Source organism: Pan paniscus, chromosome Y, assembly GCF_029289425.2.
Source record: "Pan paniscus chromosome Y, NHGRI_mPanPan1-v2.0_pri, whole genome shotgun sequence".
NCBI lineage: Eukaryota > Metazoa > Chordata > Mammalia > Primates > Hominidae > Pan > Pan paniscus.
The window spans coordinates 8,633,355-8,921,712 of NC_073273.2; the positions used below are offsets into that span (position 1 = coordinate 8,633,355).

A 288,358-nucleotide genomic window follows, 5' to 3' on the forward strand; every position below is an offset into this window, starting at 1 on the left:
CATACTCTGTTTATTTGTTACAAAACTTTGAAACAGCACTGATTAAGTCCACTCTGGAGCCAGCTCTGTTTACTCTTTTTCTCTCACTCAAACAATTCTAGACTAATGTTCACATCCTATTTTTACTACACACATTCCAGCCCACAGCCCACTCCCTGGCCCATTGGCTTATGGCAATGAACAAGCACACCTTCAGGTTATGACACCACTGCTAGACCAAGCCACCCAATCACATCAATTTTTCCACCAAAATTGGAGAAATTTATCTAAACCATTTTCAACTTACCCAGAGGCTAGCTAAACAAATTATCCTACAATGCCCAGATTTCCAGCACACAGGCACGCCCCCTCCTTCTACAGATGTGAACCCTAGAGGATTCAAACCTAATCAGTTGTGGCAAACAGATGTTACAGACATCCCTGAATTTGGGAAACTAAGATATGTGCATATATCCATTGATACCAACAGTCATTTAATCAGTGCACACGCTTTGCCTGGAGAGCCTACTCAATATGTCATTAAACATCTTGTTTTAACTTTTGCATTTATGGGATGACCCACAAAAATGAACACTTTTAATGGTCCAGCTTATACCAGCTCACGAGTTCAACAATTTTGTCACAGGTGGAAACTCCAACATTCCACAGGCATCCCATATAACCCCCAAGGATAGGCAATAGTAGAACACAGACACTTCACCCTTAAAAATGTGCACTAATAACAGAGACAGGGTAATATAAGTAAGCACGCTGCAACACTACTGGCACAGGCCTTATTTACCCTTAATGTTTTAAATTCAGATGACAAATTTCAATCAGTTGTAGAAAAGCACTTTGCTAAAACCTCTCAAGGCATAAAACCTGCAGTTTTATGGAAAGATGTAAACAGTAATGAATGGTGTTGAGAGGTGACAGCGTGCTGGCAGTCCTCAGAGCCCTCGCTTGCTCTCGGCACCTCCCCTGCCTGGGCTCCCACTTTGGTGGCATGTGAGGAGCCCTTCAGTCCCCCACTGCACTGTGGGAGCCCCTTTCCAGGCTGGCCAAGGCTGGAGCCCACTACCTCAGCTTGCAGGGAGGTGTGGAGGGAGACGCACGAGCGGGAACCGGGGCCGTGTGCGGTGCTTGCGGGCCAGCTGGGGTTCCGGGTGGGCATGGGCTTGGTGGGCCCCACACTCGGAGCAGCCGGCCAGCCCTGCTGGCCCCGGGCAATGGGGGACTTAGCACCCGGGCCAGTGGCTGCGGAGGGTGTACTGAGTCCCCCAGCAGGGCTGGCTCACCGGCACTGCGCTCGATTTCTCCCCGGGCCTTACCTGCCTTCCCATGGGACAGGGCTCGGGACCTGCAGCCCGCCATGCCTGAGCCTCCCACCCACTCCATGGGCTCCTGTGCGGCCCGAGCCTCCCCGATGAGCACCACCCCCTGCTCCACGGCACGCAGTCCCATCGACCACCCAAGGGCTGAGGAATGTGAGCGCACGCGCAGGACTGGCAGGCAGCTCCACCTGCAGCCCCGGTGTGGGATCCACTAGGTGAAGCCAGCTGGGCTCCTCAGTCTGGTGGGGACATGGAGAGTCTTTATATCTAACTCAGGGATTGTAAATACACCAATCAGCACCCTGTGTTTAACTCAAGGTTTGTGAGTGCACCAATCAACACTCTGTATCTAGCTGCTCTGGTGAGGACGTGGAGAACCTTTTTGTCTAGCTCAGGGATTGTAAATACACCAATCGGCACTCTGCATCTAGCTCAAGGATTGTAAATACACCAGTCAGCACCCTGTGTTTAGCTCAAGGTTTGTGAATGCACCAGTCAACACTCTGTATCTAGCTGCTCTGGTGGGGCCCTGGAGAACCTGTGCCACGAAACTCTGTATCTAACTAATCTGATGGGGACTTGGAGAACCTTTGTATCTAGCTCAGGGATTGTAAATGCACCAATCAGCACCCTGACAAAACAGGCCACTCGGCTCTACCAATCAGCAGGATGTGGGTGGGGCCAGATAAGAGAATAAAAGCAGGCTGCCTCCAGAGCCAGCATTGGCAACCCGCTCGGGTCCCCTTCCACACGGTGGGAGTTTTGTTCTTTCGCTCTTTGCAATAAATCTTGCTACTGCTCACTCTTTGGGTCCACGCTGCTTTTATGAGCTGTAACACTCACTGCGAAGATCTACAGCTTCACTCCTGAGCCCGGCAAGACCACGAGCCCACCAGGAGGAACGAACAACTCCAGACGCACTGCCTTAAGAGCTGTAACACTCACCATGAAGGTCTGCAGCTTCACGCCTGAGCCAGCGAGACCACAAACCCACCAGAAGGAAGAAACTCTGAACACATCTGAACATCAGAAGGGACAGACTCCAGACGCGCCACCTTAAGAGCTGCAACACTTACCGCAAGGGTCCGCGGCTTCATTCTTGAAGTCAGTGAGACCAAGAACCCACCAATTCCGGACACAGTGTGGTCTTAATGAATTATTAACATGGGGGACAGGGTAGGCTTGTGTTTACACCCCCTCAAGTCCTCTTTGGATTCCAGCACGAGGCATCAAACCATAACATGGCATGGCTAGGGTCCAATCTAGTACCGGAATTGAAAGAGTTAACCCAGTAAGACCCACAGTTCCAGAGGAGGCTGAACAAATCCTGCTCCAGACACAGGCACCATTTACTCCAGTTATTTTGTTTGTTTCTATGCTGTCTATTGTACAATGCGACTCACATAGGGTATTGATCATTTTTATACTCTCGCTTTGTCTGCAAACTGTACCTGCTACACTCTATTGCGCTCATATTTTAGGCCCACTTTTCTTTCACCCTGTCACCTGGGCGGATAACTCCCTTCCCACTCTGTAACAACATGACTGCTTGGCTAGGACGGATAGATTTACACCAAGTAGGGTCCCTCAATAATGACACACATTTCCCTAAGGTGCCAGATAACACTATATAGCACTACACTATCCTCTCACCGCTTCTAAGTTATAAAGGCTCTAACCCTTACTGTGTAACTTCTCCAAGACAAGTATGGGTACATCATGGCAAAAAAAGTGCCTTAACAGTTTTAGCTACAGATAACCTCAAACTGGGCAATGCAATCCATGCTGCTTTCCCAAATATTCCTTTCCGTGCTAAAGAACAGAGCCAAGAAAATAATGGATTTCACTTTAGCTGGGAAGTCTCATGGTCTCTGGTTGGGCAATTAAAACATCTTAGAGTGGAGTCTCCATGGCCAACTGCAGGGCACACTTACAAATGTCTTTCTGCATCGTAGCATTAACCACAATTTATAGCCACGTCTCGTTCCCCTGTAATTTGGGCCGATGGAGGGATGGGATATCCCCAGACCCTGAGTAAACCCCATACCAACCCAAGGCACCTTATGGCACCTGGGACATCTTAGCACCTCTCTTAACACCTGCTATGGGAGATATCATAATTCCAGGCTCAACTACACTATAGCCTTTATTCATACTCACACTGATCAGTGCCTGGTTTGCACTACCCATCCATGTGTTTTCCTTACAGGAACTAACATTTCCATTACACCTGGAAATGCCACATTTGTGACCCAGGTGCACGGACAGGCTTGGTTTGCCTCATATATCACTGGTCATGATATATCTAGTTTAAAAACTTCCAGTGTCATCGTATTAAGGAGACAATCTGAGGCACTTCTACCAGCCAATTTGACATGCAATTGGCAAGATTGTTCTGCCCTTGCCACCTTAGAAAGTGCCCTGTCCCAGGTCAGACACAAAAGATTCACATTTACACTTATGGTCTTTACAGGCTCAGCCATAGTCATTCTGGCAACTGTTAGCATTGCTGTTGTATCTATTACTGAATCAGTACAAACAACTGCTTTTGTAGATAATCTGGCCAAAAATATATGTGATGAACTTCTCCTACAGTAAGGAAAGAGTATGCGGGAGAGCCACAGGATGCACTAGCATACTGTCAACAGTGAAACTGTGACTGGGAACATAAACATACCTGTGTCACTTCTCTACCATGGAACCAATTAATGTATAGCTAGGGTGAGGTGAAACAACACCTCTGGGGAACCTTTTATAACAGTTCAACTGCAGACATGAAGCAAGTTAAAACTAAAATTTTAGAATCTGTTCACACCACAAATCTGCACACCCAACAGCCATGTGGAAGGGTGTACAAGATCATCTCTCCTAGTTGGACCCTAACTCCTGGGGGACACTCTTTGACTGGAAAAGATTTTTGCTAATTATGCTCATGTTTGTCTTATGTTATTTGCTAATCCTAGGATGCAAAGTCTAAATAAGAGCAGTGACTGCCTCATCTGAAAATCCTGTGGCTGCACCTATCTGTGCTCTGCAATCAAAAAACCCTAATAAAGAAAACAAAAATGGGGAAATGTTGGGATTCACTCAGGATGGTGGCAGAAATAGTAAAGGGAAATATTAGGGGAAGTTCTAGGGCATAGTCACAAACCTTTCATAAGGCCAAAAGGTTACCTAGCTTGTAATAATTGAACAGGTTGAAGGCAGCTAGTTCTTACCTTGGAACATTATGTCATAGGGCAAATACAAGGGACAGTTGAGGCTTCCCCAGTTAAGTCTGTTTATCCTACCTCCATTAACTAACCTTTGTACCAAATGGCCCTCTCAGGGGGAGGTGGACCAAGGATATTGCCCCCTAATGGTATTTACTTAGACTACAGTACCTGAGCTTTAATCATTCATAGAACTACTGTCTTAACCAAGTTCATTATCCTCAAGTGTAATTACTCAAAGCTTCTGTTGGTAATTGTATACTAAATAAATGCCTGGAGTGCTAGCTGCTCAGGGTCTGCTGCAGTGGCAAACCTGTCTTGGTGTGCAGGCAGTCAGACACAGCAGGACTAGCAAAACAGAATACCTGTGTGTCAGTGTACATTTTATTCATCTGTTGTTTGGGCCAGGGTCTGCAGGCAGACGCCCACAGCTAATGCCCTCTTGTGAGAGGCAACACCTGTTAGAAAACTCAAACTACTGGTAGTTCTAGTCAGGGTAGTGGAGTTTGAGTCCTACTAAGATAGAGAGAGTACACAAAAACCTTTGGCTTCCTATTGAAATTGCAGAAAGGATACACTTTAGGAAGAAAATCTGTATGCTAAGAATAAAGAGTTCACAATGAGAATAAGGATAAAATCCAAACAGTCTCATCCTAGTAAAGAATAAGACAAAGGTTCTACAACATCAATATCACTAGCCAACAATTTCTGATAGAGCAAATGCCAACCTTCTTCAGAGAAAGAAAACAAATCCATTATCTAAACATGCAACTGCAGTTCACAGAAAAACGTTATTACATGTATAAAGAAACAGGAGCATATTGACATAGGAGAGAGAAATAAGAAATCAGATTCTTGCATGACCCAAATGTTGGAATTCACACACAAGGGCCTTAAAACATTTCTTAAAATTGTGTTCAAGGACTTAAAAGAAAAGATAAAAAGGCTGTATCAGCAGAGATAATTCAATATCTGAGAAATTTCAAAAGTAGATGTTTTTAGTAAGACTTGGAGAAGGCAATAAGGTCAGTGTTCAAGAATGTGGTGGGCAGTATGACTTCTAGATGATAGAAAAAAAAAGGGGGAATGGACTCTCTCATAGACTCTAGAAGAAATGCAGCCATGCCTACACTTTGATTATAGTTTGCTGAACCCATTTCACACTTCTGATGTCCAGAGCTGTGAGAAAATAAAGCCTAATCTAAGACCTGAAAAGAAGAAAGTGTCAGCTCTGAGAAGACTAACAGAAAACAGTATGGGAAAATGCAAAGGGAGAAAGCTCTGAACCAAGACAGAACTTGAAAATATGGGCAACTTGAATAAAATACTATTTACTCTGGAATAAGGGGTGGGCCTGAGATATGAGGCTAGAGCACTGGACATGAGCCTCATCTTGATGCTGGTAAAGCGAGTAGTTTCTTTCTGCGACATATCCTCCACAAACATCCCTTAAGAAGAATGACTTAATATAAGATACATATTTTTAAAAGGGAATATTACAGAGAATAAATTTGAGAAGGCAAAAGTAAGAAAGTGTTAATTTTAGGGAAGCTATTGCAGTAGATGAAGCAAAATATAATGGTGGCTTGGATTTACAGTGGATATTGAGAACAGAATGTAGTCTGATTGGGAATATTCTGAAACTAAGTTTAGCAGACTTAATTATGGATTTGATGTAAAGTTTTAAGGAAGGAAGAAATTGAGGATAAATCTTTGGTGTTTTGTCTTGAGTGGTTGATAGTGGCGTTTGGATATTTAGCAGTGCATGCCACTATTAGTAAAAGACTCAGTTGGAAACAGATGCTGTTACTGCCTGAATGTTACTCTTGTTTTTTACTACAGTAAGCTGAAAAATCATCCCTACTTGGTCCCAGGTTTTCTCTACAAAAAAAAAAAAAAAAAAAAAAAAAAAGTTGTGAAACTGGTACGATTTCTCTCACCTTTGTGATTCTCTGAGATATATGGCTTTTACTCAGTTCCTTGGTCGGCACATCAAAAAACATGAACTGAATTAATCTATATCCAATTTGTTACACAAATGTATTCATCTGAAAAATTCAACATTTACACACACATTTACATACACACAGTCAAGAAATAATGAGATAAATTGGAAAGTATATGAATTGGAACCACAAATAGAATTGTTTTTGAGTCGTGGCACTAGCACTTTCTGATATGTGTCATTATATATGTCATTTAACCTTTATGAAACTCAATTTTTTATAAGTAAAAACATATATTAATACTCACAATATTGTTGTAAGCATACTAATGAAATTACATTTTACTGTAAAATTAAAAACTAGAAGTGCTTGTTGGTTTCTCAGTGCTCTTACAAAAAATTAATCATTGTAACATTTGAAAATAAGTAGATGTGTGGAAAATAAATTAATAAACTTCTTTTCTTCTTCCAATTTCAAATATAAGCACCAATAGCAGTTTGGCAATAATTTTCATGAAGTTAATTTTGCATATAAAACATTTGCAAAGATTATGTTCATGTTTATGAAAGTGAAACTGCTATACATACATCCATGTACACACACAATACATGCATATGTATAATTCGCTTTTGCTAAAATATATATTTTAGATTTTCTTCCAAAGGAACACATATATCAATCTTATTTGCATTAATAGTTACATAATAATCAATATTATATTTATACCAAGGTTTCAATGGATGTGCCATTTAATCTTTCTAATTTTGAGAAAAATTCTATAATTCCAAATCTTTAGTATTAATAACAATGATACAATAAACATGATGGCATATTTATCTTTTAATCCTGGTAATTTTATTTGTATTTAATAAGTGGTACAGAATGTGAAAACTGGGCCAAGTGCTGTAAGTACCATGTATTGAAATTATTTAAATACTAAATTTATGTAATATTAAATAAAATTATAACTATTTAAATACCAAATTACTTTCCGAAAACCTTGTAGTAATCACATTCCTTCTAGAACCTACAATTTCATCAACAGTGGATGCTACTATTAGTTTTTATTTTTGTAAACTAATGAATGTATTATCTATTATCTTAACTTCATTTTTTTAAATTTGAGAACTAGAAATTCTGTTTTATTGTTACCGATCTCTAGAGTGTTGGTTGTTTTTTTTTTTTTTTTTTCTAGCCAGAAACGTCTGTGGCTGTGACTCCTTTGCCCAAGATCTTGTCTAGTGTCAGGAAGAATGAGGTAGAATGAGGTAGCAGAGAAGTGAATGTTGAACAAGAAGAAAAATTTTGTTCAGTGTTAGTACAGTTCAAAGGAATGGTTTGCTCCTCTCTGTAGGCAGGCTTTCCAGTTGAGTGTTCAGCTCTTAGCAGAGAGGAGGCCCTGGAGAGTGTGACTCTTCTCCATGGCAAAGTCATTCAGAAGTCTCTGCAGGCCTCTGAAGCTCATGTAGCCTGACTTTTGACAGTTGGCAGATACTTCATTCCAAGGAGTTAGGCCAGCGAGGCCAAATCTTTGATTTGAATTAGCACATAGAAACTAGCTCACTTTTTTTTTTTTTTTTTTTTAAGACGGATTCTCGCTCTGTTACCCAGGCTGGAGGGTATTGGCACAATCTGGGCTCACTGCAAGCTCCACCTCCCGGGTTCATGTCACTCTCCTGCCTCAGCCTCCTGAGTAGCTGGGAGGCTGGCTCACTTTAAGGCTCATGACAAATTTGTTCACACTTTCTATTTCTTAGATTATGTAAAATGTTTATTAAAATCAGTTGGAAATTGGGATGTTATTAGATTCCTTCTCTGTTGGACTTTCTCACAGGAGTAAAGTATGACAGCACATTTCTTTCTTTCAGTTGAAACAAGAGTACCGGCCTGGCGCGGTGGCTTATGCCTGTAATCTCAGAACTTTGGGAGGCCAAGGTGTGTGGATCACCTGACGTAAGGAGTTCCAGCCCCCTCGTGGCCAACGTGGCAAAAAACCATCTCTACCAAAAATACAAAAATTAGCTGAATGTGGTGGCATGAACCTGGATTTCTAGTTGCTCTGGAGGCTGAGGGAGGAGAATCACTTGAACCTGGGAGGCAGTGGTTGTAGTGAGCCAAAATCATGCCCCTGCAATCCAGACTGGGCAACAGAGTGAAACTCAATCTCAAAAAAAAAAAAAAAAAAAAAATCCAAACAATAGAAAAAGAGGGACTCCTCCCTAATTTACTTCATGAGGTCAGCACCACCCTGATACCAAAACCTGGCAGAGACACAAGAAAAAAGAAAAGTTCAGGCCAATATCCCAGATGAATATCGATGCAAAAATTCTCAATAAAATACTGGCAAAACGAATCCAGCAGCACATCAAAAAGCTTATCCACCACAATCAAGTCAGCTTCATCCCTGGGATGCAAGGCTGGTTCAATATAGGCAAATGAATAAACATAATTCATCAAATCAACAGAAGCAATGACAAAAAACCACATAAATATGTCTATAGATTCAACACGTCTTCATGCTAAAAATTCTCAGTAAACTAGGTCTTGATGGAAAGTATCTCCAAATAATAAGAGCTATTTATCACAAACCCACAGCCAATATCATACTGAATAGGCAAATACTGGAAGCATTCCATTTTACAACCTGCAAAAGAAAAGGAAGCCCCCTCTCACCACTCTTATTCAACATAGTATTGGAAGTTCTGGTGAGGGCAATCAGAGGAAAGAAATAAAGTGCATTCCAACAGTAAGAGAGGAAGTCAAATTATCTCTGTTTGCAGATAACATGATTGCATATTTAGAAAACCCCATCATCTAAGCCCACAATCTCCTTAAACTGAGAAGCAACATCAGCAAACTCTCAGAGTACAAAATCAATGTGCAAAAATCACAAACATTCCTATACCCAAATAATAGAGGGCCAAATGATGAGTGAACTCCCATTCACAATTGCCACCAAGAGAAGAAAATCCCTATGAATACAACTTACAAGGGATGTGAAGGACCTCTTCAAGAAGGACTACAAACCACCACTCCAAGAAATAAGAGAGAACACACACACATGGAAAAACATTCCATGCTCATGGATAGGAAGAATCAATATTGTCAAAATGGCCATACTGCCATAGTAATTTATAGATTCAAAGCTATCCCCATCAAGCTACTGTTGGCTTTCTTCACAGAATTAGAAAAACTACTTTAAATTTCCCATGGAACCAAAAAAGAGCCCACATAGCCATGACAATCCTAAGCAAAAAGAACAAAGCTGGAGGCATCATGGTAACTCAATTTAAACTATACTACAAGGCTGCAGTAACGAAAACAGCATGGTACTGGTACCAAACATATACATATATACCAATGCAACAGATCAGAGACCTCGGAAATAACACCACAAATATCTAATATCTACAAATATCTGATCTTCGACAAACCTGATGAAACAAATCAATGTAGAGAGGATTCCCTATTTAATAAATGTGGGAAAACTGGCTAGCCATATGCAGAAAATTGTAACGACCCCTTCCTTACACCTTATACAAAAATTAACTCGAGATGGATTAGACTTAAACGTAAGACCTAAAACCATAAAAACCCCTGAAGAAAATCAAGGCAATACCATTCAGGACCCAGGCATGGGCAAAGACTTTATTACTAGATCACCAAAAGCAATGGCAACAAAAGACAAATTTGACAAATGAGATCTAATTAAATAAAAGATCTTCTGCACAGCAAAAGCAACTATCATCAGATTGAACAGGCAACCTGCAGAATGGGAGAACATTTTTGCAATCTATCCATCTGACAAAGAACTAATACCCAGGATCTACAAAAAAACTTAAACAAATTTGTGAGAAAAAAAAAACTCATCAAAAAGTGAGGGAAGGATATGAACAGACGCTAGTCAAAAGAAGACACTTATGCAGCCAACAATCATGGGAAGAAAAGTTAATCATCACTGATCATTAGAGTAATGCAAATCAAAACCACAATGAGATACCATCTCATGCCAGTTAGAATGGTGATCATTAAAAAGTCAGGAAACAACAGATGCTGGAAAGGATGTGGAGAAATAGGAATGCTTTTTCACTGTTGATAGGAGTGTAAATTAGTTCAACCATTGTGGAAGACAGTGTGGCAATTCCTCAATGATGCAGAACTAGAAATACCATTTGACCCAGCAATCCCATTACTGGGTAGATACCCACAGGATTATAAATCATTCTACTATAAAGACACATGCACATGTATTTTATTATGGCACTGTTCACAATAGCAAAGACTTGCAACCAACAAAAATGCCCAACAATTTTAGACTGGATGAAGAAAATATGGCATATACACACCATGGAATACTGTGCAGTCATAAAAATGATGAGTTTATGTCCTTTGCAGGGACATGGATGAAGCTGGAAACCAACATTCTCAGCAAACCAACACAAGAACAGAAAACCAAACACCACATGTTCTCACTCATAAGTGGGAGTTGAACAATGAGAACATACGGTTACAGGGAGGGGAACATTACATACTGGGGCCTGTTGGTGGCAGGGTATAGGGGAGGGATAGCATTAGGAAAAATGCCTAATGTAGATGATGGGATGATGGGTGCAGCAAGCCATCATGACAGGTGTATACCTATGTAACAAACCTGCATGTTTTGCACATGTGCCCCAGAACTTAAAGTATAATAATAATTTTTAAAAAAGAATCTTTTTGAGAAAATTAAACTTTGAGAATTGTTGCCTTATTTGTGGTTTTGGCTTCTGAACAATATCTAAATGTAATCTCATTACACTTTTTTCATGTGTTTGGTATTGGAGATAATGCTTGTCTTTAGGATTGAGAGTGGAGACTCCCAATTTATGATCAAATAATTTAGCATTATGCATTTGGGACATATCATATCCATTTTAGGATGAGAAGACGCTGTTGCTGAGGACTTACTGTTTAAAGTCACAAGAAGGAGCAAACACAAAATGCAGAAGTGAGTTTTCTGGATGCATATGTATATGTGGACCTATAAAGTGTTATTTCTTTTGTTCAACAAAATTTTATTTGGCTTACATATCCTGTTTAGTGTTGTGGATACAATAAGGTTGAGGAGTCACTCCTTTACTCAAAGACTTACAGTAAAATGGGAAAAGTGGAGGTCATCCCCCATTTCATTTCTCTATAACAGTAAAGAAAATTTCAAAAATAAAATTCTAAAAATATGGAATTTATATTCTTATGCAAATTGTGTAATATATAGATTTAAATGTAATTACACGATGTTTTACCAAAACTACATTATTGAGATAAATTAAAAATTATTTAATAATAGGAGAAATATAACATGTTCACAGATTAAAAGCAATATTTTTAAGATTTAAAATTTTCCTAAATTTACCTATAGATTCAATACACTCTCAACCAACATCTCCCCATTTGCCTGTATATATTAGTAAAGTTCATCTCATACATGAGATACCATCTTGGATAAGAAAAGAAAGAAGTGAAATGAGAAAACTCAGCATTTGAGTGTTGTGCTTAAGTGACTATTTTTATTATTGCATTGAACTAAGACAACTTGATTTCTTTTTTATTTTTAATTTTTTGTTAATACACAGTCATTGTTATGTATTTACTTGATTTATTGAATACAATTTTTCCCTATCTTGAGGTTCGAGATGCTCAGGAGGAACATCAGGTAACTTGAAGACATAATAAAGAAGTTAACAATTTATTTATACCTCTGAGTATAATGCAGATACATGTAAGACTTCATATAAAGTTCTTAAAACATAGATCTAATTTGCTTATAAAAAGTTGCACCATTTTTAATCTTTTTAATATCAGTGCTCAATTCATCATCATTCTTCATTTTGGGTGTTTCTATTATAAAATTTTATTGACTTTAATTTGGGCATGGAAACACTAGAACAATATCATAAATTATATGTCATCATGCATTCCACTATCTCATGAGAAATCGTTAGAAATGAAGTGCAGTGCATAAACAAATGTATTTAATATGTTATTTTCATTTATTTAAGTGTTTAGATCCAGATTAAAATTGATGAATATAAGCAAGAATCCAAGACAAGAATGCAAAGTTTTGACCAATGGATGAACATTGCTAACATTTTAATCTTTATTATTTTGAGATAAAAATCACGTGTTTTAGATTTGTAACCTCAGTAATTTGTAAACAGTCATGTGTGTGTTGATGTCTATCATTTATCTATATATATAACTTAACAATAAAACTATAGATAAAAGAACTGAACTTTATATTATCTTTGCAGTAAGTAATATTTTCCTGGTCATTATAGGCTTTATTAGTCGATTTCATACACTATGATTTCACAGTAATATGCAAAAAATATTTCTTAATAAACTACGTTATTAATCAGCTATATACCTGAACACAAAGTTTGAGATAAGGACCAAATATAGCCATTTTTAATAAAATAGTCCAAGGCATCACAATATTCTATGTTCTAATGAGAACCATAGCTACTGTGGATTTAAAATTATTTTTAATTGCAAATATAAAGTATTTTTGAAGCTAATTAACTTCTGTTGTTTCCTAGAGACAAGATATCTTATCCCTTTTGCTTAGCAGGTGTTTCTATGTCTTAGAGAAGAATTTAGCTGAGGTTGTGTTTGATTAGATTGATTAAATATGCATTTTACTCCATAAAGACAATTTTTATGTGTATTAGTTGGATACCTATTTCTAAAAACATAGAACTTTTCTTTATTTCATGCTGTTTGCTCCTGTATGCCAGGGATTTCAATAGGGAAACTAGCTGTCTTCTTGAAAATGTGAATATATTCCTAAACATGTTCACTACCTCATCTATGATATTTTGCACTGAGTCAACGCATTGTCCATTTCTTTGTGCACAGATTTTTTTTTTTAATGGAGTTTTGATCCCATCGTGCAGGCTGGAGTGCACTGGTACAATCTCGGCTCACCACAACCTCCACCTCCCAGGTTCAAGCAACTCTCCTGCCTCAGCCTCCCGAGTAGTTGGGATTACAGGCATGTGCCACCACGCCCGGCTAATTTTTCTATTTTTAGTAGAGATGGGGTTTCCCCATTTTGGCCATGCTTTTCTCAAACTCCTGACCTCAGGTGATCCACCTGCCTCGGCCTCCCAAAGTGCCAGGATTACAGGCATGAGCCACCGCACCCAGCCAAAAAAAATTCTGTTTTCACATTTAGCTCATACTGTCCATACAGTTTCTCTTCTTCTTGCCTTCTCTACTCAAGAGTTATGTATCTCTTCATCTTTCTGTAAAAATCATTTTAAATCTTTCTTCTTCATCTCCTATGTCATCTCTTCTCTGATAGAAATAATTGTCTTCTGCTGTATTTAATCTCTTTCTCCATTCAACCTTCATAATACTACTATACCTCTGTATCTCTCTCATAGCACCATTCACTTTCTATTTTCTAGCATAGTTAATCAACTTTACAAACATTCCTTGAGGGAGGGATATTTAGTTTATTTATTTTTTTCTCCCACAAAACTAATACAATAGTTTACATGCAATTGGTGCTCAATAAACACTTCAAATGAGTTATTTATTCAGGAGACAGAACACTAATAAATAAGAAATACTAAATAAATTGTTCAACGAATAAATGAATTTTACTTTCCCTTTAAGCTTTTTAACCAAAGGTCATGGATATATTCTGAGCTCTTAGTTCGAAATACAACAATCTAGTCTGATTAGATTAGACAAAAAAAATAATAATAAAGTACATAATCTCACAGAATCTCTGAAAAGGCTAGAGAGCCCTAGTTCCCTTATCAGGAGCAAAGCCTGAGCATACAGCAGATGCTGATATATGGAAAATACCATCCATCTCTACCAACTGCTCAGCACTCATGAGATGCAAAGCAGGATCACCAAGTCTCTGTTAATGTCATCCCTTAGGCTGAACACATTTTAGCTAAATTCTACAGAATTAATGTGTGTATCTTCCTAGCACCCACTGTGAATACCTCTCCTTCAAAAATCTATTGCTTGTGAAAAACCAAGTATGTTTAGCAAGTCATGAAACAACTGTAGTCATTCATTAGTGGTCACAGACTCACATTTAAGCATAACTTTAAAGGTGTCATAGACCTGACACTTATTGTTCTGAATCAACATTAATCTCATGAAGATGAACTGGAGGTTGAAAGCCTGCAATTACCCACCAGCTAGGCACACCATTATTAGCCATGATGAAAATGTGTCTGGGTTTTAATGTCAGGGCATATTGCCCACCTGAGAATGTAATAATCCTGAGAAATGACAGTTCCACTTCCATGTCTTTATAGTTCCCGAAACTCACTCAACCACATCAAGCGCATACCAAACTATCCTTGGGTTTCAATGCTGACTTAGCAAACCAGTAGACTGAGAGAAATAACAATTCAAGTTAAAGATGAGTGCAGTGGACATTAAGCAATGTAACTTGTCAATCATAAAATGAGAAAATAGTGTGACAAGGACAACCTCCAGTAGACAGAACCAAAGTATTTGATTTTGACGTCACCCATCTTAGAAAAATATCCTGATTTAGTTTCCATGAATATCTGATGTAATTTTACATAGCTTCTCACTGCAGTAAAACAAGTCAGGTAGATATGCTAGTCTTTTCCTTAAAAGTGTAAAGACTGGAAAACTCCAAAAAACCTGAAATACCAAAGCCTGAGCATGGTGGAACTGGCATGGGGGGTAAATCATTTAATTACTATTGAGCCTCAGGTTCCACAACTCCTTTTTAATCCTCAAATCTTTTAGACACTATTTTTTTTCATAAAATCATACACTTCATAAGAATTAAGAATTATTCAAAATTTTTGGCTACATTATATACCAGCTTTGCCTGAAGTCAGATATAACCATGTGATAAATTTTTGTCTGGTGCAATATATCAGAAAATGTTTGTGCCACTTCTGGGCTGTCCCTTTCAAAGGAGGAAACGGTCATTCCATTGTCCTTATAAATCATCTGGCTAACCAGAATGCGGTCATGACTGCAGGAGTTGGAACAGCCTTCTTGCACCATAAGATGCCTGTTGAGGATAACAGAACAACAAAATAGAGGGAATGTAGGTTTCTGAAAACTTTGAGGGTTTGAGTTACCACATCAGCTTAGAATTGCATATAAGAGAAAAATTAACATCTGTCTCATTTAAAACTACAATTATATTTTAATAAAACGCAACTCATTGATTCCACTGTTGCTACTATCCATAACACTATTGTGTGGGCAACCTTTACTACAGAATCAAATAAAGTTATCATGACAGGTTATCAGAAACCAGCTGAATCAGTATCTTGCCATCCCCATCTCATATTTGTCAACTTGGATGACAAACAGATAAATACTAGAATTTAAAATAAATCTCAAATTAAAATTTAACACAGTTTCATCTGAACCATGCCTAGGTTTTGGTTTTTGCTTTAATTCTCCATTCAGCAGTGAAAGAAAAGGGAATATTTCAATAATTATTATACAATATATTATCTATATTACTTATTCTAATAATTTAATTTTAAATAATTTAAGAACATGCATATTTATAAAATTATTAACTTTAAAACTTTGGTTTAACAAAAATATGTATTCTATGATATAATTTTTGCTTAGAAATATACATTTATGTATTCATGCATATTGGTATAAATGTGTCAATGTATATCAAAGAAAACTCATGGAAGCTTACATAAGGACTTCTCAGTTACGCCCTCTAGGAGAGCAAATAAAGATGATAGGTGAATAACTTTTATTTTTTATTATATACTCATGTATTAATTAAACTTTTCAATGAGCGTTGGTCTTTATCAGCAGCATGAAAATAGTCTAATACAGTAAATTGTTACAAGGAGTGGGGAGCTGCTGAAAAGATACCTGAAAATGTGGAAGAGACTTTGAAACTGGGTAACAGGCAGATATTGGAACAGTTTGGAGGGCTCAGAAAAAGAGAGAAAATGTGGGAAAGTTTGGAAATTCCTAGAGACTTGTTGAATGGCTTCAACAAAAATACTGATAGTGATATGAACAATAGGTCGAGGCTCAGGTGGTCTCAGATGGAGAGGTGAAACTTGTTGGGAACTGCACCAAAGGTGACTCTTGCTATGCTTGAGCAAAGAGAATGGTATCATTTTGCCCCTGCCCTGCAGATGTGTGAAACTTTGAACTTGAGAGAGATGATACAGGAGAGCAGTCTCAGGGGGTATGCCTGCAGCTACAGGAAGATATATGGGAACAGACACACAACTCTCTCTCCCAGATAAGCACAACAAAGAGACACAGAAACAGTCCAAGTCTCTGGTATACTCTTCCACCCTGAATCCTGAGAAACTCTTAGTGTGTAAGAGACTGTCCCTTAAACTAACTCGGCCAGAAAACACTCTCAGGTTTGTTTTCTTTAAAATCAGCCTGTCCTTGACTGCCAAGCCACATTTTGTTTTTCTTTCCTCTTCCTTCATTTCTTACATTTGGTGCCAAAACCTGTGACTGGTGTTGGGAGAAGAGGCTGTCTTGCAACCCAGGAAGCAGTGGGCAATGGCAGCTCATCCTGAGTTAACTCCTGTATCCTAAAAGCCTCTGGCCACACGCCCAATCTTATCTCTCACTTCACTTTTCAAGTAATTTGTGTGAGCAGGACAACTAACTTGAAGGGGCTGTGAGGCTCAGGCTGAGGCTACTCCCCATGGGCTCTAAAACACTCAGGTCTCAGGAATCCACCTCTGACCACCTGCATTGGGTATTTTGCTCGCTAACCCTCCCTTGCCCCCTCTTTCTCCATCTTTTCTCTCTCCCTCTCTCTCTCTCTCTCTTTCTCTCTCTCTTTCTCTTCCTCAAATGGCTACAGTATGGGAGGCCCTTTGCCAATTCCTGCCAGAACATCCAACATCAGATACTATTTCAGATGACCGGTGAGATCTGCCTTCTCCTGGCTTTCTCTCTGTACCGGAGAAAGTCTGGCCTGCTGTCCAGGTCCTGGGAGGTCCAATCGGACTAATGGGGCTGGGCTAGAGGAAATATTGGTACGCAGCTCCTTCTCAGGTTAACGGTCCTCTTTTGGAAAGAGGATACTGGGTCTCTGTCTTTTGTCTGGGGATGCCTAGAACAAAACAGACAGCACCAGCTTCCTCTTAGCAGTCCACGTGGGTGCCAAACAATTTCACGTCCCTACATCCTTCCCACTGGACTGCAGTATTAGCAACCAAGGCAAACTTGGCTTATGGCAGACCTTAATGCCAAAGCATTTAATTTTCTCCTGCAACATGGCCTTAACAACTTTACTACCAGAAATGGCAAATGACAAGAGATGTCCCCATATTCAGGCTTTCTTCTATCATCAATCCCACCCCTCCTCCTCCTCTACCTGTTCAAAAACTACTCTAACCGGTTAAACCTTCTCTGCCATTCTCCCTCTCTGGAAAGTGGCTAGGGTTAAAGGCAGTCCTTGCATTCATGCCCCCTTCTCCATGTCTAATTTGTGGCAAATTGAACAGCTTCTGGAATTTTTCTCGAAAAATCACTCTCATTATTGCAGGAAATTCCTGCACATAACCCAGTCTCTTAACTTGGCATAACATTTACATAATTCTAATCTCCACCCTTACCTTTAATAAAAAACAGTGCTCAGCTTAATTAAAATGGATATCAAAGCTATAAGTATATTCAAAAGGGTTTTATGTTTTTCTCTTCATAAATCTTGTTTTCCTGAAAAAAGTTTTATCTCAGTCAAAATTACTTCTCTTCACTCTGTCTTGCAACTCTTGCTACATGCATAAAAGACCCCAGTCTGGTGGCCTAGAACTCCCTAGAAAGATAGAAAACTTGCCAGAAATCCATCTTGAAAAAAATAACTCTTTTCCTTATGGAACCCCTGGAATTAAAGGTGAAGAAGTACCTCTCAAAAATCTTTATTTGTCTTCCAGCTATGCTTGTTTATTAGGCCCTAAAATTTGTTTACCTAGCCCTGCTCTTAAAGGGCCTCACCCAGAGGCCAATAATCTAATCTGGAAATTAGCAAATGGAAATTGTATGACTATTGAATCTTCTTCTGGTTGCCTGTGAGGCTATATATGTCTTATGTATGTTATGTCTATTAAAAAGAACTCTAATGAATTAATTGTCCTAAGAAAAGAAAGCGCTTAAATCAAATATTTCTAAGGAAAATGCTAAGCAAAGTAACACTGTGTACATTGCCATTTTACTTTATTCTTCTGTTGAAGCAAAATTGTGAGGTCTGATTATGTGCGTGTGCTTTTGCTAGATGTCCCAGTTGGCTGTGCTGAGATGTACCAGTACTGTTTATGGTGTAAGTTTAAATTCTTAAGTATTTTCTCCTACCATTGTATTCCAAAACACACTAAATTGTATTGCACAGTTCAAAATTTCGTTACTTAAGGGATCCATCTAGGCATTGTTCCTGGTCTTAAATTGAATAGCAAACACAGGACATGTCTGTTATCAGTATCTTAATTTTCAAAGGCTGTTCTTTGACATTTAAAACCATGACAACAGCTATTCACATTTGATGTTTATAAAAACAATGTCTTTATTAATTTTATTATCAAGTATCATAAGCCATGTTTATCAAAATAAGTTTTTTTTTGCTTTTTTTTTTAAGACGGAGTCTGGCTCTGTCGCCTAGGCTGGAGTGCAGTGGCTCGATCTCAGCTCACTGCAAGCTCCGCTCCCTTGGTTCACGCCATTCTCCTGCGTCAGCCTCCGGAGTAGCTGGGAATACAGGCACCCACCACTACACCCGGCTAATTTTTTGTGTATTTAGTAGAGACAGGGTTTCACTGTGTTAGCCAGCATGGCCTCGATCTCCTGACCTCATGATCCACCTGCCTCGGCCTCCCAAACTGCTGAGATTACAGGCATGAGCCACCGCGCCCAGGCCAAAATAAGTTTATATCAAATCCAGCTTTCCAGAAATGGTAGTAGTTAAGCACATCAATTTACCATGTAAATCATTCACTTGTACCAATGGGGAAAATTTATTGTTATTGTGCTTCACAGTGAAAACAAGAGTAATCTTTCATTTTTAAAAATTAATTTAGGAAAGGTTATATAACTTGGCCCTTTAGTATGTATACAGTAGCACTAGTTTATACACTACTTTTGCCACTGGGGAGTTTAAGTTAAAACATCCCTCAGTCATATAGCTATGGAATGCATCTTCTATTTATAATTTCTGCACTAATAATTAGTTTGGATCAAAGTTATTTTTATATATACTACAAAACAAAAGCAAACTAGTCCACCTTAAATTTTTATGTTTAGAATTTTCTATATGTAAGTCATTCAGATTAGTATCTATGTAGGTTCAGTCAAATCCAACCATGGATTTGAGTTATTATACTATATAACCCTGTAAGACACATAGAAATATTGTTACTTTGCCTTTATAACAGAACCCAAGTGTCTGTTTCAATTTATAAATTCAGCATTTGAGTAATTTTGATTCCCAAAATTAGGAGAAAATAACAAAATAATGAGAAGGAGGAACCAGGCCTTAGTGCCACATATAGTGGTTGTAAGGTAGAGTCTCCTTCTTTCCAGAATGCTTTATTATATTTTACTTATTATACATATTATATATATAATATAGTATATATAATATACTATAGTATATTATATAGACCTGACTGTCTGTGTCAAAGTATAATTCGCATGATGAAGTTCTAGCTTAAAGTGGCAAAAGAAAGTTGTCTTCATTAAATATATTCATGACTTTAACAAGATAATAAGGGAACAAAATTTAGGATTCAAGCTCAGTAAGAATACTCTTTCAATGAACATGTCCCTAAGATAACCAGAATTAGCAGTTAATTTATGCATCTGGAAAATTTCAGTTCCCACCAGTAAAAATAGTCTGAGTGGCTAGTGCACTTTGAGAAAATTCTGGCATACTAAATAAATAATGTACATGTGGGACCCAGGAGCTGGGTAAGCCTTGCCTTTAGACAACTCTGTGACTACAAAAATAAAGCCAGCACTTTTGGAACTGATAAGGCTGTACTTAATCAGTATCATAAAGAGCATTGCACAGCTGAACTTTGCTTCCACTGGTTCAGTGGTTACTTATTTCTACCTAAGCACTCAGTCTGTACTAAAAAAAAATAAAATAAAAGATTTATATTTGAGAGCTACTTCACCTAAATTACAAAATTGGTCAATGTTTTTAGTTCCAAGTTACAGTAAAGAAAAAAATGCATTGTTCCCTTCAGAGACTTGTCTGGGTGTTTTAGTTATGCATAAGTAATTCTAGCAAAGGAAGGGTAGAAAAGAGATGAAAATTAATTTACATACTTGCTACTTGGGAATAAAGGGCTTTTTGAGGGGGGTTATGGATATTAAATGATTTAATTGTATTCTTATCCCTATCAATACAGGCAGTAGTTTCTTTGAGTATGCTTAAATAACTGTATTTCTAAAATCTAAGAAGTTCCAATGAGGAAGGAAATTAAAGAAAAATAAAATTAAAAAGAAAGAGAAATAAGTTTTCCTGTATTAGTCTGACTTGTCCCAGAGGCAGCAACAGGCACAGCCCAGACCCAGGAAAAGTCTTGATAATATAATCTAATGTGTACCGCAGACTCTTCCAGCACACCCTCAACACAAGGAGAAGAAAAACAAATTTTCCTTTGTTTCATGGAATGAGTTTGTAGACTGTTGTTCTCTGTAACTAGTGACTTCAAGTACTCTGTTTTATCTAAGAAGTACAATGAAGGTCATGAGAAACCTGTGTAGGCTTGAACTATAGCTGCCTGGGCACTATAGTGAAGGTTATAGGATAAGCCCGTGCCCAGACAAATCTAGATAACAGACATCTGGGTTGCTTGGCAATGGTCATGTGCAATACTGTCTTTGCCCTGCCTCTGTATCCCTGCTTTCATGCCACCATAAGCTTGCTTTAAGCTAGCCCACCCCCTTTCGTGAAGTGTATATAAAAATCAGATTCTGTCTTTGTTCCAGGCCCAGTCTTTTGGACATTGAGTCAGCTGGGCCTAAGTGCACGCAATAAATATTCTCTTGTTTCACCCCGAGGTCTCGCTCATCCTTCTGAGTCCTGCAACACCATGTCAATTACTTGACATTCCTGGTCCGCAATACCACAGGCCACTCTTCACATCATGTGCTTGCCTGGATGAAGCTCCTCATTTCAAACAGTATATATATTTCTGTATGGTTTATTATAGTAAGGCCAGAACATATGGAAGTAACCATGCCCCTAACTATGCTGGAAGAAGTCAAGCTTCACCTGCATCTAGCACATAATTCAAAAACAAATGAAAATATGGCCAGGTGCAGCGGCTCATGCTTGTAATCCCAGCACTTTGGGAGCCTGAGGTGGGCAGATCACAAGGTCAAGAGATCAAGACAATCCTGGAAAACATGGTGAAACCTCCTCCCTACTAAAAATACAATAATTAGCTGGGTGTGGTGGCAGGCGTCTGTAATCCAAGCTACTCAGGAGGCTGAGGCAGCAGAATCGCTTGTATCCAAGAAGTGGAGTTTGCAGTGAGCCGAGATCCAGTTACCACACTCTAGCCTGATGAGAGAGCAAGACTCTGTCCCAAAAACAAAACAAAACAAAACAAAATAAAAAACACGTAATAGGCTTTACATTAAAGTTAAAAATTGCTAAAAATTACCGTTACAACAGGTAATTAAAACTGCTAAACATGGATTTGCATAAAAGTGTATAAAAATGGTAAAAAGTGGTTTTAGTTAAAAATTATAAGGCATAACTATGTATTTTGCTTAAGAATAAAAAAGTTGTCTTAAAGTTAAATAAAATAAAGTGGACTGTTTAAGAAAATTGTGAAAATATTGTAAATTATAATCCTATAAAGAAAACTCTGTGTGTAAACATATTAACTAATCTCGAAAGGGTAGAACGTCCGGAAAAAATGGTAAGCATGATTATTTAACATGTTTAGGTACATAAAATTGCCAAAATAATGTCTGATAGGTTATATTTTAGGGAATAATATTATAACATGTTCCAAAGCTGTATGCCATGTCTAAGGTTCTAGGGTCTAAATATGTGCTATTAATCACAATTAAAGTTGTTATGCTGGGTTATTGTGAACCACAATGACCAAATTTCTTTGTCAACTATGTTTCTAACTGTATCCAAACTGGACATTTTGGTATTTACAGACAATGGTTACTTTGTTTAAATTCTCTTCAAAAGATGGTTTATTACCAAGCTGTAAAACTTTAACAGTTGCTCTCAAAGGAGGGTTTTCACAACAACAACAACAAACAACAACAGAACTACAGAAGACATGAAAAGCTAAAATGGTTATAAATATCAACCAAAACAAAATGGACTAAATTAACAAAAAACACAAACAAGTTTTTATCCTTTTGCTTAGAACACTGCTAATCTGTGTCTTATGTTTCAGAGTTAAGAAAACTTGCCTTAAGCTAGCTACAGCCTTTAACAACTAAGTAAAGCATATTTCTGTAAATGGAAATTAAAGTTGGTTTGCTTCTCTCTCCCTAGTTCCTCTATAATTTGAAAACTAGTTATAAGTATTCTTAAACTACAGCAATATAGTTGTTTGCATCAGTGCAATAAGAATGGATTTTCTTTTGTAAGAAAACACAGTTGGAAAAGATGGTTATTTTACCAAGGCTTTGACAGGAATGGTATGCTCTCCTTTAGTGAATAAAACTTAACTTATGAAGCCAATACAGCCCTTGGAAAACTGGTCTCATATTTTGTGTACACAGTCCTTGTATAAGGTTTCTGATCTGTGGTAAGTATAGAATGTCACTTTCTGACAGGCCAGGAAATGCATGTTACCTTAAAACCTCAAGAGGAGAGGAATTCACCCAACTCATAGGTATTTAATGATAGAAGTCCATGGCTGGGCTGGGCCTTAAAAAGTCTCATCTCAAATTCCTTCTATAACACAAAGTTCCATCAAAGCTGACTTAAAAGTCATGTGTAGCAAATACTTATTTTTGCTGCACTGTGTAAAACTAATTAAGCCAAGTATAATAAAGGAAAGCTGTCCTACCATGATTTTTCTTTTAATAAAAATGGGAAATTGAAGAGAGAAAATTATGTTTCAAAAACTATAGCGCTTACCTGTTGCTAAATTCTAGTCTGCCTAATGTTTTTCAATTTTTATTATTTTCTACAGTTTAAATTATATTCATTACAGAAATCAACTCCTAGATACTACACACTCAAGTCAAAGCTGAAAGAGCTGAGAAAGCAGCTCCTAGCAGCCCATTAAAAACATCCTAAATATCAATGTAAAAAGAAGAAATTTTAAGCTGAAAATAATAAAATATAAGTAATTAAGTGAAAATTACTCATCTTAGTCCCAACGCTACTTTACCAAGTACTTTGTATCCTACCTGTCCTTTAAGCCAGATATTAACTTTTTTTTTTTTTTTTTTTGAGATGGAGCCTCGTTCTGTCACCCAGGCTGGAGTGCATGTTGTACTATGTGCAGTAGGAATATATACTGTAGTACCCTAAGGGTGAAATATCAAACAAAGAATCTCAATTACTGTAGCATTTTGTTTAATTATTATCATCATAGCAAATCTAACTATTACTAATAAAACAATAACACATGGGTCTTTCCAAACATGTTCCTCTGCGTGTCATTGGGAAAGAAATATTGCTTTTGTCTCAACCAATCAGGCCTAATATGAAACACTGCTGAAAAACCTAGGACTAATGTTCTTACCCTGCCTCAATAACCTTTTCCAAAACCTTTTAACCGACAGAATCATGGCCATTTCACAGACAGCTACCCAAAAATATCTATGGACAGTGTTGCTCCTGCAGTCCATCCAAGATCAAAAAAACTTTCCGCACCCACCCCCGCATCAGCAGGAAGTAGCCAGAAGGAACATGTTGCCTTTTGTTCTTTTGTAACTAAAGGGTCTGGAATGACAGAACAAGGGCACCATCATCTTGGACAAACACTGCCAATTGAAGATCAGCTTCCTTTCTAACCTCATGCATTTCAAAGACATCACTTGTCTTCTGACAACTAGCAGCCAGAAAGAGCAGACACTAAAACACAGAAAAGACAGCTGGGGCACAGAGGGAGGTGGAGGGGAAGTCTCTTGGGTAACTGCCAAACTTCACCTTCATAAAGAGGACGTCAGTAAAACAGTGGGCCTTAATAAGCACATTGCTTTCCCTTCAGATGCACTAACATAGGGAAGCTAAAAGCAGTCGCGGGGGGTATGTCTGCAGCTTCAGGAATATATCTGGAAACAGACACACAACCCTACCCCCTGAAACAGGAATTAAAAGAAATTAAAGAATGTGTAGGCAAAAACTCAGTTGTAGGTAAGATAACCCAATTCTCCCTGAGGAAGAGAAAGAGCTGAAGTCCTTTAAAATTTAACTGCCTGTTTTTCTGTGGCTAGTGAGCCTTATCTCTGCCTTTCCCAGGCATTGTGAAGAACCTGTTTTTCTAGCTGTGCAGCTGCAAGGTCACAAGGCAGATAAACTCAAGTCATAAAACATGTTTTTCCTTGAAATGTAAGAAATGATGTCATGCATGTCTCAACTGAATAACTGCCTTTGTTTCTCACTTCTGTAATATGCTTCCCCTTGCACAGATCTACCCCCACCCCACAAAATGCTTAAAAGGCAACTGGACTCTTTGTTTGGGGCTCTGTCCTTTTGGATGTTAATCTGACTGGGTGGATGCACCTAAATAATAAGTATTCTCCTCAACCCCTCGGTCTCTCTGATTCCTAAATTATCCTGCTGCACTCACAGATAAGCACAACAAAGAGACACAGAAGCAGTCCAAGTCTCTGACAAACTCTCCTGCCCTGAATCCTTAAAAAGTCTTAACCTATAAGAGAGTGTGGCTCAGACTCAACTAGGCCAGAAGCCCCTATCAGGTTTGTTTTCTAAAACAAATCTCTCCTTATTGACTCTCAAGCTACCCTTTGTGTTTCTCTCCTCTTTGTTTAGTTCTTACAATTATGGTCTTCACAGTATTGTCAAAAGTATAAATAATTTAGGGACATAAAGAAATGTGCATGTCATGAAAACTCCTAGTAGATCCACATACTTCCATTCATGAGACTATTTATCCAGTAGTTACTTATTAAGCACTGGTTATTCAGGCACTACACCTTAATAGTTCCAAGCATATAATGGTGAATAAGGTAAGAATAACCTTTGATCTCTGTGTTTTCTATACTATCAGAAAACAATGAACAAGCACATTAATGCACAAAATAATTTCAGATTTTCTTAAGCACTGTGAGAAAAGTAACCAAGGTGCTGTGTGAGAAATAATTTGCTTGAGAGAGTGGAAGTTCATCTCCTAAGTCCTTCAACGAGAAGCTTAGGAAATTCCTCTTTGGGGGTAACTCTACAGCCTAGACCTAAAGGATGGGAAGAAACTGGGTGTGCACATTCAGAAAAATAGAATTAGAAAAAAGACCCTAAAGGGAGGAGCATTGATTTAATATGTCTTTTTAGGGTACAGTGAACCTGGGAGAAGCAGGTTGAGGTGACGTTGAAAGATAGAGGAGGAGGGGAAGCCAGACCCTTCAAGTTTGGGTAGGAAGTTTGTATTTTATTCTAAGTGAAAAGGAAACATTTTTTAATAGTTTCAAGAAATTTTTGACATAGCCCCACTTAGGTCTACATAAAACTAGGTATTGTATGAGAAAAACTATCTGTGGACTAGTAAACCAATATATTATTTGCCCTAGTTTCTACAAACACTAGTTTGTAGAAGCCTGAGCTTGTACTATGAAGATCCTAGCCTATCTGACACAAATTGTAGATAATTAACATTAGCCAAAGTGCAGAGAAGGCACAAAAAGGGAAGGGATTTTGGGTAGACAGAGAAGAAATTAAATGAAAATTTTTATGGACAAGTGAGGTCTGGGAAGAAGGAAACCACGGTGGAGAAGAAAGCAAAAAGTAGGCCAGGTGCAGTGGCTCATGCCTATAATCCCAACATATTATGAGGCTGAGGTGGGTGGAGCACCTAAGGTTGGGAGTTCGAGACCAGCCTGTCCAACATGGAGAAACCCCATATCTACTAAAAACACAAAATTAGCCAGGCTTTGTGGTGCATGCCCGTAATCCTAGATAACTCCAGAGACTGAGGCAGGAGAATCACTTGAACCCAGGAAGCAGAGGTTGCGGTGAGCCGAGATTGCCCCATTGTACTCCAGCCTGGGCAACAAGAGCAAAACACACAAAAAGAAAGAAAAAGTAAAAAATAGTAAAACATAAGGAGCATAGGTTTTTCCTGCTCTTCTGAAATCCCAGAGTCAGAGGTGTGGAGTTACAGGGAAATTTTGCCCACTTGTGATTTGATCTCTGAAAAAGAACTTCACTATGTCGTGTTTGTGGCAACATAGGTCACCTATGGCACAGAAAAAGTAAAATGAAGATAGGGCATTGTTAAGGAGACAGCGAATACTGAGAGAAGTTTCAGAGATGCCCTTACATAGGGGGCCAAGGATAGGACTCTGATGTGCTCCCGTGTCTCCTGGAAGAGATGGAAGATAACTCAGCGCAGTGCTAGGAGGCATTCGCGGGGCTACGCTGACAAGAGATAAGATAGTCATGGTGCTAAAGCCACCACATAAACAGTCTCATTGGGCATCTAATAGAGGGTTTATTTATTTATTTATTTACTTTCAAATTTTTGAAAATAGAAGAGCACAACTAACTCCTGAATTATCCAATACAACAAGTCACAAAGTTATGCTGTTACTCAGAATAGAGCATGAGAATCTCAGAATGATCCAGAAATCCTACAGTGAAGATCTGGGTGAAACCAGGGACCCAAAGGTCATGCCAGGAGTCCCCATCTCTTTTCCATTTTGTAAGGGCAAGTGTTCCACTTGTGCCCCTCCTCACATTCTCATTTGCTACTTTGGGACTTATAAGTGGCACCCTGTAAAACAAAGCTCTTACCTGAAAAAAAAATTACACAATAGTGTTAGATACTATTAATTAGCCACTTAAAACCACCACCATAAATTAGTCAGGGTCAGGGCTTGTAAGGAAGATTAGGTTGATAAGACACAACCAAAAACTTTCAAGTACTGCTACATCACAGTTGTTCTATGCGTAAATTTGTAGCACTACCACAACACTTAGATTTAATGTCCTTCCATCTATTTCAGTTCATTCACCCTTCATATGTAATTGGTATGATTTTAAAAATAAATACTTAAGACATATGTACTGCTTTCAATAAAGGAATCTAAAATGAAATGTATTCTGATCCAGAGTAAAAAAATTTATGTTTTGTGGCTGATGCTGTCTCTGCTGCCAACTGGCTCTGTAACCTCTGCCAAGTCATTTAATATCTCTGGGCATCCATTTTCTCCAGAAAATGAGGAGACTCGACTAAATTATTGCTGAGGTCTATTTTGATTTCTGATGTCTTTCATTCATAGGAGTGCTAAAATAAGGACTGCTGAAATGATCATGATTAGATTGGCATTAATCATGAAACAATGTTAATATGTGTACAACCGTTTAGTGAGTCCAGGCCATTTGCCTGGCACAAAGTAAGTCATTTTATATAGGTGATTTCTAATCATCTAAACAACCCCATGAGGAAATAGAAGTTCAGAGAGTTTGTAATTTGCTCCCTGCTACCTAATTGGTAACTGGCATAGCCAGACTTCTAACCCATGTTTTTGTTTCTGAAGTTTCTAAATTATACATGATAATATTTATTTTCCATCTTTTTACATTGTTTTATTTGAAGATAACAGCTTCCAAGCATGTGAGAATCTTATGGGTCATTCAAGCTCCCCATTCTCTCTGAAGCTATTTTTATAGCATTGAGGTAAAGCAATCTATGTCCTGAACTCAAGAAGAACTCACTTAGATCATTCATTTAGCACTTATTTTCAAAGCGAACACATTTTTCTAATCTCTTGTAACTATCGCCTGTTTCTTTCCAACAAAACTACAAATGCTCTGAAGGAATGTCAAGAAATGCTTGGGAGGGGTGTGGTATCAATAGGGCTGGAACTCAAGCAAAGAGAGTAAGGTGCCTGCTGTCGAAACTTCAGGAGGTCTCACTATCAGGACCTCACCAGTGCTGGGTCAGCTCAGCTCGTTCCTGGCCCTAGACAGCCCATAGCAGCTGGTGGATGGCTAGCTCACTGAGAAAGTCTGAATGAAGTTCAGCAACCTTAGTTCTTGGCTGTGACGCCCACTCCTTTGGCTGCCCAGAGAGACCCTATGTAGTGCCTGGAAAATCAACCTGGTGAAAATAAAGCTGAAGTCCAGAAGGCAGAGTAGAGGAAAGCCAATGGAAATGCCTATCTTGGTACTATATTATTATAGTATAATGCGTCACCAAAGATCGGAAACAAAAACTCATTCAGTCATTCCCTGGAGCTAAAAGCCCTGGTAATATAATGCTGTAAATAGAAAGATTTTTGAAGAAACTCCTTTAGATTGTTTCAGCCCTTGATCTATGTGGGTTAGTGCCATAGCAAAACATCACACAGTTGGTGACACTTGGTGACATTATCAAAAAAACAGAAATTTATTTTTTCAAAGTTCTGGAAGCTGGAAGTCCAAGTCAAGATATCATCAGCTTTGATTTTTTCTGAGACCTCTGTCTTTGGCTTGCAAATGGCTGACCACCCTTTGTGTGTTTACATGGTCTTCTTATCTCTGTGCTCATGCATTCCTGATGTACCCTTGTGTGTCAAAATGTCCTCCTTTTATAAGGACACCAGTGAGATTGGAATAAGGCCATATCCAACTGCTTTAGTTTAACATAATTACCTTTTTAAAGCCCCTATCACCAAATACAGTAACATTCTGATGTAATGGTGTTAGGACTTTAATACCAATGGGTGGAAGGCTTGGGAATTCAGCCCATAATACCATGAGTCTGGAAAATTGTAAGCTGTCACATAGGCAGATACAGCTATAATGACCAGCAGAATACCATGCATGTTAATAAATATTGTTTATTTATGCTTCAAGATTCAACTCTGACAACATCTAGATAAGCAATACAATTTTGTTGATTCAATATGATTCATTTAATGAATGAATAAATTTGTTTACTATCATCAGTGGTCACCTTCATACTATGTGAATAGCAAAAATTAAGGGTTAGAGATGTGTCTGAGATACAAGATATTAATTAACCCCATCTTTCTGATTTAAAAATTAGTATTTTAATTAAGCAATTGAACTTAAGCAATGTTACAAGTTAAGCAGATAAATCTTATTTAGCCAGATCTCTCCTTAGTAAATAAGCAGAACTGAATATTTTCCCTCACTTTTTCTCCTCTGTTAGCTTTAATCAGACCTAATTCATATACTTAAACATGGATTGGATATTTATTACTATTAATTCCTACACTGACACTAGAGTCAATTTTGGACTGACCCTCTGCTTTCAGATTATCATAAAATACAATATATTGTATTTAGTTCAGATGCTGAAAAAGTTTCCGCATTATAAATATTTATTTTAAGTATTGATTGCTACCGTTATGCTAATAATGGATATTTTTAATGTTTATTCATTGTAATTTTAGCATTATGCATATTCTCATCAACCTGAATATCTGGGCCTTTCCCCTTTGCTCCTGTGCTCCAAGATCCCCTGTCTCCCTTTGTTCACATAGCAACAGAAGGAAATAGAAGAAGAGAGACAACAAAGTTTGTAGATTTTCTTGCTTTACACATTATGACCTTTTTTTTATTTTTTATTTTTGCCTGGATTCTGTCTAATCAGATGTTATTTTTCCATTTGGCTCTAAAAATAAAATTGCCCATCACTCATCAATTACAACTAACAAAAATTATTGAATTGTTTTAACATGAAATTCAAATTGCATACGATACCCTTAGCTGCAGGCCAGCAACATATGAGGTCAAACGGTGTAAGCAAAGGTGTTCAGATTTTTTTTTTTGGAATATTATGTATTCTTACATATTAAATTTATCTTTACATTATCTGTTTACTTGAAATATTTGAGTAACTATCAAATATGATTAAATAAGTATATTATTATATCAAAGGTAATTTCTTTTTCTTTTTCTTCTTTTTTTTTTTTTTGAGATGGAGTCTTGCTCTGTCACCCAGGCTGGAGTGCAGTGGCGCTATCTTGTCTCACTGCAAGCTCTGTCTCCCAGGTTCCACCATTCTCCTGTCTCAGCCTCCCGAGCAGCTCGGACTACGGGTGCCCACCACCATGCCTGGCTAATATTTTTGCATTTTTAGTAGAGATGTGTTTTTAGTAGAGGCTTTCATGGTGTTACCAGGCTGGTCTCGATCTCCTGACCTCGTGATCTGCCCGCCTCAGCCTCCCAAAGTGCTGGGATTACAGGCAAGAGCCACCACACCAGGATTTACATCAAATGTAATTTCTTGCTGAGTTTTTGTAATATTAATTTCTAGTATCACTTAGCAAAGAGGGCTTGTGTCAAGTTTAAAAGGCCACAAAAGATGTAGTAGACTTGAATAGTAATGATCTAATCACTCATTTTACAGATGAAGAAACTAAAGGCCATATAGAAAAGGCAAAGTTGTAAACAGAGGAATTATTTTGAAGGAACTATCATTTTTAGGTTCAGAAATTATTTGAGAAATGTGTTCTGAACAGGACCTATGAAAACAAGTAGGTGTAATGGAAGGTAAACATGCATAAACCAAAAATATTAATAACTAATTAAATAACGGTGAGTATTGGGGGACCAGTAGCAGAGTTTGAAGCAAATATGAATTTCAGTTCTGTGTATTAGAAGATGAGGAGTCAGTTGAAAAATGGCATAAAGTTGAATGTGACAATTACATAGTTTGTGATAATGCTTGTTGGCAAAATGAACTGATGATGAAAGCACGGAGCTAAAAACACCTGTGAGGAAATAAAAACCAAAAATAATTTTTGATCCATTTGTAAACTTACTTGGCTTTAGAGGAAGACTACAGTAATACAAATGAAGAGAATAAAGTGAGTCCATAGAATGTGGTAAAGAAAAATACAGCAGGATAGTGTCATATATTTATATAAATGATTCAAATTCTAATAATAGATTTTTGACCCTAAAATTAATCAGGCTGAATTTTTTAACAATAATAAAATATTATATATAAAGTTGGAAAACCATTATCAAAAGTGACAAAGAGCTTTAAGGTATAAAACATCTGCAATTTGGAATTTTTTGTGGGTGTAACACAAATATTACACTAAGTAAACTCCATATTCATATGTCCTTAAAAATTATTGCACAGAGTGTTGTAAAATTAATAAAACATGTTGGCCTGAAGCAACAAACAACAGGGCCTGGCAGGGTGGCTCACGCCTGTAATCCCAGCACTTTGGGAGGCCGAGGTGGGCGGATCAAGAGGTCGGTAGACCAAGACCATCCTGGCTAACGCTGTGAAACCCCGCCTCTACTAAAAATACAAAAAATTTGCAGGGCATGGTGGCCGGTGCCTGTAGTCCCAGCTACTCGGGGAGGCTGTGGCAGGACAATGGCACGAACTCGGGAGGCGGAGCTTGCAGTGAGCCGAGGTGGAGCCACTGCTCTCCAGCCTGGGCGACAGAGCGAGACTCCGTCTCAAAACAAAACAAAAGAAACAAACAACAAAACTCATGTGTGTTTAAGAGGCCACATGAAAAGACTTTCAACTTTTGTACTTTTTCTAGATAGCCTGTCTGCTAGAGGGTTCTATGTTTTAGAACTGAGAGCTGGTCTGCATGTCAGCACATACTTGCAGTGCTGAAGTCTGTGAGAGTGGAGCAACATCTCTTTGCTTTCACATATCCTTTGTAGCAAAATCATTTGCCAACATAGAGAAACTCCCTTGTTTTATTCTCAGTGGTGTTTCTGGTAAGAAAGAAGCTTAGTGTTTCCCAGTATGCATTTGCACGTTGTTTGGATGCTAAGCACTCCACCTCAGAGAACGTTGAGATAGCGGGGAAGCTCAGAATCCAGTCACTTGAAGTAGGAAAACAACTCTGATGTACTGCCCCTTTTATTTTTGTTTTCCTTAATGGATGAGGCCCCTAAGGTATTTTCAGCTCCAGAAGTGTGAATAGCAAAGCAAAGCTACAACATTAGCAGGACTAAGGATATGCCTAATCTAAGAACCATCTTAATTGTGGTTAGGGAGATAATTTCTTTGGAATTATTTACTTAGGTAAACTACCAAATCTCATGACTGCTTCCAGGTCCTGAGATTTGGTGGTTTACCTGAGTAATACATTTGTTACCTTGCTACCTCATCTTTCTTTATTTTAGTAGAAGCTTTGGTTTGTAGGAATTACTGTCAACATTCTAATAATTATTTGGTAATAACCCTGTAGTTGGTTGAATTCTCAAAAAAAAAAAAAAAACTATGTTGAAATAACCCTGAGGACCTGTGACTATAACCTTATTTGGAAATATAAACCTTTCAAATATAATCAAGTTAAGGTAAGTCACATTACATTATGGTATACCCTAAATTCAATGTCTTATATTGTTATAAGGATAGAGAGTTTTAGAGACACAGAGACACAGAGGGAAGACAGCCATGTGAAGACAGAGGTAGATGCTGAAGCGGTATAGCTACAAGCTGATGAATGCCAAAGATATATTATGCCAATACATATATGCCAATACATATACTATGTATATGTATAATATACATAATATACATCATGTATATTATACATATGCACACATAAACCCCTTTGAATAAATAGTATTACGCTTCCCTTTCCCTTTGTCCTAGCTTGAGTTGCCCAGAAAACAAGTCTGAGGTTTGTTTAGTGGGGTATATGAGATACAGGACAAGCAACACATGGAAGGAAGGAGATTTACTATAACATTTTATCAAGTAGGCCAGTTTGAAAGGGAATTTGGGCAATTCTAGAGTTAATACTTTATGGCAAATAAACTCCTCTGTATGCACAACAACCTCAATTAATAACCTTCAACCTTTGTGCCTGAAATAACACAGGTTCTCCATAGAGGTCACTACTTCTCTTGCAGCCCACCCAAGGAGAGGCCACTTATTCCCTCACACTCCATATACTGCAAGGCCCGAGCGAGGTCACAGATTCTTCTTCGTCCCTTTCTAATATCATATCAAGTACACTTTCCTAAATTTATGACCCACTCCCTTTATTCTCACAATCTTCCTGTCCATTCCAATTCCTGTCAATGATTACAGTGAGTTTAACATTCACACAAAGGCCCACCAAATCATACCAGTTCCTGAAGTTCCTAATTTCCAAAGACCTTCTCTTACACTTTAGTTCAGCCATCATCTTTCACTGTTTTCTCTTAACTATGTGTTTCCTGATATAGGTTCTCATGCTATTGTCCAGGCTGGAGCGCAGTGGCATGATTATAGCTCCCTGCAGTCCTGAAATCCTGGGCTCAAGTGGTCCTCCCATCTCAGCCTCCCAAGTGGCTGGAACAACAGATGCACGCTACCATGCCAAATGAAATTTTTATTTACGTACTTGTTGTAGAGATGGGTCTTGCTATGTTGCCCAAGCTACTCTCAGACTCCTGGCCTCAAGCAATCTTCCTGCCCTGACCTCTCAAAGTGCTGGAATTACAGGAATAAGCCACCATGCATGGTCCCCTTAATGATTCATTTTACTAATATTTTAAAGTACCTTGCCTATACATCTCACCTGTGGAAGCCCAAATGTGGAACACCTCACCCATCCCCTGTCCAAGCTGTTTCCTAGACAGCTGGCTGTCATGTTTGAGCTGCATTATGAGCACACTCATGTGTCAATACGGTAGAGACCACCTTTAGCTAATAGCCAATTAGGAACTCAAGTCCTTAGCGCAGCAGCCCATGAAGAACTAAATCCTGCCAACAGCCAGGTGAACGAGCTTGGAAGCACATCTTTCCCCATGTGTGTTTTAAAATGACTGAAATCCTGGCTAACACCTTGACTGCAGTTTTGTGAGAAGCCTTGAGCCAGACATACCCTGATAACTATGCCCAGTTTCCAGACCCACAGAAACTGTGAAGTAATTAATGGTGTTTTTTGAAGCCACTAAGTTTTGCTATAATTTGTTACTCAGTGATAGATCAACAAATAAACTAGCTATGCCCCCTTACCAAAGTCATCTCTTCTTCTGGCAGCTAAAGTGCATGCTAAGAAATTAATGTTATGTGATTAGGTAATTGGTAACTGGGAAACAATATTAAAATCTCTAAAGAAGTAGTCATAATAAAACAGAGAGAGATCGAGTAGCTGAAGGGAAGTCACATATACGCCATAACACACTCGGTAAATGCATCTGAATTTCTGCTTTCCCCACAAAGGTATCGTTGGTGCCATGCCTACTTAAGGTTAATTCTTAAGGACATGGTGTTCTAGTCAAAGAGTACATGAAGGATGTGGTGTTCTAGTCAAATAGTACACTACGGGTAGAGTTACTCTGATGCATTCTTTGAGCTCTTTCTGCATTATCTAAACAATTTGGTGATACTTATTTCTTTGTATTCCCATCTTTCCCTTGCTCATTTTAATTTAATAACACTTTCATTTCATCCTTTTACTCTCACCAATAGGATGTATCATATCTCAAATACTTCATTGCCACATTTTTAATTTCTGCTATTGCTTTCGAGTACTATGATAATGATACTAACAAAGAACAATTGAAGGGCCCAACCTTCTGCAGTTAAGAGCTGTTCAGGAACAGGTCACTATCATAATCCTCTGTTCTTCCATGGCCAAAGTCCGTTGTTTCCGTTTAGATAATTTAGATACTTTGATTTATCTCTTCTAACTTTTTCCTAGGATTGGCTCGCACTGTATTTTGAGGGCTTCTATGTGGAATCTCTCTCTTACATTGTATAGTTAAACCACATTATATACGAGTCTACTGGTCTTATAGCCTAGGTATGGGATAGATATGCATGGCATGAGTTCAGTCAGTGACATCCATAAAACATTGGTATAGTGTAGGTATTAACACATAAATGAATTACTTTGTCTCTTAGTGTCTCAGTTTACTGATATATCAAATGGTGCTGATAATCATTTAGACTTCATACAGAGATTGGGATGATGAAATGAGTTAAAAAACTTAGGCCACTTAGAACATTGACTGGCACACAGAAAGCCAAGCGCGTTTGCTACATGTACTAACTATAAACCTTCTAAAAATAGGAATATTACATTTCATAAACAATTTCCAGATTTCTACATATGTTATCTCACCTAATTATGATAAAAAATCATTGGGTAAGAAATGGCACAGGTTATTTTAGTCGTTTTACAAACGACGAAACAAAGGTTGAAAAACAAGTAACAACCAGCATCAACTCTCCTAAGTATCAGGGCTAAATTGTGAATCTAGATTTTTTTTCTGGAAACTTTTCTGAAGCTTCTTCTGCCTGTTTCAGAGGAGTCTAGAGGTATGAACCTATGAGATTATTGATGGGGACTCAATGGATTTTGATTTCTGCGCCCTTCACCAGAACAGAGTCAGCAGTGTTTCCACTGTAGGACATGGGTGGGGTGGGGTGTGTGTGCATGTGTGAGTTCACGATGGAAATTCAACAGAGTGTTAAAGTGAGTATGTGTGAATTGAGAAAAAATTGCCATAAGATTTGGAATACCCTTTAGGCAATCATCATACTGTAGTTTGTCAAGCTTGGAATGATGTACTTCCATATCTTAGTGGTAGTTGTGTAGGGATGTTTTTTCCAGTATCAAACAGTAACTTAGTAATTTATGGACAGTATTCAAGAATGTTGAAATCAAGATGCTCAGGACAGCACTTCTCAGCCTTTTTTGAAAGTGTAGTGTTATCATTTTATTAAGAGAAAGAAAATGTGTAATCTTACCATTTGATAGAATATAATAAAACCCATAAAATAAAGAATAATATACATCTCATAGTTTTATGGCACTTGAATGGGGTTTCTGATTTTATTTTATTTTTATTTTTATTAGTTTATTTATTTTTGAGACAGTCTCGCTCTGTCGCCCAGGCTGGAGTGCAGTGTTGAGATCTTGGCTCACTGCAAGCTCCACCTCCTGGGTTCACACCATTCTCCTGCCTCAGACTCCCTAGCAGCTGAGACTACAGGTGCTGCCACCACACCCAGCTATTTTTTTTTTTTTTTTTTGGTAGTTTTAGTGGAGATGGGGTTTCACCGTGTTAGCCAGGATGATCTTGATCTCCTGACCTCGTGATCCACCTGTCTTGGCCTCCCAAAGTGCTGGGATTACAGGCATGAGCCACCGCACCCAGCCTCTGATTTTAACATAAGCTAACACGTTGTACATTTTGTACAATGCAATAACACAATTTTGTACAATGCATTTTCTACAGTGCATGTTGTACAACACAATAACACATTTTCCTTTTGTCTTATTGCATTGTACAAAAATGCAGTAACACAAAAGAAAGTATTCATACCAATGGAAGTGAGTAAGCCATGTGTTATTCAGTCTATCTGGGGTGTTAACTCTCTTTGTTGTCACTCTCACTGAGTGAAACATTGCCAAGAGAAATATATATAACTGTTATAAAATATCAGAAAATTACAATTTTTAATATCCAAAGAACTGTTTTTAATGTCTGAATTTCATATCTTTTTTACTTTCTTTTTTTTTTTTAATGGAAACACACTGTCAGCAGAGAGCTATCAGGTCCTACTGTTTTATCTGTAGGACTGGTGAAAGCTCCACCTGTTTAATTCAGGCTTGTGAGAGATTTTTTTTCCTTTGGAAGTGGTGGCTGTTGCCAAAATAAGAAGAAATACCATGCCCTCTGAGAGTACAGAGCAGCTGGTGTAGTTGTCCTGGTATTTATGGGATATAATATAATAAACGCACATTTGCAACTGGTTGGGGAAATAACGTAATGCTTCTTACATTTATCTTTATAATCTACTTTCCTAGCAAGTACTATCCTGCCATTCATAATATATTTAGCAAATACAGATGAAAGAAGAAGAAAAAGAAAAAGCTCTGTTACTATCTGTTACCACAGGGGCTAAGAGAATGGAATGCATGTCCTAGTTAGTTAAACTATTCTTTTTATCAAATGGAAAATAAATACACAGAGAAATTTTTTCAATTTTTTTTTTCTTTGAACAATGGAAGACATTTTCATAAGAATTAGCTGGGGTTGGGGTATGTCTGGAAAGCAGGCAACACAAAGTTTCTATCTGGGAGAAAACTAACATTATTGTCAAAAACAAATCACCTGTAATATGATCCAAATTTGTCAAGCCAGGGGTGTTACAGAAAGGAATTTGCTACCAGAAATTTGCAGTAGATGGTATTTCCACTATTCCAAACTATTTATTTTTGATGACATCCTCCTTTGTTTGAGCAGAAGTTTTATAGCATGTATTTAGTGAAGAGCTACAGAACCTTAATAAAATAAGTAAAGCATCAGCATGGCAAAACTAGGGTCATTATGGGGACTTTAAAAATACTGTCCTACAGAAATCAGGCCTCAGGCAGTTTATGCAAGTAACAGAAATTATTCCTTAGTGTTGGGTTGTCTGCTATTTTATACTCTCCCATTTCCCATTATTTCTTATTATTTTTCCTGAAATGTCATGGGCTCTATTGTCCACCCTCTCAATGAACACCAGCATTGTGACTCTCATAGGGTAGTCACACCTGCTTTATTCATTTATTAAATGATTAATTCAGGAGATGCAAGCATGGCCCATAGATTTGGGAAGACACTGGAAATATAAAGATGTCCAGTCAACACAGCAGACTGAACTTCTCCTCCAAACACACAGGAATGCTGTGTAAATGAAAACTATTAAATATAAAGGTGGAACTAAAAAAAAATCACATGCGGGATATGAAGCAGGATCACAAAGCTCGTGCAGTAAGCTAGAGCTGAAGCCAAGGTGGGCTTACTGTTTTCCAGCACAGATTTTCATTTTGCAGGGTGAGATCATGAGTTCTGATTCTCAACTAATGGTGCAAGATGAGGTTCTCATGTCTTGAAAGGCACAAAACCTCCATATAAACTCAGAAACTATGAGACATGATCTGATTTTTCTCCTGGAGAATGGTTGGCAGCGTTCCTTCTGCATATCACTCCGGGGTGGTGGGGAAGAGAGTGGCCTGTCAGCAATCGGAACACAAGCCTACCCACATGCAACTCCATTAGAATTTTTACTTTATAGATGGGCATCTACTGTATTGACAGTAAATTTTGCCTCCTCTCAGAGGTAAAATGGAAATGCGTGTGTGTACTAGCATCCAAAACGCAGGGTGCTCCCAGGAAAGACAATGCCTACTAGAAATAATCATAGCATCAGAAATCACTGAAAGTTACCATAATGAAGTAAACATCCATGCAAGAGTCAATAGATGCACTAAAGATAAGGTAACTTGAATTCATTCATAATATTGATAATGTGTTATCAAATATTAAATAACATTATCAAATAATGTTTTAATTTTTGTACCAATATTTTAATCTTCTCTCAATTTTCTATTTAAAAATATATAGACTCTTAATTCTCATTCATAAACATGTCTATCCCATGGATTGCATTCGACTTCACTTACAGAAATGGTGTCAAATTCTGGAATTTTATGAAAGGTTTATATTTGCTGGCTTACTCATTCCCTCAGCAAATATTTATTGAGAGTTATGCTGTATCAAGCACTGTGCAACATGCTAAAGATACAGCATTTAAAAAGCCAACTTTTTAATGTGGCTAAAGACGTAAGTGGAGCCTATGAGGAGGCAAGGAGGCAGGTCAACAGGTAGTGATCATTCAGCAAGGTATATTAATGCCATAAACAAACAACACAGTACACAATGGTCTCGTGTTAACCTCACTTATACAAACTGAGAGAGGCATTGAGCTTATCCTGGTCAAATTTTTTAATTTAATGTGTTAAAAAAATCTTATAGCATAAACATAAATTAAGAATTTTCCTGAATAGAAGTCACTGGTCAAATTGGCCACACATGTCTCTTCTATAAACAAAACTCCAGAATATATGGCAATGTCTAAAGAATTCTTGGTAAAAAGAATTCATATGGCATGACCAAAAATTTCATACACGTAAATTTTCAAACTCATGGAAAATTAGTAGAAAGACAACTTTACATATACCAGAGCTCAGAAAGTGTATCCCATGCTACCCTGTGAAAAAAAAAGTTAATATAAAAGCACATTGCAGTTGAAACAGAGTTTAACTAAAATAATGAATGAAAAGATTGGGTTATAAAAAGATGTGATTCAAAAGAATAGTTCACAAACAAAACACACACACACACACACACACACACACACACACACACACTGCACATGGTTGTGTGTGCCTGTAATTCCAGCTACTGAGGAGGCTCAAATGGGAGGCCGAGCATTTGAACTCAGGAGTTCAAGCCTGCAGTGAGCTATGATGATGCCAAAGCAATCCAGTGTGGACAACAGAGTGAGACACTGTCTCAAAATTAAAAAAAAAGAAGAAAAAAATGATAACTGCCTGAAGTGAAGGATACCATGTCTATTATTTATATATTTGTTTATATTTATATTTATTTTTGAGTTGAAGTCTCGCTCTGTCACCTATGCTAGGGTGCATGGTGCAATCTCAGGTCACTTCAGACTCAGCCTACCAGGTTCAAACGTTTCTCATGCCTCGGCCTCCAAAGTAACTGTAAGGTACTATAGGCGTACACCACCATGTCTGGCTAATTTTCATATTTTTCATAGAGATCAGGTTTCCTGGTGTTGGCCAGACTGGTCTTGAAGTCCTAGCCTAAAGTGATCTGAATTTCTTGGCCTCCAAAAATGCTGGGTTACAAGCTTGAGCCACAGCTCCTGACCTCTGTTTATTTTGTAGAGTGGCAAATGACTTCGTGCTAAAGATTTTGCCATGAAGACTAGTTTCTTCATCGTTTGAGAACTGGGCAATATTTACTTGTTTTATTTTGTGCTTTATATTATCTAACTGCTCTGTTTATATTAAACGTGTACAAGTGTACATGTGTGTTGCTGCATGACTATCAATATAAAATCCCTACTTACAAATTTCCTGGTACATTAGGAAACTAGGAGTGCAGAAGAAAGTTATCTGAAACAATATTTAATAGCAAAATGTAAGAAATCACCTAAGTGTGCACACAAAAAAGAGCCGATAGAAAAAAGAGCACCCACAGTGGATATCATTAATACTAATGTTAAATTTAAACTAGTTACATTAAATTGCATACAAATGTAGTAAAAGTATATGGACACTCACGGTAATAAAAATGACCAAATTTTACTTAGTTTTACTTTCAAATATAGAGGCTAATGTGGTAGTTTACTTTAAATTGTATATAGTATAAACAAGCAAGTTCAGCTTTGTTACTGGAAATAGCAATAATGCTGAGATAAGTAAATTCTAACAGGTTAGAAAATAAAACAAAGATGAAAAGGTTAAAATCCACCACCTCAATTCATCACGTTGAGGGGAGAACCGAAAAGCCAGCTCCCGACTTAATGGAAATAAATATTTCTGCCAAAGTCTGGGTACAGCTATAAAGGGTCACAAAAATTATCATCTCTGAATGACTTCGGCTTTCTTACTCACTGAGAAACTTTATGTTCTAAAATTATAAACAGAGTATTTGCTGTTTGAAATGTTATCAGTGAAGATAAAACTTAGCACTCTTGCCCGGCTGATTTGTCACTTTCCATAGAAGAAAAACTGTTTTCCAGCCTAGGTGCATAGCTTCAAATAACAGGCATTTGCACTCAAAATTCCACACAAATGTCAACTTGTGATCTACAAGGAATAAAGACACTGGGTTCTCTCACAGTCTAAACATGATGTTTTGGCCTTTAATACATAGGCGTCCTTTACCTTGAACCTATTGAAACTCTGCTGTGTTTAAATACCTACTCACCACCTTTCCCATAAATCCTACAGTACCTCCTTTTATTACTTTAGTTGCCCCACAGGCATGGTCTACCTTACTCTACCAAGTCAATGCAATTTTATCAGACTATAGGTTTGTCCTGTGTAGTCATAGACTAGCTGGTTTAAGTCACAGAATTTCTCTGTCTACCTCTTTTTTCCCCATACCTAAATGCAACTGGAAAAAATGTCTAATATGCCTAGCATCCCCAGAAATAAATCACATTTTCTGATTTTGCAAAATTGATTCCAACATACAATACTCATTTGAGAGAAGTGCCATTTCTCAAGTGACTGATATAAAAATGGTAATGTTCATAATAATTTGTATTCTATATTTTTTAAATGTGGATTTTTTTCTGGCCGGGCACAGTGGCTCACGCCTGTAATCCCAACACTTTAGGAGGCCGAGGCGGGCGGATCACGAGGTCAGAAGATCGAGACCATCCTGGCTAACACGGTGAAACCCCGTCTCCACTAAAAATACAAAAAATTAGCTGGGCTGGTGGCAGGCACCTGTACTCCCAGCAACTCGAGCAGCTGAGGCAGGAGAATGGCATGAACCCGGGAGGCGGAGCTTGCAGTCAGCTGAGACTTGTCACTGCACTCCAGGCTGAGCGACAGAGCCAGACTCCGTCTCAAAAAAAAAAAAAAAAAAAGAAAAGAAAAGAAAAATCCACATTTTTCTTTTCTTTTTTTTTTTTTGGTAGTTTTTGTTTGTTTGTTTGTTTGTTTGTTTGTTTGAGACGGAGTATCACTCTGTTGCTCAGGCTGGAATGCAGTGGCATGCCTCTGCTCACTGCAAGCTCCGCCTCCCAGGTTCATGCTATTCTGCCGCCTCAGCCTCCCGACTAGCTGGGACTGCTGGCGCACGCCACTACGCCTGGCTAAATTTTTGTATTTTTTTTTTTTTTTTAAGTATAGACGGGGTTTCACCGTGTTAGCCAGGATGGTCTCGATCTCCTGACCTCGTGATCCGCCCGCCTCGGCCTCCCAAAGGACAGGGATTACAGGCATGAGCCACCGCGCCCTGCTGGATTATTATTATTATTATTATTTTATTTTTATCTTTATTTATTTTTTTTATTTTTATTTTTTTGCCAGGCAAGGTGGCTCACGCCTGTAATCCTAGCACTTTAGGAGGCTGAGGCACGTGTATCTCAAATGAGACCAGCCTGGCTAACATGGCGAAAGCCCATCTTTACTAACAATACCAAACAACTTTGGCAGGTCTGGTGGCATATGCCTGTAGTCCCGGCTACTCGGGAGGCAGGAGAATCACCTCCAGGAGGCGGAGGTTTCAGAGAGCCAAAATTGCGCCATTGCACTCCAGCATGGGCCAGAGATCCAGAATCTGTTTCCAAAAAAGGAAAATACAGTAAAATAAATGTGGGTTTTTTTGAAAACATAATATGCCAGTTTTTATGTTCTTTCTGAAATTTGTATCCGTATGTATTCTTTCCACACAGAAAGTAGTATATAGACCAGCTTATACAAATGTTTCAACTATATTGGAATTTTATTTGCACAACTGTCTGAATAATTCTAATACCCCAGATTAAAGTTAGAATATGTATATTTTACCCGTTGGTCTGGTTTTTTTTATTCTTTTAAGTCTGAGCATAATAACTCGCTAAAAAAGATTTCTGTAAGGCCTGGTTTCTGCTAACATTATTTTCTTGGCTGTATTTTATCTAAGTTCATTATGCAAACCGAATTTGCGTTGTGTCTTCAAAAATGACTTCTGAAAGCCTTCCATGGCCCTGTTACGCCCCTAACCATAATGAGGTAACAGGGACCATATTTACCCTCCCTGGTTAAATAACCACAAAACTAGACAGAAATGTGAACCAAAGATTTTTCTACATTCAATTCCAGGCAGCACCAAACAATAATTTCTCAGAAAAGATGAACAAAGACAGTGTAAGGATGAACCCTACTTATCACCAGGCCATAACTTAGGGGGTGTTATTAGATTGAGAAGACTAAAATCAGAGTTCAACTATATCAAGAAAGCTAGAATCTGTAGAACAAAATGCCAGAAAATAAAAGAGGACTTACACAAAAAGAAAACCCCAGAGAGGCAAAAGAGTTCATGCAGGCCTTCTGCTGGCTGTTAATCTGCATATCCATGTGAGAATATTATCTGAAGCTTAAAAGAAAGCACTGGAACAAAACTATTCCCTGTACATGCATCTATAATGTTGATTGGGCAGAGTACTTTGACTTTGCTTCTGGGTAAGTAGCATAGCATGTTCTTCGTATTATTTCTTTAGCTATACTCAATATCAGAAATGTATGAGGGTGCCTTAATGGCTTAGATTTTAGTTGTTTTAAGAGCCTGGGGTGAGACTTTGCTGGGGTTTGGTGTACTGAGTAGGCCTGTATTCAGGCTCCTGGGTAGCATCAGTAGACAGCAGCTGTGGCAGCTGCATTGGACAGGTAAGTCCTAGGGGTCCCAGGCAGCATGGAAGGGCCCCAGCGTGGTGCCTGTGGGCTAGGTGAGTCAGTCTTGAGTCCCTCATGTGGTACATGTGGGTGGCTATATTGGCAGTAGCAGCTTAGGATCTGGGTTGTGGGTCCTGACATGACACTTACAGGTGTGTGGTTGTCTTGCTGCTGAAGGGCTGGGAGAAGTTGGTGCCTCAGTGGCAGCATCCTCAGGCAGGTATTTCCCACGTTCTATGGATCACACATTTTTGTTCCCTATGTTTTGACGCAGCCACTCAAATATGCTGGAATGCCTATTCCCTGGGGTATAGGATGCTGCATGATTTCCATCACCATGGACCCAACCACATTGCTGCATCCAGCTGACATCATGACACTGAGGCCTCTGGGTGGACAAGAGGGCATGTCAGCAAGGACCCAAGACATGGAGATGCAGGGGATATTGGACCCCTGGGCAAAAGGCTCTCTGATGTAGGTTCTAGACAGCCTTTTGCCCAACATCACCCTCAATACTGGGCCATGCACCAGCAGTGTGGGCCTCTGTGGGCACGGGGTCTTGCATGAGTTCCCTCTCTGGGAAGGTGTGGTTGTGTGGACGTCAGGCAGGTCTCTGTTATTAGTCTTAGGATCTGTCCTCACAGGGCCAAGGGGATTCTCTGCATCTAGGATTGCAAATGCAGTCTTTCTTTCTCCCACAGTGGAGAATTCCTTTTGGTTTTGAGCCAATTCCAGCTGGCTGCTTTGGTCACTCTCTATACTGCTGCCATCCCCAGTTTTCATGTCTTAGAGAGTCACTGTCACTTCCCTTTTGAATTCCAGCCTTCTCCCAAAGATGTTCGATTCAATGCATAGTTATCTGTTTGCTATTTCAGACCTTCTTTGTGGACAAGGTGAGTCTTCAGTGACTCTAGCAGCCATCTTTATCCTTTCGTTATTGTTTTTTATTTTACTATCCATTTATTTATTGAGATTGAGTCTTGATCTGACACCCAGGCTGGAGTGCAGTGGAGCGATTTCAGTCCACTGCCACCTCCGCTTTCTGGGTTCAAGAGATTCTCCTTTCTCAGTCTCCCAAGTAGTTGGGATTACAGGCCCCCACCACAAAGCCTGGCTAATTTTTTTCTATTTTTCTTTTTAAAGATGGGGTTTTGCATATTGGCCAGGTTGGTCTCAAACTCCTGACATCAGGTGATCCACCTGCCTCGGCCTCCAAAGTGCTGGGATTACAGGCATGACCCACTGTGCCCAGCCTTTTATTTATTTGTTTAAAAATATATGTCAGTTATTTTTCTCTCCTTTTATCATTATTATCTCCTTATAGTATTCCATATGTTATCATCCTGCTTCATAATGTTCCATAAGTTCCTTATGCTGTCTTCATGATTCCTTATTTTTCTCTTTCATTTTTATCCTCCAATTTGATTATTTTCAAAGACTTGGCTTAATTTTGCTTATCCTTTATTCTGCTTGATCCAGTTTACTGTTCGGTCCCTCTATTTAATTTTTGATGTAGCTTCCTGTATTTTTTACTTCTTTGATTTCTGTTTGATACCTTGAAATATTTTCTACCTCTTTGTTAAACTTCTCAGTTTTAAAATGCATTACTGTCCAGACTTCTGGTAAAACCTTAGAGCTTTCTGTTTTGATTTCCCTGTCAGGGACATTACATACTTTCATTTTATCAGAGTCCAATTCTGTTTATTTCTTTTGTTCCTTACCTCAGAACATATTTTCCTCTCCACTGCACTCCCTCACTGCCCTGCCCTCCTGTAACCACTACCACCAGCCCCATTTTTCTTGACAATTAGTTGGTTTCTGCAAGTCGGTGAAGACAACCATCTTTCTCTGTTGTCCTTAACTCATCCTACATAGGAAATTTCATTTCCTTATCAGTGCAACCAGAGATTCCAGGTGCTTCTCAATTCTGTGATTGTCCAACTCACTGTCTTTCTTCTTATGCCCCCCTTGATTGTAGTGTGTGTGAAATCATACTATTCCTTTGACACAGGCAAGATAGTAGCCAGCCCCATGATATGCAGGTAAAAGGTTTTGGGATTAGATGTATATTGCTTGTGGACAAGCTTAGATTCAGAGTTTATGTCCAACTAGTTCTGCCTTATGCCAAGAATAGTGTCCATGACTGACACCTGTACAGTCATTCGTTATGCTCACTCTGAATCTGGACAGATAGCCACTGAATATTTACAACTTTGACAATCTTGTTCTCTGTGATATAGGAGACTCAGAATACAGAGTTCCATTCACTTCCAGAAGTAGACAATTTAGGACAGTCCCTTAGGTACAGGCTGTAAAATTTGTGACGCATGATGTATGCAGAAGCTACTTCCAGGGAGGTTCTACAGACATTGATTTCTCACCAGAGCAAGCCAGGGAGAAGGTAGTGCAGACTGCCTGCTTTCTCATTCTGCATTGCCAAAGTCGCACAAGCTTCTTTCGGGAAGAACCTGCAAGGCAGATTTCTTGCTGTGGCAAGACAGAGAAGAAAGCAAGAAGGCCTGAGAGGTGTTCACTGTCACATTTATACTTCACCAAAAATCTGTCCAGGGAGAATAGCAGGAGGGATTTATTGCTAGAACAAGCCTGTGAAGCAAGCTTGCTATGTCTGGTGACAGAAGGGGAGTGCTACCTCTTCCATTCAGGATTTCAGAGATCTAACTGCCTGATTTTCTCTAGCGAGTGATGGCAGAAATCTGCTATTAGAGCAAGCCAGGGAAGTGAGTGTGGGAAGTGCTTTTCTTCTCATTTAGGCTTGGAAGTATTCTGACTCTCTGCCTCCTTCCAGATAGAGACTGCAGGAAATTTTACTGGAGCAAGTCAGGGAGAATGTCTTAGGGAGTGCCGTCTCTTTCTGTTTGGCTCATAGAGGTCTGTCTCCAGCCTACTTTGAGAGAATAATTGCAGAAATCAAGGAAGGAAGTGAAAGAAGGCACAGTGATTGTCATTATTCTCATTTAGTCTTTCAGTAGTATTTTTCTAGCCTCCTTCCAGGGAGAGATTTCAGAGATATATTACTAAAGCACACTAGGGAAGAAGGGACTGGAAGTGCTGAGACCTTTCTTCTTGCTCCTGAAGACTTTAAACCTCTTTCCAGGGAGAGAAAATAGGCTTTCCCTAATCACTGAAGGAAGCCAGGGAAGAAGGCCCGGGGATTGATGTCCTTCCCTTTAGGCTCCACAAGCTTTATTCTTTGTTTGTTTGTTTCTTTAGAGTAGGGAATACAACCTTAGTTACAACTCCGCTGGGCTGTAATTCTCTTCATCCTGGTACTCTTTTTTTAGAGGGGAATGTATTTTTTCTCCCAAGCATGCAAAACATTTCTCCCAAGCCTGGTGTGAAAGTCAGCTCTATTTAACTCTTTTTTTTTTTTTCCTTCAGTGAACATTAGTCCTTTACTCCTAATCTGGAACATTCTTCTTCATGGCTGTCTTTCTTTATGGGAAACCCATTTCCTTGCATTTAGGTTGGATATCTATTCTTCCTGACTCCCCTGCTAGTAGAAATTATTTTCTGGCTGACTGGGCTTAAGTCAGGAAATCCTGACTTCCTGATATCCCTGAGTGGAATTATTCTCTTACTTCATAGGATAAAAGCTTTTTGTTTTTTCACTTGCTTTGTTTTCACAACAGGGGTTATTACCTAACTTTCTGAGCTTAAAGTGTGTGTGTGTGTATTTTATTTTTTATTTTTTTGCTATCACCTCTTGGTAGGAATTACTCCCTGACTCCTGGAGTGAAAATCTCTTCTACCTTTTCTATGCTTACCTAATAGGGATTATTCTCTGACTCTGTGCTAAACATCATATCTTTTTGTTGTCGTTGTTTTCTTGGTGATTAATCCCAGACTTTACGGGATAGAAATATATTTTTAGTGGATGTCTCATCTGAATAGAAATTATTCCCCAATTTCTGGCATAGTATTCTATTTTTCTGACTATTGTACTTCAATGGGATGTATTCCATGCCTCCTGGGGTAGAAAATTCTTCTTATTCTTCCTCTGGATTGTTTTTCTGATTGAAGACTTTTCCCTGGACTCCTGGTTTGGAAATTTCTGGCCTTGCTGAGCAGGAAAAAAAAATTCCTGGGTCTATTTCCTGTGTAGAGATTTCCTCATTCCTGGAGTGAAAACCTGTTTTTCCTGGCTCTGTTTCATAAAAGAAATTATTTTCCTGATTGGACGTCATGTCTTTCCAGATCTCTTCCTTGAGTAACAATTATTCTCTCACTTTTTGATTTGAAAGACCTTCGTTCTTGCTCTCTTATGAAATGGAATTTATTCCCTGGCACCTGAGCTGTAAGTCACTTATTAGCTCTCTTTTCTGACTCTCTGGATAGACATCTCTTCTTTCTCTTCTCTTTGTTAATGGGTAACATTTTTTCTGACTACTAGATTGTCTCTCTCTCCTAAGTGAGAATAATTCTCATGTGATTCTGAGCTCATAGTCACTTCTTCTTGGTTCCCTGTCCTAAATTAGTATTATTCTCTGAATCCTTGGACTGAACTTCTTTTTTTTTCCTTTGTTCTTTTCTCTGAGATAAATATTAAATGAGCTCTCTGGTGAAAGATTGTTTTTCTACTTCTTTTCATGATTGAAGATTATTTCCTGGCTCCCTGGGATAGAAGTTTGTCATCCCTCACTCTTTTTTCTGATTTCAAATTTTTATCTGACATTTGGGCTCAATATTCTTCTTTATGACTCTATTTCCTGATAAAGATTATAACATTAGTTCATTTAAAATCCTTAATTCTCTCTCTTTAAAAAATAATAATGATTATTCTAACTTTCTTAGGTAGGAGTTCCTTCTTACTGGCTCTGTCTTTCCCGAGTGGCATTTATTCCTAATGTGCAGAAAGTGTTTTCCTCCTGGTGTTTCCCTTACTAGAGATTACTGTCTGACTCCAGGAGATAGACATTTTCTTATTTTGTTTTGTTTTTCTTAACTTGTTCTTCCCTTATTACAGATTATTCCAATTTTCTGAAGATTATTTCCTGATACGTTAGTTGGAAATCTCATCTTCCTGGCTCTTTTTATTGGGTATTATTCCCTGTCTCCTAGGGTGACATTTTCTTTTCCCAGGTTATAATTTTTCTTATGTTTATTCCCTGACTCCCTGGGGTTGCAAGTCTCTCTTGCCTTGCTCTCTAATCTGACTGGAAATTGTTTCCTGATTTCCAAGTCTGCAATTCTTTTTTTGTCAGCTTTGCTTCATGTTTGAGATTATTCCTGTACGTTCTGTGTTGTATACCCTTCTTCCTAAGAGGGGCTCATTCTCTGATATTTTTGGCTTGAATTTTCCTCTTGGATGTCTATTCTTAAGTAAGAATTTTTCCCTGATTCTCTATGCTAACCATCTTTTTTTTCTGGCTACTCCCTGAGTGGGGTTTTCCCTGACTCCATTGACTGGGTCCCCTTTTTTCTAGCCTCTTTCCTGAGTGGAGATTATTTCCTGATTCGCTATGTTGGAGACCTTTTTTTCCTTAACAGGAATTTTCCCATCTTTCTGGGCTGTGAGGAAGTTTATCTCTATCTTAATCCACCTCTATCTCTATCTAACTCTATCTCTATCTCTATCTATCTTTCTATCTCACTATCTCTGTCTCTAATATCCACTGAAACTCTTTGACACCTCTCTTTTCTTTACTTGGATTCTTGTCTCTCCCATGGAAGTCTCATTGCCAACCATAACCCACTTTCTTGAACCCTTGTGGACTTTAGGCTTTGCTTACTCTGCATAACTTGTTGTTGGTATGCATTTTTCAAGGACAATTTGGAACTTCAAAGATCTTTGAGAAACTTAACATCTCCCTATACTGGTGCCTCTTTGATGTCTTCCTTCTTATTACTCATGTTTCTTGTTTCTCCTCTCACCACCTTCAATCTTCCTTTTACCTTCTTTGAATTCTTTGACATATCCTCCTTCAAACCTCTCATCATCCATTCTTCTATCTACCCCTAAACAAACCTATTCCTTCCTATTTCAGCCTTTCAACTCTCTAAAGTCAACAGAAATTTAGGCTGACTAAATCAGAAGCTCTTGAGGGACTTCAGTATCTTCTCTACCCTCCAAGAAATTATTGGCCTGAAGTTGAAATGAAAAAATGTCTAATCAGAAGAGATTGAGTATTGTATCTCCCCAGCCTTTGGAGATGTGCAGACTGGAACTAGATGTATTCTGTGCCTAAAATATAGTCCTCTGGCTCCACAGATAAAATATTCGGACAAAATAGTCTCATAAAAGTCTTCTTCGCCAATACAGACAAAAGGTATTAGACCTCCTATTGAATAGGCAACCTTATCTCATTTGCCAGAAGAACAATTTAGATACAATATAAAATGGATATAAACCCAGTGAGTTTTATATTACTCTATTGCCTCATTCATGACTAAATTTTAGGTGATCTCTAAAATCTCTTTTCCTCTATCTATATTTTCATGGCTATATGCTATATGTGTGTGATATATTTCTAGCTCTGGATATTATTACCAAGTTAATTTTTAATATCACTTAAAAGGGTGCTATTCAAATTGGCTTAGAGACATATGATCACTATTGTGAATTACATACTCCTAATAATCCTAGAAATATATATTCAAGTTCACATGACTCATGGAAATATTTAGTAAATAAGACTAGTTTAAAATTGTTTAATACAAACAGCTACATATTATAATTTGTTGTTATTATTAAATATAAAAAGATATTTGTGGGCCAGGCATAGTGGCTCATGCCTTTATTTCCAGCACTTTGGCAGGTCAAGGCAGGTGAATCATCTGGGTTCAGGAGTTTGAGGCCAGCCTGGCCAACATTACGAAACCCCATCTCTACTAGAAATACAAAAATTAACCAGGAATGGTGGTACACACCTGTAATCACAGCTACTTGGGAGGCTGATACAGAATTGCTTGAACCCAGGAGGCAGGGGTTGCAGTGAGCCAAGATCATGCCACTGCAGTCCAGCCTGGGCGAGAGGGTGAGACTCAATCTCAAAGAAAAAAAAAAAGAATACACTTGTCATTTGTATCTTTCTTGGATTTACTAATTTACTAGTTAAGCTGTGTTATGTTCACTGGACATTTAAGATTTTATAAACATTTATATGGCAATTGGGTCATTTCTGAAGTTTAGTAAGAATGCGTTCTCCTTTCAACAGAACCTAATTAGAACTCGTTTTTTTTTTTTTTACAAAGCCTTGTCTGAAATGTCAAATATATTTAAGAATGATTTGCATAAAATCAGAGATAACTAGGCAGCTTTAAGAAGTATAATCTGAAACTAATTATATAAAGTTCTGACAAAGTAAACTGGAAAGGACTCTGTGGCTAAGCATGGTGGCTCACACCTGTAATCCCAGCACATTCGGACGCAAGGGTGGGAGAATCACTTAAGCCCAGAAGTTCAAGGCTAACCTAGGCAACAAGGTAAAACCCCATCTCCAAAATCAAACAAACAGGCAAACAAATAACATACAAAATTAGCCAAATATGGTGGTTTGCACCTACAGTCTCAGCTACTCAGGAGGCTGAGGTGGGAGGATCACTTGAGCCCATGAGGTTGAGACTGCAGTAAGCCGGACACTGTTTCTAATTTAAAAAATTATATATATATATATATATAATTATATATATATAATTTTATATATATATAAAATTATAGATATATATGCCTTTGTGGTCAATGACAATTCTTAGTGTACTTAGGTAAAAAATGAGGACAAATCTAGTCAGACCAGACTTATTTTGTGAACAAGAGTCAAGAGAAGTAACAGCAGAGAGAATTTTGTTTCAATGGAAAACTAAAACCACCCATGTGAGTTGTCTTACATATTTTATTAGTCTACAATTTCAATTCTTGTTTTATCCAACATATAGCTACAACTCTCCAAACTAAAATTTCAACATTGTGTCCCCCTTTCATGATTTAGCATCACTGAAAACTAAAACTGCCCAATTGTCCCCAAACCTTGTAATCTGAAGCTGGATGACTGCATTATGAATGATTTTAAAAAATCATCTTCATGCCTTTGATACCTGATGCCAACACTGGAGGCATTAAAAACTGCAAACCAAAGAATTCATTAAATCATCACTGCCACCTCACACCACCATCCTTAAGCTCAACATGTGGAAGTGTCAATTGGCTGCCTTCTGAAAGGGGAAAAGGGCCTTTGATGGGAAGTAATCCTGTCAGGATGACAGCACCCTCTTAAATGTTATTAGCACCCTCCTAAAAGACTATAGAGTTCCCAAGCCACTTATACCATGTGCAGACTCAGCAAGAGGGATGTTTAAAATCCAGGAAGTGGCTGGGTACGGTGGCTCACGCCTGTAATTCCAGCACTTTGGGAGGCCGAGGTAGGTGGATCACGAGGTCAGGAGATGGAGACCATCCTGGCCAAAATGGTGAAACCCTGTCTCTACTAAATACAAAAAATTGGCCAGTCTTGGTGGTGCGCGCCTTTAGTCGCAGCTACTTGGGAGGCAGGAGAATTGCTGGAACCATGGAGGCAGAGGTTCCAGTGAGCCAAGATCGTGCCACTGCACTACAGGCTGGCGACAGAGCAAGACTCCATCTCAAAAATAAATAAAATAAATAAATAAATAAATAAATAATAAATAAATGGGCTGGGCGTGGTGGCTCACTCCTGTAATCCCAGCAATTTGGGAGGCCGAGGCAGGCAGATCATGAGGTCAGGAGATCGGGGCCATCCAGGCTAATGTGGTGAAACCCTGTCTCTACTAAAAATAAGAAAATTCGCCAGGCGTGGTGGCGGGCACCTGTAGTCCCAGCTACTCGAGAGACTGAGGCAGAAGAATGGTGTGAACCCAGGAGGCGGAGCTTGCAGTGAGCAGAGATTGTGCCACTGCACTCCAGCCTGGGCAACAGAGTGTGACTCCATCTCAAGATAAATAAATAAATTAATTAAAATTAAAATAAAATCCAGGAAGTGACCCCTCACCTGAACACTGTATTTGCTGATTCCTTGAGCTTGGGCTTCTTAGCCTCTGGGATTACAAGAAATGTTTGTTATAAACCTCCAAGTCCAGGTATTTTCTCAAAGCAATGGCTGTGGACAAAGATGATAAACAATTATCCTATTATTCATTCAAAAGCATTATGGTCCTATGAAAAATGATGCAATAAGGATTTAACTCTTGTTTGATAAAGGCTTTTCAGAATTTATTATAACTTACTGAAACAGAATCCCTATTCCAAGGTTGATAAATTGTATCTTACAGGTTACTCTTCAGTTTCCCATACTTTTTAATCATTATGACAGAATGCCTCATGGAGATAATTTGAGTTTAAAAATCCTAGGGACAGAATATCATAGACACTTTGTCTTTTTTGTTTTTCTTTTTTCTTTTTTCTTTTTTTTTTTTTTGACAGTGTCTCGCTTTGTTATGCAGGCTGAAATGCAGTGGAGCAAAAAACAGGCTCACTGCAGCCTGGACCTCATGGGCTCAAGCCATCTTCCTGCCTCAGCCCCCAAGGATCTGGGACTACACTGATACACTATTACATCCAACAATGTTTTGTCTATTTTATACAGACAAGATTTCTTCATGTTGCCCAGGCTGGTCTCAAACTCCTGAGTTGAAGCGATATTCCCATCTCAGCCACCCAAAATGCTGGGATTGAAGACCTAAGCCATCACACCTACCTGGACAGACACTGTTTCTCATGTTGCTGCTGTCAAGATACACAAGACTAGGGAGTTGTATCCTTTCATTTAATCCTTACAATCCTACATTATAGGTGAATGAAAACACAACTTCATAACATAAATAACTCACTTGAGAATCAAAGTTGGTAACTTCTCCCTTTAAAATTATTTGGAACCTAACCCTATAAAAATTATGATCTTATCAAAATTTTCTCATAAAAATACATCCTCCTTACAGATTAGTCTGTTAATTTTAAGAATTATGGACTGTAAAACACTGGATCTTAATCTATTTCATTTCTTTAGGTTGTATGATCAGGAAAATTAATTGGTTTACTTATTTGGGTCCAAATCTTTTCATTTTTATCATTAGATGATATCTTAAACCTTTACACAATTGCCTATCAGAAATTTTATGATGTTGTTTTATGTTTTATACATTCCAGTTTCCAAAAACCATGAGGTTTAAAGCATTCCTATTCGTATCTTCACTTAAATCTGATAGTCTGAGCCTGATGGCTCATACATGTAATCCTAGCACTTTGGGAGGCAGAGGCGGGTGAATGAGGATTTTAAGACCAGTCTGGCCAACATGGAGAAATGCTGTCTGTACTAAACATACAAAAAAAAAAAAAAAAAAAAAATAGCCAGCTGTGGTGGCACACACCTGTAAACCCAGTTACTTGGGATGCTGAGGCAAGAAAACAGCTTGAACCCAGAAGGTAGTGGTCACAGTGAGCCAAGATCCAGCCACTGCACCCCAGTTTGGGCAACAAAGCTAGACTCTGTCTAAAAAAAATCTGATAAAATCCCAAGCCTTTTAGACAATTTCTGTTTGTAAGAACTTATTGCTAAACCATTACTTACAACAACCATTGTCAAATATTATAGGAGATAATTAAGATGAGTACCTCCCACATAAAAACACTTATTTTCCACTATTTAAACTAGGAACACTTAATTTCATTAAGCTATGTATTTAGGAAATATAGCTGGTTCAGATTTTATTTAGTTGGAAAACAATGTTTTCATCACCATTATCCCCCATCAGTGACAGAAAGGCTTCAAGAAGAAGGTTCTGCATGTCTTAAACTTTAATACCAACCATATCTAATTATTTCCTTTTATCTACATGATTCCTCTGAATGATAAACATTTTATGGTGAGGCAGAGAGTTTTATAGTCTTTCTGAATACTTCTCAAGCTTTTAAAGCTTGTAAGTTTTTAAGAGAAACACAGCCTAATTAGAAAATGTGGGCACCTTGCAAGGGAGACGTAATTTATGCCTACTTTTGCATCTATTTATATTCAAAGCTGCAAAAAAAATTTTCAACAAACACCACCATTTAATATCCCATTTAATTTGCTGTTAAGCATGTGTAGCCATAAAATCAGGCATTACACATTACATGTATAATTTTATTCTGAAAATTTTAATACAGCCATATCATCTAAAGAGAGAGTTTTCAAATAGCATTAACAATTGTGAAATTACTTTGAAAAAACAATTCCTTTTCATCTTAAATACCTCAGAAAATTCATGGAGGAAGTTAGGATCTACCTCTCCCCCAAAATCAACATTTTGTTTTAGTGGTACTCACGAACTGATACAGAAATAATATTTTAATTTTTGATTTGCAAGCAAGGTTTGGTAAGCAATAACTATTATCTTTCTTTTTTTTTCTTTTTACTTTGTGAGACAGGTTTGCTTTGTTGCCCAGGCTAGAGTGCAGTGACAAGATCTGGGCTCACTGCAACCTCTGCCTTCTGGGTTCAAGCAATTCTCCTGCCTCGGCCTCCTGAGTACCAAGGTAACTATTATTTTTAATATCTCCTTTATTATCTGCTTCAGCCTCCTTTTTCACCTTGTTTTCCCTCACCACTTGCTGTAGATGCCCCATAACTTGAGCTACCATATCCTTCACCAGCAGCAGGGTGCACCCTATCCACAGAAGGTAGATTCCTTCATTCCTTTCTGCCACCGTGCTCATGACCACAGGAATATAAATCACCACTGCTTCATGAGTAACTCTCCTGACTTCTGCCATATATATCTCATGTACAGTTATAATCATAGTGACTACTTCCACCATAACTCATCCAAGGCTCTCATGCAGGTTGTTCACCAGGAGAGGTCCCTGCAAGGTTGATAAAATATAGAACTTATAATGAACTACATTTAAACATTTTTAATGGTATCACTAATGCATGTATCAGTTAAAGTACTATTTGGAAAAATCTGCTTTCCTCTGTCTTCATTGACAGCATATTAATTATGTCTGAAATAGTCAAAAGGTTGCATTTAAAAGAAGTATAAGAATAGTATTTTGAAGCATAAGAAAGTTTATTTTAAAGTAAATGTTAAGTCACATTTTCTGAAAATGAACTGAAGTTCTCACCTACATGTTCACCACACATTATACTGTTAACAACTCTCAGTGTTTAAACATGTTATATTTTTCCTTTATGATTTTCCTTAAAATTGTATTAAAACAATAATCTGGTGTATTAAATATAATACTATAATTTACAAATCAAACCCTGACACTTACCATAACTCTGATATGCATTTCTGTAAGAACTTCCACTGGGATGTACTAAAGGATCTCTACCACGGCCCCCACCACAGCCATCACAGTCACTAAATTTAAAAAAGGTTTGCTAACGTCAGCAGGAACAACTTAAGAAATCCCTTTGACAAAATCAGAAAATATTATAGTACCTATATGCTCTAGAGGATTGTTCATTCCAACTAGAATGACCATAATCATGGTATCCATAATCTCTAGATGGTGGAGCATAATCCCTGGTGTCCCGGGAACTTGTATGAATTCTGCTTGCATAAGTTAAAGCAACAAATTTTAAATTATCAACTTCTAGTATCCAAAACATAAATAACTTACAACTTAAACAAAATGAAGGGCCAAATACTTGAATAGATATTTCTCCAACTAAAATATGCAAATGCTCAAAAAGCACATGGAACAAATAATCATAATTAGTTATTCAGAAATTGCATTTCAAAACCAAAATGAGATACTATACTGCACACATACTGGAATGGAAATGATTTTTAAAAAGCAGGAAATATCAAGTGTTTGAGAAGATGTAATTGGGAACCCTCATACAATGCTAGTTGGAATGGAAAATGATGCAGCTACTATGGAGAAATGGGGTGGTTCCTCAAGAAAATAAATACAATTATCACAGGACCAAGCAATTCCACTCACTCATATATACCAAGAATTGAATAAGTGTATGCAAACAAATATGTGTATATAGAAATACTGTGGTGGAAACAACCCAAACAAAATAATGGGTTAGCAGGTTGTGTAAGGAGAGAAGTGCTACAATGTAAATGAACATTCAGAGCATCATGCAAATGAAAGGAGACAGTTATAAAAAGTCTTGTGGGGCTGGGCACGGTGGCTCATGCCTGTAATCCCAGCACTTTGAGGCTGAGGCAGGCGGATCTCAAGGTCAGGAGATCGAGACTATAGTGGCTAACATGGTGAAACCCCATCTCTACTAAAAATATAAAAAATTAGCTGGCCGTGGTGGCAGGCACCTGTAGCCCCAGCGACTTGGGAAGCTGAGGCAGGAGAATGGCATGAACCCGGGAAGGAGAGTGTGCAGTGAGCCAAGATTGTGCCACTGCACTCCAGCCTTGGAGACAGAGCGAGACTATATATATATATATATATATATATATATATATATCTCCAGCTAAGTAACATCACTGTGTCTTAAATGGCTAAGTTTTAGTTGTTTATAAATATTTCCTAAATGTGATAATCTTACAAATTCACATTTGTCTAAACTAATACAATTTAGTATTTATGTACCAAAGTAGTGCAATACAAACAATAAAAGTTGGTTTAGAAAACCCAGAAAATGGCTGGGTGCAGTGGCTCATGCCTGTAATCACAGCACTTTGGGAGTCTCAGGTGGGCGGATCATGAAGTTAAGAGATCAAGACCATCCTGGGCAACATGGTGAAACCCCATCTCTACTAAAAATACAAAAATTCACTGGGCCTCTTGGCACACAACTGTAGTCCCAGCTACACAGGAAGCTAAAGCAGGAGAATCACTTGGCTGGGAGCCAGAGGTTGCAGTGAGCTGAGATCGTGCCACTGCATTCCAGCCTGGCAACTGAAGAAAATCTAAAAAATAACACAAGAATCATTTTATATGGATGTGAGGGAAAGATGTGGGATAAATGCAGGGCGAAGAGAGAGCAAAAATCTATCAGTTAAATATATAAATATAATCTAGATAAAGAAAAATATATTAGGAGAAAAATAATATATTACTGTTCATATAATTATGGTATGAAGAAAGCCTTTTCAAAACGTGTCATAAGGGCACAACAAATTCCATTCAAAAAAGCTAAAATATTTACAAAATCAAAAAACGACACCTCAGAAAAATACATTATCTGTAAAATTTGTATCAGAAATACAATCCTTACAAATCCATTATGAAATATTAATTTTTAGCTTAGGCTATGCTCAATTTTAATAATCTTTAAGAATTGAATATTAAATAATAAAAGATATTTTCATATAGCTACAAAAAATGTAGATATATTCTAATGCCCTCGTGGTGTCACAGGTAAGAAAATGCATATTCTCATACATGGCAGAGTAGTATTAATCTTCACCCTCAAGATCAATTGAGAAAAAAAATACCATGAAGCTATGTACCTTAAAATGGAGCAAACACTGCAATTTCAACTTGAGAAAACATATCCAGTGAATTACACATCTGGTTATTAAAACTCAGATGTTAGGTTTTTGAAGGTTGGTTAATAGATAATACAATTGAACCAATTTTTTAAAATACATGGATTTTTTTAAGTAAAAATTGACCCCTCATTCCTATTGAGTAAATCATTCATAAATACCATTTTCAGTGTCTCATCTTCCAGCAAAGAAACCACTGCTTCATATTTGTGAAGCAGTGGTTTTTAGATTTTCCTGAGTCACAGACTCTTTTGAGAAACTGAAGTTATAGATTTCTTAAATGCAAAATGCTTTATGGCAGGCCAATGTACAAATTACATATATCAAAATGGCAAAGGAATATATTTGTATAGATATTTCCATGTGTATACATAAACAACAAATATTATAAGATCAATCCTAAAATAATGAGTTACTTATTTCCTGTTGGAAGGTTTTCAAGATTCCATCGTATTTTGATAATACATTTTATACGAAGTTCTGGCTCCCAAAATAAGAAACTCTATAGCATAATGAATGTAAACGAGTTCTGCAGAAAACCTGTTGAGTACAGAAAATCAACATTAATAAACTCAATTTGGTTTTAAATGTGTGTTATTTCAATGCAAAGTAATTAAGATTTTAAAATAAAATTTTCATATTATTTCTATCATTCTTATAATTTATCTTTAGTACTTACAAATAATTTTGCTCATTATCAGTAAGTTCATTTTCTGTACATAAAGTAAATAAAATTGAGAAATTTTGATATCTTCAAACTTATTGTCTTTCAGTCCTACGGTTCCATCTTTATATTTTAAAACATTACCCAGTTGTCCTTCACATGAGGGACACAACCCTCTTGTCCTCTACTACCTCCTCTTGCAGATCTCAGACTTCCTGAAGGGCTCCTGTTTCTCCAAGAAGGTGGTGATCTCCACCTACCATCACTTTGAAAAGATGTTTTCTTGACTTGTTCTACTTTTATTGCTTTTCCATTCAAAGACCAAAAGTATTAACCATCCTATCAATAACACTGTCACATTTAACCAAACACATTTTACAAACATTTTTGCATCCACTATATTTCAGTTCTAGATGTTTTCTCCCAAAGCAAATATATTTTTTTTTCTGAAATGATGATGTCTTTCACAGTGCCAAATTTGAGATATTTACTGACCACATACCTTCCATTAAGGGATCAAACACAAATTCTATTATTCCAATTCCTTGAAAAGTTTTCCAGTATTAAAAACATCATCTCAAAAAAAATTAGCCCATCACCCATCTATGGGATAATGTAGCACATCTCTTTTTTACAATGTATGATCTACTTCATCTTTGTAGTCACATCACTTATTTAATTGTTTCAGTGTCCCAAGGGTATATGTAATAATGTGTCATCTAATAAAAAGATTATTTATTCAAAGTGATTAGCCATATTATTCATTCTGAATTGTTTCTTGTTTGTTCTGCTAATACTTACATAAAATGTCCCAATATGATTTACAATTCTATATTTAGTCTAGTTCTGTTTCTGTAACTGTGATCCTTCCTTGGTCTTATTCAGATTTTTTGCCTTACTCATTTATTATCTTGCCTTAGAAGAGTCCCTAATAAATGACTCTTAATATAGTACTTCATGTTATTTCTCAGAAATGCTTAAATGTTCTAATTAATTTCATAATAACTTGCTTCAGTTTAATCTTTTCTATAGGCTAAGGTAATTTTTGAAAAAAAATGTCAGCAAAAATTGTATTTAAAAATGACATTGCTTTGTTTTTGGGGGAACATCTTAAATCCTTTCCAAGACCTCTTGCAGTTACGTAGGCAGTCGTTCCAACCTTGGAACTTCTTTTGTTATTTCTGGGCCCAAAATATGTTCCCCAGATTTGCACATGACTGCTTCCTTCCCAGTATTCGGAAGTCAGCCAAACTTTCTTAAACTGTTCATTCCCCCTGAAACCTCTAAGTACTTCCTTTATTTCCATTCTTAACTTTTGTGTGCATATTACATTTATATTTGTTCTTACACAATAAGATATGTTAGATGAAGTAATTTAGAATTTCTACAGAAATCATCTGTTCTTGTGCTTGAAAACTATGAGGAAAAAGAAATTATTACTATACATCAGTCAAAATTATTTCCATACCTAACACCAAACCATGAGCAACTTTCAGTTTCTACCCAAATTTAAAATATGAAAGTATAAAGGTGAATAAAAATGTACTTTCTTCAATGAACCAGGAAGTGTGCTAGATGTACCAGAAATAAAAGCAACTAGGAAAACTTAAATATGCGCTAAAGACAATTATCAACAGATTAATACATGGTACAGTGAGGACAAAATACCCACAATATAAAATAAAGAAGGAAATGTAAAATCTAAGCTGTCTTTGAAGCATAAGTTGCTATTTGTGAGACATATGCCAGGAAGAATAACTCTTAAGAAGTCCGAAAAAGCATATTGGTGAACGCATGAAGAGTAACGGGAACTAAAAAGAGACTGAGATGATGTTATAAAACAAAACAGCTCCAACGTACCCAGAATGCAATGATTTTGATGGTAATACAAAGGAATTCAGTAGGTAATAGAATTATACAAAGGTTTACAGCTGTAATAAACACACAATCCCTAGAATTTAAGATTCAGTAAGACAGAGACAATTGGTTGGATCAAAATAAGTCCTCAAACACACTGGGAAAATGAGTCATTAGGTATTCATGTTACATAAATCACTCTGGTGACAGGATAAAAATGATTTTAGGAGAAAAAGAGCAAGGATGGGGCAAAAATGCCAGTTAGTAATTCTGTTACCCAACTTCAATGTACTCATATTATTTTCTACTTTCAAGTACTTAACATTTCCTTAAATGTGAAGGTCTTGTTTAAATATACTTGCTTAAGAATGTACTTTCAGAAAATGAGAAAGAATCTTTCCTTCTTGTGAGTCGGTCTAGATGTCTCTCTGTATAAGATTTCCATCGTGTAAGTCCGTCTACCTGTCTATCCATAGTTTGTCTATGCTATAGAAGTATTTCCATCAATTGGAAGTAATTCCATTAATAGAATTTAATAAACGCTGATTTATTTATCTCACTTTTGTGATGGTTCCTTCTAAGTTTTAAAGCTGCTTGAAAGCTTTGAAAATCTATTTATACTTGTATTTAAATACTAACATACAAATAAGATTACCATGTATTGATTTATGTAACATTTATTCCAATATCCTTCCAACTACCGTTGCACTTAGATGACCAAAAGAAGAGGATGGCTAAAGCATTTCTGAACATGTGACATTATGCTATCTTCAAAAGTTTAGTAATATGAAAAAGACCTTGAAATTCTGTTAAGTGAGGAACACTTAGGATATTATTAATAAGGGACTCTTACGTTTCCCTTCATATCTTTGACAGCATTCTTAGCATCTGCAGGTTTTCAAAATAAGTACAAAGCATCTGAAGTTGCTGGTTTCCCAATCATTTATCAGAAGAACTAAAATATATGAAAACATTTTACATTTATATAATTGACTCACCATAGTACTGACAAACCAAAAAAATTGCATTTCACATCATTACTATGATTTTTAATACTAAGTCACCTCTATATTCAGCCTATTTTATTCCAATTTGCTCCGTACCTCCACAACATATGTACTTTTGCTCAGTTTCCTTTCTCAGTAGTAGGTAACCTTTACCAAAGAACCTTCGCCTGCTGCCATAAGAATTCTCCCAGTATCGAAGAGAAACTTGAAAATAACACTTTAAAACAAATACATATTTTAATTTATGTATTCAGTAAATATACTGAGTATATATTTACTTTGGAAAATATATATATAACCAACATACACACATACACACACACACACACACACACACACACACACACACACATATATATAACAGTTGCCTTCCAGTATGGGACCATATTTCCCAAATACTGCTTTAAGCATCTTTTCATTGGTTTCTAAACGGAGGCCACCAATGAAAAGCTTGCCAGGCTGATCTGATTCCACCATTTTGCTGTAAATGGTAAAAAATAAAAAATAAAGAAATAAAAAACTCTAGATAACAATAAATAAGCCAAAAGATAAAATTTTATTACATACTGTGTTGAAAACTAGCGAAATTCCCTTACGGAGGCTGACATCTTTCTACTATTTCTTAATTTAAGTAGTTAAAATTTGTAACATGCAGAGCGAAAGGGGCAGTGACTTCATGGACAAATGCTGCATTTTAATACGTACCTGACAAAAACTTGTTTGTAAAAATGAGTTGAGAAAAGCTATTGTAATTTTCTTAAGCTGTAATACGCAGAATGCCCCATTTAAATAATTCTATTTGAAAACTATATATTTATACAGTACAATGTGATGTTTTGTGTTTTTTTTTTCTTGAGATGTCAATTTCCTATTGCCAATGTGCACTGCTCACTGCAGCCTCCTCTACCGAGCCTCAAGTGATCCTCCCACGTTTCAGCTTCCCAAATAGCTAGGACTACAGGAGATCACTATCACAGCTTGTAGGCATTTTTTTTGTGTGTTTCTTTAACAGACACGGGTTTCCCCATGGTACCCAAGCTGGTCTCGAACTCCTGGGCTCAAGCGATCTTCTGGCCTGGTGCCACCAAGGTGATGAGACTTGAAGGGTGAACGTCCACGCCCAGCTTGATATTTTAATAAATGATTAAATCAAGTTAAATAAAATACATGCTTTCTTCGGGGAGAATATTTTAAGTTGTTTACAATATTTTAGTGATTTGAAATATACAATAGATCAGGGATCCCCAAACCCTGGTCTCCAACCTGCATCTGTCTGTGGCCTCTTAGGAACGCATCTGCAGAACAGGTGGTGAGCCTCTCGCACTGCCTGAGCCCCGCCTCCTGTCAGATCAACGAATTCATTGGATTCTCACAGGAGTAAGAGCCCTACTGTGAACTGCGCATACGAGGATTTAGGTGGCGCTCTCCCTAGAAGATTGTAATGCCTGAGTGTGACCTAAGGTGGAGCAGTTTCATCCAGAATCCATCCTCCCTATTCCCCGCTGGCCTGCCCTGTCCCGCTCGCAGCCTCGCTGTCCCACCACTGCCTCCCGTCACACTGCTCTGGCCCGAAACCTCTTCCTACACTGTACTCCTCCTGGAACGGCCGCCCCCCACCTCCCCAAGGTGTCCACCTCACCACCTTCTCCCCCTACCCACTTCTTGTCTGTGGAAAAATGCCTTCCACTAAACCTGTCCCTGGTGCCAAAATGGCAATAAATTAAAGGAGCTCATTATATTATGCAGGATGGTCTCCAACTGGTGATTCCAAGCCATCCTCACACCTCCTCTTCCCAAAATAGTAGGATTACAAGAGTAAGTCAGTGTGCCAAGTTAGTAGAATAACTTAAACGCGTTTATTTTTTCTCCGTTTTAGGATATCACCATTTATCTCGATTACACCCACTTATTCGGTTTAAATTACTTACGGTGCCAGAGATAAATGAAACATGTTTCAAATACTGTCATACAAGGAAGGAGACAAAGGCTTTTCGGAGACAAATTTAAACTGAGATTATTTGTGGCCCCAGATTTCCTCATACACTAAAGTAACGCAATTTGTCAAAAGTTCATAATTCCTCTCAAGCAAATCACAAATTTGACATGTGATGAGTAAAAGTACCAGTTTTTAATCAAATGGTTAAGTATATTGTCGATTTATTTGAATTATGACCACATTCACAGAGAAAAACCGCTTTAACAAAAACTGCACATGAAAAAAATGGCGCCCTAGCTCCGTCTCCCACAGCTTGCTGGCATGTCGGAAATTTACGACGGTAAAGGGAAGAATCCTCAAGAAAAATCAGTGAGTTTAACAAAAGTGAGTTTCTTAACAGCAGTAAAGGGTTCTCTCCCTACTTTTCATCCCATAATTCAACATCCACACATTGAAAACCCATCCTCCTGTATAGACAAAATCCAAAAACTTCAGGGTCTTTGTATTCATGCCAAGAAACGAATCTGTGCAAAGAAACATAAAATAAAGCTGCTTTTTGGTAGCACAAACTGATATCCAACATTTCCAGATATACAGTTATAAACATAAGTCCACACCCAATAACAATTACAACATTTCTTAACATTTGCCAAAAAAAGCCTGAGAGAAATGGTCTTTACCACATTTCATCTATTTGCATGAGATGACTTAGACATTAACTCTTTCTCCTGAGATAAAAACATGTCCACTCTGCTTAAATTTATGAATTTTTTACCTCATTTTCCTGATTTTCTGAGAACACCCGTACGCGACCCCCTGTCACCAGGGGCTGAAGGAACAGTAGAGGCTAGAGGCATACCCAGCTAAAAAGCTTAGAAACTCGGATGTACCACCCGCCGCAAGAGCCGCAGAGGAAGCAGGGAAAGAGGAGCATAACATAAATCAAAGGAAGGGTGGCCCAAGAAACTTCTGTATTGAAAAAAAATAAGGAAAGAACATTAAAATGTCAAAATACGTTATACATTATTTTCATTTTTTACTGCCTTCAACTGTGGTAGTCTGATCAACCTTAAAAGAAGTATTTTTATTATGAAATAGTCATCCATGTTTCATCCCCCTCTCAAATATTAGCAATAAGCTCACTCTACATGGTGTCTGCTTATTTTGTAAAATAATGCATAAAGGGGAAAAATAATAATTAAATTTAAAGAAGTTTACAAGAAGCAAGCAATAATGAGTAAAATAACATTAAAAGAAAGCGAGAAAAATAAATCAATTAGGAATGTAAAGTTTCCAAATCTTAATCTTGTATCTTCTCTTTTTGGTTGTAATATATATTTGGAGACCTTATTTTATTTGCTTAGTAGATAAATGCAGTGATTTGACCCAAACTACCAAAATTAAAAATATATATATACACACATAGGCAATTTCTCTGTCCTCAATTTGTGTATAATAAATAGCATTCTTCATTAACAGAGCTCTAGTAAAATAAATATTTTATTTATATTCCTGAAAAAAATATTTTATTAGCTGAACGACTGTATTGTCCATGGTAAAATTATTTCATTCTATGAATTTTGTTGCAAAATAAAAGGTAACTTAAGAAAATACTTTCAAATATCTATGCAATGCAAACCAAACTTATTTTTCTGAGTTTGTCTATAAATTGTGTGTACCAGAATTTAAAAGAACATTTCTTTAAAAAGTGCTTACTTATAAGCCACGTTTTAAGTGCTTTATATTAATTTAACAAATTAAAATCTATACATTGTATACTCACACTTATGAACTACTTAGTTCACAAAGTATACCATAACAATATAGAGCTGACTGTGTCTGCATAAATATTTTAATTTATCTTTTCAATATTTTCTTTCTGATGAATAACCTAACAGTAAAAGCATGCTCTGAAGGTAAAGATATTCTTACAGGTTTACGAATATTTTAGAAAAATGTTTCTTAAATTGTGGCTACAAATCTATTGGCATTATTAGTTTCTTTTTTTATTATACTTTAAGTTTTAGGCTACATGTGCACAACGTGCACGTTTGTTACATATGTATACATGTGCCATGTTGGTGTGATGCACCCATTAACTCGTCATTTACGTTAGGTGTATCTCCTAATGCTACCCCTCCCCCCTCCCCCAACCCCCCACCCCACAACAGGCCCCGGTGTGTGATGTTCCCCTTCCTGTGTCCAAATGTTCTCATTGTTCAGTTCCCATCTATGAGTGAGAACATGTGGTGTTTGGTTTCTGTCCTTGTGGTAGTTGGCTGAGAATGATGATTTCCAGCTTCATCCATGTCCCTGCAAAGGACAACAACTCATCCATGTCCCTGCAAAGACATGAACTCATCCTTTTTTATGGCTGCACAGTATTCCATAGTGTATATGTGCCACATTTTCTTAATCCAGTCTATCATTGTTGGACATTTGGGTTGGTTCCAAGTCTTTGCTATTGTGAATGATGCCGCAATAAACATACGTGTGCATGTGTCTTTATAGCAGCATGATTTATAATCTTTTGGGTGTATACCCAGTAATGGGATGGCTGGGTCAAATGGTATCTCTAGTTCCAGATCCCTGAGGAATCACCACACTGACTTCCACAATGGTTGAGCTAGTTTACAGTCCCACCAACAGTGTAAAAGTGTTCCTATTTCTCCACATCCTCTCCAGCACCTGTTGTTTCCTGACTTTTTAATGAACTCCATTCTAACTGGCATGAGATGGTATCTCATTGTGGTTTTGATTTGCATTTCTCTGATGGCCCGTGATGATGAGCATTTTTTCATGTGTCTTTTGGCTGCATACATGTCTTCTTCTGAGAAGTGTCTGTTCATATCCTTCGCCCACTTTTTGATGGGGTTGTTTGTTTTTTTCTTGTAAATTTGTTTGAGTTCTTTGTAGATTCTGGATATTAGCCCTTTGTCAGATGAGTAGAATGCAAACATTTTCTCCCATTCTGTAGGTTGCCCGTTTACTCTTCTGGTAGTTTCTTTTGCTGTGCAGAAGCGCTTAGTTTCATTAGGTCCCATTTGTGAATTTTGGCTTGTGTTGCCATTGCTTCTTGTGTTTTAGACATGAAGTCCTTACACATGACTATGTCCTGAATGGTATTGCCTAGGTTTTCTTCTAGGATTTTTGTGGTTTTAGGTCTAACATTTAGGTCTTTAACCCATCTTGAATTAATTTTTGTATAAGGTGTAAGGAAGGGATCCAGTTTCCACTTTCTATATATGGCTAGTTAGTTTTCCTAGCACCATTTATTAAATAGGGAATCCTTTTCCCATTTCTTTTTTTTTTCCTCAGGTTTGTCAAAGGTCAGATAGTTGTAGATGTGTGGCATTATTTCTGAGGTCTCTGTTCTGTTCCATTGGTCTATATCTCTGGTTTGGTACCAGTACCATGCTGTTTTGGTTACTGTACCCTTGTAGTGTAGTTTGAAGTCAGGTAGCATGATGCCACCAGCTTTGTTCTTTTGGCTTAGGATTGGCTTGGCAGTGCGGGCTCTTTTTTGGTTCCATATGAACTTTAAAGTAGTTTTTTCCAATTCTGTGCGGAAAGTCATTGGTAGCTTGATGGGCATGGCACTGAATCTGTAAATTACCTTGGGCAATATGGCCATTTTCACGATGTTGATTCTTCCTACCCATGATCATGGAATGTTCTTCCATTTGTTTGTATCCTCTTTTATTTCGTTGAGCAGTGGTTTGTAGTTCTCCTTGAAGTGGTCCTTCACATCCCTTGTAAGTTGGATTCCTAGGTATTTTATTCTCTTTGAAGCAATTGTGAATTGGAGTTCACTCATGATTTGGCTCTCTTTGTCTGTTATTGGTGTATAAGAGTGCTTGTGATTTTTGCACATTGATTTTGTATCCTGAGGCTTTGCTGAAGTTGCTTATCAGCTTAAGAAGATTTTGGGCTGAGACAATAGGGTTTTCTAGATACACAATCCTGTCATCTGCAAACAGGGACAATTTGACTTCCTGATTTCCTAATTGAATACCTTTTATTTCCTTCTCCTGCCTGATTCCCCTGGCCAGAAATTCCTACACTATGTTGAATAGGAGTGGTGAGAGAGGGAATCCCTGTCTTGTGCCTGTTCTCAAAGGGAATGCTTCCAGTTTTTGCCCATTCGGTATGATATTGGCAGTGGGTTTGTCATAAATAGCTCTTATTATTTCAAGATACGTCTCATCACTACTGAATTTATTGAGAGTTTTTAGCCTGAAGGGCTGTTGAATTTTGTTAGAGGCCTTTTCTGCATCTATTGGTATAATCATGTGGTTTTTGTCTTTGGTTCGGTTTATATGCTGGATTGCATTTATTGATTTGCATATGTTGAACCAGATTTGCATCCCAGGGATGAAGCCCACTTGATCATGGTGGATAAGCTTTTTGATGTGTTGCTGGATTCAGTTTGCCAGTATTTTATTAAGGATTTTTGCATCCGTGTTCATTAGGGATATTGGTCTAAAATTCTCTTTTTTGGTTGTGTCTCTGCCAGGCTTTGTTATCAGGATGATGTTGGCCTCATAAAATGAGTTACGGAGGATTTCCTCTTTTCCTATTGATTGGAATAAGTTCAGAAGGAATGGTACCAGCTCCTCCTTGAGCCTCTGGTAGAATTAGGCTGTGAATCCATCTGGTCCTGTATTTTTTCGGTTGGTAAGCTATTAATTGTTGCTCAATTTCAGAGCCTGTTATTGGTCTATTCAGAGATTCAGCTTCATGATTTTTCAGTCTTGGGAGGTGTGTGTGTTGAGGAATTTACACATTTCGTCTTGATTTTCTAGTTTATTTGCCTAGAGGTGTTTATAGTATTCTGTGATTGTAGTTTGTATTTCTGTGGGATCGGTCGTGATATCCCCTTTATCACTTTTTATTGCGTCTATTGATTCTTCTCTCTTTTCTTCTTTATTAGTCTTGCTAGCAGTCTATCAGTTTCGTTGATCTTTTCAAAAAAACAGCTCCTGGATTCATTGATTTTTTTGAAAGGTTTTTTGTGTCTCTATCTCCTTCAGTTCTGCTCTGATCTTAGTTTTTTCTTGCCTTCTGCTAGCTTTTGAATGTGTTTACTATTGCTTCTCTAGTTCTTTTCATTGTGATGTTAGGGTGTCAATTTTAGATCTTTCCTACTTTCTCTTGTGGGCATTTAGTGCTATAAGTTTCTGTGTACACCATGCTTTAACTGTGTCCCCGAGATTCTGGTATGTTGTGTCTTTGTTCCCATTGGTTTCAAAGAACATCTTTATTTCTGCCTTCATTTCGTTATGTACCCAGTAGTCATTCAGGAAAAGGTTGTTCAGTTTCCATGCAGTTGAGCAGTTTTGAGTGAATTTCTTAATCCTGAGATCTAGTTTGATTGCACTGTGGTCTGAGAGACAGTTTGTTATAATTTCTGTTCTTCTACATTTGCTGAGGAGTGCTTTACTTCCAACTATGTGGTCAATTTTGGAATAGGTGTGGTGTGGTGCTGAGAAGAATGTACACTCTGTTGACTTGGGGTGGAGAGTTCTGCAGATGTCTATTAGGTGTGCTTGATGCAGAGCCGGGTTCAATTCCTGGATATCCTTGTTAACCTTCTGTCTCATTGATCTGTCTAATGTTGACAGTGGGGTGTTAAGATCTCCCATTATTATTGTGTGAGGGTCTAAGTCTCTTTTTAGGTGTCTAAGGACTTGCTTTATGAATCTGGGTGCTCCTGTATTGGGTGCATATATATTTAGGATAGTTAGCTCTTCTTGTTGAATTCATCCCTTTACCATTATGTCATGGCTTTATTTGTCTCTTTTGTTCTATGTTGGTTTATGGTCTGTTTTATCAGACTAGGATTACAACCCTTGCCATTTTTTGTTTTCTCTTTTCTTGGTAGATATTCTGCCATCCCTTTATTTGGAGCCTGTGTGTGTCTCTGCACGTGAGATGGGTTTCCTAAATACAGCACACTGATGGTTCTTGACTCTTTATCCAATTTGCCAGTCTGTGTCTGTTAATTGGAGCATTTAGCCCATTTACATATAAGGTTAATATTGTTATGTGTGAATTTGATCCTGTCATTATGGTGTTAACTGATTATTTTGCTCATTAGATGATGCAGTTTCTTTGTAGCATTGATGGTCTTCACAATCTGGCATGTTTTTGCAGTGGTTGGTCGCAATTTTTCGTTACCATGTTGAGTGCTTCCTTCAGGAGCTCTTGTAGGGCAGGTCTAGTGCTGACAAAATCTCAAAGCATTTTCTTCTTTGTAAAGTATTTTATTTCTCCTTCACTTATGAAACTTAGTTTAGCTGGATATGAAATTCTGGGTTGAAAATTCTTTCCTTTAAGAATGTTGAATATTGGCCCCCATTCTCTTCTGGCTTGTAGAGTTTCTGCTGAGAGATCAGCTGTTAGTCTGATGGGCTTCCCTATGTGGGTAACACGACCTTTCTCTCTGGTTGACCTTAATATTTTTTCCTTCATTTCAACTTTGGTGAATCTGACAATTATATGTCTTGGAGTTGCTCTTCTCGAGGATTATCTTTGTGGCATTCTCTGTATTTCCTGAATTTGAATGTTGGCCTGCCTTGCTAGATTGGGGAAGTTCTCCAGGATAATATCCTGCAGAGTGTTGTCCAACTTGGTACCATTCTCCCCATCACTTTCAGGTACACCAATCAGACATAGATTTGGTCTTTTCACATAGTCCCATATTTCTTGGAGGCTTTGTTCATTTCTATTTTTTTTCATTATTATTATACGTTAAGTATTAGGGTACATGTGCACAATGTGCAGGTTAGTTACATATGTGTACATGTGCCATGCTGGTGTGCTGCACTCATGTACTCGTCATTTATCATTAGGTGTATCTCCTAATGCTATCACTGCCCCCACCAACCCCACAAAAAGTCACCAGAGTGTGATGTTCCCCTTCCTGTGTCCATGTGTTCTCATTGTTCAATTCCCACCTATGAGTGAGAATATGCAGTGTTTGGTTTTTTGTTCTTGTGATAGTTTACTGAGAATGGTGATTTCCAATTTCATCCATGTCCCTAAAAAGGACATGAACTCATCATTTTTTATGGCTGCATAGTATTCCGTGGTGTATAAATGCCACATTTTCTTAATCCAGTCTATCATTGTTGGACATTTGGGTTGGTTCCAAGTCTTTGCTATTGTGAATAGTGCTGCAATAAACATACGTGTGCATGTGTCTTTATAGCAGCATGATTTATAGTCCTTTGGGTATATACCCAGTAATGGGATGGCTGGGTTGCACGATATTTCTAGTTCTAGATCCCTCAGCAATCACCACACTGACTTCCACAATGGTTCAACTAGTTTACAGTCCCACTAACAGTGTAAAAGTGTTCCTATTTCTCCACATCTTCTCCAGCACCTGTTGTTTCCTGACTTTTTAATGATCTCCATTCTAACTGGGGTGAGATGGTATCTCATTGTGGTTTTGATTTGCATTTCTCCAGTGGGCTTCATCCCTGGGATGAAAGGCTGGTACAATATATGCAAATCAATAAATGTAATCCAGCATATAAACAGAACCAAAGACAAAAACCACGTGATTCTCTCAATAGATGCAGAAAAGGCCTTTGACAAAATTCAACAACCCTTCATGCTAAAAACTCCCAATAAATTAGGAATTGATGGGATGCATCTGAAAATAATAAGAGTTATCTATAACAAACCCACAGCCAATATCGTACTGAATTGGCAAAAACTGGAAGCATTCTCTTTGAAAACTGGCACAAGACAGGGATGCCCTCTCTCACCACTCCTATTCAACATAGTGTTGGAAGTTCTGGCCATGGTAATTAGGCAGGAGAAGGAAATAAAGGGTATTCAATTAGGAAAAGAGGAATTCAAATTGTCCCTGTTTATGGATGACATGATTGTATATCTAGAAAACCCAATCGTCTCACCCCAAATCTCCTTAAGCTGATAAGCAACTTCAGCAAAGTCTCAGGATACAAAATCAATGTACAAACATCAGAAGCATTCTTATACACCAATAACAGACAAACAGAGAGCCAAATTATGAGTGAATACTTATTCACAATTGCTTCAAAGAGAATTAAATACCTAGGAATCCAACTTACAAGGGACGTGAAGGACCTCTTGAAGGAGAACTACAACCCACTCTTCAATGAAATAAAAGAGGATACAAAGAAATGGAAGAATATTCCATGCTCATGGGTAGGAAGAATCAATATGGTGAAAATGGCCATACTGCCCAAAGTAATGTCTAGATTCAATGCCATCCCCATCAGGCTACCAATGACTTTCTTCACAGAATTGGAAAAAACTACTTTAAAGTTCATATGGAACCAAAAAAGAGCCCACATCGCCAAGTCAATCCTAAGCCAAAAGAACAAAGCTGGAGGCATCACGCTTTCTGACTTCAAACTATACTACAAGGCTACAGTAACCAAAAGAGCATGGTACTGGTACCAAAACAGAGATGTAGATCGATGGAACACAACAAAGCCCTTAGAAATAATGCCACTTATCTACAACTATCTGATCTTTGACAAACCTGAGAAAAACAAGCAATGGGGAAAGGATTCCATATTTAATAAATGGTGCTGGCAAAACAGACTAGCCACATGTAGAAAGCTGAAACTGGATCCCTTCCTTATACAAAAATTAATTCAAGATGGATCAAAGACTTAAATGTTAGACCTAAAACCATAAAAAAACCCTAGAAGAAAACCTAGGCATTACCATTCAGGACATAGGCATGAGCAAGGACTTCATGCATATAACACAAAAAGCAATGGCAACAAAAGCCAAAATTGACAAATGGGATCTAATTAAACTAAAGAGCTTCTGAACAGCAAAAGAAACTACCATCAGAGTGAACAGGCAACCTACAAAATGGGAGAGAATTTTCGCAACCTACTCATCTGACAAAGGGCTAATATCCAGAATCTACAATGAACTCAAACAAATTTTCAAGAAAAAAACAAACAACCCCATCAACAAGTGGGCGAAGGACATGAACAGACACTTCTCAAAAGAAGACATTTATGCAGCCAAAAAACACATGAAAAAATGCTCACCATCACTGGCCATCAGAGAAATGTTCATTTCTTTTCATACTTTTTTCTCTAAACTTCTCTTCTTGCTTCATTGCATTCATTTGAACTTCCATCACTGATACCCTTTCTTCCATTTGATTGACTCGACTACTGAAGCTTGTGCATTCATCACGTAGTTCTTGTGCCATGGCTTTCAGCTCCATCAGTTCCTTTAAGGACTTCTGTGCCTTGGTTATTCTAGTTAGCCATTTGTCTAATCTTTTTTCAAGGTTTCTAACTTCTTTGCCATGGGTTTGAACTTCCTCCTTTCTCTCAGAGAAGTTTGATCATCTGAAGTCTTCTTCTCTCTACTTGTCATGTCGTTCTCCATCCAGCTTTGTTCCATTGCTGGTGAGGTGTTGCATTCCTTTGGAGGAGGAGAGGCACTCTGATTTTAGAATTTTCAGTTTTTCTGCTCTGCTTTTTCCCCATCTTTGTGGTTTTATCTACCTTTGGTCTTTGATGATGGTAACGTACAGATGGGGTTTTGGTGTTGATGTCCTTTCTGTTTGTTAGTTTTCCTTCTAACAATCACAACCCTCAGCTGCAGGTCAGTGGAAGTTTGTGGAGGTCCACTCCAGACTCTGTGTGTGTGGGTACCAGCAGCAGAGACTGCAGAACAGTGGGTATTGGTGGACAGCAAATGTTGCTGCCTGATCGTTCCTCTGGAAGTTTCGTCTCAGAGGGGTACCCGACCACATGAGGTGTCAGTCTGCCCCTACTGGGGGGTGCCTCCCAGTTAGGCTACTCGAGGGTCAGGGACCCAGTTGCGGAGGCAGTCTGTCCATTCTCAGATCTCAAGCTGCATTCTGGGAGAAGAACTACTGTCTTCCAAGCTGTCAGACCGGGACATTTAAGTCTGCAGAGGTTTCAGCTGCCTTTTGTTTGTCTATGCCCTGCCCCCAGAGGTGGAGTCTACAGAGGCAGGCAAGGCTCCTTGAACTGTGGTGGGCTCCATCCAGTTTGAGCTTCCCAGCCACTTTGTTTACCTGCTCAAGCCTCAGCAATGGTGGGAACCCCTTCCCCAGCCTCGCTACTGCCTTGCAGTTTGATCTCAGACTGCTGTGCTAGCAATGAGTGAGGCTCCATTGCTGTAGGACCCTCTGAGCCAGGCACAGGTTATAATCTCCTGGTGTGCCATTTGCTAAGACCATTGCAAAAGTGCAGTATTAGGGTGGGAGTGACCCTGTTTTCCAGGTGCCCTCTGTCACCCCTTTCCTTGGCTAGGAAAGGGAATTCCCTGACCCCTTGAGCTTCCTGGGTGAGGCAATGCCTCACCCTGCTTTGGCTCATGCTCAGTGCACTGCACCCACTGTCCTGCACCCACTCTCTGACAATCGCCAGTGAGATGAACCTGGTACCTCAGTTGGAAATGCAGAAATCATCCATGTTTTGCATCACTCACGCTGGGTGCTGTAGACCAGAGCTGTTCCTATTTGGCCATCTTGTAACCACCGCCCGTTAGTTTCTTTCTTACCAAAACCCACTGTAGCATTTTCTTCTCATATTCTTTTTGTTTCATTCTTAGCAGAAAAACATTGATTTGACTATGGCTCTCTCTACATTATGGTTACCCTTTTTCCATTTTGAACAGATAATAGTTCCCTTTGTATTGATTGATATTTACTTGATGGAATGCATTTATTAATGTTATATGTAATTGAGTAGTATATACTTAATTGTTAACTAATACAAATAATTAGTAAGTTAGCTAGTGAGACTACAGCACAGGAAAAATAGATATGTAAATAATACATTATGGTTGATGCCATAAGATGTATGAGAAAATGTCTCAGTATTTTTTTAAAAGAAGATACACATAATGTCATTTTCTAAATAATGATAAGGATCAACCTCTTTGATAAAATATCTACATATATTTTACACCAAGTTCATTTTTAGAAGTCCCATAACATTCGTATAATTTTTGTTAGGCCTAATTTGCAAAACAGGAAACTTAAGTTACAAGCCTTTAAAAGGTACACAGTTTTAGGAATCTATTACTAAAAAAATTGATTTAAACCAACAAACCTTCCCTCTATAAATATTTTCTTCTTAAAGAAAACTGTCTCTTATAAAGACATTGTAAAAAACAAGATTGAAAATGATTTTTAATCTATTACATATACTTCCAAGAAACATTTTCTAGGCAGAGATAAAACATGTGAAGATGAATGGAGTCATTATAATCCATGTGGTGGAAGGAAAAGCAAAAACACAAATACAGAATTATATTTACTGGGAGGATATGCAGAAACTTGCAATGTTACAAGTAAAAATCTACTCGGTGGAATAGCCTGCCTTTTTTTGTGATCAGTGAAATAGGACTAAATACACAAAGATCAAGGAATGTCAGCAGTGGACACAGGGAGAGAGTGCAAGATCACGAAACATCTTGCTTGCCATGCAAATAGGCTACTTTTTTTAGGGCAGCGGTTAAAAATCATTTGACCAAAACTTGATATCTACCAGATGGTATAATGCATGTGGTGATTTGTACAATATAAAGTTTGGCAAACCAAGAAAAATCTAACCTTCACCACTTAATAGCTGTGTGAAGTTAGACTGCTTAATCTTTGAAATTTACCCAATCAGCGAAGAGAACATAATAACGGTAACTACTGGATATTATTATCATAAGATTAAAATTTACTGAGCTCACTATGTGCAACATAGTTTAGGGCTAAAAAATCTATAGAATTGTAATTACATTTATATTCAGTGAGACCTAGAGGTTTACTTGCAATCCTGCTTTCCTTAGTGACTGGTCAAAGCTATACAAAATATATTTTAAAAATTGTGTTGCTTCTGATGTTTCACATCAAGTAAAACACCCAGTTGTTTAATTATATTATTATATACTTACACTTAGACATGCCTAAACAAGGAAGACAAGGAAATGAAGAAACACACATGCATGAGTACACACACATACTCACACACACACACACATTGAAAGAATAACAAGAGAATAATTTAACAAGAGAAAGAAACATGAAAGAATTATAAGAAATCTTTGCACTATTATAGTGATGTGGAAAATAAGATGACAGATAATTTCAAAAAACACATGATTTATCAAGAATTGTTTGGAAAGAAAAACCCTATCTGTAGGCCCAGGTTGTTGGCTTAAGCCTGTAATTCCAGCACATTGGGAGGCCAAGGGGAGCCAGATGACTTGAGGCTAGGTGTTCCAGGCCAGCCTGGGCAAAAAGGTGAAACTCTGTCTCTACCAAAAACACATACAATTAGCTGGGAGTAGTGGCATGAGACTGTGGTCCCCTCTACAGGTGGTGAGCTGGGAGAATCCTTTACACCCAGGAGGTGGAGTTTGTACTAAGCGAAGATCATGCCACTGCACTCTGGACTGGGTGATACAGCATGACCCAGTCTCAAAAACAAAACAAAACAAGTAAACACACTAAATACCAAACTCATATATAATGATCCTAGGGAATAAACCTGAAAAACCTGCTTAGGCATCACTATTTTGCTGACAAATTATTCCTTCTTCATTTCCCTTTTTTTCTTTTTCTTTTTTCCTTCCCTTCCCTTGTCTACTCTTTCTTTTCCTTTCTCCCTTCCTTCCTTCTTTTCTTCTTTTGTTTGCTCTTTTTTTTTTTTTTGAGACAGGGTCTCTGTCCCCGGGCTGTAGTGCAGTGGTTCCATCATAGCTCACTGCAGCCTCCCAATTCCAAGTCTCATGTATCCTTTTCCTTTGCCTCCCCAATAGTTAAGACTAAGGGAATGAGCATATGAAAGGATGATAACCATCATATATTATTGGGGAGTTGTGAATGTGATAATAAATTAAACATTAAATAGCAAAAATTCTAAAAACTGATAGCAGCAAATTTAGAAGAATGTCTGGTAGGCTTTGTTTTGTTTTAACAAAACTAAACACTCTTTCAATGTCATCCAGCGGTCTTGCTTCTTGGAATTTTTCCAACTAAATTAAAAACATGTTTACATCAAAATTTGCATATGGATATGTTGTATAGTAGTTAAGTGGATAAACTGTGGTTTATGGACTATTTATCTAATACTGTTCAGCACTGAAAAAAATGAGCTTTCAAGTCATGAAAAGACATGGAAGGAAATTAAATGTATATTTACAAGTGAAATAAGCAAATCAGAAAATGCTACACATATTATTTCAAATATATGGCAATCTAGAAAAAAATTATTGAAGAAGTAAAAAGATTAGTGGTCACAATGATTTACAAGGGAGAGTACAATAAATAGGCACAACTCAGGTAATTATTAGAGTATACAATACTGAAACTATTCTACATAATACTATAATTTTGGATATATTTTATTACATGTTTGTCAAAACTCATAGAATGTGCAACAGTAAAAATGAGTCCTAATGTAAATTGCAGATATTGAACGATAAAGTATTGATGTAGGTTTATGAATTGTAACAAACATACCAGTCTCATTAGAGATGTTGATAGTGGGGAAGGTTGTACATGTGGGCACAGGGTGTAAGGGAGCTTTCTTTACTTGCTTCTCAATTTTGTTGTAAGGCTAAAACTACTCTACTCAGATTTATTGATTTAAAAGCCTCAGTAATTAAGATCTGTATTTCAGAGCAATAGTCATAAATAATTATTAATAAAAAATAAATGTTGGACAAAATATTTTATGGAAAGATAAGATCAGTATCAATATGAATGCTATGCTAAGGAATATTGAAGCATTAAGCAAAATAAAGAATCAATAATGTACCATCTTTAAAAATATTATAATACTTTTTTATGATTATGCATTATTTTAGATTATGAAAACATTGCATTAAAAAGTATTCTTAGTGTTGATTGTTGAATTTTTTGGTGACTTTTAACTTTTGCATTTAAAGTAATTGTATTCACTTCATCTGCTTAATTTGTAGTTTACTAAATCTTGGAATGGAATAGTAGACACAATGCAGGAGAGGCAAGCCCCAAACAGAGCTAAGCCTCCTGGTTTCTTGGCTTTGTTCAGGAAAGAATTCAATGTCAAACCAGAGGTAGAAAAAAAAAATAGCTCAGCTGATGATGAGAGGTGATAATGTGCTAGCAGCTCTCACTTGCTCTTGGTGCCTCCTTGGCCTCGGAGTCTGCTCTGGCTGTGCTCCAGGAGCCCTTCAGCCTGCCACTGCACTGTGGGAGCCCCTCTCTGTGGCTGGCTGAGGGCAGAACCAGCTCCCTCTGCTCACGGGGAGGTGTGGAGGGACAGGTGCCAGTGGGATCCAGGGCTGTGCGTGGCACTCCTGGGCTGACATTGGTTCCATGTGGGTGCAGGCTGGGTGGGCCCCACACTCAGCGAAGCTGGCCAGCACCTGCTGGACTTGATCAGAGGATGAGCTCCCTCTGGGCTGCTGGAGTGCCTGGGCTAGATGCCACAAAGTCCCCAGTGAGTGCCATTGAGAGGTGAAGCCAGCTGGGCTTCTGGGTCAGATGGGGACTTGGAGAACTTTTCTGCCTAGCTTAAGGATTGTAAATGTGCCAATCAGCACTCTGTGTCTAGCTAAAGGTTTGTAAATGCACCAATCAGAGCTCTGTGTCTAGCTAATCTGGTGGCAACTTGGAGAACTTTTGTATCCAGCTAAAGGATTGTAAATGCACCAATCAGCACTCTGTCTAGCTAAGTTATTGTAAATGCACCAATAAGCACTCTGAGAAAACCGACCAATCAGCTCTCTGTGAAATGGACGAGTGAGCTCTATGTGAAATGGACCAATCATTAGGATGTAGGTGGGGCCAGATAAGGGAATAAAAGCAGGTCACCCGAGCCAGCAGTGGCAATCCACTCAGGTCCCCTTCCATGCTGTGGAAGCTTTGGTCTTTCGCTCTTTGCAATGAATCTTGCTGCTGCTCCTTACTTGGGCCCACATCACCTTTATTAGCTCACCGTGAAGGTCTGCAGCATCACTCCTGAGGCCAGTGAGATCATGAACCCACCATGAGGAATTAACAACTCCAGACAAGCTGCCTTTAAGAGCTGTAACACTCTCCACGAAGGTCTGCATCTTCACTCTGGAAGTCAGTGAGACCACCAGAAGCAAGAAACTCTGGACACACCTGAACATCTGAAGGAACAAACTCTAGACACACCATCTTTTAGAACTGTAACACTCACCACTAGGGTCGGCAGCTTCATTCTTGAAGTCAGCGAGACAAACAACCCATCAATTCCCGACACATTTTGGCAATCACAAAGGTACTATTGCCTATCACCAAGCAGTGAGACTATCAGCAAGTAAGACCATCGCCTATTGGTGAGATCATCACCTACTGCCAAGTGGTGAGTACCATCAGACCTCTTTCTCTTGCTATTATGTGATATTTTTCCCTAGAATTCTGGGGCTAAATATTGGGCACCTTTCGGCCAGTTAAAAGCAACTAGCGTGGCTGCTGGACTAAAGACACAGGTGTCAGCCTTTCTGAAAAGGGCTCTCTAACAACCCCCAACTCTTTGGAGTTGGGAGCATTGGTTTGCCTCAAACCAGCTTCCACTTTTCCTGTAATTCTGGGCCAAGCCAAGGGTTGACAGAGAGGAAAGCCATTCGGCTCCAGGGTCCTGACAACAAGTTGGTTGACCCTGCAGCCATGAGCAGAACTCTAAAAGGCATGTTGCCCAAGTGAGACTCGTCCATCTATCCTATCTATCTTGACACTTGCCCCGGGTCCTAATGCCTGCCAGACAAACTTCCTCTTGCCACTTTTCTCTGAGGCTAGCCCCACTTCTAAAAACCATTCCCTGTCTCTGGTGCTTCCTTAGTTTCTGTTATAATAATGATTTCTAGTGTAAGCTTCAGGACTCTGTTACCTTCTTCAGGCACCTGGGCTCACCAATCAGTAAAACACATTTTTTGCCCAAAGCCCCATTGCAGGGGGAAATATCTGGAATTTTAGGACCCCACCTCAGACTAGCAGGCCTAACAAAAGCTATTGCTGAAGCTAGGATATGGGGAGCCTCAGAAATTGTATCCTTCTTATTCACATAAGTGAGGACAAAAGGTGTCAACCTTCCAAATCTGGAGATCACTTCCTTCCCTCAGGTTATGGACCTCCACTTCTTTTTTGGGGCATAATATCTTTATAGGACACAGATAAGGTCCCAGTACTAAGAGGAGAATGCTTAGGACTCTAACAGGTTTTTGAGAATGCATCAGTAAGGGCCACTAAATCCAATTTTTTCTGGTCCTCCTTGTGGTCTAGGAGGACAGGCAAGGGTGCAGCTTTCCCAAAATGCATCAGAAAGGGCCACTAAATCTGACCTTCTTCACTCCTCCTTGTGGTCTTGGAGGAAAACTAGTGTTTCTGCTGCTGCATTGGTGAGTGCAACTATTCTGATCAGCAGGGTCCAGGGACTGTTGTGGGATCTTGAGCAGGGGTTGTCCCTCCTGCTGCATCAGTGAGCACAACTATTCTGATCAGCAGTGTCCAGGGACCATTGTGGGTTCTTGGGCAGGGGAAGAAACAAAACAGAACAAAACCATGGGCAGTTTTGCCTTTCAGATGGAAAACACTCCGGCATCAAGAGGTTCACCCTTGAAATGCATCCTAAGTCAATGGTACCAATTTGACACACAAATCCTGAAAAGTAGGTGGCTCATTTTTTTCTGCACTTTGGCCTGCCCCAATATTCTCCCTCTGATGGGGAAAAATGGCCACCTGAGGGAAGTACAAATGACAATACTATCCTACAGCTTGACCTCTTTTGTAAGAGGGAAGGCAAATGGAGTGAAATGCCTTATGTCCAAGCTTTCTTTTCATTGAAGGAGAATACCCAACTCTGCAAAGTTTGCAATTTACACCCCACAGGAGGACCTTTCAGCTTACCCCCATATCCTAGCCTCCCTACAGGTCCCCTTCTTATTAATGATAAGCCTCCTCTCATCTCCCCTGCCCAGAAGGAAATAAGCAAAGAAATCTCCAAAGGACCCCAAACCCCCCAGACTACCAGTTATGCCCCCTTCAAGCTCTAGGGGAAGGGGAATTTGGTCCAACTCGGATACATGTACCCTTCTCCATCTCTGACTTAAAGCAGACCAAGGCAGACGTGGGGAAGTTTTCAGATGATCCCAATAAGTATATAGATGTCCTACAGAGTCTAGGGCAAACCTTCAACCTCGCTTGGAGAGATGTCATGCTACTGTTAGGCAAAAGCCTGGCCTTTAATGAAAAGAATGTGTCTTTAGTTGCAGCCTGAGTTTGGAGATACCTGGTATCTTAGCCAAGTAAGTGATAGAATGACAGCTGAAGAAAGGGAAAAATTCCCTACCAGTCAGCAAGCCATCCCCAATATGGATCCCCACTGGTATCTTGACTCAGATCATGGGGACTGGAGTCGTAAACATCTGTTGACCTGTGTTCTAGAAGGACTAAGGAGAATTAGGAAAAATCTCATGAATTATTCAATGATGTCCACCATAACTCAGGGAAAGGAAGAAAACCCTTCTGCCTTCCTTGAGTGGCTATGGGAGGCCTTATGAAAATATACTCCCCCGTCACCCGAATCACTTGAGGGTCAATTGATTCTAAAAGATAAGTTTATTACCCAATCAGCCACAGATATCAGGAGAAGGCTGCAAAAGCAAGCCCTCGGCCCTGAACAAAATCTGGAGGCATTATTAAACCTGGCAACCTCCATGTTCTATAATAACGACTAAGAGGAACAGGCCCAAAAGGAAAAGCAGGATCAGAGAAAGGCCGCAGCCTTAGTCATGGACCTCAGACAGACAAACCTCGCTGGTTCAGAGAGGACAGAAAATGGAGCAGGCCAATCACCTGGTAGGGGTTGTTATCAGTGTGGTTTACAAGGACACTTTAAAAAAGATTGTCCAATGAGGAACAAGCCACCCCGTAATCCATGTCCGCTATGCTGAGACAATCACTGGAAGGTGCACTGCCCCAGAGGACAAAGGTTCTTTAGGTCAGAGGCCCCCAACCAGATAATCCAACAACAGGAATGAGGGTGCCCTGGGCAAGTGCCAGCTCATGTTGTGACCCTCACTGAGCCCTGGATATGCTTAACCATTGGTGGCCAGGAAATTGACTTCCTTCTGGACACTGGTGCAGCCTTCTCAGTGGTAATCTGCTGTCCTGGACGACTGTCCTCAAGGTCCGTTACCATCCAAGGAATCCTGGGACATCCTGTAACCAGGTATTTCTCCCACCTCCTCAATTGTAATTGGGAGGCTGCTCTTTTCACATGCCTTTCTTGTTATGCCTGAAAGTTCTGCACCCTTACTAGGGAGGGATATATTAGCCAAAGGTGGAGCCATTATCTACATGAATATGGGGAGTAAATTACTCATTTGTTGTCCCCTACTTGAGGAGGGAATCAACCCTGAAGTCTGGGCATTGGAAGGACAATTTGGAAGGGCAAAAAATGTTCACCCAGTCCAAATCAGGCTAAAAGATCCCACCACTTTTCCTTGTTAAAGGCAATATCCCTTAAGGCCTGAAACTCATAAAGGATTACAGGATATTGTTAAACATTTAGAAGCTGAAGGCTTAGTAAGGAAATGCAGCAGTCCCTACAACACCCCAGTTCTAGGAATACAAAAACCAAATGGTCAGTGACGACCAGTGCAAGATCTTAAACTCATCAATGAGGCACTAATTCCTCTATATCCATTTGTACCCAAACCCTATACCCTGCTCTCTCAAATACCAGAGGAAGCAGAATGGTTCATTGTTCTGGACCTCAAGGATGCCTTCTTCTGTATTCCCCTGCACTCTGACTCGCAGTTTCTCTTTGCCTTTGAGGATCCTGCAAGATCACACATCCCAACTTACATGGACAGTCTAGACCCAAGGATTTAAAGATAGCGCTCATCTGTTTGATCAGGCACTGGCCCAAGATCTAGGCCGCTTCTCAAGTCCAGGCACTCTGGTCCTTCAGTATGTGGATGATTTATTTTGGGCTACCATTTCAGAAGCCTCATGCCAGCAGGCTACTCTAGATCTCTTGAAATTTCTAGCTAATCAAGGATACAAAGTGTCTAGGTCAAAGGCTCAGCTTTGCCTACAGCAGGTCAAATATCTAGGCCTAGTCTTAGCCAGAGGGACCAGGGCCATCAGCAAGGAATGAAGACAGCCTATACTGGCTTATCCTCACCCTAAGACCTTAGAACTCTTGTGAGGGTTCCTTAGAATCACTGGCTTTTGCTGACTATGAATCCCCAGAAACACCAAGATAGCCTGACCGCTCTATACTCTCGTCAAGGAGACCCAGAGAGCAAATGCTCATCTAGTAGAATGGGAACAAGAGGCAGAAATAGTCTTCAAAACCTTAAAGCAGGCCCTAGTACAAGCTCCAGCTTTAAGCCTTTCCAAAGGACAAAACTGCTCTTTATACATCACTGAGAGCAGGGATCACTCTTGGAGTCCTTACTCAGACTCGTGGGACAACCCCACAATCAGTGGCATATCTAAGTAAGGCAATTGATGAAGTAGAAAAAGGCTGGCCTCACTGTTTATGAGTAGTTGCAGTGGTGGTGGTCTTAGTGTCAGAGGCTATCAAAATAATACAAGGAAAGAATCTCACTGTCTGTACTGCTCATGATGTGAATGGCGTACTAGGTACCAAAGGAAATGTATGGCTATAAGGAAACTATGTACTTAGACAACAGGTGCTACTCTTTGAGGGACCAGTTCTTCAAATACATATGTGTGTGGCCCTCAACCCTGCCAATTTTATCCCAGAGGATGGGGAATCCATCAAGTATGACTGCCAACAAATTATAGTCCAGACTTATGCCACCCGAGATGATCTCTTAGAAGTCCCCTTAGCTAATCCTGACCTTAACCTATGTACCAATCGAAGTTCATTAGTGAAGAAGAGGATATGAAGGGCAGGTTATGCTATAGTTAGTGAACTAACCTTACTTGAAAGTAAGCCTGTTTCTGCAGGGTCCAGTGCCCAGTTAGCAGAACTAATGACACTGACCCGAGCCTTAGAACTGGGAGAAAGAAAAAGAGTAAATGTGTACACAGATAGGAAGTATGGTTATCTAATCCTACATGCCCATGCTGCAATATGGAAAGAAAGGGAGTTCCTAACCTCTGTGAGGACCCCCATTAAATACCACAAGGAAATTATACAGTTATTGCACACAGTGGAAAAACCCAAAGAGGTGGCAGTCTTACACTGCCAAAACCATCAGAAAGGTGAAGGAGAAAAGTCAGAAGTAAACTGTTGGGTTGATTCTGAGGCCAAAATTGCTGCCAGGCAGAATCCCCCTTTAGAAATACCTATGGAAGGACCCTTGGTATGGAAGAATCCCCCACCAAGAGATTAAGCCTCAGTATTCCCCACCTGAAGCAGAGTGGGGAATTTCATGGGGGCATAGTTTTCTCCCCTCAGGTTGGCTACAGAAGAAGGAAAGGTACTTATACCCAAAGCCAGCCAGTGGAAAATACGTAAAACCCTCCACCAAACTTTACATATGGGTATTGAAAACACTCATCAAATGGCCAAATCCCTATTTACAGGGCCAAATCTTCTCCAAACCATCCAACAGGTAGTCAAAGCCTGTTAGGTGTGCCAAAGGAATAATCCCTTCATCCATAGTAAGACCCCTTTGGGGGAGCAAAGAATAGGTCACTATCCTGGAAAGGACTGGCAGTTAGATTTCACCCATATGCCTAAGTCAAAGGGATTTCAATACTTGTTGGTCTGTGTTGATGCCTTTATAGATTGGATAGAAGCTTTCCCCTGCAAGACAGAGAAGGTTTAGGAAGTGATTAAACTCCTAATTCATGAAATAATTTCTAGATTTGGGCTTCCCCAAAGCTTACAGAGTGAAAATTGTCTGGCTTTTAAGGCTGCGATAACTCAAGGAATTTCCAGGGTGCTAGCAATACAATATCACCTTCACTGTGCCTGGAGGCCACAATCCTCAGGGAAGGTCAAGAAGGCAAATGAAACACTTAAGAGACACTTAAGGAAACGAACACAAGAAACACGTCTCCCATGGCCTAGCTATTTTGACCATTGCCTTGTTGAGAATCCGAAATTCTCCTCACAAAATGGGGCTCAGTCCATATGAAATGCTGTATGGACGATCTTTTCTCACAAAAGACCCCCTACTGGATCAGGAAATGGCCTACTTGGTCAAAGATATAACTTCTTTGTCAAAATATCAACAAAACCTTAAAAACCTACCTGAAGGATGTCACAGAGAAAAGGGAACAGAGTTGTTTCAACTCTTTGTGGGAAGGACCATACTCGGTAATCCTCTCTACTCCCACTGCAATTAAGGTGGCAGGAATGGAAACTTGGATTACCACACCTGAGTTAAACTTTGGATGTCCCCTGAGGAACCTGTGGAACCGTCAGCTCGGGAGTCCCAAGATCAGCCAGACCAGCCTCGATACACCTGTGAACCATTGGAGGACTTGCATCTTCTATTTCAGAAGAAAACATCCCAGACTAAAAAGGCTCCTACCACTGATTCTGAGGAAAAACTCCTTCCTGCTTAAAAAAGATAAGTGAAAACAACACACTAACCATACTCTTTGTGATAGGATTATATACTCTAGCTCCTGCCAGTACGAAAATGCTAATCACATCAACCTTCTTTCTATCTTTCTTCTTTTAACAGCAATTTACTCCTACCTTTAACTCAGACATGAGAAAATGGTCTCTTCTTCCAGAGCAACCTCTTTACCTTCCTATTTGCTCTTTGCCTATGCATCCCTCCTGCTTCCTTGGATACCTCATATAATCACCCCTCCCCTTCCACTTTTTCCTAATTTCCTCTACAAGACTCTCAACTTAACCCAGTCTCTGTTAAACCAGTCCAATCCTTCCCTGGCAAATGACTGTTGGCTTTGTGTCTCCGTATCAACCTCTTCTTATGTTGCCACTCCCATTCCTGCCAAAAATTGCATCTTTACCAACTTAACCTACCACCCTTGTTATGAAGGAAAAGACCCTTTCTGACTTCTAAATATGCAATCATTAGCCAACTTCCCCATCTCTGATAGGATCAAGAATACCCTAACAGGATGTGCAATCCAACTTTTACGTTCTTACATTTCCAACCACACCTATTATGCAAGCAATGAAAAGCCCATACATGGCCCTGTAGCTATGAATACTATCTTAACTTTCCAAGCTCCTTTATGCATCCAATGCAACCTGTTATGAGCCTGCCCCTGGGGCACATACTACCCCATCAGTGTAATTACACCCTACAACTTCAAGCCCCAACTGATCATAGTAACTTTCGAGTGACCCAAACAGCTCCATTCAGACAGCTTGTCTGCTTCTCAGGGCCCCCAAAATCATCACTTCCCCCCTGCTTAACAAACGGTCCAGGTTTTATAATGGCAAACATACTCCCTGCATGATCATTCACCCCTGGGCCCCCTGCAGCAGTGCCCCCACCACTAGTGAATGCCTTCTTATCCCCTCTTTCAATCACTCTCTCGAATGGTTCCTAGTGGATACAAAACGTTTTTTTTCTCCAATGGGAAAATAGAACACAGGGAGCCATTCAGTTTTCTCCCAACACCCCTTGCCAGCCAGTCACTGGAGCTACCTTGGCAAGTACTCTAGGAGTATAGGAAAAAGAAAACAACAAACTCACACACCTTTATAACATATACAACCAGTTCTGTCTATCCAGCCAAGGTATATTCTTCTTATGTGGAACATCGATCTATATCTGCCTCCCCACTAAGTGGACAGACACCTGCACCTTAGTCTTTCTAACTTCCAACATTAACATTGCCCCAGGAAATCAAAACTTATCAGTACCCCTCAAAGCTCAAGTCCATCAGCACAGGGCCATACAACAAATACCACCTACTTATAGGGTTAGGAATGGCTACTGCTACAGGAACCAGAAGAGCCAGTATATCTACTTCATTATCCTACTACCACATACTCTCAAAGGATTTCTCAGACGGTTTGTAAGAAATAACGAACCTATCCTTACTCTGCAATCCCAAATAGACTCTTTAGCTGCAGTGACTCTCCAAAACCGCTGAAGCCTAGACCTCCTCACTGCTGAGAAAGGAGGACTCTGCACCTTCTTAGGGGAAGAGTGTTGTTTTTACACTAAGCCATCAGGGATAGTATGAGATGCCACCCAGCATTTATAGGAAATGGTTTCTGAAATCAGACAATGCCTTTCAAACTCATACCAACCTCTGTAGTTGGGCAACATGGCTTCTCCGCTTTCTAGGTCCTGTGGCAGCCATCTTGCTTTTACTCGCCTTTCAACCCTGTATTTTTAACCTGCTTCTCAAATTTGTTTCCTTGGAATTGAGGCCAAGAATCTACAGATGATCTTACAAATGGAAACCCAAATGAGCTCAACTAACAACTTCTACTGAGAACCCCTGGACCAACACGCTGGCCCTTCCACTGGCCTAAAGCGTTCCCCTCTGGAGGACACTACAACTGAAGGGCCCTTTCTTCACCTCTATCCAGCAGTGAGTAGCTAGGGTGGTCATTGGCCAAATTCCCAACAGCAGTTGGGGTGTCCTGTTTAGAGGGGGGATTGAGAAGTGACAACATACTAGCAGCCCTGGCTTGCTCTTGATGCCTTCTTCACCAAGGCATCCACTCTGGCTCTGCTTGAGGAGCCTTTCAACTGGCCACTGCCCTGTGGGGGCCCCTCTCTGGGGCTGGTTGAGGCTGGGACTGGCTCCCTCTGCTGGCCTCCTGTCTAGCTAAAGGATTGTAAATGCACCAATCAGCACTCTGTATCTAGCTAAAGGTTTGTAAACACATCAATCAGCGCTCTGTGTCTAGCTAATCTGGTGGGGACTTGGAGAACTTTTGTGTCTAGCTAAAGGATTGTAAACACACCAATCAGCACTCTGTGTCTAGCTAAAGGATTGTAAACGCACCAATCAGCAGGCTGTCAAAATGGACCAATCAGCTCTCTGTAAAATGGACCAACCAGATGTCTGTAAAATGGACCAATCAGTAGGATGTGGGTGGGTCCAGATAAGGGAATAAAAGCAGGCCATCTGAGCCAGCAGTGGGAACCTGCTCGGGTCCCCTTCCTTTCTGTGGGAGCTTTGTTTTTTCGCTCTTCACAATAAATCTTGCTGTTGCTCACTCTTAGTGTCTGCGCCACTTGTATGAGCACCACGAAGGTCTGCAGCTTCACTCCTGAGGCCAGTGAGACCATGAACCCACCAGAAGGAAGAAACTCCAGACACATCTGAACATCTGAAGGAACAAACTCCAGACACACCATCTTTAAGAACCGTAACACTCATTGTGAGGGTTCGCGGCTTCATTCTTGAAGTCAGCAAGACCAACAACCCACCAATTCCGGACACAATGAGACAGAATTACAGCTCTTGCAGTGTTACAGCTCTGTGACTCATCTTTCAGAACAGGGTTACACCATAGCAAGAGAGGAACAGGTCAGGGATATTTTGCAGTCATATTCATGTTTGCTTTTAAATGCATGGACTATTGCAGAAGTGCAGAAATTTATAGGGAAGGGGTGGTAATCATTGGATCATTGACATAGAAGGGTGGTACCTCCTGTGTGTTGTAGCGGCAATGGTAAAATGACACGGCAGACTGGTGGGCATGTCTGGTTGAAAACTCCTTCTGCCTAGGCCCTGTTTTAGTTAGTCCTCAATCTGGATCCTATGTGAGCCCTACCCCTGGAGTTGAGTCGCACCTTCAACCTCATTCTCCACTCAGACATTAACTACTTTCCCTTAATCTTAAGGGGGCTGCAGGAGGGAGGAGGTCCATGCACTGTAACTGCTTCCTGCTGAGTCATGAGCATTGGCCTTGCCTAGCACTAGAGAAGTAAATTTCTCTGGATGCATGAGCTAAAGGGGAGAAAGAACATTATAATTCTCCAGGTCAGTATATAAGATAACTCAAAAGCCTTAAGCCAGCATTGTTTTCACCTGCAAATATAGTAATCTACAAGATACAAACCTTACTATGAGGCTAAACAAACAAGTAAATAAATTAGTAACAATACAGCTGTCAAGGGTCCTAAGATAGATTTTAAAAAGGTGGAAAAAGAGAGAAATACCCTTCTTCACAGAAAATTGTGAAAATGACAATGGTACCCTTCCTCTTCTAGAAAATTCAGGAGCTCAATTGTGTTTTTCTCAGTCTTCCCTAGTAGGAAGACCCTCTATTCCCACTGGCAGCATCATGTTGCCAATTCTGGATGAATGACTGTTGATACTTTTAAGTAGGTAGTGGCGATCTTCCAAAAATTTAGATTTAGGTTACAGTGTCCTCCATTTGTGCCTGCAACTTATAAGAAACAGGTTTAATCCTGGACAATTGTATCCAACTAGGTATGCCCTAAAGTTTAAAAGGACTGGGATAGTCAACAACACCTGATAGGGGCCCTTCTGTTTTGGTTGTAATTGATTCTCAGGGGATGCTTCTTTCAAAATGTTTACCAAGTTTCATGATTGAATAGGAGGCCAGTTAATTGTGTTGTGAGAGGGGACAATACTTTTTGTCCATAGGCTTGGAGGAGTTTTCTAACCTGGCCTAAGTTGACAATATGTGTCAACTTATGAGTTAACTATGAATTTCTTTATTAAGCAGGAGACCCCAAGCTAAACATGGCCTCACATAACTCCCCTCAAGTGGATTTTTTGGGTAGTATTTTAAGGGTCATTCCTATGTATATAAAGACTATGGCTAAGAGAGGAACCTGGGTCTCTGAGGTCTCCTGACATGACTTAGCTAATGTCTTTTCAAAACATGATTAGATTTTTCTATTTTACCTGAGGATTGAGTACTCCATGGGGAGTGAAGGTGATAGGTAACGTCTAAAGCTGAATGCAATCTATTGGGTCACTCTAACTGTGAAGGTAGTTCCATTATCGCTCTGCAGACTTTCAGGTAATTGAAACTTTACAGTTGATCTTATTAAGTAAAAATTTGGACACTCATAATGCCTTCTCTGTCCTTGTGGGAAAAGCCTCAATTCACTTGGTGAAGGTGTCTATAAAAACAGGCAAATGTTTCCTTCACCTGTATGGTTGTATCTGATAAAACCCTATATGCTGACTGGGCTTGGTGGCTCACACCTGTAATCCCAGCACTTTGAGAGGCCAAGGTGGGTGGATAACGAGGTCAGGAGATTGAGGTCATCCTGGCCAACACAGCAAAAACCCATCTCTACTAAAAATACAAAATTAGCTGGGCACGATGGCACGTGCTTGTAATACCAGCTACTTGGGAGGGTGAGGCAGGAGAATCTCCTGAACCCGTGAAGTGGTGGTTGCAGTGTACAGAGATAGTGCCCCTGTACTTCAGCTTAGCGACAGAGTGAGACTCCTTGTCAAAAACAAACAAACAAACAAAAAATTCTATTTGACAGGCTTTCCAGTGTATGCCCCTCAATGTTGTAAAGGTTTGAGTAGAGGAAGGAGTGTGGAGTAGCTTCCTGGATTGTTACGGTCACAAAGTTCATAGGCCCTGACCATCCTCTTTATAGTCTGGAATAGATTCTTTCCTTAAATGATTTGAGAAAATAACTTGTATATTGAGACCTGTCCCAAAAGTGAGGAGTCATATAAAAGATTAACTCTTTTTCATTGCATTGCCTCAGGGAGAAAGAGTTTTGTTGCATTCTAGCAACCATCCTGGGGGATTCTCTTGTAACCCTTTCTGTTCTGCCGATTGAATTTTTTCGTGGGTACAGTGTGGTGTTCCCAACATGGGTGTAGTATCTGACATTAGCCAGTGGCCTGTAACAATGTTACCTCTTTAGATGTGGCCTCAGCCGTTTTCTTTCCCAGAGAATTTCCTTTGATAATAGAAGGGCCTTCTTTTTAGTGCCTACTGCAGTGAATCATGGCTACCTTCTTTAAGAGCTAGACAGTTAGTTATATGCAAATACTACATTATTTAATGCCAAGAAATTGAGAATCTGCAGATTTTGGTATCCATGGATGTCCTGAAACAATCCCTCACTGATACTGAGGGACCATTATGTATACTTCAATATCACACATCTCACAATGGAAGTAAAGCCTCCATTATCACTCAAGTAATTGGCCATCCTGTGGCTTTCTCTTATAGGTAGGTAGTTTCAACTTTGACATCTTAATACTATATCTAGAAAAATGTCTAAGTTTTCTTATTAGTATATATGATTTGTATGTTCTTTGAAGTTGTCCATGTAGGTAATCATGTCATCTACAGATGAGGAATATTTTACTTCTTTCTTTCCAAATCTTATATATTGAAGTATTTTTATTCGTATTATTTGTCTCATATTACAAGTTAAAAATCTCCAGGGCAATGTTGAAGAGAAATGGTAATGGCGAGCCTTCTAGTCTTTCTTCTGATTTTGAAGGTAGTATTTTCTGTACTACCTTTATTTATTTGTACTTTAATCTCTTATTATAAATAGCTATTCTGTTTTATTTGATGCTTATTCTGTATTCATTGATGTAATTATACTTTTTCCTACTTTAATATATATGTATGATGCATTAAATAAATAGATTTTCTTAAGTTGAGCCCCTCCTTTCTCTTTGAAATAACTTTAGTGTAGATATGTGGTTATGATGTATAACCTTACATTTGTTTGCTCATTGATATGGTTTGGCTCTGTTTTAACCCAATCTCATGCTGAATTTTAACCCTCATGTTTTGGAGGGGGGCCTGGTTGGAGGTGATTGGATCATGGGAGCAGAATTTCTCTTTAGGTTCTCATGATAGCAAATAAGTTCTCATGAGATGGAATTTTTTGAAAATGTGCAGCACTTCACCCTTTACACTCTCTTTCCTGCCACCATGTGAAGACACACTTGCTTTCCCTTGGCCCTCTCACATAATCTTAAGTTTTCTGAGACCTCCTAGCCATGCCTCCTGCACAGCCTGAGAAACTATAAGCCAATTAGGTCTCCTTTCTTTATAAATTACCCAGTATCAGGTGTTTCTTTACAACTGTGTGAAAACAAAATAATACGCTTATATTTTGCTCATGTTTTCACATTGTTGTGAAGTAAAATTAATCTTTTTTGTTTTTAATTCTTATGCTGTTTGTTTGAAAGTAGTAACAAGACATTATTCATTTGAAAATTAATTAGGATTTTTTGTTTTTCTTCTCTTTTTCACTTCTCAGAAATATTTATTTCCTTGAATGTGTAGTAGAATCCAACTATAAAAGCTGTTGATTCTAATACTTTTTTATAGGGATAATTTAAATGTGGACACATTTTTTTTCAAAATGCTACAGCAAGTGCAGTTTCTTAGTTCTTCCTAGTTCCTAGTTTGGGTAACTGACTTTTTTGTAGAGACTTTTCTGTTTCACTGAAGAATTAAAATTTGTTTGTGTAAAGATGTTTCTAATACTGCTGTATTTCTGGGGGAGGAGCCAAGATGGCCGAATAGGAACAGCTCCGGTCTACAGCTCCCAGCGTAAGCGACGCAGAAGACGGTGATTTCTGCATTTCCATCTGAGGTACCGGGTTCATCTCACTAGGGAGTGCCAGACAGTGGGCGCAGGCCAGTGGGTGCGCGCACCGTGCGTGAGCCGAAGCAGGGCGAGGCATTGCCTCACCTGGGAAGCGCAAGGGGTCAGGGAGTTCCCTTTCCCAGTCAAAGAAAGGGGTGACGGACGCACCTGGAAAATCGGGTCACTCCCACCCGAATATTGCGCTTTTCAGACCGGCTTAAAAAACGGCGCACCACGAGACTATATCCCACACCTGGCTCGGAGGGTCCTACGCCCACGGAATATCACCGATTGCTAGCACAGCAGTCTGAGATCAAACTGCAAGGCGGCAGCGAGGCTGGGGGAGGGGCGCCCGCCATTGCCCAGGCTTGCTTAGGTAAACAAAGCAGCCGGGAAGCTCGAACTGGGTGGAGCCCACCACAGCTCAAGGAGGCCTGCCTGCCTCTGTAGGCTCCACCTCTGGGGGCAGGGCACAGACAAACAAAAAGACAGCAGTAACCTCTGCAGACTTAAATGTCCCTGTCTGACAGCTTTGAAGAGAGCAGTGGTTCTCCCAGCATGCTGCTGGAGATCTGAGAATGGGCAGACTGCCTCCTCAAGTGCGTCCCTGACCCCTGACCCCCGAGCAGCCTAACTGGGAGGCACCCCCCAGCAGGGGCACACTGACACCTCACACGGCAGGGTATTCCAACAGACCTGCAGCTGAGGGTCCTGTCTGTTAGAAGGAAAACTAACAAACAGAAAGGACATCCACACCGAAAACCCATCTGTACATCACCATCATCAAAGACCAAAAGTAGATAAAACCACAAAGATGGGGGAAAAACGGAACAGAAAAACAGGAAACTCTAAAATGCAGAGAGCCTCTCCTCCTCCAAAGGAACGCAGTTCCTCACCAGCAACGGAACAAAGCTGGATGGAGAATGATTTTGACGAGCTGAGAGAAGAAGGCTTCAGACGATCAAATTACTCTGAGCTACGGGAGGACATTCAAACCAAAGGCAAAGAAGTTGAAAACTTTGAAAAAAATTTAGAAGAATGTATAACTAGAATAACCAATACAGAGAAGTGCTTAAAGGAGCTGATGGAGCTGAAAACCAAGGCTCAAGAACTACGTGAAGAATGCAGAAGCCTCAGGAGCCAATGCGATCAACTGGAAGAAAGGGTATCAGCAATGGAAGATGAAATGAATGAAATGAAGCGAGAAGGGAAGTCTAGAGAAAAAAGAATAAAAAGAAATGAGCAAAGCCTCCAAGAAATATGGGACTATGTGAAAAGACCAAATCTACGTCTGATTGGTGTACCTGAAAGTGATGCAGAGAATGAAACCAAGTTGGAAAACACTCTGCAGGATATTATCCAGGAGAACTTCCCCAATCTAGCAAGGCAGGCCAACGTTCAGATTCAGGAAATACAGAGAACGCCACAAAGATACTCCTCGAGAAGAGCAACTCCCAGACACATAATTGTCAGATTCACCAAAGTTGAAATGAAGGAAAAAATGTTAAGGGCAGCCAGACAGAAAGGTCGGGTTACCCTCAAAGGGAAGCCCATCAGACTAACAGCGGATCTCTCGGCAGAAACCCTACAAGCCAGAAGAGAGTGGGGGCCAATATTCAACATTCTTAAAGAAAAGAATTTTCAACCCAGAATTTCATATCCAGACAAACTAAGCTTCATAAGTGAAGGAGAAATAAAATACTTTACAGACAAGCAAATGCTGACCAATTTTGTCACCACCAGGCCTGCCCTAAAAGAGCTCCTGAAGGAAGTGCTAAACATGGAAAGGAACAAACGGTACCAGCCGCTGCAAAATCATGCAAAAATGTAAAGACCATCAAGACTAGGAAGAAACTGCATCAACTAACGAGCAAAATCACCAGCTAACATCATAATGACAGGATCAAATTCACACATAACAATATTAACTTTAAATGTAAATGGACTAAATGCTCCAATTAAAAGACACAGACTGGCAAGTTGGATAAAGAGTCAAGACCCATCAGTGTGCTGCATTCAGGAAACCCATCTCACATGCAGAGACACACATAGGCTCAAAATAAAAGCATGGAGGAAGATCTACCAAGCACATGGAAAACAAAAAAAGGCAGGGGTTGCAATCCTAGTCTCTGATAAAACAGACTTTAAACCAACAAAGATCAAAAGAGACAAAGAAGGCCATTACATAATGGTAAAGGGATCAATTCAACAAGAGGAGCTAACTATCCTAAATATTTATGCACCCAATACAGGAGCACCCAGATTCATAAAGCAAGTCCTGAGTGACCTACAAAGAGACTTAGACTCCCACACATTAATAATGGGAGACTTTAACACCCCACTGTCAACATTAGACAGATCAACCGGACAGAAAGTCAACAAGGATACCCAGGAATTGAACTCAGCTCTGCACCAAGCGGACCTAATAGACATCTACAGAACTCTCCACCCCAAATCAACAAAATATACATTTTTTTCAGCACCACACCACACCTATTCCAAAATTGACCACATAGTTGGAAGTAAAGCTCTCCTCAGCAAATGTAAAAGAACAGAAATTATAACAAACTATCTCTCAGACCACAGTGCAATCAAACTAGAACTCAGGATTAAGAATCTCACTCAAAGCTGCTCAACTACATGGAAACTGAACAACCTGCTCCTGAATGACTACTGGGTACATAACGAAATGAAGGCAGAAATAAAGATGTTTTTGAAACCAACGAGAACAAAGACACAACATACCAGAATCTCTGGGACGCATTCAAAGCAGTGTGTAGAGGGAAATTTATAGCACTAAATGCCCACAAGAGAAAGTAGGAAAGATCCAAAATTGACACCCTAACATCACAATTAAAAGAACTAGAGAAGCAAGAGCAAACACATTCAAAAGCTAGCAGAAGGCAAGAAATAACTAAAATCAGAGCAGAACTGAAGGAAATAGAGACACAAAAAACCCTTCAAAAAATCAGTGAATCCAGGAGCTGGTTTTTTGAAAGGATCAACAAAATTGATAGACCGCTAGCAAGACTAATAAAGAAAAAAAGAGAGAAGAATCAAATAGATGCAATAAAAAATGATAAAGGGGATATCACCACTGATCCCACAGAAATACAAACTACCATCAGAGAATACTACAAACACCTCTACGCAAATAAACTAGAAAATCTAGAAGAAATGGATACATTCCTCGACACATACACTCTCCCAAGACTAAACCAGGAAGAAGTTGAATCTCTGAATAGACCAATAACAGGAGCTGAAATTGTGGCAATAATCAATAGTTTACCAACAAAAAAGAGTCCAGGACCAGATGGATTCACAGCCGAATTCTACCAGAGGTACAAGGAGGAACTGGTACCATTCCTTCTGAAACTATTCCAATCAATAGAAAAAGAGGGAATCCTCCCTAACTCATTTTATGAGGCCAGCATCATTCTGATACCAAAGCCTGACAGTGACACAACCAAAAAAGAGAATTTTAGAGCAATATCCTTGATGAACATTGATGCAACAATCCTCAATAAAATACTGGCAAACCGAATCCAGCAGCACATCAAAAAGCTTATCCACCATGATCAAGTGGGCTTCATCCCTGGGATGCAAGGCTGTTTCAATATACGCAAATCAATAAATGTAATCCAGCATATAAACAGAGCCAAAGACAAAAACCACATGATTATCTCAATAGATGCAGAAAAAGCCTTTGACAAAATTCAACAACCCTTCATGCTAAAAACTCTCAATAAATTAGGTATTGATGGGATGTATTTCAAAATAATAAGAGCTATCTATGACAAACCCACAGCCAATATCATACTGAATGGGCAAAAACCGGAAGCATTCCCTTTGAAAACTGGCACAAGACAGGGATGCCCTCTCTCACCGCTCCTATTCAACATAGTGTTGGAAGTTCTGGCCAGGGCAATCAGGCAGGAGAAGGAAATAAAGGATTTTCAATTAGGAAAAGAGGAAGTCAAATTGTCCCTGTTTGCAGACGACATGATTGTTTATCTAGAAAACCCCATCGTCTCAGCCCAAAATCTCCTTAAGCTGATAAGCAACTTCAGCAAAGTCTCAGGGTACAAAATCAATGTACAAAAATCACAAGCATTCTTATACACCAACAACAGACAAACAGAGAGCCAAATCATGAGTGAACTCCCATTCCAAATTGCTTCAAAGAGAATAAAATACCTAGGAATCCAACTTACAAGGGATGTGAAGGACCTCTTCAAGGAAAACTACAAACCACTGCTCAAGGAAATAAAAGAGGATACAAACAAATGGAAGAACATTCCATGCTCATGGGTAGGAAGAATCAATATCGTGAAAATGGCCATACTGCCCAAGGTAATTTACAGATTCAATGCCATCCCCATCAAGCTACCAATGGCTTTCTTCACAGAATTGGAAAAAACTACTTTAAAGTTCATATGGAACCAAAAGAGAGCCCGCATCGCCAAGTCAATCCTAAGCCAAAAGAACAAAGCTGGAGGCATCACACTACCTGACTTCAAACTATACTACAGGGCTACAGTAACCAAAACAGCATGGTACTGGTACCAAAACAGAAATATAGATCAATGGAACAGAACAGAGCCCTCAGAAATAACGCCGCTTACCTACAACTATCTGATCTTTGACAAACCTGAGAAAAACAAGCAATGGGGAAAAGATTCCCTATTTAATAAATGGTGCTGGGAAAACTGGCTAGCCATATGTAGAAAGCTGAAACTGGATCCCTTCCTTTTACCTTATACAAAAATCAATTCAAGATGGATTAAAGATTTAAATGTTAGAACTAAAACCATAAAAACCCTAGAAGAAAACCTAGGCATTACCATTCAGGACATAGGCGTGGGCAGGGACTTCATGTCCAAAACACCAAAAGCAATGGCAACAAAAGCCAAAATTGACAAATGGGATCTAATTAAACTAAAGAGCTTCTGCACAGCAAAAGAAACTACCATCAGAGTGAATAGGCAACCTACAACATGGGAGAAAATTTTCACAACCTACTCATCTGACAAAGGGCTAATATCCAGAATCTACAGTGAACTCAAACAAATTTACAAGAAAAAAACAAACAACCCCATCAAAAAGTGGGCGAAGGACATGAACAGACACTTCTCAAAAGAAGACATTTATGCAGCCAAAAAACACATGAAAAAATGCTCATCATCACTGGCCATCAGAGAAATGCAAATCAAAACCACTATGAGATATCATCTCACACCAGTTAGAATGGCAATCATTCAAAAGTCAGGAAACAACAGGTGCTGGAGAGGATGTGGAGGAATAGGAACACTTTTACACTGTTGGTGGGACTGTAAACTAGTTCAACCATTGTGGAAGTCAGTGTGGCGATTCCTCAGGGATCTAGAACTAGAAATACCATTTGACCCAGCCATCCCATTACTGGGTATATACCCAAATGACTATAAATCATGCTGCTATAAAGACACATGCACACGTATGTTTATTGCGGCATTATTCACAATAGCAAAGACTTGGAACCAACCCAAATGTCCAACAATGATAGACAGGATTAAGAAAATATGGCACATATACACCATGGAATACTATGCAGCCATAAAAAATGATGAGTTCATATCCTTTTGTAGGGACATGGATGAAATTGGAAACCATCATTCTCAGTAAACTATCGCAAGAACAAAAAACCAAACACCGCATATTCTCACTCATAGGTGGGAATTGAACAATGAGATCACATGGACACAGGAAGGGGAATATCACACTCTGGGGACTGTGGTGGGGAGGGGGGAGGGGGGAAGGATAGCATTGGGTGATATACCTAATGCTAGATGACGAGTTAGTGGGTGCAGCTTACCAGCATGGCACATGTATACATATGTAACTAACCTGCACAATGTGCACATGTACCCTAAAACTTAAAGTGTAATTAAAAAAAAAAAATACTGCTGTATTTCTAAATTTCTGCTGCCTAGCTGAGCATACCCTTTCTTTATGTCTTAATATTATGTGTTCTTTCTTTCCCCAGTGAATCTGGTCAGAGATCTGTAAGCTTCGTTATCTTCTCAAAGAACTAATTCTTTTTCTATTTGATTAACTTCTGCTCTTCGTTCATTATTTTCTTATTTGTGCCTTTTTTCTTTTGGTGTACATGTTTCTTCCTTTCCTAACTATAACAAATGATTCACATATTAGTGCCACCTTTTTTATTTCTTCATGAAACACCAAACGTTAACCTTTTTTTTATGACTAACTTTTCTTTTATCAGGATTACAAAAGTACTGATACTTAATATTTTAAACCATTATTTAGTTCTGTATTTCAAATTTTGTTTTTTATATGTTATTAACAAGTCTGTATTATGTATTTCCAATTTACAGGATTAAAAATATGTATATTTTTATAATTGTTTGTATTGGAATCAGAATGTGTTCTTGATAATACATGGACCTTTGAAATGTATTGAGACTTGCCTTAAGGCATAGTATGTCTTTAAATGTTTCTGAATTTTTAGAACAATGTGCATTGCTAGATACTATATCCTGTAACTGCCTATTGGATAAAGTTTTTTAAATAGCTTCTTACATAGTTTAACCTCTGCTGAACCAATAATCTTGGAGTGTTGTAGTAAAATGTTTAATTATAATGTAATTCACTGATATAATTAATTGAATCAACTAATTATTTCAATTAATTTAAAGTTAATTAAAATAATTAATTGAATTATTTAAATTATTTAATTAATTTTTAAATTACTTGGAATATTATGACCTAAACAATTTTTGCTGTCTATATTTTAGAAGTGTAGATTAAAACTGTATTATCCTCCTAGTCTACTGAAAGTTTTGTTATCTAGGTTACCATAATTTTTCCTTTAGTATCAATTTTTGCTTTAAATCTGAAAACATGCAGTGTTTGCTAGGGCATGGAATTTACCCAGTATATCCATTTACATAATTTATTAACTGTTTCTTGCCTTGTGTTTGATGTAAGTTTCATAAGCAGCACAGAGCTCCAGTTTTTAGAAAGATATATATTTTTAGTACACGTTTATTTAAACTTTTTATTCAAATATTTAGATATATGTTTATAATTTTGTTTTATTTATATTTGCTCCAGTCCTTAGGTTTCACTTTCATCTCCTGTTTAAAATTTGTTGTATTAAACTGTTGTATTTTTTTCCTCATTTTATATATTGTCATGACTTGAAGAAATATATCTTAATTATGTTTAAATCTAATCAAGATCTTTACCAGCTTTAAGAAAAATTCAAGACCTTATCATCTTTTATTTTGATTTTTTTATTTTGGATGTTTTAATATAATATTTTAAACTCTATCTTATTTCATTAAATTATATGAAATGTATTATTATTATCCACTGTTGTTGATAACTACATGCCATTGTTTTACTAGGTTTCTTCAAGAATGACCTTTTTTTCTTTCCCAGAAATTTCTTATAGAGAAAGTCTCTGTTCTAGAAAATCTTTCAGCATTTTTAAGTCATTTTATTTGTTATGAATTTTTCTTTCTTTTCTGAGAATAAAATTATCTTCTTGATTTTAAGTTTACTCATTCAAGCCTTTCAAGGAATTAAACTGTTCCTGACTTTTGTTCTCTAAATGCTCTATTGAGTTTTTACTTTCCAAGTATTGTATTTATTGCATCTAAAATTTCTATTTTCTCTCTAGATTTTCAGACCTATCTTATCCTTTAAGATAATCTTTTAATACTTGACCACACTTTTAATATTAATGTTTCATTTTTTAAAATTCATTAAGCTACTTATGTTGTATTCAATGTCTGCTTATAAAAGGATCTGCAGTATTTCTCAAATGGTTCTTGTTGTTTCTCCTTATATTTTTCATGTTGGTTTCTTTCATGACTTTTCAATATTTTTATATTTATGTGAATCATCTAAACTTTAGGAAAATTCTTTAAGGCCTGAGTTTAAGGTTTTTAAAGGGATATTTGTTGTACTGCAGTCAGGAACTCTACAAAAGATTTTTTCCACCCAATTCTTACACTGAGTTTTTGGAAAGTGACAGAAAGGGTATACATTCTGCTGTCAAACCTACATAATAACAGATTTTGGCTATAAAATTAAAAAGTAAGAATCACATCTATGCTCTTTATAACTGAAAACCACGGTTAAGCTGAATGTCTTTCTCTCTGTCTGTGGGGAGAGTTTGAATGGCTGTATTCATCAAACATTTCATAATAAGTCATCTGCAAGCTGAGGAGCAAGGAGAGCTGATCCAGGTCCCCAAAACTAAAGGACTTGGATCCTGATGTTTGAGGACAGAAAGCATCCAGCATGGAAGAAAGATGTAGGCAAGGAGACTAGGCCAGTCTCATCTTTTCATATTTTTCTAGCCAGCAGCTAGTTATGCTGGCAGCTAGTAAGATGGTGCCCACTCGGATTAAGGGAGGGTCTGTCTTTTGCAGCTGACTTACTCAAACCTTAATCTCCTTTGGCAGCACCCTCACAGAGACACCAAGGATTAATTCTTTGCATTCTTCAATCTAATCACATTGACACTTAGTATTAACTATCACAAGTCCACCCCTTGTCAACTTGAACCTGCACACATCTCCTGAGATCATACACAATCTTTGAATAAGGAAAATAATAAGGTCACAAGTATGCCTAATATAATACAACTATTATTCACACAACTGGAAATGCAGAAATCCCCAACCCAAATACCATAACATAAAGTTAATAATACTTAAGTGCTAATGCAAAGTCAATAAATCTTATAACACATAATGAAGGAAAAAGGAAATAAAGATATTTTCTTAGTATGAGTGTATAAACACAAAAAAATTTTTTTAACAAAAGAAGAATGAAATACAGTTACAGCCTCGTTTTTGCAGCTGATCAAGTGGTTGTAGCTGGTATTGATGACTACCTTCTTCTACTACCCATTCTATATTCCCTTTGGTTTCAGCAAGCACCTGAGCATATTTTGAGATTGGCCAGAGTGAGACAATATCACTAAGCATGTTAATTAATTAATTAATTAATTAGGTTAAATCAATCTTTTAACCAAATGACTTAGAAATGTAAAAAGCAAAAACCTTCTATAATTCTTTACAAATTTTGCTAAAGAACAGATTTGTGCCCTAAGAGTACTTTGTTGTATTTTTATTGCAAGCCTCAATTTACAAAAAACCCATATAATAACTTTTTAAATTTAATTAATGTTCACAAAAGAATTCCTTTGGCAAGATTAATTTTAACAATCCTTCCACAACTTGTTTGAACTGTTAGCTTTATCTTATCTAATTGAGAACAAATGTTTTACCCTAGGCAAGAATTTATATATTCATGCCTTCTTATAATTTTTTATTAAAAACACATTTTACTGTATGTAAACCATTTACTCATATATAACTCTACTTCCAGTGCTTTTAATTACATCTTATAATGGTAACTTCTAGCAATTTTAACTTTAATGTAAAACCAGGTAAATTGTTTTAATTATGTGGTAGGTGCAGTCAAGGGTTTGACTCCTTTCAGCATAATTAAGGGTATGGTTAATTCTATTTGTCCTCAGGCCTTACCAACAGTGAAGCAAAGTTGAACTGCTCTCAAAAACCAAAAATGCTGTTTATAACCTTAAAACATTTAGCAAATCTAGTATTTCACCTGCATAATTTCGTCCACCCACTGATACATTGATGATATTTGTGTTCTACTGATAATCTTTAAGGCTGTTTTTATTTCTCAAAGATTAAAAGTCATGTGAACAAAAAGGTACATGTCTTTTTTATTCCCTTCAATAAATATTTGATCCAAGTTCTTATCATTCTTTAAGTAAATTTATTAGACCTCTTTATATAGACATCATACACACAACATATATATATATAACTACACAAACAGGCTGAAGAAAACCTAGTAATTATAAGGTTTTTGTTGTTGTTGTTGTTTTGAGACAGAGTCTCGCTCTGTCACCCAGGCGGGAGTGCAGTGGCGCGATCTTGGCTCTCTGCAACCTCCGCCTCTGCAACCTCAACCTCACGCCATTCACCTGGCTCAGCCTCCTGAGTAGCTGGGCCTACAGGCGCCCACCTGGTTAATTTTTTGTATTTTTAGTAGAGATGGGGTTTCAACATGTTAGCCTGGATGGCCTCTATCTCCTGACCTCATGGTCCTCCTGCCTCAGCCTCCCAAAGTGCTGAGATTACAGGCATAAGCCACCACACCCAGCTGTCATAAGGTTTTTTATTTGCCAATTTCCAGATTGAATTACTGTCCTCTCATGCATGCATTAGAGTGGCCAGACAAAATGAAGAAAAAGGATTCAGTTGACTGAGAAAAAAACTTCTACCAGCAAAACAAGATCCAAGAAAAGAAAAATATAAAGGTCTTTTAAATATATCTATAATTTGGATATCCACTTTTAATTAAGTTGAGGACTATTTAAGAATATCCTTTTAATTTTTTTATTACCTGACTCTAGTAGCACCAAGCAGCCAGTGTTTCTGGCTTTCAAATTTTAACAAAAGTAACTTACCAGGTGCTCAGAGGGAAAAAAAAAAAAAAAAAAAAAGTAAGGCAGTTTGTTAAGTGGAAGAGAATCAGCAAAGGGCAAAAGTTACATGCTGATATAAAACCAGAAGAGACTCTTTCCTTAAGCTGGGATTAAACCTGGGCCACCATTGTAAAATGGCAGAGGCCAAAACAAAACAGAGCCACACTGGTTCAGGTCATGTTCCTAAAAACATAAAACAAGATGGATGCCTGCGCAAAATTTTCTGACAACTATAGAGAAGGACATACAAAGCACACCAGATTGGCCACAGCTCTAGACCAACCTGAGAAACATCTATTCACAATCAAAACTCTACAAAGAATATAAGCAGTGATCGTTGGGGCATAGTCCAGCAAAACATTTCATATGAAGAAAAAAAAAAATCCTTCTGCTTAAAAGGAAATTGCAGACAGGATAAAGAAAAGAAAAAAAGTCTTAAGTGTAGAGCAGGAAGGACAATTTTCTTTCTTATGCAAATGAGTTCCTTCAACAAGGAGAAAAACTTAATGCTGTTGGGTGAGGTTGGATCCCTTAGTGGGTGAACGTGAAGACACCATGAATGCCTGGCATTTTTCAGCCCAGAGGAGATGGGAATGAGGAGCTGCCATTCAACTATCCATCCCACATGTGCCTGGGGCTGTTTGGGTAGGGTGTTGCAGAGTTTCCTCTATCCTCAGAAGTCCAAGAATGAAAAGACTTATAAACAAAATAGAAAAAGATTTTTTGGTTTACATCTTACTTACCTCAAGCCCCACATCTAGACACCGAAATGTTATAGAACTTTCTCCTTAGTTAAGTTAAAACAAGGATCTTCTCACATGATTATGAAGGAAGAGTCTAATGAATACACGGAAGGGTTAGGAGTAAAGTTTATTGGGCCAAAAGGAAAAAGAAAACAACAACAACAACATCAACAACAAAGTGTCAGCAGAGTGGGAAGCACTCGTGTTATCAGGCCCTGACCTCACAGATTGAGGAACACCAGGTCACAACATAGCAATTTAAGAATCCAGGTTCCTCTCCTGCCAAAAGGTGTGAATTTCAATGGCTCCACCTCCTTTTCCCATTGCACAGGTAGGCATTATTCAGAAAGAAGCCGTCAGAAAATGGCTGGCTTCATTTGAAACCAGCAGTCCAATTTTTCAGCCGTCAGGCTGAAATGAAGTAAGACACTTTATAGTTGTTGTAAATTTTTTTCTTGAATTTCTTTTTCAGATGGCTTTTTCTTGGCATGAAAATATGCTCCTACTAAGTTTTTAAAGTGAATTTGGTATTCTGCCGCTTAACTGAATTTCTTTATCAATTCTCAAGATTTTTAGTGTAGTATTTAAGTTTTGCTATACAAACAGTTAAGAGATCTGCAAACAGATAATTTGACTTTCTTCCTTTTTATTTGGATGTCTTTTATTTCTTTCTCTTGCATAAATAATCTTGCTAAGACCTCCAGTACTCTGTTGAATAAAAGTGGTAAAAGTAGACATCACTGTCTTCTTCTAGGTCTTAAGTAAAAAGCCTTCACCTTTTAATGTTCAGTGTGATATCAGGTATCGATTTGTCATATTTTGCCTTAACTGTGTTGTGTTACATACCATCTGTACCTAACTTGTTCACTTGTTTTAATCACAAAACATGCTAAATTTTTCAAAATAATTTTTCTGCATCTAAAATAAAAAATAAAGGTGCCTAGCAGTAAACTTAATTTAAAAGATAAACACTGTCTACACTATAAATTGTAAAACATTAATTAAAAAACTAAAAAATATGAAAAACATGAGAAATATTTTTTGTTCATGAGTTATAAAAAATATTGTTAAAATGGCTATGCTACTCAAGGTAATCAACAGATTCAATGCAAACGCAATAAAAATACCAATGACATTTTTTCACAGAAATGGAAAAAAACAGGCCTAAAATCTATAGTGAACAAAAGAAACTCCCCAAATAGCCAAAGTCATCTAGCAAAAAAGAACAAAGCTGAAAGCATCAAATTACCCGATTTCTAAATATACTGCAAAGCTATAACAAACAAACAGAGTGATACTGGCATATGAAACAGACAGATAGAACAAAGTATCCGTTGATTCTAGTAATAAATTAATAAGCCTAGAGCCAAATAATTTTTAAGGTATTTAAGAGACATATTTAAGAAAGGTCAACCTCATCAATAAATGGTGCTGTAAAATTAATTTCTTAAATACAAAGTAATACAACTAGATGCCTACCTGTTACCATATTTTAAAAACTTAATTAAAAATAAATAGAAGATTAAAATGTAAAATTCAAACTTATAAAACAATTTCCATAAAACATATAGAAATTCTTAATCAGATAGGACAGAAAAAATTTTTAAATAAGACCCCAGAAGCACAGGCAACAAAAGCAAAAGCAGACAAGTAAAATTACCAGAATCTAAAAAAAAAAAAAAAAAAAAAGTAGTAAAAATAAATTTACAGAGTGAAGAGACAGCTTACACTGTGGGAGACTATATCTGCAAAATATACATATGACAAGAGATAAACATATGAATACATAACAATTTTAAGAGCAATAATAACACACTATTTAGTAATAGGCAAGATACCTTAACTGACATTTCCTCAAAGAAGACATACGAATGGCCAATTACATGCAATGATGCTCAACATTATTAATTATTAGAAAACTGCAAATCAAAGCCAAAATAAGATACCAAATCACTGCAGTAAAAATGAGTATAATTGGAAATGATACATTTCTGACCCTTTCAACAGGAGGCATCGTGACATATCTCAGGGCCTATCGTTTAGGTGATACAACTTCCTCTACTGCCTGAACACTGCCCACGAGGGGCATTATGCCATAGAGTTTGCTGTAGCCTCGCAGTTATGCAACTTTTCTGCCAGAAACTTGTCTAGAAGGAGAATATTGGAAAACTTCTGGCTCAGCATTTAGGTGACAAGTCTGTCGTGTCTGTTTCATTACCACAGAGTAAAATTTGACATATACCTAGGCACAGCTCACAGGCATGATACTGACTCTCACATGTGGATCCTACAGATAAGAATAATTTTGACTCTTGTAACTTGCTTTAGAAACATGAGTCATTTCTTAGATCTCTTTCTGGTAAAGAGGTCACTGAAGATTATAACAGGCTCAGATATTTTATAAAGCCCATGGCTTGCACAGAGTGTCATAACAGAACCCAACAGAAAGGTGAAATTGTGAGTCTCATATGCACACCCAGCTGACAGTAAGGACTGTCACATCTCACATACATGAAGCCAACTGTCACTCATGAAAACAGGACATGTATGGTATTGTAAGTCTCATCTCTGGAATATTCTGCCATTGTGATTGTGATAAAAATATTTGCTGAGCATCTGTGATTTGACTCTCCAGACTGGTTCCAGCTCATATACGGGATTGTGATCTCTACCTGGACCAACATATAAATGATGTGACTCTCCTGCCTTGGCACTTGTCTCATTAAGGGTTGTGACATATCACTGGATCAAAAACCCAGGTGACGTTACATTCTTGCCTGAGCCTTGGCCACAGACATCGCTGTGATATATGACTGTCTCCACCAATTAGGTGATGTAACTCTCCTCTCTAGAATAGGTCCTGAACAGAAGGGTTGGTGGTGACATATTTCTAGGCCAAGCAAACAGGTGATGGTTCTTTTTCACCAGGGCTCTGTGTCAAGGAGGGCATTGTAACATATCTCCGTGACTGTCACCTAGATTATGTGACTTGAGGCTTGGGCCTCACCCACATAGAGCATTGTGACATAAAAGTTAAACCTGCAGCAAGTTGATTTAACTCTTTTGCCTTGGTGTTTTCCTAAGGAAGCTTTGTAACATATCTCAGGACCCAGGTGATGTGGCTCTTCTTCCTGGTATCTTCCCACGTGTTAGATTGTGACATATACCTATAAAAGCACATAGGTGATATGACTCTCCCTTTCTCCCTGAGTCCTGCCTACTGAGGACATTGGGACATATCTCTGAGCACATGACCTAAAGTGATATGATTCTCTTCCCCTGCCTGGGCCTTTAAAATGGTGGGATTGTGGCATATTGCTGAGCCTAGAGTTTAACTGATGTGACTCTACTCTTTTTTTCTGAACCATGCCCACAAAGGGAAATTTTGACATATTGCGCCCAGATGATGTTACAGTTTTGTCAGAGTTCTGAATAAAGAGGAAATTATTACATATGAATGGGCCCAGCACCCTGAAGATGCTACTGTCCTACCTGCATGCCAGTAGCCTCAGAGAGTATTTTGACATACCTTTGACTCATTGTACATGTGTTTTGGCTCTCATCCCATGGCTAAACTTTTCCACATGTGGAATTGTGTCACATTGCTGGGTCCAGGTAATGTGACCCTTCTTCCTAGATTCTGCCTAAAAAGGGCATTGTGGCATTTGTTGCCGTATCATCTAAGTGATATTATTCTTTTTCCTAATTGTTCACAAACAAATGAGATTATGACATAAATCTTGCTTCAGTTCACAGGCATGATGGTCAAACTTATATTAGGACTCAGTCAATAGAAGATATTTTTCCGCTCATTGCTAGGCTTAGGGAAATAGGTAAAATGGGTTTTCTATTTGTACAATGCTCACAGAAGTTTACAACACTAATTCATATTGTATAAACTCCTTTGGTGGTACAGAGAGTTTTATAACAAGAAACAGAAAAAAATTAAGATTGTGACTCTAAATTACATAGCCAGGTGAAAGTAAATATTGTCACAAGCACACATTTACAAAGCCCACTGTTAAGGTACTAAGTCTAACAAAGAAAAACAGTACAAAGTGGGAATCATGACACCCACATGTGGGTCTAGCCAATGGTGTGATTATGACTCATTTTTGGTCCCAGCTCATAGCAATAAAAATAGGTCTCATTCCTGAACTCAGCCTAAATGAGAGATGTTGACTATCATACCTGGGTTTAGGGCAATATGTAACACTGGTAGTCCATATGAGCATGTGGGCCTCAGAGAAGTTTGCAACTCTCATACATGCCATATACATCCCTCAGATGTTGCAGAGGGTTCTATATAATGGCCCAGCACACACATGACATTGTGACTCATATACACACCAAGCTTACAGTTGAAGGTACCATCCTCAAAGATGAGCAACATCCAGGTGATGTGAGTCTTCTTTGAGTGTCCTGCCAACGAGTGTCCTGTGTCATATCACTGGGCCTAGTAACCAGGTGTTAAAACTTTTGCTTAAATTGTTTCTCATGTATGTGTTGTGACATATTGTGTCAGAATCATAATAATGTGACACCTTTTGCCCTGGCCCTGCAACAAGACATATCATCACATATTTGTGAGCCTAAATGTTAGGGGACTTGTCTTTTTTTCTTGTGCTTTGCCCCAAAGAAACATTGTGACATTGTTGAACGTAGCAGCTAGGGAATACGTCTCTTCTTTCCTGCCTAGGTCCTTCCTACTAAAGGAATTGTGACATGCCACTGAGTGCAAAATCTAGGTAATGCAACTTTCCTCTTTATTTTCTGGAGTTTGTCAAAAGAGGGGATTATTACATATTGCTGAGCCTAACACCTAGGTCTTGTGAGTCTCCTGTTTTGTTTTTTTCAACCCTGTCTACAGTGGACATGGTGCCATATTACTTGAGGCTGTACCCAGGTGATGTGACTCTTCTGACTTGGACCTGCAAGCAAAAGAGTAGATAATGTAACATGGGCTTGCATCAATGTTATGAGACTTCTTCCTTGTTTCTGCCCACAGGTGAAATTGTGACATATACCTGGGATCATCTCACATGCACAATTATAATCATCATACCTGGACCCAGAAAGGAGAGAGATTTTGACTCTCATAGCCAGTCTTATTTCCATAAGTAAAATAATGGGTCTCCTATTTGTTCACAGAGGATATGACCCTCAGGCATATCATATAAAGCCTCAGCGGTACAAAGAGTGTCATAACAGGGAACAGCAACCAGGTGTAATTGTGAATTATGGATGCACACCCAGCTAACTTGATTGTCACTTTCATACAAGAACATGGCCTACAAATAAGGTACTAAGTTTCACACAACAGAGTAGTCGAAGGTTGAAATTGTTCCTCTCATACATGGTTTAACCCCATGGGTTTTTTGGTGATGCAATATTCAGCCCAACTGTGAGGCTGTGACTTTCATACTGGAACACAATCTTCAAGTAGAACTGGGCAATTTATGCATGGATCCTGCCCATCGTTGAGTCTGTAACTCCTCTGCTTTGACCCCTTGCACAGGAGGTGTTGACCCATGTGCACAAAGCCAGGACTTGTGAAGGGCTGTGAAACTTATTTCTGAATATTTCCCAGTGTGTGATTAGGACATAAAAATTAGCCCAGCTCCTGAATAATTTGACTCTCCTTTTTAGGCCATGATGGCAGATAAAATTGTGACGTAGGTGGACCATACACCTAAGCAGAGGTGCCTAGGCCTGCCTACCAAGGGTACTTAAACATATCACGGGGACCAGCATCAAGGTGATGTCAATTCTTTGTCTTTTTCCTGCCTATAAAAGTCATTGTGACTTAGATTTAGGTCCATCATATAAGGATGAGACTCCCTTCTACTGCCTTGGCCCTGCTGTTGCAGGGCATTGTGACACATAACTGGGTACTGCACCCAGGTGATGTGACTCTCTGTTTTGGGTTCTGCCAACAGAAAGCTTCATAACATATCACTTGATTCACACCTAGCTAATGTTTTTCTCTTTTGTCTTGCCGTGACCAGAGGGGAGATTGTGACATATTACTAAACCCAGCGCCGAAGTGAGGTCACTTTCATACCGTGGTTCTGCAGATAGTGAACATTGTGACATATATCTAGGCCAATTGCTTAGGTAAAGGGAGTGTCCTCACACTCCTAAGATTTCCTCACAGGGGGACTTTTGATATATCACTAAAACCAGCCTCCAGGTGATGTGAGTCTTCTTCCAGTGTCCTGCCCACAAGAAAGATTGTGACATCTCACTGGACCAGCACCCATCCAGATGATGTGACCTTTCTGCTTGCTCTCTGCCCACAGGTGATATTGTGTCATATACCTAAGACCACTTAAGAGGACTAATCATGACTGTTAAACCTGGATCCAGGTCATATGCAAGACAGAGACTCCCATTCCTGGAATGTTCCACCAGTGTTATTGTGACATATACCTTTGCCCAGCTCCTGAGTGATTTAATACTCCTGCCCAGTTGTAGCCCGCAAATGAGATTTGGATGTGTACTTCAACTTATCACCATGATGATTTGACTCTCCTGTTTTAACAATATCTTCCAGAAGGATTGTAACATATTTCTGGACCCATGATCTAGTTACCTGACACTCCTTTCTTACCTGGACCCTGCTTCCACTAGAGATTGTAGCATTTCTTTCTTTTTTTTTTTTTTTTCTTTTTTTTGATGGAGCCTTGCTCTGTTGCCCAGGTTGGAGTGCAGTTGTGCAATCTCAGCTCCCTGCAAGCTCTGCCTCCTGGGTTCATGCCCTTCTCCTGCCTCAGCCTCCCAAGTAGCTGGGCCTACAGGCACCAGCCACCAGGCCTGGCTAATTTTTTATTTTTTTATTTTTTTAGTACAGATGGGGTTTCACCATGCCTGCCAGGATGGTCTCTATGTCCTGACTTCATGATCCACCCACCTCGGCCTCTCAAAGCGCTGGGATTACAAGCATGAGCCACCACGCCCCGCCGGGACTGTAGCATTTCTAAGCACTACATCCAAATTACATGACTCTCTTGCCTGATCCTTGCGAAAGGAGACTTTGTAACATATCTCTGGGCCTATTGTTTAGGTGATACAAGTCTCCTCTTCTACCTGGACACAGCCCATAAGGTGTATTGTGTTATACATCTTGATGTAACCCCCAAGTTATGCAACTTTTCTGCCTGGAGCATGCCTGTAAGGAGAATATTGGAAAATTTCTGGCTCAGTATTTAGGTGCCTTGGCTGTCATACCTGTTTCATTAACACAGACTAAGTTTTGATATATACCCAAGCACAGCTCATAGGCATGATAATGACTGTCTTATGTGGATCCCACAAATAGAAGTAATTTTAACTCTCATAAATTTCTTTAGAGACACGAGTAATTAAATCCCTATCTGGTAAAAAAACAAGGTCAAAGAAAATTATAACCGCCTCACATATTTTTTAAAGCCTTTGGCTTGTACCGAGTGTGTCATAACAGAAACCAGCAGAAAGATGAAATTGTGAGTCTCAAATGCACACCCAGCTGACAGTAAGGACTATCAACATCTCACATATATGAAGCTAACTGTCACTCATCAAAACGGGACATGTGCAATATTGTAAATCTCATCCTGGGAATTTTCTGCTAGTGTTATTGTGATATAAATCTTCACCAAACATCTGTGTGATTTAATCCACCATAATGGTTCTAGCCCACATATCTTATTGTGGTATCTACCTGGGCCTACCTCTACATGATACTGATACAAGTGATATGTTACTGCCTGGGTCCTGCTCTCAGTAAGAATCGTGACATATTACTAGATCCAGCACCTTGGTCATGTTAAATTTTTGCCTTAGCCATGCCCACAGAGATTATTGTGACATATCACTGTGTCAACTACTTAGGTGATCTAACTCTCCTTGTTAGAATGGGCCGTGCATACAGTTGGGGATTGTGACATATGGTTGGGCCAGGCACACAGGTGACTGTACTCTTTTGTTAGAGCCATGTCCTAAAGAATGCACTGTGACACATCTCTGGGCTGATCACTTAGGTGATGTTGCTCTCCTGCTTGGGTCCTGCTTTCCTGAATAGTGACATATTACTACACTAGGCATATAAGTGATGGTACTCTTTTGCCAGGGTCATGTCTCAAGGAGAACATTGCAACATATCTCTGTGCCTATCGCCTGGGTAATGTAACTCCCTGCTTCAGCATGGCCCACAAAGAGCATTGTGACATAAAGGTAGAACCTACACCTATTTGTTGTAAATCTCTTGTCTGAGTCTTGTCCTAAGTGAAACTTGTCACATTTCTCAGGAATCAGGATCAAGGCGATGTGACTCTTCTGCCTGGCTTCACCTCACATGTTAGATTTTTTTCATATACCTAGGGAAGCACCTAGGTGATATGACTTTTCTCTTCTGCCTTAGCCTTGCTTATTTTGGACATTGGGTCATATATCTGAGCCAGTATCCTAACTGACGTAATTCTTTTCTTCTGTCTGAGCCTTTACAATGGGGTGATGTGACATATTGCTAAGCCAAATACTCAGGTTATATGACTTTTCTTTTTTTTTTTTCCCAAAAAGTGTCCAGGAAAAGGAATTTTGATTTACTGCAGGGCCCAGCACCCAGATGATGTTCCTCTTCATCCTGAGTCCTGCATAAAGAGAGAATTATGGCATATGGCTCTGCCCCCCACCGTGATGCTGTAACTCTCTTGCCTGTGCCAGAGCAACAGAAAGTATTTTTACAATTCTTGGGCACACCCAGTAGGAGTTTTTATTCTCATCATTTGTCTGTTTTTTTTTTTTTCTTTTGGGGAGGTGGATTGTGTCATATTGCTGGGTCCAGCACCCAGTTAATGTAACCCTCATTTCTAGAACTCTACCTAGAGAAGGCATTGTGACATATTGCCTGGCACAGCACCTACGTTGTGCTACTCTCCTGGCTAGTTTTTTCTTTTTTCCTACAAATGGGATTATGAAATTTATGTGATTCAATTCAGAGGCATGATGATCAAAGTTATATTTGTTTTCCACCAATAGTAACATTTGCCTATCACCTCTCCACTCAGGGCAATACTTAAAGTTGTGAGTTGCATAGCGGCAGAAAGCTCACAGCAGCTTACAACGCTAACTCATATTCTAAAAACTGCTTGGGCCCAGCCAGAGATTAAGATCATGACTCTTGATTACACATACAGGTGAGTGCAAAACTTTTCAGCATCCCATATTTACAAAGTCAGCTGTTAAAGTCCTGAGTATAAGTAAATAAAGTACAAAGTTGAAATTTTGACTGTCATATGTGGATCTTGCTATAGGTGAGATGGTGACTATTTTCTGGACCCAGATCACAGGCATAATAATGGGTCTCCTGTCTGAACCCAGCCTATTAGAGAGATGTTGGCAATCATAACTGGGTTTAAGGCAATATGTAAGATTGTGAGTGAATATAAGCATGTAGGCCTCAGAGTGGTTTGTAACTCTCATGTATGTTGCATAAAGCCTCTGGATGTTGTAGAGTGTGTCATATAATGATGTAGAACACGTGTAAAGTTGTGACTGTAATATACATATCAAGCTAAAAGTTAAAGGTGTCACCTAAAAGATGAGGAGATTGTGTCATATTACCAGACCTAGTACCCTGGTGTTGAGATTTCTGTCTTAAATTCTTTACCATGGGTGCGTTGTGAAATATTACTCTGTGTGTGTGTGTGTATGTGTGTTTGTGTATATATATATAATGTGTGTGTGTGTGTGTGTGTGTGTGTGTATTATGCTCTCATAGTGCCAGGTAGACAGCCCTACTGTTGAACATGGACAAGTCACCAGGACATTCCAAAATAATAGTACAGGTGGTTTTTTTGATGTTTGAAGAATGACTCAGCAGACGTGTAGTCCTTTGACTGTCCTACTAGAATACAATCTTCAAGTGGGAATGGGGCTTTTATACATGGACCTTGCCCACTGATGACATTGTGACTCCTATACTTCAACCCAACACACAGGAGATGTTCACTCTTATATCCAAAGGCAGGACTAGTATGGGACTGTGAAAATTTTTCCGAACATTTTTGAGTGTGATTGAGAAATGTGACTTTACCCAGCATCTGAGTGTTTGACTCTCCTTTCTAGGTGCAGAGCACAGTGGAAATTGTGACATACATGCGCCAAGCACCTGAGCAATATGTAACACCTTGTTTACCAATGCAATACAGGAAAATTTACAAATCACGGAGACCAGCACCAAAGTTTTGTGACATTTCTGTTATATCCTGCCTACAAAGAGAATATTGGAATATTTCTGGCTGAAGATTTATGTGATGTGGTTGTCCTGCTGGTCTAATAACCACAGAGGGGATGGTGACATATACCTAGACACAGCTAACAGGAATGATACTGATTCCTATATGCAGACTCAGCCAATAGGAGAAATTTTGACCCTTATAAATAGGTTGAGGTACATGAGTGATGTCCAGGGTCTAACTCTGGTAAAAATGTCACAGAAAATTACAACACTCACACATATTTTATAACACCCTTGGATTGTATAGAGAGTGTCATAACAGGACCTAGCACAGAGAGGAAATTCTGAATCTTGTATGCACAGCCAGTTGGCAGTAAAGACTTTCACCATCACAGATGGATGAAGGCAACTGTCCTACATGCAAACATGATATGTGTGGCATTGTAAGTCTAATCCATAGACTTTTATTTCATTGTGACTGTGATATAAATCTTTGCCAAGCACCTGTGTGATTTCACTCTTCAGGCTGGTTCCAGTCTACATGAGATTTGGATATCTACCTGGGCAAAACTTGAAGGGATGAGATTTTTCCGCCCAGCCACCCCTTCTCTCAGTAAGAATTGTGACATCACTGGATCCACCATCAAACTGTCTTTACATTTTGCCTGCACCATGCCTGAAGACATCATTGTTACATATCACTTTGTACTTCAGTTAGAAGATGTAACTCTCCTCTCTGGAATGAGTCCTGCACACAGTGCAAAATAGTGACATATTTCTAGGGCAGGAACACAGGTGTTGATACTATTTTGCCAGGGCCATGCACCAAAGAGGGCATTTTGGCATATCACAGGTCCTATCATGTAGGTGATATGGCTTTTCTACTCAGGAACTGCCTACTTGAATAGTGACATATTGCCAGGCCAGGTACAAAGGTGGTGGTGTTCTTTGGTCAGGGCCATGCTTTCAGGAAGGCATTGTGACATATCTCTCAGCCTATCACTTAGGTGATGGGCTTGGCCCTGGTCCTTGGTCCTGCTTGTTCCTGCCCACATGGAGAACTGTGAAAGAACCGTGGGACATGAACCTAGGCGATGTAACTAACTGGACTCGGTTCTTTTCTAAGGGGGACTGAGTTGTGACTATCTCAGGACACTGGAACAGAAGATGTGGCTCTTCACCAGGGTTTCTGCCCACATATTAAATTGTGACATATACTTTTTAAAAACACCCAGGTGATATGACTTTTTCTGCCTGAGCCTTGTCTACTGGTGACATTGGGCCATATCTGTGAACCCGTGATGTAAATGATGTGACTCTCTTCTTCTGTCTGGGCCTTAACAGTAGGAACATTTTGACATATTGATGAGCCCAGCACTTAGGTAATGTGACTCTCGTCTTCTTGCTGAACAACGCCCACGAACAGGGCTTTTGCAATATTTCAGGCCCAGCACCTGGATGATGCTACTTTTCTGCGTAAGTCATGCATAATCAGGGAATTGTGGCATATTGCTTGGTCCAGCACCCTAATGACATGGCTCTCCTGCTTGTGACTAAGTTACAGAAAGTATTTTAGGATATCTCTGGCAAATTCTATAGCTGCTTTGGCTCTCATCACGTTGCTTGGTTTCTTCCATCTGTGGTTGCATTAAACTGCTGGCTCCAACCCCTGGTAAATGTGACCCTTTTCCTTAGGCCCTGCCTAGAGGGGGCATTGTGACGTATAGCTTGGCCCAGCACCTAAGTGATGTTAACCTTCTGCCTTGTTATTAGCCCAGAAATAAGATTATGACATATACCTTCCTCCAGTTGAAAGCCATGATAATCAAGCTTATATTGGGATTCTGCCAATAGGAGATATTTTGCCACTCACCACTAGGTTTTCTTCAATAATTAAGGTCTTTTATTGCATATTTATACAAATATCACAGAAGTTTACAATACCAACTCATATCATAAAAACTTCTTGGTTGGTAGAGAGAGTTTTATAACAGGGCCCAGCAAAAAATTAAGATTGTGACTCTTGACTGCACAGATGACAGTAAAAGTTGTTGCCATCCTGCATTTACAAAGCGTATTGTTGATGTCCTGAGTCTAATGAGTGAATAAAGCACAAAGTTGGAATTGTGACTTTCATAAGTCAATGTGGCCACAGTTGGAATCATGACTCATTTCTGGATTCAGCTCACAGCAATAATAGTGGCCTCATTCTTTAAGCCAGCCTATGGGAGAGATATAGACTGTCATGCATAGTGTATACAGTTCTCAGATATTGTAGAGAGTGTCATACAGTGGCCAGCACATACATGAGATCGTGACTGTCATATACACAACTAGTTAATGCTGTCACCTTTAAAAATGAGATTGAGTCATATCCCTAGTCCTAGTATCCTGGTGTTGAGACTTTTGGTTTACATTCTTTTCCATAAGAGCATTGTTACATATCACTGGGTCAGAATCATGACAATATGACGTTTCTGCATGGGTCCCGCAAACAGGGTATATTTTCATGTATCTCTGGGCCTCTTGGTTAGTTGATATGGCTCCCCTGACAGTACCCTGCCCACAGGTGACATTGTGACGTATTGCTAGATACAGCATCTAGGAAATGTACTCTCCTCTGCTGATTGGATCCTGCCCACTGAAGAAAGTCTGACCACTGAGTCCAAAACCTAGGAGACATGAGTCTCCTCTTTATCCTGGATTCTGCCAAGAGTGGGGATTATTACATATTGCTAAGCTCACCACTCAGGAGTTGTGATTCTCCCTTTTGTTTCCTTCAAACCTGTCCTTATGGGGATGGTGACATATTGCTTGATGTTGTACCCAGGTGATGCAGCTCTTCTGCTTGGTGTCTGCCCACATGTTAGAATGTGATATATAACCAAGAAAGTCCCTAGGTGATATGACTCACCTTTTCTGTCTGGGCTTTACCTGCTGGGGACAGTGGGATATATCTCTCTGCCCTTTGACCTAAGTGAAGTGACTCTCTTTTTCTCCCTGGTTTTTACAATGGGGAGATTGTGGCATATTGCTGAGTTCATCACTCAGGTTATTTGTCTCTACTTTTTTTCTAGAGCCATGCACACTAACAGAATTTTTGACCTATTGCAGGGCCCAGCCTCGAGATAATGTTACTCCTTTTTCTGGGCCCAGCAAATGGACAGAATTATGGCATATCACTGAGGCCAGCACCTTGACAATGTCCTTTCAGAGCAGGGCATTATTTCATCTATCATGCCTGTCCCATAGCCACGAAGGTTTTAACATATTCTGGGCATATTATGTAGGTGTTTTGACTCTCATTCCTTGGCTGGGATTTTGCACATGTGGGATGGTTTCAGATTGCTGAGCCCAGCACCCAGTTAATGTGGCTCTAATTCTATATCCTGCCTAGAGAGGACATTGTGACATGCTACTTGGCACTGCAGCTAAACAATATTACCTGCCAACCAAGTTTTTTGCCCACAAATGGGACTATGACATACACTTCGCTTCAGCTTATAGGCATGATCTGGCCACAGGTGGCATGGTGACTCATTTCTGGGTCCAGCTCACAGGCATCCCTAATCCCAGCCTACAGAGATGTTGACCATTATACCTGGGTTAGGGCAGTATATATGATCGTGAATCCATATGAGCATATAGGCCTCAGAGTGTTTTGCAACTCTCATGCATGCTGTATAAAGCCTTCAGATGTTGTAGAGTGTCATACAACAGCCCAGAAAATGTGAGACTGTGACTCTCATACACACACGCAGGTCGCAGTTAATGGTGTCACCCTCAAAGACCAAAGGTTTTGGCATGTTTTTAGGCCTGGTACCCAGGTGTTGAGACTTTTTGCTGAAATACCTTAACATGGGTGCATTGTGACATATTGCTGTGTTAGAATAATAATAATACGACTCTTCTGCCTGGACCCTGCCAACCTGGGATATTGTCACAGATCTCTGGGCCTATAAGCTGGGTAACATATCTCTCCTGCCTGTGCCCTGCCCCTAGAGAACATTGTGAAATATTCTTTGGCAAAATATTTATGTCATGTGACTCTCCTCCTGGCCAGGGTCCTGCTCACCAAAAAACTTGTGACATACTGCTGATTGCAAAACCTAGGTGATATGGGTGTCTTTCATATTCCAGACTCTGCCAATAGACACATTATTACATATTGCAGAGCCCAGCACCTAGGTGGAGTAACTCTCCTCTTATGCTTCTTCCCTGTCTATAGCAGGCTTGGTGACATACTATTTCAGGGTGTATCCAGGTTGTGTGATTTTCCAAATAGGCCCAGCCTACAAATGAGATTATAATGTATCACTGGCTCAGCACCCAGATGATGTGACTCTTCTGCCTTGTCCCTGCTCACAGGTGAAACTATGACATATGTGTGGGTTAAGCACACATACACAATAATAACTCTCATAACTGGACCAACCCAGTAGAAATATTTTAACACTCTGGGTTAAGCACACACGCAAAATAACTTTCATACCTGCACCCAGCCAGTAGAAATATTATGACTCTCATAGCAGTCTCAGGTCCATGTGTAAATTCCTGTGATTTTTACTTGTATAAAGTTCACAAATAATTACAAGACTCAGTTATATCATATAAACACTTAATGGTACAAAGAGTGTCATAAAAGAGATCAGCAACGAGGTAAGAATGTGACTCTTTTATGCACACCTAAAAAGCAGTCGAAGGTTGAAATAATTACTCTTATACCTGCATGTTAATCACAAGTGGTTTGGTAATATTTGAACCATGATTCAGCACATCGCAGTGTTGTGAGTCCCTGACTGAAACACAATCTTCAAGTGGGATTCAGGCTGTTATACATGGATCCGTCTCATTGTTGAAATTATGACTCCTCTGTGTTGACTCAACTTTCATACAGAAAACCAGGACTTGTGTAGGACATGAAACTTATTTCCAAGCATTTCTGAGAGCGTGATTGGGACAGGTAAATTTCCCCAGCACATGAATAATTTGAATTTCTTTTCTAGGCCCACACCACAGATGAAATTGTGCCATATATGGAAGAAGCACCTAAGCAATATGTAACACCTTCGTTGGCTCTGCCTACAAAGGGCACTTTTGTATATCACTGGGACCACCACCCTGGTGAGGTGAATTATCTGCCTAAAACCTGCCTACAATGAGTATTGTGTTTTATATCAAGGTCCATCACGTAAGTGATGTGACTCCTTTCTACTGCCTTGGCCCTGCACGTACAGTGCATTGTAACACACAACTTGGTACCGCACCCGGGAGATGTGATTCTCTCTTTTGGGTTCTGCCAACAGGAAGCAGTGTAACATATCATTTGGCTAAGCACCTAGATTATGTTTCTTTGCTTTTGTCTGTGCCCTGACCACAGGGAGATTGCGCATATTCCTGATTTCAGCACCAATGTGAGGTCACTCTCCAGCTTTGGTACTGAACGTTATAGCCATTTTGACATATAGCAAGGCCAGTTGTTAGGTGAACTGTGTCTCCTCTCTGGCTAGATTTGTGCCCAAAGAAGGAGTTTTGATATGTCACTGAAATGATCATTCCAGTGATGTGACTCTTCTGCCAGGATCTTGCCCACAAGATGGATTGTGACATCTCACTAGACCCATACCCACATAAGTGATGTGACTTTCCTGCCTTCTCTCTTGCCACAAATAATATTGTGCCATATATCTGAGACCACAAGAAAAGCCTAATAGCAACTCATATGTCTGAAGTCAGAACTTGTGCAGGATGGTGGGTCATATTCGTAAACCTTTTCTCAAGTGTAATGTGACATATATTTTTGCCCAACTCTTGAATGATTTAGTAATTCTGCCTTGATATAGCCCACACATGAGATTTTGACAAACACTTGGGCCAAGAACCTTGGTGAATAGATTGTGCTGTCTTAACAATGTCCTCAGGGGAAATGGTCACATATTTCTTGACCCATCATCTAGGTTACATTGCTCTCCTCTTTGGCCTGTACCCTGCTTCCTTTAGTAATTTTAGCATTTCTAAACACAGCATCCTAATGGCATGATTCTCTTTCCTGGGCCCTGCCAACGTGAGACATTGTGACGCAGTTTTGGGCTCTGCTGTTATGTGATATGACTCTCCTATCCTTCCTGGACACTTCCCATGAGGAACAGTGTGCAGAAAGCTGAAATTAGCACACAAGTTATGTGACATTTCTGACTGGAACCTACCCACAATAAAGATATTGGAATATTTCTGGCCCAGCATTTAGGTGATGTGGCTGGACATGTGTGATGTCCCGGATCACCTTCTCATTCAAAGGTCACAAAAGACTATAACACTCACACATATTTACAAAGTCTTTGGGTTACACACACAGAATCTAAGCAGGGCACAGCAAACAGGTGAAATTGTGAGCCTTGTATGCACATCTAGCTCATCATAATGACTGTCATCATCTAACATGTATGAAGCCAACTGTCACCCATGAAAACAGGACATGGGTGCTACTGTAAATCTCATCTTTGGAATTTTCTGACAGTGAGATTGTGGTGTAAATCTTTGCCAAGCACCTGTGTAATTTGACTCACCAGAATTGTTTCAGCCTGTATATGAGATTGTGATATCTACCTAGGCCAACCTGGAGTTGATGTGACTCTCCTGCCTGGGACCTTTTCTCAGTAAGGATTGTGACATATCACTGGATCTAGCATCCAGGCGATGCTACATTCTTGCCTGCCCCATGCCCACCAAAATTGCTGTTACATATCATTGTGTCCACCTCTTAGGGGATGTAACTCTTCTCTCTGTAATGGGCCCTGCACAAAGGAAGAATAGTGATATATTGCTAGGCCAGGCACACAGGTGAGAGTACACTTAGGCCACAGCCATGCCCAAAGGAGGGCATTGTGACATATCTCTGGGCTTATCACAGAGTTTATGTGGCTCTCCTGCTTGGGTCTTGCCAACCTGGAGAGTGATATATTTCCAGGCCAGGCACACAGGTGATGATATTCTTTTGCCAGGACTATGCTTCATAGAGAACATTGTGACATATATGTGGGCCTATCACCATTGTGAAGTGACTCCCTGCTTTGGCCCTACCTACACGGTGCATTGTGGCATAAGCAGATAATCTGCACCTAGGTGATGTAACTCTGTTTGCTGAGTGCTGTGTTAAGAGAGTCTTGTTAAATATCTCAGGACCCAGCACCCAAGTGATGTGCTCTTTTGCCTGCTTTCTGCCCACAGGTTACATTGTGACACATTCCTAGGAAATCACCTAGGGGATGTGACTCTCCTCATCTCCCTGAGCCACGCCTGCTGTGGACATTGGGATGCAGGGGTTCAGTCAGCCTGGTGGGAAAAACTTTAAGATAAAGTTATAAAATGTAAACACAGAATCGCTTGGAAGGCCTGCAGGTTTCCATAATGTGTTTGGTTGAAGGCAGCCTTATTCTTTTTGAGCTATAGCAAGGGTATTTAACAAAGCAATGTAGAGAAGACTATTTAAATAGCTTATTTACTCATGTGGTTCTGAAACTAACCTTTGACCATTTGCGAGTGAATGAGTGTTCTGTACTGAGGGGGTTGGCAATGGTAATTACCTTCTAGTGGTGTTTACTTGAGATTTTTTGTCATTTAGTGTGTGCTGAATAAATTCCAGAAGAGCCAGAGACTTGAGGCCACAGCTGACAGCACTTTACTTGAAGCATGTAAGTGGCCTGGTCTCTCAGCCAGACTGATAATCGTAATATGTGCATCAGTGTATGTTATTCATTTGTCATTGAGTCAGGGTTTCCCGGATGGACCTCGCATTGGGACGTATCTCTGAGCCCATGACCTAAGTGATGTGACTCTCTTTTTCTGCCTGGGCCTTCACAACAGGAGGATTTTGACACATTGCTGAGGCCAGCACTCAAGATACATAACTCTCCTCCTTTTTCAGAAAATGACTACAAAAAGGGAATTTTGACATATTGCAGGATGCATCACCAGATGATGTTACTCTTCTGCCTGGGTTCAGCCTAAAGAGGAAATTATGACATATTGCATATTGCTGGGCCCAGCACCCTCGTGATGTGACTCCTGCCTGTGCTGGAGCCACTGAAGGTATATTGACATATCTTGGGCCTATTATTAGGTGTTTTGTCTCATTACCTGGCTGGATTTTTTCCACATGTGAGATGGTGTCATATTGCTAGGTCCAGCACCCAGTTTATGTGACCCAATTTTCTATACCCTGCCTAGAGAAGGCATTGTGACATATTGTTTTGCACAGTACCTAAGTGATGTTACCCTCCTGCCTAGTTTTTTGTCCACAAATGGAATTATGACAGATACCTTGCTTCAGTTCAAAGGCATGATGATCAAACTTACATTGCGATTGACCTAATAGGGGATATTTTGCCTCTCATACTTAGGTTTAGGGCAATAGAGAAGCCCCAGGTTGCATATTTGTACCATGCTCACAGAAGCTTACACCACTATCTTATATTGTATAAACACATTTGTGGTAGAGAGTTTATTAACAGGAGCCAGCAAAAAGTTCAGATTGGGACTCTCAATTACACAACAAGAAGAAATTAAAAGTTGTCATTATCCCACACTTACAAATCCCACTGTTGAGATTCTCAGTGTAACCAGCGAATATAGTACAAAGTTGGAATTGTTATTTTATATATGCGTCTGGCCAAAGGTTGGATGGTGACTCATCTCTGCACCCAGCCCACAGGCATAATAGGTCTTCTTCCTTAACCCTGCCTGTAGGAGAGATGTTAACTAAAAAACCTGGATTTAGGGCAATATATAAGATTGTGAGTCCATACAAGCATGCAGACCTCAGAGAGGTTTGCATCCCTCATGAAGGTTTTGTAAGTTCCTCAGATGTTGTGGAGAGAGTCACACATTGGTCCAGCACACGCATGAGACTGTGACACTAATATACATGCTCAGCTAAAAGTTAGCTGTCACCCTCAAAGATGAGGAGATTGTGTCATATCACTGGGCCTAGTACCCAGGTTTTGAGACTTCGGGGCTCATATGCCTTTCCATGGGGTCATTGTTACATGTTGCTGGGTCAAAATCATAATAATGTGACTCTTTTGCCCAGGCCCTGTCAACAGGGGATATTATCACATATTTCTGAGCCTATTAGCTACGTGATGTTTCTCCCCTGACAGTGCCCTGCCCACAGGAAACATTGTGACTTATTGCTAGATATAGAATCTATGTAATGTGACTCTCCTCTCCTGCCTGGATCCTGCCCACAGAAGAAATTGTGACATGCCGCTGGAAGCAAAATCTAGCTGAGTCATATCTCCAAACATTTAGGTGATATGACTCTCCTCTTCTGCCTGAACATGGCCCACAAGCGACATTGCGACACAGAGCTGGATCTAGCACACAAGTTATGTCACATTTCACAAAGTATTCTACCTACAAAGAAAATATTGGAATATTTCTGGCTTGACATTCAGGTTATTTGGCTGTCGTGATGGTTTCGTTACCACAAAGTCAACTTTGACATAAAACTGCGCTCTGTCCACAGGCATGGTAATGACTCTCATATGTGGACCCCCAAGATAGGAGTAATTTTGACTCTCATAGCATTTTTTTTTAGAAACAGGAGTGATTATATCTCGCTAAGGACAAAGTCACAGGTTATAACAACCTCAAATATTTTATAAAGCCTTTGGCTTGTACAGAGAGTGTCATAAGAGAACCCAGCAGAAAGGTAAAATTGTAGTGTTACATGCACACCCAGCAGTCAGTAACCACTATCACTGTCTCACATATATGAAGCCAAAAGTCACTCATGAAAATAGGACATGCGTGGAATTGTAAATCTCATCTCAAGAAATTTCTGCCAGTGTGACTGTGATGTAAATTTTCCTGAGAATCTGTGTGATCTGACTCTGCATACTGGCTCCCACCCCCATATGTTGTTGTGTTATCTACCTGGGCCATCCTCTAGGTGATGTGACTCTCCTGCCTGGGCTTTGCTCTCAGTAAGAATTGTGACTTATCACTAGATCCCGCAACCAGGTCATGTTACATTTATTTCTGAGCCATACCCACATAAATCATTGTGACATATCACTGTGTCAACCACTTGGGTGACATAACTCTTCTCATTAGAATGCACACAGTGGAAGATAGTGACATATGGCTGGATGAGGCACACAAGTGAGGGTCGTCTTTTGCTAGAGCCTTGTCCTAAAGAGGACATTGTGACAAATCTCTGGGCCTATCATTTAGGTGATGTTGATCTCCAGCATGGTTCCTACTTTCCTGGATAGTGACATATTGCTAGGCTAGGCATGCAGGTGATGGTACACTTTCTACAGGGCCAGACTTCAAGGAGGACTTTGTGACATATCTCTGGGTCTATCATCTAGGTGATGTGACTTTTGGCTTGCATGCTGACCACATAGAATATTGTGACATAAGGGTAGAACCTGCACCTATTTGTTGTAACTCTCTTGTCTGGGTCCTGTCTTAAGGGAGCCATGTGACATATTTCAGGACCCAGCATCAAGGTGATGTGGCTATTCTGCTTGGCTTCACCTCGTATACTAGATCGTGTCATATACCTACGGAATCACCTAGGTGACGTGACTCTACTCTTCTACCTGACCCCTGCCTACTTTTGATATTTGGCCAATTATCTGAGCCTGGGTCCCAAGTGATATAACCCTTTTCTTCTGCTTGCTCCTTTAAAGTGTAGTGATGTGGCGTATTGCTGAGCCCAATACTTAGCAATATGATTCTACTTTTTATCCCAAACTATGCACATGAAAAGGAATTTGGACGGATTGCAGGGCCCTGTCCAAATTTTATTCCACTTTTTATCCAAAACTATGCACGTGAAAAGGAATTTGGATGGATTGAGGGGCTCAGCTCCCAGATGATGTTCCTCTTCTGTCTGGGTCCTGCATAAAGAAAGAATTAAGGTATATTGCTGGGACCCCCATCCTGATGATGTAACCTTCCTGCCTGTGCCAGAGCAACAGAAAGTATTTTTATTTATCTTGGGGCTATTCTCTAGGTGTTTTTGTTTTCATTATTTTTCATTTTTTTTTCGCATTTGGGATTGTGTCATATTGCTGGGTCCAGCATCCAGTTAATGTAACCCTCATTTCTAGACCATGCCTAAAAATGTCATTGTGACATATTGCTTGGCACAGCGACATATTGCTTGGCACAGCATCTTCATTGTGCTATCCTCCTGCCAAGTTTTTTTCCTACAAATGGGATTATGAAATTTACCTTACTTCATTTCACAGGCAAGATGATCAAACAAATTGAGATTCCACTAATAGTAATATTTTGCTTTTCATCACTACATTTCAAGCAATAAGTAAGGTTATGAGTTGCATATTTTTACAAAACTCACATAAGTTTTCAACACCAACTCATATTCTATAAGCTCCTTGGGTGATACACAGAGTTTTATAACAGGGCCCAGAAAAAGGGTAAGATCGTGACTCTTGATTACATGTGTAGGTGAGAGCAAATGTTGTCACCACACCCCATTACAAAGCCCAGTGTGGAAGTCCTGATTTTAAAAAGTAAATAAAGTACATAGATGGAGTTGTGAGTTTCATACGTGGATCTTGCTATAGGTGAGATGGTGAATCATTTCTGGACCCAGATTACAGGCATAATAATGGGTCTCTTGTCTGAACCCAGCTGGGGTTTAGGGCAATATATAAGATTCTGAGTCAATAAGAGTATGTAGCCCTCAGAGACATTTGCAACTCTCATGCATATTGCATAAAGCCTCCAGATGTTGCAGAGTGTGTCATGCAATGAACCAAAACACATGAGAGATTGTGACCCTTATATACACACCAAGCTAACTGTTAAAGGTGTTATATCAAATGATGAGAAGATGGTGTCATATCACTAGGCCCAGTACCCTGGTGTTGAAAGTTTTTGACTTAAATTCTTTACCATGGGTGCATTGTAAAATATGGCTGAGTTAGAATCGTAATAATGTGGCCAGGTGTGGTGGCTCACGCCTACAATCCTAGCACTTTGGGAGGCTGAGGTGGGCAGATTAGGAGGTCTGGAGATCAAGACCATCCTGGCTAACATGGGGAAATCCTGTCTCTACTAAAAATACAAAAAATGTTAGCCGGGCCTGGTGGCAGGCACCTCTGTTCCCAGCTACTCAGGAGGCTGAGGTAGGAGAATGGCGTCCACATGGGAGGCAAAACTTGCAGTGAGCCTGGTAAGCCTAGATCATGTCACTGAACTCCAGCCTGTGTGACGGGGGAGACTCTGTCTTAAAAACAAAAACAAAAAAAATTATAGCAATGTAACTTTTCAGCTTGGACCCAACCAACAGGGGACACTGTCACATATTTTTGGGCTAATCAGCTAGGTGATGGGTTTCTCCTCCTGGTTTTCTGACCACAGAAGACACTCTGACATATTGCTAAATATAGCATATAGGTAACGTAACTCTCCTCTCTTCCCTGGATCCTGCCCACTGAAGAAATTGTGACATACCACTGAGTGCAAAACCTGGGTGATGTGACTCTCCTCTTTCTCCTGGACTCTGCCAAGAGAGGGAATTATCAGATATTACTGCACACAGCATTTAGGGAATGTGACTATTCACTATTTTTTCAACCCTGTATACACTGAGCATGATGACATATTTGAGATTGTACCCAGGTGATATGACTCTTCTGACATTGTCCTGTCTACAAAGGAGATTATAATATATCCCTGGCTCGACACCCTGCTTACATAACACTTCTCTCTTGTCTCTGTCCAAAGTTGAAACTGTGACATATACCTGGATTCAGCTTATATGCACAATAATAACTCTCATACCTAGACCTAGCCAGGGGAGATATTTCAACTCTCATAACCAGTCATTGTGATTCTCAGATCCACACCCAGCTGACATAATTGTCATTCTCACACATTAACAGAGCCTACAAATGAGGTGCTAAACCTCTCACACCTGAGTAGTTGATATTGTTACTCTCATACATGAATCTGCTCCACAGGTGATTTGATGACGTTTGAACCATTATTCAGTAGAACTGTGGTGCTTTGACTCTCTCACTGGAACACAATTATTAACTGGGATTGGGGCTTTTATACATGGATCTGTCCCCTTGTTGAGACTGTAATGCCTGTACTTCATAGGGGGTGCTGACTCTCATACCTGAAGCCAGGAATTTTGTGGGACTGTGAAACTTATTTCTGAACATTTTCAAGTTTGTGATTGAGAAGTATGACTTTGTTCAGCATCTGAGTGTTTTGACCCTCCTTTCTGGTCCCAGAGCACAGTCGAAATTGTAAAATACATGCACCAAGCACCTTTGGCAATGTGACAAAGGGCACTTTTTCATATCCCTGGGACCAGCACCAAGTTGATGTGAACTCTTGGCCTGAACTCTGCCTGTGAAGAGCATTGTGGCTTTTATCTAGGCCTGTCACATAAGTTATGTGATTTTCTTTTACTGCCTTGGCCCTGCACTTACAGTGGATTGTGACACATCACTGTGTACTGCATTCAGGTGTTGTGACTCTTTTTTGGGGAGAGGTTTGCCAATAGGAAACTTTGGAACATATCACTTGTCTCAGTATCTAGGTGAGGTTTCTACTCTTTTGCCTGGGCCCTGACCACCAGAAAGATTGTGAAATATTGCTGAACCCAGCACCAAGTCAGGTCCCTCTCCTGCATGGTCCTGCACACGGGGGAAATTATGACAAATATCCAGGCTAATTTCCTGGGTGAAGTTTGTCTCCTATACTGCCTAAGCCCCGGCAGGCCCTGCCCATGGTGAGGAGAGGGGTTCAGATATCTCACTGAAACCAGCACTTATGTGATGTGACTCTTCTTCCAGAATCCTGCCCACAAGGAGGATTGTGACATTTCAGTGGAGCAGATCCCACTCAGGTGGTGTGACTTTCCTTTCTTCTCCCTGTCCACAGGTGATGTTGTGGAATATACCTGAGACTAGATGAAAGGTCTATCAGTGACTTTTGTACCTGGAGCCAGGACATGTGCAGGATGGGGACTCGTATCCCTAAACTTTTCCACCAGTGTTTTTGTGACATATTCCTTTGCCCAGCCCCTGAGTGATTTAATAATCTTGTCTGGTTATAGCTCACTGATGACATTTTGACATATACCTGAGACAAGAAGCTTGGTGATTTATCAGGGGAACCAACCCCCAATATTTTAACATAAGTTCTTTTCTATTTTCCCTAAGTGTCAGTGGGTCTGAGAAATAAAGAGAAAGAGTACAAAAGAGATAAATTTTAAAGCTGAGTGTCTTGTTGGTCATGTCAGCAGGTTCTGTGATGCCCCCTGAGCTGCAAAACCACCAAGATTTAATTAGCGATTTTCAAAGGGGAGGGAATGTACAAATAGGGTGTCGGTCACAGAGATCACATGCTTCCCATTTTAAGGGAAAGAACAAGCTGAACCTCTTATGCAAAGTAGAATGATGATTCTCATTCTCCTGATAAGAAACAAAATAAGTAGCCTCCAGGCATTCCCTTCCACCAGAGGAGCAATTGTTTTTTAAATAGCTCTTTGGTGCCCAGTCTATTACTAAACCATATGAGTCTTTTTTCATATTACTGCATGTGAGTTAACACAATCATCCCAAACTAAAGTTTTAGATGGGCCCTCAAAATTTTTACGGCATGCTTTTCCTGCAGGTTTATATTGAAAGTATGAGGCATCTCCCATTACTCCCCCTTTCATTTGTTTTAAAGGAGAAAGGGAGAGGCCAGAGACCAAATGCCCCGGTTCCTCTGTAGCTGATCTCTCCAGAAGATAAGCAGCCCAGACTAGAGTTTCTAGATGTATACAACCAGCTGCATGTCTGAGGCACAGAGATGGGCATCTATAACTATAACCCATAGTAACATTAAATGCAGTGGCTTCTTCTCCTGGTTGAGTGGGGCAACAGTCATCTGTAGGTCCAGGCATCCATGCACTGTCATTAGTGTAGATTTCCACAGGAGCATCCATCCAGGTGAGAGGTCAAATAAGTGGAGGAAAAGACACATAAGCCCACTAAGAATAATTTTGTGTAGCAGGTAAATCAGTGTGAGAGGAAACTGGTGAGACAGAAAGTATAAGGAGGAGAATCATTAAACAAAACCTATTGTAAGTAAGATTCAGTGCTGAGATTCAGGGAGGAAGAGAAGAACAGAGGGATGTTATTTTCAGGTTAATATGAACGGTGAGATTTTTAGGTCTGTAAGGGGAAAAAGAAAGGTAATTAAGTGAAGTGGGATTGGTTAGATGGGTCTCCATTGCCATCAAGGAGGATTGAACCAGACCCATCTTCATTTGGTGGACCAGCTTCTGAGGAGTTGGCACAGATCTCACCATGGCTGAGGTCCGTCTCTGATGCGGACCTCTTTTCCCTGTGGTTTTTGTCACCAATATTCACATGAAGCTTGAGTCTTCTAGTGGATATTCAGAGAGGGGATTGATGATCTCCTGGTGAAATGCAAGCGTATCCTCATTTCCACATTAAGTAGAATCAGAGACAATATTTAAAGGTTTAGGGAAATCCTGTAAGACAGTAATTACAGCAATTAAATCTGCCTTTTGAGCAGAGGTATAAAGGGTAGAAATAAGCTTGTCTGTAGGACCCACATAGCCAGCATTTCCATTACTGGAGCCATCAGTGAACACTGTAATGGCCTCAGGAATGAGCTGGTCTTTGGTTAAGCAAGAGACCACCGAAGATGTCATTTTTATAAAATTAAACGATTTGTTTTTTGGGTAATGATTGTCAATAACGCCAATAAAATCAGCCAAGTGAATTTGCCACAGTACAGAATGTTGAAAGGTGGCTTGAATTTTGAGCCAATTTAAAGGAACTACAATTAAATTTGGATCAAATCCAGAAATTTTAAGTATTTTACACCAAGCTTGTTCAATTAAGATGGCCAGTTGGGCCAGATAAACAGACAAAGTTTTGACACAGAATGGGGAAGAAAACACCACTCTATTAAATCATTATGTTGAACTATTAGCCCAGTAGAGGAGGGCAAGGAAGCAAAAACTAGAAGCTGAAAAGGCTGAAATGGCTGTACTCTAGATAGGTGGGCAGTCTGGATTCTTTCCTCTATGAATTCCAGTCCTAGTGAAGCCTCATGTGTCAAACTCCTGGAACTGCAGAGATTGGAATCTCCCCACAGCATAGAAAACAAGTTAGACAGTGCATAGGTCAGAATGCCTAAAGTAGATCTTAAATAATTAATGTTACCCAAAGGTTTCAGAAGTCATTTAAAGTTTTCAAAGAATCTCTCCTAATTTGAACTTTTTGAGGTTGAATACGTTGTTTATCAACCACCATTCCTAAATATCAAACAGGAGGGGTCTGTTGAATTTTATTCTGAGTGATGTGCAATCCAGCCTCCGTAACACAATGGCTCAAAATTTGATAACAGTCAATTAATTCTTTATGAAGGGGGGTAGCAACTAAAATATCATCAATATAATGAAGAATATAGGTCTGGGGAATTGGGCTCAAACTGGTGAAAGCACTTGTCTAACATAAAGCTGGCAGATTGTAGGGCTATTCAGCATTCCCTGAGGAAGTGCTTTCATTGATAATGAGCTGCAGGCTCCTGATTATTGATAGATGGTAAAGTACAAGCAAATTTTTCACAATTCAATTCATGTAAAGCAATATAAAAAATGATCTTTAAGATCAAATGAGAGATCAAAACTTAGATATTAAAGCAGAGGCAGGCATGCCAGGTTGGATGACTCCCATAGGTTTAATTACAGTATTAGTGGCCCTTAAATCAGTTACCATCTGCCACTTTCCTGATTTCTTTTTTTACTAGAAACACAGTAGAATTCCAGGGGAAAAGTGAAAGTTCTGCATTACCAAGTTGTAACTGTTCAGAAACTAATTGAGTTAAACCCTCCAGTTTTCTTTAGAAGCCACTGCAGGTGTTTAATCCTCACAGGTGTGTCAGATTAAACTTTAATATATGCAGGCAACATCTCATGATCCAGTAAATTTTGTCATTGGATGGAATGCATGGCCATCTTACACTCATGGTTCACATTTTCAAAAGCTAACATACAAAGGAGAACACCTTGAACATGATAATTAGAGACAGATTTTTCAACAGCATCTTGTAATTTAGCTAAAAAATCAGGGTATAATTCAGTGTGAACTTGTTTAACAGTAGTAAAAGAAGCAGGAGCTTGGCCTAGGGTGCGTAATTTATCCCAAGCTCTCATACGCACCTTTGTTACTTGTTCTGTGGTAAGAGCATCAAAGTTTAATTGGGCATAAGTATCAGAGAAATTATCAGACCCTGTGAGCTGAGCCTGAGTAGTTAGAATGCCATTAGTCAAATTTAGCTGAGCCTGCAAATAGGCCTTCTCTGACCACCAGGTACAAAACTGTAAATGCTGAGATGAGTTAGAACAGCTATTGCCAAAAGGTCCCAGTCTAAAGGAAGGAAAATGACCTCTGTACAAAAGTTTGTAATACCATTTTAACATAAGGAGAAGTAGGGCCATACTGAGTACAAGCATCCTTAAATTCTTTTAAAAAGATAAGATTGAGAGGTACACAATGATGCAGACCGGTTGAGGAACTGAAATGACAGGAGGGTGAGGGGATGCGATGGATGGGGGAGTGCCTGGAGCATTAAAGGTAAATTGTAGTTTGGTTCCAGAGCCATTAGCTGACACCAGAGGTTTGAAGAGAGAAGAATTACCATACATATGGAAATGGGCTGTATGAGTTGGGGCCACGGGAGTTACAAGTACTGGCTTTTCATGAAAAGAAATAAGGTCAGCAGGGGGTAACATTAAGCCAAAGTTACTGGAGTTAGACATTGAATTTTCAGCATCGTTAGGTGGGGGGAGGAGTAGGTGAAGGGAGAGGCTGATCAGATAACAAAGGCGGTATGGGAAAGGAAAGTTGAGGAGGTATTAGGACAGCATGTACCAAGGCCCAATCACCCCACACAGCGATGGGAACATAATTCCCTGTCGAGACCAGTTCCCAGAATATTGAACCAACATGATCCCATAATTTTACATATAAGGTTCCTTTTTCAGGAAACCAAGGACAGTATTTTTCCACTGCCCTGAATACAGTCACCATATTTTCCATGGTTACTTAGACCCTTCCCTGTTTTAACAGGTCTACATCTAAGTTTCCTTTTTCAGGAAACCAAGGACAGTATTTTCCCACTCTCTTGAATAGAGTAATCATATTTTTCCATGGGCACTCAAACCCTTTCCTCTTTTAACTGGAGTTTAATATAGAAGAGATAAGTATAATTTTTAGACTCTGTGTGACCCATAGTTAACCCAGACAAATTCACAGACTACTCACAAATCATCAGGGAGTTGAACAAGTGTTTCTGCGGACCAAACCGATGATGTTTCCCCACACCTACCTACCAAAGGGAATTGGATTCCCACATGCACTTAGGAAAAAGAAAAAACCACATTGGTGCACCAGATATCAGGGGAACCAGCCCCCAATATTTCAATATAGGCTCTTTTCTATTTTCCCTAAGTGCAGGCATGTCTGAGAAATAAAGGGAAAGAGTACAAAAGAGAGAAATTTTAAAGCCGGTTGTCTAGGGAAGACATCACATGTCAGCAGGTTCCATGATGCCCCCTGAGCTGCAAAACCAGAAAGTTTTTAATTAGCAAATTTCAAAGGGGTGGGAGTGTACAAATTGGGTGTGGGTCATAGAGATCACATGCTTCAAAGGCAATAAAACATCACAAGGCAAATGGGTGGGGCAGGGTCACAAGGCCAGGGTGAAACTAGAATTGCTGATGGAGTTTCATGTCCCACGGTGCATGCATTGTCATTGACAAATGTTTTAACAGAAACAGGGTTCAAGAGCAGAGAACCAGTCTGACTAGAATTCACCAGGCTGGAATTTCCTAATCCTAGCAAGCCTGTGGGCACTGCCAGAGATTAGGGCATGTTTCATCCCTATCTACAACTGCATAAGGCAGACACTCCCAGAGTGGCTGTTTTAGAGGCTCCCCTCCCCCCAGGAGTGTATTCTTTTCCCAGGGCTGTTAATTATTAGTATTCCTTACTGAGGAAAGAATTCAGCAATATTTCTCTTACCCATTTTCAGTAATAAGAGAAATATGACTCTGTCCTGCCTGGTTCCCAGGCAGTCAGACCTAATGATTATCTCCATTGTTCCCTGAACATTGGTGTTATCCTGTTCTTTTTTCAAGGTGCCAAGATTTCATATTGTTCAAACACACATGCTTTATGAACAAGTTTTGCAGTTAACACAATCATCACAGGGTCCTGGGGTGACACACATCCTCAGCTTACGAAGATACTGGGATTAAGAGATTAAGGTAAAGACAGGCATAGGAAATTATAAGAGTATTGATTGGGGAAGTGATAAATGTCCATGAAATCTTCACAATTTATGTTCTTCTGCCATGGCTTCAGCCAGCCCCTCTTTTCGGGTTCCCTGACTTCCCACAACAGTGATTTGAATTTTGTGTCTTAACACTATCCTCAGAAGAAATCATAACATATTTCTAGACTTATCGTCTAGCTTATGTGACTCTCCTCTCCTGTCTGAACCCTGCTTCCTGTGAAGAGTGTAGCATTTTTAAGCACTGCATCCAAATGACATAACCCTCTTGCCTAACCTTTTCAATAGTAGGTTTTGTGACATATTTCTGTGCCATCATTTAGGTGGCATGACTCTCCTTTCCTGCCTGGACAATCTCCATAGGAGGCATTATGCCATAGAGCTGGGTTAACACCCCATATTTGTGAGATTTCTGTTCGTGTTTTGCCTACAAAGAGAATATTGGAATATTTCTGGCTTAGGATTTAGGTGACATGGTTTTCCTGCCTGTTTAATAACCACAAAGGGGATGGTAACATATACTTAGGCACAGCTAAAAGGCATAATAATGACTCTCATAGGTGGACCAAGCCAATAGGAGAAATTTTGACTCTTCTAGGTTCATGTACCTGAGTGATTTCCAGGATCTTCTTCTGTAAAATGTCACAGAAGATTACAAAACTCACGCATATCTTATAACACCCTTGGGTTGTATAGAGAGTGTCGTAACAGGGCCTAGCACACAGAAGGGATTCTGGGTCTCCAATGCACACCCAGCTGACAGTAAGGACTTTCACTATTACAGATGGATGGAGGCAACTGTCCTACATGAAAACACATGTGTGGTATTTTATTCCATCATAATTGTGATATAAATCTTTGTCAGGTATCTGTGTGATTTTACTCTTCTGGCTCGTTCCAGCCAACATATGGGATTTTGACATCTATCTAAGCCAATTTTAAAGTGCTGTGACTCTTCTGCCTGGATCATGCTCAGTAAGAATGGTGACATCACTGGATCCAGCTCCCAGGTGACTTTACATTAGTGTCTGCACCATGCCCAGAAACATCTTAACGACATCACTGTGTCCATCACTTAGGAGATGTAACTCTCCTCTCTTGAATGAGCCCTGCACACAGGGATGGATGATGACACATTCCTAGGCCAGGCACACCATTGATGATACTATTTTGCCAGGGCCATTCCTCAAAGAGGACATTTTGCCATATCACAGGGCCTATCATGTAGGTTATAGGACCTGCCCACTTGAAGAGTGACATACTGCTAGGCCAGGCACAAAGGTGATGATGCTCTTTTGCCAGAGCCATGCTTTAGGGAAGACTTTTTGACATATCTCTGTGGCTATCACCTAATTAATGTGACTTCCTGCTTGGTCCTGCCCACATAGGGCATTGTGACATAAGGGTGGAATCTGGACCTAGGTGATGTATCTCCCTTGCCTGGGTCCTTTTCTAAGGGTGACATGTGAATACATCAGGACCAAGAATCAGGTGATGTGTTTCCTCAGCCTGGTGTCTGCCCACATATTAAATTATGACATATACCTAAGGAAACAACTGGGTTATATGACTCTCTTTTTCTGCTTGAGCCCAGCTTACTGGTGACACTGAGACACATCTCTGAGCCCATGACCTAAGTCATTTGACTCTTCCTCTGTCTGTGCTTCTCTGATGGGAATATTGTGACATATTAATGAGTCCAGCACTTAGGTAATGTGACTTTTGTTTTCTTGCTGAACAATGCCCACAAACAGGACTTTTCCCATGCTTCAGGGCCCAGCACCCAGATTATGTCACTCTTCTGCCTAGGTCATGCATAAATGGAAACATTATAGCATATTGCTCAGCCCAGCACTCCAATGATGTAACTCTCCTCCTTCTGCCAGAGCTCCAGAAGGTATTTTGACATATTATTGGCCCATTCTTTAGGTGTTTTGACCTCATCACTTTTCTGGGTTTCTTCCACAGGAGGTTGTATCATATTGGTGGCTCCAGCCCCCAGTTCATGTGACCCTCTTTGCTAGGCCCTGCCTAGAGATGACATTGTGACATGTTGTGTGGCACATCACCTAAGTGATTTTAACTTTTTGCCTAATTTTCTTGCCCACAAATGGGATTAGGATATATACCTTGCTTCAGTTCAAAGGTAAGATGATCAAGCTTATATTGGGATTCAGCCAACAGGGGATATCTTGCCTCAAGCAACTATGTTTATGTCAATAGTTAAGGTCCTTCATTGCATACTTGTGCAGAACTCACTGAAATTTACAATACTAAATCATATCAGAGAAACTTCTTGGCTGGTATAGAGAGTTTGATAATAGGGCCCAGCAAAAAGTTAAGATTGTGACTCTTGACTACATATTCTCAATTTACAAAGCCCATTGTTGAGGTCCTCAGTCTAACAAGTAAATACAGCAGAAAGTTGGAATTGTGACATTCATAAGTGAATGTGGCCACATATAGGATGGTGATTCATTTTTGGCTCCAGGTAACAGGCATAATTGTGGTCTCATTCCTGAGTCCAGTGTATAGGAAATCTGTATTCTGTCATGCCTGGGTTTATGGCTATATATAAGATCATGAGTTCATATAAACATGTAAGCCTCAATTATTGCATCATATTTCTATGTCCCCATTATAGGTGATGTATCTCTGCTCTCTGGAATGGGCCATACACAAAGGATGGATAATGACATATTGCAAGGCCAGGCACACAGTTGAGGGTACTATTTTGCCAAAGTCATGTTCAAGGGAGGGCACTGTGATTTATATCCAGGCCTGTCACCTGGGTTATATGGCTCTCCTGCTTGGGCCTTGCCAACCTGGAGTAATATATTTCTAGGCCAGGAACACAGTTGATGGTACTCTTTTGCCAGGACTATACTTCATAGAGGACATTGTGACATATCTTGGGGTCTACCGCCTAGATGAAGTGGCTCCCTCCTTCAGACCTACCCAAATAAAACATTGTGGAATAAGCAGAAAATCTACACCTAGATGATGTAACTCTTTGCTGGGTGCTGTCCTAAGAGAGCCTTGTGACATATCTCAGGACCCAGCACCCAAGTGATGTGGCTCCCTTACCTGGTTTCTGTCTATGTGTTACATTGTGACATATTTCTAGGGAAGCACGCAGATTATATGACTCTCCTCATCTACCTGAGCCTCGCCTACTGGAGATATTGGACATATCTCTGAGCCCATGACCTAAGTGATATGATGTTCTTTGTCTGCCTGGACCTTCACAATAGAAGGATTTTGGCACATTGCTGAGCCCAGCACTCAGGATAGGTGACTCACCTCTTTTTCCTAATCCATGCCCACAAAATAACGAATTTTGACTTATTGCATGGCCCAGCACCCAGATGATGTTACTCTTTAGCGTGGGTTCTGCATAAAGAAAAATTGATGGCATATTGCATATTGCTGGGCCCAGCACCCTTACAATGTGTCTCTCCTGCCTATACTGGAGCCACCGAAGGTTTTTGTTTGTTTGTTTGTTTGTTTGTCTTGACATATCTTGGGCCCACTATGTAGGTGTTTTGGCTCTCATAACTTGGCTGGATTTTTTCCACAAGTGGGACGGTATCATACTGCTGGGTTGAGTACCCAGCTAATGTGACCCAATTTCTCATACCCTGCCTAGAGAAGGCATTGTGACACAGCATCACAAGGCACTGTGACACAGCATCTAAGTGATGTTACCCTCCTGCCTAGTTTTATGCCCACAAATAGGATTATGACATATACCTTGCTTCAATTCACAGGCATGATGATCAAACTTATATTTGGATTCAGCCAATAGGAGATATTTTGCCTCTCATTGCTAAGCTTAGGGCAATAGATAAACTCTGGGGTTGCATATATATTCAAAGCTGACAGAAGCTTACAACACTAACTTATATTGTATAACCTCTTTGTTGGTAGGGAGTTTCACAACAGGACCCCACAAAAAGGTTAGATTGGGACTTTCAGTTATGCACCCAGGTGAAATTACAAGTTTTCACCATCCCACATTTACAAAGCCCACTTTTGAAGTCCTGAGTGTAACAAGGAAATACAGCAGAGGTGGAATTGTGACTTTTATATGTTGATCTGGCCACATGTGGAAAGATGACTCATTTCTGGACCCAGCCCACAGACATAATAATGGGTCTTCTCCCTTAACCCTGACTATAGGAGAGATGTTGACTATCAAACTTAGGCTTAGGACAATATGTAAGATTGTAAGTCCATATGAGCACCTAGGCCTCAGAGAGGTTTACAATCTTCATGGAGGTTTTTTTCCTTTTTTTCTTTTTTTTTTCTTTTTTCTTTTTTTTCTTGAGATGAACTCTCACTCTGTCACCCAGGCTGGAGTGCAGTGATGTGATCTCAGCTTACTGTGACATCTTTCCTATGAGTTCAAGCGATTCTTTTGCCTCAGCTTCCAAAGTAGCTGGGATTAAAGGTGCCTGCCACCACGTCTGGCCAATTTTTTGTATTTTTAGTAGATACGGGGTTTCACCATCTTGGTCAGATGGGTCTTGAACTCCTGACCTCGTGATCTACCCACCTCAGCCTCCCAAAGTGCTGGGATTACAGGCATGAGCCACCATACCTTGCCTCTTCCTGCAGGTTTTATAAAGCCCTGAGATGTTGTACAGAGTTTCATATATTGACCCAGCTCACATGTTTCTAATATACACCCTCACCTAAAAGTTAAAAGTATCAACCTCAAAAATCATGAGATTGTGTCATGTCACTGGGCCTAATATCGAGGTGTTGTGAGATTGTGGCTGAATTTTTTTTTCCATGGGCACATTCTTACATATCACTTGGTCATAATAATAATAATGTTACTCTTTTGCAGGAGCCTTGTCAACAGGGGATATTATCACATATCGCTGGGCCTATCAGCTAGATGATATGCCTCTCCAGCCCGTGCTCAACCCCCTGAGGACATTCAGAAATATCGCTGAAACTAGCATCTAGGAAATGTAATTCTCTTCCCCTGCCTGAGTACTGCTTGTCAAAGGAATTGTGACATATGGTTGATTACAAAACCTAGGTGGTATTTCTCTCTTCTCCATTCAAGGGTTTATTTCCGTGCTGCATTCTGTTTCATTACTTTAGTGTTCTACTTTTATACCAGTACCAAAATTCTTTGGTTACTGTAGGTTTTTGTGTGTGTTTGAAAATTGTTAAATGTAAGGCTTCAAATATTTTTCTTCTTTTTCAAGATTGTCAGGCTTTTTATAGCCCTTTGAGATGTTACAGGTTTTTTTTTCTATTTTTGAAAAATATAATTAAAATTAAAAAGAGGTGTGTTGAGTATTGGGTCACTAAGCAGCATGGACATCTTCACAATATTATGTCTTCCAACCCTTGAAATAAAGCCTACTCAAAGTTGTGTTGTTGACTGACGATGGTGGCTTGTGCCTGTAATCCCAGTACTTTGGGAGTCCGAAGAGGGTGCATGGAGAAGTCAGGAGAGTGAGAAAATTCTTAGCAAAATGGCAAAACCCAATCTCTACTAAAATACAAAAAACTTATCTGGGCCTGGTGGTACATGTCTGTAGTTCCAGCTACTTGAGAGGCTGAAGCAGAAGAATCCTTTGTCCCCAGAAACTGGAGGTTGCAGCGAACCAAGATTGTGCCACTGCACTCCAGCCTAGTGACAGAGTGATACTCCATCAAAAAAGAAATTAAAAAAAGAAGAAAAAAAACTGTGTATTTTAATATTTTTATTTTTTGAATTGTTCAGCTTTTCTTCTTTTACTAATTTCTAGTTTCATTCCATTTGGGCTGTAAATAATTGTAAAATTTCAATTAAAAAATCGTAAAGGCTTCTTTTCTGGTGTTACAGGTTGTCTGTGTAGAAAAATGTTTTATAAGCTATGGAAAAGAATGTGTATTCTGTTGTCTGTATACATTTATTAAGTGTAATGATTGTATAGTGCATTCAATTATTTTGTTTCCTTATTGATATTCTGTCTTGTTTATTTTTTACTGAAAGTGAGATATTGATGTATGCATCCATTATTATATTGCTGTCTATTTTTGCATCAATTCTGTCAATGTTTGCTTCATGTGTTTGGGAAAAGTTTCATATATTTGCAGGTTGTCTGTTAATGAAACCTTTTACTATAATTGAATGTACTACTTTGTTTCTTGTGAAATTTGACTAAAAGTAACTTTTGTTAAATATTACAGTTGTCAACTTAATATATTTTTGCCTCTTCTCTTCTCATTTGGTGAACATTTGCATGGAATGTATTTTTCATCCTGGCATTTTCAGTTTATGTTTATATTGGCTCTGAAGTGAGTCTCTGGAAGCCATGACACAGTTAGATCTTGATATAGATCTTGATGTAGTTAGATTTTTTTTTGTTTGTTTTGAAGGATACAGTATTCTTGCTTAGACTCTTTTTCCTGTGTTTTGACTATGTCATTCTCCTCTCTTCTTGCCTGAAATATTTATGTTCATAAATTTTCTGGTAATCTTGCAGAACCATGCATACAAATAACATATCTCTTTGCTTCGTGCATTTCAGATTCTCTTCAAGTCTTTGACTTACAAAAACTGGTTATGTTTTGTCTTGTTAGAAATCTCTTTTTGTTAAACTTAGTTAAAATTTTCTAAGATTCTTGATTTTCTTATCTTTTTACTAATGTTGAAGTGCATATTACTTTTTGGACTTATATGCCAAAATTTTTATTTCTTTCTGTGCTTTCCATTTTTTGTTGGCTTCATTTTTGTTCTTTTATTTTGTTTTCTTTATTTCCACTTTACTCACTGAGCATCTTTGAGATGATAATTTTGATTGTTAAGGTAATTTATTTTTTCTTTTCAAAAATAGATCTAGAATTTAAATCAAATTTTCTCGGGTAATTTTTCCATCTTCGTTTCATAATAATTGATTCCTGAATGTTTATTTTTAGTTTTGGTTTAATCATATTATCTGACGATTTGTATGTCTTGTAATCTTAGGTTACAATTTGTATAACAAAAAGCTACATGTCAAAATCTTTACTAAGTGTCCTTTGTCTTAAAAACATGTTGCCAATTTTTAGACTAGAGATTCTTGGAGTCTCTCAGTCTGTTCTAGGAATGTTTTCTCTGTGCTTGAGTGTTTTTTAGTTAAAAAAGTTTCCCTATGTTTTTTCTTTTAAAATTTTTTTATATTTATTTATTTATTTATTTTATAATACAACAGCATTTTTCTCTTTTTTTATTATACTTTAAGTTTTAGGGTACATGTGTACAACATGCAGGTTAGTTACATATGTATATGTGTGCCATGCTGGTGTGCTGCATCCATTATCTCGTCATTTAACATTAGGTATATCTATCTCCTAATGCTATCCCTCCCCCCTCGCCCCACCCCACAACAGGCCATGGTGTGTGATGTTCCCCTTCCTGCGTCCATGTGTTCTCATTGTTCAATTCCCACCTATGAGTGAGAACTTGCGGTGTTTGGTTCAGTTCCCATCTATGAGTGAGAACTTGAGATAGTTTGCTGAGAATGATGGTTTCCAGTTTCATCCAAGTGCCTGCAAAGGACATGAACTCATCCTGTTTTATGGCTGCATAGTATTCCATGGTGTATATGTGCCACATTTTCTTAATCCAGTCTATCATTGTTGGACATTTGGGTTGGTTCCAAGTCTTTGCTATTGTGAATAGTGCCTCAATAAGCATATGTGTGCATGTCTTTATAGCAGCATGATTTATACTCCTTTGGGTATATACGCAGTAATGGGATGGCTGGGTCAAATGGTATTTCTAGTTCTAGTTCCCTGAGGAATCACCACACTGACTTCCACAATGGTTGAACTACATTATGTCCCACCAACAGTGTAAAAGTGTTCCTATTTCTCCACAACCTCTCCAGCATCTGTTGTTTCCTGACTTTTTAATGATCGCCGTTCTAACTGGTGTGAGATGGTATCTCATTGTGGTTTTGATTTGCATTTCTCTGATGGCCAGTGATGATGAACATTTTTTCATGTGTTTTTTTGGCTGCATAAATGTCTTCTTTTGAGAAGTGTCTGTTCATATCCTTTGCCCACATTTTGATGGGGTTGTTTGTTTTTTTCTTGTAAATTTGTTTGAGCTCATTGTAGATTCTGGATATTAGTCCTTTGTCAGATGAGTAGATTGCAAAAATTGTCTCCCATTCTGTAGGTTGTCTGTTCTCTCTGACAGTAGTTTCTTTTGCTGTGCAGAAGCTCTTCAGTTTAATTAGATCCCATTTGTCAATTTTGGCTTTTGTTGCCATTGCTTTTGGTGTTTTAGACATGAAGTCCTTGCCCTTGCCTACGTCCTGAATGGTATTGCCTAGGTTTTCTTCTAGGGATTTTATGGTTTTCAGTCTAACATTTAAGTCTTTAATCCATCTTAAATTAATTTTTGTATAAGGTGTAAGGAAGGAATCCAGTTTCAGCTTTCTACATATGGCTAGCCAGTTTTCCCAGCACCATTTATTGAATGCGGAATCCTTTCCCCATTTCTTGTCTTTGTCAGGTTTGTCAAAGATCAGATAGTTGTGGATGTGTGGTATTATTTCTGAGGGCTCCGATCTGTTCCAATGGCCTAGATCTCTGTTTTGGTACCAGTACCATGCTGCTTTGGTTACTGTAGCCTTGTAGTATAGTTTGAAGACAGGTAGCATGACGTCTCCAGCTTTGTTCTTTTGGCTTAGGATTGAATGGGCAATGCAGTCTCTTTTATGGTTCCATATGAACTTTAAAGTAGTTTTTTCCAATTCTGTGCAGAAAGTCATTGGTAGCTTCATGGGGATGGCATTGAATCTACAAATTACCTTGGGCAGTATGGCCATTGTCACGATATTGATTCTTCCTATCCATGAGCATGGAATGTTCTTCCATTTGTTTGTGTCCTCTTTTATTTCACTGAGCAGTGGTTTGTAGTTCTACTTGAAGACGTCCTTCACATCCCTTGTAAGTGGGATTCCTAGGTATTTTATTCTCTTTGAAGCAATTGTGAATGGGAGTTCACTCATGATTTGGCTCTCTGTTTGTCTCTTATTGGTGTATAAGAATGCTTGTGATTTTTGCACATTTCTTTTGTATCCTGAGACTTTGCTGAAGTTGCTGATCAGCATAAGGAGATTTTGGGCTGAGATAATGGGGTTTTCTAGATATACAATCATGTCATCTGCACACAGGGACAATTTGACTTCCTCTTTTCCTAATTGAAAATCCTTTATTTTCTTCTTCTGCCTGATTGCCCTGGCCAGAACTTCCCAAACTATGTTGCATAGAAGTGGTGAGAGAGGGCATCCCTTTCTTGTGCCAGCTTTCAAAGGGAATGCTTCCAGTTTTTGCCCATTGAGTATAATATTGGCTGTGGGTTTTTCATAATTAGCTCTTACTATTTTTAGATACGTCCTGTCAATACCTAATTTATTGAGAGTTTTTAGCATGAAGTGCTGTTGAATTTTGTCAAAGACCTTTTCTGCATCTATTGAGATAATCATGTGGTTTTTGCCTTTGTTTCTTTTCTGTTTATATGCCGGATTACGTGTATTGATTTTCATATGTTGAAACAGCCTTGCATCCCAGGGATGAAACCCACTTGATCATTGTGGATAAGCTTTTTGATGTGCTGTTGGATACGGTTTGCCAGTATTTTATTGAGGATTTTTGCATAGATATTCATCAGGGATATTGTTCTAAAATTCTCTTTTGGTTGTGTCTCTGCCAGGCTTTGGTGTCAGGGTGCGGTTGGCCTCATAAAATGAGTTAGGGAGGATTTCCTCTTTTTCTATTGATTGGAGTAGTTTCAGAAGGAATGGTACCAGCTCCTCCTTGAACCTCTGGTAGAATTCGGCTGTGAATCCATCTGGTCCTGGACTTTTTTTGTTGGTAAGCTGTTAATTATTGCCTCAAATTCAGAGCCTATTATTGGTCTATTCAGAGATTCAACTTCTTCCTGGTTTAGTCTTGGGAGGGTGTATGTGTCAAGGAATTTATCCATTTCTTCTAGATTTTCTAGTTTATTTGCCTAGAGGTGTTTGTAGTATTCTCTGAAGGTAGTTTGTATTTCTGTGGGATCAGTTGTGATATCCCCTTTATCATTTTTTATTGCATCTATTTGATTCTTCTCTCTTTTCTTCTTTATTAGTCTTGCTAGAGGTCTATCAGTTTTGTTGATCTTTTCAGAAAACCAGCTCCTGGAGCCATTGGTTTTTTGAAAGGCTTTTTATGTCTCTATCTCCTTCAATTCTGCTCTGACCTTAGTTATTTCTTGCCTTCTGCTAGCTTTTGAATGTGTTTGCTCTTGCTTCTCTAGTTCTTTTAATTGTGATGTTAGGGTGTCAATTTTGGATCTTTACTGCTTTCTCTTGTGGGCATATAGTGCTATAAATATCCATCTACACACTGCTTTAAATGTGTCTCAGAGATTCTGGTATGTTGTGTGTTTGTTCTCATTAGTCTCAAAGTACATCTTTATTTCTGCCTTCATTTCGTTATGTACCCAGTAGTCATTCAGGAGCAGGTTGTTCAGTTTCCATGTAATTGAGAGGTTTTGAGTGAGTTTCTTAATCCTGAGTTCTAGTTTGATTGCACTGTGGTCTGAGAGACATTTTGTTATAATTTCTGTTTTTTTACATTTGCTGAGGTGTGCTTTACTTCCAACTATACGGTTGATTTTGGAATGGTTGGGGTGTGGTTCTGAGAAGAACGTATATTCTGCTGATTTGGGGTGGAGAGTTCTGTAGACATCTATTAGGTCCGCTTGGTGCAGAGCTGAATTCAATTCCTACAATAATAACAGGAGACTTTAACACCCCACTGTCAACATTAGGCAGATCAATGAGACAGAAAGTTAACAAGGATACCTTCAATTTCTTTAATGATTTTATGGAATTGCTATTTTACATTCTCCTGTCTTTATCTCTGCATGTTCAATTGGAAAATCCTCAGTGAATACTTTTCAGTATGATAGAGAAAATATTGTGCAATTAATTGCTGATAGATACACAGTGAAGTAATTTCTGGTTTTCATTTGGTGCTCTCACACTGAGGATAGAAATGTCTTGGTTGTAATCTTACATGATGAGGAGTTCTACTATGCTGTTTTCTTTTGCTCTGTGGTCTACTCTCACAGTTGTTTGAACTTGCCACTGAAAAAAGTGGAAAATTGTTTCCCTCACGTCTACTCATCTCCCTTTCATAGGTTTTCTGGTGGTGCATTGTCTAGATGGCTTAGTAGCTCATGATCACAGAGGTCATATTGGACAAGAGAAAGCTTTGTTGCTCCAGGACTAAGTGAAGGTGTTTACCACCTAGTGCCTAAGGTTTCTCCAGAGCCGCGATGGAGCTTAAAAACCATTACTGAAACCAGAAAGTGATGGCAGACATTGAGGGCTGCCCAGAGTAGAAAGCAAAATGCTCCCTTTTGCTTTACAAGTGGTCACTGCTTATTTGGTCATTAATGTTGCTTCTGACCATGACGTGTTTCTTGTTCATCTTTCTTGGTATTCCACTGAAGGTGCATCTAAGGAAACGAGCCCTGTGTGATAGTGGTAAAGAGAACAACTGCATCCTTCTGTAGCTGATGCCTTGTTGAGCTTTGAAGCACATTGAGAAGAATCTGAAATCCTTCCTCATTATGGGGTAAGTTGTGTCAAATTTGACTCCCATGTAAATGGCAGCAGGTTCACGATGTCAAAGAAGAAACTCAGAATCAGTAAATGGGATATGGAGTTTTACTGGCGACTTACATAGAGGGGAGAAAGTCCAGTGTCAGTGGGCTTAGCAGGATAACCACGCCCACTTGGAAACAGCATGCAGTGTGCATAGCATATTTATTAAGCACATTTTTTCTGAACAATCTTTTATCTGTTGTCCTTCATTTAACAAAAAATAAGGGCCTCAGTCCCCTGTGTGGCCTGTTCCATACCACAGCATGGGAGAGAGCAAAGGCTCAGACTTTCCTCATAGATAAAGAGTAATCTCCAGGTTGGCCACTACTAGATTTTTTTTTTTTTTGAAATGAAGTTTCACTCTTGTTGCCCAGGCTGGAGGGTGTTTGCACAATCTCAGCTCACCGAAACCTCCGCCTCACAGGTTCAAGTGATTCCTCTGCCTCAGCCTTCTGAGTAGCTAGGATGACGAGCATTTGCCGTGATACCTGGCTAATTTTGTATTTTTAGTAGAGAGCAGGATTCTTCACGTTGATAAGGTGGTTCTTGAACTCCTGACCTCAGATGATCCATCTGATTTGGCCTCCCAAACTGCTGGGAGTACAGGCCTGACCCACTGCAGCTGGTCAGACCACTAGTAGATTTTTAGCTTGAAACTCTGAACACTCAGAAACATTTTTTATATAAGATCAGTCTTCAGGTATGTGCAAGACAAGTTACCACTGTCAGTTGCATCCATCATACAGGCTAGTCCAGGCAGTGGAGGTTCTTCTTCCTGAGAATCTAGATTCAAACTTTTTTTTTCCTTTTTCTGAAATCCTTGGATTAACAGGAGTTTATCTAAAAAGCCTGATGTGTGTGCACATTGCTGGTATGGTTTTCTAAGTAAATGAGATGGCTTCTTACTTGGTAGGGTTTGTTCCTGTTACAGGTGTGTTCAGGCTGCTGAGGTGCCCATTCTCAAGATTTTCACTGGACATTCTGGGGTCCCAGTTCAAGTATTTTCCAACGTGAGTCAAGGTGAACCAGAGCCTGAAATTTTGGTTCAGTGTGGCCAGGCTGAGGCTGCACTTTCAAAGGGAGAAATGTCAGGTTTGTGTCTTATTTTCCTTGTCATTTTAACATATCTTTTGGAATGGAGACCAGAAAAGAATCTGGATATCTGACAGCCCTCCTCCTAGATCTGGTACTATCTATACATGACTCTTAAGTGTCAAAGTAGTTTGAGAGATCTCTCTTCCTGGAATAGCCTGAGTAGCCTAAAGAACAATGATCCTTGATGCTTGGCTCATGTGGTCTTCAGAGGAATTTCAAAAACCATAGAATTTGGAGGGTAGAGAAAGAGCTGTTACAAGTGATATGTTGCAGATGAAATAATTGGAGGCACGAAGTAAATGGGACCTGCTTGGAATGGTACACACACTGCCTGAGTGCAGTTGAACAGTCAAGCCAGTTCTCTGATTTGGGCCTACACTCACAATGAAGAGGAATATTTTTCCTCAAGGGAAGCCCAGGGGGGTCTGAGGATTATGGGTGCCAGTGAAGAAAAAATGTGATGCCTCAGCCTAGTGATTTTGCTGTTCCTGGCTTGTGACTTTGGGGATTCAATTTTCTCATTAGAGACATGGGCAATGGAAGTCACTCAGTGACTGGCTGCTCATCCAAGTTTTACCAGGCCACTGCCCAGTGTGCACCCTAGAGTTCCAGGTACAGCTTGTGGTTCAAAAGGCTGGGGGATCTCTTGGGTGAGTTGAGGGCTTTGAGGGGGTTCTCCCACTCAGGGACCACTCATACCTACCCTTGTGTGCCCATCTGACAGCTCAGCATGTCTGCTGTATGCCACCCTTACTTTCTGCTCTGGCCAAGCCCATGTCTCCCCGGATTGGCTAGGGGCACTTGCTCACTAAGTCCCAGGTGACCTGTCCATCCTTCCTCCAATGCACATCTTCAGGCAGGTGTCACCCAAATTTCCTCCTAGAATGTGATCTCTGTGGGTTAGAGCAGCACATTCTGCTACAGCTTATTGACGAGTTAATAAATCACTGAATTTGCCAAGAAGAATGTGGTCCTTGACACTCTTGATCTCCTTCTAGGGGGGCTGCACTGGTGGTTGCCATCCTGATTTCTTTGTGGAAATACCTAGTGGGTGAGGAAGGACTCAAGGACCGGGAACATGACAGAGCACCTAGGCTGACCTACCACGTGGCCCTCTGAGGTCACTGCTGGCAGGAGTGTTTCATGGAGCTCCAGGCCCCTATTCTAAGATGCTTGCCCATAGCCCCTTCCGTGACTTCCAAGAAAGGTCTACTCTTTTAGCAAGCTGCACCCACTGGTCTCTAGGAGACAAGTATTCATTTACCTTTATGTAAGTCACCTTCTGCTTCATTTCTATTAAATGTTCTCCTGGAAAAAAATACCTAAGGAATGCTGGGTCTGTGCTGGAGCTTCTCTAAGTGCCAAAATCAGTAAGACGGTCTCAAAGATATAATTAATAGCACTTTCTACACAATATCTCAGGTTTACTTTTGACCAATAACGTGTAAAACTAATACTATCCTTTCATTCTTCATATTACTTTATTTAGGTCATCATACAAACATTTCATTTTCTTGACATTTTTATGCCAATTATTGTATTTTCTCTACTTTGTTCTAATTGTTACCATTTTAGATGCAAAATTTTAGTAATATAATATGCTGCATAAAGGCTAATAGGTGATCACAACTTATTTAAAATGTAATTAGATTTCTTAAGTAAATAATTTCAGAAAACTGAGTTTATATTATTTGTATGAATTATTTTACATCTTATCCTCTATCTTAAGAAAATTTTAGCTACATATGCAATTCGAAATTGGCAGCTTTTTTAAATAGGCAACTTTAAAACATTTCATTGAATATGTTTGGTAATACAATTCTAAAATATTTTATTTTAGAAACCAACACACTTGACAGTTGATATTCATATTACCTATGAAAGTAACGTCATGAACATGCTTTTATAGTTTCCCAAAAGAAGAAAAAAATCTATTCTGGTCTTCAGTGGTAAAACTTAAAGATTATGGAAATGAGATTAAATTTATTGACTAAAATACTTACAAAAACTGAGATTCATTAACTTGTTCTTTATTGTTTACTATATGATAATTAACAGATTATGAGATGTTCAAAATTTGCTTCATTATAGAAATAAAGCCAAACATCTCTTTGAAAGAATCATTACAATTAAACAGAAGAAACCTATCATTTATATTATTTTAAAAATCACCGGAGGAGCCAAGATGGCCGAATAGGAACAGCTCCGGTCTACAGCTCCCAGTGTGAGCGAAGCAGAAGATGGTGATTTCTGCATTTCCATCTGAGGTACCCAGTTCATCTCACTACGGAGTGCCAGACAGTGGGCACAGGTCAGTGGGTGCGCGCACCATGTGCGAGCCGAAGCAGAGCGAGGCATTGCCTCACTTGGGAAGCACAAGGGGTCAGGGAGTTCCCTTTCTGAGTCAAAGAAAGGGGTGATGGATGCACCTGGAAAATCGAGTTACTCCCACCAGAATACTGCTCTTTTCTGACCAGCTTAAAAAACGGCACACCACGAGATTATATCCCACACCTGGCTCAGAGGGTCCTACGCCCACGGAGTCTTGCGGATTGCTAGCACAGCAGTCTGAGATCAAACTGCAAGGTGGCAGCGAGGCTGGGGGAGGGGCGCCCAACATTGCCCAGGCTTGCTTAGGTAAACTGGGTGGAGCCCACCACAGCTCAAGGAGGCCTGCCTGCCTCTGTAGGCTCCACCTCTGGGGGCAGGGCACAGACAAACAAAAAGACAGCAGTAACCTCTGCAGACTTAAATGTCCCTGTCTGACAGCTTTGAAGAGAGCAGTGGTTCTCCCAGCAAGCAGCTGGAGATCTGAGAAGGGGCAGACTGCCTCCTCAAGTGGGTCCCTGACCCCTGACCCCTGAGCAGCCTAACTGGGAGGCACCCCCCAGCAGGGGCACACTGACACCTCACACGGCAGGGTATTCCAACAGAACTGCAGCTGAGGGTCCTGTCTGTTAGAAAGAAAACTAACAAACAGAAAGGACATCCACACCGAAAACCCATCTGTACATCACCATCATCAAAGACCAAAAGTAGATTAAACCACAAAGATGGGGAAAAAACAGAACAGAAAAACTGGAAACTCTAAAAAGCAGAGTGCCTCTCCTCCTCCAAAGGAACGCAGTTCCTCACCAGCAACGGAACAAAGCTGGATGGGGAATGACTTTGACGAGCTGAGAGAAGAAGGCTTCAGACGATCAAATTAATCTGAGCTACAGGAGGACATTCAAACCAAAGGCAAAGAAGTTGAAAACTTGAAAAAAATTTAGAAGAATGTATAACTAGAATAACCAATACAGAGAAGTGCTTAAAGGAGCTGATGGAGCTGAAAACCAAGGCTCGAGAACTACGTGAAGAATGCAGAAGCCTCAGGAGCCAATGCGATCAACTGGAAGAAAGGGTATCAGTGATGGAAGATGAAATGACTGAAATGAAGCGAGAATGGAAGTTTAGAGAAAAAAGAATAAAAAGAAATGAACAAAGCCTCCAAGAAATATGGGACTATGTGAAAAGACCAAATCTATGTCTGATTGGTGTACCTGAAAGTGACAGGGAGAATGGAACCAAGTTGGAAAACACTCTGCAGGATATTATTCAGGAGAACTTCCCCAATCTAGCAAGGCAGGCCAATGATCAGATTCACGAAATACAGAGAACACCGCAAAGATACTCCTCAAGAAGAGCAAGACACATAATTTTCAGATTCGCCAAAGTTGAAACAAAGGAAAAAATGTTAAGGGCAGACAGAGAGAAAGGTCGGGTTACCCTCAAAGGGAAGCCCATCAGACCAAGAGCGGATCTCTCAGAAGAAAGCCTACAAGCCAGGAGACAGTGAGGGCCAATATTCAACATTCTTAAAGAAAAGAATTTTCAAACCAGAATTTCATATCCAGACAAACTAAGCTTCATAAGCGAAGGAGAAATAAAATACTTTACAGACAAGCAAATGCTGAGAGATTTTGTCACCACCAGGCCTGCCCTAAAAGAGCTCCTGAAGGAAGCGCTAAACATTCAAAGGAACAACCAGAACCAGCCACTGGAAAATCATGTCAAAATGTAAAGACCGTCAAGACTAGGAAGAAACTGTATCGACTAACGAGCAAAATAACCAGCTAACATCATAATGACAGGATCAAATTCACACATAACAATATTAACTTTAAATGTAAATGGACTAAATGCTCCAATTAAAAGACACAGCCTGGCAAATTGGATAAAGAGTCAAGACCCATCAGTGTGCTGTATTCAGGAAACCCATCTCACATGCAGAGACACACATAGGCTCAAAATTAAAGGATGGAGGAAGATCTACCAAGCAAATGGAAAACAAAAAAAGGCAGGGGTTGCAATCCTAGTCTCTGATAAAACAGACTTTAAACCAACAAAGATCAAAAGAGACAAAGAAGGCCATTACATAATGGTAAAGGGATCAATTCAACAAGAAGAGCTAACTATCCTAAATATATATGCACCCAATACAGGAGCACCCAGATTCATAAAGCAAGTCCTGAGTGACCTACAAAGAGACTTAGACTCCCACACAATAATAATGGGAGACTTTTACACCCCACTGTCAACATTAGACAGATCAACGAGACAGAAGGTTAACAAGGATACCCAGGAATTGAACTCGGCTCTGCACCAAGCAGACCTAATAGACATGTGCAGAACTCTCCACCCCAAATCAACAGAATATACATTTTTTTCAGCACCACACCACACCTATTCCAAAATTGACCACATACTTGGAAGTAAAGCTCTCCTCAGCAAATGTAAAAGAACAGAAATTATAACAAACTGTCTCTCAGACCACAGTGCAATCAAACTAGAACTCAGGATTAAGAATCTCACTCAAAACCACTCAACTACATGGAAACTGAACAACCTGCTCCTGAATGACTACTGGGTACATAACGAAATGAAGGCAGAAATAAAGATGTTCTTTGAAACCAACGGGAACAAAGACACAACATACCAGAATCTCTGGGATGCATTCAAAGCAGTGTGTAGAGGGAAATTTGTAGCACTAAATGTCCACAAGAGAAAGCAGGAAAGATCCAAAATTGACACCCTAACATCACAATTAAAAGAACTAGAAAAGCAAGAGCAAACACATTCAAAAGCTAGCAGAAGGCAAGAAGTAACTAAAATCAGAGCAGAACTGAAGGAAATAGAGACACAAAAAACCCTTCAAAAAATTAATGAATCCAGGAGCTGATTTTTTGAAAGGATCAACAAAATGAGAGACCACTAGCAAGACTAATAAAGAAAAAGAGAGAGAAGAATCAAATAGATGCAATAAAAAATGATAAAGGGGATATCACCACCGATCCCACAGAAATACAAACTACCATCAGAGAATACTACAAACACCTCTACGCAAATAAACTAGAAAATCTAGAAGAAATGGATAAATTCCTCAACACATACACTCTCCCAAGACTAAACCAGGAAGAAGTTGAATCTCTGAATAGACCAATAACAGGATCTGAAATTGTGGCAATTATCAGTAGCTTACTGACCAAAAAAAGTCCAGGACCAGATGGATTCACAGCCGAATTCTACCAGAGGTACAAGGATAAGCTAGTACCATTCCATCTTAAACTATTCCAATCAATAGAAAAAGTCGGAATCCCCCCTAACTCATTTTATGAGGCCAGCATCATCCTGATACCAAAGCCTGGTAGAGATACAACAAAAAAGAGAATTTTAGACCAATACCCTAGATGAACACTGATGCAAAAATCCTCAATAAAATAATGGCAAAACGAATCCAGCAGTACATCAAAAAGCTTATCCACCATGATCAAGTGGGCTTCATCCCTGGGATGCAAGCCTGGTTGAACATATGCAAATGAATGAATGTAATCCAGCATATAAACAGAACCAAAGACAAAAACCACATGATTATCTCAATAGATGCAGAAAAGGCCTTTGACAAAATTCAACAACGCTTCATGCTAAAAATTCTCAATACATTAGGTATTGATGGGATGTATCTCAAAATAATGACAGCTATCTATGACAAACCCACAGCCAATATCATACTGAATGGGCAAAAACTGGAAGCACTCCCTTTGAAAACTGGCACAAGAGAGGGATGCCCTCTCTCACCACTCCTATTCAACATAGTGTTGGAAGTTCTGGCCAGGGCAATTAGGCAGGAGAAGGAAATAAAGGGTATTCAATTAGGACAAGATGAAGTCAAATTGTCCCTGTTTGCAGATGACATGATTGTATATTTAGAAAACCCATTGTCTGAGCCCAAAATCTCCTTAAGCTGATAAGCAACTTCAGCAAAGTCTCAGGACACAAAATCAATGTACAAAAATCAAGCATTCTTATACACCAATAACAGACAAACAGAGGTCCAAATCATGAGTGAACTCCCATTCACAATTGCTTCAAAGAGAATAAAATACCTAGGAATCCAACTTACAAGGGATGCGAAGGACCTCTTCAAGTAGAACTACAAATCACTGTTCAATGAAGTAAAAGAGGACACAAACAAATGGAAGAACATTCCATGCTCATGGGTAGGAAGAATCAATATCGTGAAAATGGTCATACTGCCAAAGGTAATTTATAGATTCAATGCTATCCCCATCAAGCTACCAATGACTTTCTTCACAGAATTGGAAAAAAAACTACTTTAAAGTTCATACAGAACCAAAAAGGAGCCCGCATCGCCAAGTCAATCCTAAGCCAAAAGAACAAAGCCAGAGGCATCATGCTACCTGACTTCAAACTATACTACAAAAAAGCATGGTACCGGTACCAAAACAGAGACATAGATCAATGGAACAGAACAGAGCCCTCAGAAATAGTGCAGCATATCTGCAACCATCTGATCTTTGACAAATCTGACAAAAACAAGCAATGGGTAAAGGATTCCCTATTTAATAAATGGTGTTGGGAAAATTGGCTAGCCATATGTAGAAAGCCGAAACTGGATCCCTTCCTTACACTTTATACAAAAATTAATTCAAGATGCATTAAAGACTTAAACGTTAGACCTAGAACCATAAAAATCCTACGGGAAAACCTAGGCAATACCATTCAGAACATAGGCATGGGCAAGGACATCATGTCTAAAACACCAAAAGCAATGACAATAAAAGCCAAAATTGACAAATGGGATCTCATTAAACTTAAGAGCTTCTGCACAGCAAAAGAAACTACTGTCAGAGTGAACAGGCAACCTACAAAATGGAAGCAAATGTTCACAACCTACTCATCTGACAAAGGGCTAATATCCAGAATCTACAATGAACTCTAACAAATTTACAAGAAAAAAACAAACAACCTGAATCAAAAAGTGGGCAAAGGATATGAACAGACACTTCTCAAAAGAAGACATTTATGCAGCCAAAAAACACATGAAAAAATGCTCATCATCACTGGCCATCAGAGAAATGCAAATCAAAACCACAATGAGATACCATCTCACACTGGTTAGAATGGCAATCATTAAAAAGTCAGGAAACAACAGGTGCTGGAGAGGATGTGGAGAAATAGGAACACTTTTACACTGTTGGCGGGACTGTAAACTAGTTCAACCATTGTGGAAGTCAGTGTGGCGATTCCTCAGGGATCTAGAACTAGAAATACCATTTGACCCAGCCATCCCATTACTGGTTATATACCCAAATAATTATGAATCATGCTACTATAAAGACACATGCACACATATGTTTATTCAGGCAGTATTCACAATAGCACAGACTTGGAACCAACCCAAATGTCCAACAATGAGGGACTGTATTAAGAAAATGTGGCACATATACACCATGGAATACTATGCAGCCATAAAAAATGATGAGTTCATGTCCGTTGCAGGGACATGGATGAAACTGGAAACCATCATTCTCAGCAAACTATCACAAGGACAAAAAAACAAACACCACATGTTCTCACTCATAGGTGGGAATTGAACAATGAAAACACATGGACGCAGGAAGGGGAACATCACACTCTGGAGACTGTTGTGGGTTGGGGGGAGGCGGGGGGGAGGGAAAAAAAGAAAAAAAGAGAAAAAAATAAATAATAAAAAAAAGAAAAATTTTGGAAGCATTACACTTAACAATTTCCAAATACAAAATAAACCTAAAGTAATCAAAGCACTTTGGTACCAGTATAAAAGTAGAAAGAGAAATTAATGAAGCTGAATGCAGCACAGAAATAAACTTTTGAATAGAGAGGAGAGACATACCACCTAGATTTTTCTTTCAACTATATGTCATAATTCCTTTGGTAAGCAGGACCCACGCAGGAGAGGAGAGTTACACCATTTAGATGCTAATTTCTGTGATATTTCAAATTTTTTCTGGATGCAGAGAACAATCTGGAGAGACACATAACCTAGCTGATAGGCCAAGAGATATGTGATATTATACCCTCCTGACAGAGCTCAAGCAGAAGAATCACATTATTTTGATTCTAACCCAGTGATAAGTAACAATGCACCCATGGAAAGAAATTTGAGCCAAAAAGTCTCAACACCTGGGTACTAGACCCAGGGATAGGACACAATCTCATCATCTTTGAGGGTGACAACTTTAACTTTTAGCTAAACTTGTATATTAGAGTGACAATCTCACATGTTTGCTGGGACAGTGCATGACCCTCTGCAACATCCAAGTGATTTATAAAACCTGCATAAGAGTTGCAAAGCTCTCTGAGGCCTATGTGGTGGTATGGACTCACAGTCTTACATATTAACCTAAACCCAGGTTTGATAGTCAAGATCTCTCCTTTAGGCAGGGTTAAGGAAGAAGACCCATTATTATTCCTGTGGGCTGGGTCTAGAAATGAGTGACCATCCCACTTGGGGCCAGGACCACATATAAATTCCAACTTTGTGCTGCATTCCCTTATTAGACTCATGATCTCAACAGTGGCATTGTAAATGTGGGATGGTGATAACTTTTAATTTCACCTGGGTATGTAACATAGAGTCCCAATCTGAATGTTTGGCTGGGCCCTGTTATGAAATTTTATATCAACAAAGAGTTTACATACTACAGGTTAGTGTTGGAAGCTTCTGTGAGGTTGTTACATATTTGCAACCGAGGACATTATCTATTGCCCCAAGCCTAACAGTGAAAGGCAAAATATCTTCTATTGGCTGAATCCCAATATAAGTTTGAACATCATGTCTGTGAACTGAAGCAGGGTATATGTTATAATCCCATATGTGGACAAAAAGCTAGGCAGGAGGGTAACATCACTTAGATGTTGTGCCAAGCAATATGTCACAATGTCTTCTCTAGGCAGAGCATAGGAAATTTGGTCATATTAACTGCATGCTGGACCCAGCAATATGACAACATCCCACATGTGGAAAAAACCCAGCCAAGTTATGAGAACCAAAACACCTGCATGAAGAGACCAAGATATGTCAAAATAAATTAGGTGGCTGCAGCACAGGAGGAAAGTCACATAACAATGGTCCTGGGCCGAGCAATATGCAATATTCCATAAGTTCCTCTATAGGCAGAAGCAAGGCAGAAGAGTAACATCATCTAGGTGCCGGGCCCTGCTGTAGGCCAAAATTCCTGTTTTGCAGGAATGGCTTGGGAAAATGAGGAGAGTCACATAACCTGAGTGCTGGGCTCAGTAATGTGCCAAAATCCTCCTATTGTGAAGGACCAGGTTGAAAAAGAGAGTCACATCATTTAGGTCATGGGCTCAGAGATATGTCCCAATGTCCCTAGTAGTCAGGGCTTAGGCAGACAAGGAGAGTCATATCACCTATGTGCTTCCCTAGAAATATGTCACAGGGTAAAATATGGGCAGAACTTATGCAGAAGAGCCACAACCCCAGAGTGCTGGGTTCTGAGATATTTCACAATGTTCTCTTAGGACAGCACCCAGCAAAGATAGTTAGGTGTGGGTTCTCTGTTTATGCCACAATGCTCCGTGTGGCCTCCATGTACACAGGGCCCAAGGAGGGAGTCACTTCACCTAGATGATAGGCCCAGAGATATGTCACAATGACCTCTATGAAGCATAGCCCTGGCAAAAGTGTACCATCACCTGTGTGTATGGCCTAAAATATATCATTGTCAAGGTTGGCAGGGCCCAAGCAGAAAAGCCACATAACCCAAAGATAGACCCAGAGACATGTCACAATATCCTTTTGTGGACATGTCTCAGGCAAAAGAGTACCCTTCCCTGTGTCCATGGCCTTGTAATGTGTCACTATCTTTCCTTTGTTCAGGGCTCATTTTAGAGAAGAGAGTTACATAACTTATGAGATGGACACAGAAATATGTTACAATATGTTATTATTCAAGTGGGCGGATCCCGGGAGAGGAGCCATATCATCTACATAATAGGCCTTGTGGTATGTCAAAATTCCCTCTTTTGGGCATGGCCCTGGAAAAAAACTCATCACTTCTGTGCCTGGCCTAGGAATAAGTCACTATTCTGCCCTGTGTGCAGGGTCCATACAAAAGAGGAGAGTATTGTCTTCTAAGTGATAGGCACAGAGATATGTCACAAGAATATGACATCACCTGGGTGGGGATTCAGTGATGTCACAATCTTACTGAGAGCAGGGTCTCAGTACAATAGTGTGTACAATAGTCACATTACTTCAAGTTTGACTCAGGTAGATATCAAAATTCCATATGTAGGCTGGAAACTGTCTGAAGAGTGAAATCACACAGGTGCTTGGCAAGATTTTATGCCAAAATAACGATGGAATTAAATTCTAGGGATGAGATGTAAAATAACACACGTGTCCTGTTTACCTGTAGGAGAGCTGCTTTCATCCATCTGTTATGATGATAGTCCTTACTGTCAACTGAGGGTGCATACAAGATTCACAATTTTCTCTGTGGGCTAGGACCTGTTATGACACTCTTTATACAAACCAAAGGTGGGATAACATGTGTGGGTGTTGTCATGATCTGTGACCTTTTTACCAGAAGGTAAAGCTGAACAACACTCATGTCCCAAAAATAGTTATTAGAGTCAAAATTTCTCCTATTGTTTCAGTTCACATATGAGAGTCATTATCATGCCTGTTAGCTGTGCCTAGGTACAGGTCACAATCCTCTCTCTGGTTATTAAACAGTCAGGACAAACACCTCACCTAAATCCTGAGCCAGAAACATTTCAATATTTTCTTTAAAGGTAAGACCCTAACAGAAACTTCACAAAACTTGGGTGCTAGGCAAAGCTCTATGGCAAAATGGCCCTTGAGGAAAAAGTCCAGGCAGGAGAGGAGAGTCATATAACATAAATGATTGACCCAATGATATGTCACAATGCCTCCTTTTGAAAGGCCCAGGCCAAAGAGTCATGTCATTTGGATGCAATGTTTAGAAATTCTACAGTCTTCACTGGAAGCAGGGTTCAGGCAGGAGAGGAGAGTCACATAACCTGGATGATGGGTACAGATATATGTTACAATCCCTTCTGAGGTCACTTTTAGACAGGGGAATCAAATCACCAAGGTTCTTGGCCTAGGTTTATGTCAAAATGTAATCCGTGGGCTATAAGTAGGCATGGTTATTAAATCACATAGGAGCCGGACAATGGCATATGTCACAAAAACAACTGTGGAAAGGTTAAGAAATGAAAGTCACCACCCTGCATGTGTCCTGGCTCCAGGTACAATTGTCATTATTAGGGTTTTGGTCTGGTCTCAGGTATATGGCCCACTATCACCTCTGGCAGGGAGAAGAAAGGAAAGTCACATCATCTGTGTGGGTGCTGGTCCAGTGAAATGTCACAATCCTACCTGTGGGCAGGACTGTGGGAGAAGAGTCTCTTCACCTGGATGCTGGTTTCAGTGATATATGCAAATCCCCCTTGTGGTCAAGGCTTAGGAAGAACAGTAGACAAACTTCACCTTGGTAATTGGCATGAAAATGTGTCACAAGGGCCACTATGTGAAGAACCAAGGCAGAAGTGTCACCTAATCTTGGTGCTGCATTCAGCAATATGTCACAATCTCTTTGGTGTTCAGGGCCCAGGCAAGAGAGAAGAAACATTACCCAGGTGCTGAGCCATGGGATATGTTAAAAAGCCCCCACAAAAAAGAGTCACATCACCTGGGTGCAGTGCCCAGTTATGTTTCACAATGCATTGCGAGTTCAGGGCCAAGGTAATAGAAGGAAGTTACATCACTTATGCAATGCACCTAGGCAGGCAGATCACGAGGTCAGGAGATCGAGACCATCCTGGCTAACACAGTGAAACCCCGTCTCCATTAAAATACAAAACAAAACAAAAAAATAGCCAGGTGTGGTTGTGGGCACCTGTAGTCCCAGCTACTTGGGAGGCTGAGGCAGGAGAATGACGTGAACCTGGGAGGCAGAGCTTTCAGTGAGCTGAGATCGCTCCACCATGCTCCAGCCTGGGCAGCAGAGCGAGACTCCATCTCAAAAACAAATAAGCAAAACATAAAAGAAAACAAAAAAGCCACAGTACTCTTCTTAGGCAGGGGTCAGGATAAGATCTCACATCAGCTGTGTGATGGTCGCAGTGACATGTAAAAGTGCCTTTGTCACATGGCCAAAGAAAGTGTTATCCATTGCATAAGTGTGTGCTGCATGTGTGTCACAATTTCAACCGTGCCCTGGATGTAGAAAGTCAGAACACTCAGATATTGACAAAAGTCCACACTTCTTATCAGTTGGGTCTAAGTACAAGAGTCATAATCTCAACAATGAGCAAGATCCATGTATAAGAGCCCCAGTCCCACTTGAAGATGGTGTTCCAGTAGGAGACTCACAGCACCACAGTTCACTGAATCATGGTTCAAAAGTCACCAAACAACCTGTGGATCAGATTCATGTATGGAAGTAACAATTCCAAGCTTCCATTGATTATATGTGTGAGATTTAGTACCTCATATGTAGATGCTGTTAATGTGTGAGAGTAACAATCATGTCAGCTGGGTGTGAATCCAAGAGTCACAGTAACACCTGGTTTCTGGGGACTGTTATCACACCCTTTGTACCACTCAGGCTTTATGTGATATGCCTAAATAACATACTTTCCTGTGAATTATTACAGGTGGGTGATCTTGGACTTTACCTTTGTTGATAAGACTGGCTATGAGAGTTGAAACACCTCCCATGGCTGTGTCTAGTTATAAGAGTTATTATTGGGCATATGATCTGAATCCAGGTGTATGTCCCAATTTCACCTTTGGACAGAGACAAGACAGAAGAGTCTCATCATCTGGGTTCTGATCCAGGGACTCAGTGGTATGTCACAATTTCTGTAGAGAGCAGGATCCAGACAGGAGAGGAGATTCACATTACCTAATGCAATATCTAGAGCTATGTCCCAGTATTCCCAGTGGACAGGGAACTGGCAGGAGAGACACATGACCTAGCTGATAGAACTAAAGATATGTGACAATATCTGCTGTTTGGCAGGGTCCAAGCAGAAGAGTGACATTATTATAAATCTAACCCAGAGATATTTCACAATGCACCCATGGAAAAGAATTTAAGCCAAAAGTTCTCAACACCTAGAGGTACTAGGCCTAGTGATATGACACAATCTCTTCATGTATTAGGGTGACACCTTTGACTGTTAGCTAGGTGTGTGCACATAAGAGTCACAACGTCACGTGTGTTCCGGGTCATCATATGACACACTCTACCATATCTGAAGGCTTTATGCAACATGCATGAGTCTTGCAATCTACTATGAGAACCACATGCTGATATTAACTTACAATTTTACATATTGCTTTAAATCCAGTTATGATAGTCCACATCTCTCTTATTAGCTGGATTTAGACAGGGGACCCATTATTATGCCCCTGATCTGGGTCCAGAAATAAGTCACCATCTCACCTGTAACAACATCCACATATGAAACTCACGATTCCATCTTTTTACTTTATTTACATTTTAAACTCAGGGCTTCAGCAGTGGGATTTGTAAACATGAGATGGGGACAACATTGCTCCACCTGCATGTGTAATCAAGAATCATGATTTTAAGCATCTCCTGGGCCCTTTTATAAAGCTCTGTGTACCACGCAAGGATTTTATACAATATGAGTCAGTGTTTTACACTTCTGTTAGCTTTGTTCAAATTTGCAACTCTTAACTTTACCTATTACTCTAAGTGTAGAAATGAGAGGCAAAATATCTGCTATTGGTGGAATTCCAATTTCAGTTTGATAGTCACACTTCTGAATTGAAGCAATGTAAATTTCATAATCTCATTTGTAGAAAAAAATTAGCAGCAGAGTAGCACAACTTACATTCTGTGCCAAGCAATAAGTCACAATGCCCTCTCTACACAGGGTCTGAAATGCGGGTTACAATATCTGGGTGCTGAACCCAGCAACATGACACAATCCCAAACGTGGATAAATCAAACCCAGACAAATGATGAGAGCAAATCACCGACAGAATTGGCCCAAGATATGTAAAAATACTTTCTGTTGCTCCAGCAGAGGCAGGAGAGTTACATCATCAGAGTGTGTGTCCTAGCAATATGCCATAATTATATCATTATGCAGAACCCAGTCAGAAAAGGAACACCATCTCAGTGCTGGGCCCAGCAATAGGTCAAAATTCCTTTTTATGGTCATGGTTCGGGAAAAAAAAGAAGAGTCATATTACATAATTCTTGGGCTTAGCAATAGGTCACATTAACCAATTGTAAAAAAATAATAATAATAATAAAAAAATAAAACCTGCAGAAGAAAAGAGTCACATTACATAAGACACAGGCTCAGATATATGGTCCAATGTCTCAGGTAGGTAGGACTCAGGCATAAGAGAAGAGTCATATCACGTAGATGCTTCCCTAGGTTTATGAAATAATCTAACGTGTTAGGTGAAACCATGCAGAAGAGTCACATCACTTTGATGCCGGTCTAGAGATATGTCACAAGCCTCCCTTAAGACAGGACCCTAGCTAGAGAATTACAACAAATGAGTTCAGGTTCTACCCTTATGTTCAATGTGGGCAGAACCCAAGCAGGGAGTCACATTATCTAGCTGATAGGTGCAGAACTCTGTCACAATGTCCTCCTTAAGTTATGGTCCTAGTGAAAGGGCACCATCACCTGTGTGACTGGCCTAGCAATATGTCACTATTCGAGTGAGCAGGACCCAAGCAGGAGAGCAAATTCACCTAGGTGATAGGTCCAGAGATTTGTCAAATGTCATCTTAAGGACAGGGCCCTCGCAAAAGAGTGCTGTCACCTCTTTGCCTGACACAGCCATATGTTACTATCCCCCACTGTGTGCAGAGTCCATTCTAGTGGGTAGAGTTACGTCACCTAAGTGGTTGACACAGTGATAAGTGCCAGTGATATCTGTGCACATGACTCAGGCAAAAATGTAACATGACCTGAGTGCTGGATCCAGTGATATGTCACAATTCTTACTGAGAGCAGGGATTGAGCAAAAACATCACATCACCTAGAGGTTGGCCCAGGTAGATTTCACAATAACATATTGATCTGGAACAAGCCTGAAGAGTCAAATCACACAGGTGCTTGGCCGGCAAGCACAAGATTTATATCACAGACACAGTGACAGAAAATTACCAGGATGTGATTTAAAATACCACACATGTCCTATTTTCATGAGTGACATTTGACTTCAGATATGTGAGAGAGTGACAGTCCTTACTGTCAGCTGGGTGTGCATATGAGACTCACACTTTCACCCTCCTACTGGGTTCCATTATATATACACTCTCTGTACAAGCCAAGGGCTGTTAAAGTCTTCTTTGTCCTTTTTTAAAAGAAAGTGATTTATTCACTCCTGTTTCTGAACGAACTTATGAAACTTAAAATTACTCCAATTTCTGGGGTCCACATATGAGGGTTATTATCATGCCTGTGAGTTGTGCCTAGGTATGTGTAACAATTTAATCAGTGGTAATGAAATAGGCACAACAGCCAAGTACAACAAATGCTGGGCCAGAAATATTCCAATATTCTCCTTGTTGGCAAGTTTCTGTCAGCAAAGTTGCATAACTTGGGAGTTACACCCAGATGTATGGCACAATGCCCCTTGTTGGCAGTGTCCAGACACAAAAAGAGACTCATATCACTTAAATGCTAGGCCCAGAGATATGACACAATGTCGCATGTTGAAAGGACCAGGCAAAAGAGTCAGATCACTTGGATGCAGTGCTTAGAAATGGTACAATCCCCATTGGAAGCAGTATCCAGGCAGGAAAGGAGAATCAGATAACTAGATGATGGGTCCAGAGCCATGTTACAATCCTTCTTGAGGATATCGTAAATATAGGAGAGTCAAATCACCAAGGTGCTCAGCCAAGGTATATATTCAAATCTAATTTGTGGGCCACACGTAGGCAGGATTATTTAGTCTCTTGGGAACTGGGAAATGGTTTATGTCACAATGACACAGGTGGAAAGTTTCAGGAATGAGAATCACCCTCTTGTATATGACCTGGCTTAAGGTTTAAGAGTCATGATTAGTACTCTTATTTGGCCTCAGGTATATGGCACAATATCATCTGTGGGCAGACAGCAAGCAAAAATATCACATCACCTGGGTGGGTGCTGATCCAGTGAGATGTCACAATCTTTCTTGTGTCCAGGACTCTGGAAGAAGAGTCACTTCACCTGGATACTGGTTTTAGTGATATATCAAAATTCCTTGTGTGAGCAGGCCTTAAGAAGTTGAGGAGACTTATTTCACCTAGGCAATTGGCTGTATATATGTGTCTCAATGGCTGCTGGTGCAAAACCAAGGTATGAAACAGACCTCACTTTGGTGCTGGGTTTATTAATATATCACAATCTCCCCTGCTGTCAGGGTGAGGCAAGAGAGGAGAAACATGACCTATGTGCTGAGCCAAGTGATACTTTACAAAGCTTCCTGTTGACAGATCCCAAAATGGAGAGTCACATCACCTGGATACAGTACCCAGTTTTGTGTCACAATGCACCCTAAGTGGAGGGCCAAGGAAGTAGAAGTGACATCACTTGCATGATAGACCTAGATATGAGCCACAATGCCTTTTATAGGCAGAGATAAGGCAAATAATTTACCTCACCTGGGTGCTGGTCCCAGTGATAAGTAAATGTACAATTTGTAGGCAGGTCCAGGCACCTTTGCTTAGTTGTATGTTCCACATATGTCACAAGTTCATCCGTCCTCATGGCCAAAAAAGGAGAGTTAAATTATTCAGGAGTGGGGATAACTTTTATGTCCTAATCACACACTAGGAAATATTCAGAAATACATTTGCCATTCCCACACAAGTCTTGGCTTTGCGTGTGTGAGTCAACACATCCAGTGGCTTGGATCAAAACAGAGGAGCCACAATCTCAACAATGCACAAGATCCATGTATAAGATGCCAATTCCACTTGAAGATTGTGTTCTAAGAGGAGAGTCACAGCTTCACAGGTCTGCTGATTCGTGCATCACAAAAGGATCCTTGGGTCAGATTTATTTATGAGAGAAAAAATTTCAAACTTCGACTGCTTTTTTTCACGAGATCTACGTTATTTGTAGGCCCTATTCCTGTGAGAGAATGACAATCAGGTCATCTGGGTGTGCATCCAATAGTGACAATAGCATCTGATTTTTGTTCCCTGCTATGACACTCTTTGTACCACTCACGCTTTACATGATATGCCTGAGTGTTATAATCCTCTGTGAAATGTACACAATTAGGAGACTGATTACTTTACTTATGGCCATAAGACTGGCTATGAGAATCAAAATGTCTCCCTTTCTGGGTCGAGGTATGATAGTTATATTTGTGCATGGTAGCTGAATGCAGCTATATGTCACAATTTCACCTGTGGGCAGAAATATCACAGGAGAGTCTCAATACATGGATGCCAAGCTCAGGAAACATTATAATCTCCTTTGCAAGCAGGGCCAAGTCAGAAAAGTCACATCACCTGGGTACAGCCACAAGTAATATGGTCCCATGTGCACTGTAGACAGGGTTGAAGAAAAAGAGGATAGTAACACCATCTTGGTGCTGGGCTCAGCAATATGTAACAATCCCCTGTTTTGGCCAACTTCAGAATACAGAGAAGAGTTGCACCGCCTAGGTTTTCCACTCATCGGTATGTCACAATTCCTTTAGTGGGTAGGACATAGGCAGGAGAGAAGAGTGACATTTCCTAGATGTTACCCCGATGATGTCACAATGTTCCCTGGGGGCAAAGCAGAGGCAAAATAGAAAAATCACCTATCAGATAGGCTCAGAGATATGTGATATTATCCCTACTTGGCAGGACCCCAGCAGAAGAGTCACATTATTATGATTCTGTCCCAATGATATGTCACAATGCACACATGGAAAACAATTGAAGCCAAAGTTTTAACACCTGGGTACTAGGCCTAATGATATGACAAAATCTCCTCATATTTTAGGGTGACACCTTGAAGAGTGATCTTGGTGTGTATATGAGTCACATTGTCATGTGTGTGCTGCATCATTGTGTGATGCCCTCTACAACATCAGAGGGCCTTACATAGTATGCATGAGAGTTGCAAACTACCCTGAGGCCCACACACTCATATAGACTCTCAAACTTATATAGTGCCTTAAACTCAGGTGTGATAGTCAACATCTCTCATTTAGGCTGAACTCAGGAATGAGGCTTATTTTTATGCTTTGAGCTGGCTCTGAAAATGAGAGACGATCGAACCAGTGGCCAGATCCACAAATAAGAGTCACAATTCCATATTTGAAGTGTTTTTACCTGTTGAACTCAGTTCCTCAACAATGGGCTTTGTAAAAGTGGGATGGTGACAACTTTTACTTTCACCTGGGTGTTTAATTGAGAGTTACAATCTTAACTTTTTGCTAGGCCTTGTTATGAAACTCTCTGTACCACCAAAGGAGTTTGTACAATACTAATTAGTGTTGTAAACTACTCTTGAGTTTGGTACAAATATGCAAACCAGGATTTTACCTATTGCTCTAAGCCTTGTGATTAGAGGCAAAATATCTTCTATTGGTTGAATCCCAATATAAGTTTGACCATCATGCCTGCGAAGTGGAGCGAAGTATATGTCATAATCTCATTTGTGGACAAAAAAATTAGCAAAAATAATAACATCACTTAGGTTCTGTGGTAAGCAATTTGTCACAATGCCTTCCCTAGGAAGAATATAGGGGGAGGGTCATATTGACTGGGAGCTGGGCCCAACAATATTACACAATTTTTCTTGAGAAAATGATTAACCAAGGGATGAGAGCCAAAACACCTAGAGAATAAGCTGAAGACCTGTAAAAATTGTGTCTGTGGCTCTGGAACCAGCAGGACAGTAGCATCATCAGGGTTCTGGGGCCACCATTCTGCAATAATTCTCATTTTATTCAGGACAGTAGCAGAAGAGTAACATCACCTGAGTGCAATAGGTCAAAATTGCTCCTTGTGTGCATGGTTCAGAATAAAGAGTAGAATCATATGACCTAAATGCTGGTCTCAGCAATATGTTCACAACCACCACCACCCCCACCATTTTGAAGGGTGACAGGAGAAGAGAGTCATATCACTTAGGTCATGGGGTCATAGATAGGTCCCAAAGTCCTCAGTAGGCAGAACTAAGAAAGAAAAGGAGAGTAGTATCTCCTATGTGCTTCTTTATGTATAAGTCACAATCTAACACATGGGCAGAAACCAGGCAGAAGAGCCAGATTACCTAGGTGCTGGGTGCTAAGATATGTCACAGGTCCCCCTTAGAAGAGAAACAAAGTGAAAGAGTTACATCACCTTGGTGCAGGTTTCACTTTCATATCACAGTGCTCTCTGTGGGTGAGGCCAAAACATTGAGTCACATCAGCTAGATGATAGGGCCAGAGATATGTCACAATGTCCTTTTTGAAGCATAGCCCTGGGGAAAGAGTACCATCATCTGTGTGCCTGGCCTAGAAATATGTCACTCTCCAGGTTGGCAGGGACCAAGTAGAAGAGTGGCATAACCTAAGTGATACTACCAGAGATATGTCACAATGCCCTCCTTTGGGCATGGCTCTGGCAAAAAAAATATCCCCACCTGTGTGCCTGGCTTTGCAATATGTCACTATCCTTCCTTTGTGCAAGACCTATACCAGAAAGGAGAGTTACATCACCCAATGTGGTTGACCTAAAAGCTAAACCCAAAAATATGTCAAAATTCCTCTTGTTGAGAAGGTTCAGAAGAGAGTGTCATGTCATTTGGATGCAATGTTTAGAAATGCTACAATTACTAAAGTAAGCTGGGTACATGCCAAAAAGGAGGGTCATATACCCCAGATAATGGGTCCAGAAATACGTGGCTAGTCCCCCTGAAAACATTGGTAAGGTAGCACTGTCAAATCACCAATGTCCGTGACCCAAGTTTTGTCAAAATCTCATTTGTGGGACGTACCTAGGTGGAATTGTTAAATTTCACAGGCACTAGACAAAGGTGTACATACAATTACACTTGTGGAAAGGTTTGAAAATAAGGCTCACCATCCTATACATGTCCTGGCTCCAGACATATGAGTTTTTATTAGTCTTTTATTATGGTCTCAGGTATATGACACAATATCTCCTGTAGTCAGAGAGAAGGCGAGAAAGTCACACCACCTATGTGGGTGCAGTTCCAGTGAGATGTGACAATCCACCTGGTGGGCAGGACCCTGGAAGAAGAGTCACATCACCTGGAAGTTCCTTTTAGTGACATATGAAAAACCCGCCTGTGAGGGTTTCAAACTCAGAACCTCAACAGTGGGTTTTCTAAATGTGGGATGGTTGCAACTTCTAATTTCACCTGGAGGTGTAGTAGAGACTTCCAATCTGAACTTTTTGCTGGCTCATGTTATGAAAATTTCTACCACAAAAGAGTTTATACAATGTAATTTAGTGGTGTAAGCTTCCTTGAGCTTGGTATAAACATGCAACCCAGGACCTTACCTATTTCCACAAGCCTAACAATGAAAGGCAAAATATTTTCTATGGGCTGAATCCCAATATAAGTTTGATCATCATGGCTGTGAACTGAAGCAGTTATATATTATAATTACATACATGTGAAAAACACTAGGCAGGAGGGTAATGACATTTTGATGCTGTGCCAGGAAATACTTCACAATGTCTTCTCTAGGCAGGGTATAGGAAATTGAGTCACATTAGCTGAATGCTGGACCCAGCAATATGATACAATCCTGCATATGGGAAAAGACTCAGCCAAGTTATGAGAGCCAAAATACCAGCACAGTATGCCCAAGATACATCAACATATCTTAGTAGCTCCAGCACAAGCAGGAAAGTCACATCATAAGGGTACTGGGACCAGCAATATGTAATATATCATAATTAGCTCTTTATGCAGATTCCAGGTAGATGGTTAACATCATCTGGGTGCTGGGCAATGCAATAAGTCAAACTTTCTTTCCTGTGGGCATGGTTTGGGTAAAAGGAGAGAGTCACATATCCTAAGTACTGGGCTCAGCCATGTGCCAAAATCCTCCTATTGTGAATGATCGGGCAGAAAAGGAGAGTCACATCACTTAGGTCATGGGTTCAGAAATATGTCCTAATGTCCCCAGTAGGCAGGGCTCATGTAGAAGAGGAGAGGCCCATCACCTACGTGCTTCCCTAGGAATATGTCACTTTGTGACTTGTGGGCAAAAACCAGGCAGAATAGCCACATCACTTGGGTGGTGGGTCCCGAGATACATCAAAGGCTGTCTTAATGCAGCACCCAGCCAAGAGAGAAACATCATACTAGGTGCATGTTTTCTGATTATGCCACAATGCTCCATATGTGTAGGGCTGAAGGAGGGGATCATTTCACCTAGGTGATAGGCCCAGAGATATGTCACCATGTCCACTATGAGGCAGAGCCCTGGCAAAAGAATACCATCACCTGTGTGCCTTGCCTAGAAATCTGTAACTCTCAAGTTTGGAAGGGCCCACGCAGTAAAGCCACATAACTTAGATGATAGGCCCAGAGATATGTAACAATGCCCTCCTTTGGGGATCCTCTGCAAAGGAATATCCTTGCCTGTGTGACTGTTCTTGCAGTGTGTCACTATCCTTCTGTTGTACAGTGCCCATTTCAGAGAGAAGACTTACATCAACTATGAAGTGCACACAGAAATATGTCACAATAATTTTAATGAGCCTGGCACAGGAAACTATGTAACATCACCAGGGTGCTAGATCCAGTGATATCTCACAATCTTTACTGAGAGATATGGCCAGTCAGGAGAGTCATATCACCTCGATGTTGGCCTCGGTAGGAATCATAATCCCATATATGGGCTGGAACAAGTCTGGTGAGTCAAATTACACAAGTGCCTGGCAAACATTTATATCACAATCACACTGTCATAAAATTCCAAAGATGAGATTTACAATACCACACATGTCCTGTTTTCATGTGTGACAGTTGCCTTCATCCATGTGAGATGATAACAGTCCTTACCTTCAGCTGGGTGGGTATACAAGACTCAAAATTTCACCTGGGTGCTTAGCTCCAATTTGACTCTGACTGTATAGTCCAAAGACTTTGTAAAATGTATGTGAGTGTTGTAATACTTTGTGACCTTTGTACAAGGAGGAGATCCAGGACATCACACGTGTCCCTAAACTTAGTTATAAGGGTGAAAATATTCTCTATTTTCTGAGTCCACATATGAGAGTCATTATCATGCCTGTGAGCCATGCCTAGGTATATGTTACAATTCCCTCTGGGGTTATGAAGCAGGCAGAACAACCACATCACCTAAATGCTGGGCTAGAATTATTTCAAAAATTTTTTTGTACTCTGTGCCCTATCAGAAATCTCACAAAACTTGTGTGATAGATCCAGCTGTGTGGCACAATGTCCCTTGTGGGCAGTGTCCAGGCAGGAGAGGAGAGTAATATCACCTAAATGATGGGCACAAAAATATGTCAAAATGCCTATTGTTGACAGGGCCCAGGCAAGGGGTCATATCATTTGGATGCAGTGTTTAGACGAGCTACAATTACCAAAGGAAGCAGGGTACAGGCAAAAGAGGAGAGTCATGTAGATGAAGCATCCAAGAATCAGTTACAATCTTCCCTGAGGACATTTCTAAGGTGCCTCAGTCAAACCACCAAAGTGCTTGGCCAATGTGTTTGTCAAAATCCCATTTATGGGCTATACTTTGGCAGAATTATTAAATAACTCAGTAGTTGGGCAAAGGTATATGTCACAATTACACCTGTGGAAAGGCTTAATACTAAGAGCCACCATCCTGCACAAGTCCTAGGCTCCAGGCATATTAATTGTTATTAGGTTTCTGTTATAATCATTGCTTTATGGCACAATACCACTTGTGGCAAGAGAAAAAAAAAAGCAAGCTTCATCACCTACATGGGTGCAGTTCCAGTGAGATGTCACAATCCACCTTGTGGGAAGGACCTGGTGGAAGGGTCACAACACCTGGATGCTAATTTCACTGACATATCAAAACCCCTTCTCTTGGCAGGACTTTGGTAAGAGAGGAGCCTCACTTCACCAAGGCCATTGGCCTAGATATATGTCACAATGTCTGTTCTGTGCAGTACAGAAGCCAGAGAGTGGCGTCACATTAGTGCTGGGCCCAGCTTTATGTCACAATCTCCCTGTGGTCAAGGTACAGGCAAAAGCCAAGAAACACCACCTAGGTTCTGATCCAAGTGACATGTTACAATGCTTCCTGTTAGCAGAACCCAAAAAGAAGAATTACATCAACTGGGAGCAGTATATGGTTATGTGTCACAATGCACTGTAAGTGAAGGGCCAAAGCAGTAGCAGGGAGCCGTGACACTTATGTGATGGATCTAGATATAAAACACAATTTTTTTGTAGGTAGTTTTATGAGTTTTATGCAGATAATGCACATCACCTGGGTGATGGTCCCAATGATATATAACAGTTCCCATTGTAGGCAGAGCCATGAAACAAGTGATCTATTGCTTAGTCGCTTGTTCCACATATGGCCCGATTTATTCCATGGTCTGGGCCTAGAAAAGAGTCATATTAGTCATGTGTTGGGAAAGTTATCTTGTTCCAGTCACACTATCAGAAAGGTTCAGAAATAAATTTCACATCCCACACAAGTCCTGGTTTTGTTTATGTGAGTCAACTGTTTCTATGCATTGGGTTGAAGTAGAAGAGTCACAGTCTCAGCCTGGAGCCAGATCCATGTATAAGATCCCCAATCCCACTTGAATACTGTGTTCCAGCAGGAGAGTCAGAGCACCACAGTGTGCTGAATCATGGTTCAAATGTTACAAAACCACCAGTGAATCAGATTCCTGAATGAGAGTAATTATTTCAACCTTCAACTGCTTTTTATGTGTGAGATTTAGTACCTCATTCCTAGGCCCTGTTCTGTGTGAGAATGACAATCATGCCAGCTACGTGTGCATACAAGAGTCCCATCTGCCCCTTGTTTCTGTTCTCTGTTTGACACTTTTTGTCATTAAGACTTCATATGATATATCTGAGTGTTATAATCCTTCATGAAGTTTATAAAAGTGAAAAATCCAGGACTTTACCCATGGCTCTGAGACTGGCTCTGAGAGTCAAAATATCTCTACTGTCTGAGTCCAAGTATGAGGGTTATTATTTTGTGCACGTGTGCTTAACTAAGATATATGTTAAAATTTCACCTGAGAGCAGGGAAAAGGCAGGAGAGACATCACCTGGGTGCTGAGCTGCTGATACATTATAATCTCATTAATAGGGTGGGCCTATTTAGAAGAGTCACATCACCTGGGTATAGCCTCAAATAATATGTCCCCAAGCCCACTATAGAAAGGGAAGAAGAAAAAGAGGAGTTACTCCACATAGGTGCTGTGCTCTGCAGTGAGTAATAATCCCCTTTCTTGGCAGGGCCTAGCGTATGAAGAAGAGTCACATCACATAGTTTCTGCAATAAGCAGTACATCAAAACTTTTTTGGTGAGCAGGACACAGGCAGGGGAGGAAATCACATAACCTAGATGTTAAGCCAAACGATATTTCACAATGTGTTCTGATAGCAGTGCACAGGGAGGGGAGAAAAATCACCTAGCTTATAGGCCCAGAGATATGAGATAATTTGCCCTGTTGGCAGGGCCCAGGCAGAACAGTCACATTATTATAATTCTAACCCAGTGATATGTCACAATGCACCCAATAGAAAAAAATGTAATCCAAAAACTCACAACACCTGGTTACTAGGCCTAGTAATATGCCAAATCTTTTTGTCTTTGATGTTGACACTATTGAATGTGAACTGGGTTTGTATATGAGAGTCACAATTTTCCATGTTTCCTGGGCTGTTGTATGACACTCTACAACCTTTTAAGGGTTTATACAGCATGTGTGAGAGTGGCAAACCACTCTGACCCCTACATGGTAGTATAGATTCACGATCTTAACATATTGCCCTAAACCCAAGTTTTATAGTCAACATCTGTTCTGCAGGCTGGGTTAAGGAATGAGATCCATTGTCATGCCTGTGAGCTAGATGTAAAAATGAGTCGCTATCCCATCTGTGGTCAGATCCACATAGGAAGGTCAAAATTCCAACTTTCTACTGTATTTACTTTTTAGACTCAGGACCTTAACAGTGGGCTTTGGCCATGTGGGATGGAAACATTTACTTTCACTTGGGTGCATAATCAAGAATCCCAATCTGAACATTTTGCTGGTTCTTGTCTTGAAACTCTCTGTACCACCCAAGGAGGTTATACATTACGAGTTAGTGCTGTAAAGCTCTGTGAGCTTCATACAAATATGCAACCCAGGGCCTTACCCATTGCCCTAAGCCTAGTGATGAGAGGCAAAATATCTCCTATTGGCTGAATCCAATATAAGTCTGATCACCATGCCTGTGATCTCAACTAAGGTATATGTCAGAGTCCCATTTGTGGGCAAAATCTATGCAGGAGGGTAACATCTCTTTGGTGCTGTGCCAAGCAACTTGTCACTATGTCCTCCCTTGGCAGGGTATAGGAATTAGAGTCACATTAAATTGGTGCTGGACTGAGCAAAACAAAACCATCCTACCTGTGGAAGAAACCCAGGCAAAAGATATCAGAACACCCACATGATGGGCCCAGGATGTGTCAAAATACCTTCTGTGGCTCCAGGACAGTCATGAGTCGTGAGATAATGTCCTGCTCTCAACAGGAAATTATCAGAGTTTTGGCCCCAGCAATATGCCATACTTCTATCTGTATGCAGGACCCAGGCAAAAGAGGAACATCGCCTGGGTGCTGGGCCTTGCAATAGGCCAAAAATTCGGGTGGTGAGAATGGTTCCAGAAAATAAGGAGTGACAAATAACCTGACTTCTGACCTCTACGATATGTCACAATCCCTTCTTGTAAAGACCAGGCAGAAGCTGAAAGTCACTTCACTTCAGTCTTGGGCTCAGAGATACATCCCAGTGTCCTCATTATGAAGGGCCCACAAAGAAAAGTCATATCAACTAGGTGCTTCCCTAGTTATATGTCACAATCTAACATGTGGGCAGAAACCAGGCAGCAGAGCCACACCACCTGGGTACAGCCACAAGTAATATGTCACTATGCCCAATGTAGACAGTTTGCATTAAAAAAAGAAAATCACACCACCTGGGTGCTGGGCTCAGCAATATGTAATAATTTCCTTTCTTGGTAGAGTTCAGGACAAAGAGAACATTAATGTCACCTAGGTTTTGCACCCAGTGCTTTGTCACAATTTCTTCAGTGGGCAGGATCTGGCCAGGAGAGCAGAGACACATTACCTAGATGCTGTATCTAACAATATGACACAGCTGGATATGGGAAGGCCATTGGCAAGAGAGATATATTACCTAGTCAATAGGCCCAGAGATATGTGAAAATATCCACTGTTTACAGTTCCCAGTCAGAAAAGTCACATTATTATGATTCTGAACCATTTCTGAACCATGTAGCATTATGGCTCTGAACCATTTCTGAACCTTGTAACATTATTATGATTCTGAACCATTTCTGAACCATGTAAGAATGCCCTTCTGGAAAAGAATTTATTTTTATTGTTTTTATTTTTATTATTATACTTTAAGTTCTAGGGTACATGTGCACAATGTGCAGGTTAGTTACATATGTCTACATGTGCCATGTTGGTGTGCTGCACCCATTAACTCATCATTTGCATTAGGTATATCTCCTAATGCTATGCCTCCCCTCTCCCCCTACTCTATGACAGGCCCCAGTGTGTGATGTTCCCCACCCTGTGTCCAAGTGTTCTCATTGTTCAATTCCCACCTATGAGTGAAAATATGCTGTGTCTGCTTTTCTGTCCTTGTGATAGTTTGCTGAGAATGATGGTTTCCAGCTTCATCCATGTCCCTACAAAGGACATGAACTCATCCTTTTTAATGTCAGCATAGTATTCCATGGCATATATGTGCCACATTTTCTTAATCCAGCCTGTCATTGATGGACATTTGGTTGGTTCCAAGTCTTTGCTATTATCGCTAGTGCCACACTAAACATATCTGTGCATGTGTCTTTATAGCAGCATGATTTATAATCCTTTGGGTATATGCCCAGTAACGGAATGGCTGAGTCACATGGCATTTCTTGTTCTACAACCTTGAGGTATTGCCAAACTGTCTTCCACAATGGTTGAACTAGTTTATGTCCCACCAACAGTGTAAGAAACTCTGATGACAGTTTCTTTTGCTGTGCAGAAGCTCTTTCATTTAATTAGCTCCTATTTGTCAATTTTGGCTTTTGTTGCCATTACTGTTGGTGTTTTAGTCATGAATCCTTGCCCATGCCTATGGCTTGAATGGTATTGCCTAAGTTTTCTTCTAGGGTTTTTATGGTTTTAGGTCTAACATTTAAGTCTTTAATCCATCTTGAATTAATTTTTGTATAAGGTGTAAAGAAGAGATCCAGTTTCAGCTTTCTACATATGGTTAGCCAGTTTTCCCAGCACCATTTATTAAATAGGTAATCCTTTCCCCATATCCTGTTTTTGTTAGGTTTGTCAGAGATCTGATGGTTGCTGATGTGTGGCATTATTTTTGAGGGCCCTATTCTGTTCCATTGGTCTATATCTCTGTTTTTGTACCAGTACCAAGCTGTTTTGGTTGCTGTAGCCTTATAGTATAATTTGAAGTCAGGTAGCATGATGCTTCCAGCTTTGTTCTTTTGGCTTAGGATTGACTTGGAAATGCGGGATCTTTTTTGGTTCCATATGAACTTTAAAGTAGGTTTTTCCAGTTCTGTGAAGAAAGTCATTGGTAGCTTGATGGAGATGGCATTGAATCTATAAGTCACCTTGGGCAGTATGGCCATTTTTCACAATATTGATTCTTCCTATCCATGAGCATGGAATATTCTTCCATTTGTTCATGTCTTCTTTCATTTCGTTTAGCAGTGGTTTGTAGTTCTCCTTGAAGAGGTCCTTCACATCCCGTGTAAGTTGGATTCCTGGGCATTTTATTCTCTTTGAAGCAATTGTGAATGGGAGTTCACTCGTGATTTGGCTCTCTGTTTGTCTGTTATTGGTGTATAGGTCTGCTTGTGATTTTTGCACATTGCTTCTGTATCTTGAGACTTTACTGAAGTTGCTTATCAGCTTAAGGAGATTTTGGGCTGAGACGATGGGGTTTTCTAAATATACAATCATGCCATCTGCAAACAGGGACAATTTGAGTTCCTCTTTTACTAATTGAATACCTTTATTTATTTCTCTTGCCTGATTGCCCTGGCCAGAACTTCCAACATTATGTTGAATGGGGGTGGTGAGAGAGGCCATCCCTGTCTTGTGCCAGTTTTCAAAGGGAATGCATCCATTTTTTGCCCATTCAGTATGATATTAGCTGTGGGTTTGTCATAAATAGCTCTTACTATTTTGAGATATGTCCCATCAATACCTAATTTATTGAGAGTTTTTAGCATGAAGTGCTGTTCTGTTTATATGATGGATAATGTTTATTTATTTGTATATATTGAACCAGCCTTGCTTCCAAAGGATGAAGCCGATTTGATCATGATGGATAAACTTTTTGATGTGCTGCAGTATTTTATTGAGGATTTTTGCATCGATGTTTATCAGGGATATTGGTCTAAAATTCTTTTTTGTTTTTCTGTCTTTGCCAGGCTTTGATATCAGTATGTTGTTGGCCTCATAAAATGAATTAGGGAGGATTCCCTCTTTTTCTGTTGATTGGAATAGTTTCAGAAGGAATTGTATCAGCTTTTCTTTGTACCTATGGTAGAATTTGGCTGTGAATCCATCTGGTCCTGGACTTTTTTTGGTTGATAGGCTATTGATTATTGCCTCAATTTCAGAGTCTGTTATTGTTCTATTCAGAGATTCAACTCCTCCCTGGTTTAGTCTTGGGAGGGAGTGTATGTCAAGGAATTTATCCATTTTTTCTAGATTTTCTAGTTTATTTGCCTAGAGGTGTTTCTAGTAGTCTCTGATGGTAGTTTCTATTTCTGTGGGATCAGTCATGATCTCCCCTTTGTCATTTTTATTGTGTCTCTTTGATTCTTCTCTCTTTTCTTCGTTATTAGTCTTGCTGGCAGTCTATCAATTTTGTTGATCTTTCCAAAGAACCAGCTCCTGGATTCATTGATTTTTTGAAGGGTTTTTTTGTGTCTCTAACTCCTTCAATTCTGCTCTGATCTTAGTTATTTCTTACCTACTGCTAACTTTTGAATGTGTTTGCTTTTGCTTCTCTAGTTCTTTTAACTGTGATGTTAGGCTGTCGATTTTTTATCTTTTCTGCTTTCTCTTGTGGGCATTTAGTGCTATAAATTTCCCTCTACACACTACCTTAAATATATCCCCAAGATTCTGGTATGTTGTGTCTTTGTTCTCACTGGTTTCAAAGAACATTTCATTTCTGCCTTCATTTCGTTATGTACCCAGTAGTCATTCAGGTTGTTCAGTTTCCATGTAGTTGAGCGGTTTTGAGTGAGTTTCTTAATCTTGAGTTCTTGCTTGATTGCACAGTGGTCTGAGAGACAGTTGGTTATAATTTGTGTTCTTTTACATTTACTGAGGAGTGCTTTACTTAAAACTGTGTGGTCAATTTTGGATTAAGTTTGATGTGGTGCTGAGAAGAATATATATCTGTTGATTTGGAGTGGAGAGTTCTGTCGATGTCATTAGGTCCACTTGGTGCAGAGCTAAGTTCTATTCCTAGATATCCTTTTAACTTTCTGTCTTGATCTGTTTAATGTTGATAGTGGGGTGTTAAGGTCTCCCATTACTACTGTGTGGGAGTCTAAGTCTGTTTGTAGGTCTCTAAGGACTTGCTTTATGAATCTGACTGCTCCTGTATTTGATGCATATATATTTAGTAAAGTTAGCTATTCTTATTGAATTGATCCCTTTACCATTATGTATTGGTCGTCTTTGTCTCTTTTGATCTTTGTTGGTTTAAAGTCTGTTTTATCAGAAACTAGGATTGCAACCCCTGTTTTTGTTTTTGTTTTCTTTTTCTTTTTTTTCATTTGCTTGGTACATCTTTCTCCATCCCTTTATTTTGAGCCTATGTGTGTCACTGCAGGTCAGATGGGTCTCCTGAATACAGCACATTGATGGGTCTTGACTCTTTATCCAATTTGCCAGTCTGTGTCTTTTAATTGGAACATTTACCGCATTTACACTTAAGGTTAATATTGTTATGTGTGAATTTGATCCTGTCATTATGATGTTAGCTTCTTATTTTGCTCATTAGTCGATGCAGTTTCTTTGTAGCATTGATGGTCTTTACAATTTGACATGTTTTTGCAGTGGCTTGTACCAGTTGTTCCTTTCCATGCTTAGTGCTTCCTTCAGGAACTCTTGTAAGGCAGACCTGATGGTGACAAAATTTCTCAGCATTTGTTTGTCTGTAAAGGATTTCATTTCTCCTTCACTTATGAAGCTTTATTTGGCTGGATATGAAATTCTGGGTTGAATATTATTTTCCTTAAGGATGTTGAATATTGGCCCCCACTATCTTCTGGCTTGTAGAGTTTCTGCCAATAGATCCACTGTTAGTCGGATGGGCTTGCCTTTCTGGGTAACCTGACATTTCCTTTGGCTCCCTTAACATTTTTTCCTTCATTTCAACTCTGGTGAATCTGACAATTATTTGTCTTGTTGTTGCTCTCCTCGAGGAGTATCTTTTAGGCATTCTCTGTATTTTTTTGAATTTGAATGTTGGTCTGCCTCACTACGTTGGGGAAATTCTCCTGGATAATATCCTGCAGAGTGTTTTCCAACTTGGCTCCATTCTCCCCATCTCTTTCAGGTACACCAATCAGATGTATATTTGGTCTTTTCATGTAGTGCCATATTTCTTGGAGGCTTTGTTCATTTCTTTTCACTCTTTTTTCTCTAAACACCTCTTCTTGCTTTATTTCATTCATTTGATCTTCAATCACTGATATCCTTTCTTCCACTTGACAGAATCAGCTACTGAAGCTTGTGCATGCGTCACATAGTTTTCATGTCATGGTTTTCAGCTCCATCAGGTCATTTAGGGACGTCTCTGCACTGTTTATTTTAGTAGACACACATCTAATCTTTTTTTCAAAGTTTTTAGCTTCTTTGTGATGGGTTTGAACATCCTCCTTTAGCTCAGAGAAATTTGTTATTACCAATCATCTGAAGCCTTCTTCTCTTAACTCGTCAAAGTCATTCTCCATCCAGCTTTGTTCCATTGCTGGTGAGGAACTGCATTCCTTTGGAGGAGAACAGGCACTCTGATTTCTAGAATTTTCAGCTATTCTGCTCTGGTGTCTCCCCATCTTTGTGGTTTTATCTACTTTTGTTCTTCGATGCTGATGTATAGATGGGGTTTTTTTGTGGATGTCCTTTCTGTTTGTTAGTTTTCCTTCTAACAATTAGGACCTTCAGCTGCAGGACTGTTGGAGTTTGCTGGAGGTCCACTCCACACCCTGTTTGCCTTGGTATCACCAGCAGAAGCTGCAGAACAGCAAATATTGCTGAACAGCAAGTATTGCTGCCTGATCATTCCTCTGGAAGCCTCATCTCAGAGGGGCACCCAGTTGTGTGAGGTGTTAGGTGGCCCCTACTGGGAGGTGTCTTCCAGTTAGGCTACTCGGGGTTCAGGTACCAGTCTGTTCATTCTCAAATCTCAAACTCTGTGCTGGGAGAACCACTACTCTCTTCAAAGCTGTCAGACAGCAATGTTTAAGTCTGCAGAAGTTTCTGCTACCTTTTGTTCATCTATGCCCTGCCCCCAGAGGTGAAGTCTACATAGGCAGGCAGGCCTCCTTGAGATGCGGTGGGATCCACCCAGTCCAAGCTTCCTGGCCACTTTGTTTACCTAGTGAATCCTCAGTAATGGCAGATCACCCTCCCCCAGCATTGCTACCACCTTGCAGCTCAATCTCAGACTGCTATGCTAGCAGTGAGTGAGGGTCCATGGGCAGGGGACCCTCTGAGCCAGGCACGGGATATAATCCCCTGGTGTGCCATTTGCTAAGGCCAGTGGAAAAACGTAGTTTTAGGGTGGGCATGACCCAATTTTCTGGGTACCATCAGTCACGGCTTCCCTTTGCTGGGAAAGGGAATTCCCCAATCCCTTGCACTTCCCAGGTGAGGCAATGCCCCTCCCTGCTCTGTGAGCTGCACCCACTGTCTGACAAGCCCCAGTGAGATGAACCTAGTACCTCAGTTGGAAATGCAGAAGTCACCCACCTTCTGCATTCCTCACACTGGTAGCTGCAGACTGGAGCTGTTCCTATTCTGCCATCTTGGAAGCTCCTCCCTGGAAAAGAATTTAAACCAAAAAGTCTCAACACTGGGGTGCCAGGTGAAGGATATGACAGAATCTCCTCAACTATAAGGGTGACACCATTAACTATTACCTAGTTGTGTATATGTCAGTCACAAACTCACATGGGTGCTGGCCATAGTATGACACTCTATACAACATCTGAGAACTTTATATAACATGCATGAGAGTTGAAACCTCACTGAGGCCTACATGCTTATATGGACTCACGATCTTACATATTGCACTAAATTCAGATATGACAGTCAACATCTCTCTTATATGCTGGCTTCAAGGATGACAGCATTATTGGGTTTGTGAGCTGGGTCCAGAACTGAGTGACCATCCCACCTGTGGCCAGATTCTTTGATAAAAATTACAACATCAATTTTGTGCTGTGTTTGCTTATTAGATTGAGGACCTCAACAATGAATGTTGTAAATGCAGGATGGTAATAACTTTTACTTTCACATGAATGTGTTGTGTAAAATCAAGATACTAACATTTTTCTGGACCCTGTTATAAAATTCTCTACCACCTAAAAAGTTTTTGTGAGATGAGTTATTGTTGTAAAATTCTGTGAGCTTGTTCACATATGCAATTAAAGGCTTTACCTACTGACTTAAACCTAGTCATGAAAGGCAAAACCTCTCGTACTGGCTGAATCCCAATAGAAGCATGATCATCATACTTTTGAACAGAAGAAAGGTATATGTTATAATCAAATTTGTGGGCAAAAAAAAATAGGCAGGAGGTTGATATCACTTAGGTGTTGTGGCAAGAAGTATGACACAATGCCTTGTCTATGCAGGTCTTAGGAAAGAGGGTCACAATAATTGGGCTCTGGAGCCAGCAATATAACACAACTTCACATAGAAGAAACCCAGCAAAATAAGGAGACTCAAAACACCTATGGAAATGGGCCAAAGGTATATCAAAATACCTGCTCTGGCTCTGGCACAGGCTGGAGAGTCACATCATTAGCGTGCTAGGCCCAGAAATATGCTGAAATTCCCTCTTTATGCATGACCTAGGAATAAGTGTAACAGAATCCAGGTGAGGGGCCCTGAACTACAGCAAAAGTCCTGTTTGTAGGCATTTTTTGGCAACATGATGAGCGTCACATTACCTAATTGCTGGGCTCATCAACACATCACAATCTTCTCATTGTAAAGGCTTAGACAGAATAAGAGACTCACATCACTTAGGTCATGGGCTCAAAGATATAGCCCAATGCCACAAGTAGGCAATACTCAGGCAGAAATAAAGAGTCATAACACCTAGATGCTTTTTCAGGTATATGTCACAATTTCACCTGTGTCCAGTCCTTCCATCCAGTCCTTTCTGTCAGCTGGGTGTGCATACAAGACTCACAATTTCAGCTGTGTCCTGAGCCCTGCTTTGACTCTGTCTGTATAACCCAAAGACTTTGGAAAATACATGTGAATGTTGTAATCTTTTGTGACCTTTGTAGAAGAAGGTGATACAGGACATCATGCATGTCCCTAAATCTAGTTATAAGTGTCAAAATATTCTCTATAGGCTGAGTACACATATGAGAGTCATTATCATTCCTGTGAGTCATGCCTAGGTATCTGTTACAATATTCTCTGTGGTTATAAAGCAGGAAGAATAGTCATATCACCTAAATGCTGGACTGTACATATTCCAATATTCTCTTTGTAGGCAGGGTCCTGTCAGAAATCTCACATAATTTCTGTGCTAAATCCAGCTCTGTGGCACAATGTCCATTGTGGGTAGTGTCCAGACAGAAGAGGAGAGTCATATCACCTAAATGTTGGCCCCAAAAATATGTCACAATGCCTAATGTTGACAGGGCCCAGAAAAAAGAGTCATATCATTTGGATATAGTGTCTAGAAATGTTACAATTACCAAAGTGAGCTGGGTACAGGCAGGAGAGGGGAGTCATGTAACCTAGGTGATGTGTCCAGAAATATGTTACAATATCCCCTGAGGACATTGTTAAGACAGCAAGAGTCAAATCACCAAGGTGCTTGGCCCAGGCATTTGTCAAAACCTCATTTGTGGGTGATACCTAGGCAGAATTATTAAATCACTCAGGAGCAGTGCAAAGGTGTATGTCATGATTACACTTGTGGAAACGTTTAAGAATAAGAATAACTCTCCTGAACATATCCTGGCTTCAGGTATATAAGCTGTTACTAGGCTTTTGTTATGGTTTCAGGTATATGGCACAATATCACCTCTGGTCAGAGAGAATGCAAGAAAGTCACATCACATAAGTGGCTGTGGCTCCAGTGAGATATCACAATCCACCTTGTGGACAGGACCTTTGCAGAAGAGTCACATCACCTGGATGCTGGTTTCAGTGACAAAAACCTCCGTGTAAACATGACTTTGGAAATAGAGGAGACTCAGTTAACCTAGGCAATTGGCCTAGACATATGTCACAATGGCCCTTATGTACAGTGCCAAGGCTGGAGAGTTACCTTACATTGGTCAGTGGGTTTGGCAATATGTCACAATCTCCCTGTGACTGGGGCACAGGCAAAAGTGAAGAAACATCACCTTAGGTTCTGAGCCAAGTGATACGTTACAATGTTTCCTGTTGACAGAATGCAAAAAGGAGAATCCCATCCCCTGGATGAAGTTCCCAGTTATGTGACACAATGCACTGTAACTGCAGGGCCAAGGCAGTACAAGGGAGTCACATCACTTACCTGATGGACCTAGATATAGAACACAATTGTCTTTGTAAGCAGGCTTCAGGCAGATAATTCACATGACCTGGGTGATGGTCTCAGTAATATATTAAAGTGAGCTTTGTAGGCAGAGTCAAGGAAGATATCATATATTGCTTTCATGTTTGTTCCACATATGGCACAATTTCATCTGTGGTCTGAGCCTAGAAAAGAGAGTCCCACTATTTATGTGCTGGGCAAAGTTACCTGTCCCAATCACATGCTAAGAAAGGTTTGGAAATAATTTCACATCACACACAAGTCCTGGTTTCACATATGTGAATCAATCCTATCTATGTTAGGCTATACTAGAGGACTCGCAATCTCAACAGTGGACAGGATCCGTGTATAAGAGCTCAAATAACATATTATGCCAATGAGATTGTGTCATATCACTGGACCTACTAGCCAGGTGTTAAAACTTTTCCTTAAATTGTTTCCCATGTGTGCATTGTGAGACTCTTCTGCCAGGGCACTGCCTAAAAGAGATATTGTCACATATCTATGAGCCTATCCACTAGGTGATTTGTCAATTTTACCTGTGCTTTGCTCCCAAGGAACATTATGACATCTTTTAATGTATCATTTAGGAAACGTGACTTCTCTCTCCTGCCTAGGTCCTGTGCTCTAAAGAAATAGGTACATAGTGCTGAATGCAAAATTTAAATAATGCAACTCTGCTCTTTATTCTGGAGTCTGCCAACAGAGGACATTTTTAAATATTGGTGAGTCTAACACCTTGAAGCTGCACCCAGATGATATGACTCTTCTGACTTGGCACTACCTGCAGAAGAGATTATAATGTATTCTCAGCTCAGAATCCTGGTGATGAGAGTCTCCTACCTTGGTTCTGCCCACAGGAGAAATAGTGACATATACCTGGGTTCAGCTCACATGCACAAATACAGCTGTTATATCTAGACCCAGAAAGAAGAGATATTTTGACATTCTTAACCAGTCTTATGGTCATAAGTAAAGCAATGGGTCTACTAATTGTATAAAGTTCACAGAGGACTATGACACTCAGGCATATGATATACAGCCTGAATGGTACAAAGGATGTCCTAACGGGGACAGTAACCCAGTGCTATTGTGACTCATGTATATACGATCAGCTGATCCTACTGTCATTCTCTCACAAGAATAGCCCCTACAAATAAGGTACTAAATCTCACACAAAACAGCTGTCCCTGGTTGAAACTGTTCCTCTCATACATGTGTCTGCTCCACAGGTCTTTTGGTGACGTATGATTCAGCACACCTGTGAAGCTGTGACTCCCCTCCTGGAACACAATCTTAAAGTGGAATTGGGCATCTTATGCATGGATCGTGCTCACTGTTGAGACTGTGACTCCTCTACTTTGGCCCAAGTCATAGGGGGTGTCTACTCACATACACAAAGCTGGGATTTGTGTGGGACTGTGAAACTTATATCTGAATATATCCTAGTGTGTGATTAGGACACAAAAGTTAGCCCAGCTTCTGAATAACTTGACTCTCATTTTTAGGCCATAACCACAGATAAAATTGTGACATACCTGGACCATGCCCCTAAGCATAGGTGCCTGGGCCTGCCTACAAATTGCACTTTTACATATCACTGGGACCAGCACCAAGGTGATTTGAATTATCTGCCTGAGTGCTGCCCAAGAAGAGCATTGTGGCTGATATCTAGGTCCATCAGGTAAGTGATGTAACTCCCTTCTCCTGCCTTGGCCCTGCACTTATGGAGCATTGCAACACACAACTGAGTTCTGCACCCAAGTGATGTGACTCTCCCTTTAGGGTTCTGCCAATGAGAAGCTTTGTAACATATCACTTTGCTCATCACCTAGGTCATGTTTCTCCTCTCTTCTCTCAACCTGATCACAGGGGAGATTGTGACATATTGATAAACTCAGCACCAAGGTGTAGTCACTTTCTTACCTTGGTTTTGCACACAGCAGCCATTGTGACATATACCTATGCCAACTGCCTTGGTTAAGTGAGCCTCCTCTCTTTCTTAAGCCCTGCCCACAGGTGGAATTTTGATATATCACCAAAAACAGTATCCAGTTGATGTGATTCTTCTTTCAGAGTGCTGCCCACAAGATGGATTGTGACATCTCACAGGACCAGCACCCACCCAGGTGATGTGACCTTCCCACTTGCTCTCCACTCACAACCGATGTTGTGACATATACCTGAGATGAGATAAGAGGACTGACTAATCATGAGTCTTAAATATGGAGCCAGGTCATATGCTATATGGTGACTCCCATTCCTGAAGCATTTCACTAATGTTATTGTGACATACACAATTGTCCAGCTCCTGAGTGATTTAATAATCCTGCCAAGGTGTAGTCCACAAGTGAGATTCACCTATATATTTCAGCTGCTCACCTTGGTGATTTCACTCTCCTGTCTTAACAATATCCTCAGGAAGAATTGTAGCATGTCTCTGAATCCATCTTCTAGGTTACGTGTCTCCCTGCCTTGCCTCCTCTGCCTGGACTCTGCTTCCACAGGGATTGTAGCATTTTTTTCTTTTCTTTTCTTTTCTTTTCTTTCTTTTTTTGTTACCTAGGCTGGAGTGCAATGGTGTGATCTTAGCTCACTGCAACCTCTGCCTTGGGGATTGTAGCATTTCTAAGCACTGCTTGCAAATGACATGACTGTCCTGGCTGGTTCCTTCAACAGAAGGCATTGTTGCACATGTCTCGGCCAATAATTTAAGTTATATGACTCTCCTCTTCTGCCTAGACACTGCTTAAAAGGGGCATTGTGTCATACATCTGGGTGACACCCCCAAGTTATGCAACTTTTCTTCCAGGAACTTTTCTACAAGTAGAATATTTGAAAATTTCTTGTTCAATAGTTAGGTGACTTGGCAGTCACACCTGTTTCATTACCACAGAGTAAATTATGATATATAACTAGGCACAAGTCACAGGCATAATAATGACTCTCATACCCCACAAATAGGAATAATTTTGACTCTCACTACTTGCTTTAGAAACATGAGTGATTGAATCTCTCTGCGTTAATAAAAGGCCACAGAAGATTATAATAGCCTCAGAAATTTTATAAAGCCCTTGGCTTGTACAGAGAGTGCAATAACAGAATACAACAGAGAGTGTAATAACAGAATACAGAGAGTGCATGGTGAGTCTCATACACACACTCAGCTGGCAGTAAAGACTGTCACCATCTCATATATATGAAGCCAGATGTCACTCCTGAAAACAGGATATGTGTGGCATTGTAAATCTCATCCTGGGAATTTTCTGCAAGTGTGAGATAAATATTTGCCGAGTACCTTGTGATTGGACTCTCCAAACTTGTTTCATCCCACATATGTAATTGTGATATGTACCTTGAATAACCTCCAGGTGATGTGACTGTCCTGCCTGAGCCTTGCTGTCAGTAAGAATCATGACATACCACTAGATCCAGCACCCTGGTCATGTTACATTTTTGCCTGAGCCCTGCCTACAGAAATCACTGTGACATATCACTGTGTCATCAACTTAGGTCACATAAATCTCCTCATTAGAATGGTCCCTGTGCACTGTCAGGGGCAGTAACATACAGTTGGGCCAGGCACAAAGCTGATGGAACTCTTTTGCTAGGGCCGTGCCCTAAAAAGGGCATTATGACAAATTTCTGGGTCTTCACAAAGGGGATTTTGCTCTACCGCTTGGGTCATGCTTACCTGTATAGTGACATGTTTCTAGGCTAGGCACAAATGTATTGTTAGTCTTTCACCAGGGCCAAGTCTCAGGGGGATATTGTGAAATATCTCTGGCCCTATCACTTAGGTGATGTGACTCCCTGCCTGGGTCCTGCCAACATAGAGCATTGAAACATAAGGGCAAAAACTGCACCTATTTGCTCTAACTCTCTTGCCTGGGTCCTGTCCTAAGGGGACCTTGTGAGATAGCTCGGAATCCAGCATCAACGTGATGTAGCTCTTTTGCCTGCTTTCACCCCACATGTAAGACTGTGTCACATACCTAGGGAAGCACCTATATGATATGTGTTATGACTCTTCTCTTCTGCTTGAGCCCTGCCTACTTGGAATATTTGGCCATATATCTGAGCTCCTGTCCTAGGTGATGTGACCCTGCTTTTCTGCCAGAGACTTTACGATGAGGTAATGTGAAATATTGCTTAGCTTGATACTTAGGAGATATGACTCTTCCTTTTTTCCCAAACTGTGCCCGTGAAAAGGAATTCTGACATATTGCTGGGCCCAGCACCCAGATGATGTTCCTCTGTTGCCTTGGTCCTTCATAGAGAATTATGGCATACAGTTGGGCCCCCAACCCCGATGATGTAAGTTCCTGCCTGTGCCACAGCAACAGAAAGTATTTTAGCATATCTTGGTCCCATGTTGTAGGTGTGTTTGCTCTCATGATTTATCTGTTTTTCTTCCATATTCGGGATTGTGTTATATTGCTGGGTCTAGCACCCAGTTAATGTAACCCTCATTTCTACACCCTGCCTAGAGAGGGCATTGTGACACATTGCTTGGCACAAAACCTAAATTGTGCTACCTTCTTGTCAAGTTTTTTCCTACAAATTGGATTATTTAATTTACATTGCTTCTATTCAGAGGGATGATGGTCAAATTTTAATTGGGATTACACCAATAATAGATATGTTGCCTCTCATCACTATGCTTATGGCAATAGGTAAGTTTATGAGTTGCATATTTGTACAAAACTCACAGAATGTTACAACACTAACTCATATTCTATAAACTTATTAGGTGGTAGACAGTTTTATAACAGGGCCCAGCAAAAGGTTAAGATCATGATTCTTGGTTTCACATGCAGGTGGGAGCAAAAGTTATCACCATCCCACATTTGCAGAGGCCACTGTCAAAGTACTGAGTCTAACAAGTAAATAAAGAACAAAGATGGAATTTTGACTTTCATATATGGATCTTGCTACAGATGAGATGGTGGCTCATTTCTGGACCCAGATCACAGGCATAATAATCAGTCTCCCAACTGAACCCAGTCTATAAGAGAGATGCTGACTATCATAACTGGGTTTAAAGCAGTATATAGGATTATGAGTCAATACGAGCATGTATGCCTTAGAGTAGGTTCCTACTCTTATGCATGTTGCATAAAGCCTTCGGATGCTGCAGAATGTGTCATACGATGATCTAGAAAACACATGAGATTGTGACTGTCACATACACACCAAGCTAGCCCTTAAAGGTGTCACCCTAAAAGATGAACAGATTGTGTCATATCTCTAGGCCCAGTACTCCTAGGTGTTGAGAATTTTCGGCTTAAATTCTTTACCATGGGTGCATTGTGACACATCACTGGGTTAAAATGATGAAAAGGTGACTCTTCCGCTTGGACCCTGGCACCAGGGGATATTACCACATATCTCTGGGTCTATCAGGTAGGTGATGTGTCTCTCCTCCCAGTGCCCTGCCCACAGGGGACACTGTGACATATTGCTAGATACAACATCTAGATAAAGTGAATCTCCTCTGCTGCCTGGATCCTGCCTACTGAAGAAATTGTGACATACCACTGAGTATAAAACCTAGATGATGTGACAGTACCCTTTGTTATGTACTCTGTCAAGAGAGGGAATTTTAATATGTTGTTGAACATGGCACCTTGGGGTGTGACTATCCACTATTTTTTCAACCATGTATACAGTGGGCATGATGACATATTATTTGAGATTGTACCCAGATGATATAAGCCTCCGGACTGGGTTGTGCCTACAAAGGAGTTTATAAGGTATGCCTGGCTAAGGACCCAGATGATGTGATTCTACTGTCTTGTCTCTGCCCAAACATAAAATTGGGACTTACTCATGAAATCAGTTCATATGTGTAACAAAAACTTTCAAACGTTGACGCAGCCAAGGGAGATATTTTGGTTCTCATTGCCAGTCTTATGGCCATGGATAAATTCTGAGACCTCCCACCTGTAACAATTCACAGAAAACTGTGCTACTCAGGTATATCACATAAATCATGAGTGGTACAAAGAGTTTCATAACAGGCACCAACAACCAGGTGCTATTTTGAGTCTTGGATGCACACCCAGCTGACACGATTTTCATTCTCATACATAAACAGAGCCGACAAATGAGGTACTAAATTTCACACACATAAGCCGTTGAAATCTTAAAATTGTAACTCTCATACATGAATCTGATCCGCAGTTGGTTTGGTGACATTTGAACGATGATTCAGCAAACCTGTGGTGCTTTGAATCTACTAGTGGAGCACAATCTTCAAGTGGGATTGGGGCTCTTATACATGCATCTTGCCCATTGTTGAGACTCTGATGTCTCCACTTCGACCCAACTCACAGGAGATGTTGACTCTTACACCCGAAGCCAGGACTTGTGTGGGACTATGAAATGTATTTCTGAACATTTTCGAGTGTGTGCTTTAGAAGTATGACTTTGCCCAGTATCTGACTGTTTTGAATCTCCTTTCTAGGCCCACAGCACAGTTCGGATTGTGACATATGTGTGCTAAGCACCTAAGCAATATATGATACCTTCTTTGGCAGTGGGACCAAGGACATTTTTACATGTCCCTGAAAGAAGCACCCAGCTGATGCAAAATCTTGGCCGGAAGCTTGCCTACAAAGAGCACTGTGGCTTTTATCAAGGTCCATCATATAAGTGATGTGACTTCCTTCTACTGCCTTGGCCTTGCACTTCTAGTGCATTGTTACACATAACTGGGTACTGCACCCATGTGATGGGACCCTTTGTTTGGAGGGAGTAGATTCTACCAATATAAAAACTGTGTAATATATCACTTGGCTCAGCACCTAGGTGATGTTTCTTCTCTCTTGACTGAGCCCTGACCACCAGAGAGATGGTGACATATAGGTGAAACCAGCACAAGGTGAGTTCACTCTCCTGCCTTGGTCATAAACATAGGGGCCATTGTGACATATATCCAAGCCAATTGCCTAGGTGAGGTTTGTGTCCTCTCCTGCCTAAGCCCTGCCCACAGGGGGTTTTAGATATATCACTGAAACCAACATCCTGGTTAAGTGACTCTTCTTCTAGAGGCCTGTACACAGCAAGGATTGTGACATTCAACTAGACAAGCATCCACTCAGGTGATGAGAATTTCCTTTTTTCTCCATGTTCACAGGTTATATTGTGTCATATATGTGAGAGCAGATCAAAGGCCTAATAACGACCATTGCACCTGGAGCCTGAAACTTTTTATAGGTGTTATTGTGACACTTTCCTTTGCCAATCTCCTGAGTGATTTAATAATCCTACTTAGTTATAGCTAACAGATGACATTTTGACATATACCTCGACAAAAGAGTGATGATTTGACTCTCATGTTTTAACAGTGTCCTCAGAAGGGATCATAACATATTGCTGGACTCATCCTCTAGGTTGTGTGTCTCTCCTCTCCTGCCTGAATCCTGATTCTAGTGAAGATTTTAGCATTTCTATGCACTGGATCCAAATGACACGATTCTATTGCATGGGCTCTTTTCAACAGGAGGCATTGTGACATATCTCTGGGGCCATGATTTAGGTGACATGACTCTACTCTCCTTCCTGGGCATTCTCCACAAGGGGTATTATGCCATAGGGCTTTGCTTAAAACCCAAGTTTTGTGAATTTTCTGCTAGTGTCTTGCCTTCAAAGAGAATATTGGAATAATTCTGACTTAAAATTTAGGTGATGTGACTGTCCTGTCTGTTTAATAACCACAGAGGTAATGATGACATTTACCTAGGTACAGCTAACAGGCATGATAATGACTCTAATATGGGAACCCAGGCAATAAGGTAAATTTTGACTTTTGTCACAAGATTTTGAGACATGGGTGATGTTAAGGACCTTCATCTGGTAAAAAGCTCACAGAAAATCATAACAAACACACATAATTTATAAAAACCTTGGGTTATATAGAGTGTCATAATAATGCCTAGCAGACAGAGAAAACTATGAGTCTCATATGCACACCCAAATAACAGTAAGGGCTTTCAACATCAAAGACGAATGAAAGCAACTATCCTACATAAAAAGGGGACATGTGTGGCATTGTATATCTAATTCCTAGAATTTAATTCCATTGTGAATGTGATATAAATCTTTCCCAAGCACCTGTGTAATTTCACTCTTCAGATTGGGTCCAGCCTATATATGGAATTTTGATATCTACCTGGGCCAATTTTCAAGTGATGTGACACTTCTGCCTGGGCTGTGCTCTCAATAAGAATTGTGACATCACTGGATCCAGCACCCAGGTGATGTTACATTCTTGCTGCACTATGCCCACCCCTGATAATTCAATGTTATTTCACGTAGGTTCTTTTCTATTTCCCTAAGTGTTGGCTGGCCTGAGAAATAAAGGGAAAGAGTACAAAAGAGACAAATTTTAAAGCTGGGTATCCGGGGGAGACATCAGACGCCGGCAGGTTCCCTGATGCCCCCTGAGCCATAAAACCAGCAAGTTTTTATTAGCAATTTTCAAAGGGGAGGGAGTGGATGAATAGGGTGTGGGTCACAGAGATCACATGCTTCAAGGTCAACAAAAGATCACAAGGCAGAAGGTCGGGGTGAGATCATGAGGTCAGGGCAAGATTAGAATCACTAATGAACGTCCATGTCCAGCTGTGCACGCATTGTCATCTTAACAGGGTTCAAGGGCAGAGAACCGGTCTGACTAGATTTTGCCAGGCTGGCATGTCCTAATCCTAGCACGCCTGGGGATGCTGCTGGAGACTAGGGTGTATTTCATCCCTATCTATATCTGCATAAGGCAGACACTCCTAGGGTGTCCATTTTAGATGTTCCCCCCTGGGAATGCATTCTTTTCCCAGGGCTGTTAATTATTAATATTCCTTACTGGGGAAAGAATTCAGCGGTATTTATCTTACCCATTTTCAGTAATAAGAGAAATATGGCTCTGTCCTGCCCAGCCCACAGGCCGCCAGACTTTAAGGTTATCTCCCTTGTTCCCTGAAAATCGCTGTTACCCTGTTCTTAAGGTGCCCAGATTTCATATTGTTCAAACACACCTGCCCTACAAGCATTTTGTGCAGGTAATGCAATCATCACAGGGTCCTAAGGTGACATACATCCTCAGCTTATGAAGATGATGGGATTAAGAGATTAAAGTAAAGGCAGGCATAGGAAATTGTAAAAGTATTGATTGGGGAAGTAATAAATGTCCATGAAATCTTCACAATTTTTGTTCTTCTGCCATGGCTTCAGCCAGTCCCTCTGTTCGGGGTCCCTGATTTCCCTCAGCATCATTGTGACATTTCACTGTGTCCATCACTTAGAAGAGGATGCCAGGGTCATGTAACAAGAGGGCATTTTGACATATCATAGGCCTATCATGTAGGTGATATGGCTCTTCTGCTTGGGACCTGCCCACTTGAATAGTGACACATTGCCAGGCCAGGCACAAAAGTGATTGTACTCTTTTGCCAGGGCCATGCTTTAAAGAAGGCTTTATGATATATCTCTGAGCCTATCACCTAGATGATATGACTTCTTGCTTTGCCTTCTCCACATGGATCTTTGTGATATAAGGGTGGAATCTGCACCTAGGTGATATAACTCTCCTGTCTGGGTCCTGTTCTAAGGGGGACTTATGAACATGTCAGGGCCCAGGACCAGATGATGTGGCTCTTTAGCCTGATTTCTGCCCACATATTAATTTGTGATATATGCAAAAAGAAGCACCTATGTAATATGACTCTCTCTTTCTGCCTGAGCCTTGGCTACTTGTGACATTGGGCCATATCTGAGCCCATCATGGAAGTGATGTGAATCCCTTCTACGGCCTTGGTCCTTCATTTACAGTGCACTGTGACACAGAAGTGGGTACTGCACACAGGTGATGTGATTCTCCTTTTTGGGTTCTGCCAACAGGAAGTGATGTAACACATCACTTGGCTCAGCATGTAGGTGATGTTTCTTCACTTTTGCTTGGGCCCTGACCACACGGAGATTGTGGCCTGTTGCTGGACCCAGAAACAATGTGAGGGCACTCTCTAACATTGGTACTGCACATCAAAGACATTGTGAGACATATCTAGATAAATTCCTTAGGTCAAATGAGTGTCCTCTCTTGCTACAGTCCTGCCCACAGACGGGGTTTGGATATGTCACTGCAGTCAGCATAAAGATGATGTGGCTTTTCTGACAGGGTCCTGCCCAGAAGGTGGATTGTGACATCTCACTGGTGCCACCTCCACATAGGTGATGTGACTTTCTTGCCTTCTCTATGGCCACAGTTGATATTATGCAATATACCAGAGATAATTACAAAAGTCTAATAACAACTCATATGCCTGGTAATTGTGACAAGCACTTTTGCCCAGCTGCTGAGTGACTTAGTATTTCTGCCTCTGTATAGCCCATAAATGAGATTTTGACAAATAACTGTGCCGCACATATTAATGATTGCTTGTGCTATCTTAACAGTGTCCTCAGGGGGGAATTGTTAACATATTTCTGGACACATATTATAGCTTACATGCCTCTCCTTTCCTGCCTGGACCCTGCCTCCTTTGGTAATTGTGGCTTTTCTAAACACTGTATCCAAATGATATGAATTTCTTGCTTGGGCCCTGCCAAAATGAGGCACTGTGACATATATTTGGGCCCATGATTTAGGTTATATAACTCTCCCCTCCTGCCTCGATACTGCTACAAATGACATTGTACCACATAGCTGAACCTAGAACACAAGTTATGTAAAATTTCTGACAGTACCCTGCCTATTAAGAGAATATTGAAATATTTCTAGCCCAGTATTTAGGTGATGTGGCTGTTCTGCCTGCTTCATAACCACAGAGGGAATTGTAGCATATACTAGGCATGGCTCACAGGAATTATGACTCTCATATGTGGGCTCAGCCAATAGAAAATATTTTGACTCATAACTAACTTTAGGGACATGCGTGATGTCTTGGATCTCCTTCTTCTGCAAAGATCACAAGAGATTACAACACTCCACATATTTTACAAAGTCTTTAGTTTATACAGACAGCATCAAAGCAGGGCTTGGCACACAGGTGAAATTGTGAGTCCTGTATACACACCGAGCCGTGTGTAAGGACTGTCATTATTTCACAAGGATTAAGCCGGTTGTCACACATAAAAGCAAGATGTGTGGTATTGTAAATCTCACCTTTGGAATTTTCTGAAAATGTGATTTTGATATAAATTTTTGCCAAGCTCCTGTGTAATTTGAGTCTCCAGTGTGGTCCTAGTCCATATATGGGATTCTGATATCTACTTAGGCCAAACTCTAAGTGATATGACTCTCCTTCATAGGCCCCTCTCTCAGTAAGGATTGTGATATATCACTGGATCTAGCACCCAAGTAATGTTACATTCTTGCCTGTGCCATGCCCACCCAAATTATAGTGACATATTTCTGTGTCCACCTCATAGGTGATGTAACTCCTTTCTCTGGAATGGGCCGTGCACAAAGGAAGGATAGTGACATATTGCAAGGCCAGGCCCACAGGCAAGGATACTCTTTCGGCAGAGCCTTGCCCAAAGGAGGGCATTTTGACATAACTCTGGACCTATCACCTAGGAGATGTGGCTCTCCTGCTTGGGACCTGCCAACCTCGAGGTGAAATATTTCTTGGCCATGCACATAAGTAGTAGTACTCTTTTGCCAGGGCTATGCTTCATAGAGGACATTGTGATATATCTCTGGACCTATCTCCTAGGTGAAGTGACTCCTTTTTTGGGCCCTACCCACATGGAACATTGTGGCATAAGGAGAGAAACTGCACCTAGGTGATGTAGCTCTCTCTGCTGGGGGCTGTTTTAAGAGAGCCTTGTGCTGTATCTCAGGACCCAGCACCCAAGTGATGTGGCTATTCTGCCTGCTTTCTGACCACATATTACCTGTTACATATTCCATGGAAAGAACATAAGTGATATGGCTCTCGTCATCTGCCTGAGTCCTGCATCCTGGGGACATTGTGACATATCTCTGAGCCCATGACCTAAGTGATGTGACTCTCTTTTTCTGCCTGGTCCTTCACAGTAGGAGGATTTGGGCACATTACTAAGCCCAGCACTCACAATATGTGACTCTCCCTTTTTTCCTGAATTATGCCACAATAAATGAAATTTTGACCTATTCCAGGGTGCATAGCCCAGATGATGTCACTCTACAACCTTGGTTCTGCATAGAGAGAAAATTATGACATATGGCATATTGCTGGGCCAAGCACCCTTATGATGTGACTCTCCTGCCCGTTCTTGAGCCAATGAAGGTATTTTGACATATCTTAAGTCCATTATCTAGGTGTTTTGGCTCTCATAACTTGACTGGGTTTTTTCTGCATGTGGGAAGGTGTCATAATGATGGGTCCAGCACCCAGTTAATTTGACCCAATTTCTTATACCAGACATGGAAAAAGCATTGTTACATATTGCCTGGCAAAGCATCTAAGTGATGTTACCCTTCTGCCTAGTTTTTGCTCATCTATGGGATTATGACATACGCCTTTCTTCAGTTCACAGGCATAATGATTAAATTTATCTTTGGATTCAGCCAATTAAAAAATCTTTTGCCTCTCAGTGTTAGGCTTAGGGCAATAAGTAAGGTCCTGGGTTGCATATTTTTCCAAGCTCACAGAAGTCTACAACACTAACTTATATTGTATAAACTCTGCCGGTAGAGAGTTTTATAACAGGGCCTGGCAAAAAGTTCAGAATGGGACTCTCATTTACACACCCAGATGAAATTAAAAGTTGTCACCATCCCACATTTATAACGCCCACTGTAGAAGTTCTGAGTCTAATGAGGGAATACATCACAAATTTGAAATTGGAACTTTTTTTTTTTTATGTGGATCTGGACACAGATGGGATGGTGACTTATTTCTGAACCGAGCCCACAGGCATAATAATGGATGTTCCTGGCTGGGTGCGGTGACTCACGACTGTAACCCCAGCACTTTGGGAGGCCGAGGCAGGTGGATCATGAGGTGAGGAGATCGAAACCATCCTGTCTAATACGGTGAAACCCCATTTCTACTAAAAATACAAAAAATTAGCTGGGCATCGTGGCACACACCCCTAGTCCCAGCCATCTGGGAGGCTGAGGCAGGAGAATCCCTTGATCCCAGAAGGCAGAGATTGCAGTGAACTGAGATGGCACCACTGCACTCCAGCCTTGGTGACAGAGTGAGAATTCATCTCAGAAAAAAATAAATAAATAATAAAAAATAAATTAAAATAAATAAAATAAAATGGGTCTTCTCTTTTAACACTGCCTATAGGAGAGATGTTGAGTGTCATAACTCAGTTTAGGATGATAGGTAAGACCGTGAGTCCATATGAGCAAATAGGCCTCAAAGAGGTTTGAAACTCTCATATGGGTTTTATAAAGCCCTTAGATGTTTTTGAGAGTGTAATACATTGGTCCAGCACACACATGAGATTGTGACTCTAATATACATGCTCAGCTAAAGGTTAAAGTCATCCTCAAAGATGAAGGGATGGTGTCATATCACTGGCCTAGTATCGTGGTATTGAGACTTTTTGCCTCAAATTACTTTCCATGGGTGCATTGTTACATATCGCTAGGTCAGAATCATAATAATGTGCCTCTTCTGCCGGGGCCCTGTTAACAGGGGATATAATCACAACAATCTGGGTCTATCAGATGCGTGGTTTGTCTCTCCTCCCTGTGCTCTGCCCCCAGAGAACATTTTGAAATACCACTGAAACTAATGTCCAAGTAATGTAACCCTCCTCTCTTGCCTGCATCCTCAGCCCAAAAGAATTGTGACATACGGCTGAATGTAAAAACTAGGTGATATATCTCTCCTCTCTATGCAAGAGTATATGTTTGTGCTGCATTCTATTTCATTACTTCGTATTCTACCTTTATTCTACCAGTTCCAAAGTGCTTTGATTACTCTAGATTTTTGTATGTGTGTGTTTGGAAATTATTATGTGTAATGCTTCTAATATTGTTCTTCTTTTTAAAGTTTGTCAGGCTTTCCGTGGTCCCTTAAGATCTTACATAATTTTGTGAATTTTTTTCTATTTTTGGAAAACTCAAATTTAAAACTGAAAAGGGTCATGTTTTATATGTGGGTTACATTAAGCCACGAAGAAGCATGGACACATCACAATATTACGTCTTCCAACTCTTAAGAAGAGCATGCTCAAAATGTGTTGTTGGCTAGGTGTGGTGACTCATGCCTGTGCTCTCAGCACTTTGGGATGCTGAGGAGGGTGTATGGAGACTTCAGGATATTGAGACCATCCTGGACAACATGGTGAAACCCTGTCTCTACTAAACTATAAAAAATATTTGTACTTTATGGTTGTGTGACTGTATTCTCAGCTACTCAGGAAACACGGTGGTTTGCATGCCTTTAATCCCAGCTACTCAAAAGGGTGAGGCTGGGGAACTGACTGAACCCAGGAGTTAGAGGTTGCAGTTAGCTGAGATTGTGTCAATGCACTCCAGCCTAGGGACAGAGTGATACTCCATCTCAAAAACAAAAACAAAAACAAAAACAAAACTTTTCTCCGTTACGAGTTTCTAGTTTTATTGCATTTGCACTATAAATACTTGTAAAATTTTAATTTAAAAAATTATGAAGTCTTTTGTGGTGTCACACGTGGTCCACCTCACAAAATGATTTATTAGCTATTGAAAAGAATGTGTGTTCGGTTTTGTATATATATTTGTTAGGTGTAATTATTGCATAGTGCATTCAACTTGTTCCTTCCCTTATTGATATTCTGTCTTGTTTTATTTATTCCTAAAAGTGGGATATTGATGTACCCTTCCATTATTATATTGCTGTCAATTTTGGCTTCAATTTATCAATGTTTACTTAATGTGTTTGAGAAAACTTTCATATATTTATAGATTCTCAGTGAATGATCTCTCTTACTAGAATTGAATGTCCTACTTGGTCTCTTGTAAATTTTGTCTTAAAGAAAATTTGGGGCGGTTCCAAGTGGCCGAATAGGAGCAGCTCCAGTCTACAGCTCTCACATGAGTGATGACAAAGATGGCTGATTTCTGCATTTCCAACTGAGGTACCAGGTTCATCTCACTGGGGCTTGTCCGACAGTGGGTGCAGGACAGTGGGCACAGGTCACTGAGCATGAGCCAAAGCAGGGCGAGGCATTACCTCACCCAGGAAGTGCAAGGGATCAGGGAATTCCCTTTCCTAGCCAAGGGAAGCTATGACAGACATCACCTGGAAAATCGGGTCACTCCCAGCCTAATACTGCACTTTTCCAATGGTCTTAGCAAATGGCACACCAGGAGATTATATCCCATGCATGGCTTGGAGGGTTCCACACCCATGAAGCCTCACTCGTTGCTAGCACAGCAGTCTAAGATCAAACTGCAAGGTGGCAGCAAGGCTGGGGGAGGGGGATCCGCCATTGCTGAGGCTTGAGTAGGTAAACAAAGTGGCACAGAAGGTTGAACTGGGTGAAGCCCACCACAGCTCAAGGAGGCCTGCCTGCCTGTGTAGACTCCACCTCTGGGTGCAGGGCATAGCTGAACAACAGGCAGCAGAAACCTCTGCAGACTTAAAAGTTCCCATCTGACAGCTTTGAAGAGAGTAGTGGCTCTCCCAACAAAGAGTTTGAGATCTGAGAAAGGACAGACTGCCTCCTCAAGTGAGGCCCTGACCCCCAACTAGCCCAACAGGGAGGTACCCCCCAGCAGGGACAGACTGACACCTCACATGGCCGGGTATCCCTTTGAAATGAAACTTCCAGAGGAACGATCAGGCAACAATATTTGCTGTTCTGTCACTTCCACTGCTGATACCCAGGAAAACAGGGTCTGGAATGGACCTCCAGCAAACACCAACAGACTTGAGGATCCTGACTGTTAGAAGGAAAACTAACAAACAGAAAGAACATCCACACAAAAACCCCATCTGTACATCACCATGATCAAAGACCAAAGGTAGATAAAACCACAAAGATGAGGAAAAAACAGAGCAGAAAAGCTGAAAATTCTAAAAATCAGAGCACCTCTCCCCCTACAAAGGAATGCAGCTCCTCACCAGCAATGGAACAAAGCTGGATGGAGAATGACTTTGGTGAGTTGAGAGAAGAAGGCTTCAGACTTCTCCAAGCTAAAGGAGGATGTTTGAACCCTCCAAAAAGAAACTAAAAACCTTGAAAAAAGATAAGACAAATGGCTAGCTAGAATAACCAGTGTAGAGAAGTCCTCAAATGACCTGATGGAGCTGAAAGCCATGGCACAAGAACTACACAATGAATGCACAAGCTTCAGTAACTGATTCAATCAACTGGAAGACAGGGTATCAGTGATTGAAGATCAGATGAATGAAATGAAGTGCAAAGAAAAGTTTAGAGAAAAAAGAGTAAGAAGAAATGAACAAAGCCTCCAAGAAATATGGGACTATGGGAAAAGACCAAATCTATGTCTGATTGGGGAGAAGGGAACCAAGTTGGAAAACACTCTTGGATATTATCCAGGAGAATTTCCCCAACCTAGCAAGGCAGGCCAACATTCAAATTCAGGAAATACAGAGAACGCCACAAAGATACACCTTGAGAAGAACAACTCCAAGACACGTAATTTTCAGATTTGCCAAAGTTGAAATGAAGGAAAAAATATTAAGGGCAGCCAGAGACAAATGTCGGTCGGGTCACCCACAAAGGGAAGCCCATCAAACTAACAGCTGATCTCTCAGCAGAAACTCTGAGACATAAGCCATAAGACAGTGGGAGCCAATATTCAACATTCTTAAAGAAAAGAATTTTCAATCCAGAATTTCATATCCAGTCAAATTAAGCTTCATAAGTGAAAGAGAAATAAAATCCTTTAGAGACAAGCAAATGCTGAGAGATTTTGTCACCACCAGGCCTGCCTTACAAGAGCTCTTGAAGGAAGCACTAAACATGGAAAGGAACAACTCGTACCAGCCACTGCAAAAACATGCCAAATTTTAAAGACCTTCGATGCTAGCAAGAAACTGCATCAACTAATGAGCAAAATAACCAGCTAACATCATAATTACAGGATCAAATTCGAGCATAACAATATCAACCTTAAGTACAAATGGGTTAAATGCTAGAATTAAAGACAGAGACTGGCAAATTGGATAAAGAGTCAAGACCCATCAGTGTGCTGTATTTAGGAGACTCATCTCACGTGCAGAGACACACGTAGACTCAACATAGATGGATGGAAGAAGATCTACCAAGCAAATAGAAAAAAAGGGGGGTGGCAGGGTTGCAATCCTGATTTCTGATAAAACAGACCTTAAAACAACAAAGATCAAAAGAGACAAAGAAGGCTGTTGCATAATGGCAAAGGGATGAATTCAATGAGAAGAGTTAACTATCCTAAATATATATGCACCCAATACAGGAGCACCCAGATTTATAAAGCAAGGCCTTAGAGACCTACACAGAGGCTTAAACTAGTACACAATAATAATGGGAGACTTTTTAACACCCCACCATCAACATTAGACAGATCAATGAGACAGAAAGTTAAAAAGGATATCCAGTAATAGAACTCAGCTCTGCACCAAGCGGACCTAATAGACATCTACAGAACTCTCCACCCCAAATCAACAGATATATGTTCTTTTCAGCACCACATCACACTTATTCCATAATTGACCACATAGTTGGAAGTAAAGCACACCTCAGCAAATGTAGAAGAACAGAAATTATAACAAACTGTCTCTCAGACCATAGGGCAATCAAACTAAAATTCCGGATTAAGAAACTCACTCAAAACCGCTCAACTACATGGCAACTGAACAACCTGCGTCTGAATGACTACTGTGTACATACGAAAATGAAGGCAGAAATAAAGATGTTCTTTGAAACCAATGAGAACAAAGACACAACATACCAGAATCTCTGGGATACATTTAAAGCAGTGTGTAGAGGGAAATTTATAGCACTAAATGCCCATAAGAAATCATGAAAGATCTAAAATTGACACCCTAACATCACTATTAACAGAACTAGAGAAACAAGAGCAAACACATTTAAAAGCTAGCAGAAGGCAAGAAATACCTGAGATCAGAGCAGAACTGAAGAAGACAGAGACACAAAAAACACTTCAAAAAATCAGTGAATCTGGGAGCTGGTTCTTTGAAAATATCACCAAAATTGATAGACTGCTAAGCAAGACTACTAAAGAAGAAAAGAGAGAAGAATCAAAGAGACACAATAAAAAGTTATATAGGGGATATCACAACCGATCCCACAGAAATGGTAACTACCCTCAGAGAATACTAGAAACACCTCTATGCAAATAAATTAGGAAATCTAGAAGAAATGGATAAATTCCTTGACAAATACACCCTCCCAAGTCTAAACCAAGAAAAAGTTGAATCCCTGAATAGACCAATAACAGACTCTGAATTTGAGACAATAATTAATCCCTATGAACAAAAAAAAGTCAAGGACCAGACAGATTCACAGCCGAATTCTGCCAGAGGTACAAGGAGGAGCTGGTACCATTCCTTCTGAAACTACTCCAATCATTAGAAAAAGAGGGAATCCCCCCTAATTCATTTTATGAAGCCAACAACATCCTGATACCAAAGCCAGCCAGAGACAGAAAAAAAAGAGAATTTTAGACCAATATCCCTGATGAACATCAATGGAAAAATCCTCAATAAAATACTGGTGAACCAAATTTAGCAGCACATCAGAAAGCTTATCCACCACGATCAAGTTGGCTTCATCCAGGGGATGCAAGGCTTGTTCAACATATGAAAACCAATAAACGAAATACAGTATATAAACAGAACCAAAGACAAAAACCACATGATTATCTCAATAGGTGCAGAAAAGGCCTTTGACAAAATTCAGCAGCCCTTCATGCTAAAAACTCTCAATAAATTAGGTATTGATGGGATGTATCTCAAAATAATAAGAGCTATTTATGACAGACCCACAGCCAACATCATACAGAATGTGCAAAAACTAGAAGCATTCCCTTTGAAAACTGGCACAAGTCAGGGATGGTCTCTCTCACCACTCCTGTTCAACATAGTGTTGGAAGTTCTGGCCAGGGCAATCAGGCAGGAGAAAGAAATTAATGGAATTCAATTAGTAAAAGAGGAAGTCAAATTGTCCCTGTTTGCAGATGACATGATTCTATATTCAGAAAACTCCATTGTCTCAGCCCAAAATCTCCTTAAGCTGATAAGCAACTTCTGCAAAGTCTCAGGATGCAAAATCAATGTACAAAAATCACAAGTATTCTTATACACCAATAACAGACAAACAGAGAGCCAAATCATGAGTGAACTCCCATTCGCAATTGCTTGAAAGAGAAGGAAATACCTAGGAATCCAACTTACAAGAGATGTGAAGGACCTCTTCAAGGAGCTCAAATCACTGCTCATTAAAATAAAAGAGGACACAAACAAATGGAAGAACATTCCATGCTCATGGATAGGAAGAATCAATATCGTGAAAATGACCATACTGCCCAAGGTAATTTATAGATTCAATGCCATTGCCATCAAGCTACCAATGGCTTTCTTCACAGAATTGGAAAAAATTACTTTAAAGATCATATGGAACCAAAAAAGAGACTGCATTGCCAAATGATCCTAAGCCAAAAGAACAGAGCTGGGGGCATCACACTACCTGACTTCAAACTGTACTACAAGGCTACAGTCACCAAAACAGCATGGTACTGGTACCTAAATAGAGATATAGACCAATGGAATGGAACAGAGCCTTCAGAAATGATACCACACAACTACAGCCAATTGGTCTTTGACAAACCTGACAAAAACAAGAAATGGGGAAAGCATTCTCTATTTAATAAATGGTGCTGGGAAAACTGGCTAGCCATATGTAGAAAGCTGAAACTGGATCCCTTCATTACAGCTTATACAAAAATCAATTCAAGGTGGATTAAAGACTTAAATGTACGACCTAACACCATAAAAACCCTAGAAGAAAACCTAGGCAGTACCATTCAGGACACAGGCATGGGTAAGGACTTCATGTCTAAAACACCAAAAGCAATGGCAACAAAAGCCAAAATTGACACATAGGATCTAATCAAACTAAAGAGCCTCTACACAGCAAAAGAAACTACCATCACAGTGAACGGGCAACCTACAGAAGGGGAGAAATTTTTTGCAATCTACTCATCTGACAAAGGGCTAATATCCAGAATCTACAAAGAACTCAAACAAAGGTACAAGCAAAACACAAATGACCCCATCAAAAAGTGGGCGAAGTATATGAACAGACACTTCTCAAAAGAAGACATTTATGCAGCCAACAGACACATGAAAAAATGCTCATCATCACTGGCCAAAAAAGAAATGCAAATCAAAACCACAATGAGATACCATGTCACACCAGTTAGAATGGTGATCATTAAAAAGTCAGGAAACTGCATGTGTTGGAGAGGATGTGGAGAAATAGGAAAACTTTTACACTCTTGATGGGACTGTAAACTCATTCAACCATTGTGGAAGACAGTGTGGTGATTCTTCAAGGATCTAGAACTAGAAATATCATTTGACCCAGCCATGCCATTACCGGGTATATACCCAAAGAAGTATAAATCATGCTGCTATAAAGACACATGCACACGTATGTTTATTGTGGAACTATTCACAATAGCAAAGGCTTGGAACCAACCCAAATGTCCAACAATGATAGACTGGATTAAGAAAACATGGCACATATACACCATGGAATATTATGCAGCCATAAAAAGGATGCATTCGTGTCCTTTGTAGGGACATGGATGAAGCTGGAAACCATTATTCTCAGCAAACTATTGCAAGGACAAAAAAACCAAACACCACATGTTCTCACTCATAGGTGGGAATTGAACAATGAGAACACTTGGACACAGGAAGGGGAACATCACACACCAGGGCCTGTCGTGGGATTGGAGATTGGGGGAGGGATAGAATTGGGAGATATTCCTAATGTAAATGATGAGTTAATGGGTGCAGCACACCAACATGGCACATGTATACATACCTACCAAACTTGCACGTTGTGCACATGTACCCTAGAACTTCAGGTATTAAAAAAAGTAAATTTTATGAAATATCAGAGTTTTCAACTTAATAACTTGTTTCCTCTTTTCCACTCATTGGGTTAACACTTACATGGAATGTATTTCTCATCCTGTCATTTTCTGTCTTTTTTTAAATTAGATCTGAAGTGATTCTCTTGAAGACATGACGTAGTTGATCTTAATATACATCATGATATAGTGAGAATTTTTTTTTTTTTTTTCGTTTCGAAGGTTACTTTGGCTGGGTGTGGTATTCTTGCTTAGACTCTTTTTTTTTTTCAGTGTTTTAACTACGTCATCCTGCTCCCATCTTGCCCAAAAAATTTATGTTCATAAATTTACTTGTAATCTTGCAGAAGCATGCATACAAATAACACATCTCTTTTATCTTCTTGCATTCCAGATTCTCTTCTTGTCTGTGAATTTCAAAATATTGTTTATGTTGTGTCTTATTAGAAATATTTTTGTGTTAATCTTCGTTGTTATTTGCTGAGCTTCTTGATTTCTTATATTTTTTACTAATGTTGAAGTCCATATTAGTTTTTTTTTCGTACTTCAACTCTACAATTTTTATTTCTTTTTGTGATCTTTATCTTTGGTGAATTCCTTTTTGTTATTTCATTGTTTTATCTTTATTCCCATTTTCTCTTTCAGATGGTAATATTGATTTTTAGGGTAATTTTTTTCTTTTAAATATAGATCTAGACTTCAATTCAAATTATCACAGCTAATTTTTAAAACTCCATTTTTAAATAATTGTTTTCTGTACATTCATTTTTATGTTTGATTGATCCATATTATCTTGATGTATTTCAATGTTTGCCTCACTGTCTAGGTAGGGAAGTTATCATGGATGATATTCCAAAATATGTATTTCAAGTTGTTTTCTTTCCCCCCATCACTTTCAGGCACTCTCTTTAATCATATATTTGGTTACTTTACATAATTAAATATTTCTCAGAGGTTTTGTTCATTGCTATTTATTCTTTTTTTACTATTCTTGTCTCTATTATTTCAGAAAGCCAGTCTTGAAACTCTGAAATTCTTTCTTCTGCTTAGCCAATTCTGCAGTAATATGTGTGAATAAATTATAAAGTTTTGTATTCTGTTTTTCAGCTTTATCACACTGGCCACATTTTCCTCCAGATTGTTTGTTTTATCTGTCCGTTTCTGCATTTTTCGCTTCCTTGCATTGGTTTGCAACTTACTTTTGTAGCTCAATGAAGCTTATTTCTATTCACATTCTGAATCCTATTTCTGTCTTCTTAGGTCTTGCTGGAAATGTAGGTTGGTTATTTGGATTAAATAAGTCACTCTAGCTTTTTTTTTTTTTTCCCAGCAGTTTTGCATTGATTTTGTCTCATCTTTGTAGGCGTATATTTGAGGTTGCTGAACTTTGAATGAAGTTTTTTTAATCGTATTTTGATGTTCTTGAGTATCTGATTGTGGCATAAGGTGCTTTCATCCAACAGGCTTTGTTCTTGGGAGAAGTTTTTATTTTTTTATTTTTATTTTTTATGTTTTTTGTGGAGGGGTGGGGGGAAGTGCTCAGCTCACAACTCAGAGGCTTCATACTCAGCGGGAATTATACTGAGCCCCAACTCTCTTCCCTGTCTCTTTGATATTTGGAGTCTGCCACCCTGTTGGACTAAGTTTCCGCAGCTTCAGCAGAGTGCTAGTGGATATGGAGTTTCTGCCTGTCTTCACTTATTCATCTCAGTGGCAGGAGCAATGTAGCTGGGATGGGAGTAGGTGCACCTGCTGGAGACTGTGTGCTCTTGCAATAAATGTGGTGTTAGCATGTGGTAGGATGCTAACCAATGAAGTTTTGAAGCCTTCTTTTTGCCCCCTAAAGAAGAAGTGATTGTTCAGAATGTGGGAGGATACACTGTTCTCTGCACAGTGTTAGCATAAAGGTAGCAGTGAGTCTTTTTGGCTCTCTGCCCACCAAAGCTTTATCTACAATGGCAGCTGCTGGGTTGGCAGGAGCATACTGCATTCCCGTTTGCTAGTGGGCCAAGCAAAGCCAAATCTGCCTTTGAAGACATGTGCCAGTAAAGTAATACGAGGAGTTGCCATGTTTTCGAGGGAAAGTGCAGTGTGGGAAAGAAACGTGTGGGCTGCTGCAGTCATAGGGGCTGCCTAGCTGTTGCTCTTCAGGAGTTATATGTGACCTACCAGTGCAGATGGTATGGTATTGGCTCTCAGTGTGCCTGAGACTGGCCTGTAAGGATCTGGGTGCCTGGGAGAGGCAGTAAACCACGGAGTGCTCAGTTAGACAAGCTTCTGATTTTCAAGGCTATAGTGCAGTAATTAGGTCCAACACTTCCCTAGGGTAAAACTCTCTTATGTGAAAAAGTGGCTCATAGAGAAATGGCCATCACTGGCCACACTTTACTACAGATGCCCTTGCACCAAATCCTCTGGTCACCACATAAGCTGGCTTGCTGCCCTACCTCTTTGCTGGTTTTCTGAAGGCTGCATCTAAGAGAGATGTAGTTCAGCAATCCCTCAGTACAGTCAGCCCATGATGAAAGATCTGTGATTTTGGTCAAGTTAGGGGTCAACTGTCTGGTGAGGAGCAGTGGGTAGTTTATGGGACCCATGGTGAATGAACTGGCCTCCTCTCCTTGGGTAAACTGCAGCTTGTTTGATGTTTGAATAAGACACTCAGGGTTTTGGATTTTTCACTAGTCTAAGGGTAGCAAGGAAAGTTCTACTATAGAGGCAGTGGCAGAAATATTTTCAGTCGTTACTGGGGTCCCTGTCCAGGGAGTCGCTAAGTTGCTACTATCTCAATACCTCTGGCAGTGATTGGCTAGTGGCCCAGGCCTGGAGAACCTGTCCAGTGAGAATATGTGAGAACAGGCACTCACATAACAGTATGGCCACTTTTCTGAAGGGCTGCCTCAGTATTCTAGGTGTCCATTGCCGTTCCTAGTCACCTAAGATTTTCCAGTACTTGAAGTTACCACCACTGAATGTTGCTAAACTAAATAATTGCAGCGTGCCTTTTTTTTTTCTGGGTGCTCAATCCCAGGGAGGTATAGACCTCTTTCCAACCCAATAGCACCTGTAAGAAGTAGCTGGAATCCCTTGTTGAAATTTCTTACTCAGTAAAGAGAACGTAATTGGGGAGCCACTTAAGAAAGCAGTCTAGCAACATTTTCATAGTACGTGTCTGCTGTGCAGAGGTACCACTTCCATCCACAGTTTATTTGGATTCTCCAAAGCCAGAAGGCTGGAACAGCTAAGTCACACACATAGGAAAAATTGCTGCTCACTCTTCCCTCTAGCAATTATATCACAAAGAGGTTTCAAAATTCCATCGACCAAACATCGTGGTCTTTGATCACAGCTACTACCAGTGGTGGTAGCTGCTCACTCTGGTTAGGAAGTCCTTTCCAGTTGCAAGAAATGAGATTGGGTACCTGATTTAACAGGCATTCTGGCCATGTCTTTTTAGAGCACCTATACTGTGCTAGGAGATTCTTTATTCCCCACGTTAGCTTGGGCTTTTTAAAGCCTGAAGGCTGGAATGCCTAAGTTGCCCAAGCAGCCAAGGTGGTGTCCCACTCGACTTTCTGATAGCTCCATGCCAGGGAGGTCCAGTGCTGCTACCAATGGGTTGACCAGAATGCTAAGCCAATAAGTCTTACCCTGTGGGGCACTGTGGGCATGGGTCCTAAGACCTAAGACCATGACTGGTCAGCCTCATGGATTCTGCCTCTTTTCTATGAATACTTACAGAAGTACAGATTCCTGCTTTACTGGAGTTGCAACTACTTTTTCTGGGAAGCCTGGAAAAACTGAGTACCTAAAGTTCTTGAATCTCTGCACAGGCCTCAGCAGCTGATCTCTGAGACTCCACATAGCTCTGTGTGTTCAACTGAAGGCCTTGAGGAAGCAGGTTCATAAATAGATCTCCTCACCTGAGGGTTGCAAAGATCTGTGGGAGAATCATGGGTTCCCAGGGTCACACATATACCCACTGCTTTATTGAGTGGGAATGTTTTCTTGGTTCCATGTTGTTCCCAGGTGGCCGACTGTCCTGCCTTGCTTTATTCCATTCTCCATAACTTAAGTTGTTTGATTTTTCCCAATGCAAGTACCTGGGTGTTTCAGTTGAAGGTGATGTATTTATGCACAACTTGCATTCCTCTTTATGAGAACTACACAGACTATCTGCTTCTCATCAGCAGTCTTGATCACTTTCCTATAACAGGGACCTAGTTTTTAATATTAAAATAATTTAATATTTTTCAAAAGCAAATATTGATGTAATTTAACTCTTAGATTTGTTGCTATGTCTTCATATCTAAAATGTATGGGAAAGAACATGGACAATTGTTGCTCCACCAGAGTTATGAGAGGTTCTTCCATATTAGATGGACAGATTTATCTATTTCGCAATGGAAGATTAAGAAAACTGAAATCTAATATACATGAAAAATTTCTAAGTGAAAAGGGCAAGTACTGGTTGGTTTATAACAGTATCATAGTGACAGGATGATAGGAGTGTGGTAAGTGCTCAGGATAATATTATGCATAGTAATAGGAACAATTTGAATTTTAAACAAAAATTGCTTTACCATTTGCAAATTAAGGTAATTAAAATACGTGAATTTAAGAATACCTTTTTAATGACAATGTGTGGACTTAATTTTTTTCAAATTAACCAGAATTGTTGTTATTGTGTTAAGGCTATTTTATATTGAATGTGTGTCTTGCCACTGATGTTATCTTATCTTACTCAAAGCTGTAAGTAACAGATGGTGACAATTTGCTATAGGGTCACAGTGAAATAACATCTGTAGTCATTCTTTTGTCAGTGGTCTTTAACTTAAAATAATTTGGAAAATATGGTTTTTACAACTTACCTTTATGTTTTTCTTGTAACTAAAGGTGATTATGATGGCTCTAATGGAGATTATATGAGTATAATGGAGCTACAGTCTTCTGAATTCTGAACAAGTGTTTACAAAATTTTATCCTACTTTTTTCTATTAAACATATGACTTCTCTGGTCTGCTAAACACATAAAGACCTTTAGCTTTAATTTACATGAATTTAAATATAAGAGATATATTACTGTAAAATAAACTTTTGGTGTGTAACAGATCTATAGCAAGTAATGAGAGTTATTTATGGCTGTGTATCTACTTTGAGAAGGAAAGAAAAATGTTAGAATGCAACAGATAATTTTACAAGTGTTGATAACTTATCACCAAATAAAAAACTTCAATGATTTTGAAAGCAAATCTATTTTCTCAGCTTTGTGTTAAACTCATTTATTTAAAATATTATTGCTCCTGGCTTAGAATAATCTTGGGCAAATTCTGCTTTTTTTGTTTGTCCCTTTGCCTGTTGCTAACTGTAGACATAATGTATAATTCTCTTTTCAGAAAATTCCACAAAACATTCTTTGGTGTGGGTGCAGTGGCTGACATCTGAAATCTCAGCACTTTGTGAGGCTGAGACAGGTGGATCACCAGAGACCAGGGGTTCAACACCAGCCAGGCCAACATACTGAAAGCCCATCTCTACTAAAAATACAAAAATTATCTGGGTGGGTGCGTGTAATCCCAGCTACACAGGAGGCTTAGGCAGAAGAATCACTTGAAACTGGGAAAGAGAGGTGGCAATGCACCTTCTGGAGCTGCAGGGTGGGCACTGCGCAGTGGCTTGGTAAAAGGAGGGTGAGCAGCCTCTCACTGAGGGGATTTCATTGCCCATTATTCTGATGGGCAAACTGAGCCCCCAAAGCCACAAGCCAAGAGGGGCAAAAGCACTCGTCTGAGGCAAGAACTTTTTTCTTTACAGGCTCCCTTAAGTTTCAGACTTCCCTGGGCTTGCCTGAATCCTCTCTGGGCTTGCCTTTAGAAAAAAAGAATCTTCTTCCTTGTGATCGTAGGCAGAGAAGCAACCAGTCAGTTGTGGTAAGCCCACCCACAGCTTCTTTTGTGGGCCAACCTGGGCCTCTACACTCTACTGGACTGTAAAACAGAAATTCTAGAGTCCAGAATTCACATTTTGTTCTAGAACAAGAGTTAAGCACCCAGGCCAGAGCAAAAGTGGGCCTGTTAATTCCGTGGCACAAATCCCAAATCAGAGAACTGGCTTGACTGTCCAGCTACACCCAGGCAGGGTTTGTACTGTTTCAAGTGGGTCCCATTCTCTTCCTGCCTCCTCAGCTACACCCAGGCAGGGATTGTACTGTTTCAAACAGGTCCCATTCTCTTCCAGCCTCCCATAACTTGCCATCTGTATCAGCTGTTTCTCTACCCTCCATACCCTATAATTTTTGAAATTCCTCTGAAGACTGCCTGAGCCAAACATCAAGGGTCACAGAGCTCTAGCCTACTCAAGCTGTGCCAGGAAGGGAGAGCTCACAACCTACCTTGACACTTAAGAGTCATGTACAAATAGTAGCAACTCTAGGAGGAGGACTGTCACATACTCAGGTCCTTTTCTGGTCTCCATAACAAAAGATATGTCAGAATGGCATGGATAATAATACACAACCCTGGCAGTTCTCCCTTTTAAAGGGCAGCCTCAGCCTGGTCATTCTGAACCACAATTTTAGGGTTTATTTCAGCATGTCCCACCTTGTAAAATAGTACTGGAGTCCCAGAATGATATGATTGAGTGAAATTCTGGAGAAGGAGCACCTCAGCAGCCTGAATGAACCTATAATAGGAACACACCCTACCAGCTAAGAAGCCATCTCATTAGCTTAGATATCCATACCAGCAACGTGCACACATATCAGCCCCTTAAATAAAATCCTGTCAATGGAGTGATTCAGGTAAAAGCAAAAATTTGTTTATCTAGAGTCTCAGGAAGAAGAACTTCTGTTGTCTGAATCAGAATATATGATGGATGCAACTGACAGTGTTAACTTTACTTGGGGATAGCTGGACATTAACCTTATATTAAAAGTGCTTCTGAGTGTTAAAACTTCCAAGTGACAAAAATCGAATTGTGGCCTGGCTGGGAGCAGTGGCTAATGCCTGTAATCCCAGAACTTAGTTAGTCCAAGCCAGGTGGATCATCAGAGGTCAGGAGTTCAAGATCAGCCTGACCAACATGGAGAAACCTCTTCTCTACTAAAAATACAAAGAGTTCAAGATAAGCCTGACCAACATGGAGAAACCTCATCTCTACTAAATATACATCAGCCAGAGATTGTGGAACTTGCCTGTAATCCCAGCTACATGGGAGGCTGAGACAGGAGAAGATCATGCCATTGCACCCCAGCCTGGTCAACAGAGTGAGATTTTGTCTCAAAGAAAAAAAAAATCTAGTAGTGGCCAACCTAGAAGTTATTCTTTACCTATGAGGAACGTCTGAGACCCTGATCTGTCCTATCCTGTGGCATGGAACACAGGCCACACAGAGGATTGAAGCCCTTTCATTTTTTGTTAAATAAAGGCTGACAGCTGAAAGGTTGTTCAGACAAATGTGCTAAATAAAAATACTATACTAACTATAGGCTTTTTGCAAGTGGGTGTTGTTATCCTACTAAGCCCACTGACACTGGACTTTCTCCACTTTATGTAAGTCCAAAGTAAAACTCCATACCTCATTCACTGGTTCTGAGTCTATTCTTTGACATCTTGAACCTGGTGCCATATACGTGGGAGTTGGATTTGACACAACTTACTCCATAGTGAAGAAGGATTTCAGTCTCTGCTCAATGGACTTCAAAACTCACCAAAGCATCAGCTATAGAAGGATGCAATTGTTCTCTTTACTACTCTCATTCAAGCCTCTTTTTTCAGATGAACTTTCAGTGGAATACCAAGAAAGATGAACATGAAACACATCGTGGTCAGATGTAAGATTGATGCCAGAATAGGCAGTGACCACTTTCAAAGCAAAAGGGGGCATTTTTCTTTCCCCATGTGCAGCTCTCAACTTCTGTCATCATTTTCTGGTTTCAGTAATGGTTTCATCCTGGCTCTGGAGGAACCATTGGCCCTGGGTAATAAACATCTTCACTTAATCCTGGTGCAACAAAGCTTTCTTTTGACAAATATGTCCTCTGTGATCACGAGCTTCTAAGCAATCTCGACAATGCCCAAACCAAAAAAAAAAAAAAAAAAAAAAAAACTATGAAAGAGAGATGAGTAGGTGTTAGGGAAACAACTTTCCACTTTTTTCTTTTGGCAAGTTCAAACAATTTTGATGGTAGACAGATGTGCAGAAGAGGACAGCATAGTATAATTCCTCATCACATGAGTTTACAACCAAGAGTTTTCAATCCTAACTATGAGAGCTCCAGATGAAAACCAGATGTTACTTCACCGTACATCTATTAATGTCTGATTGCACAACTTTTTTTTTATCATACTGAGGAGCCTTCACTGAGTATTTTTCCATTGAACATGTAGAGATAAACAGGAAAAGGTAAAATAACAACTCCATAAATTTATTAAACAAGGTGTAGAAATGTTTATCTTCTCATATTATTACCATTTTCACACACACATAATTGCATGTATATCTACCCATAAAGCTGAAATTTTCATGATAAATCTGTTATATGTCAAGTTTAAATTAAAAAAATATTTTTCAGTCAGTCATGGTGGCTCACACCTGTAACCCTAGTACTTCAGGATCCTGAGGTGGATGGATCACTTGAGGTCAGGGGTTTCAAACCAGCCTGGTGAAACTATGTCTCCACTAAAAATCCAAAAAAAAAATTTTCTAGGGATGGTGGTACATGCCTGTAATGCTACTTGGGAGGCTGAAGCCAGACAAGTTCTTGAATCTGAGATGTGGAGGCTGCAGTGATCCCAGATTGTGTCACCACATTGCAGGTGGAGTGACACTGCAAGATTCTGTCTCAAAAACAGACAAACAGAAAAATATTTTTTCTTTCTTACAACAAAAAGACACACATGTGTTCTAGATATGCCCTGGTGGAGTGGAGCGGGTGTGGAGCCTGTCTTTGTAAAGAAGGAAGAAGGGTCAGTACTCAGGATTACGTGTGAAGGATGAATTGGCACACAAATAAAGGGGCAGCCAGGCCCTTGGCCTAGCAACACTGAAGCTTACAGGTGGCTTCAGAAAGCAGGATAAATAGCCCGTGGACTTAATGCTAGATGGCTCTGTAACAATGAAACATCTGCCCAGGGATCTTAGCAATCCTGCTAGAAGGCCCTGACTATAGCCTGGATTGGAGATACCTGTGGTAGAGTGGCTACCAGAGAGCCTGAGCAAACACCAGTTTTGACCACTATGGCTGGGTCAATCTAAAATAGCTTATCTCTTCTGATTTACAATACAAAATATAGAAAAATAAAGTGAAAAAAGTAAAATCAAGAGAAAAAAATTAAAAAATAAGTTTAAAGTAATTAAAAATATTAAGGACAAATAAACTGAAACAAAATAGAGAAAAATAAAGAGAAATGTAATTAAGATCAGGGAAAGTAAATAAAATGAAGATGAACAAAATAAATACAATAAAATTAAGAGAAATAAACAGAAATGAAACAATTTGCAATAGAATAAAATAAAACTTTATGAATCAGGAGAAAAAATAAAAGTAAAAATAAAGATAAATATGGAGAAATAAAATAAAATAATATAAAGGGATAAGAATGGGAGTAAATAAGATAAAAAATAAATTAAATAAAATATTTCAAACACACAAATTGGAGAACATTTGAAATGAAGAGACAATAATATAAAAAATAAAAGATAGAAACAAATTTAAATACATAGAAAAAATGAAAGTAAATAAAAAATAAAAACAAAATAAAGAAAAAGAAAAATGTATAGAAAAATAAAAGTTAAAAAGCAAAATAAGACCTGGGGATAATCTACAAAATGTTTCACCCAACAATTGCATAGTACATATTTCTATATACATTTGGCATGTTTTCTTAGATAGGCAAACTTTTAAGCTGGAATGCAAGTTTTAGCATATTTAAACAGACGGTAATCACAAAAAATATTATTTCTGACTACAATAAAATATAACTGGAAGTAAAAGCCAAAAGAAAACTTGTATATCTGCATATATATGAAACCTAGACAAATTCTTGAGCATACTATTTTTCAAGAGTTAGAATAGGCAAGTTTCTTTAGATGTTAATTGTTTGGATTCACTCAGGCCGCTGGCAGAAATATTACAGGGAAGTATTAGGAAAAGTTATAAGGAATAGTAACAAACCTTTTTGGAAGGCTAAAAGGCTAAAATTATTATATAGCTTGTAATAATTGAACAGGCTGTAGGCAACCTCTTCTTACCTTAAAGCATTAGGTCATAGGGTAAATACTAGGCACAACTGAGGTTTCTCCAGTTAAGCCTGTTTACTCTACCTCCACTAACTAAGATGGCTCTCTCCAGGGAATTCGACCAGAGAAATTGCCCCCAATGGTATTTACTTTAGACTGCTGTAACTGAGGTTTAATCATTCACAGAACTATTCTCTTAACAATGTTAATTATCCACAAGTGTGTTTACTCAAAGCTTCTGTGATTAATTCTATACTAAATAAATGCCTGGAGTGTGAGTTGCCCAGAGTGGGCTTCCATTCTTTACAGGACTCTCCGTGGAGTCTGGGAGTGGCCTCGGACCCTCTGCTGCTGGCAAAGCAGGATATCTGTGTGTCAGGTAGTTTATTCACCCATCGCCAGGTCTGCAGTTGGAGCCCATTGTGTGAGGCAATCTGTGAAGGAAGCGTGAGAACCGCCCTCATGAGGAAAGCTGTAGAGGAAGAGTGAGGAATGCGACAGACTCCCTGAAAGCAAAGGTGGAAAAAGAATCCACGTGGTGAAGTCAGTGACTAATCAGTAAGTCATTGGTGCCCACTCGAGGTTACCAAGTTCTGGGAGAATTTGGGTCAAGCTGAGGTATTCTCATGGGACAATATTTATCAGCTCAACAGAAACAGTATATAAAAGTGTTGAAACAGTTGCTTAAGGCTAGTGGAGCATCAGTTTTGCAGGCTCAATTAAGGGACATAATGCAAACTGTTGTAATCCTGAGAGGTAAAACTGGCTGGGCTTTGGGTGGGGTGGGGACTTGGAGAACTTTTCTATCTAGCTAAATGATTGTAAATGCACCACTCAGTGCTCTGTGTAGAGCTAATCAGGTAAGGGACTTGGAGAACTTTTCTGTCTAGCTAAAGGATTGTAAATGCACCAATTGGTGCTCTGTGTCTAGCTAAACGTTTATAAATGCACCAATCTGCACTTGCTAAAAACAGACCAATCAGCACTCTGTAAAATGGAACAATCAGCAGGATGAGGGTGGGGACAAATAAGGGAATGAAAGCAGGCCACCTCAGCCAGCAGTGGCAACCTGCTCAGGTCCCCTTCCACACTGTGGAAGACCTATTCTTTTGCTCTTTGCAATAAATCTTGCTGCTACTCAGTCTTTGGGTCCACACTACCTTTATGAGCTGTAACACTCACCATGAAGGCCTGCAGCTTCACTCCTGAAACCAGCAAGACCACAAACCCACCGGGAGGAACACACAACTCTGGATGCACCACCTTTGAGAGCTGTAACACTCACTGTGAAGCTCTGCAGCTTCACTCCTGAAGTCAGCAAGACCATGAACCCACTGAGAGGAACAAACAACTCCAGAAACACCAACTTTAAGAGCTGTAACACTCACTGTGAAGGTCTGCAACTTCACTCCTGAAGTCAGCAAGACCATGAACACCTGAAGGAACAAACTCTGGACACACTGTCTTTAAGAACTGTAACAATCACCGTGAGAGTCCATGGCTTCATTCTTGATGTCAGTGAGACCAAGAACCCATGGGAAGGAATCAATTCCAGACACACTTTGGTGACCACAAAGGGACTATTGCCTATTGCCAAGCAGTGAGTACCATCGACCCCTTGTGCTTGCTATTCTGTCCTATTTTTCCTTAGAATTCTAGGGCTAAATAGCAGGCACCTGTCGGCCAGTTAAAAGCAACTAGCTTGGTCACTGAACTAAGGACATGGGTGCCAGGCTTTCTGGGAAAGGGCTCTCTAACAACCCCAAATCTTCGGAGTTGGGAGTGTTGGTTTGCATGGAACTAGCTTCCACTTTCCCTGTACTTCTGGGCTGAGCTGAGGGTTGATAGGAAAACCATTCAGCTCCATGGTCCCAACAACAAATTGGTTGACGCTGCAGCCATGGCGGAACTCTTAGTCATGTCGCCCAAGCAAGACTCTCCCAGCTATCCTATCTATCCTGAGCCTTGCCTCCTGGGTCCTAAAGCCTGTCAGACAATCTTCCTCTTGCTTCTGTTCTCTGAGGCTAGTCCTGCTTCTAAAAACCACTCGCTGTCTCTGGTGCTTTTCTAGTTTCTCCTGTAAGAATGATTTCTAGTATAAACTCCAGGACTCTATTCCCTTCTTCTGGCACTCAGGCTCAGCAATCAGAAAGAGAGAATTTTTGCCCAAAGCCCCATTTTAAGGGGGACTATCTGGAATTTTAGGATCCCTCCTCAGACAAACAGGCCTAACAAAACCTATTCCTGAAGCTAGGATATGGGACGCCTCAGAAATTGTATCTTTCTTATTCATATAAGTGAGGACAAAAGGCATCACTCTTCCGACTCTGGAGATCTCTTCCCTCCCTCAGGGTATGGCCCTCCACTTCATTTTTGGGGCATAACATCTTTATAGGACAAGGATAAATTCCCAATATTAACAGGATAATGCTTAGGACTCTAACAGGTTTTTGAGAATATGTCAGTAAGGGCCACTAAATCCGATTTTTCTCAGTCCTCTTTGTGGTCTAGGTGGACAGGCAAGGCTGCAGGTTTTGTTGTGGTCCAGGAGGAAAACCAGTGTTTCTGCTGCTGCATCAGTGAGCACAACTATTCTGATCAGCAGGGTCCAGGATCCATTGTGGGTTCTTGGGCAGGTGGAGAAACAAACAAACAAAAAGAGTGGGCCGTTTTCTCTTTCGGATGGGAAACACTCAGGCATTAACAGACCCACTCTTGAAATGCATCCTAAGCCATTGGGACCAATTTTACCCACCAACCCTGAAAAAGTGGTGGCTTATTTTTTTCTGCACTATGGCCAGGACCCAATATTCTCTCTCTGATGTGGAAAAATGGCCACCTGAGAGAAATATAAATTACAATGCTATCCTGTAGCTTGACCTTTTCTGTAAGAGGTAAGGCAAAAGGAGTGCAATACCTTAAGTCCAAGTTTTCTTTTCATTGAAGGAGAATACAAAACTATGCAAAGCTTGCAATTTACATCCCACAGGAGGAACACTCAGCTTACCTGCATATCCTAGCCTCCCTATAGCTCCCCTTCCTGTTAATGATAAGCCTCCTCTAATCTCCCCTGCCCAGAAGGAAACAAGCAAAGAAATCTCCAAAGGACCACAAAAACCCCCGGGCTATCGATTACATCCCCTTCAAGCTCTAGGGAGAGGGGAATTTGGCCCAACCTTGGTACATGTCCCCTTCTCCCTCTCTGATTTAAAGCAGATCAAGGTAGACCTGGGAAAGCTTTCAGATGATCCTGATAGGTACATAGATGTCCTACAGGATCTAGGGCAAAGCCTCTATCTCACTTGGAGAGATGTCATGCTATTGGTAGATCAAACCCTGACCTTTAATGAAAAGAATGTGGCTTTAGCTTTAGCCTGAGAGTTTGGAGATACCTTGTATCTTAGTCAAGTAAATGATAGAATGACAGCTGAAGAAAGGGAAAAGTTCCCTACAGGTTGGCAAGCCATTCTCAGTATGGATCCCTATTGGGACCTTGATTCAGATCATGGGGACAGGAGTCATAAACATCTGTTCACCTGTGTTCTAGAAGGACTAAGGAGAATTAGGAAAAAGCACATGAATTATTCAATGATGTCCACCATAACTCAGGGAAAGGAAGAAAATCCTTCTGCCTTCCTTGAGTGGCTAAGGGAGGCCTTAAGACAATATACTCCCCTGTCACCCAAATCACTCAAGGGTCAATTGATTCTAAAAGATAAGTTTATTACCCAATCAGCCACAGATATCAGGAGAAACTCCAAAAGCAAGCCCTGGGCCCTGAACAAAATCTGGAGGCATTACTAAACCTGGCAACCTTGGTGTTCTATAATAGGGACCAAGAGGAACAGGCCCAAAAGGAAAAGTGAGATCAGAGAAAGGCTGCTGCCTTAGTCATGGCCCTCAGACAAACAAACCTTGGTGTTTCAGAGAGGACAGAAAAGGGAGCAGGGCAATCACCCGGTAGGGCTTGTTATCAATGTGGTTTACGAGGACACTTAAAAAAAGATCATCCAGTGAGAAACAAGCTGCCCCCTTGTCCACGTCCACTATGCCAAGGCAATCACTGGAAGGTGCACTGCCCCAGAGTGCAATGGTTCTCTGGGCCAGAAAACCCCAACCAGAGGATCCAACAACAGGACTGAGGGTGCCTGGAGCAAGTGCTAGCTCTTGTCATCACCCTCACTGAGCCCTGGGTATGCTTATCCATTAATGGCCAGGAAATTGGCTTCTTCCTGGACACTGATGCGGTCTTCTCGGTGTTAATCTCCTGTCCTGGGCGACTGTCCTCAAGATCCGTTACCATCTGAAGAATGCTGGGACAGCCTGTAACCAGGTATTTCTCCCAACTCCTCATTTGTAATTGGGAGACTTTGCTCTTTTCACATGCCTTTCTTAATATGCCTGAAAGTCCCACACCCTTATTAGGGAGGGATATATTAGTCAAAGCTGGAGCTATTATCTACATGAATATGGGGAGCAAGTTACCCATTTGTTGTCTGTGGCTTGAGGAGGGAATTAACCCTGAAGTTTGGGCATTGGAAGGACAATTTGGAGGGGCAAAATGCCTGCCCAGTCCAAATCAGGCTAAAAGATCCCACCACTTTTCCTTATCAAAGGCAATTTCCCTTAAGGCCTGAAGCTCATAAAGGATTACAGGATACTGTTAAACATTTAAAATCTTGAGCCTCAGTAAGGAAATGCAGCAGTCCCTGCAGCACTCCAATTCTAGGAGACCAAAACCCAGTCAGTGGAGACTAGTGCAAGATCTTAGACTCATCAGTGAGGCAGTAATTCCTCTATATCCAGTTGTACTCAACCCCTATACCCTGCTCTCTCAAATACCAGAGGAAGCAGAATGGTTCACAGCTCCAGACCTCAAGGATGCCTTCTTCTGTATTCCTCTGCCTCTGACTCCCACTTTCTCTTTGCCTTTGAGGATTCCACAGATCACACGTCCCAACTTACATGGAACGTCTTGCCTCAAGTGTTTAGGGATAGCCCTCATCTGTTTGGTCAGGCACTGGCCCAAGATCTAGGCCACTTGTCATGTCCAGGGACTCTGGTCCTTCAGCATGTGGATGATTTACTTTTGGCTACTGGTTTGGAAGCCCCATGCCAGCAGGCTAGTCTAAATCTCTTGAACTTTCTAACTAATCAAGGGTACAAGGTGTCTAGGTCAAAGGCCAAACTTTGCCTACAGCAGGTCAAATATTTAGGCCTAATCTTAGCCAGAGGGGCCAGGGCCCTCAGCAAGGAATGAAAATAGCCTATACTGGCTTATCCTCACCCCAAGACATTAAAACAGTTGCGGGGTTTCCTTAGAATCACCCACTTTTGCCGACTATGGATCCCCAGATACAGCAAGATGGCCAGACCACTCTGTACGCTAATCAAGGAGACCCAAAGGGTAAATACTCATCTAGTAGAATGGGAACCAGGGGCAAAAGTACCCTTTAAAACCTTAAAGCAGGCCCTAGTACAGGCTCCAGGTTTAAGCCTTCCCACAGGACAAAACTTCTCTTTATATGTCACCAAGAGAGCAGGGATAGCTCTTGGAGTTCTTACTTAGATTTGTGGAACAATCCCCCAACCAGTGGCATACCTAAGTAAGGAAATGGATGTAGTAGCAAAAGGCTGGCCTCACTGTTTATGGGTAGCTGTAGCAGTGGCTGTCTTAGTGTCAGAGGCTATCAAAATAATACAAGGAAAGGATCTCACTGTCTGGACTACTCATGATGTAAATGGCATACTAGCTGCCAAAGGAAGTTTATGGCTATCAGACAACCACTTTCTTAGATACCAGGTGCTACTCCTTGAGGCACTGGTGCTTCAAATATGTACATGCATGGCCCTCAACCCTGCTGCTTTTCTCCCAGAGGATGGGGATCCAATCAAGCATGACTGCCAACAAATTATAGTCCTAACTTATGCCGCGCAAGATAATCTCTTAGAAGTCCCCTTAGGTAATCCTGACCTTAGCCTATATACTGATGGAAGTTCATTTGTGAAGAATGGGATACAAAGGGCAGGTTATGCCATAGTTAGTGATGTAACCATACTTAAAAGTAAGTGTTTTCCCCTAGAGACCAGAGCCCAGTAAGCAGAAATACTGGCACTTACCCAAGCCTTAGAACTGGGAAAGGGAAAAAGAATAAATGTGTATACAGATAGCAAGTATGCTCATCTGATCCTACATGCCCATGCTGCAATATGGAAAGAAAGGGAGTTCCTAACCTCTGGGGAAACCCCCATTAAATGCCACAAGGAAATCATGGAGTTATTGCACACAGTGCAAAAACCCACGGAGGTGACACTCTTACACTGCCAAAGCCATCAAAAGGGGAAGGAGAGGGGAGAACAGCAGCATAAGCAGCTGGCAGAGGCAGGGAAAGACCAGCAGAAAGGAAAAAGAGGAAGAGACAGAAAGTCAGAGGGAGAGAGAGAGAGGAAGAGACAGACAGACAAAGAGGGAGTCAGAAAGACAGAAAGAGAGAGATGAAGGAGAAGTCAAAGAGAATGAAAGAGATATGGAAATAGTAAAGAAAAAACAGTATACCCTATTCCTTTAAAAGCCAGGGTAAATTTCTAAATATCTACCCAGCCAAGGCATATTCTTCTCCTGTGGAATGTCAAACTATATCTGCCTCCCCACTAACTGGACAGGCATCTGCACTTTAGTCTTTCTAAGTCCCAACATTAACATTGCCCCAGGAAATCAGGCCCTATCAGTGCCCCTCAAAGCTCAAGTCCATCATTGCAGGGCCATACAACTAATACCCCTACTTATAGGGTTAGAAATGGCCACTGCTACAAGAACCAGAATAGCAGGTTTATCTACTTCATTTTCTTACCATCACACACTCTCAAAGGATTTCTCAGATAGTTTGTGAGAAATAACAAAATCTATCCTTACTCTACAATCCCAGCTAGATTCTTTACCAGCAGTGACACTCCAAAACTGCAGAGGACTAGACCACCTCACTGCTGAGAAAGGAGGACTCTGCACCTTCTTAGGGGAAGAGAGTTGTTTTTACACTAACCAGTGAGGCATAGTACGAGATGCTGCCTGGTGTTTACAGGAAAAGACTTCTGAAATCAGACATCTTTCAAACCCTTATACCAACCTCTGGAGTTGGGCAACATGGCTTCTCCCCTTTCTAGCTCCCATGGCAGCCATCTTGCCATTACTTGCCTTCGGGCCCTGTATTGTTAACCTTCTTGTCAAATTTCTTTCTTCTAGAATTGAGGCTATCAAGCTAGAGATGGTCTTACAAATGGAACCCCAAATGAGCTCAACTAACAGCTTCTACTGAGGACCCCTGGACCAACCTCCTGGCCCTTTCAGTGGCCTAAAGAGTTCCCCTCTGGAGGACACTACAACTGCAGCATAATTCTTTGCCCCTATCTAGCAGGAAGTAGCTAGAGAGGTCATTGGCCAATTCCCAACAGCAGTTGAGATGTCCTGTTTAGAGAAGGGATTGAGAGGTGAAGCTGGCTGGGCTTCTCGGTCAGATGGGGACTTGGAGTACTACTTTGTTTAGATAAAGGATTGTAAATGCACCAATCAGCACTCTGTGTCTAGCTAAAGGTTTGTAAATGCACCAATTAGTGCTCTGTGTCTAGCTAATTGGGTAGGAGACTTGGCGAACTTTTCTGTCTAGCTAAAGGATTGTAAATGCACCAATCGCGCTCTGTGTCTAGCTAAAGGTTTGTAAACACACCAATCAGCACTGGATAAAAATGGATCAATCAGCACTCCATAAAACAGACCAATCAGCACTCTGTGAAATGGACCACTCAGAAGGATGTGGGTGGCACCAAATAAGAGAATAAAAGCAGGCCACCCGAGCCAGCAGCAGCAATCTGCTTTGGTTCCCTTCCATGCTGTGGAAGCTCTGCTCTTTCACTCTTTGCAATAAATCTTGCTGCTTCTCGCTCTTTGGGTCTACACTACCTTTAGGAGCTATAACACTCACTGTGAAGGTCTGCATCTTCTTCTTGAAGACAGCAAGACCAATAACCCACTGGAAGGAATCAATTCTGGACACAATCCCAAGATCATGGTTCCCAGAAAAAGGAACACTGGATGTAGTACTCTGAGAACAAGTGGGGATAAATCTTCAACATCAGACACAAAGGCAACAGGTCCCAGCTGTTATGGGCTTTCATTAGAGCAGCCCTGTCTCCATTATACACAGAACAGACTATAAAGGGGAACGAGGAGGAAATGTCACCTGCCTTATCACCTCCTCTTCCGTCAGCCCTAATATTACTGAGCCAAAATAACAAAGAAGAAACAGATATTTTACCTGAGCCTTTTTCTTCAATACGTAAGAAAAAGGACCAGGAATACCCTCCCGTTATTAGTCCCTGTCTTCAGCAGGCAGCAATAAAAGGAGAGTTATTAGCCTGCCCGGTAATGCAAAATCAGCCAAGTAATCAGGTACATAAAGGATTAAGAATAATCACTAAAAGCCAGAGCCACAGGGCCAGGACAAGGAAGAAGTAAGTAGAAAGAAAAACTCCACCCACGCTGTGACAGAAGCAACAAAGAGCCAAGCTGCAGCCAGAGCTAGCCTGCTGCGAGTGGTCCAGAAGCACACGTGACAAATTCCACCCAGGCCACATGTGTCCCACAGCTGGGGAAGGGAGCCAGCACAGGCAAAAAAAGGCACAGGCAAAAATGGCGACTTTACAAATGTAAAGCAGTCACAGCGCCGGGACCTGCCTGCTCCTTTCTCTAACTCCACAGGCTATCCAAGACAAAATCTCATGTGCTGCTTGTTTACAAGCAACATCACAGATTATAGTTCTCAGCTAAAATTTAAGTAAAATGTAAGAATTAGAAAACCTCTTTCTAATAACCTCCACTGTTGTCATCTCTCTTCCACCCTGATGAAGCTCACCAAATTCAAGTAAAACAGTAACGTTTAAAGGTTGAGACATTACAAACAACCTATGAGTTAGTTTAGAAGTAGTTAAAAGCAAACTTTGTTTTTTAACTAGTAGAAAAAAAATTCCTGACTACATGATTATTCATTTTATGAATGATATTTTACTGGCAGCCCCAACGGAGCCAATACCTTTAAATTTGTTTACCTCTGTCATAAGGAATACACAACTGAAAAGTTTAGTCACTGCACCTGAAAAAGTACCCATGTTCCCTCCTTGAAAATATCTTGGATATCTGTTAATCTCCTGTTCAGTAAGACCTCAAAAGTTTAAACTAAGTACTAACAACTTACACACATTAAATGATTATCAGAAATTATTGGACAATATTACCTGGATTTCTCCCATTGTTGGAACTCCTACCAATAAACTACAAAACCTGTTCTCTATCTTAAAGGGCAACCCAGCCCTCAATTCTCCCAGATATTTAACCCTTGCAGCAAAAAGGGCAATCAAGGAAATTGAGCAAGCCATCTTTCAAAGGAAGCTAGATCGCATTGATCCACCGTATTCCAATCAGCTATTTATTTTTTCCACCTAACACTCACCTACAGGGTTACTAGGACAAATGACTCCCAGGCTATGTTTCCTAGAATGGGTTTTTTGCCCCCATACCGGGACTAAAACACTGTCTCCTTATACTCAGTTAATTACTAAAGTCATCTATTCAGGTCACAAACGTTAAAAATCAGTTGCGACATCACCGATATCATCATGATTCCTTTAAGTAAAGAGCAATTCAAAGCTTCATTATCTTTGTCAATACACCCACAAATAGTTTTATCTCATTACACAGAGCAAATAAAGCACATCCTCCCTGCTGATAAACTCTTTCATTTCTTATCTCATACTCCGGTAATAATGCCTACAAAAAGAGTTTACTCCCCTGTAACTAATGCTTTAACACGGTTTACTGATGGGTCCGCAAACATGGACAAGCAGCAGTCTGGTAGAGACCATATAATTCAATCATGCAATCTGAGTTTACTAGCAAACAGAAAGCTAAGGTTACTCTGTTTATTTATTAAACAAGTTTTGCAGCCTTAACTCTACTCTGGAGCCAGGACGGTTTACTCTTTCTCCAACTTCAGCAATTGGCTAGATCAACATACAAGTCCCATTTTTATTACACATATTTGAGCCCACAGCTTACTTCCTGGCCCATTGGCTTATGAGCAGTGATCAAGCAAACCTACAGGTTAAGACATCACTGTTAGACCAAGCCACCCAATCGCATGAATTTTTCCATCAAAATTGAAGAAACTTATCAACTTACTCAGAGACTGGCTAAATAAATTATCCTACAATGCCCAGATTGCCAGCTCACAGGTAAGTCCCCTCCTTCAACAGGTGTTAACCCTAGGGAAACAGAACTTAACCTGCTATAGCAAACAGATGTTACACCCATACTTGAATTTGGAAAACTTAGATATGTACAAGTATCTATTGATACCAACACTCATTTAATTGCTGTCCAAGATCAGAGAGAAACAGAAAGGTTAAAGAGAGAAATAGAGGGGGAAAAAAAAAGAAAGACTAGAAAAACCAGAGGTCAAAGTCACAAAAAGTAAGACAAAGAAAAGACATAAAGAGAAAGAAATGTTAAGAAAGTTATAACCATTAGACTGCACCTTTATTAAGGAAGGTTATGAAAGAAATAAAGTTAAGGCATGTTGAAAATTGTCTGTGGAAGTCATAAAAACATTATAAAAAGAAAACTACTCAGGACATGTTGTATAATTTTGTTTTGAAAGTCTAAGCAAGTTTTAAAATGTTAATTGTTAAAAAAATTCTCTGAGTAAACATATTGACTAAAGTTAAAGATGTGCCATCCAACAATCATAGACTGGATTAAGAAAACATGGCACATACACACCATGGAATACTATGCAGCCATAAAAAATGATGAGTTCATGTCCTTTGTAGGGACATGGATGAAATTGGAAATCATCATTCTCAGTAAACTATCACAAGAACAAAAAACCAAACACCGCATATTCTCACTCATAGGTGGGAATTGAACAATGAGAACACATGGACACAGGAAGGGGAACATCACACTCTGGGGCCTGTTGAGGGGTGGGGGGAGGGGGGAGGGGTAGCATTGGGAGATATGCCTAATGCTAGATGATGAGTTAGTGGGTGCAGCACACCAGCATGGCACATGTATACATATGTAACTAACCGGCACATTGTGCACATGTACCCTAAAACTTAAAGTACAATAATAAAAATAAATAAATTTAAAAAAAGATGTGTCATCCAGTTTTTCTGTAAACCAGACATTAAAAGCACAAGTTTTTCTTAAAGCACTAACCTGCTCTTTAACAAAGATTATGAGAGATATCTTAGCACAGACACAATCTCTACAGTTTCCAATACACCAGCACCAGCCAAGACACTGCATCCTCATCAAAGGATTAAAAGAAGAAAAAACTTGAGCCAGCCTAGGAGAGACCCTGCAAGATGATGCAGCTTTATCAGAGGAAGATGACTCAGAAGGCTATGCAAATCCTGCTTCTTTTTTATTCTCTCACTTTGTCTACTACCTGTATCTGCCAAGCTCTATTAAGCCCATCTTCTAACCTCCTTTGTTCTACCCTAGTACTTAGACTAACACCCCCTTTCCAGCTTCGAACAACTTCACTGCTTAAATAAAAGGAAATCAACATTCCCCCAGTGAGGTTCCTCATTAATAGCACAGAGTGAACTCAGATGGCAAGTAACTCTGCAAGTCACTCTGACTGGAAGAAGTGTTGTTGATTATACTCATGATTGTTTTGTGTTATTTGCTATTTATATGATGCAAAGCTGGAATAAGATCAGTGACCACCTCGCCTGACAAACCTATGACTGCACATATCTGTGCTCTGCAATCAAAAACCTGATGCAGAAAAGAACAGAGAGGAGGATTTTGAGATTCACTCAGGAGGATGACAGAAATATTAAAAGAAAGTAATTAGGGAAAGTTATAGGGAATAGTCACAGACTTTTGGAATGCTGAAAGGTTGCATAGCTTGTAATAATTCAAGGGGCTGAAGGTAGTCGGTTTTAACCTTAAGGCATTTGGTCATAGCCTAAATGCTAAGGACAATAGAGGCTTCCCCAATTAAGTTTTTTTACCCCACCTCCATTAACTAAACTTTAAGCCAGATGGTCCTTTCTGGGGAATGTCGACCAGGGAAATTGCCCCCACTGGCATTTACTTTAGACCGTGGTGCCTGAGGTTTAGTTATTCAGAGAACTATTCTCTTAACCAGGTTAATTATCCACAAGTGTGTTTACTCAAAGCTTCTGTTATTAATTCTATACTAAATAAATGCCTGGAGTGCAAGTTGCTCAGGGCACAGCTGCCACTCTTTACAGGACTCCCTTTGGAGACTGTTAGTGGCCCCAGACCCTCAGCTGGACTTGCAAAGCAGAATATCTGTGTGACAGGGTACTTTATTCATCTGTCGCTCAGTCAGGGGTCTGCAAGGGACAGACTCCCTGCAGCTAATGCCCTCATGAAAAGAGTGGTGCCTCAGTTAATGGTATTAGAAATGATCTACAGGTCAATGAGAACTCTTTCAAAGAGCCAATAGTTTTTTGTTTTTGTTTTTGCTTTTGTTTTGCAGAAGTAGTAAAATATTCTAAAATGTTTGAGTCAATATTTAGCTGTGTCACCCAGGCTGGAGTGCAATGCTATAATCATGGCTCACCATAGCCTTGACACATCAAGCTCAATTGATCCTCCCACCTCAGCTCCAGAAGTAGCTGAGACTGCAGGTGCATGCCACCATGCTCAGCAAGTTCTTGTATTTTTTGTAGATACAGGGTTTCACCATATTGCCCAGGCTGGTGTCAAACTACTGGGGTCCTGCAATCCACCTTCCTTGGCTTCCCAATGTATTGGGATCACAGGAGTAAGCCCTCAAATATTGCACTATAATTTATGTAAACACTCAAAAACAAAACAAAAAAAGTAGCAAAACAACTTTGGAAAAAAAGAATATACTTAGATAAATTTTTTTATTTCAAAACATATTGCCAAGTTACAGTAATCAAAATAGTGTGGTGCTGGCATAAAGACAGTTAAATCAATGTTAAAGCAAATAACAGAGGCCAGAATGAAACCCACATGCATAAAATTCAGCTTATCTTAAACAAACGTTCTAATTCCTCATGTTACAGAACGTTCTCCTTCAGCAAAATTGGGTTCTTGTCACATGACTAGGAAAGATTAGGCTCAGGGACACTCCTGAAGGATAAAGAGTAGAGCTGATTGGGTAAAAGAAAAAAAGAAAAACTCTCAACGAAGTGAGTGGGAGTCTTGTTTACCAGGCCCCCACTTCACAGATTGCTGAACACCAGACCAGCACACAGGAACTGATGAAGCCAGGCTCCTCCTCCCTGCACAAGGGATAAAGTTTCCATGGCCTTCCAAGCCTCCACTCCCTTCCCCCAGTTTTCAGATGGAAATTATTCAAAGAGAATCTGTTGGAAAAAGGCAGGCTTCATCTAGCACAAGCACTCGATTTTTCAGCCTTCAGGCTGTTTTAGGCTTGAAGATGGGGTTTTGTCCAAGACCCTTGGCTGTTTTCTAACTCTGTTATTTTCCCCTGTCAATAAGTATATCTAACTGCTGTTAGAATAAGGATAAAGATGAGGACAAAAACCACTTTTAAGTGCTTCCTGATGACAGGGGGCACTGTTGTGAAATAAATGGCAGTCAGCTCTTCCTTAGAGGCCTAAGTGTCTCCAGTGAAAGGGGCCATTGTCTCAGCCTATGGTAGTGTGACTGTTTGAAGTTTGATAGCCTGAAGTTGAGGAGAATCAAACTGTGTTACTAAAAAACACATATTAAAATGAACCAAGGGAAATGTGGAAGAGACAGCTAAAAAAAATCCAGGGTTTTCACCAGTTTGCATAGGTAGAGGGAGGCCAAAAGCCCAACAGGAAAAAATAAAAGAAAGAAAGAAAGAAAGAAAACTTTTACCCTTTTGACAGCATATGAGACTTCTGGGTTCTTTTCTCCTGGGTCCAATCCTAAGCTGTCCAGTTGAATGTTTGGGAAATTAACTCTTCCAAACTTGGAGGATGCATTGAAGGGGAATGTCCCAAAACATGGAGATGTGATTACCTATCTCTAAACACCAAACGGAGGAGAAAAAATGAAAAGTTAGCATTTTTTCAAAGGAGTTCCAAGGGTTCAGGATGCATTCAAAATGGGTATAGACTAAAAATGAATGGTTACTTATCTTGAAAGAGATAGAGGAGCAGGAGTCCCTGGCTCCTTTCTCTTCCTAGCAATTACCCAGGGTGTGTTGAGCTATAGGAGAAAGAATATTCTTTTTCCCACTTCAATCCTTGTATCCCCAAGTCCCACTGATTGTAACAGGGTGCCTCCCATGGGTGTCGAGGCAGCTTTCACCAATGTTAACAGGGAGGCCTAAGGGGGTGGATATATCTGCTCTTACACATGTGTACCCTTTCTTCCCTGCTGTCAGTAGCTCTGGAGTTCACTGGACCTCATTTATGGCATGGATAGTAGCATAATCTTTATCCATGAAATCGGGGGCTTGGCTTAATCCCTGGGAATTAGTTATGCTCACCAGCATTGTGCTTTTTTACCTCCATTATCACCTGCCTCTGGATTTCTCAAATTTTTTACTTTTTTCTATGGTGTCAAACAGAAGCTTAGAATTGAGGCTGGGGCAAAAACGTGTCTCAGGGCATTGCATGGACTCTTTATCATGAGCTGAATGCTAAGATGAAGCTGTGGAATTGAGCTCTTCTTCTACAAGGGTGAGAAAAGAATGACTGTGACATACTGAGGAAACTAGTGGCTATAGTTGTGCTTCATAAAATTTAGGTGGGCACCCTATATATTCCCATCACTCTGCAGAATTTGCAGGATAATTGTCCAGAATTAGAATGTTAATCCAGATTTTCATGTGTACCAATTCATTTTTGTTTATTGTGGGCTGCAGTTGAAGATCATTAGTTGGGTCACAGAAATAAGCAAGGTTGTTCTAAAAAGTAGGCAACAATGCAAAACTAGTGAGTTTAGAATTTAATGACAAATATATAACAAGTTGTGAAACATAAACTTTATCCAGTCCTCTTCTATTAAAAAATAAATCATGATAGGACTGAGTTGTTTGTAAAATAAACTTTATTCTGATACTTGGCCTGATTATTTGCATAAAATGCAGCAAGAATAATTATTTCTAGATAGGTCTTTTACATTGGCTTTGATGGAACTCTGTTCCACAAGAAATTTCAGATAGGACTTTCTAAAGTCAAGCCCAGCCACGGGTTTGTACAATCAGATAATTTTTAGTTGGGTGATTCTCTGCTCTTATAGTCCCAAGATAAACTTGGAGCTCCTGGGCCTGTCAGAAAGTGTCATTATTTAGTTACCACAGATCAGGAACTCTGCTAAAGGACTGTTTAGATGAGGTATAAAGCCAATTTTTCCACTGGGATTTTCTTGGTTCTGCAAGTTGATCTTGACTCCTTAAAGGGAAGCTTATTTTTTAGTCAAGGCCTTGTTCAAACAACCAGTTTCTCCAGTTGTGTTCTGTTGGAAGAGAAATTGGACTCTTATTGCACTGATACAAACACCTATATTGCCACAAGTTAAGAACACTCACAACTAGTTTTCGAATTCAGGAGAAGTCTTGCCGAGACAGGCAAACATGATCCAAATTGTGCACACATGAGTACACCTTACTCACATATTAAAGGCTGTAAGTATCTCAAGATGTTTCCTTTACTCTGGTAAATAATACAAGAATGAGTAATGTCTCAAACAAAAGTCAGAAGGGTTACTTCAATTTTCTATTAGTCCGGTCCATTCAGTCAACTCTTCTTTTGTTTGATATTCATACATATTTTAGCTCTTTGAGAGTCCTGTAAGTTTTTCCTGTATTTCAATGTCACAAGCTCCAAAGTTATCAGAAGCCTGCAATTGAGAGCACCTATTAAAGATCTATAGCTGATTAAAAAACACTTCATAAAAAATCAAAAAAGGAATAATTATCTGTGTATTACAAAGTGTGCAAGGTAGTTACAGTCAGAAATATGACAAAAATTTTCGTTATCGCTATGGTTTGCAATAAATTAACCTAACAACCTTAATTGTGGATGATAGCATATACTTCAGACATTAGAATTTTAGAAATCCCATACAATTTTAGAATATGTATTAGTATTAGTCACCAAAATATCACCTAAAAATATTGAACACCATTTGGCAATTCCATGTAACTAATCATGCCATATAATCCTGTTTATCTCTCTTGTTGATACTCTATGGGCCCTCTGTAGCATCCAAAAGGTAGAAATAAAGAAAGATAATTTTGTAGCTAAAGTGTGGTTTTGAGAAGGATGTTACAACTTAGAGGTTTAAAAATCCTGAAATAAAATTCCAGATTTTCCTAAATTACTTATTTAACAAAAATGATGACTTAGAAATGGAAAAGATATAATTTTTATAAATTATTTTATAATTCTTTACAAATGTTGGTAAGGAACAGATTAGTGCCTTAAGAGTACCTTGTTGGGCTTTTATTTCAATGCTCAATTTACAAGCATCTCACAGACATGATAGTGACTGTCATATGTGGACCTCACACATAGAAGTATTTTCGACTTCCATAAATTGCTTTTGAAACATGAATGATTAAATCTCTTTCTGGTAATAAAAAAGTTCAAAGAAGACTATAGCAGCCTCGAGTATTTTATAATGTCCTCAGCTTGTACAGAAATTGTTATGATGGAATGCAGCAGAAAGGCATAATTCTGAGTCTCATATGCACACTGATCTGACGGTAAGGAATGTCACCATCTTAAATATATGAAGCCAACTGTCACTCATAAAAACAACTAATGTGTGGTATTGTAAATCTTACCCTGGGAGTTTTCTGCCAGTGTGCTTGTGATTTAATATTTTGTGAATCACCCATATGATTTGACTCTCTGGAAGGGTTTCAGCCCACATATATTATTGTGGTATCTACTTGGGCCAACCTTGAGGGGATGTGACTCTTCCGTCTGGGACCTACTCCCAGTAAAAATCACGAAAAATCACTACCTCCAGCACACAGGTCATGTTATATTTTTGCCTAAGCTATGCCCGCAGAAATTATTGTGACATATCACTGTGTCAGCCCTGTAGGTGATGCAACTCTCCTTATTAGATTGGGCTGTGCACAGAGTATGGTATACTCACATATGGCTGCACTAGGGTCACAGATGATGGAACTCCTTTGCTGGGACCTTATCCTAAAAAGGGTATTGTGACAAATCTCTTGGCCTATCCTCTAGGTGACATAACTCGCTGCTTGAGTCCTGCCACATGGAGCATTGTGACATAAGTGTGAAAACTGTAACTATTTGTTGTAACTCTCTCACCCATGTCCTGTCCTAAGGGAGCATTGCGACATATCTCAGGAACCAGCATAAAGGTGAAGTGACTCTTTTGCCTGACTTCTCCTGATATGTTAGATTGTGTTATAAACCTAGGGAAGCACCTAAGTGATATGACTCTTCTCTTCTGCCTCAGCCCTGCCTACTTGGGACATTGGGTCACATATCTGAGCCTGTGTTCTAAGTGATGTGTCTGTTTTCTTCTGCCTGAGCCCTTGCCATGGGATGATGTGACATATTGCTAAGCCCAATACTTAGATTAAATGACTGTTCTTTTTCCAAACCATGCCGATAAAATAGATTTTGCTGTATTGCAGGGTACAGCACCCAGATGATGTACCTTTTCTTTTCTGCCTGTGTCCTGCAGAAAGAGATAATTATGGCATATTGCTGGGCCCATCACCCTGAAGATATAACTCTCCTGCTTGTACCAGAGCAACTGAAAGTATTTTTATATATCTTGGGCCCATCCTGTAGGTGTTTTTGCTGTCCTTATTTGTTTGGGCTTGTTTTTCCACATTTGAGATTGTGTCATATTGCTGGGTCCAGCACTCCAGCACCCAGTTAATGTAACCCTCATTTCTAGACACTGCCTAGAGAGGGTATTGTGACATATTGCTTGCCACAGCATGTAAGTCGTGCTACTTTTCCACTAAGTTTTTTTTTCTACAAATGAGATTATGATACTTACATTGCTTCAACTCAGTGGCATCATGATCAAACATAATTGGCATTCCACCAATAGTAGACTTTTCCCTCTCATAGCTGTGCTTAGGGCAATAGTTACAGTTATGATATGCATATTTGCACAAAGCTCACAGAAATTTACAACACTAACTCATAGTCTATAAACTTGGGTGGTACACAGAGTTTTATAATAGAGCTCAGCAAACGATTAAAATTGTGACCCTTGATTACAAATGCAGGTGAGAGAAAAAGTTTTTAGCATCTCATATTTATAAAGCCCACTGTTGAAGTTCTGACCCTAAGAAGTAAATAAAGTACAACGATGGAATTGTGATTTTCATATGTGGATCTTGCTACAGATGAGATGGTGACTCATTTCTGGACCCAGATTATAGGCACCATTATGGGTTTTCTGTCTGAACCCAGCCTATAAGAGAACTGTTGATTATCATAACAGGGTTTACATCAATATGTATGTTTTGGGTCAAATGAGCATGTAGGCTTCGGAGTGGTTTGTAACACTAAGGTATTTTGCATAAAGCCTTCAGATGTTGTAGAGTGTCTCATAAGATGACTGAGAACACACTTGAGATTGTGACTCTTACATACATAACAAACTAACAGTTAAATGTGTCACCTAAAGGATAAATTGATAGTGTCATATGACAAAGCCCAGCACCCCAGTGTTGAGAGTCTTGGCTTAGATTCTTTCCCATGGGTGTATTGTGAAATATTGCTGGGTTAGAATCATAAAAAGGTGACTCTTCTTCACGGATCCAGCCAACAGGGGACATTGTAACATATCTCTGGGCCTATCAGCTAGGTGATATGTCTCTCCTCTCGCAGTGTTCTCTCACAGGGGACACTGACATTTTGCTGGATATAGTATCTAGGTAATGTGCTCTCCTCTCCTGCCTGGATCTCACCTACCTAGGAAATTGTGACATACCACTGAGTGCAAAACCTAGGTGGTGTGACTCTCCTCTTTGTGCTGGAATCTGCTATAAGAGGGAATTATAACATATTGCAGAGCCCAGCACCTAGGGAATGTGACTATCCTCTATTTTTTCAACCCTGTATACAGTGGTCAAGATGATACATTATTTGAGACTGTACCCAGGAGATATGACCCTTCTGACTGGATCCTGCCTAAAAGGAAGATATAATGTATTTCTAGCTAAGGACACAGATGATGTGACTTTTCTATCTTGTCTATGTCCAAAGATGAAATTCTAACATATACCTGGATTCAGCTGATATGCACAATAATAACTCATGCATGACCCATCCAAGGGAGATATTGTGAATCTCATAGCCAGTTTATGGCCATGATTAAAGTCTTAGATCTCTGTAAAATTAGATGTCTGTAAAAATTCAGACAAATATATCCTACTCAGGTGTATCATTTAAAGTCTGTGTGGTACAAAGTGTGTCATAACAGGCACCAGCAACCAGGCGTTACACACATCGAGCTGTCACAGTTGTCCTTTTCACACATGAACAGAGCCTATGAATGAGTTAAAAAATCTCACACACATAAGCAGTTGAAGCTGGAATTTGTTACCGTCATATATGAATCTGATCCACAGATGGTGTGGTGAAATTTAACCACGATTCTCCAGACCTGTGGTGCTTTGACTGTCCTACTGGAACACAACCTTCAATGTGATTGGGGCTGTTACACATGTATCTTGCCCATTGTTGAGATTATGACTTCTTTACTTCGACCCAACTCATAGGAGGTGTTGACTCTCATACCCGAAGCCAGAAGTTGTGTGGGCCTGTAAAATTTATTTCTGAACATTTTCAAGTGTGTGATTGTGAAGTTTGACTTTGTCCAGCATCTGAGTATTTTGACTCTCCTTTCTAGGCCAAGCCTGGAAATTGTGACATACATGCACCAGCACCTAAGCAATGTATAACAACTTTTTGTGGATGCAACTAGGGGCCCTTTTACATGTTACTGGTACCAGCAATCAGCTGGTGTGAAATGTTGGCCTAAACCCTGCCTACAAAGAGCATTATGGATTTTATCCAGATCCATCATGTAAATAATGTGAGTTCCTTCTACTGCCTTGGCCCTGCAATTATGCTGTATTGTGACATACTGCATTCAGGTGATGTGAGAGTTTTTGAGGGGAGTTCTGCCAATAGAAAGCTATGTAACAAATCACTTGGCTCAGCCCCTAGGTGCTGTTTCTCCTCTCTTGCCTTGACCCTGACCACCAGAGAGACTTTGACATATTGCTTAGCCCAGCACAAAGGTGAGTTCACTCTCCTGTCTTGATCCTGCACACAATGGCCATTGTGACATATATCAAGGCCAATTGCCCATGTGCAGTTTGTCTCCTCTCTTGCCTAAGCCTTGCCAACAGAGAGGATTTAGATATGTCACTGAAGCCAGCATCCAGGTGATTGACTCTTCTCCAAGAGTCCCACCCACAAGGAGAATTGTGAAATTTCACTGGATGTGCACACACTTAAATGATGTGACTTTCCTTACTTTCTTCTTCCCCACAAGTGGTAATGTGCCATATACTTGAGAACAAATAAAAGGTCTAATAATGACTCTTGTACCAGGAACCAGGTCACGTGCAGGATTGTGACTCTCAACACTGAACCTTTTCGCAGGTGTTATTCTGACGTTTATTTTTACCCAGCTCTTGAGTCACTTAATAATCCTGCCTATTTAGAGTCCAGATGTGACATTTTTACATACAACTGGGCCAAAACCTTGGGGATTTGACTTTTGTCTTAACAGTGTTCTCCGAAGGGATCATAACATATCTCTGGACCTATGATCTAGGTTATGCGACTTTCCTCTCCTGACTGCACGCTGATTAAAGCAAAGAGTGTGGCATTTCTAAGCACACATCCAAATGATATGACCCTTTTTCCTGGGCCATTACAACAGAAGGCATTATGATATATCTCTGCACCCATCATTTAGGTGATATGACTCTCCTCTCCTGCCCGGACACTCTTCACAAGTAACGTTACACCATAGAGCTGGGCATAACACCTAAGTTCTCTTACTTCTCCGTTAGGGCCTCGCATACAGAGACAATATTGGAATATTTCTGGCTTAGGATTTAGGTGATGTAGTGTCCTGCCTATTTAGTAACCACAGAGGGCATGGTGACATATACCTAGGCACAGCTAACAGGCATGATAATGACTCTCATATGCGGACACAGCCAATAGGAGAAATTTTCACTCTTACAACTAGGTTTAGATACATGAGTGACATGAAGCATCTCCTACTGTTAACAATGTCACAGAAGATTACAACACTCACACCTTCTTATAACACCTGTAAGTAGTATAGAGAGTGTCATAGCACGGCCTAGCATAAAGAGGAAATCGTGAGTCTCGTTTGGACACCCAGCTGACTGGAAGGATTTTCACAATCACAGATGTATAAAAGCTACTGTTCTACATGAAAACAAGACACATGTGGCATTATAAGTCTAATCCCTAGAAATTTATTTTATCATGACTGTGATCTAAAAGTCTTCCACGCGCTTTTTTGATTTCACTCTTTGGACTGGTTCCAGCCTACACATGGAATTTTGACATCTACCTGGGCCAACATTGAAGTCTTGTGATTCTTCTGCCTGGCCTGCTCTCAGTAGAATTGTGACATCATTGGATCCGGTATTTAGGTGACGTTACATTCATGCTTGCCCCATGCCCACACACATCCTTGTGACATATTATGTTGTCCATCACTGAGGTGATATAACTTTCCTCTCTGAAATGGGCCCTGCACACAGGGCAGGAGAGTGACATATTCATAAGCCAGGCACACAGGTAATGATACTTTTCTTTGCCAGGGCCATGCAATAAAGATAAGATTATGACATGTTACAGGGCCTATTATATAGGTGATATGGCTCTCCTGCTTGAAAACTGCCCACTGGAATAGTGGCATATTGCTAGACCAGGTGACAAAAGTGATTGTACTCTTTTGCCAAGACCATGGTTTCAGGAAGGTTATGTGACATGTATCTGGGCCTATCACCTAGGTGATGTGAATTCCTTCATAGGCTGCCCACATGGAGCATTGTAACATAAGGGTGGAACCTGTTCCTAGGTGATGTAACTCTCTTGCCTAGGTCCTTTTCTAAGGGGGATTTGTGAATATCTCAGGACCCAGGACCAGGTGATGTGATTCTTCATCCTGGCTTCTTCCCACATACTAAATTGTGACCTATACCTAAAGAAGCACCTAGGTGATACGACTCACTTTTTTTGCCTGAGCCCTGCCTACAGATGACTTTGGGTCATATCATTGAGCCCATGACCTAAGTAATTTGACTCACTTCTTCTGTCTGTAATTTTACAGTGGGAGAATTGTGATGTATTCAGAAGCCCCGTACTTAGGTTGTGTGACTCTCATGTTCTTGCTAAAGAGTGCCCATGAACAGGGCTTTTGCTGTATATCAGGACCCAACACCCAGATAATATTACTCTTCTGCCTAGCTCATGGATAAAGAGGGAATTGTGGCATATTGCTAGGCCCAGGACCCTAAGAATATGACTCTTCTGTCCATGCCAGGGCCACAGAAGGTATTTTGACATATCTTTTGCTCATTCTGTAGGTACTTTGGCACTAATCAGTTTGCAGGGTTTCTTCCACGTATTTTTGTGTCACATTGTGGGTTCCAGCCCCCGGTTAATGTGACCCCATTTCTTAGGCTCTGCCTAGGGAGGGCACTATGATATATTGCTTGGGACAACACCTAAATGGTGTTAACCTTCTGCCTAGTTTTTTGCCTACAAATGGGATTATGACATACACTTTGCTTCAGCTCGAAGGCATGATGATCAAGCTTATTGTGGGATTAAGCCAATAGGGGACATTTTACCTTTTACCCCTAGGTTTAGGTCAATAGTTAAGGACCTTCATTTCATATTTGTTCAAAGATCACAGAATTTTACAACATTAACTCATATCCTACATTCACAAAGCTTATTGCTGAAGTCCTGAATTGATCAAGTCAATAGAACCGAAAGTTTGAATTGTGACTCTCATAAGTGAATCTGACTACAGGTGAAATGGTGGATCATTTCTACACCCATCTCACAGGTCTAACAATGGTCTCAATCCTGATGCCAGCCTGTAGAAGACATGTTGCCTGACATACCTCAGTTTAGGGCAATATGTAAGATTATGAATCTATATAAACATGTAGCCCACAGAAAGTTTTGCAACACTCATGCCTGTTGCGTAAAGTTTTCAGATGTTGTACAGAGTATCATACAATGGCAAGCACACTTGGGAGATTGTGACTGTCATATACACAACTAGATAACAGTTTATGATGTCATGCTTAAAGATGAGGAGATTATGCCACATCCCTTGGCTTAGTATACCGGTATTGAGACTTTTTGGTTTAAATTCTTTTCCATGTGGTCATTGTTACATATCACTGGATCAGAACCATGACAATGTAACTCTTCTATCTTGGCCCTGCAAAGAGCAGATATTTTCGCATATCTCTGCACCTATTGGCTAAGTGACATTTCCCTCCTGCCAGTGCCCTGCCCACAGGGGACACTGTGACATATTGCTAGATATAGCATCTAGGTAATGTGACCCTCCTCTCCTGCATGGATCCTGTTGACTGACGAAATTGTGACGTACCACTGAGCACAAAGTCTAGGTGACATGGCTCTCTTCTTTGTTGTGTACTCTGCCAAAAGAGGGAATTATTACATATTATTGAGCCCAGCATGCTCGTGGTCTAATTCTTTTTTTTTTCTTTGAAGATGTCTACATTGGGCATGGTGACATATTACTTGAGGCTATACCCAGGGGATGTGGCTCTTCTTCCTGGTTTCTGCCCACATGTTAGATTGTGACATATAACTAGAGAAGGATATAAGTGATATAACTCTTGTTTTCTACCTGAGCCCTGCATAAAGGGGCACTGGGATGTTTCTCTGAGCCCATGAACTAAGTGAAGTGACTCTCTTCTCCTGCCTGGTCTTTACAATGAGAGGATGGTGACATTGGTGACATATTGCTGAGCCCAGTACTCGGGTTATTAGACAAACAAAGATTTTGACCTATTGCAGGGCCAAGCATGCAGATAACATTACTCTTTTGCCTGGGTCCTGCATATATAAGGGATTATGGCATATTTCTAGGCCCAGCACCCTAATAATGTGACTCTCATGGCTGACCCAAAGCCACAGAAGGTATTGTGATATATCCTGGGCCCATTCTGTTGGAATTTTGGCTCTCATTTCTAGGTTGTTTTTTTCCACATATGGGATTTTGTCATATTGCAGTTCCAACACCCAGTTAATGTTACTCTAATCCCTATACCCTTCTTAGAGAGGACATTGTGACGTGATGCTTGTCACAGCACCCAAGTGATGTTACCTTCCTAACTCACTTTTTGACCACAAATGGGACTATGTCCTACACCTTACTTCAGTTCACAGGCATGATGGTCAAACTTATCCTGGGATTCAGCCAGTAGGATATATTTTGCCATTCATTACTAGGCTTAGGGAAATAGATGAGATCCTGGGTTTCATATTTGCATCAAACTCAAAAACTTTACACTAACTCATAATGTATACATTTCTTGGGTTGTAAAGAGAGTTTTATGAAAGAGATCATCAAAAGTTTAGATTAGGACTCTCTGTTAGACACCCAGGTGAAAGCAAATGTCGTCACCATCCCACATGTACAAAGCCCACTATTAAGTTCCTAAGTCCAAAGGTGAATAGAGAACAAAATTGGAGTTGTGATCTTCATATGTTGATCTGGCCTCAAATGGGAGGGTGACTCATTTCTGGATCCAGCCTGCAGGCAAAATAAGTGGTCTCATCCCTGAACCTAGCCTACAGAAGATATGTTGACTATCGTATCTGGGTTTATGGCAGTATATAAGATAATGAATCCATACAAGCATGTTGGCCTCAGAGTGGTTTTCAACTCTCATGAATGCTGTATAAAGCCTTTGAAAGTTGTAGAGTGTCATACAATGATCCAGGAAACACGTGAGATTGTGTTTCTCATATTCACACCCAGCTCACAGTGAATCACGTCACTCTGAAAGACAAGGAGTTCTGGCATATTACGAAGCCTGTTACCAAGATGTTGAGACTTTTTGGCTTAAATTCCTTCCCATGGATTCACTGTGACATATCACTGGGTTAGAATCATAATAATGTGACTCTTCTGCCTTGACGCTGCCAAGAGGGATTATTATCACATATCTCTGGGTCTATAAGCTAGGTAATTTGTCTCTTCTTTTTGTGCCCTGTCCCCAGGGGACATTGTGAAATACCGGTTTACATAATATTTAGAAAATGTGACTATCCTCTCCTGCCTGGGCCCTGCTCACCATAGAAATTGTGACATACCGCTGATTGCAAAATCTAGGAGATGTAGCTCTCCTTCATATTCTAGACTCTTCCAAAAGAAGGATTATTACATATTGCAGAGCTCAGCATCTAGGTGGTGGAACACTCCTCTTTTTCTTCTTTCCTGTCTTTAGTGGGCTTGGTGACATACTGTTTGAGGCTGTACCCAGGTGATGTGACTCTTCTGACTAGGCCCAGCCAAAAAATGAGTATATACTGTATCACTGGCTCAGCACTCAGGTGATGTGATGTGACCCTTCTGATTAGCCCCAGACTACAAACAAGATTATACTATATAACTGGCTCAGCACCCAAGTGATGTGACTCTCCTGGCATTTTTTCTGCTCACAGATCCAGCTGTGACATGTACCTGGTTTTAGCACACATGCACAATAATAATTCTCATACCTGGACCCATCCAGTAGAGATAACTGACTCTCACAGCCAGTCTCACAGCCATTGGTAAAGTCCTGGGCTTTTCACTTGTATAAATTTCACGAAGGATTATAACACTCAGGTATATCACATAAAGCCTTAATGATACAAAGAGTGTAATAACAGAAAGCAGCAATGAGGTGAGAACACTTGTATGTACACCTAGCTGACACGATTGACATTCCCCCACATGAACAGGGCCTAGGAATGAGGTAATAAATCATGCACATAAAAAGCAGTCAAAGATTGAAATAATTACTCTCATACATGGATCTGATTCACAGGTGGTTTGGTAACATACGAACCATGATTCAACACACCTGTAGTGCTGACTCCCCTACTGGAAAATCATCTTCAAGTGAGATTGGGGCTCTTATACATGAATCTTGCTCATTGCTGAGATTGAGACTCCTCTGCTTCAACCCAACTCACCGAAAAATTGAATCACTTACACAAAAGAAATACTTGTGTGGGATGTGGAACTTATTTCCAAATCTTTCTGATAATGAAAAAGGGAGAGGTAACTTTGCCTAGCACATGAATCATCTGACTCTCTTTTCTAATCCCAGACTAGATTTTGCCATATGTGAAACAAGCATCTAAGAAACATATAATAGTTTCCAGAGCTCCCACTGCAAAGGTCACTTTTATATATCACTGGGACAATCACCTAAGTGATGTAAATTATCTGCTGAAAACTGCCTACAAGAATTGTGTCTTAAATCTAGGTACATCACATAAGTGCAGTGAGTCCCTTCTACTGTCTTGGCCCTGCACTTACACTGAAATGTGACACATAACTGGGTGCTGCACCCATGTGACATGATTCTCCTTTTTGAGCTCTGCTAACAGGAAGCATTGGAACATATCACTTGGCTCAGCACCTAGGTGATGTTTCTTCATATTTTCTCTGGGCCCTGACCATGGGGAAATTGTGACATATTGCTGCACCCAGCACTAAGTTGTGGTCACTCTACAGCCTTGGTCTTGCACATGAGGGTCATTGTGACATATATCTGCACCAGTTGCCTAGGCTAAGTGGTTCTCCTCTCTTGCCAAAGTTCTGCCCACATAGTGAGTTTTGATATGTCACTGCAAGCAGCATGCAGGTGATGTGGCTTTTCTGCCAGGGTCCTGCCCACAAAGTGTATTGTGACATTTTACTGGACCCGCACACACATAGCTGATGTGACTTTCTTGGCTACTCTCTGGCCACAGGTTACATTCTTGTCTGCAGCATGCCCACAAAAATTATTGTGACATATTTCTGTGTCCACCTCATAGGTGATGCAACTTCCCTCTCTGGAATGGGCCCTGCTCAAAGAAAAGGTAGTGACATGATTCAAGACTGAGAACACAGGTGAGACTACTCTTTTGCCAAAGCCATGCCCAAAGGAGAGGATTCTGATGTATCTCTGGTTATGTGGCTCTCCTGCTTGGGTATTGCCAACCTGGAGCGTGACATGTTTCTATGCCAGGCACACAGGTGATGGTACTCTTTTGCCAGGGCCATGCCTCATAGAGGACTTTGTGACATATCTCTGCCCTATCACCTAAGTGTAGTCCGTTCCTCCTTAGGCACTACCCACATGGAGCATTGTGGCATAGGCAGAGAACCTGCATGTAGGTGACGTAACTCCATTGTCTGGCAGCTGTTCTAAGAGAGCCTTGTGAAATATCTCAGCATGCAGAACCCAAGCTATGTGGCTCTCCTGTCTGTTTTCTGCCCACATGTAACATTGTGATATATTCCTCAGGAAGCACCTAGGTGATATGAATCTCCTTGACTGCCTGAGCCCTGCCTACTGGGGTCATTGGGATATATCTCTGAGCGCATGACCAAAGTAATATGGCTCTCTTGTACCAGGGCCTTTAAAATGGTGGGATTGTGACATGTTTCTGAGCCCAATATTTACATCACGTGACTCTGCTCTTTTTTCTGAACCGTGACCGCAAAGAAATTTTGACCTATTGCACTCAGATGATGTTATTTTTCTGCCAGAGTCCTGAATAAAGATAAAATTATTGCAGATGGTCAGCTGAGCACCCTGATGATGGTACTGTCCTATCTGTGCCAGAGCCACAGAGAGTATTTTTGACATGTCTTCGGCTTATTCTGTAGGAGTTTTGGCTCTTATCCCTTGGCTAATATTTTTCACATGTGGAATTCTGTAATATTGCTGGGCGCAGCACCCAGTTAATGTAACACTCCTTCCTAGGTTCTGCCTAGAGAGGGAATTGTGACATGTCGATTGCCATATCGCCTATGTGATGTTACTCTTTTTCCTAATTTTTTGCCCACAAATGGTATTATGACATATACCTTGCTACAGCTTACAGGTATGATGGTCTCTTATATTAGGATTCAGGCAATAGAAGATATTTTGCCTCTCATCGCTAGGCTTAGGGCAACATGTAAAATTCTGGGTTGGAAATTTCTTCAAAGCTCACAGAAGTTTACAACACAAATTTGTCTTGTATAAACTACTTGGGTGATACAGGGTTTCATAACAAGGCCCAGCAAAGAGTTAAGATTGTGACTGTCAATTACACACCCAGGTGAAAGTAAAAGTTGTCACTATCCCACATTTACAAAGCCCACCGTTGATGTACTGAGTCTAACAAGTGAAAAGAATATAAAGATAAAATTGTGGCTCTCATATATGGATCTGGCCACATGTGCGATTGTGACTCATTTTCGACCAAGCTCACAGACATTCCTGACATCAGCCTAAATAAGAGATGTTGGCTATCATACCTGTGCTTAAGGCAATATATAAGATTGTGATTTCATATAAGCATGAGGGCCTCAGAGTAGTTTGCAACTCTCACGCATGCTATATAAAGCCCTCAGACATTACAGAGGGTGTCATACCATGGCCCAGCACACACGTGACATTGTGACTCATATACACACAAAGCTAACAGTTAAAGGTGTCACTCTCAAAGATGAGGAGATTGTGTCTTATCGCTGGTCCTAGTACCCAGGTGTTAAAACCTTTGCATAAATTGTTTCCCTTGTTTGCATTGTGATATATCCTGGGTTCAGAATCATAATAATGTGACTGCTCTACCTGGGCCCTGCCAAAAATGTATATTATCACAGATCTCTGAGCCTATCAGCTAGGTAATTTGTCTATTTTGCCCATGCTTTACCCTCAATGAACATTATGACACCTCTTGAAGTAGCATCTGGAAGTGTGACGCTCGTCTCCTACCTGGGTCCTGACCGCAGAATGAATTGTGACATACGACTGAGTACAAAACCTAGGTAATGCAACTCTCCTCCTTGTTCCAGAGTCAGCCAGAAGAGGTAATTACTACATATTGCTGAGCTCAGCACCTAGGTGGTGTGACTCTCCTTTTTTTCTTCAAACCTGTCTACAGTGGACATGATGCCGTAGTACATGATACGGTACCCAGGTGATGTGACTCTTCTGACTTGGCCCTGCCTTTGAAGGAGTTTATAATGTATCCTGAGCTCAGAATCCAGGTGATGAGACTCTCCCACCTTGCTTCTGCTCACAGGTTAAATTATGACATATAACTGGGTTCAGCTCACATGCACAAATAAAATTGTCATACCTAGAACCAGAAAGGAGAGATTTTTTGACTCCTATAGCCAGTCTTATGGCCACAAGTAAAGTACTGGGTCTCCTAATGGTATAAACTTCACAGAGGATTATGACACTCTGGCATATTATACAAAGCCTGAGTGGTAAAAACAATGTTATAACAGGGAACAGGAAGGAAGTATCATTGTGACTCTTGAATGCACAGCCAGCTGACCCAGTAGTCATTCTCTCACAAGAACAGGGCCTGCAAATAAGGCATTAAACCTCACAAAGAGAGCAGTCAAAAGTTAAAATTGCTCCTCTTCTATATGGGTAGTTTGGTGATGCATGATTGAGCACATCTGTGAGGCTGTGACTCCTCTGCTGGAACACATTCTTCAAGTGGAATTGGGCATCTTATACATGAATCTTGCCCACTGTTGAGACTGTGACTCCTCTGCTTTGACCCAACTCACAGGAAGTGTTGACTCACATACACAAATCCAGAACTTGTGTGGGACTGTGAAACTTATTTCTAAATATTTACTATCATGTGGTCAGGACATAAAAGTTAGCTGAGCGCCTGAATAATTTGACGACCAAACACCTAAGTATAGATGCCTGGGTGTGCATACAAAGGGCAATTTTACATATTACGGGGATCAGCACCCATGTGATGTGAAATATTTGCCTTATCCCTGACTATAAAAGACTTTGTGGCTTATATCTAAGTTCATCATGTAAGTGATGTGACTGCTTTCTACTGCCTTGGCCCTGCACTTATAGTGCATTGTGACACATAACTGGATACTGCACCCAGGTGATGTGACTCTGCATTTTGGGTTCTGCCAACAGAAAGCTTTGTAACATATCACTTAATTCAGCACCTAGGTGATGTTTCTCCTTTCTTGTATCACCCTGAACAAAGGGGAGATTGTAACATTGCTAAACCCAGCACCAGGTGAGATCACTTTTATACCTTGGTTTTGCACATAGCGGCCAGTGTGACATATGTCTAAGCCAATTGCCTAGGTAAAGAGGGTCTCCTCACTTACCTAAGCCCTGCCCACATGGGGGATTTTGATATATCACTGCAACCAGCATCCAAATGATGTGACACTCTTTCCAAGGCCCTGCTTACAAGAAAGATGACTACATCTCACTGGACCAGCACCCACCCAGGTGATGTGACCTTCCTCCTTGCTCTCTGTTTACAGGTGATATTGTGCCACATACCTGAGACCAGACAAAAGGACTAATTATGACTCTTAAATCTGGACCCAGGTCATATGCAAGATGGTTATTCCCATTCCTGGAACTTTCAACCAGTGTTATTGTTATATATACCTTTGCCTAGCTCCTGAGTGATTTAATAATCCTGCGTAGGTGTAGCCCACAAATGAGATTTGGAAATATACCTCGGGTGATTGCCTTGGTGATTTGACTCTCCTGTCTTAACAATACCCTAAGGAAAGATTGTAACATGTCTCTGGGCCCACCATCTAGTTACCTGACTCTCCTCTCCTGCCTGGACCCTGCTTCCACTGGGGATTATAGCTTTTCTAAGCACTGCATCTAAATGATATGACTCTCTTGCCTGGTCCTTTCAATGGGACACATTGTGAAATATCTCTGGGCCTATTATTTAGGTGGTATGAGACTCCTCTTCTGTCTAGACACTGCCCACAAGGGGCATTATGCCATACATCTGGGTGTAACACCCAAGTTACAAAACTTTCCTGCAAGGAACTTGTCTACAAGAAAAATAATGGAAAATTTCTGGTTCAGCATTTAGATGACTTAGCTGTCATGCCTATTTCATTACCACAGAGTAAATTGTGACCTATACATAGGTACAACTTACAGGTATAATGACTCTTTTATGTAGACCCCACAAATAAAAATAACTTTGACATTTCTAACTTACTTTAGAAACACGAGTAAATTATCTGGTCGTGGTGGCTCAGGCCTGTAATCCCAGCACTTTGGGAGGGTGATTCAGGTGGATCACAAGGTCAAAAGATTGAGACCATGCTGACCAACATGGTGAAACACCATCTCTGCTAAAACTACAAACAGTAGCTGGGTGTGGTGGTGTGCGACCGGAGTCCAAATTAGTCAGGAGGCTGAGGCAGATGAATTGCTTGAACCCAGGAGGTGGAGGTTGCAGTGAGCAGAGATTGCAGCACTGCACTCCAGCCTGGGTGACAGAGCCAGACTCTGTCTCAACAACAACAAAAACAACAACAAAAACAAGAGTGAATAAATCTCATAAATCTCTTTCTGGTAAAAAAGAAAAAAAAAAACAGGTCAAAGAAGACTATAACACCCTCAGATATTTTATAATGCCCTTGGCTTGTACAGAGAGTGTAAAAACACTATTCAGCAGAAAGGTGAAATTGTGAGTCTCATATACACACCCAGCTGACAGTAAATACTGTCACTGTCTGAAATATATGAAGCCAGCTCTCACTCATGAAAACAAGACATGTGTGGTAGTGTAAATCTCATTTCAGGAATTTTCTCCCAGTGTCATTTTGAAAAAAAATCCTTGCTGACCATCTGTGTGACTTGACTCTCCAGACTGTTTCCAGCCTGAGGTTGTTATTGTGATTTCTACCTGGTCCAACATCTAGGTGATGTGACTCTCCTGCCTGGGTCCTGCTCTCGGTAAGGGACATGACATATCACTAGGTCCACTACCCAAGTCATGTTAAATTTTTGCCTGTGCCATTCCCACAGAAATCATTGTGACATATCACTGTGTCGTATGTCATACAACCACTTAAGTGATGTAACTCTCCTCATGACAATGGGCCCTGCACACAGTAGGGGATAGTATCATATGGCTGGGTCAGGCACGTAGATGACAGTAATCTTTTATTAGAGCCGTGTCCTAATGAGGGCATTGTGACAAATCTCTGGTACTATCACTTAGGTGATTTTGCTCTCCTGCCTGGGCCCTGCTTACCTTGATAGTGACACATTACTAGGCTAGGCAAACAGGTGATGGTACACTTTTGCTCGAGCCATGCCTTAAGAAGGATATTGTAACATATCTCTGGCCTATTACCTAGGTGATCTGACTATCTTTTTGAGCCCTGCCCACGTGGAGCATTGTGACATAATGGTACAACCCGCACCTATTTGTTATAACACTCTTGCATGGGTGCTGTCTTAAGGGAGGCTTGTGTGATATATCTCAAGAGCCCACATCAAGGCGATGTGGCTCTTTTGCCAGCTTTCACCTCATATGTTAGATTGTGTTATATACCTAGGGAAGCCCCTATGTGATATGACTCTACCCTTCTGCCTGAGCCCTCCTTACTTGAGACATTGGGTCATATATCTGAGCCTGTGTCTTAAGTGATGTGAATCTTTTCTTCTGCCTCAGTCTTTGCAATGGCGTGATTTGACATACTGCTAAGCCCAGTACTTAGGTACTATGACTCTTTTTTCCCCAACCATGCCCAAGAAAAAGATTTTTGAGGTATTGCAGGGCCCAGCACCCAGATAATCTTTCAATTCTACCTGGGTTCTGCATAAAGAGATAATTATGGCATATTGCTGGGCCCCTCACCCTGATGATGTAACGCTCCTTCCTGTGCCAGAGCAACATAAAGTATTTTTACATATTATAGACACATTCAGTAGGCGTTTTTGGTGTCATCATTTGTCTGGGTTCTTTTTTTTTTCCACATTTGGGATTGTGTCATATTGCTGGGTCCAGCCCCCATTTAATGGATCCCTCACTTCTATATCATGCCTAGAGAGGGCATTGTGACATATTGCTTGACACAGCACCTAAATTGTATTACCCTCCTGCCAAGTTTTTTTTTCTACAAATGGGATTTTGAAATTTACCTTGCTTCATTTCAAAGGCATAATAATCAAACTTATATTGGGATTGCACCGATAGTAGACACTTTGCCTCTCATTGCTACACTTAGGGCAATAGGTAAGGTTATAAGTTGCATATTTGCATAAAGCTCACATATGACAACACTAATTCAAATTCTGTAAACTTTTTGGCTGGTACACAGAGTTTTATAACAGGGCCTAGCAAAAGGTTAAGATCGTGACTCTTGATTACACATGTCATGCAGGAGAGAGATGAAGATTTCATTATCCCACATTTACAAAGACCACTGTTGAAGTCCTCAGTCTAACAAGTAAATAAAGTACAAAGATGGAATTGGGACTTTCATATGTGTGTGTTGCTACAGTTGAGATGGTGATTCAGTTCTGGACTCAGATCACAGACATAATAATGGGTCTCCTGTCTGAACCCAGCCTATAAGAGAGATGTTGTCTATCATAACTGAGTTTAAAGCAATACATAAGATTGTGAGTCAACAGGAGCATGTAGGCCTCAGAATGGATTGCAAATCTCATGCATGTTACATAAAGCCTTTGAATATTGTAGAATGTGTCACACAATGACCCAGAACACATGTTACATTGTGACACTTACATACATACCAGTAAAAAGTGTCACCCAAAAAGATAAGGAGATTGTGTCATATCACTATGCCTGGTAACCCTAGGTGTTGAGATTAGTGGCTTAAATTCTTGACCATAGGTGGACTGTGAAATATCACCGGGTTAGGATCATAATAATGTGTACTCTTGTTCTTGGACCTAGCAAACAGGAAGTATTATCACATATCTCTAGTCCTGTTTGCTAGGTGATGTGTCTGTCCTGCCAGTGTCTTGCCCACAGGGAACACTATGACATACCACTAGATATAGCATCAAGGTAATGTGACTCACCTCTTCTGCCTGGATCCTGCCCACTGATGAAATTGTGACATACACCTGAGTGCAAAACACAGGTAATGTGACTCTCCCCTTTGTCCTGGACCCTGTTAAGAGCAGCGATTATATCATATTGCTGAGCCCAGCACGTAGAGGATGTAACTATCCACTATGTTTTCAACCCTGTATACAGTTGTCAAGATGACATATTATTTGAGATTGTACCCAGTCATATGACCCATGTCACTGGCTCCTGACCACAGAGGAGATTATAGTGTATCCATGGCTCAGTATGCAAATGATGTGACTCTTATGCCTTGTTTCTGTCCAAAGGGAAAATTGTGATACATACCAGAAATCAGCACACTTGCACAATAATAACTCTCATACATGAACCCAGCCAGGGGAGTATTTTAACTCTCATAGCCTGTCTTACAGCCATGGGTAAATTCCAAATCTCCCACCTATAAGAAATCACAGAAAAGCAGCCTAGTCAGGCATATCATATAAAGCCTGAGTGGTACAAAGGGTGTCATAGCAGGCACCAGTGACCACGTGCTATTGTGACTCTTGGATGCACACCCAGCTGGCATGTTTGTTATAAACAGGGCCTATGAATGATTTACTAAATCTCCCTCCCATAAGCAGCTGAAGCTAGAAATTGTTACCTTATATATGAATCAGATCCATAGGTGGTTTGGCGATGCCTGAACCACGACTCAGCAGACCTTTAGTGATTTGACTCTTATCCTGACACACAATCTTCAAGTGGGATTGGGGCGCTTATACATGCATCTTGCCCATTGTTGATATTGTGACTCCTGTACTTTGACCCAGTCATAGGAGATGTTGAGTCTCATGCATGAAGCTCAGACTTGTGTGGGACTGTGAAACTGATTTCTGAAAACTTTTTAGTGTGTGAATGAGAAGTGTGACTTTGCCCAGCATCTGAGTGTTTTGACTCTGCTTTCTAGGCCCAGAGCAGAGTTGAAATTGTGACATACATGCAACAAGCAACATATAACCCCTTTAGCAACGTGACAGGGGGCACTTTTACATGACACTGAAACCAGCATTCAGCTGATGTAAAATCTTGGCCTGAGCCCTGCCTGCAGACAGCACTGTGGCTTTTTTCTAGGTCCATCACATAAGTGATATGACTTCTTTCTACTGCCTTGGCACTGCACTTATGGTGCATTGTGACACATAACTGGGTACTGCACTCAGGTAATGTGACTCATTTTCCTGTGGCACTCTGCCAATAGGAAGCTTTGTAACATAACACTTGGTTCAGCACCTCAGTGATGTTTCTTCTCTCTTGCCTGAGCTCTAACCACTAGAGAGATTATGAAATGTTGCTGAACCCAGCACCAAAGTGAGGACACGCTCCTGCCTTGGTCCTGCACATAGGGGCTATTGTGACATATCTCCAGGCCAATTGCTTAGGTGAATTTTGTCTCCTTCCCAGCCTAAGCTCTGTCCTTAGGGTGGATTTTCATATATCACTTAAACCAGCATCCAGGTGATGTGACTTTTTTCCAGGAGTCTTGCCCACAAGGAGGATTGTGACATTTCACTGGACCAGCACCCACTCAGGTGATGTGACTTTCCTTTCTTCTCCTTGCCCACAGGTGAAATTATGCCATACACCTGAGACAGATCAAAGGAATAATAACAGCTTTATACCTGGAGCCAGGATGTGCAGAATGGTGACTCTCATTCCTGAACATTTCCACCAGTGTTATTGTGACATACACCTTGGTCCAGCTCCTTAGTGATTTAATAATCCTGCCTAATTATAGCCTGCATATGACATTTTGACATGTACCTGGACCTAGAACCTTGGTGATTTGACTCTCCTGTTGTAGAGGGTCCTCAGAAAAAATTATATCTATGGGTCCATCATCTAGGTAATGTGATGTTCCCCATTTGTCTGAACCTCCTTTCAGTGAAGAGTGTGGCATTTCTAAACACTGCATCCAAATGACATGACTCTCTTGCCTGGGCCATTTCAACAGGAGGCCTTGTGACATATCTCTGAGCCCATCATTTTGGTGATATGACTCTCCTCACCTGCCTGGACATTGTCCACAAGAGGCATTATGCGATAGAGCTGGGACTGGCACCAAAGTTTTCTGACTTTTCGGTTAGTGCCCTGCTGACAAAGAGAACGTTGTAATACTTCTGGCTTAGAATGTAGGTGATGTGTTTGTTCTATCTCTTTTATAACCCAAGACGGGATGGTGACATATAACTAGGCACAGCTAATAGGCATGATAATGACTCTCTTATGTGGACCCAGCCAATAGAAGAAATGTTGCCTCTTATAACTAGGTTTAGGGACATGAGTGATGTAGAATCTCCTTCTGGTAAAAAGGTCACAGAAGATTGCAACACTCACACATATTTTTTAACACCCTTGTGTTGAATAGAGAGTGTCACAAAGCACCTAGCACACAGAATAAATTGTGAGTATTGTATGCAAACCCAGCTGACAGCAAGGAATTTCATCATCACAGGTGGATGAAGGCATCTGTCCTACATGAAAACAGGACATGTGTGGTATTCTAAATCTAATCCCCAGAATTTTATTCCTTCAACACTGTGATATAAATCTTTGCCAGTTACCGGTGTGATTTCACTCTTCAGACTGGTTCAAGCCAACATATGGGATTTTGATATTTACCTGGGCCAACCTTGACATGATGTTACACTTCTGCCTGGGCCCTGCTCTCAGTAAGAATTGTAACATCACTGGATCCAGCACCCAGGTGATGTTACATTCTTGCCTGTACCATGACACACACGTTATTGTGACATATTACTGTGTCCATCACTTAAAAGAAGTAACTCTCCTCTCTAGAATGGGCCCTGCACACACGGCAGGATAGTGACGTACTCCTAGGAGTGGCACAGAGGTGATGATACTATTTTGACAGGGCCATGCCCCAAAGAGGGCATTTTGAGATACCGCAGGGCCTATCATAGAGATAATATGTCTCTTCTGCTTGGGACCTGCACACTTGAATAGTGACATATCGCTAGGCCACACACAAAGATGATGGTACTCTTTTGCCAGGGACATGCTTTAAGGAAAGCTTTGTGACATATTTATATGCCTATCACCTAGGTGATGTGACTTCCTGCTTGGCCCTGCCCACATGGAACATTGTGACATATATGTGGGACCTGCACCTAGGTGATGTAACTCTCTTGACTGGGTCCTTTTCTAAGGAGGGCTTGCGAATGTCTCAGGACCCAGGACCATGTGATGTGGCACTTCAGCCTGGATTCTACCCACTTAATAAGTTGCCTAGGTATGTGAAATATACCTAAACAATTGACATATTGTGACATATTGAGCCCACCCCTTAGGTAGTGTGACTCTCGACTGGTTGCCGAACAATGCCCATGAACAGGCCTTTTGCCATATTTTAGGGCTCAGCACCCAGATGATGTTACTCTTCTGGCTAGGTCGTGCATAAAGAGGGAATTATGGCATACTGTTTGGCCCGGCACCGTAATGATGTGACTCTCCTCCCTGTGCCAGAGCCACAGAAAGTATATTAACATATCTTTGGCCCAATCTGTAGGTATTTTGGCTCTCATCACTTTGCTTGCTTTCTTTCATGTGTGGTTTTATCATATTACAAAGCTCCATCCCCTAGTTAATGTGACCCTCTTTACTAGCCCCTGCCTAATGAGGGCGTCGTGATATATTACTTCACACAGAACCTAGGTGATGTTAAACTTCTGCCTTGGTTTTGCCCCCCCAAAAATTGGATTATGACATATACCTTGCTTCAGTTCAAAGGCATGATGATCAAGCTTATATTGAGCCAATAGGACATATTTTTCCTCTCATCACTAGGTTTAGGTCAATAGGCAAGTTCTTTCATTGGATATTTGTACAAAGCTCACAGAAGTTTACAGTATTATCTCGTATCATAAATACTTCTTGTGTGGTACAGGGAGTTTCATAACAGGGCTCATCAAAATATTAAGATTGTGACTCTCAACTACACATTGAGGTGAAAGTAAAAGTTGTGACCATCCTATATTTACAAAACTCATTGTTGAGGTCCTCAGTCTAACAAGTGAATACAGTACAAAGTTGGAATTGTAATTTTCGTAAGTGAATCTGGCCACAGGTGGGATGGTGACTCATTTCTGGAGCCGGCTTACAGGCATAATAATGGTCTCATTCCTGAAGCCAGCCTATAAGACAGATGTGGACTGTCATACCTTGGTTTAGGAAAATATCTAATATTGTGAGTCCATAGAAGCATGTAGGCCTCAGAGTGGTTTGCAATGCTCATGCATGCTGTTTAAAGCCTTCAAATGTTGTAGAGGGTCATACAGTGGCCCAGGAAACATGTGAGATTGTGACTGTCAGATACACAGCCAGCTCACAGTTAATGGTGTCACCCTCAAAGACAAAGAGATTTGGCATATTGCTAGGCAGAGTACCAAGGTGTTGAGACATTTTGGCTTAAATTTCTTCCCATGGGTTCATTGTGACATATCGCTGGGTTAGAATTCATAAAAATGTGACTCTTCTGCTTGGACCCTGCCAAAAGAGGATAGTATCACATATCTCTGGACCTATAATCTTGGTGATTTGTCTCTTCTGCCTGTGCCCTGCCCCCAGAGGACATTGTAAAATATCATTTGGCTTAACATCTAGGTCATACTACCTACCTCTCCTGTCTGGGTTCTGCTCACCAAGTCAATTGTAACATACTGCTGATTACAAAACCTAGGGAATATGACTCTCCTTCATATTCCTTGTTAAGAGAGGGGATTATCACATATTGCAGAGCGCAGCACCTAGGTTGAGTGACTCTTGTCTTTTTCTGTCAATCTCCGGATTAATGACATACTATTTCAGTCTGTATCCAGCTGATGTGACTTCAGACTATGCCCAGCCTACAAATGTGATTATACTGTGTAATTGGCTAAGCATCCAAGTGATGTGACTCTTCTGGCTTCTTCCTGCTCATAGGTGGAATTGTGACAAATGCCTGGGTTAAGCACTCCTGCACAATAATAACTCTCATACCTGGACAGAGCCAGTATGTTGTGATTCACTCAGGTTTGTGGCAGGAATATTAAAAGGAAATACCAGGGAACGTAATAAGGAAGAGTCACAAAGCTTTGGAAGGCTGAAAAGTTACATAGCTTGTAATAATTGGACAGGCTTAAGGTGGCCAGTTCTTACTTGAGAATATTAGGTCATAGGGTAAAATGAGGGACAATATAGGCTTCCCCAGTTAAGTCTGTTTATTTTACCTCCATTAACCAGTCTTTGAACCAGTTAGCTCTCTCAGTGGGGAGCTCAACCAGGAAAGTTGCCCCCTAATAGTATTTATTTTAGACCATGGTACCTGACCTTAATCATTTGTAGAACTACTTTCTTAACCATGTTAATTATCCACAATTGTGTTTACTCAAAGCTTCTGTTGTTAATTCTATATTGAAGGAATGCCTGGATTGCAAGCTGCTTAGTGCCAAGTTTGTCATTCTTCACAGGACTCTCCTCAGAGTCTGAGTGGCCTGGGACCCTCAGCTGGACTGGCAAAGCAAAATATCTGTGTCATTCTCACACATGCACAACTGTCATTCTCACACATGCACAGGGCCTACTAATGTAGCCCTTGAATCTCACACATAAAGAAGCAGTCAAAAGCTGAAATAATTACTCTCATAAAGGAATCTGATTCACAGGTGGTTTGGTAACATATGAACTATGATTCAGCACACTGTGGTGATGTGACTTACCAACTGAAACACAATCTGCAAGTGAGAATGGGCTGTCATATATGAATCTGGCTGATTGTTGAGATTGTGACTCCTCTGCTTTGACCCGGCACATAGAAAGTGTTTACTCACATACAGGAAACCAGGACTTTGGTGAGACGTGAAACTTATTTTCGAACCTTTTTGAGAGTGTGATTGGGACAGGTAACTTTGCACAGCACATGAATAATTTGGATCTCTTTTATACACCCAGATCACAGAAGAAATTGTGCCATATGTGGAACAAGCATCTGAGCAATATGTAACACATCCCTTGGCTCTTTCTATGAAGGGCACTATTACATATCACTGGGACCATTACCCAGGTGATGCGAATTATCTGCCTGCAAACTGCCTACCAAGAGAATTGTGTCTTATATGTAGGTCCATTATGTAATTGATGTGACTCCCTTCTATTCCTTTGTCCCTGCATTTACAGTGCATTGTGACACATAACTGGGTACTGCACGCAGGTGAAGTGATTCTTCTATTACGGTTCTGTCAACAGGATTTATGTGACATATTACTTGTTTTACCAGCTAGGTAATGTTTCTTTGCTTTTGCCTGGGCCCTGACCAAAGGGAGATTGTGACATATTGCTGGGCCCAGCACCAATGTGAGGTCACTCTCCAGCTTGGGTACTGCACGTGAGGGCCATTGTGACAAACATCCAGGACAATTGCCCAGGTGAAATGAGCATCCTCTTCTGCCAAAGTCCTGCCCACATAGGGAGTTTTCTAATGTCACTGATGTGAGCATCCAGGTGATGTAACACTTCTGCCAGGATCCTGCCTGCAAGGGGGGTCTGTGACATCTCACTGGACCCCCACCCACATAAGTGATGTAACTTTCTTTCCTTCTCTCTGGCCACAGGTGATATTGTGCTCTATAACTGAGGTCATAACAAAAGCCTAATATCAACTCATATATCTGGAGCCAGAATATGTGCAGTATGATAAGTCTTATTCTTAAACCTTTCCACAAGTTTAACTGTGACATATACTTTTGCCCAGCTCCTGAGTGATTTAATAATTTTGCCTAGGTATAGCCCCAAAATGAGATTTTGACAAATATCTGTGCCAGCCACCTTGGTGATTTGACTGTGCTATCTTAACAATCTCCTCAGGGGGAATGTCACATATTTCTGGACTCATCATCTAGGTTACATGACTCTCTTCTTTGGCCTGTACCCAGCTTCCTTTAGTAATTGTAGCATTTGTAAACACTGCATCTAAATGAGATGACGGTCTTTTCCGGATCCTGTCAACAGGAGGCATTGTGACATATTTCTGGGCACAGGTTTTAGGTAGTATATCTCCCCTCTACTGCCTGGTCACTGCCCACAAATACATTGTGCCACAGAGATAAATCTAGCACACAAGTTTTGAGACATTTTTGAAAAGACCTTGCCTACAAAGAGAATATTGGAATGTTTTTTGCCCAGCCTTTAGGTGACATTGCTCTTCTGCCTGCTTCATAACCAGAGAGGGAATTTTAAGATATACCTAGGCATGCCTATCAGGAATGACAATGACTCTTATATGTGGATTCATCCAATAGAGGATATTTTGACTCTTATGACTAGGTTTAGGGAAATACATGATGTCCTGAATCACCTTCTTGCACAAAGATCACAAAAGATTACAACATTCACACTTACTTTACAAAGTCCTTGGGTTATACAGAAGGAGTCAAAGCAGGTCTTGGAATGCAGGTAAAATTGTGAGTCTTGTGTGCACATCCAGCTGACAGTAGGACTGTTATCATCTCACGTGGATGAAGCCAACTGTCACACTCAAAAAAGGATGTGTGGGGTATTGTAAATCTCATATTTGGAATAGTTGGACAGTGTGATTGTGATATCAATCTTTGCCATGCACCTGTGTAGTTTGCCTCTCCAGGCTTGTTCCAGCATGTATATGGGATTCTGATATCTACCTAGGCCAATCTCAAGGTGATGTGACTCTTCTGCCTGGGCCATTCTCTAAGTAAGGATTGTAGTATATCACTGGATCTTGCCTCCGGGTGATGTTACATTGTTGCCTGCACCATGGCCACCAAAATTATTGTGACATATGCCTGTGTCCACCTGATAGATGATGTAAGTCTCTTCTCTGGAATGTTCTCTGCACAGAGAAAGAATAGCGACATATTGCAAGGCCAGGCACAAAGGCATAGGTGCCTTTTGCCAGAGCCATGCCCAAAAAGGGCATTGTGACATATCTCTGAGCCTGTCATCTAGGTTATGCTGCTCTCCCACTTGGGCCCTGCCAATCTGGAGACTGATATATTTCTAGGCCAAGCACACAGGTGATGTTACTCTTTTGCCTGGGCCATACATTATAGAGGACATTGTCACATATCTCTAGGCCTATTACCTAGGTGAAGCGACTTGCTCCTTGGGCCCTACCCCTATGAAGCATTGTGGCATAAGCAGAGAACCTACTCTGAGGTGATGTAAGCCTCTTGCCTAGCTGACGTCCTAAGAGAGCCTCATGACATATCTCAGGACATATCTCAGGACGCAGCACCCAAATTATGTGGTTCTTCTGCCTGGTGTGCATCCTTATGTTACGCTGTGACATATTCCTAGGGAAGCACCTAGGTGATATGACTCTCCTAATCTGCCTGTGCCATGCCTAGAGGGGCTATGGGGACACATGTCTGAGACCAAGACTGAAGTGATGTGACTCTTTTTTTCTGCCTGGGCCTTCAAAATAAGGATATTGACTCATTGTTGGGCAGAGCACTCAGGATATGTGACTCTCCTCTTTTTCCCGAATGATGCCCACAGAAAGGAATTTTGACCTATTGCAGGGTCCAGCACCCAGGTGATATTACTCTTCTACCTGGGTTCTGCATAAAAAGAAAATTATGGCATATTGCACATTGTTGAACCCAGTATTTTTAAAATTTGACTCCCTGCCTGTGCTGGAGTCAAATATTTTGATGTCTCTTGTGCCCATTAGGTAGGTGCTTTGGCTCTCATGTATGACATATACTTAGGTCCACTTCACAGGCATTATGATGAACTTTATATTGGGATTCACCCAATAAAAGATATTTTGCCTTTCATCATTAGGCTTACTGCAATAGGTTAAATCCTGGGTTGCATATTTGTACCAAGCTCATAGAATCTTTCAACAATAACTTGCATTGTATAAACTCTTTGTTGGTAGAGAGTTGCATAACAGGGCCCAGCACAAAGTTCAGATTATGACTCTAGCTTACACAATCAGTTGAAAATAAAAGTTGTCACCATTCCACATTTACAGTGCCCACTGTTGAGATCTTGAGTCTAGCAAGGGAATACAGCACAAAGTGTGAATTGTGACTTTTATATGTGGATCTGGCCACAGGGAAAACGGTGATTCATTTCTGGACCCAGCTCACAGGCTTAATCATAGGTCTTCCCCCTTAACCCTGTCTGCAGGAGAGATGTTGACTACCAAACCTAGGTTTAGGATAATATGTATGACTGTGAGTCCCTATAAGCATGTAGGCCTCAGAGAGGTTTGCAATTCTCACGCAGGTTTCATAAACCCCACGGGTATTTTAGAGAGTGTAATATATTGGCCCAGCATACACATGAGATTGTGACACTAATATACATGGTCAGCCAAAATTTACAGGTGTTACCCTCAAAGATGAAGATATTGTGTCGTATCACTAGGCCTAGTGCCCAGGTTTTGATACTTTTTGCGTCAAATTCCTTTTCATGAATGCATTGTTACATATCACTGGGACAGAATCATCATAATGTAATTCTTCTCCTGAGCCCTGCAAACAGTGGATGTTATCAAACATCTCTGTGTCTTTCAGCTAAGGAATATGTCTCTCCTGCCAATGTCTTGTCCACAGGTAACATTTTGACATATTGCTAGATATAGCATCTATGTAATATGACTCTACCCTCCTGACTGGATCCTTCCCATTGAAGAAGCTGTTGCAGAACACTGAGTGCAAAACCTAGGTGATATGACTCTCCTCTTTGTTATGGACTCTGCCAAAAGAGGGAAATATAACATGCTATTGAGCCCAGCACCTAGGGGATGTGACTGTCCACTATTTATTCAATCCTGTATATGGTGGGCATATTGACATATTATTTGAGACTGTACCCACCTGATATGACTCTTATGATTGGGTCCTGCCTAAAAGGAGATTATACTGTTTCCCTGATTCAGGACCCAGGTGATGTGACTCTTCTCTTGCCTCTGTCCAAAGGTGAAACTGTGACATAGACCTGGATTCAGCTCATATGCACAATAATAACTCTCATGCCTGGACCCAGCCAGGGGATTTATTTTGATTCCCTTAGACAGTCTTACTACCATGGTTAAATTCCTCAATCTCACGTATGTAAGAATTCATAGAAAAGTACGCTACTCTGTCATATCACATAAAGTCTGAGTGGTACAAAGGATGTCATAACAGGCACCAGTGACCAGGTGCTATTGGGAGTCTTGGACACCCACCCAGCTGACACAATTGTCATTCTCACACATGAACAAAGCCTACAAATCAGATATTAAATCTCACACACATAAGCAGTAGAAATTTTTCTTACTCTCATACATGAATCTGATCCACAGGTGGTTTGGTGACATTTGAAGCATGACTCAGCAGACCTGTGGTGCTTTGACTCTCCTACTGGAACACAATCTTCAAGTGTGAGTGGGGTTTTTGTTATTGTTGTTGTTGTTGTTTTGAGACAGAGTTTTTCTCTTATTGCCCAGACTGGTGTGCAGTGGTGCCATCTCAGCTCACGGCATCCTCCACTTCCTGGGTTCAAGTGATACTTCTGCCTCAGCCTCCTGAGTACCTGGGACTACAGGCACCTGCCACCATGCCCAGCTAATTTTTTCTGTGTTTAGTAGAGGCGGGGTTTCACCATGTTGGCCACTCCTGACCTCAGGTGATCCACCCACCTCGGCCTCCCAAAGTGCTGGGATTACAGGCATGAACCACAGTGCCTGGCCAGAGTTGGGGCTCTTATACATGGATCTTGCCCATTGTTGAGACTGTGACTCCTGTACTTCGACCAAACTGATAGGAGATGTTAACTCTCATACCTGAAGGCAGGACTAGTATGGGACTGTGAAACTTACTTCTGACCATTTTTGAGTGTGTGATTGAGAAACATGGCTTTGCCCAGCCTATGAGTGTTTTGCATCTCTTATCTAGGCCCAGAGGACAGTTGAAATTGCGACATACATTCGCCAAGCACCTAAGCAACGTGTAACACCTTTTTGGGAATGCGACAGAGGGCACTTTTACATATCTCTGGGACCAGCGCCCAGCCGATGTAAAATCTTGGCCTGAAACACAGCTACAAAGAGCATTATGGCTTTTATCTGGCTCTATCATGTAAGTGATGTCATTTCTTTCTACTGCCTTGGTCCTGCACTTATGTTGCCTAGTGACACATAACAGGATACTGCACCCAGGTGATGTGACTCATTTTTGGGTGGAGTTCTGCCAATAGAAAGATTTGTAACATATCACTTCGCTGAGCACCTAGGTGATTTTTTTTCTCTCTTGCCTGAGCCCTGATCACCAGAGAGATTGTAACATATTGCTGAACTCAGCACAAAGGTGGGGTCATTCTCCTGCATTTTCCTGCCCATAGGGACAGTTGTGACATATATCCAGGCAAATTGCCTAGGAGCAGTTTTTCTCCTCTCCTTCCTACGCCTGCCTTGTCCACAGAAGGAATTTAGATATATCACTGAAATCAGCATCCAGGCGATGTGAATCTTCTTCCAGAGTCCTGCCCACAAGAAGGATTGTGACATTTCACTGGACCAGCACCGACTCTGATGATGTGACTTTCCTTTCTTCTCCCTGCCCACAGGTGATAATGTGCCATATACTTGAGAGAAGATAAAAATTATAATAACAACTCCTGTACCTAGAGCCAGAACATTTGCAGGATGGTGACTCTCATCCCTGAACCTTTCCACAGGTGGTGTTGTGACATACACCTTTGCCAAGCTCCTGAGTGATTTAATAATCCTGCCTATTTATAGCCCAGAGATAACAGTTTGATATATACATTGGCCAAAAACCTTGGTGATTTGACTTCCCTGTCTTAACAGTGTCCTCAGAAGGGATCGTAACAAATCTCTGGACCCATCATCTAGGGTATTTGACTTTTCTCTCCTGCATGAACCCTGCTTCCAGTGAAGAGTGTAGCATTTCTAAGCACTGCATTTAAATGACATGACCCTCTTGCCTGGGCCCTTTCAATAGGAGGCATTGGGACATTTCTCTGGGCCCATCATTTAGGTTATATGACTCTCCTCTCCTGTGTGGACACTCTCCAGCAAGGACATTATGCCAACGACCTGGGCCTATGACCAAATTTTGTGGCTTTTCTGTTATGGCCCTTCCTGCAAATAAAATATTGGAACATTTTTGGCTCATGGTTTAGGTGATGTGGTTTTTCTGCCCATTTAATAACCACAGAGAGCATGGGAGCATATACCTAGGCACAACTAACAGCCATGATAGTGACTGTCATATGTGAACCCAGCCAATAGGAGAAATTTTGACTTTTATAACTAGGTTTAGGAACATAAGTGATGTCAATAATCTCTTCCTGGTAAAAATGTCACAGAAGACTACAACACTCACACATGTTTTGTTACACCCTTGTGTTGTATAAAGAATGCCATAACAGGGCCTAGCACACCGAGAAAATTGTCAGTCTCATATGCAAACCCAGCTGACAGCAAGAACTTTCACCATCATAGACGGATGAAGGCAACTCTTCTACATGAAAATAGGGCATGTGCGGTATTGTAAATCTAATTTCTAGAATTTTATTCCATCATGACTGTGATACAAATCTTTGTCATGCACCATTGTGATTTCATTCTTAAGACTGGTTGAAGCCTACATATAAAATTTTGAGATCTCCCAGGGCCAGCCTTGAAGTGGTTTGACTCTTCTCCCTGGGCCCTGCTCTCAGTAAGAATTTTGACATCACTGGATGCAGTAACCAGGTAATGTTATATTCTTGACTGCACCATGACACAGACATCGTTGTGACATATTACTGTGTCCGTCACTTAAAAGATGTAACTCTCCTCTCTGGAATGGGCAGTGCACATAGGATAGGATAGTCACATATTCATAGGCCAGGCACACAGGTGATGATACTTTTTTTTTTTTTTTGCAAGGGCCATGCCCAACAGAAGGCATTTTGACATATCAAAGGGCCTATCATGCAGGTAATATGACTCTTCTGCTTGGGATCTGCCCATCTGAAGAGTGACACATTGCTAGGCCAGACACAAAGGTGATGGTACTGTTCAGCCAGGGACAGGCTTTAAGAAAAGCTTTATGACTGGGCATGGTGACTCACACCTGTAATCCCAGCACTTTGGGAGGCCGAGGCGGGTGGATCACGAGGTGAGGAGATCGAGACCATCCTGGCTAACACGGTGAAACCCCATCTCTACTAACAATACAAAAAATAAGCCAGGTGCCATGGCAGGTGCCTGAAGTCCCAGCTACTTGGGAGGCTGAGGTGGGAGAATGGCGTGAACCCAGGAGTCGGAGCTTGCAGTGAGCCGAGATCGTGCCACTGCACTCCACTCTGGGCAACAGAGCGAGGCTCCATCTCAAAAAAAAAGAAAAAAGGAAGAAAGAAAAGAAAAGCTTTGTGACATATCTCTATGCCTATCACCTAGGTGATGTGACTTCCTGCTTGACCCTGCCCACATGGAGCATTGTGACATATGTGTGGAACCTGCAGTTAGGTGATGTAACTCTCTTGACGGGGTCCTTTTCTAAGGGGGGCTTGTGCATATCTCAGGACCCAGGACCATGTGATATGGTATTCAGCCTTGTTTTTTCCCACATATTAAAGTGTGACATATACCTAAAGAAGCACCTAGGTGCTTTTTCTGCCTGATCCCTGCCTACTGGTGACATTTGGCCATATCTCTGAGCACATAACCTATCTGATGTGACTCTCTTATTCTGTCTGCGCTTTGACAATAAGAAGACTGTGAAATGTTAATGAGCCCAGCACTTAGGTAACGTAATTCTTGTCTGGTTGCTGAACAACCCCCACAAACAAGACTTTTGCTGTATTTCAGGGCCCAACACCTGGATGATGTTACTCTTCTGCCTAGGTCATGCGTAAAGAGGGAATTAGGGCATATTGCTTGGCCCAGTCCCCTAATGATATGACTCTCCTGCTTGTGCCAGAGCCACAGAAGGTATTTTGATATATCTTGTTCCCTTTCTGTACGTGTTTTGGCTCTCATAACTTTGCTGGTATTCTTCCACGTGTTGTTGTAGCATATTGCTGGTTCCAGCCCCCAGTTAATGTGACACTCTTTCCTAGGCCCTGCCTAGGTAGAGTATTGTGACATATTGCTTGGAACAGCACCTAAGTGATGTTAACCTTCTGCCTAGATTTTGCCCACAAATGGGGTTATGACAGATACCTTGATTCAGTTCAAAAACATGATGATCAAGCTTATATCAGGATTCAGCCAACAGGAGATATTTTGCCTTGCATTGCTAGGTTTACATCAATAAGTTAGTCCCTTCATTGCATATTTATACAGAGCTCAGAGAAATTTACAACACTGATTCATATCATAAAACCTTCCTGGGTGGTACAGAGATATTTATGACAGATCCCAACAAAAAATTGAGATTGTGAATCTCCACTACACATTCAAATGAAAGTAAAAGTTGTTATCTTCTCACATTTACAAATCTCATTGTTAAGGTCCTGAGTCTAACAAGTGAATACAGGACCAAGTTGGAGTTGTGATTTTCAAAAGCTAATCTTGTCACGGGTGGGATGGTGACTCATATCTGGTCCCAGGTCACAGGCTTAAAAACGGTCTCGTCTCTGAAGCCAGCCTAGAGAAGAGATGTTGAGAGTCATACCTTGGTTTAGGGCAATATGTAAGATCATGAGTTCATATAAGCATGTGGGCCTCAGAGAGGTTTTCAACTCTCAGGCATGTTGTATAGTGTTCTCAGATATTGCAGAGAATATCATACAAGGGTCAGCACACACATGAGATTGTGACTGTCATATAAACAACTAGCTAACCATTAATTGTGTCACCCCTAAAGGTGAAGAGATTGTGTCATATCACTTGGCGTCATACCCCAGTGTTGAGACATTTTTGTTTAAATTCATTTCCAAAAGGGCATTGTCACATATCACTGAGTCAGAATAATGATAATGGCCTTGAAAACAGGGGATATTTTCACACACCTCCAAGCCTATTGGCCAGGTGATATGTGTCTCCTGCCAGTGCATTGCCCACAGGGGACATTGTGATATATCACTAGATACAGCATCTAGGTAATACTCCTGCCTGGAACCTGTCCACCAAATAAATTGTGACCTACAACTGAGTGCAAAACCTAGGTGACATGACTCTCCTATTTGTCCTGGACTCTGCCAAGACAGGGAGTTACTACATATTGCTGAGCCCAGCACCCAGGTGTTGTGATTCTTTTTTTACTTTTATTTTTCATCAAATCTGTCTACATTGGGCATGGTGACATATTACGTGAGGCTCTACCCAGGTGATGTGGCTCTTCAGCCTGATTTCTGCTCACATGTTAGATTGTGACATACAACTAGGAAAGCACCTAGGTATATGACTCTCGTTTTCAGCCCATGCTCTGCCCTACTGGGACAGTGTGATCTATCTCTGAGCCAAAGACCTAAGTGAAGTGACTCTCTTCTTCAGTCTGGTCTTTGCAGTGAGGGCATTGTGACATATTGCTGAGCCCAGCACTCAGATTTATTGACAGCTATTTCTCTTGAACCATGCAAACAAACAGAAATTTTGACCTATTGCAGGGCTCAGCACACATATAATGTTACTCTTTTGCCTGGATTTTGCGTACACGGAGAATTATGGCATATACTAATATATAATAATAGCACGCTAAAAATGTGACTATCATGCTTTCCTGCAGCTACAGAAGGCATTTTGACATATACTGAGCTTATTCTGTAGATGTCTTGGCTCTGATTTTTTGCCTGTTCTTTTTCTACATATGGGATTGTGTCATATTGCTGTGTCCAGTACCCAGTTAATATGACTTAATTCCTATACGCTGCCTAGAGATGGCATTGTGGCATGATGCTTGGCACAGCACAGTGATGTTACACCCCTGCCTAGTTTTGGCCCACAAATAGGATTATGACATATACCTTACTTCAGTTCACAGGCATGATGGTCTAAACTACACTGGGAATCAGCCAAAGAAGATATTTTGCCTTTTATCACTAGAACAAGGGAAATAGGTGAGGTTGTGGGTTGCACATTTGTACCAAACTCAAAGACCTTTACAACACTAACTCATAAGGTATAAATATGTGGAGTACAGAGAGTTTCATGACAGGGAATAGCAAAAATTCAGACTGGGATTCTCGATTACACAACCAAGTAAAAGCAAACGTTGTCACTATTCCATATGTCCAAACCTCACTGTTAAGGTCTTGAGTCTAACAAGTGAATACAGTACAAAATCAGAATTGTGACCTTCATATGTGGATCTGGCCACAGGTGGGATGGTGACTCATTTCTGGATCCAGCTTACAGGCATAATAAAGTGTCTCATCCCTGAACCCAAACTGCAGAAGAGATGTTGACTAGTATACCTGAGTTTAGGGTAATATGTAAGATCATGAATCCATACAAACATGTAGGCCTCAGATTGGTTTGCAACTCTCACACATGCTGTATAAAGCCTTCAAATGTCACAGAGTGTCAATCAACAGCCCAGGAAACACATGAAATTGTTATGTTCATATAGACAGCCAGTTCACAGTTAATGGTGTCAGCCTCAAAGGCAACAAAATTTGGTATATTACTAGGCAATGTACCCACCTGTTGAGACATTTTGGCATAAATTCTTTCCCACAGGTGCACTGTGACGTATCACTGGGTTCATATCATTATAATGTGACTCTTCTGTCTGGACCCTGCCAACAGGGTATATTATCACATATCTCTGGACCTATAAGTAGGGGAATTTTTCTCTCCTGCATGTTCCCTGCCCCCAGAAGACATTGGAAAATATTAACTTAACATCTAGGTCACATGATTCTACTCTCCTGCCTGGGTCCAGCTCACCAAAGAAGTTGTGACATACCACTGATTGCAAAATCTATGTGATGTGGCTTTCCTTCATATTCTAGACTCTTCCAAGCCAGCAGATTATTACAGTTTGCAAAGCCCAGCACTTAGGTAGAGTAGAGTGACACTCCTCTTTTTCTTTTTTTCCTGGCAATAGTGTGCTTGGTGACATAATCTTTGAGGCTGTCACATCACCAAGATTATATTGTATCACTGGACCAGCATAAACCTGACACTTCTGACTATGCCCAGCCTTCAAATAATACTACACTGTATAATTGGCTCAACACCCAGGTAATGTCACTTTCCTTTCTTGTCCCTGCTCACAGGCCAAGTTTTGACATATATCTGGGTTAAGCACACATGCAGAATAATAACTCTCATACCTGGACCCAGCCAGTAGAGATAATTGACTCTCATAGCCAGTCTCACGACAATGGGTTATGTCCTGAGTTTTTCAATTGTATGAAGTTCACGAAGGATTATAACACTCAGGTATATCATATACAGCCTTAATTGTACAATGAGTGTCATAAGAGAGGCCAGAAATGAAGTGAGAATGGGACTTTTAAATGCACACCCAGCTGACATGATTGTCATTCTCACACGTGAACAGGGCGTAGGAATGGGATACTAATCTCACACATAAAAAACAGTCAAATGTTTAAATAATTACTCTTACACATAGATCTGATTCACAGGTGGTTTGGTAAAGTTTGAACCATGATTCAGCACACCTGTGGTGTTGTGTCTTCCCTACTGGAACACAGTCTTCAAGGGGGATTGGGGCTCCTATACATGAATCTTGACCATTGTTGAGATTGTGACTCCTCTACTAAGATCTACCTCATAGAAAGAGTTGGCTCAGGTACAGGAAACTAGGTGTTGTGTGGCATGTGAAACTTATTTCCAAACATATCTGAGAGTGTGATTTGGACAGGTAACCATGTCCAGCACATGAATAATCTGACTCTCTTTTCTAGGCCCAGAACTCGGATGAAATAGTGCCATATGTTGGACAAGCACCTAAGAAATATGTAATACCTTCTTTGGCCTTGTCTGCAAAGGGCACTTTCATATATCACTGGGACCATCACCCAGGTGATGTGAATTATCTGCCTAAAACCTGCCTACAAGAAGAATTGTGTTTTATATCTACATCCACCATGAATTGATGTGACTCCCTTCTACTGCCTTGGCCCTGCCCTTACAGTGCATTTTGACATATAAGCAGAAACTGTGTCCAGGAGATCATTGTCCTTTTTGGGTTCTGCCAACTGGAACATGGTAACATATCACTTAGCTCAGAATGTAGGTGATGTTTCCTCGCATTTTCCTAGCCCTGACCACAGGGAGATTGTGACATATTTCTGGGTCCAGCACCTTTGTGAGGTCACTCTCCAGCCTTGGTAATGCACATAAGAAGCATTGTGACAAATAGTTAGGCCAATTGCCCAAGTGAAGTGAGTGTCCTCTCTAGCAAAAATCCTGCCCAGAGAAGAGGTTTTGATATTTCACTGACACCAGCATCCAGGTGATTTGACTCTTCTGCCAGGGTCCTGTCCACAAGGTAGACTGTGACTTCTCACTGAATCCACACCCATGTAGCTGATGAGATTTTCTTCTCTTCTCTCTGGCCACTGCCGATATTGTGCCTTATACAAGAGACCATAAATAAAAGCCTAATAACAACACATATATCTGGAGCCAGGACATGTGCAGCATGGTGACTCTTAGTCTTAAAGCTATATACAAGTGTAACTGTGACATATACCTTTACCCAGCTCCTTAGTGATGTAATAATTCTGCATAGGTATAACATCAAAATGAGATTTTGACAAATCCTTGGTATAAGCATCTTCATGATTTGACTGTGTTATCTTAATAATATCCACAGGCGTGATTGTAACATATTTCTGGCCCATCACATAGGTTACATGACTGTTCTCTCCCACCTGTACATGATTTTCTTTGGTAACTGTATTATTTCTAAACACTGTATCCAAATGATATGACTCTCTTGCCTGGGCCCTGTCAAGAGGAGGCATAGTGACATATTCTGGGTTCCATCATTTACCTGATATAGCAGCTCTCCTCTTCTGCTTGGACACTGCCAATAAGGGACACTGTGCCACCAAGCTGGATCTAGCACACAATTTATGTGGCATTTCTACAGGATCCTGCCTACAAAGAAAATATTGGAATATTTCTGGCCAAGAATTTAGGTGATGTGATTGTTCTGCCTGCTTCATAACCACAGAGAGTAATATTTGTACACAGAGAGTTGCATATTTGTACAAAGTCCAAAGATTACAACACTAACTTATATTGTATAAACTCATTGGTGGTAAAAACTTTCATAACAGGGCCCAGTAGAAAGTTCAGATTTGGAGTACTGATTATACACCCTGGTAAAATTAAAAGTTGTCACCAACCTACATATACAATGCACACTGTGGAATACGGCACAAAGTTGCAATTGTGAATTTATATGTGGATCTGTCTGGAGGTGGGATAATAATGGGTCTTCTCCTTTAACCCTACATATAAAAGAGATGCTGACTATCAAACCTGAATTGAGGGCAATATGTAAAATTGTGAACCCATATGAGCATGCAGGTCGCTGAGAGGTTTACAACTCTCATGCAGGTTTTATAAAGCCCTCGGATGTAAAGAGTGTCATACATTGGCCCAGCATACATATGAGATTGTGACTCTAATATTCAAGCTTAGCTGAAAGTTAAAGGTGTCACCCTAAAAGATGAGGAGAGTGTGTGTTATCACTAGGCCTGGTAACCAAGTGTTGAGAATTAGGGCTTAAATTTTGCCCATAGGTGCATTGTGAATTATCACTGGGTCAGAATCCTAATAATGTGAAACTTCTTCTTGGACCCAGGCAACAGGAGATATTATCACGTATCTCTGGGCCTATCAGCTAGGTGATGTGGTGTCTCTCATGCCAGTGCCCTGCCACAGTGGACACTGGGACATATCACTATAGTATCTAGGTAATGTGACTCTCCACTCCTGCCTGGATTCTGGCCACTGAAGAAATTGTGACATACCACTGAGTGCAAAACCTAGGTGATGTGACTCTCTTCTTTGTCTTGGACTCTGCCAGTGAGCTTTGTCTTGGACTCTGCTAATGAGGAAATAATAAAATATTGCTGAGCCCATCACCTAGGGGCGTGACAATCCTCTATTTTTCAATCCAGGGTTTAGTGGTCATGATAATATTATCTGAGACTGTATCCAGGTGATATGACTGTTCTGACTGGGTCCTGACTAAAAAGGAAATTATAACGTATCCCTTGCTCAGCACCCAGATAATGTAACTCTTCTCTCTTGTCTCTGTCCAAAGGTGAAATTGTGATGTATACCTGGATTCAGCTCATATAATAACTGGATTCAGCACAATAATAACTCTCATACCTAGACCTAGCCAGTGGGAGATATTTGACTTTCACAGGCAGTCTTAAGGCCATGGGTAAAGTCCTAGATCTCCCACCTGTAATAATTTACAGGAAATTATACTTCTCAGGCGTATCATATAAAGCCTGAATGTTACGAAGAGTTTCATAACAGGTATCTGCAACCAGGTTCCATTGTGACTCTTGGATGCATAGACAACTGACATGATTTTCATCTTCACACATGTACAGAGCCTACAAATGAGGTAGTAAATCTCACACACATAAGCAGTTGAAGCTTGAAATTGTTACTCTCATACATGAATCTGATCCATAGGTGATTTGGTGATGTTTGAACTATGATTTAGTCAAACTGTGGTACTTTGACTTTGCTACTGGAACACAATCTTCAAGTGGGATTGAGACTCTTCTATGTGGATCTTTCCTATTTTTGAGATTGTGACACCTGTACTTCAACCCAACTTATAGGAGGTGTTGACTCTCATACCCAAATCCAGGACTTGTGTGGGACTGTGAAACTTATTTCTGAACATTTTTGAGTGTGTAACTGAGAAGTATAACTTTGCACAGAATCTGAGTGTTTTGACTCTCCTTTCTAGGCCCAGAGCACAGTTGAAATTGTGACTTACATGCACCAAGCACCTAAGCAATAAGTAACATCTTTTTTGGTAATGAAACGTAGGGCACTTTTACATATCACTGAGATCAGCACTTGGCTGATGTGAAATCTTGGCCTGAAGCCTGCCTACAGAGAGCACTGTGGTTTTTATATAAGTTGGTTACTTAAGTGACATGACTTCCTTCTACTGTCTTGGCCCTGCACTTCTGGTGGATTGTGACACGTAACTAGGTACTGCACCCAGGTGATGTGACTTTTTTGGAGAATGAAGTTTCTGCCAATAGGAAGCTTTGTAACGTATTACTTGGCTCAGCAACTAGGTGATATTTCTTTTCTCTTGCCTGTGCCCTGACCGCCAGAGAGACTGTGACATGTTGCTGAACCTAGCACCAAAGCGAGGTTACTCCCCTGCCTTGATCCTACACCTAGGGGCCATTGTGATGTATATTCAGGCCAATTGCCTAAGTGAAGTTTGTCTTCTCTCCTGCCTAAGTTCTGCTCACACGGGGGATCTTATATGTCACTGAAACCAGCATCCGGATGATGTGACTCTTCTATCAGAGTCCTAGCCACAAGGACAATTGAGACATTTCACTGGACCAGCATCCACTAAGGTGATGGAACTTTCCTTTTTCTCTCTGCCCACAGGTGATATTTTTCCATTTACCCGAGACCAGATAAAAAGCCTAATGATGACGCTTGTCCCCAGAGCCAGGACACGTGCAGGACAGGATCATTACTCTCATCCCTGCCCCAGATTTTCACAGGTACTATTGTGATATACACCTTTGCCCAGCTCCTGAGTGATTTAATAATCCTGCCTTGTTATAGCCCGCAGATGACATTTGGACCTATACCTTTGCCAAGAACCTTTGTGATTTTACTCTTGTGTCCTAACAGGTTCTCAGAAGTGATCATAACATATCTCTGGAGCCATTGTCTAGGTTACATGACTCTCCTCTTCTGCATGAACCCTGCTTCCCGTGAAGAGTAGCATTTCTAAGCACTGCACCCAAGTGACATGAGTCTCTTGTCTGGGCTTTTTAAAGGGGGGGCTTTGTGATATCTCTCTGGGCCCTTCATTTAGGTGATATGACTCTCCTCTACTGCCTGGGCACACTCCACAAAGGGCATTATGCCACAGAGCTGAGTCTAGCACCTAAGTTTTGTCATATTTCTGTTAGGGCCCTCTCTACAAAATAAAGTTGGGGTATTTCTGGCTTAGGATTTAGGTGATGTCGTTTTCTGCCTGTTTAATTACCACAGATGAGATGGCGCCATATCTGTAGACACATCTAAAATACATGATAAGGACTCTCATATGTGAACCCAGCCAATAGGAAACATTTTGACTCTTATAACTAGGCTTAGGGAGATAAGTGATATCCAGGATCTCCTTCTGGTAAAAAGGTCACAGAAGATTACAACATTCACACATATTTTATAACATCCTTGTGTCGTATAGAGAGAGTCATAACAGGGCCTAGCACATGGAGAAAATTGGGATTCTCATATGCACATTCAGCTGACAGTAACAGCTTTCACCATTACAGATGATGAAGGCAATTGTCCCACATAAAAATAGAACACACCTGATATTGTAAATCTAATCCCTAGAATTTTATTCCATCATGACTGATATAAATCTTTGCCAAGTGCCTGTGTGAGTTCACCCTTCAGATTGGTTCCAGCCTACCTATGGGATTTTGATATCTACCTAAGCCAACCTTGAAGTGACGTGACTCTTTTGCCTGGGCCCTCCACTCAGAATTATAACATCATTGGATCCAGCACACAGGTGACGTTACATTCTTGCTTGCGCCATGCTCGCAGACATCATTGTGACATATTGCAGTGTCCATGAGTTAGAAGATGTCACTCTCCTCTCTCGAAAGGGCCTTGAACACTGGGCAAAATAGTGACCTGTTTCTAGGCCAGGCACACAGGTAATAATGCTCTTTTCCCAGGGCTATGCCCAAAAAAGGGCACTTGACATATCACAGGACCTATCATGTAGGTGATATGGCTCTTCTGCTTGAAACTTGCCCAATTGAATAGTGACATACTGCTAGGCCAGGCACAATGGTGATGGAACTCTTTTGCCAGGGCCATGCTTACAAAAATGCTTTGTCATGTATATCTGGGCCTATCACCAAGGTGATGTGACTTCCTGCTTGGTCCTGCCCACATGAAGTATTGAGACATAAGCATGGAATCTGCACCTAGGTGACTTAACTCTCTTGCCTGGGTCCTTTGCTAAGAGGGACTCGTGAATATCTCAGTACACAGGACCACATGATGTGGCTCTTCAACCTGATTTTCACCCACATATTAAATTGTGACATATAGCTAAAGAAGCATCTAGGTAATATGACTCTTCTTCTGTCTGAACCCAGCCTACTGGTGATATTGGGCCATATTTCTAAGCCCGTGACCTAAGTGATGTGACTCTATTTTTGTCTAGGGCTTTACAATGGTGAGATTATGAGATATTGATGAGCTCAACATTTAGGTAATGTGACTCTCATCTTGTAACTGAACAATGCCCAGGAACAGATCTTTTGCCCTATTTCAGGGCCCAGTACCCAGATGAAGCTGCTCTTCTGCCTAGGTTGTGCATAAAGAGGAAACTGTGGCATATTTCTTGGCCTAGAACCCTAATGATGTGACTCTCCTGCTTGTGCCAGGACCGCAGAAGGTATTTCGACATATCTTTGGCCCATTTTCTAGGTGTTTTCACTCTTACCACTTTGCTGAATTTCTTCCACGTGTGGTTGTATTACATTGCTGACTCCAGCCTGCAGTTAATGTGGCCCTCTTTCCTAGGCGTTGCTTACAGAGGGCATCATGACATATTGCTTGACAAAGAACCTAAGTGATGTTAATATTCTGAATAGGTTGCTAAAAAATGGGAATGTGAGAAATACCTTGCTTCAGTCCAAAGGTATGATGATCAAGCTTATGTTGAGATTCAGCCAATAGGAGAGATTTTTCCTCTCACCACCAGGTTTAGGTCAAAGAGTCAGGTTACTCATTGCACATTTCTACAAAGCTCACAGTAGTTTACAACACTAACTCATGTAATAAAAATTTCCTGGGTGATACAAACAGTTTCTTAACAGTGCCCAGCAAACAGTTAAGATTATGATTCTTGACTGCACACTCAGATGAAAGTAAATTTTTACCATCCTACATCTACAAAGCCCATTGTTGAGATCCTGAGTCTAAGCGAATACACCACAAAGATGGAATTGTGACTTTCATAAATGAATATGGCCGCAGGTGGGATGGTGACTCATTTTTGGAGCCAACTCTCAGTCATAATAATGATCTCATCCCTAACACCAGTCTATAGGAGAGATGCTGACTGTCATACCTGGGTTTAGGGCAATATGCATAATCATAATTCTGTAAATGCCTGAAGGCCTCAGAGAGGATTGCAACTCTCATGCATATTGCATAACATTCTCAGATATTATAGAGAGTGTCATACAATGGCAAGCACACACATAAGATTGTGACTCTCTTATACACAGATAGCTAACATTTAATGGTGTCACCCTTAAAGATGAGGAGATTTTGTCATATATCTTGCCCTAGTAGCTGGTGTTGATAACTTTTAGTTTAAATTTCATTCCATTAGGGCATTGTTACATATTACTGGGTCAGAATCAAAATAATGTGACTCTTCTTCCAGGGCCCTGCAAACAGAGGATATTTTCCCATATCTCCAGGTCTATTGGCTATGTAATATGTCTCTCCTGCCAGTACCTTGCCCAGAGGAGACACTGACATATTGCTGGATTTAGAATATAGGAAATTTGACCCATCTTTACTGCCTGGATCCTCCTCACTGAAAAAATTGTCATATACCATTGAGTGCAGAGCCTAGGTGACAGAAGTCCCCTTTTTTTCCTGGACTCTGTCAAGAGAGGGAATTGTTACATATCGGTGAGCAGAGCACCCACGTGGTGTCATTATCTATTTTTATAAGAAATCTATCTATGCTGGGGATGGTGACATATTACTTGCAGTTGTACCCAGGTGATGTGGCTCTTCTGCCTGGTTTCTGCCCGTGGGTAAGGTTTTTGGCATATAACTAGGGAAACATTTAGGTGATATGAGTCTCCCTTTCTGCCTGGGCCCTGTTTATTGGGGACACTGGACTATATCTCTGAGCCCATGAACTAAGGGAAGTGACTCTCTTTTTCTGCTGGGTCTTTACAATGGAGAGATTGTGATATATTGCTCAACCTAGCAATCAGGTTATTTGATTCACCTTTTTTTTTAATCTCAAATCATGCCCACTAACAGAAATTTTGGACTATTGCAGGGCCCAGCACCCAGATAATGTTACGCCTTTATGTGGGTCCTGTATGTAGAGAATATTATAACATACTGCTGGGCCCAGCATCCTGAAAATATAAAACTCATGACTTTGCTGGAGCCAGAGAAGGTATTTTCACAGATCCTGGGCCCATTATGTAGGTGTTTTGGCTCTTATCTTTTTGCTGTTTTTTTTTTTCACTTTTGTTTTTGTCTGTTTCCACATAATGGATTGTTTCATATTGCTGAGTCCAGAACTCAGTTAACATGACTCTAATTCCTATATGTTACCTAGAGAGGGCACTGTGGCATGTTGCTTGGCACAACACCTAAGTGATGTTACCCTCGGGCCTACATTTTTTGCTCACAAATGGGACTATGACTTCAGTTCACAGGCATGATGGTCAAATTTATACTGAGATTCAGCCAATAGGAGATATTTTGCCTTTCATTGCTAGGCTTTGGGCAATACATAAAGTCTGGGTTGCATATTTGTACCAAGCTCACAGAGCTTTACAACACTAACTCATAATGTATGAACTTCTTTGTTGGTATAGAGAGTTTGGTGATAGGGACCAGTGAAGAGTTCAGTTTGAGATTCTTGATTACACACCCAGGTAAAAGCAAGTGTTGTCATCGTTCTACATGTCCAAAGGCCATTGTTAAGAACCTGAGTTTTACAAATGAATGCAGTGCAAAGTTGGAATTGTGACTTTCGTATGTGGATCTGGCCACAGGTGGGATTGTGACTTATTTCTAGATCCAGCTCACAGGCATAAAAATGAGTCTCATTTCTAACCCAGCCTATAGAGGAGATGCTGACTATTATACCTGGGTTTAGGGGAATATGTAAGATCATGAATCCATGTGAATATGTAGGCCTTAGAGTGGTTTGAAACTCTCATGCGTGATGTATAAAGCTTTTGAAAATTGTTGAGAGTCATGCAACGGCCCAGGATACTAGTGAAATTGTTACTCTCATATACACACCCAGCTCAGAGTTTATAGTGTCACTCTCAAAGACAAGGGGATTTGGCCTATTAATAGGCATAGTGCTTAGGTGTTGAGACTATTTGGCTTAAATTCCTTTCCTTGGGTGGATTGTAACATATCACTGTGTTAGAATCATAGTGTGACTCTTCTGTCTGGACCCTGCCAAAAGGGGATATTATCACGTATCTATGGGTCTATAAGCTAGAGGATTTGTGTCTTCTGACAGTGTCCTGCACCCAGAAGACATTGTGAAATATTGTTTGGCTTAACAGCTAGGTAATGTGACTCTCACCTCCTGCCTGAAGCTTGCTCAGCAAACAAATTGTGACATACCGCTGATTGAAAAACCTACATGATGTGACTCACCTTCATATTCTAGACTCTACCAAGAGAGAGGGTTGTTACATATTGCAGAGTCCAGCACATACGTGGACTGACTGTCCTCTCTTTTTTCTTCCCTGTCCATAGTGGGCTTGCTGACATATTATGTGAAACTGTACCCGGGTGAAGTGACTCTTCTGACTAGGCCCAGCATACAAATGAGATTATGCTGTATCACTGGTTCAGTGTCGAGGTGAGTTGACTCCCTTTCCTTGTCCCTGCTTACAGGTGAAATTTTGACACATACCTGGGTTAAGCACGCATGGACAACAATAACTCTCATACCTGGACCCAGCCTGTAGGAATATTTTGACTCTCATAGCCAGTCTCATGGCCATGGGTAAAGCCCTGTGTTTTTCACTTGTATAAAAGTCACGAAGGATTATAATACTCAGGTATATCATATAAAGCATTAATGGTGCAAAGAGTGTCATAACAGAGACCAGCAACCAGGTAAGAATATGACTCTTGTATGCACACTTCACTGAAATGATTGTCATTCTCGCATATTAACAGGGTCTAGGAATGAGGGACTAAATCTCACACATAAAAAGCAGTCGATGTTTGAAATAATTACTCACCTACATGGACCTGATCCACAGGTGGTTTGTTAACATTTGAACCAGGATTCAGCACACCTGTGGTGCCATGACTCCCCGCCTGGACCACAATGTTCAAGGGGGATTGCGGTGCTTATACATGAATCTTGCCCATTGTTGAGATTTTGACTCCTCCATTTTGATCCAACTTACAGAAAGAATTGACTCACATACACAAAACCAGGACTTGTGTGGGATGTGAAACTTATTTCTGAACATATATGAGAGTGTCACATTGGGACAGGTCACTTTGTCCAGCAAATGAATAATTTGACTCCTTTTCTAGGCCCAGATCACAGAAGTAATTGTGCCATATGTGGAACAAGCAGCTAAGCAATAGATAACATCCATCATGACTCTGCCTTCAAAGGGAAATTTTACATATGTCAGTGGGACGATCAACCAGATGATGTGAGTTATCTGCCTGAAACCTTTCTACAAAAGGAATTTTGTTATATATCTAGGTCCATCCTGTAAGTGATGTGACTCTCTTCTACTTCCTCGGCCATGCACTTACAGGGCATTGTGACAAAGAACTGGGTACTGCATTCAAGTGATGTGATTCTTCTTTTGGGTTCTGCCAACAGGAAGCATTGAACATATCACTTGGCTCAGTACCTAGGTGATGTTTCTTCACTTTCGCCTTGGCCCAGACCACAGGCAGATTGTGACATATTTCCTGGGACAAACACCTATGTGAGGCCACTCTACAGTTTGGTTACTGCACAGAATAGACATTGTGGCAAACATCTAGGCCAACTGCCTTTGTGAAGTGAGTCTCCTCTCTTGCCAAAGCCCTGCCCAGAGAGAGGGTTTTGATATGTCACTGAAATCCAGGCGCTGTGACTCTTCCACCAGGTTCCTACCCACAAGGTGAATAGTGATGTCTCAGTGGCCCAGACCCACATAGGTGATGGGACTTTCTTGTGTTCTCTCTGGCCACAGGTGATATTCTGCCATGTACCAGAGACCAGAACAGAAGCCTAGTAACAACTCATATGACTAGAGCCTACGACTTGTGCAGGATGGTGACTCTTAGACTTAAGCCTTTCCACAAGTCTGATTGTGACATATATCTTTGCTCAACTCCTGAGTGATTTAATAATTCTGCCTAGGTATAGCAAATGAGATTTTGACAGATACATTGGTCAAGCACCTTGGTGATCTGGCTGATGTATCTTGAAATATCCTCAGGGGCTCTTGTAACATATTTCTGTGCCCTTCATCTAGGTTACGTGACTCTTCTCTCCTGCCTGTACCCTGCTTCTTTTGGTGGATTGTAGTATTTATAATCCCTGCATCCAAATGATATGACACTCTTGCCTGGGACCTGTCAACAGGAAGAATTGTGACAAAATTTTGGGCCCATCATTTAGGTGATATTACTCTCCTCTCCTGCCTAGACACTGTCCACAAGGGATATTGAGCCACAGAGCTGGACATAGCACATAAGTTATGTGATATTTCTGAGAGGGCCCTGACTACAAAAAGAATATTGGAATATTTCTGACGCAGCATTTATGTGATATGGCTGTCAGGCCTCCTTCTTAACCACAGAGTGAATTGTAACATATACCTATGCATGGCTCACAGCCATGATAATGACTCTCATGTGTGGACTCAGCCAATAGAGGATATTTTGCATCTTATAACTCAGTTTAGGAACATGCATGATGTCCTGGATCTCCTTCTTGTACAAAGGTCACAAAATATTACAACACTCATACATATTTTACAAAGTCTTTGGGTCATACACACAAAGTCAAAGCAGGGCTCAGCACACAGATGAAATCATGAGTCTTGTTTGCACACCCAGCTGAAAGTAAGAACTCATTATCTCACATGGATAAAGGTAACTGTCACACATGAAACAGGGCATGTGTGGTAAAATGGTAAATCTCATCTTTGGAATTTTCTGACAGTGTGAGTATGATATAAATTTTTGCTAAGCACTTGTGTAATTTGAGGCTCCGGACTTGTTCCAGCTCATAGGTGGGGTTATGAAATATACCTAGGCCAACCTCGAGGTGACATGACTTTCCTGCCTTGTCCTATCTCTCAGTAAATATTGTGACATATCACTGGACCTAGCTCCCAGGTAATGTTACATCCTTACTTGCACCCTGCCCACCAAAATTATTGTGACATATTTCTGTGTTTACCTCATAGTTGATGTGAGTCTCCTCTCTGGAATGGGCACTGCACAACAGAATGATAGTGACATAGCGCAAGGACCAGCGCACAGGCAAGGATCCTCCTTATCCTGTGGATGCCTGGAGGAGGGCAATGTCACATATCTCTGGGTCTATCACCTACATTATGTGGCTCTCCTGCTAGGGTTCTTCCAACCTCGAAAGTGAGACTCTTCTAGGCCAGGCACACAGGTGATGGTACCCTTTTCCAGGGCTATGCTTCACACAGTACATTGTGACATATCTCTGGGCCTATCACCTAAATGAAGTGACTCTCTCCCTGGGTCCTAACCAGATGAAGCATTGTGTCATAAGCAGAGAACCTTCACCTAGTATGATGTATCTCTCTTGGCTAGGTGCTGTGTTAAGAGCACTTTGTGACATATCACAGGATGCAGCACCCAAGTGATGTGGCTCTTCTGCATAGTTTCTGCCCCCATGTTAAATTGTGACATATTTTGATGGATGCACATAGGTGATATGGCTGTCCTCATCTGCCTGAGCTCTGCCTCGTTGGAATATTAGGACATATCTCTGAGCCCATGACCTAAGTGATGTGACTCTCTTTTTCTTCCTGGGCCTTCATAATAGGAGGATTTTGTCACATTGCTGAGCCCAGGACTCAGGATATGTGACTCTCGGCTGTCCTCACCTGCCTGAGCTCTGCCTCGTTGGAATATTAGAACATGTCTCTGAGCCCATGACCTAAGTGATGTGACTCTGTTTTTCTTCCTGGGCCTTCATAAAAGGAGGATTTTGTTACATTGCTGAGCCCAGGACTCAGGATCTGTTACTCTTCTCTTTCTCCTGAACCATGCCTACAAAAAAGAAATTTGACACATATTATTGCCCAGCATGCAGATCATGTTACTCTTCTGCATGGGATCTGCATAAAGAGATAATTATGGCATATTGTATATTGCTGGGCCCAGCACCCTTAAGATGTGATGCTCCTGCCTGTGCTGCTGATACTGAAAGTATTTTGACATATATTATGCCCATTATGTAGGTGTTTTGGCTCTCATAACTGGGCTGGGTTTCTTACACATGTGAAATTGTGTCGTATTTCTGGGTCCAGCACCCAGTTAACGTGACCCAATTTCCTACACCCTGCATACAGAAGGCTTTGTGACATATTGCTGGGCACAGCATCTGAGTGATGTTACCCTTCTGCGTAGTGTTTTGCCCACATATGTCATTATAACATATACCCAGTTTAAGCTCACAGCCATGATGATCAAACTTATACTGGGATTCAGCCAATAGAAAATATTTGCCTTTCATTGTTAGGCTTGGGGCAATAGATAAGGTCCTGGGCTGCGTATTTGTACCAAGCTCACAGAAACTTACACAACTAGCTTACATTTATAAACTCCTTTGTGGTAGAAATTTTTATAGCAGGGGCCAGCAAAAAGTTCAAATTGGGACTCTCGATTACACACCCAGGTGGAATTAAAAGTTGCCACCATCCCACATTTACAAAGCCCACAGTTGAGTCTTATACCTAAACCTTTCCACAAGTGTAATTGTGACATGTATTGTATTTCAGTTCCTGAGTGATTTAATAATTCTGCCTAGATATAGCCTACAAAAGCGATTTTGACAAATATCTTCATCAAGCACCTTGGTGATTTGACTGTGCTATCTAAAAACTGTCCTCAGGCAAAATAGTCATATATTTCTGGACCCCTTATTTAGGGTATATGACTCTCTTCTTTGACCTGTACCCTGCTTCCTATAGTAATTTTACATTTTCTAAATACTGCATTCAAATGACATGGCTCTCTTTTTTTGGAGAAACTCTCCTGTTGAGAGGCATTTTGACACATGCTTGAGCCCAGCTTTTAGGTCCTATGACTCTCCTCTCCTGCCTAGACACAGCCCAAAATGAACATTGTGCAACAGAGTTGGATTTAGCACACAAGTTATGTGATATTTTGGACAGAACCCCTCCTGCAAAAAGAATACTGGAATATTTCTGGCCCAGCATTTAGGTGATGTGGCTGTTAGGCCTGATTCATAACCACAGAACAAATTATAACAAATACCTAGGCAGGGCTTGCAGGAATAATAATGACTCTTATATGTGGACTCATCCAACAGAGAATATTTTTACTCTTATAATTCAGTTTAGGGACATGCGTGATGTCCTGAATCACTTTCTTGTACAAACATCACAAAAGATTACAACACACACACATATTTTACAGAGTCTTTGGTTTATACAGAAGGAGTCAAAGCAGGGTTCAACTCAGGTGAAATTGTGAGTCTTGTATGCACACCCACCTGACAGTAAGGACTGTCATCATCTCTCATGGATGAAGTCAACTGTCACACATGAAAACAGGACGTGTGTGGTATTGTAAATCACATCTTTGGAATTTTCTGACAGTGTGATTGTGATATAAATCTTTGCTAAGCACCAGTGTAATTTGACTCTCCAGACTTGTTCCAGCCCATATATGGGATTGTGATATCTACCTAGGCCAACCTCAAGGAGATGTGACTCTCCTGCCTGGGCCCTTCTCTCAGTAAGGATTGTACATATCACTGGATCTAGCATCCAGTTGATGTTCACATTCTTGCCTGTGCCATGCCAACCAAAATTATTGTAAACATATTTGTGTGTGCACCTCATAGAGATGAAACTCTGATCTCTGGAATGGGCCTTGCACAAAGGAAGGATGGTGACATATTGTGAAGCCAGGCATACAGCTGTGGGTACTTTTTGCCACAGCCGTGCCCAAAGTAGGGCATTGTGACATATCTCCGCACCTATTACCTAGGTTAAGCGGCTCTCCTGCTTGGGCCCTGACAACCTGGAGAATGACATATTTCTAGGCCAGGCACACAGGTGATGATACTCTTTTGCCAAGACTATGCTTCACAGGGGACTTTGTGACCTATCTCTTGGGCCAATAAACTAGTTTATGGGACTAAATGCTTTGGCCTCACACACATAGGGCATTGTGACATGAAAGTGAAACCTGAACCAAGGAGATGTAACTCTTTCACCTTGGTTCTGAACTAATCGGGATTTGCAACATACTTTAGGACCCAGTACCCAGGTTATATGGCTCTTCTGTCTGGTTCTGCCCATGTGTTAGATTGAGACATACACCTAAAGAAGCACCAATGAGACACCACTCTCCTCTTCTGCCTGACTTCTGCCTACTGGGGACATTGGGACATGTTTCTAAGCCCATGACCTAAGTAATATGACTCTCTTCCCTTGCCTCAGCCTTTAAAATGCTGAAATTGTGATGTATTTCTGAGACCAGGATTTAGGTTATGTGACTATTTCCTTTTTTCTGAACCATGCCCACAAAGGGAAAATTTCACCTATTGCACTCAGATGATGTTACTCTTCTGCTGCAGTCCTGAATAATGAGGGAGTGATTGCTAATGGTAGGCCCAACACTCTAATGATGCTTCAGTCCTGCCAGTGCCAGAGCCACAGAGGGCATTTTGACATATCTTCAGCCAAATCTGTAAGTGTTTTGGCTTTCATCCCTTGGTTGAGTTTCTTTTTTTTAACAAGTAAAATTGTGTCATATTGCTAGGTCCAGCATCCAGATAACGTGACCCTGCTTTCTGTATTCTGCCTAGAGACAGCACTGTGACATGCTGCGTGCCACAGCACCTAAGTGACGTTACTCTTTTTTGTAATTTTTTGCCCACAAATGGGATTATAAAATATACCTTGCTTCAGTTTACAGGTATGATGGTCAAACTTACATTGTGATTCAGCAAATAGAAGATATTTTGCCTCTCATCGCAAGGCTTAGGGCAATAGGTAAAATCCTGGGTTGCGTATTTGAGGAAAGCTCACAGAACAATAATTAATATTGTATAAACTCCTTGGGTGGTACAGCGTTTCCTAACAAAGCCCAGCAAAAAGTTAAGATTGTGATTCTGAATTACACACACAATTGAAAGTAAAACTTGTCACCACCCCTCATTAAGAAAGCCCATTGCTGAGATACTGAGTCTAACAAGTAAAACAGTACAAAGATGGAATTGTGACTCTCATTTGTGGATTTTGCCACAGGTGCAACCATCACTCATTTTTAGACCCAGCTCACAGGCATAAAAATAAGTCTCATTCCTGAACTAAGCATAAATGAGAGATATTGACTCTCATATCTGGGTTTAAGGCAATATATAATATTCAGAGTCAAAATGAGCATGTGGACCTCAGAGTAGTTTGTGAATCTCATGCATGTTGTATAAAACTCTCAGATGTTCTAGAGGATGTCATACAATGGCCCAGCACACACGTGACAATGTGACTTACATACATATGAGTTAACAGTTAAAGGTGTCACCCTAAAAGATATTGTCATATCATGGGGCCTAGTACCCACGTGTAAAAACTGCTTTGTTTCCCATGTGTGCATTGTGACATATCGTTGGGTCAGAATCACAATAATGTGACTCTTTACTACTTGATCCTGCCAAGTAGGGATACTGTCACATATATCTGAGCCTATTTCTTGGGTGATTTGTCTATTTTGCTTCTGCTTTTTCACCAAAGAACATTGTGACATCATCGGGGATAACATCTAGGAAATGTGACTCTTCTCTCCTGCCTAGGTCCTGCCCACTAAAAGAATTGTGACATAACGCTGACTGCAAAAACTGGGTAATGCAACTCTCCTCTTTATTCTGGAGTCTGCCAAAACAAGGGATTATCACATATTGCTGAGTCCAGCACCTAGGTGATGTGAGTCTTCTCTGTTTCTCTAAGATTATAATGTATCCTGAGCTCACCATCCAGGTGATGAGACTCTCCTGCTCTGTTTCTGCCCACAGGTAAAATTTTGTCATATACCCAGCTTCAGATACCATGCAATAATACAACTATCATACCTGGACCCAAAAAGGAGAGATATTTTGATTCTCATTGCCACTCTTATGGCCACAAGCAAAGTAATGGTTCTCATAGTGGTATAAAGTTCACACAGTATTATGACACTCCAGCGTATCATAGAAAATGTGAGTAGTACAATGAGTGTTATAACAGGGAACAGCAAACCAATGCTATTGTGATTATTGGATTCACACCCAGCTGACGCGACTATCATTCTCTCACAAGAACAGAACCTGCAAATAAAATACTAAATCTCACCAAAAGAGCAGTAAAAGATTGAAATTGTTCCTCTCATATGTGGATCTGACTCACAGGTGGTTTGGGGTTGCATGGTTCAGCACATCTGTGAGGCTGGGACTCTCCCCCTGGAAGGCAGTTATCAAGTGGGATTGCCCTCTTCTACATGGATTATGCCCATTGTTTAGATTGTGTCTCCTCTGTTTCGACCCAACTCACAGAAGGTGTTTACTTTCATACATAAAGCCAGGACTTGTGTGGGGCTGTGAAACTTATTTCAGAATATTTCCTGGTGTATGATTAGGACTTAAAAGTTAGCCCAGGTCCTGAGTAATTTGACTCTCCTTTTTAGGCCATAACCCGAGATGAAATTGTGACATATGTGGACCAAAAACCTAAGCAAAGGTGCCTGGGCCTGCCTACAAATGGCACTTTTACATATCACTGGGATGAGCAGCCAGGAGACGTGTATTATTTGCTTGATTCCTGCCTATATAAAGCATTGTGGCTTTTATCTAGGTCCATCATGTAAGTGACGTGACTCACTTCCACTGCCTTTGCCCTGTAATTATGGTGCATTGTGACACATAACTGGATACTATACTCAGAAAATGTGACACTCCATTCTGGGTTCTACAAACAGAAAGCTTTGTAACATATCACTTGGCTTAGCACTTAGGTGATGTTTCTACTCTCCTACCTCACCCTGACCACAGGGGAGATTGTGACATATTGATAAACCCACCTCCAAGGTGAGGTCATTTTCATACTTTGGTTTTGAACCTAGTGGCCATTGTGACATATATCTAGGCCAACTGCCTAGATGTAGGTAAAGTGATTCTCCTCACCTTCTTAAGCCCTGCCCAACAGAAGAAATTTTGACATATCACTGAAACCAGCTTCCACGTGATATGCCTCTTCTTCCAGGGTCCTGTCCACAAGAAAGATTGTGACATCTCACTGGACCAGCACCCTCACAAGTGATGTGACATTTCTGCTTGCTCTCTGTCCATAGATGATATCATGCCATATACTTGAGAGCAAACAAGAGGACTAATCATGATTGTTAGACCTGAAGCCAGGTCACATCAAAGATGGTGACTCCCATTGCTGAAACTTTCCACCAGTGTTATTGTGACATAGTCTATTTCCCATCTCTTGAGTGACTTAATCATCTTGCCTAAATGTTGCCCACAAATGAGATTTGGACATATTACTGAGCTGAGCACCTTGGCAATTTGACTCTCCTGTCTTAAGAATATCCTCAGGAAGGATTGTAACATGGCTTTGGACCCCTCTTCTAGTTGTCTTACTCTCCTCTGCTGTCTGAACCCTCCTTCCACTGGGGATTCCAGCATCTCTAATCATGCCATCCAAATGATATGACTCTATTTCCTGGTCCCTTCAACATGAGACATTGCGGCATATCTCTGGTCCTAGCATTTAGGTGATATGAGTCTCTTCTTCTGTCTGGAAACTGCTCACAGGAGCATTGTGCCATATATCTGGGTGTAACCCCCAGTTTATGCAACTTTACTGCCAGGAGTATGCCTACAAGGAGAATATTGGAATATTTCTGGCTCAGCATTTAGTGTACTTGGCTGTCGTGCCTATTTCATAATCCACAATGTAAATTGTTACATATACCTAGGTACAACTTAGAGACATGATAATGACCCTCATATGTGGACCCCGTAAATACGGTTAATTCTGAGTCTCATAACTTGCTTCAGAAACATGAGTGATTAAATCACTTTCTGGTAAAAAAGAAGACAAGGAAGGTTATAACAGCCTCAGATGTTTTGTAAACACCTTGGCCCATACAGAGAGTTTTATAACAGAACCCAAGAGAAAGGTGAAACTGTGAGTCTTATATGTGCACTCAGCTGACAGCAAGTACTGTCACCGTCTCACATATATGACGCCAACTGTCAATCATGAAAACAGGACATGTGTGGTATTATAAATCTCATCCTCAGAATTTTCTGCCAGTGTGAGTGATATAAATCTTCGCCAAGCACCTGTGTGATTTTGTTCTCCAGACTTGTTCCAGTCCACATATGTTATTGTGATACCTACCTGGGCCAAACTAGGTGATGTGATGCTCCTGCCTCAGCCCTGCTGTCATTAAGAATCATGACATATCACTAGATCCAGCACCCAGGTCATGTTACATTTTTGCCTAAGCCATGCATAGAGAAATCACTGGGCCATACCACTGTGTCAACAACTTAGGCAACACAACTCTCCTTATTAGAATGGGCACAGCACTCAGTGGGTGATAGTGACATGTGGCTGGGCCAGGCACAGAGGTGACAGGACTATTTTGCTAGTACCATGTCCTAAAGAGGGCATTGTGACAAATCTCTTGGCCTATCCTAGGTGATACTGCACTCCTGCCTGGGTACTGCTTACCTGGATAACAACATAATGCACAGAGGTGATGGTACTTTCTTGCTAGGGCCATGTCCTAAAGAGGTCACTGTGACAAATCTCTGGGCCTATCAGCTAGATGATGTTGCTCTCCTGCTTGGGTCCTGCTTACCTGGATAGTGGACATATTGCTAGGCTACGCACATGGGTGATGGCACTCTTTCACCAGGGCCATGACTCAAGGAGGAACTTGTGACATATCTCTGGGCCAGTCCCCTAGGTGATGTGACTCCCTGCTTCTGCCTTGCCCACATGGAGCATTGCGATATTTTTTTGTACTTATTTTTTGTAACTCTCTTGTCTGTGTCCTGTCTTAAGGAAGTCTTATGACATATCTTAGGACCCAGCATCAAGATAATGTGACTCTTCTGCCTGGCTTCACCTCACATGTTAGATTGTGTCATATACCTAGGAAGCACCTAGGTGATATGACTCTTCTCTTCTGCATGAGTCCTGCCTACTTGGGACATTGGACCATATATCTGAGCCTGTGTCTTAAGTGATGTGAATCTTTTTTTCTGCAAGAGCCTTTAGAATGGGGTGATGTGACATACTGCTAAGCCCAATACTTAGGTAAATTGACTCCTTTTTTCCTGAACTATGCCCATGAAAAGGAACTTTGATGTATCACTGATCCCAGCATGAAGATGACAGTTCTCTTCTTACTAGGTCCAGCATAAAGAGAGAATTATGGCATATTGCTGGGGCCCCCACCCTGATGATGTAACTCTTTTGCCTGTGCTAGAATAACAAAGTATTTTTACATACCATGAGCCTATTCTGTAGGTAATCTTGTTCTCATCATTAGTATGCATTTCTTTTTCCTACATGTTCTACATTTGGGTTCGTGTCTCATTGCTGAGTCCAGCACCCAGTTATCATAACCCCAATTTCTAGACTTGCATTGAGAGGGCCTTGTGATATATTGCTTGGCACAGCACCTAAGTACGCTACCTTTCTGCAAAGTTTTTTTTTTTCTACAAATGGTATGAAATTTACATTCCTTCAATTCAGACGCATTATGATCAAGCTGAAATTGAAATTTCACCAATAGTAGATGTTTTGCCTTTCATGGCTACACTTAGAACAATAGGTAAGGTTATGAGTTGCAAATTTGTACAAAGTTCACAGAAGGTTACAACAGTAACACATAATCTATAAACTCCTTGGTTGGTACACAGAGTTTTATAACAGGGCCCAGCAAAAGTTAAGGTTTTGACTCTTGATTACACATGCAGGTGGGAGAAAAAGTTGTCAAAATCCCACATTTACAAAGCCCACTGTTGAAGTCCTGAGTCTAACAAGTAAATAAAGTACAAAGATGGAATTGTGACTTTCATATATGCATCTTGCTACAGGTGAGATGGTAACTCACTTCTGGACCCACATCAGGGGCATAATAATGTGTCTTCTGTCTGAATCTAGCCTATAAGAGGAATGTTGCCTATCATAACTGAGTTTAAAGCAGTATGTAAGATTGTGAGTCAATAGGAGCATGTAGGCCTCAGAATGGATTGCAACTCTCATGCATGTTGCTTAATGCCTTTGTATGTTGTAGATTGTGTCATAGGATTACCCAGAATACACATGAGATTGTGACTCCTATATACTCACCAAACAAACAGTCAAAGTTGTCACCCTAATAGATGAAGAGATTGTGCCATATCACGAGGCCTAGTACCTCTAGGTGTTGAGAATTTTAGGCTTAAATTCTTTTCCATGGTTGCATTGTAAAACATCCCTTGCTTAGAATCATAATAGTTTAACCCTCTGCTTGGACCCTGACAACAGGGGATACGATCACATGTCTTTAGGCCTATCAGCTAAGTGGTGTGTCTCTCCTGCCAGTGCCGTGCCCACAAAGGACACTGTGACATATCACTAGATAAAGCATCTAGGTAATGTGAATCTCCTCTCCTGCTGAATCCTGCCCACTGAAGAAATTGTGACATACCACTGAGTGAAAAACCTAGGTGATGTGACTCTCCTCTTTGTCCTGGGCTCTGCCAAGAGAGTCCGAGAAGATGTGCTGAGCCCAGTCCTTAGAGAATTTGACTATCCACTTTTTTTAATCCCTGTATTCAGTAGGCATGATGACATATTATTTGAGAGTGTACCCAGGTGATATGATTCTTCTGACTGAGTCCTGCCTACAGTGCAAAATAAAATGTATCCCTGGATCAGAATCCAGATGATGAGACTCTTCTGTCTTGTCTCTGTCCGAAGGTGAATTTGGGACATATACCTGGATTCAGCTCACATGCACAATAATAACTCTATGGCCATGGGTAAAGTTCTATATGACCCACCTGTAAGAATACACAGAAAAGTATCCCACTCAGGCATGTCGTATAAAGCCTGAGTGGTACAAAGAGTGTCATAACAGGCACCCAAAACCAGGTGGTATTGTGACTCTTGAATGCACACCAAGCTGACACAATTGTTATTCTCACACATGAACAGAGCCTACCAATGCAGTGCTAAATATCACACACATAAGACATTGAAGCTTGAAACTGTTACACTTGTACGTGAATCTGATCCACAGGTGTTTGATGGCATTGGAACCATGATTAAGTAGAACTGTGGTGCTGTGTCTCTCTTATTAGAACACAGTCTTCAGGTGGGATTGGGGCTCTTACACATGGATCTTCCCATTGCTGAGATTGTGACTTCTGTACTACGACCCAACTCATAGAATGTGTTGATTTGCATACTCAAAGCTCGGACTTGAGTGAACTGAAAATTATTTCTGAACGTTCTTGAAAGTATGATTGGGTCATGCAACTCTTCCCAGCACATGAGTAATTTGATTCACATTTCTAGGCCCAGACCACAGATGAAATTTTGCCATATGCGGAACAAGCCCCTAATCAATATATAACATCATCCTTGTATCTGCCTATAAGGGGCACTTTTATATATCACTGGGACCGTCACCCAGGTGATGTGATTTACCTGCCTGAAAACTGCCTAAAAAGAGAATTGTGTCTTACATTTAGGTCCATCACATAAGTGATGTCACTCTCTTCTACTGTCTTGGCCCTGCAGTTACAAAGCACTGTGACACATAACAGGCTACTGCACCCAGGAGATGTGATTTTTTGGGGGGTTCTGCCAACATAGTAACATACCACTTGGCTCAGCACCTGGGTGATGTTTCTTCACTTTTCATTGTGTCCTGACCACAGGGAGCTTGGGACATATTCCTGGGCACAGCACCAAGATGAGGGCACTCTTTAGCCTTCTTACTGCAGTTAATGGTCATTGTGACATAATCTAGGCCAATTTCCTAGATGAAGTGAGTCTTCTCTCATGCCAAAGCCTTCCCACAGAGGGCTTTTTAAAAATATATCACTGAAACCAGCATCCAAGTGATCTGACAATTCTGCAAGGGTTTTGCCCACCAGGTGGATTGCGACATCTCACTGGACCTGCACCCATGTAGGTGATGTGAGTTTCTTGCCTTCTTTCTGGCCACAGGTGATATTGTGTCATATACCTGAGACCAAAACAAAAGCCTAATAACAACTCATATGTTTGGAGCCAGGACATGTGCAAGATGGTGACTGTAATTCCTAAATCTTTCCACAAGTGAAATTGTGACACATACCTTTGTCCAGCTCCAGAGAGATTTAATAATTCTTCCTAGGTATAGCCCACAAATCAGATTTTGACAAATACCTGGCCAAGTAACTTGATGATTTTACCATGCTATTTTAACAATGGCCTCAGGAGGGATTGTATCACATTTCTGAACACATCATCTAGGTTACATGATTCTCCTCTCCTGCCTGTACCCTGCTTACATTGGTAATTGTAGCATTTCTAAACACTGCATGTAAATGATACGACTCTCTTTCCTGGGCCCTGTCAACAGGAGGCATTTTGACATATTTTGGGGCCTATCATTTAGGTGATATTACTCTCCTCTTCTTCCTGGACACTGCCCACAAGGGACATTGTGCCACAGAGCTGGACCCAGCACACAAGTCATGTGGCATTTCTGACAGGACCCTGTCTACAAAGATAATATTGAAATATTTCAGGCTCAGAATTTAGGTGATGAGGCTGTTCTGCCTGCTTCATAACCACTCATGGAATTGTAACATATACCTAGGCAAGGCTCGCAGGAATGATAATGACTCTTAGATGTGAACTCAGCAAATAGAGAATATTTAGGCTCTTATAACTAGGTGTAGGGACATGTGTGATATTGTGGATCACATTCTTGTACAAACATCACAAAAGATTACAACATTGACACATACTTTATAGAGTCTTTGGGTTATACAAGCAGAACCAATGTAGCACTCAGCACACAGGTGAAATTGTGAGTCCTGTATGCAAACCCAGTTGACAGAAATAACTGTCATCATCCCACATGGTTGCAGCCAACTGTCACACGTAAAAACAGGACATGTGTGGTATCATAAAACTCACCTTTGACATTTTCTGACAGTGTGATTGTGATATACATATTTGCCAAGCACCTGTGTAGTTGGACTTTCCAGAATGGTCCCAGTTTATATATGAAATTGTGATATCTAGCTGGGT

General features: G+C 40.4%; 1 protein-coding gene across 1 annotated transcript; it reads left to right on the plus strand.

The window, feature by feature from the left end:
- The first annotated feature begins 268,456 nt into the window (after positions 1-268,456).
- On the plus strand, positions 268,457-274,371 carry LOC129395774 (testis-specific basic protein Y 2). The gene is made up of 4 exons (XM_055107221.1): positions 268,457-268,534; positions 270,594-270,711; positions 273,555-273,660; positions 274,353-274,371. Exons 1-4 carry the CDS (start codon positions 268,457-268,459, stop codon positions 274,369-274,371), a joined length of 321 nt encoding a protein of 106 aa, XP_054963196.1.
- Positions 274,372-288,358: the final 13,987 nt, after the last annotated feature.

What these genes read in the sequence shown, in the direction of transcription:
- LOC129395774 (XM_055107221.1), top strand. Translation starts at nt 268,457, where the DNA reads ATGATGACGCTTGTCCCCAGAGCCAGGACACGTGCAGGACAGGATCAT. An exon ending in CCTGCCCCAGATTTTCACAG is followed by an intron (nt 268,535 to 270,593) that starts GTACTATTGTGA and finishes CCTCTTTCCTAG; the next exon opens with GCGTTGCTTACAGAGGGCAT. An exon ending in TACCTTGCTTCAGTCCAAAG is followed by an intron (nt 270,712 to 273,554) that starts GTATGATGATCA and finishes CCCTGTCCATAG; the next exon opens with TGGGCTTGCTGACATATTAT.